The 208,952-nt window shown below is 51.3% G+C and overlaps 6 protein-coding genes across 14 annotated transcripts; 2 read left to right on the top strand and 4 right to left on the bottom strand.

Moving 5' to 3' along the window:
• Positions 1-13,239: 13,239 nt before the first annotated feature.
• CNNM4 (cyclin and CBS domain divalent metal cation transport mediator 4) lies at positions 13,240-48,131 on the top strand. 2 transcript variants are annotated; one of them, XM_070511667.1, is made up of 9 exons: positions 13,240-14,742; positions 37,632-37,775; positions 38,142-38,276; positions 39,285-39,454; positions 39,730-39,826; positions 41,351-41,413; positions 45,000-45,181; positions 45,495-46,420; positions 46,934-48,128. In XM_070511667.1, the coding sequence occupies exons 1-8, from the start codon at positions 13,341-13,343 to the stop codon at positions 45,690-45,692; spliced, it is 2,391 nt and encodes a 796-aa protein (XP_070367768.1). In that variant the 5' UTR covers positions 13,240-13,340; the 3' UTR covers positions 45,693-46,420; positions 46,934-48,128. The 2 variants fall into 2 exon arrangements, with proteins under 2 accessions (XP_070367768.1, XP_070367769.1); XM_070511668.1 differs by lacking the exon at positions 41,351-41,413 and having other exon boundaries at positions 46,934-48,131.
• A 2,122-nt stretch (positions 48,132-50,253) lies between these two features.
• Positions 50,254-67,893, top strand: CNNM3 (cyclin and CBS domain divalent metal cation transport mediator 3). 2 transcript variants are annotated; one of them, XR_011503861.1, is made up of 9 exons: positions 50,254-52,869; positions 59,298-59,441; positions 60,507-60,656; positions 61,064-61,233; positions 61,437-61,533; positions 61,911-62,044; positions 62,482-62,620; positions 64,935-65,034; positions 65,569-67,893. XR_011503861.1 is itself a non-coding variant. In XM_044772913.2 (8 exons), exons 1-8 carry the CDS (start codon positions 51,519-51,521, stop codon positions 65,631-65,633), a joined length of 2,250 nt encoding a protein of 749 aa, XP_044628848.2. In that variant the 5' UTR covers positions 50,254-51,518; the 3' UTR covers positions 65,634-67,893. The 2 variants fall into 2 exon arrangements, 1 of the variants encoding a protein (XP_044628848.2); XM_044772913.2 differs by lacking the exon at positions 64,935-65,034.
• Positions 67,894-69,748: 1,855 nt separating this feature from the next.
• ANKRD23 (ankyrin repeat domain 23) lies at positions 69,749-75,565 on the bottom strand. 2 transcript variants are annotated; one of them, XM_014859144.3, is made up of 9 exons: positions 75,411-75,565; positions 73,931-74,077; positions 73,577-73,705; positions 72,628-72,753; positions 72,262-72,360; positions 72,075-72,173; positions 71,816-71,914; positions 71,577-71,675; positions 69,749-71,478 (listed from the first exon to the last, which is right to left on the bottom strand). In XM_014859144.3, exons 1-9 carry the CDS (start codon positions 75,435-75,437, stop codon positions 71,383-71,385), a joined length of 921 nt encoding a protein of 306 aa, XP_014714630.2. In that variant the 5' UTR covers positions 75,438-75,565; the 3' UTR covers positions 69,749-71,382. The 2 variants fall into 2 exon arrangements, with proteins under 2 accessions (XP_014714630.2, XP_044628854.1); XM_044772919.2 differs by lacking the exon at positions 72,262-72,360.
• Positions 75,566-77,256: 1,691 nt separating this feature from the next.
• ANKRD39 (ankyrin repeat domain 39) lies at positions 77,257-85,770 on the bottom strand. Its single transcript, XM_044772920.2, has 4 exons — positions 85,559-85,770; positions 81,694-81,797; positions 81,124-81,327; positions 77,257-78,536 (listed from the first exon to the last, which is right to left on the bottom strand). Exons 1-4 carry the CDS (start codon positions 85,656-85,658, stop codon positions 78,393-78,395), a joined length of 552 nt encoding a protein of 183 aa, XP_044628855.1. The 5' UTR covers positions 85,659-85,770; the 3' UTR covers positions 77,257-78,392.
• A 1,279-nt stretch (positions 85,771-87,049) lies between these two features.
• On the bottom strand, positions 87,050-96,928 carry SEMA4C (semaphorin 4C). 3 transcript variants are annotated; one of them, XM_014859145.3, is made up of 15 exons: positions 96,699-96,928; positions 94,526-94,674; positions 92,894-93,042; positions 92,455-92,517; positions 92,167-92,265; positions 91,973-92,069; positions 91,733-91,849; positions 91,487-91,638; positions 91,228-91,403; positions 90,776-90,920; positions 90,468-90,690; positions 90,229-90,341; positions 89,095-89,252; positions 88,949-89,019; positions 87,050-88,819 (listed from the first exon to the last, which is right to left on the bottom strand). In XM_014859145.3, exons 2-15 carry the CDS (start codon positions 94,632-94,634, stop codon positions 87,990-87,992), a joined length of 2,502 nt encoding a protein of 833 aa, XP_014714631.1. In that variant the 5' UTR covers positions 94,635-94,674; positions 96,699-96,928; the 3' UTR covers positions 87,050-87,989. The 3 variants fall into 3 exon arrangements, with proteins under 3 accessions (XP_014714631.1, XP_014714632.1, XP_044628842.1); XM_014859146.3 differs by having other exon boundaries at positions 94,526-94,671; positions 96,699-96,830; XM_044772907.2 differs by lacking the exon at positions 96,699-96,928 and adding an exon at positions 95,183-95,203.
• Positions 96,929-101,475: 4,547 nt separating this feature from the next.
• FAM178B (family with sequence similarity 178 member B) lies at positions 101,476-187,780 on the bottom strand. 4 transcript variants are annotated; one of them, XM_070511665.1, is made up of 16 exons: positions 187,702-187,780; positions 187,087-187,508; positions 186,100-186,161; positions 182,963-183,070; positions 177,483-177,635; positions 171,191-171,296; positions 167,353-167,437; positions 146,850-146,964; positions 140,816-140,909; positions 140,318-140,494; positions 139,924-140,021; positions 124,651-124,738; positions 117,703-117,828; positions 103,672-103,749; positions 103,216-103,368; positions 101,483-101,846 (listed from the first exon to the last, which is right to left on the bottom strand). In XM_070511665.1, the coding sequence occupies exons 1-16, from the start codon at positions 187,763-187,765 to the stop codon at positions 101,814-101,816; spliced, it is 1,962 nt and encodes a 653-aa protein (XP_070367766.1). In that variant the 5' UTR covers positions 187,766-187,780; the 3' UTR covers positions 101,483-101,813. The 4 variants fall into 4 exon arrangements, with proteins under 4 accessions (XP_070367767.1, XP_070367766.1, XP_014714635.1 ...); XM_070511666.1 differs by lacking the exons at positions 171,191-171,296; positions 177,483-177,635; positions 182,963-183,070; ... (1 more) ...; positions 187,087-187,508; positions 187,702-187,780 and adding an exon at positions 167,642-167,850 and having other exon boundaries at positions 101,476-101,846; XM_014859149.3 differs by lacking the exons at positions 139,924-140,021; positions 140,318-140,494; positions 140,816-140,909; ... (6 more) ...; positions 187,087-187,508; positions 187,702-187,780 and adding an exon at positions 128,057-128,228.
• Positions 187,781-208,952: the final 21,172 nt, after the last annotated feature.

Below are 208,952 nucleotides of genomic sequence, written 5' to 3'. Positions count from 1 at the left end.
CTCACAATAACTTGGTGTGGTGGGCAAGACAGGTGTTACTCAACTTTAAGATTAGGACGTTTGTACTCAGTTCATAGGGTAAGTTTCAAACAGGGTACAGCACCTGAATTTAGAGATAAGAGTTAGAGATTTACTTTAAAATACTGTTGGGGGGAAATTGTGTGTGTGTTGGGGGGATGGTAGGATAGATGAAAAAAAGGCAGCAGGATGTTGATAAATATTGAAGCTGGGTTATGGGTACATGAGGGTTCCCTCCAGCTTCATGTATGTTTGAGAGTTGCCATAATAAAAAGCTTTTTTGTTTTTTGAGGAAGATTAGCCCTGAGCTAACTACTGCCAGTCCTCCTCTTTTTTGCTGAGAAAGCCTGGCCCTGAGCTAACATCCGTGCCCATCTTCCTCTACTTTATATGTGGGACACCTACCACAGCATGGTGTGCCAAGTGGTGCCACATCCGCACCCAGGATCTAGAACCGGTGAACCCCAGGCCGCTAGAGAAGTGGAACGTGCGAATTTAACCACTCCGCCACCGGGCCGGCCCCTAAAAAGCTTTTTAAAATCTCCCTCGGAGATGATTAGGAAATGTGCTGGGTATGCATTTGTGGTGTTTTCTAAATTTCCTCCAGGGAATGAAAACTGTAATTAACTATAATCTGTAAAGTTCACTGTGACCCATCCAATATAATGTTGTCATAACTAAAAAGAGAGGAGTCTGCAATCTCGAAAAAGAACAATCAAGGGATGAAGATATGTCAGATGTATCAATTCTGTCCAGGGAGAGGTTTCTAAGTATTTAATATTTCTAAGTATCTGTGTTGTTATTCAAATCAAGTCTACTGTCCTAACATATTCATAAGTCTTCCTCTTAAGATTCTAGCCCTCTTAGCAATTTCTCAGTATACTAAAAAATAGGGGGCTGGCCCAGTGGTGCAGCAGTTAAGTGTGCATGTTCCACTTCGGCGGCCCAGGCTTCACCAGTTTGGATCCCAGGTGCAGACATGGCACTGCTTGGCACGCCATGCTGTGGTAGATGTCCCACATATAAAGTAGAGGAAGATGGGCACGGATGTGAGCTCAGGGCCAGTCTTCCTCAGAAAAAAGAGGATTGGTAGATGTTAGCTCAGGGCTAATCTTCCTCGGAAAAAAAAAAAATTAGTGTTGGGGCCGGCTCCATGGCCAAGTGGTTAAGTTCGCGTGCTCCGCTGCGGTGACCCAGGGTTCAGATCCTGGGCGCAGACATGGCACCGCTCGTCAGGCCACGTTGAGGCGGCGTCCCACATCCCACAACAAGAAGAACCTGCAACTAAGATATACAAGTATGTACGGGGGTGGGTTGGGGAGGTAAAGCAGAAAAAAAAAAAAATTGGCAACAGCTGTTAGCCCAGGTGCCAATCTTTAAAAAAAAAATTAGTATTAGCATATTATATTGCTAACATTAGTATATTAATTAAGAAATTAGTATTTGGAGCAGTAGAAACATGCTATTCAGAAAAAATTACAATAAGAAACAGCTGAGTTAAAAGTAGTTGTCTTGGGAGAAAAAAAATCAGGGATAGGTAGAGAAAAAGCGGAAAATTGCTGTTTTCCATTACCCATCTAACAGTACTGTTTTGATTTTTCTTAACTATACATATATAGTTATGTATATATTTCTTTGATTAATAATTAATTTAAATAAATTTAATTTTTAAAATTAAAAAAAGAAATTAGTATTTGGGTTTATCATTTAGTTACTTGCTTAGACAGTGTAACTTACTCTCCCCAGTCTGTTTACTCATGAGTGAATTGATAAATATCAATATTCTGAGGACCAGATCCCAGATCTGTGGTGGCTCAGTGAAGAGGGAGAACTCCCAGGAGTTACAGCCTGCCTCTAGGCATCCAGATCCTGCTTGTCACAGAGTTAGAGCATAAAATTCACCAGGAATTGCAGAATGGGAGTGAGGGAAGGGAGAAGAATCTAGCATATTCGATTTGGAATGAAAACACCTGCCCTTTTGAGCCCCAACTCCACCGTATGACATTGGGCAAATTACATAATCTCTCCGAGCCTTGAATTATTTATCTGTAAATTGGGTGTGCTGAAACTTACCACACTAGATTGGTGAGAGCATTAAATGAAGGAGAGTATAATGGATGCACGTGTACATCGTAGACTCTACAGAGTTCTGGAAGTATACAAATGGCTCTTTGCGAATCTTTGTGATGGCCTACTTGTATCCTGAAATGTGTTCTGGGAAAGTGGTTTGGTCCCTTTAGAAGAAGATACGTGTGTCAGAAGTATGTTTATAAATGCAGAAGAAACCGCTGGCTGATTTGAGGATACTACTCAGGCATCAGAGGTGCAGAGTGGAAATATGTAATGTGCAAATCCTATCACTGGGGTTTATAATTAGAAATATGATAAGCTATAGCTTCGAAGGTCAGACAGCTGGAAAAAGGCTTTGGTGGGTATAATTTTACTCATTTGCCTGCTGCTTGTGGAAGATGAACAGATGGAGGAGCCCTGAGCTCCCCCAGGAGCTGGGTGAGTGGGGAGTACATGGGTACAGCTGAGCTGCAGCTATGACAGAAGGCGAGGGAGGGGTTGGATGAGGTTGGAAATTCCCTGTTCTGTGCAGCAGGCAGAGCCCATCACTGCAAGGAACGGCAGGCTCTTTAGAAGGAATAGAAGCCATGGGTCTAGAGAAGCCGTCCTGGGGCTTTGGATGTTAACCTGGCCTGAAGTCCTGAACTAGCCTGATGATGGCTACTTCCAAAAGTCAGATTGAGGGTTGTTGGCTGTAGGGGGGAAGCCAAGAAGTCAAGGTTAGCCTAAATACTGATGGAAAAAACCTGAAGATTAACGTGTAAGGAGCCCAATTGCAAAAACGTGGTTGTATTTCTTTAAATCGTATTCTGCTTGGTATTTCTTTAAACAACTAGACTCATGTATGACTGTTTCGTAATAAAGATTTCTATTTTCTATCATGAAGACTTTTATAATGTCCCAATATTTCTCATTGAAAATGGTAGCTCGGGGGGCCAGCCCCGTGGCTGAGTGGTTAAGTTCACGCGCTCCGCTTCAGCGGCCCAGGGTTTCACTGGTTCCAATCCTGGGCATGGACATGGCGCTGCTCATCGGGCCATGCTGAGGCGGCATCCCGCATGCCACAACTAGAAGGACCCACAACTAAAAGAAATACACAACTATATACTGGGGGTGCTTTGGGGAGCAAAAGGAAAAATAATATCTTTAAAAAAGAAAATGGCAGCTCGGAAAGCATTAGAGGTAGACAGGTTTGGGTTTCAATACTTGTCTCTGTTGACTTGACTTAGTTGTATGACCTTGGGCAAATTACTTAATCTCTTTGGGACCCAGTTTTACTATCTACAAAAGGAGAGTAATAATAACACCTACCTCACAGAATTGCTCTAAGTATTTAAATGAGGAAAGGAGTGGAAAGCCCCGCACCTGGCAAGTAGCACTCAATAAATGGGAGCTATTCTTTGTTAATTGTTACTTGTCCCTTCACATCTGGATTATATTGGCAGCTTCTTGGCTGGACTGCCTCCCACCCCCATTCGCCCAAAACACTGCCAACAATTAACCTTCCAAACTTTTTAGTTTCCATCATTTCACTTCCCCAATAAGAACTTTCTGTTCCTCCCTAATTAGATTAAGACTAAACTCCAGTTTGTAGGCCAATGTCCCAGGACTTTGGCTGTTACTTTGAAAGAAACTGGGAGCCTCTGGAAGGTTTTGATAGAGGAGGTTTATAATCTAACTTATGTTTTTAAAGGATCACTCTGGCTGCTGGCTTGAGAACAGACTATATGTAGTAGGGCAAGGGTGGAAGTAAAGCAGACCATGTGTATTCGTAATGCGGGTGAGACAGGAAGGGGCCGGGACCTGGGTGGTGACAGCAGAAACAGGGAGAGGGAGCTGGATTTTAGATGTATTTTCAAGGTACAGCCTACAGGATTTGCTGTTGGATCAGAGAGAGATATGAGAGGAATAAAGAATGGCTCCAAGATTTTTTGGCCACAGCAGCTGGGAAGTTGGAACTGCCATGTACTAAGAGAAGGGAAATTATGGGAGATATGTGTTTTGGAGGAAAGATCAATATTTTAATTTTGGTGACACTAGGTTTCTGTGTCTATTGGACATCTAAGCAGAGAACAGACCCTCCGACCCCAACCATCACCCCAGTAAGACCAAATTCCCAATCTTTAAGAGAATATGTTGGAGGTCAGGGTAGGAGGAAGTTTGTTAGTTGATCAGCGTTCAGTAGAGAGGATTTTCCCTCCCCTCCTATGATGGCTCGCCTCCAAATGGTCCCCAGTGATCCCTGCCATCTGCTATTCATGCCCTGTGTAGTCCCCTCCCACAGAGTACCAGTTTGTGTCCATTTGATCAATAGAAAATGGAAGATGTGGTAGTTTGTCACTTCTAAGGCTAGGTCATAAAAGACATTGTGGTTTCTATCTTGGTCTTTCTCTCTTGGATCACTTACTCTGGGGAAAGCCAGCTACCCTGCTGTGAATAGCCGTATGGACAGGTCCTTATGACAAAGAACTGAGGCCTCCTGCCAACAGCCATGTGAGTGAGCCTGGAAGTGGATCTTCCAGCCTCACTCAAGCCTTCAGATGACTGCAGCTCTGGGAAACATCTTGACTTCAACTCACAACAAACTCTGAGCTAGAACCACCCAGATAAACTGCTTCCTAATTCCTGACCTGCAGAAACCATGACATAATAAATGTTTATTATTGTAAGTCACTACGTTCTGGGGGTAATTTGTTGTGTACCAATAGGTAACTAACATACCTTTCAAAGTCAAGTGAAGGGGGTGTTCCAAGAATACTTGGGGGTTCCTGCAAAAAGGGAGACCGGTATCTTATTCCATGATCAGACTTCTGCTCAAGCAGCAGACTTGCTATTTCGTCCTATGACTCCTAGAGCAAAAGGCGGAGAGAACTGGAGAGCCACCTGGGGCAGAGAGAGGGGCCAGTAGTGGAGTGGTCTATACTGCAACCATTGGGTGGAGTCATCCAAGAGGGGCTGCCTGACAGGCAAAGGGAACCCCAACAGCAAGAAGCTGGGGGCAAGGAGTCCCAACAGGGCCTGAATTGAACCTTCCACTACAAGAAACCAACACTGGACACAAGCCACACTCAGTCAAGCAGCAACAACCACAAAGAAGAATGTTTAAACTGTGGGAGATTAAGAGAAATTTCCCCTCTCGCCCCACCCAGGAGAAGTTTGGCCCTGAAAAGGAAGAGGGAAGTATGCCAGAATCAACACATGACCCCTGCGCTCGACACCAGGCACATGCACACACACAACCAACACTTCCCTCCCCCCACAACCGGCTGCAGTGATGGGAGGATTGAAAGGCTGACCAAGGCGTTTCCCTCCACCAAGTCCCTGGAGCAGAACCTGGACCCCGAGCCTGGAAAACGATGACACAACGGGGGCACAGGTAATATAAATTAGAAATGAGGCAGTAGTTTTTAATGGACCTGTCTGGACTTTTAATACTAAAAGTCACTCCAAAGCTGCAGATCCTCTAGAAATACAAGAAGGGAGGGGAAAAAGAAATTGGTTCAAAGCCTTGACTGGAAAAGAAAGAAAACCCTGTCATGTTAAGGTCCCACCTAGTCAAGATTCCTCAATCAACAGATTACAGTTCTGTTCCTGTAACCCCCATCTTCAGAGGGGCAGCACAGTGCAGGGGTTAAGAAGGTTTGGATTCAAGATGGGTTCAAACAGGATCGAAATTCATCTTTGTGTAATCTGAGCAGGTTTCTGAAGATTTCTAGATCTCCCTTTTCTCATCGGTAAAATAAAAGTAAAAAAAAAAAAAGGCGATGAATAATGATACTTCCCTTCCAGGGCGTGGTGAGCTGAACGGAGGCAGCAGCGCAGTCAGCAGGGAGAGGGGACACAGCAGCAGACGGCTTGGTGCTCCTATGATCTCCATTTAGGGAGCCTCTCCTCATATAAAAGCCCAGGCCAGAGTCCTGATTGGCCCTTCCTGGTGTCTTGTCCACCCTAGGTTAGTTGTTGTGGCCTGGGGTACTTTTCTCCAGGCCTGGTCAGTTGCTCATTCCCATTAGAACACATGGGAATGGGGATGGGACAGGTCCCCAGAGGAGGTACCATTCCCAGAAGAACGGGACAGGAAGCTGGACAGACGAGAACGGCAGATGCCCACCACATCTGATCTTGCTGATCTCGCCTTGACCTTCCTCCCTTGGTCGTCCAGGAAGAATTATACATCAAAGAATTTAAATGAGGACAGAAGCTGGTTATCTAATCCAGTCCCCTCAAGTTAAAGATAAAGATCCGGAGGCCCAGCAAGATGAGCTGGTTGCCGAAGGCTCTGCAGGTTTTTCGTGCTTTGGCAATTGTTTGGGACAAACCTGCCTGCCGAAGTCTGGACACTTGGGAAACAATAAGATTTGGGAATCAGGAACTTGCCTTGTTGATCTGCCTGGGGTAACTTATTGCCACATTTGGATTATGTCAGGCACTGTGGACATGGGTGGGTGTCATTTACATAGAAAGCATCTGCCTCCCACTAGACCTGTAGGCTTCCTCCAAAAGGAATTCCAGCGGATGCCCGTGAGCAATGAAAAAGACCAGTATTTTTCAAACTGTAGATCTGTCAAGAAATCTATTTAGTTGGTCAAGATGAGATTTTTTTTTTCTTCTTTTTTTTTGAGGAAGATTAGCCCTGAGCTAACATCCGTGCCCATCTTCCTCTATTCTATATGTGGGACGCCTGACACAGTGTGGCTTCCTAAGCAGCGCGTAGGTCCACACCCGGGATCCAAACCAGTGAACCCCAGGCCACTTAACCGCTGAGCCACTGGGCCTGCCCCCAGGTTTTTTTTGTGTTTTTTTTAAGAAATAGGAGATAGCAAAAATTATATGAAGGGGTAAATATGTCTTGTGAAACAGTCTTCTCAGTTGTAATTTTATACATAAACCTCCTGGCTACATGTTTCCTCCTCACTTCTCACCCCCGGCCACTACACATTATTCCTACTCCCTGTGAAGAGAAATCCAATTCACTCCACAAATGCACGTGGAATGCTGGGCATTTCGGATACAGAGATGACTGACAGTTTTTTCCCTTGAGGGACCCTCAACCCCGTGGGAAATGGCCTCCAGTCCACAACAGGGAGGAGAAGAAAATGAAGAGGCAGAGGGTGGTAGATTACTTGCAGAGAAACCATCCCTGGCCAGTGGAATGGGGGTAGGGGAACGTCCATTTTCTACTTTATACACCTGGTGTCATTTGAATTTGTTGCAATGAACATGTATAACTTAGCAATTTTAAAAAGCCCAGTAAAAATAGGAAAATACACAAATGAATAAATGAATGAAATGTAATGTGAAAGTCCTGGCCTGGGGGAAGGAAACAAAATAATGTATTTCTTTCTTTTTGGTAGGGAAGATTGGCCCTGAGCTAACATCTGTTGCCAATCCTCCTCTTTTTGCTTGAGGAAGATTGTTGCTGAGCTAACACGTGTGCCAGTCTTCCTCTATTTTGTATGTGGGATGCTGCCACAGCATGGCTTGATGAGCGGTGTGTAGGTCTGTGCTCAGGATCCTAGCCCACAAACCATGCCAAAGCAGAGCATGTGAACTTAACCACTACACCACTGGGAGGCCCCGAAAAGAAATAATATTTACAGAGTAGTGCTTTTAAACACGACCTCATGGGGCCGGCCCCGTGGCTGAGTGGTTAAGTTCACATGCTCCACTTCGGTGGCCCAGGGTTTCGCCAGTTTGGATCCTGGGTGTGGACATGGCACCGTTCATCAGGCCATGCTGAGGTGGCATCCCACATGCCACAACTAGAAGGACCCACAACTAAAATATACAACTACATACCGGGGGGTTTTGGAGAGAAAAAGGAAGAAAACATAAAATCTCTAAACAGGACCTCGTTTAGTCCTTTCAATATAGCAAGAAGAGTCTCTTGATCCTCATCTTAAAAATGGAAAAACTGAGGGGCTGGCCCCGTGGCCGAGTGGTTAAGTTCGCGCACTCCGCTGCAGGCGGCCCAGTGTTTCGTTGGTTCGAATCCTGGGCGCGGACATAGCACTGCTCATCAAACCACGCTGAGGTAGCGTCCCACATACCACAACTAGAAGAAGCCACAACGAAGAATATACAACTATGTACCGGGGGGGCTTTGGGGAGAAAAAGGAAAAAATAAAATCTTTAAAGAAAAAAAAAAAAGAGGAAAAACCGGAGCTGGTCTGGTGGCATAGTGGTTAAGTTAATGCACTCTGCTTTGGTGGCCCGAGGTTCACCGGTTTGGATCCTGGGCATGGACCTAGCACTGCTCATGAAGACATGCTGAGGCAGCATCCCACGTAGATGAACTAGAAGGACCTACAACTAGGATACACAACTATGTTCTGGGGCTTTGGGGAGAAAAAAAAAAGAGGAAGATTGGCAAAAGATGTTCGCTCAGCAAAAATCTTCCTCACCAAAAAAAAAAAAAAAAAAAAAGGGAAAACCAAAGGCCCTAAGAGGCAAAGAATCTTGCCCCAGTTCACTACCTGATAAGGGACAGAGCCCACGACATTTCTGCTACAGTCTTTTTCCATCTGCCAACCAAAAAAAAAGGGTCAGAAACTAGGGACAATGACTCCAAGAACTTTGTTTTCAAGCTTTCGTAAATACTACTCAATGTTTGTCATCTTGCTCTTTCTTGTTTTTCTCCAGTGATTAACAGTTAATATCTTCAAATAAAAAAGTGTCTTTGTGTTTTCAGAGGCAGAAGGAAAAACTTGCTGGGGTGGCCAGTCTTGGGGACAGAGGGTGCTCCAGCGCACAATAGGAGGAGGGACACAGAAAGGAAAAGAGCAGGCAGAGTCCTAGGTCCACTCAGACCCTCAGACCTGGCGCTGCCTGGGACTCCTCCTGGAGGCCCAGGGGCCCTAGTACAGCAGAGGCTTTCTGGCAGGCCTTGCCTTGCAGTCGTCAGGTCTCTGCAATCCCAAGTGAGAGGTTTCCTTCTCTCCCAGCTTGCTACCCTTTGCAGCCTGAGCCCCTTTGGTCAGTGAAAGCCCCTCCTGTCTCCCCTCCACCAGCTCTGCCTCTGCCCCAGCCTCCTTTCTTCCCTCACCACAGTGGCTCGGGGGCCACACGCAGTCTTGCTTAGTCCTCGGTGGTCCCCCTCAGCCTTCTTTCTTCCCCCATCATTCCCTACTGATTTTCTCCCTCTGCAGGAAAGGGAAGGGAAAGAAGAAGACTGTGGCTGAAGGTGGATGGAGAGACATAATGGAGCTAAGGAAATTTGAGTGTCCTCTAAAACTCTGGGCCTCATCATTTCCATCACCGTCACGGTTACAGATCATGTTTATTGAGCTATTACCACGGGCCAGGCATCCTCTCACTCAGCACTCAAGAATGTTCCAGAGTCCCAGGTCACACAGGCCATCTGTGGCCATGCCAGCCCCACACTGTGCCTCCAGACGTGTGCCTGAACCCCCATGCTGGGGCATCCTGCCTCCGTGGTCCTGTCCCAAAGGAGAAAAATTTGTCCTATGGCCTTGGGAGCCTGAAGCCTACCCAATTAATACAAACGCTCCCTCCCTTTTCCTGCTCTGGTATGGGCCTTCCCGTCAGAGGCACATCCTTTTACTGGCCCAGATTCACTGACCTGATATTTTCATCCCCTCCTCTGGCTCAGTGAAGCATCTGTCCTAGGTACAAATCATGACGCCAGGTCCAAATGTCCCCACTTGCTGGGATGATGTGAGTTGGGATTTGAGACAAGGCACCATCCCAGCTAATCCCAAGCTTGCTCGTCCCTTTGTGGAGGGATGCCTGCCCCTTCCCTCTTGAGACAATTTAATGGCGTGGATGTATCCGCGAATATTCTGCTCAGGCTTATTGTACACTTACAGACAGCCAGTGAACAGGCCACTGCATGTACTGATGATGGCCCGTGTCTCACCCTGAAAAGGTACCCCACTGCTCCCAACCAGGCTCTCATTCCGCAAGGCCCATGGCATCCCCCGAGGAACTCTGCCTGGCGCCGGATCATAGGAGGCTTCAGCCTCTGACCCTCACCAGTGGACAGGCAGCTTCTCTGCCAGCAGCTCCCTATCTTGGAGACCCAGAGGTTGGAAAGGGCTAAGAATCCAGCCTGGGAGGGTTCCAGACTAGAGAGTGGAACAGGAGACCCTAGGTTACTAATTCAGGATCTGGTTCATCATTGGATCCTCAGTGTCAGCACAAGGCCACAGGGCCTAAACCCGAGAAGAACCTGTCAGGTCCAAGGATCTCATGGACGGAGGGCTTTGAGATGCTGAGGTGTCAGACCCTTCTGAGAAAGACCTTCCCAAACTCCTTACTTGCAAACGGAGGCAACTCAGGTGAGTAAAGGCTTCCACCCAGAGGCAGAGAAACAGGTTGGCCCCCAAAGAAGAGGGCCTTCTCACTTGCAGTCACCGTCTGCCATTCTCACAGCCTGGCTCACAAGAGTCACACAGGCATCCAGGCTTCCTGACTCTTCATATTAACAGACCTCCATCTCCATGTCATCCCCACCACTCTGTGGGAGAGGTTTTTCACCTCCAGAGGTGGAAAGGTTAAACTCTCTAACCAGGGATGCAAGCCTGGCAGTGGATGAATCTGGACTCCAGTCTGGGCCTCCACTGCCTCCTCCAACACTCTCTGTGTCATGTTACATTCATCTTTTACTCACAGACTCTTGTCTCCTCCGCTAGATCAAAGGATCTGCTCTATTCACTTTATCACAGATGTGAATATAATCATGGATGGGTGTAATTAAATGAACTTTGGGAGAGACTGATTTTTCCTACCAGACCCTCAACCACCCCTCCTGCTTTTCACCCAAGTATCTCGAAAGCTTGTTTTTCCCTTCCCTTTGTTGGCTTCTGTCTTCGGACTCAGTGCATACATAGAGAGCTTCTGAGTAGAGACAATCTGAAAAGGGCAAAATAAAAATAGCCAATGGGTCAACAAAGGAACGGGAAAGTCTCTAAGTATGGTGGGGGAGGGCAGTAGTCCTAAAGCCAGCTGGGAAGAGATGAGGCGGGGTGGGCAGAAGCCTCCCCAAGAGCTGGGCTTGCTCTGAGGCGAGGCAGGTAGCTCATGCTGGTGGGTGGAGATGAAAGAGAACAGTCGGTCAAAGGTTCTGCTTTCTGCTTTTGTTCTGTCTCGGCCAGTGCCCATCCCGAAGCTCCTGTTCCCTAAAAAACTGGCCCGCTGGACCTTCACTGTGGAATGTGAAAACCTGCCTGCAAGGGACGGCTTCCGGCTGGCCTAGTATGCAAGCCCTCTGCTAACAGTGCTTAATTTCATCAGGCCTCCACCCCCACACCTCCTTCCATAACACTGTATGATTGTTCCTCTCTGTTTGGACTTTTTCTGGCTGGTATTGATTGTTACTTTTTCTTTTTTTTCTTTTTTGAGGAAGATTAGCTCTGAGCTAAATCCACTGCCAATCCTTCTCTTTTTGCTGAGGCAGAGTGGCCCTGAGCTAACATCCATGCCCATCTTCTTGTACTTTATAGGTGGGATGCTGCCACAGCATGGCGTGATAAGCAGTGGGTAGGTCTGCACCTGGGATCTGAACTGGCAAACCCTGGGCCGCCCAAGCTGAACACACACTTAACCGCTATGCCACTGGGCTGGCCCGATTATTGCTTTTATTGGCAAACAGCACATCAAAATAAAAATAAACACAAGTGTTTGTGCAGAGAGAGATTAAAGTGGATTGTGTCTCCAGGGCTGGGGAAAAGACTTGCTGTGAGACCCTGTGGTCAGCCTGGTCCCTGATTCTTCCCTCAGCGCACCTCTGCAATTATGATCGGGATGTTTGTCTGTCTCCTGCCCCCTAACAGGGTGGGCAGCTGCGGTCTTCCCCACACACCCTAAGTGTTTGGCACTTAATTCAAGGTAATTCATAGCTACCAACTGACACGGCGGTAGGGCTGTCCAGGAAGCAGTCATTTCAGGGCTAGGCTGGGGCGGCACCTCTCAGCTTGTTTCCACATGCAGCTGCCCCAGCTGGCCAGTCACCCCGACAATTTGGGGTTACGGGTTTGGTCCCAGAAGGGCAGGCAAAAACAACAACAACAACAACAACAACAACAACAGCTACACAGCCAAAGAACATTTAGAGTTGTCCTGCCGTGTCTAACACCTAGGCCCCAGCTTAGTGAAGTGATGCTGTAGTACCATTCTTATGCCCACTTTACAGATGCAGAATCTGGGGCTGAGCGACCCTCCAACTTGCCTTCCCGAAGTCACCCAAGCCTGCTCTTAAGACGACAATCTGTAAGGACCCTAATGTGTGTCTAGACTTAATTTCTTTATCTGTAACAGGGAAATAACACTACCTCTTAGAGTTGTTCAGAGGATTGAATAAACATTCTGCGTTTACTTGTTTATTGCCTGTTTTCTGGTCTAGACTGTAAACTCCAGTGGGCAGGGACTTCGGCTTATTCACTGCTATATTGTCAGAGCCCGAACAAGTGCCTGGCACACAGTAGGGGCTCAATATTTGTGTCCTAAATGGAAACGACATGAGATAAAGCCAGGCCACACCCTGGCCCTTCTCTCTGCAGGTACACTCTTCATTCTCAGTTCTCAGACTGGCGCTGGGGGAAGCTGCTTCTGGCCTTGGGACAAGGTCAGCAAACCCCCCAGGAGAGGGGTGGCTAGAAAAGTCTTCAAGGGGCAGGCTGCAATGCCGGTGGCTTCGTAAGCCTCCCGCAGGCCTCCGCCCTCAGGATCCACTTTTCTTGTTTTATATCAGGAAAAGCACTTTTCTGCCGCAGCACAACGTAGGGCTGCTTCTGAGGTTCCTGCAGACAAGGGACACACTCCCTGAGCTGCAGACTTCTGGGGAAGGGAAGGCGCAGGGCACGCGGCCCCGGCTAGGCTGCCGACGAGGAACTCCGCGACCACGAGAGTGGGTCCCGCCGGAGGAGAGCTGGACCCGCGCAGACGCCGAGTGGGCGAGCAAGACGGCGAGGAAGGGCGGCCGAAGTGGAGGGTGGGGTGGGGCGGGGGGGGCGCCTGCCCGCGGCTTCCGCCCGCGGCTCCCGCGCTCGGGCGCCGCTCCACCTTAAGCGCCGGACCCCCTTAAGGGCGGGCGCTGGAGGCGCGCGCCGGGGGCGGGGCCCCCATGCAAATGAGGGGCGTGGGCTGGCGGGGCGGGGCGGGCGGGGCGCAGACCTGACGTCAGGCCTGCGGTCCGGGCAGTTGGCTCGGCGGCGGCGCAGCGGCAGGAGCGGCGGCACGAGCGGGGCCGCGCGGCGAGGCGCGGGGAGCGGCGGCGGCCGAGCCGGAGCAACATGGCGCCGGTGGGCGGGGGCGGGCGCCCGGGCGGCGGGCCGGCCCGAGGGCGCCTCCTCCTGGCGGCGCTGGTGCTGCTGGTGCTGCTGTGGGCGCGGGAGGCCCGGGGCCAGGGCGACCCCCAGCGAGGCGCGATCCTGGGCATGAGGCTGGCGAGCTGCAACAAATCGTGTGGGATGAACCAGGAAGGCATCATCTTCGTGTCCGAGGGCAGCACGGTGAACCTAAGGCTGTACGGCCAGAGGCTGGGCTCTATCTCCAGCAACCTGATCTCCTTCACCGAGGTGGACAACTCCGAGACCATCCGCAACTCTACCAGTTGCCCCGAGCTCACCAAAGACCTGGTCGTCAAGCAGCTGGTCAACGTGACCCGCGAAAACACGTCAGGGATGCTGGTGGTGCTCACTAAGTTCCTCCGGAGGAGCGAGAACATGAAGCTGTATGCACTGTGCACTCGGGCCGGAGTGGACGGGCCCTGGCAGAGGTGGACGGAGAACGACTCGCTGCTCTTTATGGTGGAGGAGAATGGGAGGTTCCTACCCCTCTGGCTGCACATCCTCCTCATTATGGTGCTGCTAGTGCTGTCGGGCATATTTTCTGGCCTCAACCTGGGGCTTATGGCCCTGGACCCCATGGAGCTGCGCATCGTGCAGAACTGTGGCACGCAGAAGGAGAGGCGCTATGCCCGCAAGATCGAGCCCATCCGGCGCAAGGGCAACTACTTGCTCTGCTCGCTGCTCTTGGGAAACGTGCTGGTCAACACCTCCCTCACCATCCTTCTAGACAACCTCATTGGGTCTGGAGTCATGGCGGTGGCCTCCTCCACCATTGGCATTGTCATCTTTGGGGAGATCTTACCTCAGGCCCTGTGCTCCCGACACGGGCTGGCTGTGGGTGCCAACACTATCGTTATCACCAAATTCTTCATGCTACTCACCTTCCCCCTCAGTTTCCCCATCAGCAAGCTCCTGGACTTTTTTCTGGGCCAGGAGATTCGCACCGTTTACAATCGGGAGAAGCTGATGGAGATGTTGAAGGTGACAGAGCCCTATAATGACCTTGTGAAAGAGGAGCTAAATATGATCCAGGGTGCCCTGGAACTACGGACCAAAACTGTGGAGGATATCATGACCCAGCTGCAAGACTGCTTCATGATCCGCAGTGATGCCATCCTGGACTTCAACACGATGTCGGAGATTATGGAAAGCGGCTATACCCGCATCCCCGTGTTTGAAGATGAGCAGTCCAATATTGTAGATATTCTCTATGTCAAAGACTTGGCCTTTGTGGATCCCGATGACTGTACTCCCCTCAAGACCATCACCCGCTTCTACAACCACCCAGTGCACTTTGTCTTCCATGACACCAAGTTGGATGCCATGCTGGAGGAGTTCAAGAAGGGTAAGGCCTGGCGCAGCTCTCCCGGTGAACTTTTGTCACTCCTCTGTACCCTTGCCTGTTTTGCATCTGCTGCTCATAGTGTCCCTTTGCCCAGTCACCTCCTTTGCTTCTGAGGTGAATGGCATTTGGGGCAGCAAAAAGAATTCTTAAGCATCTGCTGTCTGCCAGGCACTGTGCCTTATGCTTCAGGTGAATCAAAGCTGAGTGACACACTTGCCCCCTTGGAGGGAGAGAGCGAGGCCTCAGGGAGCTATTGAAGCAGGACAGAGTAAGGCAGACGTCTTAGATGAGGCCAGCACCAGGGCATGGAGATGAGAGCACAGTGGTGCATCTGATTGGGGTGGGGCAGGGAAGGAGCTAGGGAACTGAGAGAACCTTCACAGGGAAGGGAGCATTTGAGGATAGCCTTAAAAGGTGGGGAGACTTGGTACTTGAGGTGGAGGGAACCCCATGAGCAGAGGATCTGAGTGGGGAAGCAAAGGCTGTATTTGTGGCCCAGCAAGTGGTCCTGTTCAGCTGGGTGTGGGCTCTGCTCATCAGTGCCGGGGCGAGAGGCTGAGTCATTAGCGGCCTCGGGAAGAGCCTTGAAAGGATGCTAAGTATGATTGGAGCTGTGGAAAGTTTTTGAGCAGGGGGATGCCGTTACTGGAGCTCCTAGCCCACAGAAGCCGAATTGGGAGGTCTCTAGTTGGCTTCCCACTCAGAACAATGCCAAGTAATGCTTTGACTATTCAGCAGAAGCAAGCAGGTTAAGTTTTGGTTATTGTTCTGTCTGTCCCAGGCGCCAAACATAAGCTTCCCCTCTGTGGTCTGCTGGAATCTTCAGCCGGCCTTGCGTGGCCTTGTGTTTTTTTCTCACGTGGGTTCTTGGCCAGTTCTCAGGTAGTTAGAGAGGCGCTTGGAGAGTTTACTCACCAGCCTCAAAGCTCAGGGCACACACCCCTTTCCTTACTTCCAACAGAACTTTCCTCCCACCTCTCAGAGTGGCAGTAAACAAGCCAATTATGGAGTAAAACCCTCCTAGGCCAAAGGGAGTGAGGAGGCAGAAAGGGAAGCTCTTTATAAAGGAATGGGAGGGGGAGGGATCTCATCCTAAACCCGGGGACTTTGCTTCATTTCCCATAGGTAGAGCTCCTGCTGACTAAGACCTAGGTTGGCCTGGGAGCGACTTCTGCACCCTAGCTGAGAGCAAGCTCTGGGCCCTTGTTAGTTGTTTCTAGAACAGTGAGTGGAAGGGAGACTGGAACTGGCTGGGTCAGTGGGCAGTAGAGTGGAATAGGGAGGAGCTGGCCTTGCCAGATTTGGTCTGAAAAGATGCTCGGGTAGGGGCCAGGGTCGGGGGTTGGTCCCCTCCTGTTTTCAGTTTGACAGACTGAATCTCAGCATCAGAGCTGAGAGAAGCCTTGAGTAATATAAGTCCAAGTGGGAGACAGCCCCATAAGGCGGCCTCACTTCTCAGGAACTGGAGGGATGTGGACATCTGGTGGTGATGGCATAACCTGGGGGAAACTTTGGGGGTGCAGACCCAGGAAGCTATTTCCCCCAGGCACCGCAGCCTGGGACAGAAGAGCAGTGTGGATTTGTGCCCCACCTCTACTCTGCAGCCTCTTGGCTCTGAGGACTTCTCTCTTGTTGCTTGGTCAGGAACCTGGTCAGGACTCACCAGGGCGTTTCCTCCTCATCACCTCTCTGGTCTTTGGGACATTGTTGGTGACACACCCAGCAAGCACGTTTGCATCTTTCAGCCCAGATCTGGATCCAACCAAGCAATATGGGTTGGCTTGGCCGGGCTCCCAGCCTCTGGTCAGCAGGTCTCAGCTCTCCTAGGGTGGGAGCTTCCTGGGTCTTAACAGGGCCACATTTGGATTCATCTTGTAAAAAAGTGCCACTTCATGAAGCTGGGTAAATAGAGCTAGCATCTCTCAGGCCAGAGCTCTGCTGAGTGGAACTCTCCAGATGCACATTTTAGTCCCCTGGACACTCCGCCTTAACAGAGGCCTGCGGCCTGAGCCCAAACCCGAGCCCAGGGGATGCTGGTAATTCCATGGATGGTCTACCCAGTGCAGCAGGAAGCCCTGCAAGTGTGATATGGTCATCCCTGATGAGCACACCCCGGGGCTTTAAGCCATCATCACTTCCTGGTCCCCAGGCTCCCCCCAGTGTGGGCTCTTCCACGTCTTTCCATCTGGCATTTACCTTTTTAGTTTGAGGCTGTCTGGGACATGGCAAACCCCTAGTGCACATCTGCAGTTTAAAAGATTTCCTTTACAAATTTGGTGTTTGGAAGCCTTCTTTTTTAGCCAAGAAAAACAAGGGAGCAAGGTTACCAACAGCCAGCGTTGTCGGCAGCATCAAAATCAGAGCTGGGGTTGCCTGCTGAGACTAGCCCAGCATCTCTCTGAGGGTCTGTCCTGTGCTTCGGTGGACGATTCAGCACCTCCAAGTCGGGCGAGGGCCCTGACCTCTGCCAGAGCCTTTCTGCTCTGAGTGTAATCCTCTTTTAAGGTTGTTTTATCTCCTTCCTGCCCACAGCGTATGAGCTCCTTGAGGGTAGGGATCATGCCTATTAGTGTTTTGCCACTCAGTGCCTGGTGAAGAGATGAGTCTTCAGTGAGTGCGTGTTAAATGAATGAGTGAATGAATTAATTAATGAACAACAAATGAACGACTGTCCGGCAAGCCCTACTGGCCTTCTTGCTGTGCTTGAACACACCAGGATGCTTGCACCCTGATGCCTTTGCCCTCCTATTCACTTGGGCTGGAATGTTCTTTCCCAGATGCCTGTGGCTCGCTCTCCCCTCCCTCATGTCTGCTTCAACTTCACCTTCTCAGTGAGGCCTTCCTGGCACCCTATTTAAAACTGTAACCCCCCATTCCACCCTGACCTTCCTGGTCTCCCCTACCCTGTGCTAGTTTTCTTTTTCACGTATCACTTTCTAACAACTATGTAATTTATAAATTTACTACGCTGTTTATTGTCTGTCTCCTCCCACTAGAATATAAGTTCCAAAGGGCAGGGCTCCTTATTTGTTCACTCCTGTGTACCTGCCCCCTAGAATGGTTCTTGGCACATCGTAAAACCTCAAGAGAAAGTCACTGAATCAATGAATGACTTGTCAGATTTGAGAGTTATCCCGGTTCCAGAAGTGCTAGAATTTTGAGGAGCTGATAAGGGATAAAGAAAAATGGGTGTTCTGCTGTTCTCCAGGGGCCTAGCTGTGCCAGGAAAGACAGGAGGAGCTCTTGTAATGACATAGCTATTAATGGTTCAGCTCAGCAACTGAGAAAGAGTTTGGGGTCTTGAGTGTGATGCATGGTTCCCCTTCCCTGTGCCTCAGTTTCTCTGTGAATAAGTGGTCTTTGACCATCAGGAGTTTACATAGCTTCCCTCATTAGCGTGACTCATGAATATGCTCCTGCACACTTAGAGACAAGCTTGGGGAGTCAGTGCAGGCATGGGGGTCTGAGCTCCCCCTAAGACTAAGGCAAGGAGGTTAGGGCTTCCCAGCTGCTTCCGCCTCCCAACTCAGGACAGTTATCGTTAGATATTTGTTGACCCTCGTACTGTGTGCAAGACCTGTGCTGGGTGCTGCAGGACCTCAGGAGTAAGACCATCTAGTTGGTGAGAGCAGTGAGGCCACCAAGAGGCTCGTGTGATTTGAACCTTTGTCCTTTGACTAAAACCTCGCCTAGCACTGTTTGCAGTACTGGGTGTTGTGGTTGGGTTTGTCTACAGCTTGAAATCTTAGAATAAAGGCTCCTTGGACTTTTCCTGGCTCAGCTGTATTTTTCCTCTATCGCAGATGCTCTCTCAGACTCTGGAAGCAAAGTACTATAATCGATGAACTCTCCCCCTGGAGATCAGAAGCTCAAGCCCCACACTGAAGCCCAGCTTTCAGATTTCTGCAGTGCCCTTCCCTCTGTGGCATTTCTGCCCCTCCCAGGGACTGAGCTCATCTTTAGTCATCTTATCTTTCCCCACCCACTTTATAACCATTTAGCCCCCTGTAAAGAGCTTGGTTTAAACTCTGCCCAGCTGGGTCACTGATCCATTAGGTGACTTTGGAACTGTTATTGCTCCTCATAGAAAGTTGGTGGGTTATAAATTGGAGGGGGGAAAGCTAGAAATATTTTATTAACTCCTTCCACATTTGCCCTTCTTTTTTTTTCTTTTTAAAGATTTTATTTTTCCTTTTTCTCCCAAAGCCCCCCAGTACATAGTTGTGTACTTTTAGTTGCGGGTCCTTCTAGTTGTGGCATGTGGGACACCACCTCAGCATGGCTTGATGAGTGGTGCCATGTCCGCACCCAGGATCTGAATCAGCAAAACCCTGGGCTGCCGCAGTGGAGCACGTGAACTTAACCATTCGGCCACGGGCCGGCCCCATCCCTTACCTTCTTAATTTTATTCCTGAAACACCTTTACAAAGTCAAGCAAAAACACTGTATAATTTTTGCATTCGTTTTGATTTCTACCATCTGACACACCGTAAGTATCATCTTTCCTTCTGTTTATTCGCTCCTTCATTTATTCAGCAGACATCTAGTTTTTTGAAGCCTGTGTGTCACACTCTGTGCAAGCTGTTAGAAATCAGAGAGGAATGAAACAGCCCTCTTGACAGAGCTCTCAGTCTGCCAGGGAGACAGACGTGTCAGCAGAGCTTGGCTGTGCCCTGCTCAGTGGTGCAGTGCCGAGGGGCCGAGGATGCTTCTCAGGTCAGAATAACAGGACTCACTGATCGTTACAGAGATGTTGAAATCAGGGCCAGGAAGTAGTTATGAACACCTGAGGTTTCTAGCTTGGGATTCAGGTTGATGATGATGTCATTTGATGGAAGTTGGGAGAGGAGGAAGCAGCGACAGTTGGTGAGTGTGGAGGGAAGGGAGTGATGGTAAATAATAATGGCGTGACCCCATTTTGGACTCCTCTGTGCCCAGCACTGTGTACACCAGAGCTTCTCACACTTGAACATGGGCCCAAACTGCCTGGGCATTTTGTTAAAATGCAGATTTGAACTTGGTGGGTTTGGGGTGCGGCTGGAGTCTGTATTTCTGACAAGCTCTTGGATGATGCCCACGCCTCTGATCCTGGACCACAGTGAGCAGCATGAGGGTGAAGTCCATCTGGGCAAGTGTGCAGGTCAACGTGCCCATGTAGGGGCTTGGGAGTGAGGCCAGGACCAAGCTGAAAGCTTTGGAAGTCAGCTGAGAGCAGGCAGAACGTGAGAAACATGTAGAAGCCTGGCCAAAGTGGCTTCTTGGAGAGATAAAAGAGCCAAGCAGGTGTGGTTTTGGGAGCCTCCTGGGGAGGTCAGATGGGGCGAGGGCTGAGCACAGACTGTAGGATGGGACAGTTATGTCACAAGGTGCTGGGAGGGGGCAGCCTCAGGAGTGGGAGTGAAGGCAGCCATCCACCTGGTCTCAGATAGCGCCACCTGGAAATGGTCTCTAACTGAGCTGGTGATTTGATCTCCAGAAGCTGCCCGGGGGCAAGTGTATCTGAGAGTGACAGCAGCTGCCTGCTAGGGTAGAGGTGCCAGCGGGGCAGCTGACAAAACCCTGGCCAGGCTCCTCCTCTCTTTCTCTTTAGTGGGTGCTTGGGGGCACGGAGCATGGCCACTGTGGGGAGGGCCGTACAGTGCGGCCTGCGGGCGGCTGCTCCTCTTCCCCTTGCTGGCATCTGCAGCCTGTGGGCTGGCTTTGCCAGAGGAGCCAGAGCTGGGAGCAGTTTCACCAGTCTTGCATTTACAGTTCTCTTCCTAGAGTTCTTCTTTGTGTACTGGAAGGTGCTGCCTTATGTGTCGGCCCTAATAAGAGCTTCTTAGATCATAGTGAGATCATCCTGGTGTTTACTTTTCAAAAATCTTATATATATTTTTTTTTTTTTTAAAGATTTTATTTTTTCCTTTTTCTCCCCAAAGCCCCCCGGTACATAGTTGTGTATTCTTCGTTGTGGGTTCCTCTAGTTGTGGCATGTGGGACGCTGCCTCAGCGTGGTCTGACGAGCAGTGCCATGTCCGCGCCCAGGATTCGAACCGACGAAACACTGGGCCGCCTGCAGCGGAGCGCGCGAACTTAACCACTCGGCCACGGGGCCAGCCCCTCAAAAATCTTATATTTTTAATGAGAAAGCCCAGCTCCAGAGTTTTTCTGGACACCTCTGGTCAGGATGGGAGGTATCGAAGAGATGTTTAACCTTGAAAATAGATGAGTGCACAGAAATTGTCCGACAGGATAAATGGCTAAGGGGCAGAGGACTTTCCAGAAGCAGAGGCCTGTCTTGTCAGTAGAAGTCTGGGAAGACACTCCAAAGGAGGTGACATTTCAGCTGGGTCTTCCAGGGTGAATAGACATGGCATTTTCTACTTCTGTGCCTCGTGTTCTGCGAGAACGGGGACAAGACCACAGGACAAGAAATGAGCTTATCCGTCCTTGGCGCCAACTTAGGGTAAAACTGCTTCTGCGTGATGTGACTGCTTCTCAGCCGTTTCTGGAGGGGCTTCGAGGTCCGACCGTGTGCCTTCTCTCTCCATCCCTCCCTGCCCCCCACATGAGTGCTGTCAGACAGAGGAGCCAGGGTCGTTGAACAGCAAGGGCATCTCTGAGGGAAGGGAATGGCACCTCACGGGCAGGGGCAGCAAGAGCGTTTAACAGACACCCTCCTGACAGGCTGCACAGCCAGGGAGAGTGTGTATAGAAGGTGAGGATGGCCCAGGCCCTTCTGTCACTGTCTTGGTGACTGATTTTAGCAGAGCCACCAGGTTTCTTCAACCCAGCCCACGCGGAGGGATGAGTTCCCTTGCTTGTCCTCCAGCTGGCTCTCTCTAAGCCTTCCTTTGGTCTTAGGGATTTTTGGAACTTTTCAGCAGAACTTGCCATGAGGATGTGAGGGTTATCGAATTTCCCAGAGGTGCCCAAGATGGCCCTGAGCCAAGAGGATGGGGAGTAGCTTTCTGGTGCTGTTCCTGCCATTTGATCCGGCCCCTCTCCCCTGCTTCTCCGAGTCCCTCTGTCTGCCTGCAGGCACAGCTGCCCTTAGGTGCTCGCCTGTCCTGTGCCTTCCGTTACCCCTTGTCAGCCCTGAGCGTGCCAAGACATCCTGTAGTTTTGTGGCTACATAAAGCACTCCTGGCTCATTGCATAGACTGGAGTCTGGACTCCTCCTTATTGTGTGATGCATCTATCTCATCATCAGAACTTTAGAAAACACACAAAAATCTAAACAAAACAATCCATGAGCCTGTGACCTAGAAAGAACCACTTTTAATATTTTGATTTATTGTAATAACTTTTTTAGAAATTTACTTTAAATTTTATTTTTTGGTTAAAAACATCTTGTAACAAACAGCAAGATCAAAACCATTTTCATTTTTGTGGCCACGCTCTCATATTAGCTGCCCATTTGTATTTTCACGTTTAAATCATTGTCTGCGTACAATTTTGTGTCCTGCTTTTTTGGAGCACGGCTTAGATTGGCTCTTCAGATTTTTCCTCTGATAAGAAATGAAATCCTTTTTTATCCCTGGGCTTCTTGGGAAGAGTGTTTGGGAGGATTTCCACGGACTCAGGGCTGGGCAGTGCTGTGTGGCTGACAAGAAGGTAGCCCAGAGGGCTGGGGTGTGCCGCTGCCAGCCTGTTTTGCTTCGGGTTAAGCCTGGTGTTGCTGGAGCATTCCCCAGAGGGGTACAGTCAGAGCTGCTTCCATGCTGCAAGGCTGGTTTACCAGTACCTGGGCAGGGTTCTCGAAAGACTGGTTTCCCAGGCTCTCTGGAACGCCTGGTCTCTGGCCAGCGGGCAGCCAGGAGCCTTGGTTGGAAGGAGTTTCCCTCCCTTTCCACCCCAGGCAGGCTCACTCCCACACACACTCGCTCCCCACCCCCACAGACACAAAGACAGGCTCACACAGAGGCACACTCTCCCCTCACAGGAAACGCACTTACCCGGCGCACAGGCAGACAGCCAGACACACAGTTACCCCCTCCAGGCAGGCAGCCTGTCTGTCTCTGTCTCTTTCCTCTATCTCTCTCTTTGTCTCTCTCTGTCTGTCTGTCTCTCATACATACACATGCACAGTCACCTGGAGTCCTGTGTTTTAAACTGATGTCCATCTCTCATCAAACTTCCCTCAGATTGAGTTTAAAAATGAGTAAATGCTCATGCAGTGGAGTTTATTTCATGAGAGGCTCAAAATAGAAACTGCCTCTTGGGCTCAGAAGAATTTCTCTGCTTGCTGGTGATTTGGTCACTCACGTTAATGTGTTCGGTTCACAGAGCTGTGGTGAGGATTCAGTGAGGGAAGGCATGTGAAGCACCCGGCTCAGTGCTGTGCCAGAAAAGCAGCAAAGACAAGAGGGAGCTCCAAGGGAACAGAGACTCCGCAGGAGGCCCCGTGTCCCCGGAGGTGCCCCAGACCCAGCGCTCTGGAAGAGGGTAGAGCAGGAAGAAGGAAGTGCCTTCTCTAACAGTTAGCCTTTATCGAATACTTAATTAGTCCTCCAGTGCTGTAGATGGGGCACTGAGGCTCAGAGAGCCTGACTCTTTCCCAGTCACATGACAGCCAAGTGGCAACCCCAGACTGCTCCCCTCCAGAGGCCAAGCTCTGAGCCGCTGTTCTGTCACTTTTCAGTGAGATTAAGAAAGAGACCAGAAGATTGGGATATTCCAGTAACTCCAAGCTGGAAAATTTACTGTCGATTCTAGATTTTTTTTGATTGAGATATATAGTGCATTGTGTTAGTCTCAAGTGTACAACATAGTGACTCCACATTTGTATATATTGCTAAATGATCACGATCAGTCTGGTTCATAGCCATCACCACACAGTTATAAAAATTTTTTTTCTTGTGAGAACTTTTAAGATCTCTCTTAACACCTTTCAAATATATAATACAGTATATTATTAACTATAGTCACCGTGCTGTACCATATATCCCCATGACTTATTTATCTTTTAACTGAAATTTGTACCTTTTGACCACCTTCACCCATTTTGCCCACCCCCCACCTCTCGCCTCTGGCAACCACCTAGATTTGTTTCAAAGTAAATTTTTCATTGAAGCAAAGTGCATAAATCCTAAGTGTACAACTTTATAATTTTTGCAAAGGAACAGCCCTGTGTAACTACCAGTGAGTCAAGAAGCAGAACAGTGCCACCACCCTAGAAGCGCCCCCACGCACCTCCCAGCCACTGCCCCGCCCCAAAGTCATCATGGGTTACTTAGTCTGTTTCTGAAGGTTTAAGGTGAATCACACAGTATGCATTCTTTTGTATCTGGCTCCTTCTGCTCAGTGTTAGGTTGTGAGCTTCATCCACCTTGTGTGCAGCCGTAGCTCCGTCTTTGTTGCTGTCTAGTATTCCGTGTATAAACAGCCCACAATGGTGCTGTTGATGGACATTTGGGTTGTTTCATTTGAGGCTGTTGAGCACTAAGAGTATACTCTTGTGCATGTCTTTTGGTGACTAAATGTAGGCATTTCTGTTGGGAATAGACCTTAGAGTAGAATTGCTAGGACATGGTATGGGCACAGATGAGTCGGTTTTTTACAGTGCGTGTATCAGTTTACACTCCTGTCCGCGTAACTCTGGTATTGTCGGCTGCTTATTTGTTTATTTTATTTTATTTTAACCAGTCAGGTAGGTCTGTGGTATGACGTTGTGATTTTAATACAAATTTCCCTAGTGACTATTGATGTTGAGCACATTGTCGTATGCTTACCATCCATATGGTTAGTACTTTTGATATCCTGTTTAAGATTATTTGCCTGTATACAGGCGGGAAGCTAGGATCCTATGTTATCTTCTGGAAGCCATATTGTTTACCTTTCACATTTAGCTCTATAATCCTTCTGGAATTTTTGTTTTTGATGTGTTACAGGTTAAGATTCATTTCTTTATCCATACGGATATCCACCTATTCCAGTACTTACTGAAAGACTGTCCTTTCCCCACTGAGCCATGGTGTTGGCACGTGCATCTGTCTCTGGAAGCCTTTATATTCCATTGGTCTCTTTATTTTTCCTTGTTCCAGTACTACACTGACATAATTGCAGTAGTTTTATAATCAGTTTTAATATCTGGTAATGTTAAGTACTTTGTTCTTCAAGGTTGACTATTCTTAGCCTTTTGCTTGGGAATTTTGTGGAATTGCATTGAATCTGTGGATCAACTTGAAGACCTGACATCTTAATAATAATGAATCTTCCAATCTACGCACATGATTACCCCTCCATTTGCTTATGTTCTCATCATTTTCTGTGTAGAAGTCTTACATCTTACATTTGTTCCTAGGTATTTGGTGATTTTAAGTGGTGTCTTTAGAATTTTATTTTCCAAATGTTTGTTGCAGATTGTTCCAAGTGAGGTGTACTACGGTTCAGTTCTGACGCTGACCACCCGGAGTTAGCATCAGACCCCACAGGTCTAAGGCTCAGTCCTCCAGACGGCCCTCACTTCAGATGCCGGCCACAGGTGGGGGCCGCCCACTTGTGTACTTCTTACCAACCTGCCGTAAATTCGGGGGTTCTCATGACTCCCCTCAGGTTTGATAATTTACTAGAATGGCTCACATAACTCAGGAAAGTGCTACACTTATGGTTATAGTTTTCTTTTTAAGGATACGCATAGGATGAGGGCTGGAACTGTCTGGGATGCTGAGCTTCCGAGCCCTCTCCCCATCCAGTCAGGGTGGGTCAGCCCCCTGGCCATCAGTGTGTTCACCACCCCAGAAACTGCTGAGCTTTGGGGTGCAGAGTTTTTATCAATATTTCATTACCTAGGCATGGTTGGTTAAGTTGTGGGCCACATGATTGGATCGAATCTCCAGCCCCCTTCCCTTCCCTGAAAGTAGGGCAGGTTCTCCTGGGGACCAGCCCTGTCCTGAAGCTATCTAGGGTCCACCTAGAGTCGTCCATTAACATTATAAAGACACTTCTATTGCTCAGGAAATTCCAAAGGTTTTTGAATCTCTGTTCGAGGAACCAGGGTCAAAGACCAGATATATTCTTTTTTTTTTTAATTGAAAAGTAGTTGACATACATTATAGTTTCAGGCATACAACAGAGTGATTCCACGTTCATATGCATTACAAAGTGATCACCACGCTAAGTCTAGTAACCATCTGTCGCCGTACAGTTGTTACAGTATTGTTGACTGTATTCCCTGTGCTGTCCATTATATCCGTGTGACTCACTTATTTTATATCTAGAAGTTTGTGCCTCTTAGTCCCCTTCACCTATTTCGCCCCTCCCTCCCCCCTTCTCTCTGATGACCACCAGTTTGTTCTTTGTATCTATGAGTTTGTTTTGTTTTTTAGATTTCACGTATAAGTGAGATCATACAGTATTTGCGTTTCTCTGTCTGACTTACTTCACTTAGCATAATGCCCTCCAGGTCCATCCATGTTGTCGCAAATGGCAAGAAGATATATTATTTATTATACCATACAAGTGTAGAGAAATATAGTTAGTTTTTGTGTAGTGACCTTGCTAAATTTACTCGTTAATTCTAATAATTTATTTTAGATTCTTTTGGATTTTCTACACATAATTATGTTGCCTGTGAATAATGGCCATTTTATTTACTGAGTGCTAAGCTTTGTACATTTTATATCTTGTTCTTGCCTTATTTCACTGCCTAGGAAGGACATCTAGGATTGTGTTGAATGGTGACGTGAGCATCCTTGTTTCATTAGGTCTCGGAAATGTTTCAAAATTTATCATTATGTATGATTTTGCTGTAGTTTTTGGTAGATTTTCCTTTATCAGATCAAGAAATTTTCCTTCTCTTCCTACTTTGCTAAGAGTTTTTTGTAATAAATAGATGTTGAATTTTACCAAATGCTTTTTATTTATTTATTTATTTTTAAAGATTGGCCCTGAGCTAACATCTGTTGCCAATCTTTTTTTGTTTCCTTCTTCTTGTTTTTCTTCTCTCCCAAGCCCCCAGTATGTAGTTGTATATTCTAGTTGTAGATCCTTCTGGCTCTGCTATGTGGGATGCCACCTCAGCACAGCTTGATGAGTGGTGCTAGGTCCGCACCCAGGATCTGAACCGGTGACACCCTGGGCCGCCGCAGCGCAGCGCGTGAACTTAACCACTCAGCCACAGGGCTGGCCCCGCAAATGCTTTTTAAACATCTGTTGAGATGACTGAATGACTGATCTCCTTTGTTGTGAATTACACTGATCGATTTTTGAATGTTAACCCATATACATTTATTGCATAACTGGAATAAACCTGACTTAGTCATGATGTAGTCTGCTTTTATGCCTCACTGGATTTGACCTGCCAATACCTTTATTTAGAATTTTGGCATCTACATTTATGAGTGAGATAGGTCTATAATTCTTTTTCCTGCCGTTAAAAAAAAAAAACAACAACTGAGAGAGATATTACAAGATACCCCTGTTAGTTTTTTTGTGTGGCAGGAAAAATGATTGTTTAATAATTGTCTTTTTTCCTCTTAAAACTAATATCCCAGTTTAGGCGAGCAAGTTTGAGCGTAGCAAGTAATATTCTCGCCCCCTCCCCTGCTTCTACTTCTAATAGCCCGTGTAATGTCTCCTCCATTGTGTCGGATGTTGCTGTTTTTCCCCTCTTCGGGTTTTGATATGAAGGTCTAGAATGATGGTTATGTTTTGTTTTATTTTTGGTGAGGAAGATTGTCACTGAGCTAACATCTGTTGCCAGTCTTCCTCTATGTTGTATGTATGACGCCACCACAGCATGGCCTGAGGAGCAGTGTGTATGTCCACGCGCGGGATCCGAGCCTGTGAACCTGGGGCTGCCAAACTGGAGCACATGAACTCAACCACTATGCCACTGGGCTGGCCCCTAGAATGATTTTAATAATTTGTAAGCATTTGGAAATGATATATGGTTATCAATTTACCAAGAAAAAAAAGCTTTTTCTTTTTTTGGTGAAAGAGATAAGATTTACTAGGTTAGTTCAGTAGAAGGCTAGTTCCAGTCTTAATGTGTCTTGATGTCAGCAAAGTATTTCACAGAATTTCCGATTATATCTTCATGACCAACATAGGACATGTGGGCTCATTAGTAATGGTCCAACTTTTAGATTGTCTGTAGGTTATCAGCTGGTTGCACAAACAGGTCTATAGAATGAGTGCCTCACAGGGCAGTAAGTGAGCTGTGAGTCTGTAGGCAATCAGTGAGAGGTACAACCAGGAAGGAGCTCCTTCTAGGTGCGGGGTGGGGGCCGGAGGCCAGACGGCTCAGGATTACAGGGGAAAAGGCCAGAGGGGCTCCTGAGAAGAGAGGACTGAGCCTAAAGGGAGAAGCAGTTTGCTGGAAGAGTCCAAAGTCAGAAGAAGGCTGGTGGTGCTGACGAGATGGCTGGAAACCCCCGAGGTGCCTCCTGATCACCCCCCTCTGCCCTTCCCATGCTTGCGGAGGCCTTGTCAGCTGGGCCTGCATCTTCTCTCCACTTTATTTTCTTCTGCTGCATAACATAGCTCTAGTTCTGTAGTTCCTCCCTGCCTTCTAAACTGCCGCTGGCTGTATCCTCCAGGAGAGTTTTCCACATCACTGACGATGAAGACATCAGCATTAGGTCTGAACTCACCCCTTGGATAACTTAAGAAAGGTTTAAAAACCCTCCCTTCGACCAAGTGATTCTCCTTCTAGAAATCTATCTTAAGGACTTGGAGATATAACCAAATATATTTATTACAAGGATCTTCATAATGGCCAAAAAAAAAAAATGGGGCAAAGGCACAATTTAAGAGCCCAATGGGGATTGGGATTATGTACATACATGTACCATGAAATACTATGAGGCCATTCAATTTTTGAAATATTTTTATGACATGGGAAAATACAGAGAATGTAAAGTATTTAAAAAGCAGGATACAAAACTATATATACGATGATCCAGTTTGTGGCGAAAATACATATTGTAATATTTGATCTGTATATATTAATACTAAAAAACCAAAGAGAATGCTCAGTTAATGGTAGTCATTTTTGGAAAGCAGGGTTATAAGTGATCTTAATTTCCTTCTTTCCACTTTTGTTACCAATATCAGAAAAAAAATCATGTAAAAATTAGATGTAAAATTTTTTTATTGTAAGAAAATTGGGGAAATTAGAATGCTGTTGATGATCTCAAGGAATTATATGTTTAGATGTGGTAATACCATTGTGGTTTTGCTTTTTTTTAAAAAAGAGCCCATACGTTTTAGAAGTACTTACTGAAATACTTGTAAAATTTACAGATGTTTACAGATAAAATCTGGGATTTGCTTCATAATAAGCCAGTGGAGTGGGTGGGAGGAAAGAGGAAACAAGATTGGCCAGAGGAGTTAATTGTTTGTTAGGTGAAGGGCCCTGAGGGTGTAATTATATTATTTCCTGTACTTTTGTATGCTTGATATTTTCCGTAATAAAAGGTTAAAACATTAGAGACTGCGGGCTAAGTGAAAAATCAAAGGCATGAAGACCGTCCCCAGGGTGAGAGAGGAGTTGTAGGGTCTCCTGTCAACAGCTTCACCCTGGGGTGCTTGGGTTAAAAGAAGAAGGCTATTGGAGAAGTCCCATTTCTGAATCCCACTTGCTCACCCCCTCACAGTGCATCCTGGACAGGACTTCTCTGGGCCTCGGTTTCCTCCTGTGAAGAGGCTTCGGTAAGAAGGAGATGCATGTGGGGCAGCCCCCGGGGCCCATTATAAAACAAAAAGTTTTTAAAGAAGTAAAGATGAAGTAACCATTGTTTTAAATGTCTTGTTAACGGTTACCATTTCACATTGTCTCTGGCTTATACGTTATGTGCTTTGTCAAGGCACAAAATACCCTTATGGTGAGATTCCTTATTACTAACAGTGGCTGTAAGTCTGTTTCAAATAGTTTTCTTAACAATTTTGCGTTATTTTGGCCACCCACCCAGCCCTGACTCCACTGTTAGTGACTTTTGCCCCTGCTGATTGACAGAGGGGGGTGGGGCGGTGAGGGATCCCTCTGGCCTGTGTGGGCGCCTTGCTTGCTTTATTCGTGTTCTCTTCACTCTGCGAATTCCTTGCAGGGCCCTTGTTAAGCGACTGTGCATTTCGTGAGCGTATATTTGGTTAAAAGTGCTCAACATCATCTGCAAACCCGTGTAACTGAGCAGACGCCGTCTGCAGCGGGCCAGTGCGGGAGCCCCTTCCTGCAGTGACCGGCCGGCACACAGACCTGGTCCAGCCTGCTGTCAGTCTGGATAAACAAACGCTGAAGTTGCTTATTTATTTTGGATTAAAAATAAACGTAAACGGAGTCTGGGATGAGTACTCCCTCTGGAGACCCTGCTAACAGGTCCCAGATGGGCTGTGGCTCTCTTCCGGGCATGCATGCGCTGTCTGGCTGTGTTGCTGTCTTGCTCAGGATGGCTGGGCAAGTCTCTAGAAATCCCTTCACCTGTGGACTTTGGCAAGTGGGCCACAATGCCTGCATTTCCATTTCTCTCTTCTGTGCAGCTGTCCTTCTGTCACTTTCTCTCTTTTTTTCTGCTTTACTCTGTTTTTCTCCTCTCCTCGCCTTCCATTTTCATTTCTTTCCCTTTAAAAACATGACCAGCTATAATGTAGTATTTTCACTGGTAGCTTACTTACTGAGCACCTGCTGTATATTTAACCTCATGCTAGGCATTGAGGAAGGGATCGGGAACCACTGAATATAATTTCTGCTGGTGAGAGTGTAAACTGGGAGGGAGCCCTACAAGGGAAGGCAGTTTGGAAGTTTCTGTCCCATTTGCCGATGCACAAACCCTTTGACCTAGTGACCCCACAGCTGTAAATGTATCGTAATCTCACGAGGGTCAAATGATGGACACACAGGGATTTTCTACAGGGATTTTCACTGCAGCGTTGTTTGCAGTAGAAAAAACTGGAGACAGTCTTGTGTTCATCAGCAGAAGGGAGAGGGTCAGTCCGTCCTGGCGTTCAGCAGTGGCCCCTCCAGGGGAAGAGAAAGGTGCTCTGCTTCAGTGACATCGCTGGGTGCAAAGCACAAGGTGCAGAGGGCTGTATGTTGTATTTTTAATTAAAAAGTAAAAATAAAAGTAATATATTTATTGCAGAAACTCTTAGAAAAGTGGGAAATGATTAAGAATTATCCCACCACCCAAAATATGAGTATTTTTGGTGTGTTTTCTTCTCTTGCCAGCAAGGAACTATATTGCTTTTCTCTTCCTCTCAAAATGAGATGTCATTCTTATCTTTTCTGATTATAAATGTGAAATTAAAAAAGTGAGACATGTTGATTTTAAAATGCAGTAAGCAAAAGTGAAAGAAACTAGTAGTGCTTTTACTGTCCTGTTTTGTACCTTTTTGCTCTGTACAAACGGTAAACCGCCATCTCTAGATAAATCCATGTCTGCATCAGGCTTTTTAGTGGCTGCAATACTGTGTCATAAACCCCATTGGATGTGCCCTCCTGGGCACACCTTCACGCTGGCCTGGGTATTTCCTTTGTATTAAGGTCTTTACCGGAAGTGGAAGACATGGCTGAGTGCAGTCTTGCACGTTTTACTTTTGACACGTACTGCCGAATCTTGAAGAAAAAATTCCATTGTTCTCTCCAGGACTGCACTGTTTTAGTCCCTTTGGTCTTATAATATATTCTAATTTATATTAGAATTAAGGACCTCCTCAGTGTTCTTTCAAGTTTCTTCTTGCTTGACCAGCTTCCTCCCTGGCCCTCTCTGCTGTGGATGCCTGACAGTCTTCTTTCTGTGTGTAACTCTGCCACCCGCGTGGAGCTGAGCGCCGCCGACAGTGGGAGGTTGTGCCAGGGGTTTGGCTCCTGCTGCCTGCCCCTCTGGTTCCTCTCCTACTCCAGCCCATCTTCTTGCTTGGCTGCTGGGATGGGCCCTGCTCCTCCTGCTGGTCGAGGTCAGCACTATTAATAGCAGCTTAATCCTGCCCACGGCCTGGGTGGAGGGAAGAAAGGAAGGGGGAGTCCCAGGAAATCAGGGTGCCTTGTGGTCTGCACATGCAGACCTGTGGCCTATGGCTGTGTCTTCCAGCAGCTTGGCCAGCGCCTCTCCCCGTAGGAGGGCCTGAGAGCTCAGGGCCAATCCTGGGAACCTGGGATGTCAGGAGGTCAGCGAGGAAGATGCCGAGGACACCCTCGAGGGTGGTGGGACTCCCATGTCTGATCTGGGGCCCCTGGATCTTCCCCATGAGAAAAGGCAGCCGGAGCTGGTGAGTAGGGCTCTCTCAGGGCCCTGTGGACTTTGAAACCCAGCACCTACTAGTGTGTTTTTCTTATGGTCTTTGAGAGATTATAAAGTTTTTTATGGAGGGAGGAGGACACAGCAGTTTGCTAAAATCGGCATTGCGGAAGGCGGAGGAGCGGGCTTGCTGGGGCCCTAGAGACCGGCCAGTGTGTAGCCAGCAAAGAGTTTGGAGCGTGTGCTGCACTCCGGGCGTGGGTGGGAGGGGAGAGGGCGGCGTGGAGAGGAGTGAGGTCATGGTGCAGGCCTGGCGGAGGTGCAGCCCCATCCCTGGGGAGATGGATGCCATTCAGCCAAGGAACAAGTAGGCGTGGCAGCCGAGCAAGTGCGAGGAAGGGAAGAACGGGTGGGGGCGGGGGCAGTAGGTGCCGAGGGGCCCCCAGGGCTGAGCCAGGGGAAGGAGGAAGAGGTGATGGGGGGACTGTCAAGGGACTCAGGCAGGTTCGGGGTCCTTTCACTCCTTGGCCCCTGTTCCAGGTGGAAGAGGGCAGTGAGAGAGGCCCCGGCTTGCTGTCTGCGTCTGTCGAGTCCTCTGGGGTTTCTAGAGGCCTCGCATGCAGTTCTCTGACCTGGGAGGAGACTGGCCCACCTGGCTGGACAAAGGCCGAGGACGGGCGGAGTGGGCAAGCTTGCAGCCAGGTGTGGCCGAGAGGAGACCTCAGGCGGCAGCTTCAAGGCGCCTCCTTTCCCACAGCCAGGCTGCCCCTTTCTAGCAGTGCTTGAGTTGAAAGTCTCAGGAAGCCCGAGTTCCAGGGGCAGCAGGTGCCAGTTTTTTAGAAGTTACTTTAATGTATGCGTTTCTTTCTGATTATAAAATTAATACTATTGATAATGGAAATTTTGGAGTTTCTATTCATAAAACTATAAGAAAGAAAACAAAAGTATAAAAAGAAAACAAACCCTCTTGAATCCCCTATAGCGTTAGGTTAAATCATATGAAATTGTTATTTTTGTTCGTCAAAATATTTGAATTTCATGTGGATCAGCCAAATGTGAACATTTTGCTATATTTCCTCAGTCTTTTTTCTTTGAATAAGGGAGCTGCTTTGAAAAATGTAGGATTCTCAGCTTTTGGGGTAGATGTATTATTTAAATTTTATGTTTCATTTCTCAGCCCAACCACCCCTAAAATCCAATTATCCAGTTAAATGGACACTAATAATAAAATGAGGTAACTCGTTAAAATAAAGTGCTATGTTAGATTTAAATTTCCTATAATGAGAATCATAAATATAAGTCCTAAGTTGATGCTCTTATTTTAAACGGTAAATCTCTTACCAGTAATTTCTGAATTACAGAAACTTCTTAATTACTAAAATTCAAAATAATTCTTTCCCTAGTCTCCATCCCTTTCCCCCACCCCTCTTGGTTACGTTTCTCCCGAGGATCATCCATGTGAACTGAGTCAGTCATTCCACAAATATTCATTGAACACTTACCGTGTGCCCCTCACTGACCTGAGTTTTGGGAACACAGACTGAATAAAGGCTCTGCTGTAACGGAGCTCGCAGTCTAGTGGGAGAAGACGGGCCATAAACGAGAAACATGATGAGTAAGCATATTATATTGTTTATTTTAGGTGATAAACTAAAGACTGAGGTTGGGGTGCTGGAGGAGGGGCTTAGTTTTCACTGAGGCCCTCAGGGTACGCCTCAGGGAGAGGGTGACATCTGAACAAAGACCTAAAGGTGGGGGCCAGCTGTGCAGGTATGTGGGGGAGGATCAGCCCAGGTAGAGGGAGCAGCCTCAGGTGTCTGAGGAGCAGCAAGGCGGCTGTGTGGCTGACTGGAGCATATGAGAGAGAGAGAGGAGTAGGAGCCGGGGCAAGGGGGTCAGCATGAAGGGCTTTGGGACCCCCGCCACTCTGAGGAATGTGGCTTTTACTTGGAGTAAGTCAGGAGCCACTGGAGGGATTTGGGTGAGGTGTGAGGTGACCTGACTTCGTTTGTCACAAGAGGGTCCCCCTTGTGCTGCGTTAAGAGTAGGCTCGGGGTCCAGATGAAGCAGCGAGATGGTGAGAGGCTATTCCAGCCATCTGGGTGAGAAGGTGCACATGGCCCAGAACAGGACAGTCGCCGTGGAGGCTGCCGGAAGAGGTTGGGTCCTGGGTGTCCGTTGCAGGCAGAGCTGACAGGATCTGCTGAAAGGGTTGGATGTAGAAGGGTTTGGAAATAGAGGAGGCAAAGTTTACTCCCCCATGGCCCCATCACCTGGATAGACAGCGCTGGGGAAGGCTGGGGGAAGGGTAGGAGCTCGGTTTTGGCGGTGTTAAGTTCAGGGCGGTAGATGTCCACGAGGAGCTAGCTGTCAGCCAGCAGTTGGATATATGAGTCTGGAGGGCTCAGGAGAGGGCTGGGCTGCAAATATTTGTTTGAGATGCCCTGACATATAGTTTGTATTTAAAGTCACAAGGCAAGGACTGAGCCCTGGGACCCTCCAGTATTAAGAGGCTAGGAAGAAGGAGCAGCCCCTGAGCTCAGAGAAACACCAGGAGAGCGGTGTCCTGGAAGCCAAGGGGAGGAAGGATTTCCAGGAGAGGGGAGAGAGTGACCCCTAGTCAAAGGCTGCAGCCTGAGCATGAGACTCCACCATTGGAGGTCGCCTTGGCAACAGAAGTTCTCTGGCTAGGGGAGGGGAAGATTCTGCTAAGACAAAAAAATGTCCCCTCTGGGCAGACAAATTAGAAAAAGGCAGACACAGCCCAGGATCCCATGGTGGGGCCAGTAGGGGATGACTGACTGGCCCGCGGTCTAGCACCTTTTTGTGAGGCCCTAACTGGCCTCCAGAATCAGCGCCAGTGCACCAAGCACTTGGCATGCAGAGCAGGGGTGACCGTCGCTGGGGCCCAGGTCTGTACACCTACAAGGGGCTGGTGTCTCAAAGGTGCAGCCCCTACAGGGCACCCACACACACCAGTGGATTCTGGGGACTAAGGAGCCTGGAGAGAACGCGGGATGGCTGAGTGTGGCCCCAAGATTGGGCTCAAGGAATCGGCTCATTTCATCTGCAGGAGGGATATTTCTGTCCTTCAGAGAAGCCGCCAGCCTGTCTCTGTGAGGCCCCGCGCACCCGTGACTCTTGTTGGTCAGGGTCAGGATTTGTTCTTTTTTTTTTGAGGAAGATTAGCCCTGAGCTAACATCTGCTGCCAATCCTCCTCTTTTTGCTGAGGGAGACTGGCCCTGAGCCAACATCCGTGCCCATCTTCCTCTACTTTATACATGGGATGCCTGCCACAGCATGGCTTGACAAGCAGTGCGTAGGTCTGCACCCAGGATCTGAACCAGAGAACCCCGGGCCACGGAAGCAGAATATGCAAACTTAACCACTGTGCCACTTGGCCGGCCCCTCAGGGATTGTTCTGAGCCGTGGGTTGATGAGAGGTCTCAGTGGGGAGGACACCTTCTCAGACTGCTGAAGCCTCGTCTCTTCTCTGCAGGACTCTGACTTCTGGGTGTGGGCAAAGTGCTGCTCGCTGAGCCACCTTCAGAGGCACGCACTTCCCTGGGGCTCAGTCTGTGTCAGTTCAGGCACAGAGGGTCCTTGCTCACCCCGGACTCTCACCAGTTTCCCTTTGTTTGTTCCCCTTAATTTTGTTTGTTCCTCTTAATTCTTTCTCAATTATAGCAGTAAAACATGCTGTCAAATAGAACAATATAAAAGGGTAGAGAGTCGGGGATAATAGGGCCCCTTCCCCAAACTCCAGACCCCCCAAAGGTGACCACTGTGACCTCTTCCAGACATTTCCAGGGCAGTTCAAGCCCCCCTCGTTTCTGTGCGGGCAGGTTGCACCGGGCGTTCTGTGCTGTTGCTTGCTCTTCCACCAACAGCCGGTCTTGGGCTTCATTCCACATTTCGTCCGCCAGCCCTGTGCCTTCTCCCTGGGGCAGCAGTGGCGCCAGTTCAGCGCTCCTGCTCCGTCGCTCTTGATTTAGGCTGAGTCTGGTTTGAGGTTGTTAAAAAGACTGCTCTGACGGAACCCCTTTGCTTTTTTGCCTTCCTGCTTTTGAGGATAGATTCCTACAAGTGGGACTTCTGAGTCCAAGGTTAGGGACCCTTATTGTTGAGAATGTGCTGCCACATTGGCCTCTTGAAATGTACGCATTTACCTGCCCACTGATCAGAACCTGTGAGGGCCTGTTTGTCCCCCCAACCCCGGGCAGCAGTACCGGGCTTCTTAGAACGTGCCGGTCTGCAAGGTGCTAAGAGCTAGGTTGCTTCAATTCTGGTTCCTGTCTGATGACATAGTTTAGCTGGCTGCCCAGGCTCCTGGGAGCATCGTTTCTGTCTTAGAAGGGCACTCCTGGGTGGGCAGCCTCCAGCAGGCAAAGAGGCCCTGGGCTGACCGCGGGGTGCTGGCCCTGACTGGCTGCTGCCTGCTGCAGGACCTTGGCAGATTCTCGCTCTTGTTGGTTCATCTCTAGAAGACACTGGGAATTTCTTAATTGAGTCTAGCCATGGTTCCGTCTAGCAAGGTGCTGAAAGTTTTCTGACCAAAACTCGTAGCTGAAAATAAGTGTATCGTAGTGACTGGCACGTGTGTGAAAAAGTTTCACAAAACAGTACTCCCCCCTCATCACATGTGGTGAACTCTAATATTTTTTACTTACTTTATTTTTTAAGGTGCTGGTCATGAGAACTGGCATCTCTCTGTTCTCCATAGGAGGCCCCTCAGGGTTCTGAAGAGCACATCCCGGGGTTGGGGGATTTCCTGTGGCCGTGGAGACCTGCAGAACACCCTCCACGGAGGAGTCCTTAGAGGGAGCACTCACGTTGGCTTGTGGAGGTGGAGCTGTGCGGGAGACCCCAACTGGACCTTCACAGCTCTCCCGGGGCTTTTCTCTGAGGCTGCTCCAAATCTGTGTCCCCGCCTGTGGGGCACACAGTTCCCTCTGACCTAGAGCGTAGGACAAGCCTTTCTTGGCTGTCTCCCTGTTGTCACGCACTGGGGCAAGTGGCATGAGAGCAGGGCAGGAGCCCCGAAGGAGGGCCTGGGCAGCCCTGCCACCCCACAAGGCTTCTGTGGAGGGTCCTTCCTCCTCGCCCTCTGCCTCCTAACTCTCTCTTGCTTTAGGTTGAGGGGTGGCCCCTCTCTAATTATAGTACCTGCCTGCCCTAATTATAGCCTGGGCCAGTTTGTTAATGGCTTTGAGAACGAGAGCCTTTGCCTCGGGCAGTATCACAGCCCCTCGGTGCCTGCAGGGGAGGTTTGCCAAGGAAAGCTGGACAAGGAGTGTGAATGGCCCTTGAGGGGTGGGTCCCCATGGGGGGTGTTTTGTGTGGGTCCTCTGGGGAGCCCCATGTCCTGCTGGCACACTTGTCTCTGACTGATGGCTCCTCTGTCCATGAGGTGTCAGTGTGGGTCTTTCCCCTGCCACGAGTTCCAAGAGCCCCTGATATATGGCACCGGGCAGGACCTTACCATTTTCATTCTCTTTAAACAAATAGTCCATAGTGAAATGGCTTTAAACTAAAAATACTTTTGGTTTTCCTTTTCATAAAAGCAATATCTGTTTGCAGTAGAAACTTCAGGAAATACAGAAAAGGGAAAAACCACCCATGACCCCACCCCAATGACTCATGGCCCGAAATGCATTAATATTTTGGTGGAGGAACTCATGACCGGTCCCTTTGCTTTGGTCTGACTCATTGCATTGTGCCCCCAGGGAAGTCCCACCTGGCCATCGTGCAGAAGGTGAACAATGAGGGCGAAGGTGACCCCTTCTACGAGGTGCTGGGCCTCGTCACCCTGGAGGACGTCATTGAGGAGATCATCAAGTCAGAGATTCTGGACGAGTCAGACATGTACAGTGAGTTCCACTCTCTCCACAGGCCCAGACCCCGTTTCTTGCTCAGACCTGACATCTGGTGGTGTCCCTGAGTAGAAAGTCCACAGTGCAGGGATGTGGGAGGCCTGGCACTCTGAGACCCAGGAACTCCATGCCTCGCGCTGGCCAGGGCAAGCAGGGAGCACAGCGCTTGGAGCAGTGAAGAGGAGGCCCTGTCTCTTCCTCCCGGCCTTGGGGCCTCAGTGTCAGCCTGGGGACCCGGCCCTGACCGGACACTGCTGCTTCTGCCTGGAAGAAGGAACCACAGAGCTGGGAGCTGGCGGGTTCCAGTCTGTTCCTGAGTCCTTGGGGAACAGAGTTCTCAGTTCCAGATTGTTTTTCTTACAGCCGACAACCGAAGCCGAAAACGGGTGTCTGAGAAGAACAAACGCGACTTCTCAGCCTTCAAGGATGCTGACAACGAGCTCAAGGTGAAGATTTCACCTCAGCTCCTTCTGGCTGCTCATCGCTTCCTTGCCACTGGTAAGAGCAAGATGAGGGCCTTCAGGCGTTGCTGAAATACCGAGGGAGAAGTTCTGGACCTCGGGGACAAAGGCTGGGCAGGTGAAAGGTGTGAGGGAAACATGGCTGCCTCTGGAAGCTTCAGAGCAAGGCGGCTTACCTCCATCCCTGGGGGGGCCCCTGCGATTTGCTTTCCCTGTTAATGGGTTGCCATTGCAAACTTCTAGGAAACATCTGTGTTAGTTTTGAAAATAACCACTGAGAATTCCTGAGTGGGCACCGGCCTTTCCGGACCCACAAGGCCTGTGGAGTAGGAGGGAGAAGGCCCTTCCACCTGCTGGGGGCCGCCCAGGTGCAGACAACAACCCTTGCGGGTCCCACCAACTCCAAGGAGCCTGGGTCCACTCTGTCTCTCCCCTCCCCCTGCCTGCATATGCCAGGTCCCACAGACTTCACCTCTAGATCAGTGACATCTCTCTCACTCCTCATTCAAAGCTCCCTTGGGGATCTGGGTGATTGATTAGAAAAACGCCTGCCCACTCCGTCCCCTCCCACCCAATCTGACTTCCTTCCCAGCCCTCACTAGCTAAAGGTGTGCTCATTCCTTCTCCTTTATTTTTCCTGCCAGGATATCGATGTTGATAATGGTAGTAATGGTAATTACATTCATCAGGCACTTTCTGTTTGCCAAGACCGTGTCTAAGAGCTGTGCCTGTGTTCTCCCGTTTAACCTCACAACACCCTGTGAAGTTGTTAACCCCATTTTACAGATGAGGAGACTGGGGCACAGGTTAAGGAATTTGCCCAAGGTCATGTACTCTTAGCGCAGGAGCCACCGTTCAAGCCCAGGTGGGCGGACAGATTAGAGTCTAACCAGCCCAGAGGCAAGGAGGTTTGGAACCGTCCAGGGAGGTTCGGAACCGAAGAGAAGGCCTGGCCAGTGAGGGAGCCGTCTCCGGCAGCGGTGGCCGTCTTCCAGGCGCCGCCTGGCCCGGGCCCCATGTGAAGCCCTCCTCTCTCCTCCTCCAGAGGTTCCACAGTTTAGCCCGTCTCTGATATCAGAGAAAATCCTGCTTCGGCTGCTCAAGTACCCAGACGTCATTCAGGAACTCAAGTTTGACGATCACAACAAGTATTACGTCCGCCATTACCTATACACCCGAAATAAGCCAGCCGACTACTTCATCCTCATCCTGCAGGTGAGCAGCCTGCGCCCCACCCTTCCTCCTGTGCCCACTCTCCCCTCCTCGCCTACTGAGAGCCTGCCCTTGAGCCTCTGCTCCCTGTTGCCCATCCTCTTCCTGGGAGGCCCCCAGGGCAGTGCGCCAGAGCTCTTCAGGCCTCTGGAGTCAGCTGTCCCTCATGTGGCCCACGGTCCCACTCGCTCCTCACTTCTCCCTCTTGCCTTGTCCTTTTTTTCCCCCAGTTGTGTGTTCCCCTCACTCTTTGTAACCCTGACCCTGCGTTCTTTCAGGGGAAGGTGGAGGTGGAGGCTGGGAAGGAGAACATGAAGTTTGAGACGGGTGCCTTCTCCTACTATGGGACCATGGCCTTGTCCTCGTCCGCTTCTGGTGAGTCGCTGGGCCACACTGGGGGAGAGACGTTGACTGGCACCCTAGAACCTAGGGCAGTCTAGACGGCTCATAACCTAGGCGGCTCAGGGGAGAGGGAGGCCAGTGAGGGCCAGAGCTGCAAGTGCCTTGAGGAGGTGGCCTGGAAGAGCAGTGACTTGCCCCCTTGGACACGATGCAGAGGGTGGAGGGGAAGTGATGGGAAGGGGTTTCTGAGCAAAGGCCTGGAGGGAGCCGAGGGTATGTCCTGAGATGGGGAGGAAGACCATGGGGAGTAAGGGCGTGTCAGGGAGCCCCAGAGGGTTGGGTGTTGGGTTGTGAGAGGGAGCAGGAAGCTGTGAATGGGTTTTAAGTAGAGGCAAATACAACAGCGGAATGGGCCAGCAGGCAAGTGGGCCACGGTGCCTCATTGGCCGTGACAGTGGGAAGAGAGCTGAGAGCGGGAGGCAGGTGGAGGGAGGCTGCGGGCCCTGCTCATGAGGCCTGGGACAGGGGAATTGCGGCATGGGAGTGGGGGCTCCACAGTGCCCATGGGTGGGAGCCAGGCCAGGGCTGTTTGCTGGGCAGGTTGCAGATGGGCTTGGCTTTTCAGGGGACTTACCTACTGCCTTTTGGTTAAAGGTTGGTTCTGATGGAATAAAGGGACTTGGGGGCAAAGAGGGGACTGGACACCCTCCCACAGAGGTTATGGGAAGTCCAGGGAAGGGCCACTTTGGTCACCCCAGTGCCCTCTGCTTCTCCAGTCCTGAGTGGCTCCCTGTTAGTTGTGTGATCCCTTCAAGCCTTGAGAGGGGCCCAGGTTGCCATGGGCTAGAGAGTGAAAGTTCTCTTTGGTGCTGGGGGTGGACCACACAGTGGGGGTTGCTGCAGCTCCAGGCAGCTGCTATGCTGTGACGGCTGCTGTCCTTTGACAAAGAGGACCCCGTGGTGGGGGCCAGGGCATCTATGCGTATTGACGCCGCTCAGCTCATCCACTGGCAGGTCCTCTCTGCCCCTCCACCAGCATGAGCCAGGACTTTGCAGGTTCCTCGGGGAGGGCATGGGGAGACAAGGCTCCAGAGCCGGGTTTGGGAGCAGGCTGACCCTGTCTGGATAATTCAGGCCTGGAGAGGACTTCTCTGCCCCTCCCGAGAGCACGCCTTGGGCACAGCTTGGGGAAATCATGTTCAGAAAGGCACACAGTCCTGGGACACTTCCCCCAGGCCGCCTTCCTCTGCAGTGATGCCTCAGAGGCCTGGCTCAGAATCCTGGGCTGTGTCCCTTGACTTGATGGCCCTTAGTTCCCGCTTGTAGTGGCTGAAAGGGAGGGGACATGACTTCTGGGGAGCTCCAGAATCACCGTGTGAGCTCTGGGTCCGTTCCTGCCCTTCTCTGAGCAGGGCTTGTTGGTTGGCCCTGAGCACCCTCTCTTCTCTGCCTGAGGGAGCCTGGCCCCCAGCAGGTCTGCTTCTCCACCCTGTTCCTGTGGCTCCATGTCCTGCCTTCTGACCCCACCATCACTGACCTTTTCCTCTTTTGCTCCAGTGCCTTCCACCCAGGTCGGGTGTCCGCCTGGCAAGCGGAACTCCCTGCTCTCCTGGCTCTCAGGTAACATGGCACGGCTGGAGAAGTTTGCACTGCCACCTGTTGCCTGAGCCCGCACACCACAGCTGCATTAACCTCTCCCAGCAGGCACTGGGGCTCCCCATATGCCTGGGGGCATCTCACCTGTTCCCACTTGTGGGCCAGCCTGATTTGCACCGGCTCTGCTTGGCCTAGGGTCCAGTCTTGGGTGGCCTTGCCTTGGTCCTGGAAGGCTTCCCCAAAGGTCTGTCAGTCCTTGAGACACACACACCTACACACACGTGTGCACACACACACAAGCTAATGATATGCCGGGGACAGAGGGTGGCTTCCGCCAGGCTAAGCAGACCAGCTGTTGAGCACCCCGATCAGGGCCACGCAGAAACCTCAGCAGGAGGACTTGTCATCTCATCAGCTTTCTCTAAAACACTCCCCACTTTTCTTCACAGGCTTTGCTTTTCCTTCTGTTGCTGCTGGTGTCTGCCTGCCAAGGGGAAGCAGCAGCTGGGCAGTTAGAAGTGCCCTTTTGGAATGCTGTCCCCACAGTTACTCGCTAAATGATTCTGGGGAGCTGACAGATGCTCTCCAAGTCTTGGTTTCCTCATGTGAATGGGAACAATGCATGTGCTCACGTCTTAGCATTGTTGGGAGCTGTGAGAGAATTGATATAAAATGTTTAGTTAGAGCTCAATTACTATTTCTGTTTTTTCTCTATTACGACTAAAATGTGCCATTACAATCAGAGAATATTTAGAAAAGGCCAAATGCCATATGCTGTTTCTGGCCTTTGGTATGTCACACGCCTGAGCCCTGTCCCAGGATTGGTGGGAGCTGTGTTGGCCAGATTCATTCAGTTCGAGGGGTTCCCATCCCACAGATACCCAGGCAGCAGAGAGTAGTGGAGAGTGCTGGTCTTGTCATCAGATTTCTAGCCTTAAGAGCCTTCATTACCACTGTCTTTGAGCTCCAGGCTCAGTGCATAACTTAAAAAGGCTCCTGAGGCCCAGACAGTCCTAAAAACCTATCACCTCCCTCGATTGTTTCGTGCAGCTGGGTATGTTTTCCTTCTTAACTGTACCAAAGCACACTTTTCAATTGATCCTCTTAAAAAAAATATAAAAAGATGACTTAGAAGTCACTTGTCCCTTTCAAACACAACAGCTTTTGTCTGTGATAGGAAGTAGGAGCTGTTAATGGCCTTTGAGCAGGGGGCTGGCTGGTGAGAACAGAGTGGTCCATGTTGGCTTTCATTGGCCAAGACCTCCGCCTCCCTCTCCGCTCTTTTGTACTTGCTCTTGTTTCATGTATGGCCAAGTTGATGCATACATGGTTTAAATCCTGATATTTTTCCCTAATGTGGGAACAGAGGCGCTTTCCCATAAGCTGTCTAGTTAGAGCCACGCTGTGTTCCACCAAGCAGGTGTGCCTTCATTTGTTACTCCCTCCCTTACGCATGTTCACGCATCTGTATTCTAAATAACACCATGATGGAAACCTCTTTATGAAAAAACTTTATCTGTGTTTAAGATTTTGTCCATAGAATATTCTTTCAGAAATAGAATTACCAAGTCAAAAACTCCAATTTTTTTGTCATACTTATTGTTTTGTTTTAATCATAAAAGTAACATAGTTTATTTAGCAAATTGGGAAAATAGAAAAAAAGTCTACTCTAAAAAATAGAAGAAAATTAAGAAGCATCATAATTTCATTATTCAGAAACAAACACTGCATAGTTTGGTGTATTTCTTTTTTTTTTTTCCTTCTCCCCAAAGCCCCCCAGTACGTAGTTGTATATTCTAGTTGCAGGTCCTTCTACTTCTGCTATGTGGGACGCCGCCTCAGCATGGCTTGATGAGCGGTGCTAGGTCTGTGCCCAGGATCTGAACTGGTGAAACCCTGGGCCACAGAAGCAGAGCGTGCGAACTTAACTGCTCAGCCGTGGGGCTGGCCCCTGGTGTATTTCTTTCTAGGACCTCTATTTTTAATAGGTCATGTCACTAATTTATATTGGTTTTAAATTCACTTCCTGTTTCTGGAGTGTTAAGAAGCATTAATTAAAAGCATTCCATCATCCAAATAATTGATGTGAAGTATTAAGTAAAGCCCTAGTATTTCTGTTTTCTTTTGGAACTTAGTCAGAAGTGTTAAGTTAGAATAAGTGTTACGTGCACATGATCCTCTAATACCCAGTCATAGAATATCCAGACTGTATACTCCTAGTTTTATCAATGAAGCTCAGAGAGAGAGTATTACTCCCCCCAGTCTCCCGTAGTTAAAGCTGTACTGGTCATTCAGTCACCTGGATTCACTGTTTTTTGTTTTGTTCTTTTTTTCTTATTTTCAAGGATTGGCACCTGAGCTAACAACTGTTGCCAGTCGTCTTTTTTTTTTTCTTCCCAAAGCCCCCCACTGCATAGCTGTATATTCTAGTTGTAGGCCCTTCTGGTTGTGCTGTGTGGGATGCCACCTCAGCATGGCCTGATGAGTGGTGCCCTGTATCTGCCCAGGATTGGAACCGGTGAAACCCTGGGCCGCCGAAGCGGAGCACGTGAACTTAACCACTCGGCCACGGGGCTGGCCCCAAGGATTCACTGTTTGCTCTCTTCACTGGGCTATTTGTTAGAATAGCTAACTTAGTAGTTAGTAACTTATAGTTTAAGCAAATCAGCTTAGTCCACTTCCTGTTTGTTTAAAACCAGCTAGCATGCCTTCACAATTAACTTCTTTGTGCATTTCATTGTTTTCTAAGTGTTCTCAAAAATAAGAGCTAACGATGTACAATAATATGTGCGGTTCCTTTTTCAAAATAAGGAGCTGGTTCCTTCCTCCTCTGAGGTTGAGTCATTCCCCTTTCCTGGTTATGATCAACTGAATGGAGGCCTGTGCTGCCCCTAGTGGCGGGAAGAGGCGCTGCCACCACCACCACCTCAGCTTTGCCTCATGGGAGGGGGACTTGGACCAGGCCTGAGAATATGCTGCAGTGGGCAGCCTGGAGCTCTGGGGGCTCTAGAGTCCTAGGGGAGGAACCTGCTGCCCCCTCTCCCCCTGCCAGATGGGCCGGGGGCTCATGAGACACATGAGGGGGGGACTGTTCCACAAGGAACAGGTCATGGGCAGAACACGCCTTTGACCTCTTAGGAGCGTTTTAAGATGTAAACAAGGTGTCATGTTGAGGTGGTGTGTGTATGCATTGTGAGAGAGTGCAAGGTCTATATTCTTCCTTTAAATATAATTTAAAAGTATGCAGTTTATGTCTCTTGGCATAAGCTGTCACTGAGACAAGGATAGCAGCTTGTCTGCCGTGCTAGGGTGATCCTTGCCCTTGACTGGTCAGCTGTCAGGGAAATGAGGGGTTTTGTAGCCATAAACCTCTGTGTCTTTGGTTTTTTGTTTTCTGTGTTGTTTCAGTAGACTTTTTAATACTTATTGCACAACACTCCTGAATACACTAACTCGTTTGCTTTGATGAGGTCAGACCTTTTGCAGTTAGAGCTTCTGTTTGTCCTTGAGAACTGTTCCCGTTCCTGGTGGGGGCACCACTCCCTGGGCATCCATGGGACAAGGGCACCAGGGCGGCTCCTGGCCTGACAGCCTCTCTCTCTCCCCCCAGACCGCTCCCCAAACCACTCCACCACCCTTAGTCGCTCAGCCTCCCTCAGTTATCCCGACCGCGCGGATGTGTCGGGCACGGCTCCCCTGGCAGGCAGCAGCAACCAGTTTGGCAGCTCCATCCTGGGCCAGTACATCTCTGATTTCAGTGTCCGGGCGCTCATGGACCTCCAGTACATTAAGGTGAGTGCTTCCCACAGCCCTCTGTCTGGGCAGTGCCGTCTTCCTCATCTTGGGCATTTGGATCATTCTGCTGCAGGAGTCAGCAACTTCTTTCTTTGATCCACCACATACAGCACAGAGGGCCCAGACCTAAGATGCGTGTCCTTCTTACTCTTGCTCTTCACTCTTTCTCCAGGCTTCTGGATACCACCTGGTCATGTCCTCTCTTCTGGACGTGCAGCCTCAGTCCCGGCGGGCCCTGTTTCCCCTGGTCTTTGGTGGGGTTTGCCTCCCAGCCCCTACTCTCTGTGAACCACATCCCTTCCCCCTGCAGATCACCCGGCAACAGTACCAGAATGGGCTGCTGGCTTCACGGATGGAGAACTGCCCTCAGTTTCCCATGGATGGGTGCACCATCTGCACGGAGAACTTGGCAGAGAAGCCTGAGCTGCCTGTGGTGGATGAGACCACTACTCTTCTCAACGATCGTAACTCCTTGCTGCACAAAGCCTCGCACGAGAGCGCCATCTGACAGGAGGGCCCGGGGTCCCCCGCCAGCCCTGCGGGGGCCTCCCCAGTGGGCCCACGTGAAGATAGGGAGCCTCTTAGGCCAGAAGGGGTGCAGATAGCCTGTCTAACTGAGCAGCCAGATGGCCTCCCGCCTGTGGGGGACCCGGCCTCAGACAGGACCTCTGAACAGCTCTCAGGTGGCAGCTGCCCGGCCCTGGACTGGTAGGGCAGGGGGCCAGCTACTGTGAGCAAGGCTGTTTTTTACTGAGAGAATTTCTGAACTAAGCTCATTGCTCCTCTTTTTAAATATCATTTGGGGAAGGGAAGACAGGGTTAAGGAACTTTATTTAAATTTTTTTTCCACAAAAACTTTAAAAGGGGTAGGGTTTCTCACCCCAGGAAGCCATAGCCATAATCTGCTCCCAGCCATGACCTTCTGGCTTGTATCCCTGACTCAGGGAGCCCACTCTTCCTCCTGCTCCTCCTCCAGAGATGGGATCCCAGAGACCCACTGGAGAAAGGTTTTCTCTTGGGAGGAAGACAGTTCTTCCCAGGAAGCGAAGAACCAACTCGTGCTGAGAACAACTGCCTGGACACGTGCATTGAGGCTGTCTGACGTCGCTGAGGCCAAGGGATTCTGGGTAGTTGTGATCAGGGACATGATACTCCCAGCTGCAGAGAGGAGCACACCTACTCCTATCAATCGCTGGATCCAGGAATTTCCTAGAACTCTGCCGATGGGCTCTCCTGGTGAGTTGGGGCTAGGCTGAGGACTCTTACTGCCCGCCGCCCCCCCCCCCCCGCCCCATTAGTTTGCGTCGTATCTGCCACTTTGGACAACTCTCCCCTTGTATTGGGGCTGACTCAAAGTGTTAGGCAGGGCCTCACACCTTTAAGATTGCTTACCCCTGCTCCCCAGGCCCTGCCCTCACTTTTACCAAAGGTTTCCCCCTAGGTGGGGAGAGCATCTACGTTAGAGGTGAATTGTCTAGGATACTCCTTTCGGTTCCAGGAGGGATGCTGGTCATGGGCATCCGCGTTGTTGGCAGTTAGTACCATCCCCCTCCTGCCCCACAATGAAAGTCAAGTCTCAGTCACTGACCCAGGAAGCACTTCTTTCCAGACTCCCCACTTCTGATCCCAAACCCTAATGCCTCTTGGGGATTGAGGACAAGAGGACATGTAGGAAGCCAACCTAAGCAGATTCTTCATGCCCTTTCCTCTGTGGCTAAGGCTTACCCGACCTTGTTCACACACTTACAGAACGCAGGAAAGGAGGTTCCCCCCGAGAAGGCAAGAGCTGGCAGCCTCTTTCCCCCGTGTCTGTAATCCTAGTGCAAGATGTCATCCTGGCCTTTGCTGAAGCTAGTGGTACTGGACCCTAAGAGCGCCACCCACGTGAGATCCTGCCTCAGCGCTGAAATCCTTTCCCTGGGGCTGAACCAGCCCCTGCTGCAGAGCTCCAGGCTTCCCACTACTGGGGAGGCTGCGGGACCAAGGTCCATGTTGGCCCTTTTGTTGGGTGGAACAGTTGCTGGGGCCCAAGATCAGGCAAGGGAGACTGCAGGCCTTCCGCCTGAGTGTCATTGATTCACTCCTCAACCAGTGCGTTTTGTCATCCCAAGTGCTCGCTCTTCAGGTGCCCAGAGAGTTCTAACTCTTGGGTCCAGGAAATGCCTTGCACCAAGTATGCCTGCCCCCAGCCAGTTTAAAGTCTTCCTCAGTCACTGAATTTATTCCTAAAAGTCTGGAGAGAATGTGGCAACACCGTGGGTTCTCAGCCATAAGGAAAAAAGACACCAGACCTTTGTTCCCTGTTGGCGGAAACCCCTTAGTTTTCTACAGGAGCAGCTTGCCTTCTTTTCTGAGCCCACAGAGCTTGCAAAGCTGTGTTCCTGAGAGACCTGAGTGCCAGGTGGAGCAGACTGCCTTGGCCTGAACCACGAGAGTGTGTGTGAAGTAAAGGGAGCAGGTACACACACTTCCACAGCTACCTCTTTGCACACATGGTTACTATCGACGGATGGTCCCTCCTCCCCTCCCCCTTTTATAATCACTTCTTGCAGAGGGTCATAATTATTTCCAAATATTACTGGTTCGATGACTTCTTCCTCCCAGTGCAATTTTTCATTTCCTATTCCAACCTCTGGTTCCTGGGCTGAGCCATACCCTGAAGCTGGCCCCCTGCGCGTCTTCCTGTGAAGGGAGACCTTCGCAAATGGCCTCCAAATGGGTAGGCAGGTCACAGCCACCGTAGCAAATAACTCATATTTATTTTGCATAAGATTTTAATTTGTATATTTTTGTGATTTATTTTGGCATTGTTATGAGTTTGACTCTCGGGGAGTTTTGTTGTTATGACTCTTGTGTCTTTTGTCACAAAACAATGATAATATTTGCTAAACAATATATGGAATTTATTTTTGATTGGTAATAAAAAATGAGATATGAAATCTTGGTGAATCTGCTGTTGACTGTTTGAGCTCTGTCAATATTTGCTGCCTGCCATAGAGACAGAAGTAGCTGTGGTTGGCAGTCCCCCAGACAGGGCAAGAGGCAAGTATTCTAGGGCTGTTTAGCAGTAAAAAGGAAGCAGAAATGTTATTTACAAAACATGTATAATCAAGGCTGTTGTCACAGGAGCTAGAGCGTGCCAGCTGCTGTTAGACATACAGGGCAGATAAGCTCCACTGCCACAATTAGGAATCCTGTAAAGTGGACGCCACAGGGTCTTATGTCTGCAGGAGCTGGAGGGGGCAGTTGGCATGGACAAATCGCCCCTCTCTGTCCCCTGGGGACTGGAGGAGAAAGGAGCTGAATCCGAAAGTACGATCACATCGTTTTATCACATGCAGTTGCCTTTTGTCCATACTCATGGGCTGGTTCTGGTCTCAAAGTTGGAGCGCTCATCCCCTGAAGAGCCGCCCGAGAGTGACCTCACTGCGTCCACTCCCGCGGTTTCAGCCCTGCAGACTCCTGTGGTCCCCGCAGGGGCCGTGGCTGTAGTGTGCAATCGAGTGTGCTGTGGCCAGGGGCCCAGGGGCTCAGGCAAACAAGGCTTAATGGAGCAGACAACTGGGGGTAATGCTGAAAAAAAGGGAGGCAGTTGCATAGGCAGAAAGGAGAGGACATTCCAGATAAAAGGAATAACAAACGCAGAAGCTGTGTACAGGTGGGCAAGAGTCAGCTCCCCTGCTACATGCCAGGTGCACCAACCCCTCAGTGAGTCCAGTGAGGAAGACCCCCTGAGGGAGACAGTCACACAGGGACCTTGTGATACGCTGTCTCCTCCACCTGGAACACTCCTCTCGTCTTGGTGAGGCTCACCCCTTCACTTCATCTAAGCCTCTGTTCAAATGTTGCCTCCTTGGAGAAGCCTTCTCCAGTCACCCCATCTGAAACAGGGTGGTCACAGTCCCTCTGTCTGTCCCCTTATCATGCCTTGTTTTTCTCCATAGCATTTATTGCCAGATATTAAAACAGATTTATGTATTTTCTATTGTCTCCACATTAGAACCTAAGCTTCAGGAGAGCAGGGACTTTCTTATTCCCGCGTAGTCCCGCTGCTAGAACAGTACCGGGTACATGGCAGGCACTCAATTGAATGAATGGATGAATGAATAAGAATTAGAATAAGGTAAGTACCAGACACTATTGGGGAGGAGCACATAGCTCCCATAACCTTGACCCAACCTAGTAAAGATGGTTGAGGAAGACCAGCTGGAGGAAGTGACGCTTGCAGACTTGATAAGCAGGAATGAGCCAGTAAAGTCACACATAGTAGTTACGGGTTTAAAGCACAAGAATATTTAGCTAAAATGTGGAAATGTCTTGAACCAAATGACCACTATTGAAAATGGCCCAGGGAGGGTCAATGAGGGACCTGAAGGTCAAGTGCCAAGTGTGTCCATTGATGCTGTGACTAACCAGGGGATGGGGCAAAGAATGGCACAGAGCCAAGGAAGAAAGCTGGTCAAGTACTGTCATGGCCTCCATTGTTAACAGAAAGTCACTGTGCAGCTTTGTCTGCCTTGTACTGGATGCTTTGTCTTTGAGTATTGACAGTTTAACGATCATTTGTGTTTTCCAAGTGTGTTCTCCTCAAAGGTTTTCCCCTAAAAATGAGATATAGCTTGTTTTCCAAGGGAGCCTGAGACCAAGGAAAAAGTAACCTGGCGAAGGTCAGAGCCCTGTCAAAATCCATAGGGAGTTTTTCCTGTCTTTCCTCTGGAATGTTCTTTGCTGGTTACTAACTTTTCAGGCACATGATTCATTTCAAGCCTGCCATCCATTTTATGTCAATGTCAGCATTTTATCTGGACTTGAAGACCCAAGTGTGAACTAAAGGGGCTGAATCTATTATTTTTTTCTTCAAAGGAGGCATGCCGGTCCACTCACTGGAAAGGCTCAGTAGTGTCATTACTGCTTCTGCTGGTGACTTATCTGTAATCTGCAAGTGAGGCACTACTCAAAGGGCATAGCAACGTCCGGGTTATAAAAACTGGAAACACAGAGATGTGGCTGGTCTAGTCATGGTGCTGTTTACAACGTAGAGGAGAGACTATTGCCATCCTTTTAAGAGTTCTTCACAAAATAATTTTTATTTTGGTCATTCACCATGGGGTTACTCATTTTTGCACATTACTTTCCACACGAACATTTTACTTGTGGCCACAGGGGCTATCCTTTTAAATATTTTCATGATACAGCAAATGTGTTTCTACAGAATCCTTATAAAGATAATTTAAAATAGTATATGAACAGTCTTATCAAAGTCTACTTACATTAGGAAATTTGAAAGTACATAAAAATGTAAAGAAAACACAAAAACACTTAATCTGGACACCTATAGAGAAGCCGTTGGCAGTTTGTGTACCTCCTTCCAACCACTTAAAGATCATATACAACGGATGAAAAACATTCCATGCTGTCAATGGACCATATGGTCTTCTAAAATAACCCTCCAGCGAGGATCCTCTTGAATAGTTCTTGTTGGTCCTGAGGAGTTATTTTCCCAAGGATGATGTGCTAGAATTGGAGTGACCAGACAGTAATTCCTGACAGAGCTGCCGTCTCCTAATCTGGCTGGGATGGTGACTAGGATATTAAGTCGCGTTGTAACGCAATATCCGTGCCGAGTCATGCTTGACCTTTTCTCCCGTAAAATATTAATAACGTGAAGTTGCCGTGAGGATCCAATGAGGTAGTGATCTCGTGTGTTTACATATTTACCATCATGCTCCCTGGCAGGAACGCAAGTTCCTTGAAGGCAGGGATTGTGTCTCATGTCCCCAGGTCCCCCGACCGATAGCAGAGTCGGGCGTGATCAGTAAACATCTTCAATAAGCCTTAGCTTCCCGACGCCCAGTCACAGGTACTTCTTCCAGCACTCCTTGCCCTTTAGGTCAGTGGTTCACGGGGCCCCTTCCTAAGAAAACAGCACTTCTCCCAGATACGGGAATCTCCGCCTGCAAGCCGCTCCGCTCCGCGCCCGCCGTCCCGAGACAGGGACTTCCCAGAGCACGAGCCAGGCGTCCAGCGCGCGGGGTCGGCCCGTGGGAACAAGGCGCCCGCGGAGGCGGCCCAGCTCGCGGCTCTCCTTCCCCCGAACGCGCCCACCTCTCACCCTGAGAACCGCGGCCGACCGCCGCGGGGCCGAGAGCCCCACGCCCCCGGCCCGCCCCAGGACCGCGCCGCCGCTTGTTTACTCCCCGGCGCAGCCTAGTCCGACCCTGGGGCCCGCCCCCGCCCGCCGCCTATTGGCGGAGGAGGCGCCCAGGCTGGCGACGATTGGCTGGGGGAGGCGGAGGGGTAGGTTGCACGGGAGGCCGAGAGGGGGCAGCAGGCGATGGCGGCGGCGGGTCTGCTAGGCTGGTTGCTCGCTGCGTTCTGCCTGGGCAACGCCGACGGGGAGGCGGCGCCGGGCCCGCGAGTGCTGGGTGTCTGTCTGGAGGAGGACGGAGCCGCGGGCGCGGGGTGGGCGAGCGGAGAGGAGGTGCAGGCCGCGCCCGAGGCCACCTTCCGCCTGCGCCTCTTCGGCTCGGGCTTTGCCAACAGCTCCTGGTCCTGGGTGGCCCCCGAGGGGGCGGGCTGCCCCGAGGGCGGGCCGGCCGCGGCGCCCGAGGAGGCAGCAGCTGTCCCCACGGGCGAGTGGCGCGCGCTGCTGCGCCTGCGCGCCGAGCCCGTGCGCCAGCACTCGGCGCTGCTGGCTGTGCGTGGGGGGCCGGGCAGCGCGGCAGCCCAGGAGGCGGCGGCCCCCACGGGCGAGTGGCGCGCGCTGCTGCGCCTGCGCGCCGAGGTCGTGCGCCCGCACTCGGCGCTGCTGGCGGTGCGCGTGGAGCCGGGCGGCGCGGCGGGCGAGGAGGCGGCACCACCCTGGGCGCTGGGGCTGGGGGCGGTGGGCCTGCTGGCGCTGGCGGCGCTGGCGCGGGGCTTGCAGCTGAGCGCGCTGGCGCTGGTACCGGCCGAGGTGCAGGTGCTGCGCGAGAGCGGCTCGGAGGCTGAGCGTGCGGCGGCGCGGCGCCTGGAGCCGGTGCGGCGCTGGGCCGGCTGCGCCCTGGGCGCGCTGCTGCTGCTGGCCAGCCTGGCGCAGGCGGCGCTGGCCGTGCTGCTGTACCGCGCAGCCGGCCAGCGCGCCGTGCCCGCTGTGCTGGGCAGCGCGGGGCTCGTGTTCCTGGTGGGCGAGGTGGTGCCGGCCGCCGTGAGCGGGCGCTGGGCGTTGGCGCTGGCGCCGCGCGCGCTGGTTCTCAGCCGCCTGGCGGTGTTGCTCACCCTGCCGGTGGCGCTGCCCGTGGGGCAGCTGCTGGAGCTGGCGGCGCGGCCCGGGCGGCTGCGTGAGCGCGTGCTGGAGCTGGCGCGCGGCGGCGGCGACCCCTACAGCGACCTCAGCAAGGGGGTGCTGCGCTGCCGGACGGTGGAAGACGTTCTCACGCCGCTCGAGGACTGCTTCATGCTGGACGCCAGCGCTGTGCTGGACTTCGGTGTCCTGGCCAGCATCATGCAGAGCGGCCACACGCGCATCCCCGTGTACGAGGAGGAGCGCTCCAACATCGTAGACATGCTCTACCTCAAGGACTTGGCTTTCGTGGACCCCGAAGACTGCACGCCGCTCAGCACCATCACCCGCTTCTACAATCACCCACTCCACTTCGTCTTCAACGACACCAAGCTGGACGCCGTCCTGGAGGAGTTCAAGCGAGGTAACGTCCGGGGAATTGTCGAGGGCACTTGAATGCCAGCGCTCTCCTCTACCAAAGGGGGGTAGGGCTTTATGGAAGCCTGGAGAAAAGGGTCCCGTCCCTGTGTAGGGCAGTGAGACCTCTAAGTGCCCTTTTAAAGAAGAGGATGGCTTTGTCGCTCTGAATAATCGTTTGTGATATTTAAAGGCTGTCGTTCAGAGGGTGACAGTGCTACAGACAGCAAAATCCTTCTCCTGGTAGGCCCCCAATTTGGGAGGTGTGTCCACTTAGCTCTGACTGCCAGCTGTCCATCTCCCAGGTCATTTTTCTGGGCTTTTGGTTAAACCCTTGGATAGAAACTAAAAGAACAGAAGAGAACATAGTCATAGTCTCCAGATGCCTGGACGCGACGACCTGCACACATACGATATCAAATTAGCTGGGCCTGTGATGTTTCCAGGGCATTGCCGTTAAGGTCACTGAAAGGCTGCTGCCTTCCTGATTGCCGAAAAGGGAACGATTCGTTAATACTTTTCTGCAGGTGTGGAAGAAACTTCCACTTTGATTTCACCAAAAGCAACTTCATGGAGGAGGATATAGTCTCCCCTTCCTCTGCCTTCTTTTCTTTTCTTAATTTACCCATTTCTAACCCTGAGTAAGGTCTCTCAAGTTCTCCTTTAATACCACATTTTCACCCTCTCCTTTCATCTTGGTCTATCTGAACAATTTCTAAGCTTACAGGTAAAAGCTGAGACCCACCCTCCAAGTGTGGGGGCATGGGGTCCTCTCCAGTGCTCTCCCTCGTCAGCCTTGGGTGTGCTCCCCAGAGCTTAGCTGCTTCTTGGTGACCAGCCATGCTTCTCACACCTGAACTCCTACAGGGTGGGCATGGGGACGTCCATGACCATGGGTGGGTTTGACCGTAAAGGCTGCATAATGTGAAGCCAGGAAGTGAGTCAAGCCCCCTGATCTTCCGGGCAGCTGTGAAGTCTCCTGGCCCCAGGCAGGCATGGGAAGTGCTTTGTGAGTCCCTGGACAGTCAGGGCAGGGGGATAAGGCTTTGCGGCAATGACCATGTTACTCCTGCATTCGCACTGCTGTATGCCAGCTGCTAGTAGGCACTCTCACACTTCACCTCCTTTGATACTTTCAAGAGACTTGGGTGTTAATAGGCCTTTACTGTTACTATACTACGGTACCTTCAGATTGGGTGGGGGCCTTTGATGGGCAGTTCTGATTATTCTGCTAGAGAATGTCCTGGTTGTTTCCTCAGAAAGTGGCCATGCAGCCCCTCTCTGGGGAGGGGAGCCTGGAGGGGGTGCCAGACAGAGCCTCCTGGTGATAAGTACTCCATCTGGGCCACGGTAGTTTCCCAGGCAGTGGTGGTTCTTGGGGCCCGGTGGCTGGCAGTGCTGGCCCTGGAGTCAGGGAGGGACGGTTCTGTCCTGCCCCTGCTGCCTCCCAGCTTGAGGGCCTGGGAGGCCTGGACTTGATCACCAGGGCAGTGACTGTGAGCAGAGTGCGGCACCGTCTGAGTGGTTTCTACAGATCACTGGCTGGTGTGGAGACCAGGGCAGGGAGACCAGTGGTGAGGGTGTCCAGATGAAAGCTGACGATAGGCTGAATGAGGGTGCGCAGCGGGCCTGGAGAGATCTGAGAGGCGTTTGGAGGTGGAATTGGGAGGATTTTGTGGTTCACTGAGGGACTGTGGAGCGAGAGGGAGGAGCTGAGATTGAGGCCTGGATTTCTGGCTTGGTGGTGGTGTCGCCCTTCCCTGAGGCAGAGCACATGCAGGGAAGAGAGAGTCTGGGGGTGGGAGGCAGGTGGCGTGAGGTGGTTTTGGACGTTGGCATCTGTGTCTGTGCAGTGGCTGCAGAGGGAGACTCCTAGGAGGCAGTTCGTGTGAAATGCAAGTGACAGACCCGAGCAGGAGGGAGAGATCTGATCGGTGGTGTGGAAGTGGTCCCTCAATCCACAGGCGTGGAGCAGAAAGCCTAAAGCCCTGGGGGTCACAGGTGTGTAGGGGTGTGGAGGGCAGCAGAGGACAGCTGCTGAGGAGAGCCAGAGGCTCGGAATGTCCTGGAAGCTAAGAGCAGAGATCACTTACCTAGGGAAGGAGAGTGATCAGGAGAGGAGGTCAGTGTCATGTCGTTTGGATGCAGCAACGAAGATACCCTTGACCTTCGCAGGAGCAGCTTTGGGCCAGGGCATGGGGTGATGGGGAGTGAATGGGACATGAAGAGGCATGACAGCTAAAGCAGACAGGCCTTCCGTGCGGTGTGGCTGCAAAGTGGAAGCCAGAGAGCGGTGGCTGGGAGAGGACAGGCCAGGGAGGAGGCCTTCTGCTTTTCGGTTGTAAGATGGGTGAATCGAGTGGGTTTAGGTTTAAGTGTCAATGGAAGGAGCCGGTAGAGAGGGAAGGCCACAGCACAGGCTGCTCCCGCTCTGGGGCCGTGGCCTTGGAGCAGCTCTGGAGAACCAGGCAGGTTTCATGCAGCCTGATGCCGGACCAGAAGCTGCCTACTAACCACGTGCCGAAAAGCCTCCTACTAGAAGCCAGTGGGATGGGGGGTATCTGCAACCTAGAGGCTGAATGGGGAGCTCTTCAGTGCCCCTTGCCTTCCTCCTTCTGTGGTGAGTGAGGGCCATTCTCCGGGCAAAATGACCATGTCTTTCCTGTGACATCCCAGAGCTTTCTGTGCTTCTCTCGTGCAATGCAACCCTTTGGCAGGTATCTATATTTCCTCATAAAAGTCCTTTTTAGCCTAACCCCCTGCTTCATTCTGTTTATGAACAAAGAGCTTGTTATAGCCTTTATGGCGCCTGAGGTTTTAGAGATGAGTTCCCTGCCCGTTTCTCTGCCAGGTGGGTGAGGTGGTGGTGCCCTCTGAATTTCCTGAAGCTGGAGTCCCTGGCATCTTGGCAGGTACCGTTCCAGGCCCTCTTCCTTTGGTTCTTTCAGAGTTCTATCTGTTCTGGAACATTATAGTCTGAGAGAGGCATCTTCCCCGTGAGGCAGCCCTCAGTCAGTGTGCAGACTTGAGAGGACACCACTTATTTTGTGCGAACATTACCAGGAAGAGTGAGTCCTTTGGAGCCATAGTAAAAAACATGTATCTTCTTTAAAGTCATTAACTCCCAGCGCCTTTGTCAGCCCCCACTGAGACTATTCAAGGACATTCACCTGCAGGAGGGATTAGGATGGGTGAGCTTTTCAGCTCTTCTCTGCTTTCAACTGAGTTCTGGTTCTTTGTCTGTCAGAAGCCAAGGCCTGCCACACCCTGAAGGGGCAGACCTGCGAGGAGTGTTGGCACCGTCCTTTTCTCATAGGATACCTTACAACACAAAAGGGGGGAGGCAGAGGAATTTAAACCCCAGCGGCATGTTTAAGAATATCCTGAACTTAGGCATTGTGGATGAGTCCTCTGACATCTGTAAAGTTTAGGAGTACCCTTGAGCCTGCTAACTAAAATGGAAACTCTGTAGCGCTTTCTCAGAGCTTTCTGGTTTGTGCTGGCCAGATGTGCCTCTGCCCTTGCCTGTGGCTCTGTGGAGCTTGCTCAGGGAGAGCCGCAGGCACCTGTCTTGGGGCTTGTGTGGGGGTTCCAGTCAGCCAGCCAGGAGCCTCCGTATTTTCAGAGCGTTTTATCCTATCAGATGAGAAATCAACTTTAATCCTTCCAGCGGCCCTGTCTCTGTACCTCCACTGCTTTGTCGTGGTCGCCTTCTGGATCCCACAGACATTCTGTCTTGTCATTAAATCCCACAGCCACTGTTTTAGGGGCTCTTCAGGGGTTCTACTTTCTTTTCTTCATCATTGAGTCATGCCATGTGGCACATCAGTGAGAAACATCAGTGAGTGCCTATGTTATAGAAGTTTGAAAGCAAGGGAGAAGTTGTCCTTTCTGTAGCTAACCTGCCAAAGGGCCTGGCTTCCTGGAAGAAGCGAGCTGAAGTGGGTCCTTTCTGCTCTCAGATGGTCACCTAGAACCTGGGCCTTGGTTCCCAGAATCCAGAAAGACTACTGACCAAAATTGGGTAGCGGGCCTTGGCCTTCCTGATCTGGCCTGACAGGTTTGTACCATATGGCAGGGCTGCCGTGGTCCTTGAAGAAACCGTTCCTGCCTCCTGGTATGAGCCATTCCCGACACCACTGCTGGGGGCGGGAAACACGTAGAAATGCCGCGTTCCTCCTTCAGTGCCTTTGTCTCAGCAGGAATGAGCAGATGGTTCTCCAGGGACCCCTGGCCTTTTCCTCCTGGAAAGGGGAGACGACTTAATGTGGTCATTTCCACCTGTAATTTGTGTCCGAGGAGGTTAGAGTGTCCTGAAGGGGGGCTTGCTTTTCCTTGGAAAGGCCCGGTGTGGAAGAGAGTACCAGGCCCTGTGTGAGTCCCCAGGGGAGGGTTCCCTGAGAGTTGGTCCGTCCTCTCCAGTGCAGGTCAGCAGAGCAGGGTGCTGAAGAGAATGACTCAGGAGCCAGCTGCCTGGGTTCAAATCCCAGGTCTGCACTTGCGTGGTTCCTGAACCTCTCTTGGCTTCGGTTTTCTCTGTAAACTGTAAAACAGGGATAATAGTATTGTACATTTCGTAGAGTTGTCAGAGTATTCGTCAGTTAATCAATGAATGAAGCACTTGCTGGCCAGTACACAGCAAGCACTAAATATTGCATTTTTTCAGTTCGGAGATGCACTTTTTTTTTTGCATTTTGACGTGTCTGCAGTTAGGATGCATCTCAGCATTGATAGCATCTTCGATTTGATGGAGTACAGTAAATGTTATCGTTCTGTTCTTTTACAGCCTCGTTCCTTTTTGATCATCTGGTTAGTGGTCTGATGATCCTAGCTTTTCATTGACTTTGACATTTTCATTCTATCCAGCTTTGGGGCAGAGCTCTTCCTGTAGCTGACCACTCTGGAGCATGGATGCTGGAAGAACGAAGTAGAGCATGTGGAATAGACTTCCACAGGGTGTGTTTCTAACCTCAAGTCACTACGTTGTAATGAAACCCCAGGTGTGTGAAGTAGGATTCACACCACAAAGTGACCTTGACTTTTTGCTTTACCGAAAGTTTCTGGAAGCAAGTACCCCCTTTACGTGTGGGCCCAGCCAGCGTTTATCCTAAGCTTTTGTCACTAGTAAGGAAGAAGGGCATGGTTGAGCCAAGTGTGCTGTCAGTCCTGTGTCCTAGACCTGCACACCCAGCCTGGTGGCCACTACCCACTGTGGCTGATAAGCTCTTGAAAGGTAACTAGTCTGAATTGAGATGTGCTGTTTAAGTGACAAGCACACACTTTTTTTTTTTCTGGAGGAAGATTGGCCCTGAGCTAACATCCATTCCTATCTTCCTCTATTTTACGTGGGACGCCTACCACAGCATGGCTTGACAAGTGGTGCATAAGTCCACATCCGGGATCTGAACTGGCAAACCCCGGGCCACCGAAGCAGAAAATGCAAACTTAACTGCTGTGCCACCAGGCCAGCCCTGCAAGCACGCAGTGTTATACTAAGACTTCAAAGACTTGGTACAGAAAAAGTAAACTCTCTCTTAATATTTTATACTAATTGCGTGTTGAAATGATATTTTGGCTATATTGAGTTAATTGCAATATATTATCAATTAACATCACCTTTTTTTTTTTTAACATGGCTACTCAAAAATTTAAAATTATCTCTGTGGCTTGCAGTCTCTTTCTTTTGGATGGGTATAAAGTCTTATAGGTGAAAAGCATGTACCTGAAGCAGAGTAAATTCCTGAAGTTTTCCCCGCGTTCCCCAGCACTCTGAGGCTTGGCCTTTTTTCAAGCTTACGTTTCCTTGTGAACGTACAGAACAAATAGTGAAGCTGACCTGAGAGAGTCACGGAAGAGGAAGGTGAGAAGTTCCAGGCTGCTGCTCTTCCTCCCTCACAGCTTGGCCTCTGACTGGCTGGTTACCATGTGTCTTCATCCCGCTGGGTGACTGTCATAGACCGTGGCTTCTGGAAATGACGGGCAACTTTCAGAATTGGGAAAACTTCCCTTGGAGAGTTGGACTGGATGGCCCTCTTGGCTCCCCCCGTTTAGACTGTCTCAGGAGCCTGTGTTTCTGGGGCCGGTACCCTTGTGTCTGCGATCCTGCTGTGTCTGTTCTAGTCTGGGTGCTTCTTCGTCTAAACCATGTTTCACAGCATGGAGTCACACTGACCTGGGACTGACTCTGCCTCTGCCATTGCCTGGGTGGCCTTGTGCAGGTGAACATAGTGAGGTTTCTCGTTATGAAGTGCGGCTAATGCTCACGAGCATGTTGAGAGTCTTAGGTAAGAACCTAGGAACAGTCTTGCCCGTCGCCTGGCATCTTGTGGGAACACAAACACGTCAGCTTCTGTTCTCTGGTGGGCTTGTGCCAGACGGAGCGAAGACACATGAGAGGCCTCCAGGAGGCTGTAACGTGAGTGTCCCCTCCCCCAGGGAAGTCCCACCTGGCCATCGTGCAGAAGGTGAACAATGAGGGCGAAGGTGACCCCTTCTACGAGGTGCTGGGCCTCGTCACCCTGGAGGACGTCATTGAGGAGATCATCAAGTCGGAGATCCTGGATGAGTCTGAAGACTACCGTGAGTCTTGATTGCTGGCGATTTTCCCTCTCAGCTGGTCTTTCAAGCTTACTGAGATACATGTGCGTGTCAGAGGGTGGCGGGTCTCGTGTTGCTGGAAATGGGGCTGGGTCTGCAGTCAGAGCTGTTGCCTAGCCAGGCCCTGTTCTCCTTACCCCTGTGTCGCCCCCTTGCTGGAGGGCCCACACGTCCGCCTGGATGCAGAGCCAAGGTGGCCCGCCCCAGCCCAGTGGTTGCTTGGGGCTCTGTTAGCAGCCGTACCATTCACTCCCTCCCTCCCTCCCTGAGTGAGACCTCTGCCCTTCATGCATCCTTCCTATTCTTATGTCTTCTTGGTCCTTTTGCTTTCTCGTTGTCTTTTGCACATTACAGAAGTGTCTCCTCAGAGAACCCCATTCTTTACTACTGAGAGGATCTTGTCTAGACAGGTGATCCTGGGGCCTGTGGTAATATCTTAGGAGTGCCTGCCTCTTCGGATGGTGGCTGAGGTCTGCAGGGCAGACGCAGAACCCGTGCTCGACGGCGGGGACCTCACACAGGCACTTAGGACGCTGAGTTGCCCACCCTTGTGCTGCCAAGTGAATCGCTTTGCCTGTGTGCCTGTCCCCAGAATGCAGCATCTTTACTTTGGGTCCTCAGACTACCGTGGGGACAGGGTCACCAAGTTGGCTACTGTTTAGCAGCAGTAATCCTCACGTGCTTGGTTTCCAGCCAGGGGTCTCCTAATGACCAAGGATACCAGTTTTTATAAGCTGCTTTGCTGTCGTATCAGCATTATCTTCTCCCAGCTCCAAGGAGAGGCGCATCCTCTTGCAGTACTTCCCCAGGAGATAGCTGGAGTGTGGACTGCTGCCCACTCTGTCCTGGGCACCAGGATTACTGTGTGGTAGTGACAGCCAGGTGCCGTCCGGGGAGCAGTGCCAAGGGTGTGTCCCTGGGCCTCTGATGCCGCCTCCCCACGAGCCCCCAGGCCTTGGGAGGAGGGAGTGGGCACGTGCCCCTTGGTTTGGTCGTGTTAACTGGAGGGCTGTGAATGCCCACCAGGCCTCCGTCTGCCTTTCCTAGGAGACGCCGCGGTGAGGAAGAAGCATACTTATCTGAGTGCCCCTCTCAGGCGGAAAGAGGAATTCTCCCTGTTCAAGGTGTCTGATGAGGACTATAAAGTGAAGATCTCGCCCCAGCTGCTCTTGGCCACCCAGCGCTTCCTTTCCCGAGGTGAGGCTGCGGGCCGGGCCCTGTCCCTGCACTATTGCTCCCCATCCAGTGCGTCAGGAGAGCTCCGCATGGACACTGATGCTCCCATTCCCAATAAGCAGCGGAGTGTCCAGGAGAACATCTGCACTTCTCTCTGCAGTCCAGTCAGCATCTGAGGTCACCTGAGGGGTGGCTCCTCTCTGCCAGATGGCCGAGAGCTGGGGCCAGGCTAGTGCCGTCTCTGGCGAGCCCTGGCTAGGGAGCGTGAGCCAGGCAGTGTTTCTGCCTGCCCAGTGCTATTGTGCTGGGGAGGCAACTCAGCTCACGGGCTTGCGGAGGAGAGCCCAGGAGGGCAGCAGGAGTCGGGGTGGTTACGCAGGCTGCTCTGGACCTGGTGGACACCATCCCTTTTTTCCACCATGGGGCAGAGGTGGATGTATTCAGCCCACTGCGAATCTCCGAGAAGGTCCTGCTGCACCTGCTGAAGCATCCCAGCGTCAACCAGGAAGTGAGGTTTGACGAGAGCAACCGCCTGGCTGCACACCATTACCTGTACCAGCGCAGCCAGCCGGTGGATTATTTCATTCTCATCCTGCAGGTAACTGGGAGCCCAGCCGGAGCCTCCTGCTGCTCGGAGAGTAGGGAAGGGTCTGAGAAGAGGGAGGAACATCCGGATACACACTCCTAAATAGTTGGGCTTGGTGTTTTCTCCTTGTCCTCTCTTCTGGCATGAGAGATAATCTGTCCCCATCTGTCTCTCTCCCTGCCCCTCCTTCCTCTCCCTCTCCCTCCCCCTCCCAGGGCAGGGTTGAGGTGGAGATCGGGAAAGAGGGCCTGAAGTTCGAGAACGGGGCCTTCACCTACTATGGAGTGTCTGCCCTGACGGCGCCATCCTCGGGTAAGCTGCATCCCCTCCGGGAGCTGAGGGCAGGGGTTGGCTGTGGTTGAGGCGGGGGCTCTGCAGTGCCCAGGATGCTGGCTTCCCTTCCTCCAGGGCCCTCGCCTCCTACAAGGTGGTCCCCTGTGGGACCTGCTGGCTTCTCTCATCTCCAGGCCGCCTAGTGGGAAGGGGCAGCGTTTCTGCAGGGCGCATCTTGGTTGCTCCCTCCCGTCCCTGCAGACCTTTCCCAGGAGGAAGTGTGTTTGCCGTCCTTTTCACAGTTCCTGGCCATGTGCTCTCTCTGGGGTGATTTGTGGGGTGCATCTTAGAGGCTGTGCAATTGTCCCCACTGGGGCGGGGGTGCTTCCTCCATCACTGATTGTTCCTTTTGACAGTTCACCAGTCCCCCGTGTCCTCGCTCCAGTCCATCCGCCATGACCTGCAGCCTGAGCCAGCCGACAGCACACGCCTGTCTGCGTATTGTCCTGACTACACCGTGAGGGCCCTCTCTGACCTGCAGTTCATCAAGGTGACCATCTGGGCTGCTCATTCGTCCTGGCTTTTAGCCAGCCTTGTGTCTCCAAGGGTCTAGACCAGCTGGTCACAAATTAGTATGAGTTAACAGTCTGGTTGAGTCAGACTTTCCAGAGCAGGACCTTGTGCTTGCTCTGAAGGATGCATGGCCTTGGCTCCCTGGAGGCCCCTCTGACTGCTGGTGGTCCGCTCCCATCTCTGGCATGGCCTGTGCACCTGAGATCTTCTTTTGAGATCTTAAAACTTTGCTTGATTGCTCTTCTTCGTCCTCAGCTAGTTTAAAGCTCTTCCTTTTTCTTATCCTGTGGAGCATGACTCTCCCTCCTAGGTCAGCTGTTTGTGGGCAGAAGGGAGTATGTGACCTCTCCTACTTCACCATCTCCATCTGGCTTCTCAAGTCACACCTGCCCGGTAATGCTGTCTGTCCCCCAGGTCACACGGCTGCAGTACCTCAATGCGCTCCTGGCTACTCGAGCCCAGAACCTGCCACCGTCCCCTGAGAACACGGACCTCCAGGTCACCCCAGGCAGCCAGACCAGGCTACTCAGTGACAAGACAGCCCCAGCAGCAGGTGAGCCCCGCGTGGCCACATCCCGCTGTGTGTCGACCCAGGGCGTCCGTGTCGCCTTTCCAGTCCTTGCTGTTGCACACACAGACTTGCTTTCTGTCCTCCCTCTGCCCTCCATGCTTCGTTCTTTTTCCCTTTTTTGCCTCATCCTTTTCTCTCTCCCCTCTCACTGTTTTTAGTGGCTCAAATGACAATGAGCTATGGACCAGCTGGCATTTAAAGTAGAATATGTTAAGTCAGCCTTTTCTCTTGAGGGCCTGTTAGGATGGGTTGACTTAATTAGAGAAGAGTTGCTAAATGGGAATAAAATCAAGGTCACGGCCATTTAGGATTAGTGTGAGGTCACCTGGAAAGCGATTCGTGTCAGCAGTGGGCCCTGCTCAGAAGGTGGAGTCTGGTGGACACCATCCCAGAGATCTAAGAGGGCACCTGTTGAGGCGTTTAAGGCGTGCCCCTCCCATCCGGGGCTCCAGTGTGGGCGCGAAGATCGCATTGGAAGAAACAGACTTTACAGTGAGGGGTGGGATCTGGGCTGTGGGATGGCAAACCCCACCCTTACAGTGTGAGGAAGGAGAATGAAAAGGAGCCTGTGGAGAGTGGGCTTGGGGTAGGAGTGGTAAAGTCAGGGAGCTTTCTTGTCCTGGTTATTTGAGAAGGTACTTTTATTCTGATTGAGCTCTTAGGTTGGGGTCAGAGATGCTCCAGGGCTTAACATTCCTGGAGGAGCTGGCAAGGCTTCTGGAGAGGAATTTCTTCTGTGGCAGGAACTGCATGCTGCCCTTCCAGGCCTGCTTTGCTCCCCTCACCCCCAGTGGGATGCCGAGCTCTTGTCACACGCTTGCTCTGCCTGGCACTGTGCTCAGAGCTTTCAGCGTCCTGACTCATCTAGGAAAACTCCCCCCGAGTTTTGAGAGGCAGTAGTTATGCCCATTTTACAGATGAGGAATCAGAGGCAGAGGGACCCCTGGCACTGGCTTGGAGCCTGCCCTTGGCCTTTGGGCTGTGCTGCCTCACAGGGGACAGCTCTGGTTACTTAGACCCACACTTGAGAACACAAACGTGTTTTTAAAATAGAAAGGCTTTTTCCGAGAGGTGCCAGGGCAAGTGCAAGGGACAGAGAGCCCCACCCTGGGCCACCTGGGTGGCCCAGCCCCTGAGTGTTCCATCTCTGATTGTGGGTCAAAGGGCACCCTAGGTGGGGTGTGCTGCTTGAGTCCTGGGCTGGCCGCACTCGCAGCCCTGTCCACGTGAGCACACGCTTTCAGGCGGTGCCCCACCTGTCAGTGCTGATCACGCACTCGTGTTCACGCACTGGGACGTTCTTGTATTTTGTGAGATGCCCTTGTACAGAGGTTCACGCCTTCTCATCAGACTTGGATTTCAAAAGCCGAGACATTTTTTTGTTTTTTCAAAATGTGAGCCTTTTGTGGCTCCGTCTGCTACTGAGACTGTGCGTGTCATATTCAAGGTACAGACTTAAATCTAAGAATGATGGATGTCCCTTCATTTCATCTTTTATCATATACCCAGCGGTTTTTTTAATCCTCTTTTGGCTTCAGCTGCTCATTGGACAGTCATATAAGGGAACAATTTATGGTGGCTTTGTGGGTCAGTTTCCTCTCTGAAATGGGTTACCATCCCCTGTTTATAGCCACAGTGTTGGTTATGTTCCCCTGTGTGGCCTGACCTTCATGTGCAGCACGGTCGCCTGCTACCTTTCTGCGCCTCGCCTCTGCACTCTGGGGTCTGGCTCAGTTTATCCTTTAGCCCGGCCCTGCGCTGCCCAGGAGAGCTTGGTGTCACCACACACGTGGAGATGTCACTAGGGGCACTGCTTAAATAGTGCAGGTCAGACCATTCCCTGGGTGACTTTGGCACAATAATACAGCGGGGGTTGGCAGACTGACACAAAGGCCAAATCTGGCCAGCTGCCCGATTTTGTAAATAAAGTTTTATTGACACTCACCCCTCTGTTTACGAATTGTACATGGCTGCCCTTGAGCTTCAACAGTGGAGTCGAGTTATTGCCACCTGCAAAACCTAAAAATACTGGCCCTTCACAGAAGCGGTCTTCTGACCGCTGCCTGCCATTTCCAGTTGGCATACCTCCACGTGGATCATTCACAGGACTGGATTTACAAGGGAGAGTCCGCTCTGGACACCGTGCTTCCTGTCCCTCTTGTTTGAGCAGCAGGATGCAGTGTGCGCTCGGCCTCGCCTCTCCCTGCCCCGCGGGCGGCCAGGTCTGCGGTGCTGCGTGGCTCTCCCGGGTCAGCTCCATAGCTTGTCTCCTCTTCTCTCTCTCTGCTCTCTCTAGCCTTCCCAATAGACCTTTCCCTCTTTGGCACATTTGGAAACTGCAGTTGATAATTGACTGTGGACTAGTGAGCATTTTTTGTTTTAAGAAAACACCCAAGGTAAATATCTTCCCTTTCACGTTCTCATTGCTTTCCTTTCCTGGACCTTTGGCTGCTGAGAGGAGCGCTATAGACCGCTCACCCAGCTGGGGGGCACCTCTCCTTGGGGCGGGGTGGGCCCTTCCTGTCCCTATTGCTACTCTTTATTTCAGTTTTTGAGAAGACAGATGGGATCATGAAACACTCAGCCTCAGAAACTAAAGCTTCCTTCCAGCATGGGCTCTTTATTGTCTGGGGTGGGTTCCTCTTGGCCAGCATCATGGCGCTGGCCCACTGTGAGCAGAGCCCCTGCTTTCCCTGCCTCTCGGGGATAGCGTCTGTCCTCCCAGTGGTTTTTTCTTGTGAGGCGCAGTTAGCTGACCATTTTCCTCACCCGTCACTCCCAGCCCTGCCTTGGTACCTCCTAAGGTGGCCTGGGGCTCCTCCACCTTCCCTGTGTTTTCCTGTCCTAAAGAGGATTTTAATGCCTGGCCTTGATAGGACTGCTTCCTGGACCAGCTTTGATTTTAATTCCCCCTTCCTTCTCTCCTTTAGGGTCCACCCACAGCAGACCCGGCCTCCCAGCTGAGGAGAGCCCTGGGCGGAACCCAGGAGTTTAACTGCTTGCCAGGAGCCCCAGGTCTGGGGAATGGACAAGCATGTGGGGACCTGGAGAGAGCCGAGGAGTTGCTTCCTGCCAGCCTGTCCCCATCCCCTCCAGGCCACGTTTTAGATGGCCCTTATCGATGCGGGTCCTGGGCTCTCCTCAGCACAGACGTCAGTGCCAAGAGCCTTCAGCAGGTCCTGCCGTCTTTAGGAAATGGGGGTCAGCTGGGGCACAGCCCTGCAGGCCTGCTTCGGAGGGAATGAAAAAGCAGAGTCATCTCGAGGCCCCGGGCCCAGCCTTCTCCCTGTGACAGTGCAGCATATTCATACCTCTTCAGGCCAAGCCGTGATGTGTGCGCACGGTTACTCCTTTATGTGGCCGTGACCTGTACTCACTTTGCTTTTAATTTGCCAACTTTCTGCTGCTGGCAGCACTTTTTGAGCAAACCGAGAGCACCAGTTTTGGCTGGGGGTTCAAATCCATGGCCTTGGCCATAGTGAACTGTTTGGCTTTCCTTACATTGCCGTGTTTCAAGTGTGTGCCCCAGCGTGTCCCATGTGCCAAACCTAGAAGCACCATTACCCACAAGTCTGTCCCCTGGTCCCGCTCCCTCCTGTGGAGGCTGCTTTTCTGACCCATTCCAGAGCCCTGAGTGCGCGAGCTGGCCCCCAAGGGGACTGAGGAGGCCTGCTCTTTCTGTTTCTCCTCCGCCTGCGGGCTTGGTTGCCACTAACAGTATTGTCATTGTACTGTCATTGTTTTAAGAAGAGGTCACAGGTGGGAGGAAGGGGTCTTTCTGCTGCACCTGATCCTGTCTTCGTTGCTGGATCCCAGGGAGAGTAACTGTTAGACCAACCTCGTCCCTTCCTCCCGGGCCTCCGAGGGGTCTGCGTGGCTGTCACGTGCGTGCAGAGCAGCAGGGGAGGGGAGTGTGGTTATGGACCAGGTGGATCCCCACCAACTTTCTTTTAAAAAACCGTGAAATCAAAGTTTTCTTCTATCTCTGAAACCTTTAGGACTCTGCTTTTTTCCTATTACTAGCTACGGGGCTTTAGAGAAGTGGGAACAAGAAGGCGTTTGTCTTTCCCTCCTGGTTTCCCTGTGTTTACCTTCCACAGTTCTTCGGCTGTGCAGAAACTGGGGCGGCACAGGGACTGAGGACCGTAGATCGGACAGGGCGGGGTGAGATTTCTGGAACCCTTCTCAAAGGAAGTTGGGTCCTTATCTGGGACCAGTGGGAATGAAGGCCAGAGAACATGGTATGCTCACTCAGAAGTTGTTCTCAAGGAATTCTCTCCAAGAGCAAACCCAGGTGGGAAACGGAGACGGTAAAATCTCTCTGCACCATGCTGGTTCATAACCTTAGCTGCACGTTGGAATCGTGGCAAATGAAAATAACTGATACCTGGGGCCCACCCCCCCAGGATTCTGATTCAATCAGTCTGGGCATCAGGACTTTATTTTTTGAAATAGTTTTGGATTCACAGAAGAGTCCATGTGCCCTTCAGCCAGCTTCCCCTAAAGTTGACGTCTTATATGACTTTGGTACCTTTATCAAAACTAAAAAATTAACATTGGTACAAAACTAGTAACTAAATTACAGACTTTGTTTGGATTTTACCAGTTTTCCCAATAATGTCCTTTTTCTGTTGCAGGATCCAATCCAGGATACCAAGTCGCAGTTAGAGCTGATGCTTTTTTCTTTTCATAACTAAGTTTTTATTTTGAAATCATTACGGATTCATAGGAAGTTGCAAGGATAGAGGTCTCATGTACCCTTCACGCAGTTTTCCTCAGAGGTTCCATCTTATGTAGTTATAATACAGTATCGAGCCAGGAATTGGACACTGGTGCAATGTGGGTGTATAGTTATATATCATCTTCGCACGTGTAGATTTGTGTAACCGCCACTGCAATCTAGATACAGAGCTGTCCCGTCACCACAAGGATCTCCCTCCGACTACCCCTTGAGAGCCGCCCCCACCCCTCTGCCACCATCCCCAGTCCCTGGCAACCACTAATCTGGTCATCTCTATAATTGTGTCATTTCAAGAATGTTGTATAAATGGGATCGTATAGTGTGTGACCTTTTGGGATTGGCTTTTTTCACTCGGCAAATAGTCTGGAGATTCAGCCAGGTTGTTGCGTGTGTTAACAGTTCGTTCCTTTTGATTGCTGTGTAGAATTCCATGGTATACTCGTTGTCCTGTTTAAGGACGTCTGGGTGGTTTCCAGTTTTTGGCTATTCCAAATAAAGCTGCTATGAACATTCATTACAGGTTTTTGCATAAACATTGGTTTTCTTTGAGCTAAATGTCCAGGAGTACAATTACCAGGTTGTATGGTCATTGCATATTTAGGTTTTTAAAAGAAACTGCCAAACCTTTTCAGAGTGGCTGTACAATTTTATGTTCCCACCAGCAAAGTATGAATGAGTGTTTCTCCAAATCCTCACCAGCATCTGGTATTGTTTTTTATTTTAGCCATTCTGGTAAGTATATAGTGACATCTCATTGTGGTTTTTGTTTGCATTTCCATAATGGGTAATGTACATCTTTTCATGTGCTTTTTTCACTTTGTGAAATGTCTGTTTATGTCTTTTGCCCTTTTATTTTTTTGTGAGGAAGATTGGCCTTGAGATAACAAACGTGCCTATCTTCCTCTGTCTTATGTGGGACGCCACCACAGCATGGCTTGATGAGTGATGCTAGGTCTGTGCCCAGGATCCGAACCTGCGAGCCCGGGGCCGCCCAAGTGAAGCGTGTGGACTTAAGTAGTGTGCTGCCCGGCCGGCCTCTCTTTTGCCCATTTTCTGATTGGATTGCTTGGGTTTTTTTACTGTTGAGTTTTGAGAGTTCTTTATATATTCTAAATACTAGGCTTTGTCAGGTTTTTGGTTTGCACATATTTTCTTCTAGTCTGTAGCTTATTTTTTCATCATCTTAACAGGATATTTTACAGAGCAAAAGTTTTAAATTTTGATGAATTCCAGTTTACTGATGTTTGTCTTTTATGATTATGCTTTTGGGGTCATGTCTAAGCTTTACCTAGTCCCAGATCACGAAGATTGTCTTTTTTCCCTAGAATTTTTACAGTTCTGTTTTATATTTAAGTCCATTATCCATTTGAGTTAATGTTTGCGTGAGACTTAGGTCAAGGTTGTTTTTTAAGCTTGTAGATGTCCAGTTGTTCAGCACCATTTGTTGAAAAGGCTGTCTGTCCTCTGTTGAATAAGTTGCATCTTTGTCATGAATCAGTTGGGTATTTTTGTGTGTGTGTTTCTGGGTTGTCTGTTCTGTCCCATTGATCTATAGTCTGTCCCTCCGTCACACTATCTTGATTACTGGAGCTAGATACTATGTCTTGAAATCGGGTAGACTGATTCCTGCCACTCTGTTCTTTTCCAAAATTGTTTTAGCTATAAAGTTTAGAATAATCTTGTCTACATCTACAAAAAATCTAGCTGGGATTTTGGTAGGAACTTGTTAAACCTGTGTATCAATTAGGGTAGAATTGACATCTTTATGATGATGTGTCTTCTGATCCATGAACACTCTTAAGTCTCTATTTATTTAAATCTTCTTTGATTTTATTCAGTAGCGTTTTGTAGTTTTCAGCATACAAGTGCTTACATGTTTTGTTAGATTTATACCTAAGTGTTTCGGGTTTTTTAGCAATTGTAAATGGTAACTGTGTTTTAAATTCTGGTGTTTGGAGTCATGGCTAGTATGTGGAAACAGGGTTTTTGTATGTTTATCTGGGGTCCGAGATCTGGTCGAACTCCCCTATTCTAGGGGACAAGCATGTCGTCTGCATGATAATGCTGATACCTGGGTCCCACTCGAGGGATTCTGTTTTAATTGGCCTGGACATCAGGACTTTTAAAATCTTCCCTCGCGATTCTAATAAGCAGCCAAGGCTGAGACCCACTGCTCTTGAACTTGTCCATCAGTGAGCCCAGATGCCTGGAGCACAAGAGCCACGCGCAGCACCGCACGCTTGGAACCTGGGGGCCTGTCTTGCTGTCAGGCTGGCGTTAACTTGCTCGAGCTTTGCTGCTGAGAAAGACAAGGCCCTGGGCCTAATGAACGGGCCCCTCCCCGCCCAGAACAGGCGACTAGGCTGTGGTGGATAGTCAACCAATTTTAATGAACAAAAAAATATTGATGCATATAAAAAGGTATTTTTGTCAGTTGCTTAAGTGTCCCCATTTTCTGTATGGGGAGTCGTCTTCTCCATGAACTTGAGTACCTGTTTCTCCCATGGCCTCAGTGTCCAGCGAACACTGGCTCTGTCACCACAGGGCAGGAGCTGCCCACGTGAAGGAAAGGTGAGTGGCCCCTAGTGTGGGGCTCTCGTCAGCTTTTTACACGGTAAGAACTGCCGTGTTCTGGCCTGAGAAGTTAGACTAAAAATAACTGCTGCAAAATGGATGTCAGCCCAGGAAGCTGATGTGCGAGGGAGGCTAACCTTCGTCTTGTGGCCCATCCCTCGGCCTGTGGCTCCCAGTTTAGGGCAGAGTTCTTTAAAGATTCACCTTCTGGCATTTAAGGACCCAGCCCCACCGGTAGCACAGGTCTGCACCAGTGCAACTTGAAACAGCAAGGACGGAGAGGAAGGAGCCTCTAGGAGAGCTTGAGTAAAGTCGGGTCCTAAGCCTACTCCCGATGAGGTGACGGAAAAGGAGGAGGTGTGCTCCTCGCTCTGCTTCCCCTCGTGGGCTGAGTTCCGAGCTCCTCGGTGTCCTCCCTCAGGTAGGATAAAACGGCCGGTGCAGCCGCAGAGTCCAGGCAAGAGCTCCAGTACCAGGGCAGCGTCAGCGCCTGAGGCACAGGAGAGTTACGGGCCACCGCCCCAAAAGCTGGGTGGGCCACAAGCAATCCCCCGCACCCTGGCACTTCACCCTACACGGAGAGCCACCAGCTGGCAACTGGCATCTGGCAGGCAGGCCTGACCGAAGCCTTTGGACGGTGGGCATGAGGTTTGTCTAATGTAAATACTAGCTCCAGCTCATCAGTCTTGGGGCCTCTGGGGCAACCAGGTTGGTCCTGGACTTCTGCTGCAGTGGGGCCTCAAACCTGCTGAGTAACCCCCTCCAGCCTGTCGGGCCCAACTCCAGAGGCCCCAAGACCAAAGTTGCCTAGAGCCGCTCCAGACACTATCAGGGTTGCTGCTGATAGGAATGGAGTCCCCTGGAACAACCCCTAGCCAAGGGCCTTGGGCAGCTGCAGAAGTGCCTGACATCTTTGTGACCTGGATGGTGGCTGCTGGCCATGTGCTGAATCACCACCTGATGGGAGGCTGGCCCTTGTGGAGGGCAGGGACATAATCAGTCTAGACTGAGGGTCAGTGGACACCGAGGGGCCGAGCGCCCAGCCCTGGGTACTCGAGGCTGAGGACTCTTCATTTTGTGTTCTGTCCTGGGCTCCCACTCTCTTTCATGGTCTCCCGTGTGGACCCACTTTGTTTGTTTCCGTACCCATGGTCCTCTGTGCCAGCCCCTCCCAGCGTGTACCCAGGCAGGGAACGGGCCATCCCTGAGACCTGAAGCCAGGGAGGCCTCCTTGTTCTGCCTGCTGGAGTCGGTGCTGCTCCTCGGTCCTGACAGGGCTGCCCTGGAGGACTGAGGAAGCCGCCCTGAGAGAGGGATTGGGACCAAGCGGTAAGAACCACACACGGGTACAGGTGTTTGGGTGGCGTGAGGATGGGAGGGGAAGGGGATGGAATGGTGGCTGGAGTGACCCGCAGGTCTGTTGCCATCGTCAGCACCGGCTCCGGGGGTGCCCAACATGGGCCTCGAGTGCTTCCCGTATGCTCCGCTGCCAGTCTCGCGCCAGCTGCACTGGGGTCATGGACGCCTGGGAACAAGGATGTGGGGTCAGTCCTTTCTTTCCTCTTGGGAACTCCACTGCCCCTGCCAAGCCCGGGGACTGGGCCCCAGCCCTGCCATCCTCACCTCGTTCTGCACGCCCAGCTTGGCTCCGTAGAGCAGCAGCACCTTCATGGCTTTGTGGTGGCCATGCCGCACGGCCTCGTGTAGACCTGTGTCCCCTTCCTGTCGGGAAAGGGGATGTCATCCTCCCAGCCTCCCCATCCCCAGGAGGGTCAGGTCAGCAGTGCTGTCACTGAGCTTAGGCTCCCCCAGTCACTGTCCCCTGGTGGAACCACCCTAGTCTGGAAGAACCAATTTTCTACCTTGTCCTGTGCGTTGATGTGGGCTCCGCACGCGATGAGGTGCTCCAGGCAGTCAGAGTGCCCTGTGCGCACGGCCACGTGCAGGGGGGTGCTCCGGATCTAAGGGAGGGAGTGAGAATTGGCATTGCTCCCGAGCACGGTGAGGCCGCGTCCAAACCCCGGAGGGCTCTGCTTTCTGTCCTCCAGGAACAGCATCAGCTCCTGTGCGCTGCTCCCCTGCTCCTCCTGACAGGCCGCCCCACAGCAGGGTGCTCCTCACCTTGTCCTGGGCGTTGACCTGTGCTCCCTTGTTAAGCAGCAGTTTGAGGATGTCCAGGTGCCCTCCACGGCAGGCCCAGAACACGGGTGTCCTCTCCAGCTGCAAAACAGAAGCACCAAAGCAGCACTGACGTGCTGGGCTGCGGGGCAGGGGTCTGCCGTGAGGATGGGCCATCCCCGGGTCTCACCAGGTCCCGAGCATCCACAGCGGCGCCCGCCTCCAACAGCTTGTTCACAAGCTGGCTGTGGCCCTTCAGACAGGCCCAGTGCAAGGCCGTGCGGTGGAGCTAGGGATGGAGACGGGAGGTCAGGCAGAGGGAGCACGGCCACTCCCTAGCGGTCCCCCGACCACGGTCCCATGCTGGGTTCCCTGAGCAGAGCCGCCTGCTCCCCGTCATGGGAAGGGCCTCTTGCTCCCGGCTCAAGAGGCCCTGCGGAGTTCGGGTCCCGCAAGACAGGAACGCCCTGCGTTTTCTTGCGCCGGGACTAGGACACGCTGAACACAGCGCCCCTGCCGCTGCTGATGTGCAATCCGATTCGCCCACCCTCGCTACCTTGTCATGGGCATTGGGGTCCCCTCCGTCTGTCAGGTACTTGTCAATCAGGGCCTCCTGGTTCTCAGCAGCCGCCTTCAGGAACTTCTCCAGGTCCACGGGCTCCAGCCGGGCCTGGGGCTGTGCCTGGATAAGTTGAAGGACAAGACCCAATGACACCCCAAAACTGTAGGCCTGGGGGATGTCACAGCTTCACCAGTCCAGCCAAGTGGTCCCCAGAGAGCTGGCTGAGGACCAGCATACTGTCAGCTTGTACAGATCTTTTTAAAAGCCCGCCTCCAGGAATTCTGATGGAACAGGCACTGGGTGGGAGGTGTTATGGGTTGACTTGTGTCTGCTGCAAGGTTCCTATGTTGAAGTCCTAACCCGGGACCTCGGAATGTGACCTCATTTGGAAATAGGGTCATTGCAGCTTTTATTAGCTAAGATGAGGTCATACTGGAGTGGGTGGGCCCTAATCCAATGCACTGGTGTCTTTATTGAAAGGGGACACAGGCATGCACACAGGGAGAACTCCTTGTGAACTCAGAGGCAGAGGTCAGCATGATGCGTCCAAAAGCCAAGGAACACCAAAGATTGCCACCACCCGCCAGGAGCTGGAGACAGGTGTGGACACATCCCCCTCACAGCCCTCAGAAGGAACCAACCCCACCGACACTTTGGTCTCGGACTTCTAGCCTCTGAGATGATAAGTTTCTGTAAGATGACACATGTCTGTTGTTTAGGGCCCCCCGTTTTTGGGACTTGGTTCCCACAGCCCTGGCAGACAAACCCCCCGGGGGCGGGGACGGGTGCCGGTGGCTCCAGAATAGGTTTTGTCCTGCTGCTCAGACACTGGCTGTGTGGCTGGCCGGTGGTGTCTACTCTTCCCTGAGCCCTCCCGGGTGCCCGGAAGCTCTTCCTCATGAACTCTGGCCCTGGGGGTGTACGCCCCCGACTTCCCACTTACCTTAACCTCCGGCTCAGGTGCCTTGGGGGGGACTCGGCGTTTCAGTCGCTTTTCTCTTCGTCTTTGAACCAAGTTTTCCAAGTCAGCCAGATTCTCCAGATTAAGTCTGGAGCTGTTAAATCTTTCAAGCTGGGGCAGAAAGTGGGCAGAAGACAAGCCCATGGCAGCCATCAGCCACTGTCACGGGAGCCTTGCGGGCAAGCTCTTGGTGCTTCTAACCCTTGTCTTGCCTGCCCAGAGGAGACCCCAGCTGCTCAGGTGTCTCTCAGACCTTGAGCCCCTGGCTCTCCAAGGCCCTCGCTTCTAGAGCCTGCCTACGCCAGACCAGCCACAATCACCCCCAGCACCACTCACTTTCTTCTTCTTCTCTTCTTCCAGTTTCCACCTCTCCCGGGCCACAGCTTCTTGGGGTCCCAGCCTCCAGTCACTAGGCCAGCCTCCAGGATCAGGAACTCCACGTCCACATCCAAACACTTTCTTTTCGACTCTCTCTCCACTTACCTACAGGAACAGGATAAGGATAAAGAATCAGGACAATTAGGAGCCCTCAGAAAATATAGCCGTGCAGATCCTGACAAGAGCTGACCTACAGAGATTAGTATTTTGAATCTGCATCTGAGAGCTGGCCGGCCCTTTCTCAGAGCTTCCCAGCAGACTGAGCATTGGCCCGCTCCTGGTACCCGTTGTTGTTGGCTCTCACCAACCGTAGTGTCTCCCGGGGCCCAGGGGGGTAGCTGACTGCCGCCTACCCTGTCCTGTCAGCAGGATCACAGGCCCAGGGACATGACACCACATCTATTTATACCGCCAGGCTTGTGTCCAGGTAAGATCAGGGCAGACAACACCTCAGCTTCCCTCCTGGGTTGTTGTCCTTACATTCCTCCCAGATCATGCCATACTGCCACCTGACCCCAAGCTCAGAGGGACTGAGGAGACACCTCCTGGGTAAAATTCTGAATTCCTGGGTTCAAATCTTGGCTCTTCCAAAGCTGTTCCTTCATCAGTAAAATGGGGTAAAACTCACACTTACCTTGCGGAGCTGTCAAGATAAATGTGTTACGGGACTTGTTCTCTTCTTCCTCCCCAGCCCCACCCCCAGGAGCTCAGGAGCTGGGGAGCATCGAGGGGTAAGCATGTTGTGGGGAGAGGAAAGGTTGGAATGATAGGATGGCAGAGCCTAGGGCTTGCAGCCACGTAGAGCTATAGTCCCGTTAAGGCAGGCTCTGGCACCCTCACTCTTCTTGGGCCCTGTGGCCAGCCTCCCGCCAGGGGCTCACCAGGCTGGGGCCAGCTGTGGGGCTTGCTGGGCAACGTGACCTCCTGGGCCTCCCTCCCCTCCATGTCTGACCTCACCAAAACAGACATCCCAAAGTGTCACTGGTGTCACTGTTTCACTGCCCAGGGAACTCAAGAGCACCCTTCTCCCCCTCCCCACATCAAGGCCGCCAGACCCTCTGGACCATTTCCAGAGCAACGACTGTCATGGCAGTTGAGCTAACCAACACCCCAGCTATGCTCATGTCTTCCAAGGCCACCAGACACTGCTTGTTCCTCTTTTGCCATCACAGTCCAGGGCAAAACTCACTAAACTCAAGGATTTTCGTGTCTACCATCACCCGACCTCTTTCCACTGAGTTTCCCTCTCTTGTTCCCTAACCTCCTCACCACCTCACATGAGAACTGGGCAGATAGACCAGAAAAGAATGGCAAGTTTCTGCTCCTAAGACGTGATTGTCAGGCCACAGAAAGAAGCTGCCTGCCCTCCTCTAGCCGGACCTCTTTATCCTGCTGAGTCGATTGCCTGGCCTCCCGCTCCTCTGCCCCACGTCCTTACCAACTGCTGAATGCTGATGAAGTCCATGGTCCCCCGCTCTTCACACCCCCGGTGAGAGGAGCTGAGCTGCTCAGCCCTTTTATAGGGGAGCGGTCTCCGAGGGGCAGGCAGGGCAGAGCTTGCGCCTGGGCCAGATAACTCTGTGGCTCTGTAACACTACCCAAAATACCAGTGTGGGTATGCAGCCCGCTGTAGGTGGGGGAAAGGACTATTTTGAGCTGAGTCAGTTGCATCCTCAGACACCCGCTGTCCTGTACCTGTGCCATCCCCATCTACTCAGGAGTAATTCAGCCAATAAACACGTGTCCTGGGGGGCCTGGACCACCAGCCCAGATTCAGGGGGAATACTCCCCACTCTCCATCTAGATGCCACTCATGATAAAGAGCCGATCACGAGCCTCCACGTTGCTGTAGGTCTGGCTGCCTGAGACCCGGAAAGCCCCAGCCCAATGGCCCCAGCAAAAGGAGGCCAGAATCCTGAGGACCACCTCGGCAAGGGCAGGCCCAAGAGGCTCACCTCTCTGGGGGGGGTCCCCACGGCACCTACGTGAGGAAATCAGGCTCCAAGTGAACTCCCAGCCAGTCTCAAGGCTGCCCTCCCTCCTCTGGTGCATTCCTTCCCAGTACCCCTGCTCCTCCCTCCCCACTCCGAGAACCAGCACGTTAAGCTACACCACCAGCAGGAGCCAAGCCCAGCCTGTCATCAGCACCTCATGCCTCTTGACAAGTGTTCCATGCCCCAAATGCAGGTCCCCCACCCTCACTCTCCTGGGCATGGAGCATGCCTTTCCACAGGGAAGGTGAGACTGGGATGGGCTCCAGGTCTAAAGACGGAATGTTAACCATTAATCCAGTCGCAGAGTAACCTGTCTCAAACCACTGAAGTCAAACTTGCTAATTCTCCCTAGGACGCCAAGCCGGCCCTTCACCCAGCTGTGCCTTGAACTCTGCCTTGACCTTTGAAAGGAAATCTGATAGCTAGTAAATAAGACTCCAGGAGCGCGCAACCTGAGCAGAGATGAGCAGAACAGAGAGAGGACTACGGGTCAAGGTCAGCCCACGGCCCCAAAGGACTGTGAATGGCCCGACCCATAGCTGGCTTCTTGGTAATTACTTCCAAGGATCGAGACTTAGTGAACCCAGGGCTTTTAAAGACTCACTCCTTATGCTCCAGGGTGTTTTTGTCAAAAGTGATTTCTTGCCTTTGGTTATGAGGGAAAGAGTCACCTAGACCAGACAGAGGGCAAACAGAAAAGAAAAAGGAGGACTTTAGCTCCAGACTCCGCTCACCACTGACACTGAAACGCCTCTCCTTCAATGTTGTGGGACAACGGCATTTGCATCAACAGGCTTCACTGAAACTGTCAGCAGAAAACTAGTTTCTCCCACATGAAACTAGTTAGTATTAACTTCTTATTAGTATTGACTTATTTAAAAAAACATTACTCCTTGTAAAAAATCCAAGCATAGCAAACACAGCTCAAGACCCACTTGACTCAACATTCTGGCCAGCGGTGCAGGGGAGAGCACGGGACCAGTGCAGCTGAGGTCCTCTTGACTGCTTTCCTGTATGTTTGTGTATGGACAGACAGGTTTCAAGGGGCGTCACACTGTGACCGTGATTCTTCCCAACTAGCACACACTGCCCTCGGGCGCACTGCACGCATCGACGTGTGCACCGGAACTTAACCACTCCCCAGACGGGGAGCATGTTGGTCACCTCCATTTGTGGTTACATTACACCCCACGCTCCAGTGCACATCGCTGTGAATGCCCCTATAAACACATATCTTTGTATACATGGGGGAATACTTCTCTAGGTAGCTAGAGAAATCAAATTATTGGCCTTGATCATTTAAATTTTAATATATATTGCCAAACTGCCATCTACAGTGGTTGTACCATTTCCATGAACAGATGCTGACAAAGTTAAGACAAGTGATAGCATGAGAGAAAGAAAATATATATATATATATAACACAAAGGAGCAATATCCAAAATACATAAACAACTCCTATGAATCAACAACAAAAAAAAACCTTTTTCAATGGTATGGACACGAAGTTCACAGAAGACAGGTGTTCAGCCTCACTAGTCATTAGCAATACAAAACAGAACAAAGCAACAGCACTTCAATTATGGTCTAAACACGCGCCTTGAGGTTTTGGGGCAGTGGGGGCTCTGACACACTGCGTGCAGTGCCAGACACTGTCTCCACATACTCATTTCACCCCACGCTGACCTGGAGGAGGCCTGACTATAATCATGCTCATCTTACAGATGAGGAAACAGGGACAGACGGGTAAAGGGATCTTCACTAAGGTCACATGGCTAGAAAGCAGCTTCTAATTTGTTGTATCGGGGCTGGCCCCGTGGCTGAGTGGTTAAGTTCGCGTGCTCCGCTGCAGCGGCCCAGGGTTTCGCAGGTTCGGATCCTGGGCGTGGACACGGCACCACTCGTCAGGCCACGTTGAGGCGGCGTCCTACATGCCACAACTAGAAGGACCTGCAACTAAGATACACAACTATGTACCGGGGGGATTTGGGGAGATAAAGCAGAAAAAAATAAAAAAAAGATTGGCAACAGTTGTTAACTCAGGTGCCAATCTTAAAAAAAATAATTTGTGGTATCTTCCATAGTTTCTTCTAATACTCACAGAGTTTTGTGTTTTTCTGTTTAGGTCTTTAATCTACTCAAAATTTATCTTTGTGCATGGGATGAGGTGAGGATATATAACTTTATTTTTTCCAAATGGATAGATGTTTCCATATGAACTAATTTGGAATACGATCACTTGTCCAGGCTTAGGCCGTGCGGCCCCACCATATCCATTCCCTCGCTTCCACAGTGGCCAGAATGGGGCTCTTCCTGGGTCTTCTGGCCTCAGTTTCCCACCCTGTAGCATGGACGCCGACCAAGATGGGGGCTTGGACAGCTAGTCTGTGTCCCTTGAATGGCAGCTTGAGACAGAAGGGAGGGATTCAGCTGGCCAGCAGGTCCCACAGGTCACTGTTGCAGGGCAGCAGGTCACATGCTAGTCGTGCCTTCCGATCCCGGACGGCCTTCAGGGCTGGGCTGTGCTGCAACAGGAGGGAGCAAATGTCCACGTGACCCTTTTCAGCAGCCTGCGGAGAGAGAGGCCCGAGTCAGAAGCCATGCCCACCCAGGCCCTGCTCTTCCGTGCGCCACTTCTGGCGATCTCCTGCTCCTAAAAAGGGCCTCCTGGAAATGGAGACGCTGGCTCTTGGAGACTGCCCCCGATTCCTACCAGATTCCTGATCTGCATACACTGCCAGAGTGCTCCAGCGCCTTTCTGGCAGTTAGCTTGAGTTCTCCTTTCTTGAGTCCTTTGCTCAGTGGCCACTCTTCTTGGCCCAGGTCTACACATTCAAAAGAAGTACAGAACCCTGGCTCTCTAAGCACCTTTTACGAACGTTCAGATCGTCTACACGGTGCTGGGCGCCGTGGGCACAAGATACCTCACACACAGCCCCTGCCCTCTGGGAACTTTCAGATGAGCAGAGAAAAATGCGCTCAGGTCCCCAGCTTCCTCTTCTTCTCCTTTGAGATAGAGAATCTGAATCTGGATGTCAATTTCTAAGCTACCTCCTCCAAAAAATAACCAAGTTAAGTGATTTACATAGATTGTCTTATTTAAACTTACACAATAACCACCAAAGGTAGGAACTATCATTGTTCCCATTTTCCAGATAAGGGGCCTGAAGCTTATAAACGTTGAGTAGCTCACCCAAGGTCACAGAGGTAGTGTGGCAGCCTGGGGGTTCAAAACCAGGTCTGGGTGACCTCAAAGTCTGACCTCTCAATAATGACATTACACTGCTGCCTTCCCTACCCTCCCAACCGAGGGGCCACCGGCGCTTTTGAGAGGCAGCCAAATTAATACTAGTGGCACCCAGCATCTCAAACTTGAATCCACATCTTTATTTAGCAGCTCCTCCTAATGAGCACAGACCCAGGGGACTCAATTTTGTGGCCTCAATTTCGGCAGTGGTATGTTGTGAGCAGTTGTGAAATGCATTCTGAACAACTTTTTGCAAAAAAGTGCCAACGTTTGCAAATAGCATTTAAAAAAAAAAAAAGAAAAACACAAAGAAAGAAGAACAATTCATATTCCTCACACATTTCAGCTCTCTGAATGAGAGGAAAAGGGATGGAGAAGCATCGAAAATGCTGCAAGCTATGGGTGTCACCAGCCAGCTGTATCACGGTGGTGTCCTGCTGGAAAACGTCCCTCACGTGAGGTGCGGCAGCAAAACATCTGAGCGCCACCAGCTTAGACCATCGGGAAATGAGCAATCCACCCCTCCACCTGCCAAGTGTCTTGGAACACAACACAGCATCCAGCTGTTCACCAGCACACACTCACTGAGCATCTGTGCGCAGTGCTGGGGCTCCCCCTGGTGAACAAGGGCAAGTCCCTGTGACTCCAGAGAGTCAGAGCCCAAGCAGGGCATTTCAGTGGGAGGAGTTAGGAAAAGTCAAGGACAGGTGCTGGGGGCAGACAGTTGGGTGAGCACCCCCGTCTGAGGCACAGGAGGCTCTGAGGGCGTGAGGCAGAAGCTGAGGTCCAGAAGGAAGGAGAGACAAGCCACGTGAAAAACGCGAGAGGAGAGGCTTCCAGACGGCAAGAGCCTGCTACAAACGGCCTGGGAGTGACAGAGCAGGAGGGTCAAGAGAGTGAGGAAGACTAGCAGGGCCTGAGTGGAGGGGACAAGGGGACGAGAGTGCAAGACAAACTGGACAGGTAGGCAGGGCCAGCCCCACAGGGGCTTGCAGACCGGATTAAGGACTTGGTACAAACCTCTGAAGGAGTCTAAGGTATTGCGTGACCAGAACTGCTGTCTACAACCGTCACTGACTGGGAGAAAATCAGGTGGGAGCAAGAGAGGAATAAATTTACACACGTACGCCATAAATACGCACAAACCACTTCTCAAAGATGCATAAGAAATTGGTAAAAGTGATTTTTCTCACTTAAGGGAAGTGACCTAGAAGACCGACGGACTAGGGGTCAGGGTGAAGGGAAACTCAGTTTCATGGCACACTGTTTCATACTTTTTAAAAAATTTTTTTGAGGAAGATTAGCCCTGAGGTAACATCTGCCGCCAATTCTCCTCTTTGTTTTGCTGAGGAAGACTGGCCCTAAGCTAACATCTGTGCCCATCTTCCTCTACGTTATATGTGGGATGCTGCCACAGCATGGCTTGACAAACAGTGTGTAGGATCCGAACCAGTGAACCCCGGGCTGCCGAAGCAGAATGTGTGAACTTAACTGCTGTGCCACCGGGCCGGCTCCCTACTGTTTCATACTCTTCAAACTGTTTAGCATGTGTAGGTATTTCTAGTTGGAAAACGTTTAATTAAACGATTAATTGAATGATTACGTATGGAAGTGGACCATAAGGACAGGACAGGTAGGGTCAAGTTTCAGAAAACTAATTACATGGAAAAGCATTCACAACATATCACTAAGGGCAAGAAAAATAGAAGGATGCTGCACATTTAATTCTAATTTACACGCACAGGAAAATGACATTAATCCTAAAGTAATGATAGGTGAGCACTGAGATATCAAATGATTTTTATTTTCTACTTTATGCTTTTGTGTTTTCCTCATTTTTTTCTACAGTGAACATGTTATAACTTTTATAATGGCAAAAAACAAGTTTCTGAGGGGGAAAGGGGACCTACCTTATGCAGACTGGTCATGCCATCATCATCTACCAACCTGGGGTTGGACCCATGAGAAAGCAGAAGCCGTGCGATGTCAGTGTGGCCACAGTAGCTGGCCCGGTGGAGAGCAGTGGCCCCACCGTGGGTCTGGGCATCACACTTAGCCCCACTTTCCAGCAGGAACTGGCACACGGCGTAGTGCCCATTGCGGCTGGCGTAGTGCTGCAGGGAACAGAGAGCAGTCAGACAGTGGAACCCAGGCAGGTGACGGGGTGGTGGAAGGCTGCGAGCAGCGGCTCTGGGACGAGAGGCCTGGAATCGTCGCAGGTGCCACCCCCACTAGCTGTGTGACCTGGGCAAGCTTCTTCATCTCCAGTGTCAGTTTCCTCAGTTGGAAAACGGGGATGGTGATGAAAATGAAGTTACGATTGACGTTAAGCATTACTACACTAATTTAAAAACCCAGGTTCACATGACGCTTAACACAGAAACCCTGCTGGGAGAGAAGAGCAGGAGGGGGAAGACGGAAGGTAAACGCCAGCCCCCGTCAGAGAGCAGGCCTCGCTCTCCTGACCCCGGGCTCCTCACCAGCGCGGTGTAGCCAGCCGAGTCGGGCTGACTGGGGTCAGCTGCCTTCTGGATTAAATACTTCACTCGGCCCAGGTCTCCATTCAGGGCGGCCGACCAGATTCCTGCAGAAAGACAGCCGAGGTTGTAACGTTGAGTGAGCGGGGACTTTCTGCACCTCCTTTACCTCTTAAACTCCACTTTCTCATCTAGAAAATTGGGAACTCGCTCGTTGAACAAATACTAACCGAGCACCTCCTCTGTGCCGAGGACTGTCCTAGGTGCTGGTGACATAGCCGTGAACAATACAGACGAGGGGCCTGTCTGATCAGGCAGGAGGATTGGGCAGACACAGAAATCCCTTCCTCCCATTTCAAACACACAAATGTTGGATAAAGTAATGTTTAGGATGTTTGGATATATAGTCAAATTCAAAAGCAAGAAAAGGAAATTGCTACGTGCCAGAACAAGGTGAAAAGTATGGGCAAAGTGGTGAGCAGGCACCGAATCTGCAGTCCAGAGCCCTCGGAACTGGACACACATCTCAGGGACCCTGGCTCGATCCTCTGAGCAGGCTTGGGAGGAAGGCCGCAGGCCGTGTGCAGACAGGGACCAGACAGAACAAGGCTCTGCACAAAGCTGGAGGCAGGAGGTGCCTGTCACACAGGAACCGGGCCTGAATGTCTCCGCTCTCCTGCCCTGAAGAGCAGCACGAGGTGGGCTGCCACCCAGGCTCTCCATTCAAGTCAGCAACTAGCTATGGAACGCCTCCCGTGTACCATTCTGGGCACTGGGCTCAGCTAAGAATAAAAGACACACTCCCACCCCGCAAATTTTGGTCTCATGGAGCTTACATTCTAATTAAAGGAGACAGACAAGAAAAAAAAAAAGTCAGATTGTGCTAAGTGCTATGAAGAAACATAAAGCAGAGAAGAGATATAAGCAATGATCAGGGATGGCATCTCTGATAAGGTGACATTTGAACAGAAACCTAAAGGAAATGAGAAAAGACATATTTTGAATAGGTGTGAGAAGACAGCAAAGAAGAAACCTAAAAAGTCAGATACCCTGACTATGCAACTTGAAGATGTGGGACCTCTATCTACATCACCCTTGGGAGCAAAACCCCCAAGCTAAGAATCTGTCATAATCTGGGTCTGTCATAAAAGCTGATCCAGACAAATGAACCCTGTAAGGGCCAGGAGAGGCAACTTTAAAAAATGCCCTATAGCACCTGTGTATGGTGATGGATGGTAATTAGTCTTTGGGTGGTGAACATGATGTAATCTACACAGAAATCGAAATATAATGATGTGCACTTGAAATGTATATGATGTTATAAACCAATGTTACCTCAATTAAAAAAAAAACTATAGGGGCCAGCTCCATGGCCGAGTGGTTAAGTTCACACATTCCACTGCGGCAGCCCAGGGTTCGGATCCTGAGTGCGGACATGGCACCACTCGTCAGGCCACATTGAGGTGGTGCCCCACATCCCACAGCTAGAAGGACCTGCAACTAAGATATACAACTATGTACGGGGCGGGCGGCGGGGGGGTGGGGGGGTGTGGTGTTGGGAAATAAAGACTGGCAACAGATGTTAGCTCAGGGCCAATCTTCCTCACAAAAATGAGGAGGAAAAAGAAAAGAATAAAGAGAACATTTAAAGTTACCAAAAACAACAGACCATCACCCGTTGAAAAATAACAATCAGATTATCAGCAGAATTCTTTCTTTCTTTCTTTTATTTTTCCTTTTTCTCCCAAAGCCCCCTGGTACATAGTTGGGTATTTTTTTTTTTAGTTGTGGGTCCTTCTAGTTGTGGTATGTGGCACACCGCCTCAGCATGGCCTGACGAGTAGTGCCATGTCCACATCCAGGATTCGAACCGGCGAAATCCTGGGCTGCGCTGAAGCAGAGCGCATAAATTTAACCACTTGGCCATGGGGCCAGCCCCTCAGCAGAATTCTTAACAGCAGAAGCAGACACAAGAAGAGAGAGGAATAATACTTCCAAAGGATTGAGGGGGAAAAAAATGTCAACATAGAATTTTATACCTGGCTGTGTGTGTGTGTGTGTGTGCGTGCGTGCACACGCACGCATGCTCTGGGGAAGCATGCTCAGTGAAAAAACCCTTAAAGAATGTACTTTGGGAAAAAGGAAAATGAACCCAGAAAGAAGATACGATTTTTTTTTTTGGAGGAAGATTAGCCTTGAGCTAACATCTGCCGCCAATCCTCCTCTTTTTGCTGAGGGAGACTGGCTCTGAGCTAACATCCATGCCCATCTTCCTCTACTTTATACGTGGGACGCCTACCACAGCATGGCGTGCCAAGTGGTGCCATGTCCACACCCGGGATCCACCCTGGGCCACCGTAGCGGAAGTGTGCACTTAACCACTGCACCACCAGGCCAGCCCGAGAAGATACGATTTGAAGCAAAAAAAAAAATCCACACAACAAAAGAGCCAAGGCTCTTTCCCCTTTGTGGGAAATAGATAATAAATGAGTAAGCAAACAAAATAATTGTCAGATTGTAAAAACTGCTTTGATGAAAGAAGGCTGATGAGTCAGAGTTACCTGGAGGGGAAGGGCCCTGCTTTGGAGAGGGCAAGGTTTCTGGGCATTTGAGGCCAGATGACTCTTTGTTATGGGAGCTGTCTGCTGCTCTGGGGACGTAGGCAGCATCCCTGGTCTCCAACTACTATATGCCTGTAGCACCCTCCCAGTTCTAACAACCGAAAATGTCTCCAGACAGCGCCAGAGACCCTTGAGGGGTAGAAGTGCCCCCAGCTGAGAATGGGGTGTTCAGGGTGGGGTCTCTCTGAGGAGGTGACATTTGAACCCAGACCTGAAGGAAAAGCATTAGCTGGCCTAACGGTTGCAGGCAGTTCATCCCAAGGAGACGGGATAGCAAGTACAACGGCCTTAAGTCAGGAGAGATCCTGCATATTTGAGAAACCAAAACAAAACTGAAATATAGTGATTGGAGGAAGAAAAGGATGAGAAATAAAAGTAAGGCAGAGAACAGGCAGGGATTCCATCAGAGTTATGGAGGCCAAGTAGGGAATTTGGATTTATTCTAAAAGCTATGAAATGATCTGATTTAAAACTTTCAAAAGGCTTCTGTGCGAAAACGTTTTAAGAAGGCAAGAGGGGAAGCAGGCAGGCCGAGGAGGGAACGAATTCGGTAGCCCGGAGTCTGGCAGGAGGAGAGGTGGGGGGAAGCGGGCAGGGCTAACAGGGAAGCACAGAAAGCAGGAGCATCCACCCCACTGATGACAGCCTCGCCACTGCGGGAGCTGCCTCTGCGCTGAGAGATGACACACTGCTTCCCCAGGAGCGGGGACTTGCTTTTCAGCCTGACTCTGTTTCTACTGGTGACACAATCGCGTATAGTTGGGGCAAGAGCTCTGGGTCCCATAGGTGGGGAGAACATCACCTGCCTGGGGGCCGTCTTTGTCATATCCTAAGCGTCCGCCGGCGGCCACACCTGGGCTCAGAAAGCTCTAGTCCTTTCACAGAGTCCCCCTCCTCCCCCGTCTGAAGCTCCATCCCCACGCGGTGGGCGCAGCGCCCCAGCCGCAGATTCTGCTGTCCCGCCCCTCCCAGGCACCAGAGCAGGCCAGAGTCTCCCAGGGTCGCCCAGTCACCTGGGAAAGCCTCAGTTTCCCCCCCTGCACGCGAGGCGACGTTTCTCAGGGCCGAGCTCGGGCCACGCCCCGGCTGGCTCTCCCTAACGCGGAAGCCGTGCGCCTGCCGCCCGCCGGCCCTCCGACCAGGCCCGGAGGCCCGGGTGCGGCCCGGCCGGGCCCCCGCCGCCTACCCCCGGGGCCCCGGTTCCCGGGAGCCTCCCGTCCAGGCCCGAGAGGGCCGCGCCGCCTCACCCCTCTCGAAGTCCATCTCGTCGAGCGTCTGCCGCACGCCAGCCGCCGCGCTGGGCTGGGAGCAGCAGGGCCCATCGGCGCGGGGCCGCGGCGCCGCCATCGGGGCTCGGCGTCGGCCCACCGGCAGTGGCGCGCGGCCTGGCGGGCGGGAGAGGCGGGGGCGCGGGTGCCGGCCAGTCGCGCGCCCAGGCCTCAGCTCGGGAGCCAATCGCAGGGCGGGGCGGGGCGGGGACGGTCGTCGGGTCGCACCCTGGGCGGCCGCGCGAGGGCGTCCGAGGCCCAGCGGAGGGCGCGCGCCGGGGCTCCCGGGCCGGGATCCGGGCAGGGCGGGCCGCCCGGCCGGGGCGGCGTAGGCAGGAGGCGGGCGCGCGGCCCGGATCGTTTATGGAACGCTCGCCAGAGCCCGGGCCCCACTTCTCCGCGTCCCACCGGGCGTCCCAGGGCAGGGAGTCGCCGGGCGCACCCCGAGGACCGCGCTCCCTTTCCCGCACCACCCCCAGCCCAGAAAGATGTCTCACCGCGGGCGGGCGGGCGGCGCAGGGACCGCTTGGAAGGCCCCGCGACGCCCTCCCTCCTCACGCCCCTCCCGCTGGTTTCTTGAATACCCGTGGGAGGCAGGGGGCCACAACTTATCTTGCCCCTACGAGCATCTGCAGGTAAGTCCCAAGGGCGGGGACAGGGCCTTGGGTTGTGCGAGAGCCCCTAACCCCACAGTGGACGCCTAGTTTACTGAATCCATCTTCTATGTCCGGACATCCTCAGGCTGACGTTTAGGCACCCTGCAGGCAGCTAGCACACGCAGATCCCACCTCTTCCCTACAGCTGAGGACCCCCAGCCACAGCGGGCCCCCCGGACCAGTCAAACGTTCAGACGCTTTACTTCCACTGCCCCTGTCTGTGGGCACGAATTACAGAAGCCAGGCTGGGGCCTGTACCACTCCTTCCATAGGACAGTGGCTTGGTGCACACTGGGTGGCAGTGGGGAAGGTTCCATGTCCCACATAGCTGAAGCGTTTACGACTCCGATATTCCTGGAGAGTAGAAAGCTGGAAGTAATCTTTCCTCCGCTAAGCTAGTTGGGAGCCCATCCTCAGATGCGCCTCCACACAAGCTGATGGAGTAAGTTCCCCTCCTTCAGCCAGGCGTCCCCACTTCCCCTCCCAGAGTTCTAGGAGGCCAGGCCGCTCCTCTCCAGCTTTGACTCCCAGTGCTCTGACTTCTCCCTTTGGCCAGAAGCCAAGACTGGCTCCCAAGAGGCTGCAGCCCTGGTCTGGTTCCCAGCCCCAGAGCCACCACTGTGGGAAAACACTGGAACCTGGGCCGTGCCCCCTCTGGAGAGGGATGCAGGCAGGCGGGGACCACAGAAGGGGCAGCTGCCCCAGGACTACGGGGAGGTGGGGCCAGCTGGGCCTCCCTCAACCCACAGGGAGCGTTCCCTCTTGGCGTGCAGAAGGCTTTAGCCCGAATGTCTCATCCCCATCACAGTAACAGTTTAATTTTTTCCATTTTATTTGTCAATATAAAAATACTCAAATATTTACAACAAATAAATACGCGGGGACACAATAAGTTACACTGTTAGGAGCCCTCCTCCTAGGGCTGGGAGAGGATGTGCGACATCTGCAGCGTGCCCACCCTCTCTCCTCCCTCCCCCTCCCCCACACAACCTTTCCCAGCCCAGTAATGGAGGACAAGTATAAAATACCACTGAACCCCAGAGCCAAGTGGGAGGCCCCCCCACCCTTCCCCCCAAACACACAGGAGGCTTCATCTCCCTCCCCCCACCCTGAAACATTCACAGCCCTAGGAGCAGGACTAGGCCCACCCCAGAGCCCTTCACTCCCCCAAAAAGGGGCACACAGCACCCTGCCCAGCCCACCCCCATATGTACATTGCTGCCCCACACTGGGACAGGGGGGTAGGAGAGGCAAAGTGAGACGACCCCTTCCCCTTCATAGCTCCAAAGACTCACCAGGAGGACCCCAGGCCAAGGGAAGACTTGACAGAAAGGAAGACCACATCATACACACAGACACACAGCCACTTCTCCAAGGGGAGACTGGACCGAAAGGAAGACTATGTCACATGCACGCAGATGCACGTGCACACACACACACAAAGACACACAAACACACCCACATCTCCAACTTCTGCCTTGAAAAGTTTTGGCTGCTGGGGTCCCATGTGTCTGTGATTCACAGCCCCTCACAGAGGAGGAAGATGCCTTCTGTGAGGCTGGTGCCCTGGTGAGCCACACCAAGTGGCAGTGCCCGTGCTGAGCAGAGCAGGTCCTCATGGCCGGGCGGGTGCTGGGCAGGGTCTGTCCCAGGCAGAGCAGGTGCCCGCGCCATGTCCCTGAGGTAGCTGGTGCCTGTGCAAACGGAGGAGCTGCACCTCCCGCGCCGCGCCCACCTTCGCAGTGGGGATCCCCTCATACCGAGGACTCCTCGGGGTTGGAGTCTGGCAGAGGCTGGCGCTGCTGCAGCTTGCGCCTCAGTTCGTCGGCGAGCTCAGGCAGGGGGTGCCCGAGCCCTCCCCGGTCCTCGCCCCCCAGTTGTAAGCGCACATAACCGTTGGCATTTGAGTTCCGCCCACCCCCCAGGTGAAGCCGAGTTGGAGAAGGCAGGGGCTGGCCGGGGATGCCCGGAGGCGGAGAAGGGGGCCCACCCCCAGGCTGGCACCGGGCGTGTCCAGGCACGATCTTGAGGGAGCCGTCGGAGTAGTAGTAGCCAACAGGATCCCAGAGTTTCTCGTCGGTTTCGGGGCCGGGCCGGAAGGGGGGACTGGTGGGCTCCTTGGGCAGCTCCAGAGGGTACACCAGGGTCCTCTCTGCTGCCTTGGCACCTTTCTCCAGTTCCTCCCGCAGCCGCCGGCGCAGTGACAAAACCAGCAGCAGCAGCACCAGGCACACGGCCCCCAGGGCCACCACAGCCAGCCACACCAACCCCAGGTTTTCCAGGGGTGCCCGGGCCTCCAGGGTCACCGATGGGCCTGCCACCACAGCCACCAGGTAGCCTTCTGCAGCCAGCCGTGCCCCCTGCTCCTCCGAAAAACAGTGGTAGGCCCCAGCATGACGGGGCTGGGCTGCCATCACGACCAGGGCCTGTAGTCGGGCATCATAGAGGAAGGAGCCAGGCTGTTCCGCAGGCAAGTCCCGGCCCCCGAAGGTCCAGCGGGCGTGGGCGAGGTTGGAAGAGAGGCGGCACGGCAGCACCAGGTCTGTGCCTGCCACCACTGTGATGTTTTTGGGTGTGAGCCTGACTGCAGCAGCAGAGAGGAGAGAGAGCAGAGTCAGGACAGGAGACCCGGGGCCAAGGGGTGCTGATGCAGGTATTCTAGGTCTGGCCCAGGGCCCAGGCCACTGGGAGGGGGACAAAAATGATGGCTTACCTTTCTTAGTGCCACGGAAGTTACAGATGCCCGAGGTGTCTGAGACTGTCACATGCTGGATCAGCAGGGCTCTGGAGGAGCAGGCAGAGTTGGTCAGCATCCCGGCTCTCCCCTCTTGGTCCCAGCCCGGGCAGAGCCCCACTCACCCAGAGTGGCCACCCACGGCCACACAATGGCTGGTGTTGACGCTCCAGGCACAGTAGGGGTCCCGAGCAAGGACGCAGTCTGCACAGGAGCGGTACTTCATGCAGTCAGCCAGGGGCAGCTGGACCAGCTGAGAGCGCGAGCCCGTAAAGAGCAGCTTCTGCCAGAGAAGTGGGGCAGAAGGGAGGGTCAGCCAGGCCAGGACCAGGCCGGGACAGCTGGAGTGCTGCGGGGAGCACTGGGACAGTCGGGGCCAAAGGGAGGAGGAGGGCAGTGCCACCATTCTGAGGAGCAAACTCTAAGGACCCAGGCACGCAGGGAGGGCTTACTGCAATCCAGACCCGATCTTAAGCACCTTAGAGACGTGACCTTATTAGAAAGAACAGCAGAACTGTGAGGCCGAGAAGTATAATCATGCTCATTCACACTCACACACACTCACACACACACACAACTCCAGCACAGTATAAATAGTGCAGGAAGTCCGTTTTCCGCAAGGCCCGCCAGCCCTCACAATAGCATCAGCACAGCATAAGGTGTTTTCCTGTTTGAATGGCGGTTGCCAATCTGTGTGTTTCTTCAACCACAGACTTTCTTTCTGCCATTATTCCATGTTCTGGGGAATAATCTGAGCCACAGCAGTTGGTAAAAGGGGAGCCCACGAAAGTTCAGGGTGCCACAAACAGGCCAGAAGAGGACTGCATGAGGGTAAGATGCAAGCAGCACTCGCATCTCAACAGATCCCCCACCAGATCCCTGCTGATCCAGGAGGACAAGAAAGCGGTGGGGGGCAGTGGGGGCCTGGTACGAAAGCTGACATCGTGAACAAGTGCAGCCTGAGGCTCGGCCGACGGCGGCACCCTCTGGGAAGAGGATGTAGGTAGCAGAGGCATCGTACAACCTCGAGGGGTCTGAAGGAGGTGTGCAGAGCAGCTGCCAGGGCCCAAATCTGGGAAGGCAGCCCTGCAGGGACCTGGCTATATATAACCCCTACGAGCGCAGATTCCGTTAGCACTGTGTTTCCTGGAACCGGCCCCAAGCTCCACGAGGTGTGCTCGTGCCTCCCACCCCTGCAGTGGCCAAGCACCAGACTAGAGAAGGCTCAGGGACAGCGGTGTGTGGGGCCCGATTACTACCTTGCTCCGGGACAGGACCAGGCTTTCCACCGGCTCCTGGTCAAACACCTGCAGCTCCTCGATCAGGTGGACCCAGGGCCCCAGGCTTACAGCCTTGAGCAGCCAGCCATCGCCTGTGGGGGTTGGGGCAAGACAGATGTAAATGGGAGGGCGCCAGGACCCTGGGGCATTTCCAGATCTCCCTGCCCTGGGCACACAGGCTTTCACCCAGCCTCCAGCAGCCGTGCCCACGTGCCCACCTGTGCCAATGAACAGCACGGTATAGGTGGCTCCGTCAAGTCCCGTAACCCGGTCAGCTACGAGGTGGGTGAAGTTGGTGTCCTTCTTCACGAGCAGGGGCCGGCCCCACCGAGGCCCCACCTGCTCCTCCATCAGCGGGTGCTTCTTGATGAAGTTGAGGGTGTTGTCAGGCAGCTCCAGAGAACTGGTGTAGCCGTGGCGCCGGTGCCAGTTGTTGATGCACTGGGTTGAGTGGGGAGAGCTGTCAGCCCAGTGGGAATGGCACTGGAGCTGAGGGCAGGAGCGCACCCCTGCCCCGAGCACTCACCGAGCCGGGCCGCGGGCTGGGGACTGGGTCGGTATAGCGGCCCCACTTCTGGGCCTGCTCGCGGTACTCCTTGTAGGGACCTTCGAACACCCTCTGGATCTCTTCTAACTGGTACTCGCAGACTGCTGACAGGTCCACATCGCCCCTGTCACAGCAAGGGAGGGACCCCAAGGGTCAGGCCTAGTGCCCCCTTTAGCCCAGCTCAGGACACAAAGCAGGAAGGCAGGGCCCAGCCCAAAGCAGCCATGTGCACAACAATGTGATGGCAGCTCTGAAGTGTATGGGACACTGCCCACTTCCCGCAGGGAGCTCTGAAGAGGGGCAGGTGCCAACATCCTCCTTGGCTTCCGGACAACTGACCACTGGGACTTCTCCGAGGCCTGCACCCATAAACCATCCCTAAACCCGCACAGCTGCTCCTCCCCACCCCCAAGGATTCCTGGCCAACTCACCATCGTGCCTGAAAAACCCCAAAGAAGGTGGTGTTGTGCCAAGAGGTATCCTGCAGGGTGTGCAGCGCTTGCAGCTGGTTGAAGTAGAGCTGCCGGTCGGGGGCCGAGCACACCAGCCGCGCCTTCAGGAACGTGGTCCACTTCCGCTGCAGGGTCCGTGCGCCCCCCATGTCTCCCTGGCAGATGGCAAGGGGATACTGCCGGTCAGCTCTGCCAGGCCAGCAGGGCTCCCAGGGCTCCCCACCGCGGGATTCTGTACCTTGCAGACGCGGGCTACGCGAGCCACCACCTGCTCCGCGTAGCAGTCGTACTCCACTGCTCGCTCACTGAAGAAGAAGTAGACCTTGTCATCGTCCCCCGTGAAGCTGCCCACACTCTCTGGAATGTAGGCCGAGCCTACAAAGTGAGGTTCTAAGGGAAGCGGGGGAGGGTTAGCAGAGCGAGGCCCTGCGGTGCCTCCCACCCTCGGCTCCCCCAGGCCCCCGGCCAGCTCCTCGGGGCTCACCGTTGAGCCAGAAGGCCAGGTACTCCGTCTTCATGGAGTGGTGGGGCCCCATGTTACGCAGGATAACAGGCTCCGTGCCCAGGAAGTTGTTGAGCGTGGCCGAGTACAGCTCGCCGTCTGTGGGAGACAGAGGGTCAGCCAGGCCAGACGTGAGGTGAAGATGCACTCCAGCCACATGGCCCCACAGCACCAACAAGTCCTGGGCGCCTCCCCCAGCCTGCAGTGGGGACAGCCACTCACCCACAAGGAGGCCAGTGTGGCCCTTAGCTGGGTCATAGGGGCACTTCCCCTTCCCATCCTCAAACTCTCCGCGCTCCAAAGTGAAGGTGAGCATGTCCTGGGGCAGGGAAGAGACAACAAGCCTGAGATGCGGAAGGGCCCAGGGGTACAGAGAGGGGCGAGGAGGGGGCTGAGGGGTGAGGAGGAGCACTCACGATGTAGGCGCACTTGGGCTGGAAGGCGTAGGTGCCGCAGACGTACAGGTGGGACGTGTTGTATGGCTGCAGGAAGCGGATGAAGTTGAAACATTCCGTCTGGGAAGAGAAAGGCATCCAGTTAAAGGATGAGAGCCTGGGACATAGGGACACAAGGACCAAGAGCAGGACCCAGACTAGCATTGGGACAGATGGAGTGAGCGCTGGGGAGACAGCGTGTGCCATGAGGCCTGGTCAGCGGGAGGCACCGGGGGCTCTGGCGATCCGGACAGTGTCCTGAGCACCCACCTGGTTACTCTTCCCTTTCTGGATACACTCGGCCTTCTTCTCAGCTGGTGCCTCCCACGAGATCTGGGGACAGGGAGGGGGCACATGAGCAACGTCACAGCTACAGACTGTTGGGCATGTGCCACAAACATGGCCTATGGCAGCAACATGGGGACACCAAGTGAGAACACATGGTCCCGATTCTCTAGGCACTTATTTCAGCTGAGGACAGAAGCCCCAAACCGCCCCAATGCAGCAGAATTCAGTGAGTCCCCCAGGCATGGGGAAAGCAACATGTTCACTCTGCCAAGGGTGGGTCCTGGAGATGAGGAAGATTCCCACAGGGGGAGGAGAATGGGACGGGGGCAGCTGGGCTAGGAGGACAGCTTGACCAAGCGGAGCCCCTCTGGGTCCTGCCTCTCTACCCTGCCTGTATACCTCCCACTCCCCCACCTCTCACCACTCCTTGCAGCTCCAGAGCCTCCTCGCTGAAGGCAAACAGGGCCTCCCGGGCCCCCACGTACAGGAGCCCGGTCGGTTCGGTCAGGGTCAGCGTCAGGAAATCCTGGATGCCCGTTTGGGAGAAGCGCCGCACCACTGTGGCCAGCTCTGCAGGGACAAAGTGGGAGTGAGCAGTGCTGTGGATGGGTGGGCCTTCCTGGGGCTCCAGGCCCCTCACCCCAGAGTCAGCCTTGCTCTGTACAATGGTCTCCTGAGCCTAATCACCCGTTCCCCACATTAGAGCCAGTACCCCACAAGCAGATGTCAGCCAAGCCCCCTGACTGGCAATAAAGGGCATTTTCTGAATAGCCTTTTGCTGACAACTCCCTCCAGGCCTCTTTGGCCTTTCCCAGCCCAGGAGGAGGCAAATCTGGGCTGGTGAGGAGGAAGGAAGGATATCTCGGCCACAGCTTCCGGCCAGAGGAAGCCATCAGACTGATGGCTCTCACTCTCAGGGTCAGCAGCACCTCTGGCTGCAGAGCCGGGCACTTCCCCTTCCAGCTTCCTCAGCTGCTGCTTCCGTCTTTGCTTTGCTGCCCATCACCCACATCGGGGTCCAGCCAGGCCCCAGCCCCTGATACAGCTTGGAAGGACATTCAGAATGTGTGAGTGTTTTGTCTTAGGAAACCCTTCCCTCTAGCAGGACCCAAATCCAGGCTGCCACAGGCACAAGCACAGCTGGCCGCTGCAACGAGCAGGGATGGCAGGAGATGGAGTCATGACTGGGAGGCCAGGCCTGGAAAGTCAGTGGAAACTAGAGGCTGGGGACCAGAGATGGCTGGGAAGCCTTGCTGCCATTCACCATGCAGGGCACTACAACATTCATATAGTCTCAGGATTCCTATGTCAGCCCCTAAAATAGCTGCTGACTTGTCCTCAGGGTCCCCCTAAATCATCGTTAGTCTTTGGAGCCAAGCAGGGGCCCAGACACAGGCCAGCAAGGGAGGGCTTCATTAGCACCTGAGTGGAGCCTGTGGGAGGTGAGCTCATCCTAGGTCCCCAGAGCACATGGATGATACAAACACCTGACATCACCTCTGCACACAGGTGCGTACACACAAGAAGGGCTGTCAGGTGCACTGTCCCCCAACATGAGCACGTGCACACACACCCACCCATCCAGGGCCCCAAAGGCCCCAAGTGCCAGGGCAGCAGAGGGGGTCTGTTACAGTTGATAAGGGGGCTCCTGGGGACAGAGAACTAGAAAGTATTGCTGGGGGGAAGGTGACACCCTTCACTTTATGCCTATTCTGGCTCAGGTTTCTCTCTGGGCTCTCAGTGCTAGTGATAATTCCGGAAGAGGCATGGGGAGAGCGATGCAGAATGATCTCTCCCTTGCATAACAGGGGCAGCTGGGCCCTAAGCGTCAGAAGGAGGGATATCCAGGTCCTGACCTGGACTACCAGTTCTGGGTCCCTGGGGCCACTCACATTTCTTAGAAAGCCAGGTCACATTGGTGGGCCTTGAGCCTGACAGAATAAAGCTGGCACAGTCTAGGGGGCAATTTCTTAGCATCCCGCCTCCCCCAGCAGTCCCTCCTGGCCTCCCATGTCCCACACTGGCCTTTCCCCTCATGACATCAGGCACTCACCCCCAGAAGATACTGTCTTCCGGGGCACCAGGTTCCACCACACCTCAGCCCCAATGCCCAGGCCCCACAGCCCCACTGTCAGCAGCCAGACAGCCCAGTGTGGGGCCATGGCACACCCCCCGGCTCTGAGCTCCAGGCCAGCTGCCCTGCTGGGGGAAAAGAAAAGGTCAGAATCACAGCCAGAGCAAACGGACCGGAAGGGGGCCCACAAAGCCCATGCCAGGAGGCACTGACAGGACAGAAGACCTGATCAGGCCTCCCCAGGAGGCCCCATGGATTCCCCGCTGCCGCTCCTTGGAGCAGAGACCTAGTCCCCTCCCACACCTCCACAGCCTCCAAAGGACCATGGGGTCTCCCTGAGGGGAGGGAGACGAACTGAATCAGCTGGAGGAGCGGACACTCCAAGAAACGCTCTCTGGCCTCCAGGCCCTCCCCACTCCCTCTCTCCAACAGGAAGTTGTTCAAGAAAATAAAAAGAGGACCCCCTCCCCCAAGCTCAGGCCTGACTGATTCGAGGATTTCTTAAAATAACCTCTGGAGGCAGGACCTGGCCCCACTGGGGCTCCAGCCTGCCCCAAGACCTAATTCTGCGACGCAAACCCCTTAACAGGGTGAGGGGACATGTGGGCGGTTGGAAAAGCCTCCCCCAGGGGGTACCTGGTGCAGCAGGCGTGCGGGGGGTCCCGGCTCCAGCCCCTCCCCTCCCCCGGCGCAGACAATAGCAGGGCAGAGCCCAAAACCCCGTTTCACATCAGCAGAGCCGAAGTGGGGCCGGGAGCTGAAGGGGCCCAGCTTCCCGAGGCCCCTTTGTTGCCCAAGAAGGGAGGCAGGAAGTGGGTGGGATGGGCGTGGAAATGACCGGGGCCTCATCCTGTTCCTCGCAAAGCCTCCTAGGAGACACTAGCCCTCGGGCTGAGGGCGGTGGGACAACAGAGGCGGCTCCGCTCTAACCAGGGTTCTCCCCGCGGCGCTCCCAGGTGGGGGAGGGGGACAGTGAGGACCGGGCGGAGAGTCCGAGAGGGCTTCCTCTTGGGCCGTGGGGGCTGCCCCGCGCAGGGCGGGCGCCTGCTGTGCTCCCTCGGGGTCTGACGAACCTTCCCAACTCAGGGATTGCGGCCCCGGGACCTTGGCGAGGCCAGGCCAGGCCCTCTAGGTTAATTTCCACTGCTCTAGCCCTCCGATGTTGGGCACAGAGACACCGAAGCTGGGGACCTGCTCACCCCAAAACAAAGGGTCCCCGCCAGGACCCCGATCCTGGTCCCCCGGGTTCTCCCCTCCCCCAGCTCCGGGGATTTGAATGCAAACAAAGCGGCGGCGCTGGGAGCGTGGTGGAGCCCGGCCTGCGGACGCCCCCTGTCGGCCTCGTACCCCAGCGCGGGAAGGGCGGGGGGCTGGGGACACGTTCCCCTCCCCACCCGTCCCCAACACACCCCCAGCCCTGCCTCTGCCCCTTACCCCAGGCCCCGGCGGACCCCGCGGCGCGCTCCGAGGATCTGCCCGCACAGCGGTGCCCCCACCCCCAACCCCTCCCAGGATGGGGGAAACAGGGGCAGCCCCGGGGTGGGGATGGAGGAGTGCGAGACCCAGGTGGTGCGACCCCCACCCTGGCCCACGCCAAGCGGCGGGCCGCGGACGGCGCTCCCGCGGCCGCAGGGCGAGCGCTCCAGCCGGCTCGGGCGGCCCGGCTCAGGTCGGGAGCAGGCTTTCCAGGACCAGCTGCCTCCTCAGCGGGCCAAGCGGGCCGAGCGGGCCAGCGAGGGGCCGCGGCAGGGAAATCCGATCCCACAACATCAGCCTCAGTCCCAGCCCGCCCCAAACTTTCCGTCGGAGGTGGGGGAGCGGGGGCAGTTCAGGGACCCAGAGAGGATTCCAGCCGCCGACCGGACAGCCGTGGGACCCCCCCCCCACTCCCCTCAGCCCCGCTCCCCTGACTAGTCCGCGCCTCCGGACCCTAAGGCTGCCGGCACTGCTCGCCTCGTTCCTGAGCCCCCGCGAGGCAGCCCGCGAGGGGCGCACGAAGGATCTCGGGCCGGACAGCTTCCCCCCGCTGCCGCTCCCTGCACCCCTAGACCCTGGCCCTCGCGCCTGCGACGGCCCCTGCCCGAGTCGGGGGACAAAGCGGCCGCCCCGGAGCCCCAGGGCTCCGGCCCCGCGCAGCCCTGCCCTCACTCACCTCTTCTTCGCGGCTTGAATCCCTGGGCGCCGCCCTCGCGTTCGCCTCCGACCACGGTCCGCCCCTACCCGCGCGCCGCCGCCCGCCCGCGCGCGCCCGCCCTCCTCCGCCGCTGCCCCTCTGCCACCGCCCCTCGGGCCCGGCTCGGCTCGGCTCGGCACCCCTGGGCTCGGGCTCCCCGCGCCACCGGGGCGGGCGCCGGCTCTTTCTCCACCGCGGCTGCCGCTCTCCGCCCCCTCCCCCTGACGTCAGGCTGGGGGGGTCTAGCGGAGGCCGGGGGCGGGACGCTAAGGCCCGCCCAGGAGGGGGCTGCGACCCGCCGGCCCCCCCTCTCCGCGGCCCGGGGCTCGGACCCCCGCCCCTGCCCGTGCCCTGCCTCCCCGCGCCTCGCAGTCGCGGTCTGCGCCACAGCGCCAGGAGGTGGGGCGGGGGAGGGACTCCGGGCATCGCCATGGGGGAATCGGACTCATCCGGTCTCTGAAATGTCCCCAAGGCCAACCGCAGGCTGAGCGGCCGGGCTCGGGAATGGGGCTGAGGGGCCCCCCACGCTGCGGCGACAGGAACGAACGCGGGCAAGCCACCTTGGGGCGCAGGGGAAAGCGAGGCTTCTCTTCGGGCAGACCAGAGTGGTCTTTTGGCTCCAAATTCTGCTTCGTTTCTTGGCCCCAACGCCCAGTGGCCCCTACAGTCAGACTGGAACGGGCCTCACCAGCCAAGAAGACCCCCTAGGCTCCGGGGCAGTTTGCCGCTTGCTTCTCACGCTCCAGGCAGAGGGACCCTGCTCAGTGTCCTTTGCCCAGCTGCCGTGAAGACAGCCCTCCACTCCGGTTGCACAGAGCCTACCCCCAGGAAATGGCTCCTGGTGCCACTAGAAGGCTGAATAACAAGTGACATGAGCCCTGGTGTTCAGATGAAAGGGGCTGAGGGGAGCCAGGAGAACCACCACCTTCAGATCCCCCAGCCTCCGCCCACGGGCTGCTCCTAGAAGTAACTTGTAGCTCTTGCCCCCTGGGGGTGCTGGAGTGGCCTCCTTGCCAGCCAGTTCTCGGAGCTGGGCGGGTGGACAGAGGAACCCCAGGCAGGTTGTCCCATCAGCACCTGGGGACAGATGCCACCTCCTGGCTGGGTGCAAAGGGCAGAGGTGCAGAGACTTGGGCCCTGAGGCTTCGGTGGTAACTTTCAGCCCAGTGCAGTCATGGAGGGGAGGAACACTTTAGGGCCTGTCAGCAGATCTGGATTATAAATCAGTCCCGACAGGAGCTTTTGTTCTGGGTTAAAACTTGGCATCTGACAAGTGGAGCCCAGAAGAGTAGTGGAGATAGTTGGGAAAAGCAGCCCAGTTTGGATTCAGTAACAATTGGGTCTTTGCTGATATACATAAAGGCCCCTTCTCCCTCGCTGGCCAAAGCCACAATTCCCAGCTCCTTTTCACCAGAAAAAAGCTGTGGCCTTGGAGATGCCACCGATAGGGGACAAGTCAATTACCAACAGCACAGAGCTGGCACCAAAGGGAGGGAGGGAGGTGGTGTTGGGACCCCTGTCCAGGTTAGAGCCCGTGTCTAAGCACAGGTGAACTGATGCGCAAACACCCTTCCCCTTTGCTCTGTGCTTTAGACTTTGCAACCTGCCTTCACGTACACTTTCTCACTCCACCCTCATGACCACCCTTTAAAAAGTAGGTATTGTTTCTCCCATTTTATAGAGAAAAGATTAAGCAATCTGCCCAAAGTCAAGGAGATAATTAGCAAGGTCAGAATGTTAAATCAGGTCTTGGGACTCCCAATTCTGTCTTTCCACTAAGTGACAGTGTCTCCTGTCAAGTTTTAGGCCTAAAACACTGCATTTTCTGCTGTTTTTCCTCACCTTCAAGTCTTACCTCCCCCCCGCCCCTCCCAGCCCACTAGGTGTGAGGGTTACCATGCAGAGACTTGAGCTCCTGGCTCCACCTGCAAGATGGCCCCAGTGGAAAGTTTCAAAAGCTGGTTTGGTTTCACTGGCGGGGACAGTCTTCTGAACCTCAGGGCAGGCTTCTCCATTCCTGCTGACTGACGCCGGGAGCCCTTCCCTCCTAAACGCTCCTCAAAGACAAGACTGCAGCCCCTCTTCCCTCCTTTTTCTGCCTTTGCCCATTTCTGGCGGTGCACTGCCCTTTTCCACGGGTAGGTGGGCAGGGGATAAGTTTCCTGCATGACTACTTGCTCATGATTCATAGCTTTTAATAGAAACACAACTGGTAGAAAATGAGGATTCCTGGGTCTTAAATTAAGAAAAAAAAGTTACTAATACCAAAAAAAAAAAAAAAGAGGCTCACGTACCTATCAATCTCCCTGGGGCCTGTCTGGCATATTTCATGGAAGGTACCCACCATTCAGGTCTCAGGCCTTGGCAGGCCCACCTACTTGCCCCATTCGTTCAACCACTTGTACCCAACTCAAGGAGGGACAGAGAAGTACTCATTGCCTTCTGGGGTTCTCTAAGAATGCACTGGCAGCTCAGGCCAGCCCTCAGAGATGGGCCCAGGAGTCTGACTTGAAAAGCAAGGCCCCCCCTGGTCCTCCACACTGGTCATGTGTCATGGTGCCTCTCAGCTGAGCTCCTTGCCCCCCAGCTCTGAGGCAGCTTTCTGACAGGACAGAGCCCAGGGTTCATCCTGGAGCTCTCTAGTCAACATTGCCTGGCCAACTCCCAAGGGAGCCAGGAGCTGCTGACAACCCACAGAGGGGAAATGAGAAAGCCTGGGTCAGCCACCCTTCAGAGATCTTTCTGAGGGCTTGGGGACTGAGGTGAGTGGGGCCATAGGAAAAGGACTTCCTCTCTCTACTTCCTCCTAAAAGAGAGTTATCAAAGCCACCCACCTGGGAAGCCTTTCCCTTCCCAGCCCCTCCCTGCCACCATCACCAAAGGAAGCAGGAAAGCATCCGTCACCACAGCCCCGGATGCTGCTTTTCCAGAGGCTTCAACCAGGATGTCCCTCCGCCTTTCCCCAGGGGCTCAGGGATCTGGAAAGGGCAAGTGGTGAAGTCGCCAGCACCAGTGTGGAACTCTTGGCCCGGAGGAGGCTGAGTCTCTCACTGGTCCCAGACTAGTTTTAGAAGATCTGGTCAGCTCCCAGCCAGTTCCAGAGAGGGCCCATTACATGTCCCAGGGGATACTGTGTGCCCTTGGGTGACCTCGAAGTGCACACCTCTGCTCAGGTTACAGCCAGGTCTCTGGAGGGACTAAGTTGTCACCAACACCTCCTCTCTCCTTAGTATCGATTTCTCCTTGGGGATGAGCGTGTTTGGGGAGCAGGGGAGGAGGGGCAGTGAACAAGATCCAGACCTGAGTAGAAATGCTCCAGATGTCTACGCTGATGGACCGCTGGATCCCCTTCTCAGAGAAGTAGGGGCAGCTTCGAGAACTGGAAACTCCCTGTTCAGCCTCTCATGCCTCCCTACTCCCTCTCTGCCCTTGGCAGTGAGAACAAAGAAGGGAAATTTCAAAGGTGATTTCCAGGTTTCCAGAGCAAACTGAATAGCTGAGGAGTAACTGTCAGGATGTGCAGTGTCAGAAGCTGGGGCAGCCCTGAGGGAACGTGAAGGAGGCTGGCTCTCCAGAACCTCCCATTCTTATCAGAGGATCTCAGGCCCACCTGAGGCCGCTGGGGCCTCAGTGGTGCCCTGGCGAAGGAGGCCTGTGATGTAGCCAGCAACGGAAACCAGAACTCTCAGGCAAGTCACCTGGGCATCCAAGTCACCCTGGCAGAGGGTTCCACCTCTCACTTGGCAGAGGCTGGGAGGCAGGGAGACGTCCCATACGGCACCCAGCACTCTGCCATGGGCTCGTGCCTTCTGAATTATAGATGCCCCTGGCTCTGAGCATTCTGGGGACCCAGCAAGGGAGGCAGCCCCAGGAAGTGACAGGCTACATTTCAGGTCTGCAAACTGAGCCCCTAGGCCTGAAGGTCCTTTATTTGGTGGGAATCGCTCTCCTAGTTATCCCGCCTGACCCTGAGCCCTGTGGCATGAAAGTACAAAGGAGAGGGACACACACACAGAGGAAGTCACAAGCACTAGCCATGGCAAAGCTCCATTGGTGGACACTCGGGTTGAGCTGAGGAGTGGGCACAGGCTATCCTCTGCTACTTCTTGTTATCTCTTATGGCCCTGCAAAACCCCACCCCAACCCAGAAAGAGTCAGGAGGGGCCAGAGACTGGAAATGGATTCTCAGGGTTGGAGGAGTGGGCAGAGAAAGTGGATGCCAGGGATCTCCTCAGGGTACACAGGGCCCACTCACTTCCCAAGGTGGGCAGGTCAGAGACATCCAGCACCCCATCAGGGATCAGGGCCCACAACACTCATCTTGGGTAAGGCTGAGGGAAAGCAAAAGCAGTAACTGGAATTGTCTTTTGGCACCACCCCCTCTCTCCTAAATCTGGGGAGTTGATTTCAGAGCTCAACAATAAACTGAATTAAGTGTAATTACAGCCCTGATCCACCATCTCATTCTGTAGATCCTCCCTGGTGGAGGCAGCCAGTGGGGAGTGGTCCCAGACCGGGTCCAAACAAATGTTCCCCATCCCTGCTCCCTGGGTTTCTGACAGCTCTGGGGCCACAGGAGTAACCAACTGCTCTTCCTCAGGATTTACAAACAGCCCTCTGCTGCAGGGGGCGGGGCCGAAGACCCAGACACAAGGCTGGGCTGTCGGAGGTGAGAACGGCAAAGCTCAAGCAGAGATGTCAGGAAACTGGATGCTGGGCATGAGCCCTCAGGATAGGGATTGAAGGAAATCTTTTAAACCACTGACACTGAAATAAGACTTTAGTATGCACAAAGAAACTTCACATTAGTGACAGAGAGAGAGGAGGGAGGGTGGGGAGGCCCAGGGAAACCAGAGCTGCGGAGACAAAGGCCTCGGGGGAAGAGGAGACGGCTGGGAGCGGAAGCAGAGCTGAGGGTGGGCCAGGCAGAGACACAGGGACCCCTCGCCCGGCAGGGTCAGGGCAATGGGGCAGGCAGCTCTTGCTTCGTCAGACTGGTCCTCCTCTGGTGTCCATTCTTCGCTTCCTCCAGTTCCCTGGGCCCTGTTCACTTCCTGCCAGAGCCAATAGCCCTGGGCCCCCTGCCCTGCTCCATTAGATGTCTTTCCAGGGGCTGAAGTACTGGGCCTGTGGCAAGAAGGGAAACAGAAGCCGATAGCCAGGCCCGGCTGGTGCCCAGCACCCTGAGGCTCCCCAACTCTCCAGCATCCATTCATCATCCACTACCGGCCTCCTCTACGCCAGGTGCTGAGCAACGAGAGTCCTGAGGCTCACAGTGCAGGCAAGGACACGGCAAGTCCACAGGCCACTTGACCACAGCCTTGCCTGGGTTCCCTCTACTCACTGCTCGCAGGCCCAGGGCGGCGGTGTGAAAGGAAGGTGGGGCCTGCCCCCTGGCTGGACCAGGCCACGAATCACTTCTCTTTCTTTTCATGACAAACACCTTGTTTCCCACCAGAGACCAGTGTGATCTAGTTCCTTGGGGATTGAGGGTGAGGTTTGCTCCCCAGCTTTCTCAGAGACTTGTGAAATCTGAGACCCAAGCCACAGCCTGTGGCTGATGTGTCAGCCCCAAGTCAGAGGTTATAGAGGGAAGGACAGGCAGGGAGAAGTCGGTGGAAAGGCAAGTTGGAGCCACGGAGCACTGGGAGGGTGGGTGGAGAAACAGTTCTCACCAGACCCAGCTGTCTCCATCAAGGGTTGGGGGCTGGGGGAGGGGAGGGCCCCTAAGCCAGCTGGTACTGCCTGCTGGAGGGACCGAGGCCAGAAGGGAGGCTGCCAGAGTAGGGACTGGACGATGCTTAAGTCTGCAGGCCTGGAGTCAGGCTGGCTCTGTGCCTTGGTTCTGACATTTACATGCTGCGGGTGTGATGGGGCAAGCTATTTAACCTCTCAGTGACTTTGGTTAGCTTGTTCATCTGTAAAATGGGATCATAACTATACCTGCCCCATGGGGGTTATGTGGATTCATGGAGAAAAGGGTCTTCATTCAATAAATATTAGCTATGAATATTATTACCTAGAGAATCTGAGAAAATTAGGTGTGTGGAGGTTATTGCTCTAGAAATTGGAGGGACTAGGGCAGCCTGGGAGTGTTTCTCCTAGCAGAGCAGGAGGCCAGCCTCAGGGCTGCAGGACAAGCAGGCAGAGGGCGGACAGCTGGTGCCTCTGGTGTCCCTTCCTGGCACTGCTCACAACAAACTGGTACTCTGGCCCAGGCTCTTCCCTCTCCAGGATGAAGTTTTTCTTTGCATTTGCTCAGAAGTTGGCCTCTCTGTACCCCACTCACCACATCCCCACACTAGGCACTGGACTCTTGATAAGGATGATGAAGGTCCTCTGAGGCGTCTCCACCCTCCCCCACACTGCCCTCTCCACCCATCTCCCAGCCAGGAGCTCAGCAGCTGTAGTTGGGGTGGACTCGCTGTTGTTGCTGGTCAGCCGCCTGACCACTTCCCTCCCCTCCCAAGTCTGGGGGGCTTGAGGGGGGCACCACCTGGGGCTGGCAGTGGGTCAGCAGCTCCTGCCAGCGGATGTAGGTCTGGGCAGCCAGATCCTTGAGTTTGGTCCGGTGCATGGCCTGGGGGCTCTCCCGGATATGGGTGCTGATGTGGCGGTCCAACTGCATGCACAGCAGCTGCAGCTCCCCCTGCAGAGGTGAGCGAGGGGGAGGGTATGACACAGGCCAGGCACATCCATAGTCAGGGAGGAGGGAGAACAAGTCAGAGAAAAAGAGGGACACAGTTGAGTGGCTGCTCAGAAGTCAACCAGGAAAGGGAGGAGAGGTACAGGGCACCTGCCGGGGGCTCGGGTCAGTATCCCCAGGGAGCACTCTTGGGATGGTGGGGGAAGGAAGAGGCCTGGCTCCCTAGGCCTGCCTCTTTCTCAGTCTCCCATTCTTTGCAGTTCCTGACAGCAGCTGGGCTCCAGGCCAGCCGCATGGGAGACTCACCCATTGCTCTGGAGTAATGTCCTGGCAGCTGACCACCACCTCGGCCAGTGTCAGGAGGCTGTGGCACAGGTAGCAGACCTGGAGAGAGAGCACAGAGAGACAGGCTTCCCTAACTCCTTAATTTCCAGATTCCTTGTGCTCAGGCCCAGTGGGCCGAGGGCGACAGTTTCCAAAATGTTACAGGAGGGCTCTGGGCCCACTCACTCAGAGCTCTCCCTCTGATGAATGACTATCCTCCCTTCCTTCAGGAAAAGAAGAAATGTCTGCCATCCAGAAACCCACTCTGTCACCCAGCCTTGTCCTGGGGTGCCAGCAGAGAAAGCTGGTTGTGGGGAGGGGCCTGTTCACTCTGACCTCTGCTCAGTGTCAGTGGTCTCTGCTCCCTGAGGCACCCGTGCCTGTGGCCCTGTGACCGGGTGCCACTATCCTCTATGGTGGGATGTGGCCCATGGGTGCCCAGTTCACCCCTCATGGGACACCACCTGCACAGATAGATGTGCAGCCCTCTCTGCACAAGGAAACCTTGTTGACATGAGGAGGGAGGCGACGAGAGGGAGGCTGATGGAAACAGTTTGGGTTGAGCATCTGTGCACCTTACCCATCGGCTCATACCCTCACTCTTGCCGGATGGATACCCTGAGGGGTGAAAACAGGACAAGGGCCAATTCCATGTGATCAGAGAATGGTTTGATCCCAAGGTGCCCTTGGACTCTGTTGGTGCCCATTCATTTATGGGACATTCACCTGCTGTGCAGAGAAAACAAGGTACAGGGAGCACCCCAAAGACATGCGAGGCTCTAATGTGAACACAGCCTGCTCCTGGCACTCTCAACTCCTGCCTGTGGGCATGCCCCTCCCCCACTCAGAGGTGCCTGCTGCCCATCCCCTTCAGACTCCTTATGTCTAAGATGGGGCGGGTGGCAGGAAACAACCCCATCATCGTGCCCGGGGCAGATAACCAGCCCTGAGGCTGAGCTGGGATGGGAGAGGCAGGCCCGCAGGGCGCAAGCATGGTGATAACGCAGTTGGAGCTTAGAACCAGCCCAAGGCTCCCCCATCCCCCCACTTCCCCTGCCCTTACTTATCATCCTCCCCTCTTAGAGCACCAGGCAGTGCCCCAGAAACAGCGGCCGCCTCTTTGCACAGACCCAGCAGCCTCCTTAGGACAGAAGCAAGAACCATTTTTGAGGGTCCTAGACTTGGCACTATGGAATACTGTCTTCTTGAACTCAAATACCATGGTGCAAAATCCTGAGGATGGGGGCCACCTGCCCCTCCCCCAGCAGCACCTGCCCTGCCCAGAACTCAGCCTGTTCTTTAGCACAACAGCTGAGGCCCAAGATGCCCTGACCCCACTGGCTGGCCAGGTGAGCAGCACTGCACACCGCAGGCACAGAGAAGACGCAGTGGGGACAGCTGGGGGGCCCACAGGGTGTGCCTCCAGGCATGCTGCCTGGGCTGGGGAAGATGCAGCTTCTCTGAGCCAGCTCCCCCTGCCAGGTCCTGCAGCCGCCTGTGCCTGTGCCCGAGTCCCCCAGTGGGCTGGCTGGCTAGCAAGCTGCTGCTTCCCACAGGTTCCCCTTCCCCAGCCTGGCCCTGCTCTAGAGAGGGCCACAGCATTCAGAACTCCTTCCAAAGTCTGCAGTCCTGGCAATGGCTCACACCTCCCCTCATAAAGCAGGTTCAGGCCTGTGTGCCAGACACTGTACCTTGACTAAGACACAGCCACAAACACTCAGACATTACAGGGAGAAAGACACTTCAGAAAGGCAATCACTGGGTCAACAAATACTGAATCTCAGCTTCCCCATGGACCAAAAGAAGAAAGGGTCCTTCTAGGTTTTTGGGGGGTGGTGGTGGTGGAGTACAACTCAGATGGCTTCAGGGAGGAAGTGACTACGCTAAACCAGGCCTCAAAAGAACAGTGGGATTTCAGGTGAAGGTGGCCCTGTGGGGGCGGGGCTGGGGTGGAGATTACAAAACCAGACAGATCCCAGGGCTGATGCAAGAAACAGAGGCAGGGCATGCTGGGGGACTGACCGCCAGGTGGCTGGCTGGGCTGGAGCAGGGGGAAGGGAAGGGGTGCCCTGAGGACAGGGCTGGCAGCAGAGGGTCTGGACTGTGGGCCGAGGAGGCCACTCAAGGCTCTCGAGCAGGGAGGCTGGGATGTCAGGGACAGACTGGGGGCGCCTGGGAGAAGCAGGTGATAGAATCGGTTGGGATGGAATACACCAGAGGGAAAATGCAGCTCTGGCTGAGAAAGGATTATAGGACATCCTTCTTCATCTTTTTTTTTTTTTCTTTTTAAGATCGTTTCTCTACAATGTGTGTGCTTTACTCCTATAATCAGAATACAATGAAAGTTTTTAAAAATTAATTTTTAACAAGACCATGCCACTTATAACTGACTGAGTCTAGCTGTGTTTGGGGTGGGTGCAGGGCAAGGGAGCGGGACATGACCTTGACAAGCAGCAGAGCTCCCAGGACCAACACCCCTTTTTGAGAGGGTGTTGAACAAGCTGATGGTGAGGTGGCAGGAGATGCCAAAGAAAATCTCCAAGGGTGGTGGAGCTATCAGTAGGTCAGAGGATGGCTGGGAAAGGGGCCCGTCTATGGGGGTGGGTGTGAAAGCCTGGGGGGTGGGGCAGAGAGGGAAAGAAAGGGGGCGCCCTCAGACCTTTCACTTGTAGATATTCCCCAGGCTCTTCCTCTGCCTGGGGCCCAGTTGGACGCCTTTGCGTTTCAGAGGCCCCTGTGCTGTGTACAAGGCCCAGGGCTAAAACGGACCTCGGAGCCACCCTGGGATGGGTGCAGAGGCCAGTCCCGGTCCCAGGGGTGTTGGGCTCCCCGCCCCCTCACACCCCACCTTCCCCTGCAGAGTTTATCCTCCTAGGAGGGAGGCGTGGTGGGGGTGAGCCTAGGATCTGAGGAATTCCCTGGAGGAAAACTGCAGTGGAGATTTATGGGAGAAAAAGCACTAGGACTACGCGCAAGTACCGTTTCACAACTTCGTCCTCATGCTGATTCCCATAACTGAATCTGGAGGGAAAATCCCAGGAAAATGATTCTGAATGTGTTTGTTTTGGTGGGTGGGGGGCAGGAATAGGAAGAAGGAAATAGTTCTGAAGAAAAGCCCTGTTAACAACATATTATAAGCTGATTTTCCAAAGGTGGGGGGATCCCTGCCCTCTACCAGGTAGGAGAGAGGATGCATTTTTCTTTGCATGTGAGGGTGATCCCTGGAGCCAACTCCTAGGTGAAGGGAGGCCCTTTAAGGAAGGCTCTGAGCCAACTTAAGGGAATAAAGGTCCACCTGTGGTCAGAAATCATGACAAAGACAGCAGTAGTCTTACTTGGTAGTAGTTGTACTTCTGGAAAAAAGGCTTGGCCATTGGCATATGAAGTGCCCAGCCCCGCCTCCTCCCCTCACTTCCTGACACCTGCAGTCTCAGAGTGGAGGAGAGGTGACAGAGGGTCTGATCTGGTCCAGACAAAGGGACAGCGGGTTGCACAGGGCGCATGTACGGCTTCTTCTGAACCTCACCCTCGCCCCCAGCCCCTAGGCTCCTCTCCCCTGCCCTGTTTTTATGAAGGTCAGAAGCAAACATTCACAGAAACGGGGGCTCTGCAGCTAGGAGGGGGCTGAACCTGAGTCTCCTTCCTCTGAAAATCCTGGTGGATTCTGGGAGACCAGAGGCGGGCCCAGGAGTGCCAGCAGGGGTGGGCGAGAGCCGACCTGTTCCCATAGGACACAAAGTAAACAGCAAGGTGTGAGAGCTGTGTTTCCTGCTCCAGTTGCGCCGTGACCAACTCCTGAACTTAGCAAGCCTGTTCCTGTCCTGGCTGGCACCACGGAGACATGGGGCTCTGTCTTTCCTTTCAAGAACTGGCTGGGGGTTGTCAATGCCCAAGCCCCCTGCCTGCTCCCATTTCCTCCCCAGCTGGAAGTGCAAGATGGTCCTTCCACAGGCCTGAGGCCCCTTCCAAGTCCCTAGGGGCGTGTGTAGGGGGGGGAGGGGGGGAGTCAGGGCTGCTTCAGGGTTAAGGAGCAGTGCAGAGGCACTCCTTAAGCCGGGGGGGATGCTTGTCCAGCCTTCAGGATCTTGTCTGAAAAATGGGGCTTTGCCAGCTCAGGCCACCCAGTACCTCCCTCACTCGGTGTGAGCCGAGGCTGAGAAGCCTCCATGGGAAATGGGGGCAGGGAAACCTCAGTCAACTACGTGGGGAGAGGCAGAGTCTGAGGGCAAGGAACAGACGTGCCCGAACCCAATGCCGACAAGACGGGGTTGTCCCCTGCCACTGCGGCCAGCAAGGCCTGCAGCTTCCATTTTCTGGGTCTCTCCCCTGAGTTTGGCAGGCCGACTTTTCAGAGAAGTTCTGTTAGGATGCCTCCTTCTTAGCTCTAGAGCCTTAAAGCGGGCCCCGCCCTCTCCCTGGGGAAGGACGACAAGGGTGAGAGACAGGAGACAGCCAACAGGGCTTGTCACCCACTGTGTGGGGGAAGGGGGACGGGAAGGTCAATGTCTCCTTGGTCTGGTCCAGCTAGTTCTGACCCCAGGAACCACCAGCCAAGTCTTCATTTGCAGCACTTTCGTCATAAGACGAAAGGGAAAAAGGGTAGGCATTTCCCAAGAACTTCATCCTTTAGAAAATTCCCCTCTAGCTAATGCCAAGGAAGCAGGCTGTGGCCTGGGTTATTTATGCTAAAAAAGGGCAGAAAGGAGGAGGGAGAGGATCTCCCAGGAAGCCCCACGCTCTGGCCAGAACACTTTGGTTTCTCCCATCTCCGGTCACGATCAAGAATCCAGTCTTCCCCCAGGCGAGTCTTCAAACCAAGCCCTTTCCCTGCAGGCTGCCAGGCTGGGTGGGGATGGTAGATCTTGCCACTGGCAGGAGGATCCGGTGGGAGCAGGTCCAGCCAGGCTCTGGGGCAGCTGCTGTGGGGGCTGGGGAGCGGAGGAAGAACCACGGCTGACCCAGGAACAGCTGCTGAGGAGGACAGAGACTGACCCAGAGGACACGGCCCTCCCAGCCAGGCTGCTGGGGCCCAGGGGCGCACTCTGCAGGTGTCCCCAGCTCCCACTCAGGAAGCTGGCCTTGGATCCTACTGGTCCTGGGTTCCCTGACTGGAATGTCAGGACCCCAGAGCAGCTCCTTTGGTTTCACCTCTCCTTGCCCACAGGCTCTGGGTGGTGGCTGCCCCAGGGACCTGAGTTCAGTCACCATCTGGCTGGGTTGCTCTCAGCCCCATCTAGAGTCTGGAGGTACAGCCTAGCCTGACAATTGACCCCAGGAGGAGAATTCTGCCATGGGTCCCATCACTGCCATGTGTGGGTCCTCTCAGGGGGCCTGTTCCTCTGAGACACTTAGCTACATGCACATGTGCTGGAGGTCAACTCTAGAACCAATGGAGTCCAGGAAAGACTGAAGCTGAGCTGGTCCACCTTGACATACTTCAGACTGGATGCTAGAGCTGGCCCCGATGAATCCTTTTTCTTTCTTTCTTTCCTTCTTCTTTTAATTAAACATAAACCCATAGCACCACTTCACAGTGCCCTGACCCAGTGGGACTGGCAGAGAGGGCCTGGTGAGCCCCGCTATCAGCAGATAGAGCTGAGCTTGGTGAGGTCCCCTGACAGCATGCCCATCTCCAAGAAGGCTTAGGTCTGAAGCAGACATGTGTACTCTCTCTCTTTAGCTGGACAAGCTCCCCATGCATGCGTGTGGGTGCATGCGTGTGTGTGTTTCCTAAAGGGGATGTCACACTGTGACATCCCCCTGCATTGCACAACAAGAGCCCAAGGGGAGGCAGGACAGGGAAGGAGAGGGTAGGCTGCTCCTGGGTCCCAAGCCTGAGCCCCAAGGGCATGGTCTAGGTACTCCACCACAGGCAGGGCAAGTAGCAACCAAAATCAGCAGGGATGAGTAATCCTGAGGTAGGGCTACTTGCGGGCCAAGACCAAGAGCCTCAGCCTGGTGAGAGAGCTGAAGCTTGCCTGGCTAGGTGTCCACCAGAACACACGATGAGAGGGGACGCATTTTCCTAGGTGAACCCTGCCTGGACCCGTCCTGAGTGTGGCACCTGCCATCATCTCTGGGCACTATTTCTTCCTTGCCCCCATGAGCAAACTGCATGACCTACTTCCCTTGCCCATGCGGGCCCTGCTCCAAGGTTCCACTCCCTGAGCTTGGCTGGGGTAGGCACTAAAGCAGGAAGCAGAGGGCTGTGCCCAAAGGAAAGCTGGGTCTGGAAGTGACTCCAACCAGGACAGGTCATCAGCCATAAGTCCTAGTAAGGAGGAAATGACGAGGACCTACGACTGCTCACTAGGAAATGAGGCGTGACCCAGCACCTCTTCCTGCCCAGGGTTCCTGAAGGCACAGGGCAGAGAGATCATGGGGCAGAGCGGTCAGGGAGCAGATGCCACAGGGGGGGCCTGTCAGACTCAGCCCTGGGTTTGTGAGGCCGGACCCTCCATTCTGTAAATGAAAGTGCCTGCCTGGATGCAGGGGTGGGTGGAGCCCTAAACATGGAGCCGAGATGAGGCCAGCTAAGGGTGATGGGAGACAGGCTGGCAGCATCTGGACAGAAACAGGACTTCTGGCTCAGGCGCTGGGAACAGCCACTGCCTGGAAAGTGGCTCTCAGGGCCCCTGCTGGGTGAAGAGGCGGGACGTCTCTGCCAAGGCTGCTGGAGGACCTCGGGGCTCCAGCTTGTGTCCACCTCTTCAGATTCCTCAGAAGATGAGCCCCTCACCTACACTTCTAGCTGCCCAGAGAAAGTGAGTTCAGAGACCTGAGATCTGGAACTCACTCACAAGAGACAGAAGGATTCTCTTTTAAGCTCTAACCCGAATTTGGGATTATACCCCGAGCAGCCCTGGCCCCTGCTATTGCTACTGGGCATACGACGGGACAAGTAGGCCACAGCACAGTGGGGCCGAGGTGGGAAAGAGATGGAGTTGGGACAAAAGCAGGAAGGCTGTGGGCTTTCTGTTCCTGTGGATCTGCTGCAGGGAGGTTATCTCAGAGCATCTGACCCATTCCCATGTCTGCTGCTGGGAGGAACCAAGGGGCTGTAGGCAAACCCTTGGACAGTGCTCCCACCCAGCCCACCCTTCCTTTCTGGCTTCCTGCTGGCCCTGGGGGGTGGGGAAGATGACAGGAGGGGACTGGCTGGCTCTTCCTGCTCCTCCAGCTGGGACTAGAGACCCTGACCCTGGGGGGATGTAGACCGGAAACTCAGCTCTGCTGGTTGTCCAGAGAGGGACGAGATTCTCGGTGTATATGTTTGAGAATCTACAACTGGGTGTGCATGTGCACATCAGGACATGGGTGTCAGTGCTGGAGGAGCCACTGAAACCAGCCAGGAGCTTGGCACGGGCATCTCCAGGGGCTCAGCACAGAGCAGAGGCTTCCTCAAAAGCCATTTCCTCAAAAGCAATGGCTTCCTCCCTTCTCTTTCTTATCTTACTTGCTGAATTGTCTCCTGGCATGGTGGCATGGCTGGAGCCTGGGAGACACTGCCCTTCTTACACTTCCCACGGATATCAGAGTGTAGGGCCACTGCCATGGCTGAGGACCAGGGGTATGCCCTGGACGTCTAAGGTTTCCAGGTGCCCAGGATCCTGCCCCCTCCTTTGTCAGGGTGTCCCAGCCTTCTGTCACCTAAACTCAGGCCATGTTGTTCCACAGTGGTGACTTCAGCTCTGACTCCAGGGGAAGACATATGACCTAGGCTAGCCAATCACTGTGTGCCTGGCTATGCGACTGGCTTAGGGATGAGCACATGACCCAAGCCAAGCCAATGAGACTCAACTCTAGGACTCTGGTTAGGACTCTAAAACAGCAGCTCTCCCTGGCTCCCTGGTTAGGGTTGCTAAGGAAAGGATGTAAGCCCAGAGTTTCTCAGAACCGGCAGGGAAAGACTGTGTGGGAATGCACCAAGGGGCAGAGCCGAGAGATGCAGAGAGCAACACTGAGGCTTCATGATATAGCTTGGCCCCTGGTCCAGCAGAGCCTAACAAACTGTCCCAGGGCCTTTCAGATGCGGATTTGTGTTTCCATCACTGCAGAGTCCTGGCACAGAAAGGGAAGAAGGGTCAGAAAAGGTGGTGGTCTGCCTGGCAACTGCTCTTCCAGACTAAGGACAGCAAGTGAGGGACCTCACACTCTCTTCCTAGTCCCCAGCAGGGGCCTGGCAGAGCTGAGCCCAAGCCACTCAGACGCAGCTCTTTGAAGGCACTGCTCTTCCACCCACACTCAGGGCTGGGAGAAGAGGCAGAGTCGGGGGGGCTGGGTACAGGGGAGGTGGGGAAGGGTAAGGCATTTCGATGGGAGTCTGGGGGATGTGGTTGAGATGGACTCTGGACCCGGTCTTTGAAGACAACTCTGTTTAGGTGTGTGAAGCAACATGTGGACAAGCCACAAGTTGGGGTGAACAGACGGGAATCCAAAGATAGGAGAGACAGGCCAGGCATTGCCAGGAAGGAGGAACAGCAGGAGTACAGTCACGGGCCTGAGAATGGAGGGTTTCTGGGAAAGACTTCCACTGCTCAGAATCAAATGGTGTGGCTGGATTTGCAGGAGAAAAGCCACATGGACGAAGTAGGGCCAGCTGATGAGGCCGTGGACGGCAGGGTTCTAATACGATGGGACAGGCACTAGAGATCACTTTTTCCTAAGTAAGGATGGGAAGAAGACAGTCACAGAGCTGTCCAGGAGGACTTGAAGGACAAAGAGGCCCAGGTAGGGTGTTAGGTGAAAAGTAACTGAGTCCCCCGTATGGGGTAAGGACTGTACCTAGGGGAGGGACCCCTGCAGGGCCCTGAAGAGGACTCGACCTGGGGGTGGGGGTGGGCAGAGAGCAAGCACAGAAACTGCTGAGGACTCAAGCTAGTGAGCTAGCTTGGCTTGAACCAAAGCTGACTGAAGAATCCATGCTGTCCCCCCAGCTTCACTCGGTCACTTCAAGCCCTGATCAGACACCTGCAAAGAAGCCAGAATTCCTGAGACCCAAACAAAGCTGGCCTGGGCCTGGGCCTGCCTGTCCTTCAGAAGCTCACAGATACCATTCTGAAGAGGCTCAGCGGCCACTTAGGTGGATGTGACATGCGGCTGGTCACAGGTCTCCCCTTAGGGTCAGCTTCCTGTCATCTCTTTGAGGTTTATTTCAAAAGATGTCTCGTGTTCCTCATTTTGGAGGAAGTCAGGAGGAACCTACCACAGACTAGTCAAGGGAGGGACTCAGGAGCCCTGAATATCCATTTTCTGTTCCCCAAACCAGTCAGTTTCCTTGTAACATTCCTAATCTCAGCCTGACCAAGGTCATCAGCCCTGCGGGGCTTGGCTCTCCCTAAGGTGCAGGGTGAGGGGCAGGAAGGAAAGCACTTGTAGGGGAGAAGGCAGAAAGTGGAGGGGGGAGGGAGAGGTTCTTGCTCTACCTGTCCTTCTGGGTGACATAGGGCAAGGGGCCTGGGCTCAAGCCAAGCCTGAGGAAGTCCACCTCCCCTTGCTAGTGTTTAGTGCCAGCAGGAGGTGCAGAGGCAAGCACAGAGCCACCAAGGGCAGCAGCACCCTCCCTGCCTTCTCCCCACAACCTCCCAAACCACACCCCAGTCACTTAAGGCAGCTCTTGGCAGGGTCACCCAACACAGGGATAGGCCAGCTGTAGTTGCAGTAGCTGGAGCAAAAGTGGTAAAACTTGTTTGTTAACTCTAGTAACACATGGGCACACTACAAAGAGATACAGGAGATGCACACAACACACACTCACATACACATACACACGGACACACAGATACACAAACAAGTGGCCGGCCCACGCCCTCTGCAGACAATGTGCAGAGACCCCAGGAGTGAGCTCAAAGGAGTCTGTGCAGCATGGTGGCCTTGACCTCACAGCATCACCCAAGCTCGAGCACATGCCCAGCCCCACAAAATCAACTCTTTACACACGCACTTCTATAAACAAGCCACCCCAAGCCTCGTGAGCACAGAGATGGACTGTAGGCATTGTGCATGGTGAGGAAGCTGACAGGAGCCACCTGTAGTCAGCCAGGCTCCGGCTGGGTGGTGTGGCCTCTCAGAGCTGGTCCCGGGGAGACGGGGACCATTGCAGATGCAGAGCCCTCACTGGCCCCAGGCCGTCCATCCCATGAGGACACTCACCGGGCTGTGAGGTGGACGTGCCCAGGGAGCCAGCTCCTAGGGCCTCAACGCAGCCCCAATTCTGGGACTCCCCACTATGTGGACCTTCATTTTCTTTCCACACAATGAGAGACAGTAAACTTCCTCAAAGTTCCCAAATTCAACCAAACTCGGGAAAAACTTCCACCTCACCATAAAGATTCTGATTCTGTATACCTTCCAAATCCTTAGGGGAAAAAACAAAACCAAAAAATCCCTTCACTATAGCATCCATGCAGCAAAGGGCCAGAGGGAAAGCAAGAAACAGCAGGAAAGTGTGGTGAGTAGAAGACAACACATGACAAGCTTTGACAAGACCGAAAGGGCAGTCACTTCCATGAAGCGAATGGGCCAGACCCTGAGACTGGGCAGAACGCAACCAGACAAGATCTGGCCAGATACGGTTTACACAAGTTACTAAAAGGAAATGGGAAGCCCAGGAAGCCCCTGGTTCTGGGTCAGAAGGCTGAGTTGGCAGCTTCGGGGAGACAGAAGCCCATTCAGTGCAGTTACGCGTCTGTCTGTCTGCACCAGGGCCCAAAGGACAGTGTCACACACGGAGGCCTGGAGTGGCGCAGGGCTCCTGCAGAACTGGGATCCGTGGGCAGAGGGAAGCACATGGAGGCCAACTCTCAGAGGATCCTCCTGCATGGAGTCATCCTCTCCTGCCTTCCACAGATACACAGGGCACCCCCGCCTCTCACGGGTCTGTCTCAGACCTCCGAAAATCTGTCTGACCTACATGTTTATTCTCCTCTTGGAGAACCCCTCTCAAACCAGGCAAGCACAGGGCCACCAAGAACCACTAGGAGGCTGAGCAACCGTTTCTTTACCCACAAGCACTTTAAGCTGCTGGAGGTGTTCTAATCATCCTGGTGAGAAGCAGGACTCTTCTCCTGCACACAAGCTCTGCAGAGACTTGCTGGGACACTCTGTGACTCTGACTCTGCCAGGACAAACAGCCGGCACAGGAACCCTGCCCCGGCCTCCTCTCCAGCCTCCCACCTGTACCCACTAGCCGGCCGGTGACCGTAGTGCTGCAGCAGGAGCGTGTGGCTTCCTTTGCTGTACCTGGTGGTTCGCTTTCCTAGGCAGGAATCTCATGAGCTCATAGTTACAAACAACGTGCTCTGATTGGGTCTCACGTAGGCAGGTGACACTTCTGAAGTCAAGGGCCTCCAGTGGGAGAACCCAGGCTATAAACTCTTGGAGCAGTAATGAAACACGGACAGTAAGAAACAAGGGGGCTGACACGCAGAGGCTGGTCAGGGGTGTGCAGACAGACAGAGGTTTCCAGAAGGGGGCAGGATGGCCAGAGTGGGGTGGAAGAAGAGAGGGAGAGAGGAATTAAAAGTGCATTCATTCATTCATTCACTCATCTAGTGCCAAAAATACCATGCCATGCTGAGAGACACCAGCTGTGCCCACAGTCTAGCTGGGGAGGCAGACAAGGAAAGGGACAACTGCAAAGGTAAGAGATCAGTGAGGAGAGGGAGTCATGTCTTGGGCACCAGAAAGCAGCTCTCCCAGCCTCCTGGGAAGGCAGGACAGGGAGGGAAAGAAGGCTGGGAGCTTCCCAGGGGAGGGAGGAGACTGGACCAGGCAGAGAGGAGGTGGGGAGACCATGGGGAGCAGAGCCTGGCAGAAGTGTTGATCTGCAGGGCTGGAGGAGGGCTGTGACCCAGCAGTCGGGCAGGAAATCTCCCAGACAGGAGTGAGCAGGGCCTGGGGGATGGGGCTCGACACTGCGCCCCAAGGGCTGGGAAAGGGCCCATCCCCATTTCCTCCAGGCTTGGTCACCTCGGGCCAACTTCACTCTGGCCTTAGTTTCCCCACTGCATCTCAAGGAGAAAGAAGGCAGACTTTAAGCTCTGGGGATAAAAGGCCCAGCCACAGCCCAGACCACCACTCCCTGTAAAACAGGGTGGATGACGCCGCTGCTCTTTTTGGCTGGTGAATAGCCTGATCATCTTTGAAGATGAAACATGCTCGGGCCTAATGAGGAGTCAGTCGGCTGAGGTGGGAGTGAGGCTGGGCTGTGGGAGCCCAGCCACCTGCCCCACCTGGCCCCTTCCGGTCAGAACAGTACCTGGCCCAGGGAAACAGAACAATTCACATTTCTGTGCAGACCACCCGTGCCCACCACCAGGACCAATCCCAGGTGGGCCTGAGCTGCAGCAAAAGCATGTGAGAGCTGCCTTGGCCTCATAGGCCCCTTCCACTGCCCTGGACCAGCAAACCCAGCACTTTCGGGGCACCCTGCTGAGACACGCTGGCCTCTTCATGTTTCCAGGCCAAATGGGCCATTTCCAATATGGCAGCTGACGGGGGGGCAGGCCGAATGCTTCACAGCCTCCTTCAGATGTGCGAGAACAGTCCTCACAATAAAGTACACCCTCAGCCCACTCATTCCCCTCTCTTCCCAGGCTGTTGGGTGGACATCTGCCACCAGATGGGCTCTGAAATGCAGTGAGCCAAACGGCAGCCTCTGGCCTGGCAGCAAGGACACCTCTGCTAGATGAGGTCACAGGAGCGGCCCCCAAGGCACCTGGAAGTCACACTCATCACTTACCCAGTCCAGATACAAGCCTTTTCTTTTCCCTCTCACCACTGCCCTTCTTCCTCTCTCTTTTTCCCTTCTCCTAGCCCAGGCCTGGGGCCTGCCCACTTATGCCCTGCTCAGACAGAACCCCAGGGGCTGACCCCATTGCCTTTTTAGAGGGCCTGGAACACCTGGACTCCACACAGCTTCCATACAGCTTCAGCTTCTTGGGAAATAGTTGGCAAAGGAGGATGGGGCATGTAGACAGTTCACACTCTCCTGGGAGGCAGCAGCCTCGTAAATGCACTAACATTAGACACAACTGAAAGATAACCTACCCTACATGTTCCAGACAAGGAGCATACACCCGGGGATCATCATGTCTCCTTAATGGTTCATTTGTGCTCGTTAAGTAATTCATTTATCTGATTTGCAGAATGATGCCCAAAGGTTGGACTTCTGGATCGTCAACACACAACCTCTGAGTGAGATTTTGGAATTACCACCTTCCTAAATTAGAAAGATGCCTATCTGCATTCTTCATCCCCGAGTCCCCAGGGATACTGGAGCTCACCAAGATTCACGCTAGCTCCCCAGGGAGCCAGGCTTGGCAATCCCAATCTGAAGGCCCTATACTGCCAGCCCTGCTTGACATTTGCCCCAGGGGCCTCACTGTCCCAAGCCCCACAACCAGCAGACCCTGGGCTAACTTATTGCAGCTGATTCCTGACAAAGCATGACTTTCAGGAAAGTTGGGTAATGTCTGTAAAGTCAATTAGAAAGGATTGAGGAAAGGCTGAGGACTCAGCCTCAGTGACAACCACAGTGAACAGGAACAGGGAGGGTAGACCCTGCACATCTGGACATTCCCTGGGCTTTTCCTTTTGTGTGTACCCTTCCCACCCCCACTCCCCCCACCAGCATTTCAGCTCCTGCATCCTCTCTAAACTGGTATGAGACTAATAGAGCATCCCACGGCTAATAAAGCCATGCCAGGCTATAAGGATGCAGTGAAGCCCACAAGAAGGGCCAGGCAGACATCGGCCTACACGCCTGTGCACACGGCGCCCCGCTGTGTCTCCAAGAGGCATGGGCAAGGGCACTAATTACAGGCTGTGCAGTGGTGTCAGCACCTCCTCTCGCTGGAGGGAGGCAGTTCACTGGGCTATGTCCCCGCAGGGCCCCCTTCAGGAGGACTGACGGCAGTATAGCCCCACAGGCTGTGCAGTGGGGACAGCTTGCCTTCCTTGCTTCCTGTGGGGCCGCGCCCTGGCAGAGGCGGGCAGGCGCTGGGTGCTCACCTTGTGGTCTAGCTCTGCACTGGCCTTTGGCTGTTGCTTCTGGCAGGGTGGCGAGGTCGCAGAGCCCAGGTACTGCCTGAGGGATGATGGCCTCATGCGGCTCAGGAGCTGGCTGAGTGAGGACAGCTGGGGAGGAGAAGGGAGGCCATCACTCACGGAGGGTGGCAGCTCAGTGCTTGGGCCACTTGGGGGATTCTTGGCCTGGACACCTTGGTTGGCAGCAGTGGGTCAGAGCGTGGGCTCTGGAGCCAGACCACCGGCCTCCTGGACCTGATTCACCTCTCACTTGGAGCTGGGTGACCCCTGGAGCCTGAGTGTCCTGTCTGTAAAATGGAGACAGCCACACGCCCTCTTCCCAGAAGAGGAGGGTCACACGCATATAGCACCTGACACAGGCTAAGCCCCCTCAGAGAGTGAACTAGGAAGATCTCCAGGGGCTGGAAGTCTAATCCACTTCCCTGGAGGAAGCAGACACTTGAGGTTTGGAAGAACCAAGACCAGCAGAGAGGTCTCCTCTGCCACCGCGCAAGACCCTTTCCGCCCTGGGCTGCTGCTCATGTCTGCCAGGCCACTCTCCCTGCATCCTTCTCTTTTTGTTTAACTTGTTACCGTGGGGGTCTCAATGCTCATGACAGAGAGAGGCTGTGCACTCCTCCATCACTGTGAGCGATGACTGCAGTCACCATCCCTCTGCCTGCCCCGATTCATCACCCCCAACCACCCGCCTTTTCCTTCCAGAGAATTTTAAAGCAAATCCAAACATCGTATCATTTTACCCATAAAGGGCTTCTGACAGAAAAGGATAAGGATTTTTTCAAAACCTCAATGTACTCACAGTATCACTCTCTTGCCCAACAAAATTACCGAGAATTCCTTATAAAACCTAACACCTGTGTTCAGTTTTCTCCGATTGTCTCCAAAATGTCCTTACACAGGTGCTTTGTTGAAATGGGGATTCCCCACAAGGTCCACACATTGCATTAGATTGATATGTCACTTAATCTGCTAGCCGCCCCACCCCCCATTTAAACTGCCCACCCTCTCTGAACAAATGGGCTGAGAATGCCCTCCCCCCAACCAGGGAACGAGGCCTCCATAAGTCCAGGTGTCTGCTGGGAGCCACTCCTTCCCGCCCAGCCCCTGCACCTGGTTTGGACAGCCTCTTCGAGGCCACATGCAACCCTGGGGAAAGGGAGGATGCAGAACGAAGAAGCAGAGCTAGGGGAGTTCACAGAGACACTGTCTCTTTAGATATAGCAGGTGCAGGGTGGCCAAAAGGCTAGGGCCTGAGCTCCCTGGCCCAGCTCCCTGCTCCAGCCCAGCCCTACCCGGCACACCTGGCTTCCTCCCCCTGACTCACCCACAGACACCTGCTCAGCACCTCAGCCGGCCGCAGGCTTAGACAGCCCACAAGAGCAGCTGGGCTGAGGGCTAGGAATCAGGCCCAGGCTCTGGCTCTCGGAAGGAGGCCAGGGCTGCTTGGCTGAGTGTCTGATCCCTTTAGAAGGGGAGAGGAGGAGTCAGGGAGAGAGAGAGAGGGAAGGTTCTGGGCGAAGAGAAGCACCATCTGGAGCTGCACCAAAGCCATAGCTGGGCCGCTTTGCTCAGGCCTTGCAAGTCAGGGGATGGTTTCCAAAACAGCTCTGCCTGCCCCGGGCTCACAGCTGTGCACGCACAGGGGCCAGGCTTTGCAGCCCACGCCCCCAGAAGCAGCCCTCAGGCAGGCAGCCTCGCCCAGGTTGGGAACCTCCCTGCTACAGCAGCCTGGGGTGGGGCTGGGCAGGGGAGCAAACAACAGCTCGCTAGCTCCCATGTTTTTCCTCTCACTCCAGGAAAACAGCTTCGATCAGCTCAGCAAGCTGCCGCCTTCTGATCGCTTACTCTCTTTTGTTTCCAGCTCTGGCGCCCCGGCCAGGCCCTCTCGGGCAGACAGCCCTCTCTGGGATAAGGGCTTGTTTGGGCCTCGTGGGGCCCAGCAGGGCCAGGCCTGACCAGTGCATCTCCCTGCCTTGCCCCACTGCCGGGAGCTGTCTCTGTAAACACTCAGCCCACGAGGACAGACATCTTCAGGCAAGAAGCAAATGATCACCCAGGAAGGCAGGCCTCCACTGGCCTCCTCAGTTTGCCTGGCAAGAGGAGGCAGACGAATTCCAGCGAGGCGGCTATCCACACAGCTTGTCGCTCCTGTGCTCTAATCCCAACAGTGGCTCCTACTTGCCCAGTGGAGGAGGCCAGGCTCTTAAGTATCCAGGAGGCCTCAGGTGGCCCCTGCTGCTCCCTGGAGCCTGTGTCCTGACTGGACCTTCTGACCAGACACTGCACAGCTGCCTGCTCCCCTCCTTCCAGCCCCAGCTCCCTGTCTGTCCTGCAGCGCACACCCCTGCACTTGCCCATCCTCCTACCCCACACCACCTTGGTCTCCACAGCACCCATCACCTTCTAACAGGCTATGTAATTCACTTGTTTATTATGATTATCTGTTCCCACCTATACACACTAGACTGTAAGCTCCAAGAGGGCAGTTTTGTGTACTGCAGTGTCCCCAGAGCCTCGCACAGCGCCTGGTAAGTGGCATTCGAGTAGTAAGTATTTGTTAACTGAACGACAGACTGAACAGCAGGTGAGGATGGCAGCCAGCCTTTCCTGGTAGATGCAAACCCGCATCCCCCTTAATTGTGGCAATTTGAAACCCATGTTTTCCAAACTCCACACTGGAAGATACAGCCTGACAAAAGAGGTTTCTGTGTTGCAAGAGGTGGCCTGGGATAAGAAACAAGCTGCAGACTTCCTCTCCAAACCTGTTCCACCTGTGTCTTGCCTGTCTCAGTAAAGGGCTTCTCCATCCTGTCACCTGCATAGATCTTGGGGCCTCCTTGCCTCCTCTCTCTCCCATCTGACAAGCTGCTGGCTGTACTTAGGAAATACACGTCGAATCTGACCACTTGGCACCACCCACACTGCCATCATCTCCCTCCAGGATGACTGCAGTTGCCTCCTTCCTCCCCCGCAACAGGCTCTTCTCAACACAGCAGCCAGAGTCACTTCTTAAATTTTATAAATCAGGTATTTCTCCTCTTAACAAAACCTTCCAGTGCTCTCCACTTTGTCATGAAAGTCAAAGTCCCCACCATAGCCTTGAGGTTCTGGCGATCTGAGTTCCCATTTACCTGCTGGACCTCAACTTCTGCTACTCTATCATCAGCTCTTGGTTCTAGCCACAGTGGCTTCTGTTTTTTCTCCAACCTAAGAGGACTTTGCCTGCCCCAGGGCCTTTGCACTTGTCTTTCCCTCTGCCTGGAATGCTCTTTCCCAAGAAGCCAGCCTGACTCCTTCAGGTCTGTGCTCACATGTCCCCTTCTCTGCACACCCTTATAAAACAGCATCCTCCCAACACTCCCTCTCATCTATTTTTCTCCATAGCACTTATCACTATCTGGTATGCCAAACATTTACTTCTTTCTTGGTGCCTGGGTCCGCCTCCCCTGGACCCTGAGTTTCACGAGGGAGGGACTGAGTTCTGTTCAGGGCTGTATCTTCAGTGCCCTGAGCAATGTCTGGAGCACACTGGTGCCTGAGGCCAAAACCATGCTGTTTCTGGGATATTCCCAGATTCACAGGATCAACAAACAGTAGTTTGACCCTGAGCCTCTCCCAGAACATGCAAGCCTTGGGGCTGTTGCGTCCTGACCACCTACAGAAGTCCTGTCCCCCAAATTCAGTTCTCCAGCCTTGCTCCTGCTCCCGGGGCCTCGGACTGCAGCCTGAGATGGAGAACTAAACCATCCAGGCGTCAGGGACTCCTGCCCAGCGGCGCTGAGCATCCTCTGCCCAGGCACTTACCCCAGATACTCTCCTCCTACACGAGTTGATTCTCAACCCTCGTACTTCCCTTCATAGTGAGTCAATTGATAAGGTTTATCAAGGACTCATGCATCGATGAAGGAAGAGGAAGCGATGGCCCTTGTCCCCGTACCTGCCATCCAGGACTAAAGCTCAAGGGACCAGCAGGGCACCTTCAGCATGAAGCAGCAGGTGTGGTCCAAGCTGTCACCTCAATGAGAACCAAGGAAGGGGCTGGAGAAGCAGAGATGGCACATTGCTGTGGTCAAGGGCATGGACGCTGGCATCAGGGTCCCTGGGTTTGAATCCCAGCTCCACGCTTTCCCGTTGTGTGACCCAAAAAGTTTCCTAAACACACCTGCCTCGGTTTCCCCAGCTGTAAAGGATGGATGATGGTAACGGTCATTACTGCCTGCGGCTGCTGTGAGACATAAGCTCTGAGAACAGCACTTGGGACACAGCCTGTGCTGTATGGCACAGCTGCTGTCACCAATTCAGTTGGGATGTGACGGGAGGAAAGGGAGAAGTCCCAGGATGTGCAGAGGGCAGCCGGGCTCGCCTGCAAGGAGGGCCAAGAACAGACAGCACATCGGGCCACGTCAAGGAGTTGGGAAAGGGGGCATGCGGGTATGCGGGCTGGCCGTGGGCGGCTGTGGGCCCAAGGTGGCCCTTTGAAGGCATGTTTCTGGAGGATCCGTCTGACAAGCCAGACTGGAAAGGGGAGTGCCTGCAGCCTGGGGACCTGGGAGGAGGCCGTGCAGCAGCCCCAGGCTTGCAGCGGAGAAGGGGGAAACACATCGGAGGGCCATGGGCAGGCCTGAGCTGGCCCTTCCTCCCCTCAAGCCTCCTTGAGTCTGGTGCAGCTCTGCATGGGCCGTCCTGCCCACCTCTCTGCAGCACAAGCACTGACTCATCCTTCAAGACCTGGCTTAGGACATCTTCTCTGGAAGACACTTCACAGCCCTTGGGTAGAGTCAGTCACTGTGCCCTCAGCCTGCCTCGCTCACACCCTCTCCTCTGAGGTCGTTTCCTGGTGCAGGGCCTGGGCACAGCAGGTGCTCAGCGAAGGTCTCATGAACAGATGGGCCACAGTGGACACCGGGCAGGTGGGCGACTAGCATGGTGGGAAAGCCCTGGAGCTGGGAACTACAAGGGCAGGGCTGGACCGGACAGGCTGTGAGACCCTCAGCCCTGGGAACAGCCAGGAGCTCCCAGGTCAGCTCTTCTGCTGGGGGAGGGGGAACATTCCCACCCTATGAGCCCTGTTCACTGGCGCCTCCTGGCCCAGACAACCCAGCTCTTCCTCCATTACACTTCCTCACCACTCTTAGGCCTCCCATCATGCTCCCCTCACTCTCTCATGCATAGGCTCTGGCCAATAAAAAAAACCAAATCAACAGAAAATCCTCTTTCCAGCCACTGCCAAAGGCTCCTGGTGGGCGGCTACCCTCACCCACCACCTGCTGCTGGTCCTGCCTTTCCTGATCTTCCTCTCGCTTCCACTCTGCTGACACTGCTCTGTTCTTGAGGGGCTCAGTGACCTCCCCCTGGCCAATGCCAATGCCTCTCGATTAGGCTGCCCCCCAGAGCCCTCTGGGACCACTCGGTCTTGTCCCTCTGGCTCCAACTCTGCCTGCCCCTGTCCCTAACCGCTGGGCACCTCCCATGACACTGTTTGGTTCCTCCGTTCTCCTTCACAGAGATGCTCTGTCATCAGGCTTCGCCTCTATGAAGTGACCCCTGTGCAGGCCAGTCCCTCACCCGCCCCTCCCAAGGTCTCTGCCTGGGGAACGTTCCCCTTGCACACCCTAGTAACTCAACCTCAAATCACTTGTTCACTCTACAAGTGTGCACTGAGTTCCTGTGTGAGCCAGGCAATATGCTAGGTGCTGAGGGGCAGCAGCGAGCAGAAACCATTTGGTCCCTGCACTCAGTGAACTGCTGGTGTGTATGCGAACGCAGACTCTGAACAAACACGAAATATCAGGAGGTGAACCCCATGAATAATTTAAAACAGGGTGATGGTGCCAGGGCACTTTGGGTTGGGTGGTCAGGAAAGGCCTCCTGGAGGAGGTGACATTTCAGCTGGAATTGGAATGACAAGAAGCTCCAGCCATGCTAAGTGCTGGGGGAAAGCATGTAAGGTGAAGGGGGCAGGCAGGGTAAAAGCCAGGCTGGGACCACTCTGACAAGCCAACCCAAGCGCCACCTTTCTTAGCTCCCGCCCTGCAAACACAGCATCTTGGACCCAGCCATATTGTCCACCCTGCCCTGGGATGTGCCAGAACATTCTCTGAGCACTCTGGGCAAGGGGCCCGCAGACCTGCCTTGTACACCTGCAGTGACTAGAGACGCATGGCCTTTTGCCGACTGCCTCTCCTCTCGCGTGTTGCTGAGCTAGAAGTTCAGCGGAACCCAGCAACTCTTCTGGGGCTCCAGGGAATTCTGGGGGTTGGGAGCCTTCCTCAGCTCCCTGCCCTTGGTCCTCGGGTTGCCTGCACCCTGCTGCCCCAGGGCCGCTGTGGTGAGATTCTCTGAGCTGCGGGGAGGTTCGAGTCAGAACTTTTTGGGGAGAAGAGGAGTGAGGAAAGAAGACAAAACTCTACCTCCCTCGCTGCCCAAGAATGGGCACTGGGACAGAAGAGACACTGGGAGTGAGCAGTTTTAATTTAGCAGTATTTGTTTTCAGTTTTATTGTTTTCCCACCTATAAAAAGCAACATAACCAGGGGCTGGGGGAGGAGGGAATGGGGAGTTAAGTGTTTAACGCGTATAGAGTCTCTGGGATGACAGGGAAAAAAAAGTTGATAGGAAAAAAAAAGTTAATTCTACGTTATGTATATTTTACCGTAATTTTTTTAAAAAAGTAATATACGCTCCCAGCTTACTGCTCTATCCTCAGTGCCCAGCACACACAGTAGGCCTACAAAAAGAAACTGTTGAATGCAAGGAAATGAGTGGAAAATTCAAGCTCCACGTGGCTCTCCCGGCTGGCGGCTCCTCGCCTCTGGGAAAAGCACAGGGAGCGAGCAGGCGCGGGAGAGCCACCCGCTCACCCACAGCCTTCCCAGGCCCAAAGGACAGACACCCAGCTGAGGTGAGCACTCACCTGGGCCTTCTCTTGCCAGAGAGGGAGCGTCTCTTGCTGGCCCAGCATCCGGGCAATGACCACAAGGCTGAGCTGGCTTCGCAGCTGCCTGTGAGAGAAGGAGAGAGAGGCTGAGGGGGTGCAACAGTCTGACGGGGTGGGCTGGAAGTCCACGCAGGGGGCAGGACACGCCGAGAGGTGAACATGGGAAGGCCACTCTCTCTTTGAAGTACTTTGGCTTTCTCCTTTGGTCTATAGAATTTATGGTTGATTTTACGAGCAATAAAACAGGTATGATGAGAAAGTTTTAAAAAAAAGCAGAAAAACTCCTTAAGGTCACTGCTGATTTCAGTGCGTCTTTTCTCTGCCTTTACTCTTGTCTGTTATGTGGAGATGGGGAACGTTCACCCGCTTCTGCACAGACCTTTGCCTTCTCTTTCCCTTGCAGTGTTAAAATCTTCCAGCCCTCGTAGGGTGGTAGAAGGTGGAGGACCTGGCCCGGTGAGACCAAATTTTGTAGTTTTTTTTTCACCCAGCATCCAGTGACTTTCCTTTGGAGAACCCCTCCCCGACCCAGCCCAAACCCGGGCTCCCAGGCCTGGCCCATCAGAGTTCCTGTGACGGAGCCACTGAGAGGTGGCCTTGGGGTCTTGGCTGGAACTACCAGCAGAGGGTCTATCAGCCTTTCCAGCAGGGCCACTAATCTGGCAGGAGGTGATCCTACAGCTGCGGGTGGCCATCCTGTGTCCTGTGAGAGAGCCTGGAGGGTGAAGCAGAGACGGAGGATGGAGACAGAGCCCCGACAACACCCAGAGCCCTCCGTGCCTGAAGCCTCCAGCACCTGGACCATTCGGTCAGTGGGTTGATCAGTCAGTCATTGAGTTGGGCTTCTGAGTCCAGCACCACACAGTCCTGATTCACTCAGGATGGAGGTGGTACCTCCTCTCTTTAAGAGGAAAGAACTTTGATGGAGATTTCAGACGCAAACGTTTAGGGCTCTGGTTTTCAAGGGTCCTTGAGGGCTGGAATGAGTAAAAAGAGAAGAGAGGTGGAGACCAGAAGATGGGGCAGGGGCGCAGTAGCCAGGAGAGGCTGGGGAGGGGCAGTGGGAAGAGGAGTTGAAGGCCCCTCCTGTACCTGCGCTCCCCTGCCACAGCCCATCTCCACCAAGAGGGACACATCTTCCGTGTGCCTCCACACACCGGGTGTCCCCCACGGGCAGCAGATGTCAGCCCTGGGCATGGACTTTAACGTGGCCACAGTCCCTCATTCCTGCAGAAAGCTACCACCAGGGAAGCCAAGGAGAGGTCCTGAGGCTGGAGGACATTGAAGAACATGAAGGAAGACATTTGGGCTCAAACAGGCTGCCTAGAGGAGAGAGGCCCTCAGATGTACACTGCTGAAGGGGCCTCACAGGCACTGTCACCTACATCCCTGGATGACACCACAAGGAACTGCAGGATGGGATGTCTGGAACAGCAAGTGTGGCAGCACGCAGGAAGTACTCTGAGGAAGTACTCTGAGGAGGCCAGACTCAGCCTGGCTGCTCCCCGCTGGTGCGAGGGCTCCACTGCAACTTCCCCAGGGCCTGCTGTGGCCCAGGCCTCGCCTAGGGGAGGCTCCCGGGTGATGGGGAACTCAGGGGGGAATGGCTTCCCCAAAGTGCCCATGGGGCTGGGCAGGCTGGTATCTGAACCAGGGGCCTTGTTTATCTTCTTTGATAGCACGTACTCTAGAAAGTCAAAGGAATCAAGAAAGCACGAAGCTCTTGATTAAAAAAAGAAAAAAAGAAGCAGCAGGCAGTGCCACCGCACACCAGAAGGGCGAACATGAAAGAGGGGAAATGCCCAGTGCTGGTGAGGGTGAAGGGCAATGGGGACGCGCACACCCAGCTGGTGGGAATACACATTGCGACATCAACTTCGGGAAACTGTTTGGCAAGATCTACTAAAGATGTACAGCTGCTTACCCCACGACCCAGCAGTCCTGCTTCTGGGTGCATATGGGCAGAAGTACAGTACTGAGACACCGTTAGAATGGACAAACACACCAGGCTTTCTCCATGGCACTCGCTCCTATGCGTAATGACTGTGAATGGGCCACCACTACACCCAACAGCATGGATGATCTTCACAGCGTTGTGTGAAAGAAGCCAGATACAAAAGAATCTGTGTTGATTTCACTTATATAAAGTACAAAAATGGGCAAATACAAGCTAGTGGAAGTCAGGAGACTGGTGAAGCTGGCGGGGGCGGGGGGGTTGGCGCAGGTTCTGCTCATGTTTCGTGTCTTAATCTGGGTGCTGGTTTCACATGTGTTCCACTTGTGGAAATCCACTAATCACACTTACAGTCTGTATTCTGTTGCATCTGTATGTTGCAGTTCAATAAAAGTATTACTTAAAGAAGAAATTCAGCTGGAGGAGGAGATAGGATTACCAGATCTAGCCAATAAAAATACAGGATGCCCAGTTAAATTTGAATTTCTTATAGATAAACAAAGAATAACTTCTTTAGCATAAGATGCTCCCAACCAATGTTTGTGTTTTATCTGGCAACCTTGGAAGGGACCAGCTATCCCATCCATTCCTGACGGGAATGACCTCACATTAACCAGTGTGGGGGCCTCCCTGACCCTGTCTCCCTCTAGCCTTGACCCCTTCCTGCAGAGCACCTCTGTACCTGACCTTCCAAGTCCCGAGGAGAGGCACCCCATCTGGACCGCGCCATGGGACCTAAAACAGAGCCCCTCATCCTGGTGTCCCCTACACTAGACCCCTGTGGGTGCAGCCAGACCCCCGCCTCTCACCCAGAGCCCCACCCTCCAGTTTCTCCCTGGTCCCTGGCCACACCACACACCCGCATGGCCTCCACCTCACTGTCAGCCAGGACTTGCTCTCCAGCTGTTCCCCGAGAGCCCCAGCAGCAGCTGGGCCGGGAACACAGTGGGAGGTAAATGGCCCCTCTGTGCTGCTGCTCCGAAGTGAACTTGCAGCCAGAGTCAGAAGTCCTGCATCTGGGCTTCATTAATCCAAAACCCAGGCCTGCGCGGGAGCTCCTTTACCGCAGTGGGTGGGGAGGGGCCGAGTTGGGGGTAGGGGTGCTCGCAGGCCAGCGAAGAGAGCTGGGGGTGGTTCCAGAAAGGAAGAGGCGGGCCAGGGTGGGTCAGGACAGGGCTGTTGTCCAGAAACGAAGAAAAGCACCAGGAAAAGCAGTGAGGGAGTGAATGGATGAAAAGAAACCCACATCTGAGGGTGGCGCACTCCACTCGTTGTCCCCGCCTGCCCACCACCTTTCATCCTCCCTGCCTTTTAAACACAGTCCTCTGTGCGCTCAGTTTCCAGTGCGACTCCAGGAGAGGGGACAGGACCACTTTTTTATTTTAGACTGAGAACTTACTCTACAGAAAAGAAAAAGCAAAGACTCACCCCAAACACCAACGAAACTGTGCAGGGGGCAGGCAAAAGGGCCTGGGGGCCCAGCTGAGGTTGGCCATTAGCTCTTCCCCTGTCAGAAACTGCTGACCCCACCCAAGGAAGCCTCCCTGGAACTCAAGCCAGGCGGACAAAGGAGGATGCAGAAGCCACTGGAGCCATCCCAGCCACTGTCATATAAGGCAACAGGCTCCAGCCCCCTGTGCTCACACCAGCCCAGGCCTCTGCTTTGGCCCTGCCCCCTCCACCCCCACAGGGCCCTGCAAGACCAGGACACTGGATTAGCACTCAGAGGTGCCTAAGGAGCCGGGAAATTTGGAAATGACTTTTCCAAACCCACAGTGGAGCCGGGAAGCAGAATGTAGACGCTCTGCTTCCTAGCCTCCAGTCCTCCCTCCAGCTCCTGCAAGGGGTGGCTGGGTACCCTGCAGGAGCTCCAAGGAAGGCAGAGGCACTGGCCAGTGCAGGCCACTAGGATGTCAGACAACCACACGGTCAACACAGCCCCCTCTGGTGCTCCTGGTGTTCACTCCTTTGGAGGGGAATCAGGTCCTGCTAAGGCTGAACTACCCTAAAAGGCCATCGGGCATCTGGCCAAAGGCGTGAGCTGCCTTTTCCATGTCTCTAGGGCAGCTCAGGAAGCAACAACAGTGGCCTGTTCCGCCAGTGGAAATGCTGCCCAACACCCTGCCTCGGGGTGTCTGCCCAGCTTGCCTCTCATGGGCTGCCTCTCACACCACCTGTGCCTCAGTCCGTCACTGGGAGTCTTCTACCTTGGACATGATCATGTGCCTCCCAGATAGGAAGAACCAGGGCCTGAGCTGAGGGGCTAGGGTAACCTCCTTGGGGTCTGCCTGGTCATCCACACTTTGGGGCACTCATGAATATGGGCATACACAGGGCGGAGAAGAAGAGACAGCAGGAGGTGGACCGCCACAGATCCATACAGTGGACCACCACACGGCAATGCAAAGGATCCATCTACAACCACTCACTTTAACATGGATGGATCCCAGGAACGAAATGCTGATGCTACGCCAAGGAAGCCAGACACAAGAGAGAATGTTCTGCGTGGTCCCATTTGTACAGTCACTTGCCGCATAACCATGTTTTGGTCAACAACAGATCGCATATACAACAGTAGTCCTTTAAGATTATAACAGAGCTGAAGAATTCCTATTGCCTAGTGATGTCATAGCTGTTGTAAAGTTGTAGTGCAAAGCATTGCTCACGTGTGTGGTGATGCTGGTGTAAGCAAACCTTCAGATCCTTCAGGAGGTGTTCCAGAAGAGGCACTGTTATCAGAGGAGATGACGGCTCCATGCGTGTTACTGCCCCTGGAGACCTTCCAGTGGGAGAAGATGTGGAGGCAGAAGACAGCGATGTTGATGATCCTGCTCCTGTGTAGGCCTAGGCTAATGTGTGTATTTCTGTCTAAGTTTTTAACAAAAAAGCTTAAAAAGTAAACAAAAATTAAAAATTTTAAAAATAGGAAAAGCTGAGAATAAGGATATAAAGAACATATTTTTGTACAGCTGTACAATGTGTTTGTGTTTTGAGCTAAGTGTTATTACAAAAGAGTCAAAAAGTTTAAAAACATGAAAAAGTTTATAAAGTAAAAAAGTTACAGTAAGCTAAGGTTAATTCATTATGAAGAAAGAAAAGCTTTTTAAAACAAATTTAGCGTGGCCTAAGTGTACGGTGTTGTCGAGTCTCCAGGAGTGCGCAGTAGGGTCCCCAGCCTCACACTCACTCACCACTAGCCCACTGACTCACCGCGAGCAACTTCCAGTCCTGCAGGCTCCATTCGTGGTAAGCGCCCTAGACACGTGTACCATTTCTTATCTTTTACACTGTATTTTTACTGTACCTTTTCTATGTTTAGACACACAAACACTTAGCGTTGTGTTACAAGTGCCTACAGTATTCAGTACAGAGACGTGCTGTGCAGGTTTGTCGTCGAGGAGCAATAGGCTGAACCAAGTAACCAGGTGTGTAGTAAGCTAGACCATCTAAGTTTGTGTAAGGACACTCTATGATGTTCATACAACAATGAAATCGCCTAACAATGCACTTCTCAGGACGTATCCCCGTCATTAAGGGATGCATGACTGTATACATGGTCAAAAACAGGCAAAACTAATCTATGGGATGGAAGTTGACGAAGTGGTTTTCCTTGCAGAGGGAATGCCTAGGAGGGGCCTGAGGGAGCTTCTGGGGAGCAGGTGACATTTTTCCCATGATGTAGTGGTGGTTACACAGAACGGTCCCCTTTGCAAAGTGAACTGAGTGTCTACCTCTGATGTGTCCCTTCCTGCATGCATATGACAACTAAATAAAAAGATTACTACTATAAACAAATGGGACTACATCAGACTAAAAACCTTCTGCAAGGCAAAGGAAACCATGAGCAAAATGAAAAGACAACCCACCAACTGGGAGACAATATTGGCAAATCACATATCCAACAAGGGGTTAATTTGCAAAATATATAAAGAACTCATAAAACTCAACAACAAAAAAACAAACAACCCGATTGAAAAACAGGCAGAGCAGGGTAGGCCCAGTGGTGCAGTGTTAAGTTTGTGTGCTCTGCTTCAGCAGCCGGGGCTTCACAAGCTCGGATCCTAGGCGCGGACCTATGCACCGCCCATCAAGTCATGCTGTGGTGGCTTGTACGTGTCCCACAAACAAAATACAGGAAGATTGCCACAGGTGTTACCTCAGTGACAATCTTCCTCAAGCAAAAAGATGATGATTGGCAACAGATGTTAGTTCAGGGCTAATCTTCCTCACCAAAAAAACTCGCCCCCAAACAAAAAAAAAGCAAAAAAATGGGCAGAGGATGTAAACAGACAATTTTCCAACAGGCACATGAAAGCATGTTCAATGTCACTAACTATTAGGGAAACGCAAATCAAAACTACAATGAGATATTACCTCACACTCATCAGAATGGGTATAATTAACAAGATGAGAAATAATAAGTGTTGGAGAGGATGTGGAAAAAAGGAAACCCTCATACACTGCTGGTAGGAACGCAAACTGGTGCAGTCACTAAGGAAAACAGTATGGAAATTTCTCAAAAAATTAAAAATAGAAATACCATACGATCCAGCTATCTCAGTACTGGGTATTTATCCAAAGAACCTGAAATCAACAGTCCAGAGAGATCTATGCACCCCCATGTTCACTGCAGCATTATTCACAATAGCCAAGACATGGAAGCAACCCAAGTGCTCATCAACTGATAAATGAATAAAGAAGATGTGATATATATATATATATATTTATACACACACAATGGAATACTACTCAGCCATAAAAAAAAGACAAAATACCCTTAAGGGTATGATGTTAAGTGAAATAAGCTAGACATGGAAAGACACACACTTCATGATTTCATTCATATGGAGAAGATAAACAAATACATGGCCAATGAGAACATATGAGTGGTTACCAGAGAGGAAAGGGGTAGGGAGAGGGCAAAAGGGGTAAAGGGGCACATATGTATGGTGACGGATAAAAACTAGACTGTTGGTGGTGAGTGTGATGCAGTCTATACAGAACCTGATATATAATAATGTACACCTTAAATTGCACAAAGTTATAAACCAATATGACCTCAGTAAAAAAAAAAAAGTTTACTACAATTTAGTAAATAAATAAAGTTCATATGGGCAATCACAACCCAACGTCCACCCTCCTTATCTCCTTCCCTCCCTCTCTTTTTGGTATTATGATAAAATCCATAGAACCTTAGGCTTAGAAAACACCTCAAAGGTCACCTAGTCTAAGGTCTGCGTATTCATCCATTTAATTACACCCTCCACATACTTGAAGGAAGTTGCTCTATTTCCCACAGCTACCCCTCCTCCAGGCGCAAGAATCTTACCTTTCTATCTTTCACAATCTTTTTGCCATTCTGGGTTGGGGGGGTGTCAATATTCCCGACAAGTGAAGTGCTCAGAGCTGAGGCTGATGCTCCTTTTCGTGGCAGCCCCGCGATACTGCACAGTTAACAGATTGAGCCAAGTCTTTTTCACACATCTTGCTGTCAAATCCCATCTCCCAGATCCTGTTCTGAATTGTGCAGCTGGCTCTCTCTTTTCCACTCAGCCCATCATTATGGTCTGTTGAAATCTTCTGGGATCTTCAATTTGCTGTCAGTTGTATTCATGTCGTGTGTGAATCTCGTCATTGTTCCATTAATGGCCTTGTCCAAGACACTAGGCCTGCCCTGGCCAACTGTTAGTGAAGACAGAACTCTGGGTGGCCACAGGGACCTGCCCTCCAGGTGGGCTCTGATGGCCAGCAGTACCTTCTGATGAAGAGCTCATCTAATTCTACGTCACTCAGCCCACTACCAAAGGCCCTCCAGAAACCCAGACAGTCCTCTCCAGAGTACCATTCAGGTTGGCCTCTCAAAAGTAAACGAGGTTGGTCTGGGACGATTTGTTCTTAGGAATCCTGGAAAGCAGTGGTTGCTTTCCTATGTATGTGCGCACAAACCATCCCCTGGGGAATTTTGTTCAGGGCAAATCAAGCCTGCAGTGCTGAGTGAAGACGCCCCCTTCTCAATCCTCCCTCTCATCTTGCAGAAGCTTTCCCACCTCCAGATGTCTCCCTGAATTCAGGACACCCCGTTTGCACATCTCCCAGGACTGATGGGGGGCATCCTTCCACTGGAGGGGACTTAAACTCGTTCTGCACAGCTAGATGCTGTCATACAGTCTCCTCCACTACCTTAGACTTCACTTCCCTTTGATCGATATTTGAGTCCCGATGAAAGATTATGCTCCTTAACAAAGAAGACAGAAGCAAAATAGGAATTATGTAGCGTTGTTCTCTCTTCATCAGTGTTAACATTTCACTGTCAGCCCAAAACAGCACTCCTGGTCTCAAAAATAACTACACAGAAGCTCCTTCCATGGGTCCTACTTTTTCCAACAACACTGTCACTGGTCCATGCTATCCGTTGGTCGTCTTGTTTTTGTACCCTTCTTTCCGTCTTCCATATCTTTCAAAGTCTGAGAGCCTGCATGGACCCTGGGTGCAGCCTCTGCAGCCTTTAGCTCCTCCCCGTGTTTTTCCTCACTGGGTTCCTTTGCAATCTGTATTCAAAGTTTTACTGCTGGATCTCCTAGCCCACCTGAGCCATCTTTACTTTTGGAATCTGCTACTAAAGACTCGTCTTTATGCTTTCTGAAATCCGCCCTCCAGAAGCAACCACTCCACAAGCATGCTCCCTGAGCCCCTCCTCTGTGCCAGGCTCCAAGGACCCAGAGAGCAGAGTCACAGCTCCTGTCCTCTAGATGCTCATAGCCCCAGGGGTCAGCAAAGGGCACCAACCATCAGGGCCCTGTATCAGGTTTCTCACCTTGCTCTGAGCCTGGTCTTGAGGGTGAGGAAAGGTTAACCAGGCAGAGAGAGGAGGAGGACAGGGGAAGAGGCTTCTTGGGAAGAGGGAAGAGATCTGAAAAGCTCAGAGACAAATGCTCATCATGAGTTTGGGTGGCTGCAAAGTTTTAGGATATGGCTGGAACAAGGGATCCTGCAGGGAATTTGGGGCTGTGGAGGGGAGAAGGTAGGATCAGGAAAGGAGGCACAAAGTTCCTTGTACACCAGGCTGGGCTGTTTGAACTTCATTCTGAGGATGGAAGCCTGAGGATTTTAAGCAAAGGAGTGATGTGGCCAGATGTGTGTCTGGAGGCAGGTCACACTTCTGGACAGTGTAGGGATGGGTCAGACGGGAGAGCACCTAGAAGGAGACAGCTTGGATTCCTAGGCAGAAATCTAGGGGCACTAGAGTTAAAGCCAGAACTGTGGCAGTGACAGTGAGGGTGACAAAGAGATGACTATTGTGGGAGATGGGGAAGCTTTAAGAGACAGAAGGTGCCCCAGACTCCCAGGCTTCAAACAGTGGGCAGGTCCTGATGCCATCGTGGGGCTACGAAAGACAGGAGGCGGGGGTCCTCCTCAAAAGGTGGTGACTTGTCTTGCACATGCTGAATTTGAGATACTTGCCCACACACATCTCATGCTTAGCAGCAAAGTCTGGCCAAGGGTATTGAGTTGGGAGCCCCTAGCATGTTGTTGGAGTTGAAGCCACGGATGTGGATGAGATGGGGCCTCGGGGCAAGTTCCCCAAGAGGTGGACTCTGAAACAGAGATGAAGTCAGGGAATTTATGGGGGGGGGGGGAGGGAGAAGGGTACTCTTGGGATCACCTCCTGTAGGGGAATGAAGGAAGGAGGTTTGGGCCAAGGGGAAAGCCAGGCGGTGATGTTAGTCGCAGTGATGTAGTCACAGCAAAGCCCTCAGCTGACCCCGCAGAGAGTCCGGAGCTGGCACAGTCCTTCAGGGACATGCCAGACTGAGGCAATGGGGCAGGGCTGCTCCCAAGCAGGGGGCCAACGTCGGGTAAGGTCATTGTCTTCAGCAGAGGCAAGTTCTAGGGTGGCCGGCAGGGCAACACCCTCAGTAGCTGGGGAGGTGGCACCTGAGTCCTGAAGTGGGGCCACAGCACCCTGCCCAGAGAGCTTCCTGAGACTGAGCCCAGTGACCAGAGAAGAGGGACTGGGACAGAATCCTGAGAAAAACCAAGGCTTAAAGAAGAGTGGAGGAAGGGCAATCAATGATGGCGACTGAGAAGGAAGGGCAGGAGCAGGGAAGGGGGAGGAAATCAGAACGGTATTGTGCAGCCAAGGAAGAAAATGATAAGCTTGTTTATGAGGAAAGGTCATTAGGTCACTGGTGACAGAGCAGCTTGGATGGAGTGGTTGGCGCCAGATGAAGTGCGTCTCCTCTACTCCTGGCTCTTTAAGTCATTCCTACCACCCCCCTACACACACCCACTCGTAAAAGACGCTCTTCAGCCCCTCAAACTCCTGGCTTCACTGTGATCCTCTTTTCCTTTGCTGTCCTCCCAGCTCCAGCCATGGCCCCTTGATCCCTAGATGTGACCTCCATCTTGCCTCTTGTTCCTCCAGATTTTAAGCCCTTCTGAAATCTTGAGGCTTTTTGGACCTTGGCTACCTCCTTCTAGAATGTTCTGGCTTTGCCCACCCCCAGAAGCTTAAATGTCTCTGTTCTCAGATGAGAACTCCCTCCGACACTCTGAGCTCTGAAGAATCCAACATGTAGGGGTGGGCAGGGTTCAGACAAGGAGTGAGTGAGAACTGGGGGAGGAAGAGCTTGGAGATGCAGCAGGAGCTGGAGGGAGAGGTGGGTGGAGACAGAATTGTTGTTTTAAGGTAGGAGACATACATAGGAGCGCATGTATTTGCTGAGGAGAAAGAGCCAGTAGAGAATAAAAAGCTAAAGGTACAGGAAGAAGAAGGGATGACTGCAGAAGGAAGGTCCTGGAAGAGACAGCACTGTTGGGCTCCTGAGAATGGGAGGAGGGATCAGGAAGAAAGGAAGGAGGTGAGAACTAAGGGTCCACTGGGTGGGGGGTGGCAGTCTGGCAGAGGAGAAGGAAGGGAGCCTGATGTTTGCTGCGGCTGCAGAGGTTTCAGCAGCAGGAAGTGTGGTTGAAGTTTGGAATCTGCTGAGGGCCCCAAGGAGGCTGGTCAGCAACTCAGAGTGGCTCCTGGGCAGCCTGAAAGGGGTCAGGGGCTGAGCTAGGGACAAGGCATGTGTGGTGATACTACTCCACGTAGCAGTGCAGTTTTCAGGGTGGGCAGATCTAAAGAACGTGCAGGTAGGGAGTTGATGGTGGAGCAAGGAGCCCCGGTGAAGCCCAGAGAGGCTGATGGACTGGGAGAAAAGGAACTGGTCCAGGGTCTGGAGGTAGGGGTAAGCTGGGGGAACTCAAGGTGTGACCCTCTGTTTTGTCCTGAGGAGAGTGAACGCCCCCACCCCAGCAGTGTGGAACACAGGAGGAAACAAGGATGACTTTGGGGAAAGCTGTGGTGCGCCTGCATGTCACTGCTCTCGTCCCCAGTGCCCAAAGACCTAATGATGTTGAGGGCTGCTTTCTCCCAGGGCTGCCTGCATTTCTACTTCATCAGCCACCTCCTCCTTGGTGGTCAGAATCCGGCTGACCAGGCAGTCTACTTAAGCTGGTTTCATCTTACCCTCAGCACCAGGGTGTTCAATAAATACTCGCGGGTGGTGAAGGAAGAGGGTCCCTGGAGCCTGGAAACTTCAGCTTTCAGTGGAGCAAAAACAGCCCTCAGCCTCCATCTTCCTCCTAACACGGCTCTGGGAGTGGCTGCAGAGGATGCTCAGATCACATGCTGGAGACCCTGGATAGAAGCTGGGATGGCAGTCCACTCTTCCCAAGGGCTCCTTGGAGTTAGCCCAGAGGGCCATAGTCCCCAGACAGACTTTCCCGCAAGAACCTCCTCTTCCCATTGGCCCCATTTCAGGAGGTTTGCTCTAGTCTTTACTTTTATATTTCATAGTTAAGCTCAACTTTGCCTTAAATTTACAGCATGCATCCCTTGAAGTCTTGGTCAATGGTGTGGGGGGTCGGGGGAGCTTGCATCACACAAATGTTGGTGGGGCTCTTGCTTTGTGTTTAACAAGTCAGTAGACTAACAGGGTGACAACCCACGTGCAACAATATGCCGTCCTTCCTGGGGTCAGTCTGGGCGCTGAGCCCAGTGGGGCAGCCACCAGCAAGGCAGAACAAGGCCGCCAGCAAGCTCCTCCAACACCACCACCACAGGGAGCCCTAAAGCCCACAGTGAATACAGCACAGCTGTAAAAAAGAATTAGAAGCTCTTTCTGATCCAATTTGGAGCAACTGCCAAAACATACCTTGATGTGAAAAGGAGGCGGGGAGAACATACGTATAAGCACAGACAAGAAATGGTGACAGGCTAGGTGGCTCAGGGCAGGGGTAGGGCACATTTACAATATGTACTCCTTGGTGCCTTCTGAATTGTTCTATTTGAATGCCTTATCTATTTAGGAAACCCCTCCAAATTTCTAAATAAATGAATAAATAACACCCACCCGGATGATGAACCCTCCTTCCAGCACAGCTCTCATCAGGAGGGACTACCCTAGTTGGTGTGTCTGTTCGATAGCGAGGTGATACTGCTCCATTACATTCACTCCTGGCATTGAAGAAGCACTTACCCAGGGCCCTGGAGCAACAGAGAGACCCTGTGAGAGACAGTGATTCCTGAAATCACAGTTTCATATGGCTAACAGATGAACGACATCATAAATGTAGGATGTGACCAAGGTAGTTTCAAACCAGTTGGGAAAAGATGGATTAAAACAAAAAAATTGGCGTTGGGTCCACTAGCTCTTTGGGGTGGAAAAAATCAAGTTAGATCCCTGTCTCATACCTATAAAAAATAGATCCCAGGTGGGATTAAGAGCCAATTGAAACAAAGTTGTATCAGTGCTGAAAGAAACAGAACACAATATTTTCATGGTCTTACAGTGGGGAAGGCCTTCCTTTTCAGGACAGAAAGATTCAACTACAATCAACTCTCTACATTATCTCTGTATTTATTCTCTGTAAATCTAAATCTATTCTAAAACAAAAAGTTTATTGGAAAAGTAAAAAAAAATTCAGTTTATGGGAAGATATCATACACAAAGGTTGAAATAAGAACAATTTACAGCCTTAGGAGAAAATACACTCTGAAACATACCTAATAAGCAATTTGTAAATCAATATAATTAATAAGAAAATAAATTATCCCATGGAAAAATGGGCAAGGAATATCGAGAGATAATTTACCATAAGAGAAATGCAAAAGGTCAATAAACATGAAAAGATTCTCAATTTCACTGGCAATCAGGGAAAGGAAAATCAGAACCACAGGATGACATTTTTCACTTACCAGACTGACCAAAACTTAAAAACAAAACTGAGAATACACAGTGTTAATGAGAATGTGGAGAAACAGGCATTTTCATGTCCACTTGGTCATATTATTAATCAGTACAACTATTTTTTGGAGGCCAAATTTTAATGTATATACTTTACCAATGCAATTTTACTTCAAACAATTTATCCTACAGAAATAGTTGCAAAGATGCACAAAGCTTGTATAGTGGATGAAGATCCAGAATAGGGGACTGTTGTGCACATCCTAGGGAATACTATGCAGCTATGAAAAAGAACAAGGTTCATCAAATATATATACACACACATATATAAAAATATATACATACCTATATATATGTATTTATGTGTGTGTGTATATCTCTCTCTCTCTCACACATACACACATATATATATATATATACAAGAGTGAGAAGAACAAATACAAATAATGTGGCCTTGTTGGAGTAAACGGGACATTGGGCTGGATGACACAGGGCCTTGGAGGCTAGCTAAGGTGTTTGGACTTGGCTGTGCAAGTGATGGGGAACAAGGCAAGACAGAGACACGATAACCACAAGCATCTACAGAGCAGACAGACTTTGAGGGAGGAAGCAGAGGGAGAAGGCACTGCCACCATCCAGGTGAGAGATGGTGAAATGAAAACAGGAGGGGTGGGAAGGAGGTAGCTGATTTAAAGTGACCCAGGCAAGGAACCTGCTTTCACGGAGCTGACATGGAGAGGCAACCATAAACAAGGATTGAGGATTTAGAAGGCAGAATGGACAGGACTTAGTAATGAAGTGGGATAATGAGGTGGGGATGGGAGAAGCCTCTAGGATTGCAGTTTCTGTCTTGTGCAATGGAGCGGATTAGCTGTATGGGGTTGAGCAGGGAACCTGGGCAGAGATCAACCTCTTCAAAAAGAAGTCCCAGGTGTCTGGCTTAATGGAGATGACACCCCTGAGGACTGCTCCAGTGCTCACACCCAAAGGCCTCAGACACAGCTTCCAGCAGCCCAGTTCTTTCAAACATAGAGCAACAACTTCCCTTTCAGGACTGTGGAAAGGCCTGCTCTCTTTCAATCAGATTCATAGGAAAGAGACTGAGCTTCCCATCTCAAGACTGAAGCTGAGCTCAGGATGACTGCCCTGGCTGGATGCTGGGGATGTGAGTCTGGATGAAATCCCCAGCCTGCTCCTGGAAGCCCGCCTTGGGGAGGGAGCTGCCGGGGCATGGCCACGGTGAAGGGCTACCAGGGTGTGCCTGCCAAGGCTGGGGTCTTCCTGAAGGGGCCCAGGACAGCCCTGCTGGGAAGGTGGGAAGGGGTGTCACCCCAGGTGGGAGGAGCTGCAAATGGATGGGCTGGAGAGGAGGGGAGACGGGGGTGGTCTGCTCAGGGAAGGGCAAGAATTCCCTGCAGCTGTGGCCAATGTGGGGGAAGGACGGAGAGAGGAGAGACAGGCCATCCAGCGGACGAGTCTCATCTCCCTGACTGAGTTTGTTCACCTTGGTCACTCATTTGAAAAGAATTTATAAAGCACCAATAGCGTGCCAGGCGCTGTTCTAGATGCTGGGTGATAGGGCAGTGACCCCAGTAAGGAGCTGCTCTCCTGGAGGTAACATGGAGAAGAGGCAGCCATAAACAAGGAACAAAGAGTCAGATAATTTCTGGCTGACATCAACGCTGTGCAGAAGAGTTTGGGAGGGGATTCAAGGAGAGGACATACTGCAGCTGAAGTCTGAATGAAAGAAGGAGCCCCTAACCAAGGACTGGGCCGGGGGGAGCAGCAAAGGAGGAGGGCAGAGGCTGCCATCTGAAACTAATTGTTCAAGGCAGTTTTTTTGCTATTAAGACCATGTTAAGAAAATTAGGTTTTTTTCTGTTTATAATGAACTCATTAGTGAGTTGTATTTTTACTTCTTTCTCCTGGGTTTTAGACGTTGAGCGGGTGGGGGAGGTTTGTAGAGACTGATGGGGAGGATTCTGGATCCCCACACCCCACCCTGTCACAGGGCGGGGATGAGTGTCAGAGGGAGGAGGCAGAGGGGGTAGGAGCACTCACCTGCCCCGGGGGGTCACGTCCAGGAAGAACTGCACGAGGGCCAGCAGGTTGTGGTGGTGATCCGACACCCAGCTCAGGGCACAGCACAGCTGCCGGAGCTGTAGGGACAGGGAGCAGAGAGGTGGGCTGTGGGAGGGGCTGCCCTCCATCCTGACCCCTCTACCAGCCCATTCAGGGGTACAGCCCAGAGAGGAAGAGGGTGGATCATGGAGGCCAGGGACCAAAGGGAGCAGTCCCCAGTATTCCGATGACCTGCAGGCAGTGCTGTCCCCATCCAGGGTGCTCTAGGGGCAGCTTCACCCTGGGGACAAGGCCATGTGAGGAGTGCTAGGACCTCATTCCTCCTCCGCGCATGAGTCCAGGGGCTTTGGCTTTGGCTCAGGGGTTGCGGTACCTTCCCCGGCCACTCCTGGATGTTCTCGAGGAGCAGGAGCAAGAGCTGCTGGAGATCGGTCTTGGGCAGCAGGCGGAGCCCCATGTCCAGGCCGGCTCGGCACAGCAGCTCAATCAGGACCAGGAGGTTCGCATCGGTGTAGGCCCCTGGCTGGGCTAGGGCACACAGCGTCAGGAACTGGAGAGCAGAGAGAGCACTAGGACAGGGTGGCCTTGCTGGGAGATGGGTCAGGGCAGGAGGAAATGGCACTGGGAGCCCCCTCGGCCATGCTTGGGAGGAGCTGAGAAGAACAAGCAGTGAGGCCTGGAGTTGAGGCCCCATGGGGTCCTTGGGTGGCAGGCGCAGGCAGGGAGAGTGCGAGTGTTCCTAGCATCAGTCCTGGCAGCCAGCATGGTGCCTGCGGTGGTGCTGAGCCCACTGTAGGTGCTCAGCAGTACTCATGGAGTTAAAGTGCTGAAAGGTCTGGATTGTGAGAAGAAAGACGGGTGTCTGACTCACCTTATAGATGTAGCTCAGGCTAATGTCCAGGGCAGTCTCCTGCGGGGTGTCCTGCTGCTCACTCCCGCTCAGGCTCACCTCTCTTTTAAGCTCTCTAAGGTAAGATAAAACCAAAGGAAAAGAAACAGAAGGAGGTGGGCACAAGAGGAGAACTTAGGCACAGAGGGAGGCCCACACTTGCTCAAGAACAGAAAGCCCATGGATGACCCATTCAGCCTGGGACATGGATACCCTGTGTGTGTTGGTCATCTGCTGCTGCGTAACAAACGACCCCAAAGTGTAAAGGCTTAAGAACAACAAATATTTATTATCTCCTGCAGTTTTGGAGGGTCAATAATCCAGAAGCAGCTAAGCCAGGTGGTTCTGGCTTGGGGTCTCTAGGGAGGTTGCCTCCAGGATGTTGTAGGGAAGGCTGCTGTCATCTCAGGTTTGACTGGGCTGAAGGAGCTGCTTCCAAGCTCCCTCAGGTGGTCGTCAGCAGGCCTCAGTTCCTTGCCATGTGGGCCTCTCCACAGGGTTCCTCCACATGGCAGCTGGCTTCCCCTAAAGTGAGCAATTCGAGAGAGAATGCACAACGCAGAAGCCACAGCCTTTTATACGCTAATCTTGGAAGTGACATCCCATCACCTCTGCTGATTTCTACTGGCTACACAGGCCAGTGTGACAGGGTGTGGGAGAGCATTACACAGGGGATGAACACCAGAGACGGGATCACTGGGGGCCTCTTGGGGCTGGCTCCCTCATGCTGCCATTCTGGTCAGGCATCCAGCTTTAGTTTTCTGGGATGTGTAAACCAGGAAACCATACTCCATTGCTCCAAAAGAGTCTTCCTCAAAAGAGTTCTTTGTCCAAACAGACATGGTGACTCTTTGCAAGCACTGAAAATTGCACTATGTTGTAACTCACACTGGAGTTAGTTTCCAACATCGGCAAGGTGAAAAATCAGAGTAAAAAGACCCTTGAGAACTCCTCCAAAGGTGTGACACCAACATGCTGTCCAGCGAGAAGCCCAGCACGGCAACTTTTCCTAGTGAGGAAGCCAATCTGGTGGAGCCCAGATCAAGTTAGAGGCCAGGGTCATTAAAAAACCTTCTTTAAAGATGAGGGCCACACTCACGGAAACAAGACCCTTACAGGGAGAGAGGCATTAGTGGACAGCAGCCACACCACCCTTTGCACAAGTTCCCAGGCACACGCTCATGGATAAAAAACTGAGCAGGACCAACCTCACTAAACGATTCTCTCTCCCTGGCCAAACGTACACTGTTGATTTCATGTGAGTGAGGAGAGCTTATGACAAGGCTCTCTTTGCTGTCTCATCCACTTATCCACTCTTATCAACTAGCCTGGAGCTCCTGATAACAGTGGGCTCTCTACAAACGAAGACACTGATGACAAGAACACTGTCGACAGCAACAGCCTCAGGTGGAGCCACAGGGGCTGCCACCAAGGGAAGAGCGCTGCGCGTGAAAGTGAAGTCTCTGCTCGTCTTTACTTGCTGCCACTGGCGCTGCCTCTCAGAGGGGAAGGAGCAGAAATCCATCTCTAGGCACTGCGAAGTTGGTGCCAACAAACCAAAGTTGTAGGGGCTAGGACCGGGTTCGGCCATTCTTCCAGACTTTAGCATTTATTAGGCCAGGGAATGAGTGAGGCAGGTGTTCGCACACCTGGGCGCACGCCGGGCCTGTGTCAGTATGCGGGGGGAGTTCAGGTTAGTACCAGCCTGTGAGCCTGCACTGGGCATGCAAGCAGGGGTGGGAATGCTCGCAGATTTCCCAAAGGGTGGGGGCAGTCAGAGTCGACTTCGTGACTCTGCTGAAGAGGAACGGGCTTTCACACAGTTTGGAGCTGCCAAAGGGAGGCGGAGTGTAGAAACTGCGAGCTGATGATGTGTCTTCTCAGAGCTGGGGAGGGAAGTGTGGCTGTAACCAGCATCCTCTCCTCAGAAAGGAATGCCAACCTTCCCAAGCGGAGACGGGGGACAGTCTCCTGGTGGGTGCCGCCTCTGCCTGGGAACAGCAGACAACATAACGAGGTCCTGTATCCCCTGCCTTTCTGAGGAACCACTTGATTGAAACATCGGGTCTGTTACTGCTGTTCTGGGATGCAGCATCAGCTGATCCCCAGGTCTCTTCCACTGCTCCAGCAGGAGGCCACGGAGCCCAGGAATTCACAGTCTAATAACCCCCCTCCCCTCCTGGACTCTGCAGGTTAAGGGCGAGTTGCCGGTCCCACCACTGGCCTCTGAGCAAAGCAGCTGCATTGTCCCACCATGCCCCTCAGCCCCGCCCCCTGGGTTAAGACTTGCAGCCTGTGGCCAGGATCCAGGAGCCAGAGTTTGGGTCACAATGACACTGTTCTACACTACTAAGTAATCTTAAGAGGGGCACTCCTTGACCTCTACCTCAGTTTTGATGTTTGTTTTACCCAAGGGTTGAAGAAAACAATGAAGTTCCTATCTGTGCAGTGCTCTGACACCCTTAGCAGGAAGATGGAGAGGGAAGGGTCTGAACATGGCTGCCACCGTAACCAAGAGCCCTTCCGAAGATGCCCAGCAGTCAAGGGCCCCGCCACGCAGGCTGTGAGCAAGGTGCTCTGCCCCAGGCCTGTGCTGCTAAACCAAACGGACTGTAATCTCGGCTCCACAGCCGAGGTCAATGCAGTGGAGAAGAATCAGTGCTGAGCTAACGAAAGGGAGAGAGAAGCAAATTTTACCTGGACTGAATTACTGTCCCAAGTCCCCCAGTTACCAACTGCCCCCACACCTGACAGGATGCCCTTTCAATGGATTAACTGCCATCTATTTACCCAGTTTGCCTCTGCCCCAGGCAACTCTTTCAGAGAACCCAGTCGATGAAGGCTTCTGGCACCAGGAAAGAGCAGCAGGCTGCTGGTCTTTAGCAGCCAGTCCTGAGTATCTGACCAGGGTTCTTCAGCTGGGCTTCCTAATCAGGGAGCAGCCTTCGAACACCAGCCACTGTGACTTAAGGCCCTGCCCTGTCTTCCCAAGTGAGACTGGGGCACCTGATGAAGTGTCTGTAAAGCCATGTGGCACAAGCCCCCTCTGAGGATGCTGAAACTCTTGCTCCCATTTCCCATTCAATGTTCATGCTCTGATCCCTCCTCTTCTGCCCAGCCCTCTGGATTTCTCCTTCCCCAGCCTCATCACTCAGTAGAGTGCTACTCTACTTGCAACAAAGCAGACATCAGACGATCTGCAAGGTCCAGCAGCAGAAGGGCTGTCTCTTTATGAAAGGAAATCTTGAAGCATTCAATGAGATGGCGATGGGTTTTTAAGGAAATCTGAGATTAGGAACAAATGGTGAAAGACCTGTCTTTCTCATAGTTATTAGAAAGACAGCCAAGGGGCTGGCCCCGTGGCCCAGTGGTTAAGTTCGCGCGCTCCGCTGCAGGCGGCCCAGTGTTTCGTTGGTTCGAATCCTGGGCGCGGACATGGCACTGCTCATCAAACCACGCTGAGGCAGCGTCCCACATGCCACAACTAGAAGGACCCACAACGAAGAAGATACAACTATGTACCGGGGGGCTTTGGGGAGAAAAAGGAAAAAATAAAATCTAAAAAAAAAAAAAAAAAGACAGACAGCCAAGTCATGGGGCCATGTGCAGAGATACCTCAGGTCCTCATTTCAGCTTTGGCATTTACCAGGCTCTGTGGGTGTCCCAGAGGAGCCCAGAGTACCTGTTCTTCCAAGGAAGCCCTAGATGGGGACATCCCTGGAAGTCAACAGAGAAGTGCCTGAAATGGAACCAACTGGCATGGAAAGAGCCTCTGAGCTTGGTCAGGAACAGGATGAAGACGACAGTGGGGAGAAGGCAGCTTGCCCTGAAGTTTCCCTTGTGGCCCATGTATCCGTGAAAGACACCACAACCCTAAGTGGAGGAGATGCCGGAACCTTTTTGGTGTTTCCTGAATACTCTGGAAGAGTCGTCTTCCAACTCCATGATTCCCAGAGCTTCCCCAATCACAGCAGCCAGCCAGCAACCCAGGAAACCCACCAGAGCATCTTTGCCACCCCCTTCCCCAGGGAGGTCATGGGAGAGGTCTCCAGAATGTGTGTGCTTCTCAAAAGCAGGTTGTGTTCAGGCAGAAAAATGTCCCCAGGCTGAGTGGCTTGGCAGATGGTCCCAGGCTGCTCTCTCAGAGTCACAACAGGGAAATCACCCCTTCGGCCTGGCCAGTTCTGAGTCATCTGTTGGGAAACACTGCCAACAGCCAGCTCAAGGTGTGGGGCCCAAGGAAAGAGGCAGGGGTGTCAAGCAGCACATGTGGGACACCAGTGAGTGGCTCCGGCAGCACTCTGGGCCTTCCTCCCACACAGAGCTGACCGCACCTGTAAAGCTGGACGTCTGCATGGGGGTGGGGGGGGTCTGTGTTCCCAAGTGTCTGAGATGTCATGTGTTAATGGCCACAGTTCTAACACCACCTGCAGAGAGGGTGGATTTGTCCTGAAGCATAAGAGCCAGGAAGCAGCAAATCCTGGGTGAAGGGAGAGGGAGGGAGGGCAGGGGCAAAGTGGCTCTTTGCAGAGCGCAGAGTAAACCGGGTGGTTATAAGCCTCTGGTACCCCCTCCCAATTTCCAAGTGGACACCGGTGCTCCTCAGAACAGTCAGAAGTGGCTCTTCTGAACCCTGCAGGCCTCCAGAGCTGCCTCCTGACGTGCATTTGTTTTTCTGAGTGGAATTCTTTCTTCGACTCATCCTGGAAGGTAGTATGACTGAAGCTCTGTGTTGCTGAGGAAGCAAGTGGCTTATTACACCAGTTATGGAGCTCTGAGGGGAGGGAGAGGGGCAGGGGCGCGGCAGGCTGGCACATGTGTTGGGTATTTATAGCAGAAGGATGGTTTGGTTTGGCAGACAATTACTAAACACAGTCGTGGAACAGGTTCTTAAGAAAGCTCCGGCCTTCTCTGGCTTTCCTTGCAGAGTAACATCTGCCCACCACTCCAAGGGAAAGAGTCCCGGCACCCCCTCGGGCCCAGGGATTGTTGGCAGGATGGGGGTGGCTCCCATCTAACAGCCGGTCCAGGGTTCTAAAACCCGTTATCTCTCAAACCAGCTTCTCAAAGAATTCTCAAGAAAGAGTCTGGATGTGCTATAATGTGTAGAACAAGCTTATGATATGTAACGCTTCTGCAACCCAGATCTAGTCACCTCCACCCAACAACAGTGACTTATGATTATGTGGCTCTGTTCCTAGAGGGCAGGGACAACACGTATGCAAGTTAGCATCACTGCCCTCCCCACTCCCCAACCCAACCCAGGGTACAAAGGGGGCACCCACAAACCAAAATTGAGCATTGTGGAAATTATATGTAGAACTGTGCCTTGCTGGCCATGAGTTGATATTAGGTATTGGGCCAAAAGAGAGGCCTGGAGATAGACCAGAGAGATTGGGGACATGTCTTGGAGGAAGGACAGCGAGGGCTCTGAGGCAGGAAGGGGCGGGGCAGACATCAGCCAGAGCAGCAGGACTCTTCCGGGCCTGGGTCTTCCTGGCCCACCCAGGGTGGGGGCCTGGTAACCCACACGCCATTCCGGCTGGGATATTTATATTCACAGGTACTTGTGTGGCTGTTCTGTAAGTCCCTCAGACTCGGTGGTTCCCCAGGTGGGCTAGAGGCCCGGTTTGGGAACTTTTTACTTCAAAAAAATGCAGATAATTTTATATAATATTCAGAGGAAATCTTTCCTTTTTCTAACTTATAAATGTTCATTGAGCTGAGGATGCATACCATAAACAATACTAAAATCGATAGCTTTGTGCAATGAATGGCCAGTTGAATTACATTTATAGAATGGGAAATACTTTAATATTTCCTAGCATGAATATGTGTTTAGAAGAATCTCTCTCTTTTGGGTAACATTTTGTTTTGTTTTTCAACATTTTTACGGAGGTCTAATTGGTATGGAAAAACCTGCACATATCTAATGTATACAATTTGATGGGTTTGAAGTGAGCTCATTAACTGTTGAACAAATGAGAAGGGGCAGTGAGGAGGGCGAACTACTCACCTCCCTCTGTGCTGGAAGGGCCCCTGGGGGTACAGAGCAGGGCTGTGGGCTCCCAGGCTGTGAAACACCTCCTTGACCTCTTGCAGCGAGGGGCACCACAAGTGCACGTCTTCATCTGTCAGGCCAAGGGAGGGCAGAGGGTCAGAGTAGCAGAGGAGGGCAGGCGCACTCCCCACAGGAGGGGCTGGGCATGCTGACCCCTGGCTCGAGGAGCCCCATTTCTGCCTTCTCTGGCACTGGGGGTGCGATCTGGAGACATGAAGCAACCAGTGTTTTTCAGACACTCGCTGGATGTTCATTCTCTGGTCTTCAAGCTATGGCCACCATGAAGTGCAAGGGCCGAGGGATGGCAGCACCCAGACCTTCTTCCTCAGGCAGCCTCTGGGAACTGAGCTGCCCATAGCTGAGCCACATGAAGAGTCCTGAACCAGAGGCCTCAAAACTGCACGACTCAGAAGACACTAGTCTCAGCACCCCAGGCTCTCTGCCACTACGGGCTGAGGCCAGCTCTGAGCCTACTGCTGACTTGACATCACCCTTGCTGCAACATCTGGGTGTTCCCAGGGCCATGGTCCCTGCCGGGGGCACTCCTTGCAGCCTGGGAGGTGTCTTCTCAGTAAGCTCCAGCTACGAGTACTATTATCACATGACTAGTTCAACGAAACATGAACGATAACCTGGCCACATCAACAAAGAGGAAGAACCTTACATACTCAGGGCTTTTTCTTCTCTAAGACTCTTTAAGGACATTTTCAGAACCAGGAAAATAGGAAAAAACCCCACAATGTGGCATAGCGTTTTTCCCAAAGACAGCTGCAACAAGATCTCCCATCCCATCTGCTCATGCGCACCGGGACGCACCCACGCCCCACTGCGGGGCAGAGTCCATGTCTCCACCCCAGCACTCCTCCACATGGCCTTATTTATTGATTTACTTGCTTCCTGTCTGTCTCTCCCCATTCGAATGTAAACTCCATGAGGGCAGGGACCACTCTCTGTTGTTCATCCCTACACACCCAGTGCCTAGAGGAGTGGCTGGTGTAAGAAGTTGAATGAATGAATGAATGAATGAATGAATGAATGGAGAGAATCCTAAACAAACCTGATCAAGTAGTACATGACTAAGAGGGAAATTGAAAACAAGTCACAAGATAAGCTGGCGGTGTCAAGAACACAAATGTTGAACTGACAATGGGTGAGGCATCACAATGAAGAACTTGGAAGCTGGGTTAGGGGGAGCATGAATAGTGCAGGCTTGAACCTTTGCCATCCGGGATGCTAAGTGTTCCCTCTTAAGGGCCCACCTCAATGCATCCTACTGTGTGCATGAACCATGCCAGGTGCCAAAGATAAAAAGGTGACCCGGTGGAGACCTTGACCTCAGGGAGCTCACAGTCTGGAGGGAAAGGAGCCAGACAGATAAATAAACACAAGAGGGTGTGTTTGTGCAAAACCCAGAGCAGGTCAAAGGGGCAGAGCCTGCTCAGAGGACGGATGGGAAATTAATTGGGGGTGGGGAGACAAGGAACACAGCACAGGTGACAGGAAAGGAAGCTCACACCCAGTGAAGGGACAGAAATGACAAATGCAGAGAGGCATGAAAGAGTACGGCAAGTCCAGTGACCCAAGGCAAGAAAAAGAGCATCCCAAACTTATCAAGAAGTTTTGGCAACAGTCTGGTACGGCTGCAAAGCCAGCACACTGTGGAATGAAGGGCAGAGGGTCTCTGAATCCCGCTAAAGGACATTTCTTCCAACGGCATCGAGTGTCGTCTTCTTCGGAAATGTATACGGGTCAAGGCTCACCCAACAAGTAATTAGACTCTTGGAGGAGGAAAAACTTTCTTGTTTGTTTTTTTCCTCTCAGGCAACTTAACAAGCAAGAGAAAGGTAATGATACCCCTTGCCCGCTTCTCAAACAGGCTGGGAAAATGAAATCTGCAAAACACAATGAAACTCCACTCAGAGAGGGAACTGTTTGCCAGGGCCCTCAGGGGACTGTGCACGTACTTGCACACATGTGTGGGCGGGCCGATGAACTTTCCAGGGAGGGGAAGATGTGTGTGGAAAGAGCATCAACCTAGGGCGAGGCCCTGGGAGGCCCAGCTGGGCGGGAACATCCTGCCAGCAGTCTCAGACCCCAGAGGGTGCTGTGCGGCGGCCCCTCGCACGCCCACCTCAGCCCCCGCAGGAGCATCTGCTGCTTTAAGCCCCTTGACAGCAGCAGCGCAGATCCCACGGGCGTCAAGCCTGGAGCCTTCCACTGTCCCTTTTCCCTGCTCCTACCCAGTAATTACTCCATGCCACAGCTTGACCCAGGCTGTGTCAGGCGTAGTTTCACAGAAAGGGGCCTGGGCTGCTTCGGGGTAAATCAGGCCCATCAGTCAACAGCCCCGGAAGTTGGTGAAGTGACGACAGCCACCCCAGAGCCCATAATTAACGCTGCCTATAAGTAGGCCATGTGCTCAGCTTTTCCTGAGCGCTGTTTGTCCCGAATGGGGGTTTTCTGGAGAGCTGACACAGAAGAAAACTCAGACACGAAGCTCCATCTCCCCAACTCGGTTTCTCCACGCCCACAGCACAGTCATTTGAGGCGATTCCCCTGGGGAGCTCCAGTGCTAAGAGCCAGAGCATCTGGGCTCTGTTTAGAGGCTGCGAGTCTGAAAGCGTCCCTTTTGGTGGCTCTCCTGGGATGGAACTGATGCTTTGGGGGAAGGCAGAGGAAGAAAAGTATCAGACCTAAAATAAAAGTGACTTTTCCATCTGTGCCTCAGGAGAAGCTGTTACTTCATGTAACGTCACCGTTCTCCTGGCACCATCTGTGTGGAATGGGAAAACCACACACATCCCAAGAACCTCCTGGGCGCCTGCCATGCCTCCCTAGGCCTCCCTCACCCCTTCGTCTCACCCACCAGGTCCCACCTTGGGCCTTAGGGGTAAGATGACAGGGAGCAGGGTCCACAGGCCTCTGTTGTTGTTCACCCCCCCAACCCGCCCCCCAAACTGAGTTGCTAAGGAGCATTCTGGGGTGACTGCACTGGGAGGGGCAGCATGGCACCATCTGCCTGAGTCCTGATTCTCTGACACCATCTCAGAGACCCCACAGTGCACAGCAGGGGTAGTTCCCATCAGCTTTAAAGGAGGATGCTGGTTCCTAAAGGAAAGCAAGCAACCTGAGCCCCAACCCTAACAGGAATGTGGGGGGTCACAACATTTAGGGGAGGCTTAAAATCTTCTTGTTTTTTATCTTCCCAACTCTAATTACTTAACTTCCGTCACCACTTTTGTACTTAAACTTAAGCTTGTTTCAATATCAGCTTTAGCCTTAGTCATTTAAAATTTTTATTTGCTCAACAAATGGTAACTGAATACCAGGCGCTGTTCTAAATGTGGGGGGTGGAGGAGGGTGGCAGTGTACAAGAGAGAGGAGTCCTTGTCTCATGACGCTGATGGTTTGGTGGGGAGACAGACAAGGCACAGGAAAACAAATGCAAAATGACACCAGGTGGTATAAACGCCACAGAAGAAAGGTGGTCAGGGCATGTGGGAGGCGATGTTACAGAAGAATGAAGAGCCTGGCAGAGCCCTGAGGCCAGGGCCTTTGTTTCAGGTTCAGCAAGGAGCCCAGGGTTGGGGTGAGGACAGAGAGGTGGGAGGCAGGGAGAGGGCGGGGGTCTGCCCACCTTGCAGACTGGGGCCAGGACGAAGGGCAAAGGAAAGCCACCGTCTCATAAGAAGGGAGTGACATTATCAAAGAGATCCACGTCTGTGGGGAAAACACAGAGAATCCTATCAAGTTCCTGTTTTAAAATCATGCAGTCCATTGCCCCGACTACAGCGTGAGCACAGACGGAGCCCAGGCGCTCCTGACACAATGCTGCCTCACCGCAGAGACTGCGCTCAGCAGGACCCCCATAAACTCTGACTCACTCCCGTCCTTGGCCTCTCCCCACTCTGGCTCCTTCTCCAGACCTGCTCTCCCCACATTCTTTCAGAATCTTCTCTTTGTTTCTTCTCTGCTATGCAACCCACCCTGATGGCCTCTTCGCTTTCCTTTTTCTTCCCACTCACCCTGAGCTGAGGCCTTCCCTTTGGTGCCCCCACAACCTCCCTGTCTGCCTTGCTGTAACCCAGCCCGCGCACACCTCCCTCCAAACCCATACACACCCATATATCCACCCACCAGACACTCATGCACACCCCCAAACCCATACACATACCCCTAAATATCTACCCACCACATACCCCGTGCACACCTCCCCACTCATACACACCCCCCCAATATCCACCCACCACACACACATGCACACACCCCCACACCCATATATCCACCTACCACACACACATGTACACCCATACACCCACCACCCATCCACACATACTCCCACAATACACACCCCACACACATACACACCACATAAACATCACATGCCACACCATTTACACATATCCCCACACACATACACACCCATGTACTCACCCCCCCATGCACCCCACAACACACACACACTTCACCCATCCACACACATACATCCCACAACACACACACATACACACACGGAGTCTCTATCAGCCCCTGACAGCCCCTCTTATTCATGAGACTGAGGGTGTGTACAGGGTAGGCGATGCCGTCCCCAGGCCACCTCTCATCTCTCTTGCCCTCTGTAACTCACACCACTGCCTGGTGTCACCTAACACTGCTGAGCATTCCAGGCCCCCAGTGTGTAGGACAGACTTGCATTGTGCCAATACTGAACCACTCGTATCCGATAGAATCAGGTTCAGCTCCAAATAACAAAAAGACCAAAAAACTCACCTGGGCTTAAACAAGCTAGAATTTTATTTCTTGCTGATGAAAAAGAAATCTGGAGGTGGGCAAGCCACACTGGTGCAGGGACCTGACTGATGTGTATGACCCTGGGTGCCCACCTTCTGCTCTGCCAAGAATTCTTTGCACATGCCTCTCATTCTCAAGGTCGCCTCACGGTCCAGGATGGCTGCTAGAGGCCCTGCTGTTATGTCTCAACTCCAACCAACAACTTCCTCACTTTGCCACCTAAGCATACATTCTTGAGTTGTTTTCAAGGATGCAAGGCTCCCTCAGTGTGACTCAGGAAGACAGGAGCAAACCACTCCCTCAGGTTTAAAAGGCAAGAATTTGAAACTGATTTAGACTCAACCAAAGAGCTCCCAGTAATGTCCCTGAATGTAGGGCCCACCAGGTTCTCTCTCACTTTGGATTTCTTTTTTTTTTAAAGATTGGCACCTGAGCTAACAACTGTTACTCATCTTCTTTTTTTTTTTTCCTGCTATTTTCTCCCCAAATCCCCCCAGTACATAGTTGTATGTTTTAGTTGTGGGTCCTTCTAGTTGTGGCATGTGGGATGCCGCCTCAACGTGGCCTAATGAGCGGTGCCATGTCCGCGCCCAGGATCCGAACCCTGGGCTGCTGAAGCAGAGCGCGTGGACTTAACCACTTGGCCACGGGGCTGGCCCCGCACTTTGGATTTCTGAACCTGAGATTTTTAGAATATTCCTGATCTCCGAAATAAAATGAAACAGTAGACACCAAATGATGGCAAGGATGTGGAGCAACAGGAATGCTCATTCATTGTTGGTGGGAATGCAAGATGTTACAGCCATTTTGGAAGACAGTCTGGTAGTTTCTTACAAACCTAACCATACTCTCACCATACAATCCAGCAACTGCGTTCCTTGGTATTTACCCAAAAGAACTGAAGACATATGCCCACACAAAAAGCTGCACATGAATGTTTATAGCAGCTTTGTTCCTAATTGTCAAAAATTGGAAGCCACCCAAATGTCCTGCAATAGATGAATGGATAAACAAACTGTGGTATATCCAGACAATGGAATACTATTAAGCAATAAAAAGAAATACATTATTAAGCTATGAAAAGACATGGGGAAACATCTAATGCACATTGCTAAGGGAAAGAAGCCAGTCTGAAAAGGCTACACAATGTACGATTCCAACTACAGGATATTCTGGAAAAGGCAAAGCTATAAAGACAGTAAAAATATCAGGGTTGCCAGGAGTTTGAAGGGAGAGAGGGAGGAACGAACAGGGAGAGCACAGAGGCTTTTTAGAGCAGTGAAACTATTCTGTACAGTAATCATGGACACGTCATACATTTATCAAAACCCACAGAACTGGACAACACAAAGAGTGAACCCTAATTTAAACAACGGCTTTCAGTTAATAATAATGTATCAATAATGGCTCATCAAACCTAACAAATATCCCATACTAATGCAAGATGTCACTAATAGGAAAAACTGTAGTGGGGGGAGAATATTGGAACTCTCTGTACTTCCTGATCAATTTTTCTGTAAGCCTAAAACTGCTCTAAAAAATAAGAAGAAAAACAAAGAACTCTTAAAAAAAAGACACCGAGGAGAAGGTCTGCACACACAGCACCTTGGGCAGCGGATTCCCGTGGTCTAAGGGATGGTGGTGTTTGCTGTATTCTGGATCAAAGACCCAGCTGAGAACCTAACGCAGTGGTTCTCAGACTTGTCTGCACATTTTGGAACCACTTATGGAGCAACTTCAAACATTACTGCCACCTGTGTCCCACCCCCAGTGACTGGTTTAACTAGTCTGGGCGTGGCTTGGGCTTTGGAAAGTTTAAAAATTCCCAAGTGATTCTAGTACGCACGCGACTTCGGGAACCACTGAGCTAATGAAAGCTGCGGCCCTCGCTCCAGAACAGCATGCAGCGGCTCATCCTCACAGGCTCCGGCAGGGTGGGTGGGGAGGGATCAACAGCAGGCAGCCCCAGCTCCCCGTCAAACCCACAGCTCTCAGCCTTGCACCTGAGGCCACCTGCCTGTGGCCCCGTAGCCCAGGGGCTCCTCAGCCCTGGCTGTTTACTGGAATCATCTGGAGGGGTTTTAAAATGCCCATGCCCTGACTGCAGCCCAGATCAATCTCAGAGGGCAGGACCCCAGCCTCAGCATTTTTTAATGCTCAGCCACAGGTGAAAACTGTGGCGGCTGGAGGCTGAGTCCTGCGGGAGCCACTGACGCCCTCTGATCTGGGTCTAAAAGACAAGCATTAAGAAGTGCTGCCCATGTTCAAGTCATTTAAATTTATTTCCCCTCATTTTAAAAGAGGGGTTGTGAGTCTTCAGCTTAAGAGGTGGGATAAGCCCCTGTTATTGCCTGGCCTCTCTGTGCTCCACCAAGAGGTTTGTACACTTGGTCAAAGTCCTAACCTGGTGCCTTCTCAGCCTGGCTGCACATTAGAATCACCTGGGAGGCTTTAAAAAGTCCTGTGCCAGGACCTCTTCTAGGTGTGTTACAGGAGCAAACCAGCCTGCGCCTCAGCAGCACCCATGGAGTGGCACCACATGACCCCAGATGTACAGGTGGTGGGACCAAGTGGCAGGTCAAGAGGTGAATGCTCCAGAAGGCAGGGAGACGAGGGAGATGCTGGCTGAGCTGGGGTAAAGCACGTGTGCCTGTCCCCATGGGGTCAGTGGACCCCGTGTCCTGACCTTGGAGGACCAGACAGCACATTCAGAGTTTGGCTGGAATATGCAGCTCCACAGCTGACTGACCACATGGGATCAGAGAAGCCGGTGGGAAAAGATGCTGATATCTGCTGTGGGCAATGTACACATTCCCTGAGAGTCCTCTGCTATTCAACGAATATTACCTAAGTCCTACTGTGTGCCTGGCTCATGTTGCTGCCAGGAACTCAAGAGAAGGCTAAAACTAAAACAAGCGAAGACATGGTCCCCGCACTCCGGAGCTCACAGCCTAATGAGAGAGACAATATTAATCAAAGAATCCACATGTCAACTACAGCCAGAGCCATGAGAGCAGAAGGAAGGGAGTGCGAGGCAGACCTCCATGAGGAGGCAATGCCAGAGAGGCCGAGAGATCCGGAGGGAGAGATGGAGGTAAGAAGGCAAAAGCCAGGGAGCTGCTGGGAGGAGGGAAAGGACCATTCCAGATGGAGAAACTGGGACATGCAAAGGCCCTGTAGCAGGAGAGGAGATGAAAAGAAAAGAAAAGGCCAGGAGGCTGGAGCACAGGGAGTGAGAGAGAGAACAGGATACAATGAGCTGGACCGGATCTTGGGCGACCATGCACGAGACTGTGTGCATCACACAAACAATGGGAAGCTCGGGCTTTCCAGCCCCCTGATTATCTGTAAAGTGGGAAAATAATAGTGTCTACCTGTTGGATTGCTGTGGTGATTGAATGCGATGGTCACAGCCCTGGGCTCAGGGCCTGGCACAAGCTCTCTAGAAATGTTAGCTATTATTTTCAATGAAACTACTTTTTTATCACAACAGACAACTATACGTTTTAAAAATGAGGATCAGTTATGAAGTTGAATTACTCTTATTATCGTGTATCATAACTGGGGACTTTGAAGGGGCCATGCCGAGGAAATGACAGCTCCAAGGGAACTAGGCAAGGGGATCTCCTGGGTGGTCCTCCAAGTGCTTTCCTGCCCATTTGGGTCTACACAACGTTCTCACAGGCCCAGTGTGGGGATTAAGAGCACAGCTGGACAGCAGACCTGGATCCCAGCCTGTCTCTCCAGCCCTGGGGAGAGAGGCACCTGCCCTGTGAAGGAGTGACAGGCGGCCCCACGTGAATAGACAGTTGTGCCCTGGGCCAGGCATACAAGTACTCCTCACACGTGGGTGGCCACCGCTGCCACCACAAGACGGCTGGAGTGTGGAGCCCCAAGGGGTAGCTGTCAACAGTGGGGCTTCTACTCTGGGAGGCTGTGAACGGATTGTTTCCTCCCCCCTGAGCTGGAGACAGTCCTGACCACCATGAGAGGCAGATCACGCGAAGTGAGGACAACTCCTAATAAGACAGTGAAGAGCAGAAAGTGTCAACTGGATACATAGACTAAAGGATTTCTGATTGCTTAAAAACCATCTGAGAAAACAAAAAGACCACCACCAACCAACCATCTGAGAACACACTGAGATACAAATGGCCAAAACAAAATGATACACATTAAGAAGAGGTACAGATAGTAGAGTCATGCTCCGCATAACGACATTTCAGTCAAGGATGGACCACATATACGACAGTGGTCCCATAACATTAGTACCATACAGCATAGGTGTGTAGTACACTGTGCCATCTAGGTTTGTGTAAGTGCACTCTGTGATGTTCACACAACGATGAAATGGCCTAACGAGGCATTTCTCAGAACATATCCCCATCATTAAGCAATAATGACTGTACTTAGAACATTTGTGCTACTTAGTTCCTTCGGTTTATCTGATGATCTCTGATTGATAAAGAAATATGTTTTTGTTTTGATAATAACTATCATATTTTGAGCGTCTGCTATACACCAGGTATTTCACGTACATTATCACTCTCAACTCAGAAAACAACCTTGAGTGCTCTGTGCTGGCCACTCAGGTGAGACCTCTGCCAGCCTGATGGCTGAGCTCCATCTGGTCCTGGTGCTGCTCCATGCTGCTGCACGTTTTTCCAAGGGAGTGACTGTCGGGTATCCTGTCTCCACTCCACTACCCCAACCTATGTTCTGTCATCAATCATGTATCCCTGTGTTCCCATGATATGCTGCTGCTCAAAATTTCCAATAAGGAGTCAGCTCCAATCAAAGCTTTTGCTGTCTCCATACTTTTTTGATGGTGCATACCTATCATCAAAAAAAATTAATTTATGCCTCCAACAAATATACACTGATAAGCTATATAAATGTACTATGATACTGATATGCTAAGTACATGATATAACTTACATTAAAAAGAACTTAAAAAAGATGAGCTAGTATGACCTAAGTTTCCACATAAGAAACTGGGGGAAAAAAGAGCAAATCAAACCTAAAACAAGCAGAATAAAGGAAATAAAAGTAAGAGCAGCAATCAGTGAAACAGAAAACAGAAAGATAATAAGGAAAATCAATGAAACCAAAAGCTGGTTCTTTGAGAAGATCAATAAAGTTGATAAACCTCTAACGTGACTGGTCAGGAGGAAGACAGAAACACAAATTACCAATATCAGAGTGAGAGGTCATCATAACAATGCAACAGACATTAAAAATAATAAAGGAATATAGTGAACAAATCTGTGCCAATAAATCAGACAACTTAGATGAAATCGACACAACAAAGCTCACTCAAGAAGAAACAGAATGTATAAATAGCCATTTATCTAGTTTAAAAAATCAGATTTGTAGTTAAAAATCTCCCCACAAAGAAAACTCAAGACCCAGATGGCTTTAATGGCTAATTTCACCAAACAATTAAGGAAGAAATAATACCAATCTACACAAACTCTTCCAGAAAATTGAGGATGAGGGAATACTTCTTAACACATTCTATGAAGCCAGCATTACCCTGATACCAAAACTAGAAAGAGAAAACTACAGACTAGTATCATTCATGAACATAAATGTAAGGGTTGGCAACAAAAATTTGGGTCAAGTGGTTAAGTTCATGTGCTCCACTTTGGCGGTTCAGGATTTCGCCAGTTCAAGTCCTGGGCGTGGACATGGCACCACTTGAGCCATGCTGAGGCGGCATCCCACATGCCACAACTAGAAATATACAACTATGTACCAGGGGGCTTTGGGGAGAAAAAGGAAAAATAAAATCTTAAAAAAAAATTAGCAAATTGAATCCAACAATATTTAACAAATTAATACATCATGACCAAGTAGGATTTATTCCAGAATGCAAGGATGAATGAATAAACATTAAAAAATCAATCAGTGTAATTCATCATATTAAGAGACTAAAGAAGAAAAATTATCTAATAATTTCAGAATCCAACATCCATTCCTCATAAAAATTCTCAGCAAAGTAGGAGTTTATCAAGGTTATAGGATACAAGGTCAATACACAAATATCAATTGTCTATCAGTACACTAGCAATTAACAATTTAAAAATGAAATTAAGAAAAAAATTCCATTTACAATAGCATCAAAAAGAATAAAATACTTAGGAATAAACTTAGCAAAAGAATTCTAAGACTTGTACATTGAAATGTTGAAAGAAACTAAAGAAGATCTAAATAAATGGAAAGACACCCATGTTCATGGATTGGAGGATTTAATATAGTTAAGAGTATCAATTTGCCCCAAATTGATCTAAGATTCAGTGCAATCCCAATAAAGACTCCAGCAGGATTTTTTTTGGTGGAAAACGACAAGCTCATTCTAGAATTTATATGAAAATGCTAAGGACCTAGAAGAGCCAAAACAATTTTGAAAAAGAACAAAGTTGAAGGATTTAAACTATCTGAATTCAACACTTATAAAGCTACAGTAACCAAGACAGTGGGGGTAAACTTAGACATATAAATCAATGAAACACAACAGAGTCCAGAAATAGACCCACACATATATGATCAATTGATTTCTGATAAAGGTGTCAAGATAATTCAATTCAGAAAGGATAATCTTTTCAAAAAATGGTGTTGGAACAAGTAGATAGCCATGTGTAAAGAAATTAACCTTATCTTACACCGTAAACAAAAATTAACTTGAAATGAATCACTGACCTAAAAGTAAAGCTAACTATAAATTATAAAACTTATTTTAATTATAAAAATGATAAATTATAAAACTAAAGTATAAAACTTCTAGAAGAAAACAGGAAAAGATCTCAGTGACCTGGGTTTCACAAATATTTCTTAAATATGACACTAAAAGCACAAACTATAAAATATCAATAAATTGTACCTCACTAAAATACAAAAACTTTTGTTCTTCAAAAGATACTGTCATGCAAATGAAAAGGAAAGCCACAGATTGGGGAAGATTTGCAAAACATGTATCTGACAAAGAACTGTAACTAGAATATATAAAGAACTCCTACAATTCAATAAGAAGACAACTCAATAAAAAAAATGGACAAAAAGACCTAAACAGACACTTCACTAAAGAAGATATACAGATGGCAAATAAGCTGATCATCAGTCTTTAGGGAAATGCAAATTAAAACCACAATGAGCTACCACTACATACCTATTAAAAACACTGACTATTGCAAATGGTGGGGAGGCTGTGGAGCAACTAGAACTCTCCTACTCTGCTGGCGGGAAATGGTACAACCACTTTAGAAAACAGTTTGGCAATATCTTAAAAACTTAAGCATACATTTACGACATGACCCAGTCCATCCACTTGTAGATATTTACCTCACGGGGAAAGAAAGCAGATGTCCACACAAAGCCTTGCATAAGAATGTTTACAGCAGCTTTATTTTGATAGCCCCCAAAGTGAAAACAACCAAAATGCCCATCGATAGGGTGCCTAGATAAACAAACTGTAGTACATCCATACAACAGAATACTTCTCTGGGCCAGGCCGGGCCCGTGGCCAAGTGGTTAAGTTAGTGCGCTCTGCTTCGGCAGCCCAGGGTTTCACCGGTTTGGATCCTGGACACAGACACGGCACCACTCATCAAGCCATGTTGAGGTGGTGTCCCCTCATAGCACAACTAGGAGGACCTACAACTAGAATATACAACTAAGTATGGGGGGCTTTGGGGAGAAGAAGAAGAAAAAAACAAATACTGGCAACAGATGTTAGCTCAGGGCCAATCTTTAAAAAAAAAAAAAGAATACTACTCGGCTATGAAATGGAATAAACTACTGAGATACACAACAATATGGATGAATTTCAAAATAATTATGCTGAGTGAAAGAAGTCAGACACAAAAAACGGTACCTACTGCATGATTCCATTTATATAAAATTCTAGAAAATGCAAACTAATCTGTAGTGATAGAAAGTAGGTCAGTGGTTTCCTAGAGACAAAAGGGGTGAAGGAGATGAATTAATTACAGAGTGACAAGAAAACTTTGAGGGCAATGGACACTATTATCTTGACTGTGGAGACAGTTTTATGGGTATATACACATGTCCAGTGTATCAACTGTACACTTTAAATGTGTACAGGTTAATGTATGCCAATTATACCTCAATAAAAGTGCTTTCTAAAAAAAGATGAGCTAAAACATAAATATAAGTGTTAATGTTTTCTTTCTGCACTGTGGTGGCTCATCCCACCTCTAGGAGCCTCTACTCTGGAGACCCCTCATCCAGAAAACTCTGCCTGACTTGTGCTGTGTAGGCTGTCGCCTCTCCCGACATCCAGGGGAGAGAACTGGGAAACTCCGCGAAGAGTAACGGGAGGTAATTTCAGATGAATACCGAAGTGACAGAAGAAATACGGTGTGAATAAATCCATAAATACAAAAACATGTATTCTGTGGACTGTGCATTAATTTTCTGCCTGGAACGAATCACCAGAAACTGTTAATAATGAGCCCTTTGGGGAGAGGAACTCACCGGGGAGTGAGGGTGGGAGGAAGGCTTTCAGTTTTCATTTGGTACCTTTCTCTGGTATTTGAATTTTCTGCACTTGGTATATAGAATACTTAAAAAAAAAAAGGGTTATCTGGCTAGTGACATTATTAGTCTTTTTTTGGTTTTATTCTTTTTACAAGAAGCGATCTTATAAATATTATCTGGGAGGGAGGAAGGAAGGAAGGTACAGAAGGAGAAAGGAGAGAGAACGCAAGCAAGCAGTGACAGAAAAGAAAGTGACCCACAAAACAGGGGCCTGTCCAAGAGAGCCCCAAACCCCAACGACCACGACACTGGAGCTCTGGGGACAGAGTGAAAAGCACAGTGACCAAGTGAGGAAGAACAAAGCATCCAAAGACATGTTCATGAAAATGAAACTGATTTGTTCTGAGAGCTGAATTTCTCGCCCACTTAAAAAGCATCCAAAGAATGTACTGGACAGGGCCATTTTATTTTATTATATTCTCCCTCTCCTACACAAATATTGTGGAAGTTGGCAGGGAATGGAAGGGATAGGTAAGAATGAACTACACTGTCCTGGAAGCTAACGGGAAAGGACCCAGGCGTGTTTTCCTCCTTTTCTGCAGTGTTTCCGTCTCCCTGATGGAGCGCCTTCTCTCCAGGCCCTGCTGCCCCCTCAGCATGATTGGCACTGGGTTACTGGCCAGGCCTACATTGGCACAGCCAAAGCATGGCTGTTAAAGAAACATGAGGTCATTTCTTTCAAGCAATTCGTTGCACAAGAATATGTTTGCTTTCAAAACCAAATTCTGCCATAAAAAAAATGATTAGAGCTAATAAACGACTTCAGCAAGGTTGCAGGATACAAGGTCAATATATAAAAATCTGCTGTATTTCTACACACTAGCAAGGAACAATCTGAAATGAAAATGAAGAAAACAATTCCATTCATAATAGCATCAAAAAGAATAAAATATTTAGGAATAAACTTAACAAAAGACTTGTACACTAAAAATTACAAAACATGAGTGAAAGAAATTAAAGAAAATCTAAATAAATGGAAAGATATCTCATGTTCATAGATTGGAAGACTCAACATTATTAAGAAGGCAGTAATAGTCAAAGGTATTTACAGATTCAACACAATTACTATCAAAACCCCAGCCGTAATTTTTGCAGAGACTGACAAGCCAATCCTAAAATTAATATGGTAATACAAGGGACCCAGAATAGCCAAAACAATTTTGAAAACAGCAAAGTTGGAGAACTCATACTTCCAAATTTCAAGACTTACTACAAGCTACAGTAATCACAAATTTGGTGTACTGGCATAAGGATAGATATATAATATAAATCAAGGAATACAATTGAGAGTCCAGAAACAAACTCATACATCTATGTCAATTGATTTTCGACAAGGGTGCCAAGACAACTCCATGGGGGAAGAACAGTCTTTTTGACAAATTCAGTGCTGGGAAACTGAACATCCACATGAAAAAGAATGAAGCTGGGTCCCTACCTCACACCATATACAAAAATCAACTCAAAAAGAATCAAAGACCTGAATGCAAGAACCAAAACTATAGAACTCTCAGAAGAAAACATAAGGGAAAATCTTCATGACCTTGGACTAGGCAATGGTGTTTTGACACCAAAAGCACAAGCAACAATAGAAAAAAATTAATTAGAATTTATAAAAATTAAAAACCTTTGTGCATCAAAGGCCACTATTAAGAGAATGAAAAGATAACTCACAGAGTGTGAGGAAATATCTGCAAATCACATATCTGGTAAAAGTCTAGTATCCAGAGTATATAAAGAACTCTTGCAACTCAACAAAAAAAACCAAATAACCCAATCAAGAAATGGGCAAAGTATTTGAATAGATGTTTCTCCAAAGAAGATATACAAACGGCCAATAAGTACATGAACAGATGCTCAACATCCTTAGTCATTAAAGAAATGCAAATCCAAACCACAATGAGATACCACTTCACACCCACCAGTCTGGCAACTGTCAAGAGATGGACAATAACAAATGTTGGCAAGGATGTGAAGAAATTGGAACCCTCATACATTGCTGGTGGGAATGTAAAATGATGCAGCCACCTCAGAAAACAGTTTGGCAGTCTCTCAAAAAGTTAAACATAGAGTCAACATATGACCCAGCGATTCCACTCTTAAGTATATATTTAAGAGAACTGAAAACATATGTCCCCATAAACACTTGAATTCAAATGTTCATAGCAGTATCATTCACAATAGCCAAAAAGTGGAAACAACCCAAGTGTCTACCAACTGGTGAATGGATAAAATGTGGTATATCCTTACAATGGAATATTATTCAGCCACAAAAAGGAATGAAGTACTAATACATGCTACAACATGCATGAACCTTGAAAACATTATGCTAAGAAGCCAGTCACAAAAGGTCACATATTCTATAATTCCATTTATATGAAATGTCCAGAATAAGCAACTCCATGGAGACAGAACATAAGATTAGGGATTGCCAGGGGCTAGGAAGAGTGGGGAGTGGGAAGTGACTGCTGATGGGTATAAGGTTTCTCTTTTTGGGGTGATGACAATGTTCTAGGACTAGATAGTGGAGATGGTTGAACAGCTCTATGAATCATATTGAATTATATACTTTAAATGAGTGAATTATATGGTATGTGAACGACAACAATTCTGTCCCAGTCTTGCCAAATACTAATAAAGCTTCACTGTGCCTGCAAGGGCCCCCACTGTCCTCCAAGATCTGGCCCCAAAAGTTCCAGCTTATCTCCTACTTTGCCCCCTTTAAGGATGCCCCAGTCTCCCTACTCTCGTCTTTGTTCCCACTGCTCCCTGCTTACCTCGTATCTCTCCACATCCAAATCTTATCCCCAGGTTGCAAACCAGTGGAGCTATATTCCATCTACAGTGAAATATAGTCTGCAGATGGGTTCACAGTGGGAGGTTTTTGGGTTTTATTTTTTAGCTGAATTAGTTACCAAGAGACTTCACATAAATGTCCATATACTGCATATGGCAGATTCTGCTGGCTGCCTGTCCAAGCGCCATGTTTCCCTTCTTCCCTGGTAAGGGAGCCCAGGTTTTGTCCCAGTGACTGTGCAGGGAAAGTGGGTCCACCCCAGCGGATGAACCACGTCATCCCAATTATCTTTGCAGGGCCTGGTCAAGGGTGACTACTGGAGCGGTCAGAACTCTGAGCCACAGGAAACAGAAACAGGCTCTGGCAGTTTGAGCAGAAAACAGTTTTCTTACATGTCAGAAGCCAACTGACCATAAAGCTAATGAAGCTTCAGTGCCAGGGCCCCTCGCCTGCACGGCCCCCTGTGAGTGTTCTAGGTTAGGCAGGGAGGCCAGGTGGCAATCAGCAGGTACTTCTACACGAACATTTCTGGAAAATATCCTAAAGAGATAGAGGAGAAAGGGACCTGAACCACCCAAGGCTCAATATTTGGTATGATTTCTTTGTTCATTCTAAATAAATGTTTACTTTCATACTTAATTTTCCATGTAATGAATTAGATGACTCAGATGTTAGAATTACATAAAAAGATTTTAAAGCAACTATTATAACTATGCCCAAGGCAGTAAATGAAAATATGCTCATATTGAATGAACAAATAAGAAATCCCAGTAGAGAAATAGAATCTATTAAAAAAAAAATAAAGAACTAAGCGGACATTCCCAAACTAAAAATTCAAGTATTTGAAAGGAGGCTGGAAAAGTGAATCTCCTGGATTCTACCCTGAGGGGTAGGATTCATGAGGCTGAAAACTCTTCAGACACAGCCATGCTGTTCAAAGGGCACCAGACAGTCAGAAAACACGGCAAGTGTCCTCTAAAGACTGTGACCCTGTTCTGTCTAATGAAACAAAATGGAAAGAATGTCCTGATAAAAAGAGAAAAGTATGAGAAGAGCAGATCTCTTATCCTCCACCTTGAATACTGTTGTTTTAAGAAAACATGATGGTGCTTGGAGCTATGGCAGCTACTTTGCAACCTTGGGGGGAAGTAGTGAGAAGGGAGACACAGAAGCTAAGCCAGAGCCCTGATCCTGCTGATCTGCTGCACAGGCCATGGACCCGCTTCTGGATTTCTTGTTGTCTGAGATAAACCTCTCTTACTTGGGTATCTGTTACTTATAGTCAAAGTAGATCCTCACTAAAACACAGCTTCTCTTGCAAATGGAGAGATCTGGCAATACAGGACCTGCCAGCCTCTTTAGCCCGGGTACGATCCCAGCTGGTCCCTGTAGGAAACTGAGTTTGCAATCCCTGCACTACATATCTTTTGAGAGCTGGATCAACTGCCTCCTCTTCTACAAAGCTACTCCCTATTCCTGCCTCCCCCCCCACCCCCCCACCAACCCCATCTAGCTAGAAGTAATTTCCCTCTCTTGGAAACTCCCAGTTTTGCCACTGCCTCCTTTCTAAATCCCACTGTAATTGCGTCTTTCATTCCCTCCCACATGGCTATCAGTCTTCTGAGGGCAGGAACCACATCTCATTCATCCCTGTATCTCCCTCTGCCATCTAGTGAGGTGCCTGAATACAGGAGGCATTCAATGTACGTTTGCTGAATCAATGAATAAACACTGCCTGTAACAAAGAATGCCAGTATTCCAGGATATCCCATTCTCCAGGCTCACCAAGGAGCTTTTAACGGGTGACGTGTGCTGCTTCTCAATCCAGGAGAATAATTCCCACCACATCCCAATACTCCTAGGCTCCTCAGCCGTGAGCCCCAGGCACCTGGAGCACACTCTGAAGCCTGCATCCCAGGCCCTGCCTTGGCTCTCCCCTTACTCAGGAGTAAGTGGGATAAAGGCAATTGTATAAGACCCTTCCCAGGTCAGTCTGGGAATTACCACCAGTCACCACACACTCCAGGAAAGGATGGAAACTGACACACAGACAAATCTTCCCCATTTTACAAGAGAAAGGCCAGGCAACTTGAAAACACACACACCAGTCACAGATGCAAATGGGAGGGAATGCAGGCCCATGGTTCTGCGTCAGAGGCTGTGCTCCCTGCCAAGGACAAGGACACTCAGAGCACCTCAACCTGTTGACAGATCCTAAGGAGCATGACTTCCTTTCATATCAATCCTGGGTCTAATTTAACCTTACAAATGCTTCCTGAACTGGATGCTGATTTTCTGGTCCAGCTTCTGGTAGATTCTCTCCTGGGACCTGGCTCTTGGCTCTGGACTTGGCTTTTAAAAAAATTATGGTGAAAAACATGTAACATAAAATTGGCCACCTTAACCATTTTAAGATGTGTACAGTTCAGTAGTGTTAAGCATATTCACATTGTTGTGCAACAGTCACCACTATCCATTTTCAGAACCTCTTCATCATCCCAGACTGAAACTCTGTACCCGTTAAACCACAGCTCTCCATTCCCCCTCCCCCTGGTCCCTGGCAACCACCATTCTCCTTTGTGTCTCTATGAATCTGACTGGTCTACGTACTTCATATAGACAGAATCACATAGCTTTTGTTCTTCTGTGTCTGGCTTATTTAATTTAGCATAATGTCCTCAAGGTTCATCCAAGTTGCAGCAGGTATCAGAATTTCCTTCCTTTTTAACGCCAAATAACATTTAATTCCATGTGTATACCATATTTTGTTTATCCATTCATCCATCAGTGGACATCTGGGTTACTTCCACCTTATGGCTATTGTGACTAATGCTGCTGTGAACACGGGTGTACAAATATCTGTTTGAGTCCCTGCTTTCACTTCTTTTGTGGACCTTTGACTTGTCCTGAATTAGTCAAGATCCTGACCTTGGGTGTGCAATTCTCTAGGCCAGCCTCTATTCTAATGGGAGGGAAAGAGAACCCCAGGCTGGGCTCTTAGGTGATGCCATGAGAAACGCTCTGGAGTCCCTGACTGGGAACTCAGAAGCAGGTTCCTGGCCCCTCCTGATGGAGAGGGAATCAGGGACAATGTGCCAAGAAGCAAAGACGAGTGGGACGTCCCCTTTGTCTCTGCAGGAGGAGACACATACCATTGCACAGAGGAGAAGAGCGGGACAAGGGAGGCCTCTGTTCCCCGAAAGGGCAGGCATGCCGCAGAGGCGGCCTCAGAGGCTGGAGAAAGGGCAGCCCAGTCTGCAGGGGCAGAGGTTATGAAAAGGGAGAGGACGTCAAGACTGGTGCTATTCAGAAGACCTCAGTTAGATGGGTCCCAGGCGTGGGTGTGGGGTATGGGGGAGGGGGAAGCAGGAGGAGTCTGGAATGCTCTAATTTGACAGATGGCCCCCAGCTCAGCCAACTCCTGAAGTAGGGAAGACACAAAGCAGAAATTCAAGGGCAGGGGGGCAGTTAATGGTGCATCATTGTCTATAACCTTGACCTTCAGAGCCATGTGCTTTGGTGTTTTAGTGGGAGGGTGGGCAGATCACAGCCAGCAGGCAAAGGCCGGGTCTGGACACCTGTGAATCCCTCTCACCCTCTGCTGTAAGCAACTTTCAACTGGTTACATGATATCTTTTGGTGCCAAGGTGTCTAGGTTCAGGTACCAAATGATGACAGCCTGCGAAGGGTACAGGCACTAAGGGGCAAATTAATTGCTTCTGTGGAACTCTGAACATCTTAACATATAAGGATGACTTAAATGCACCCCTTAAATGTCAGGACCAAGGCACAGACTCAAGGCTCTCATTTCAGCCCAGCCCAAACTTAGAGGCTCTGCTGACACCCGAGGAACCAAGGAGGGCTGCTGGTGGGGGCACAGCTTCAGGGCCCTCCCCCTTGGTGACTCCAACCCAAGGAGCTCCCCTGATCTGATGCAGATGCTCCTGGAACCCTCCCAAACAAACTGGGGCTTTCAGGAAGAGCTCAGAGGCAAGCTGGCCCCTTAAATACAGAGAACCCACCTTCCAGACTGTTGTAGGATCCCAAGAGTCTGTGAGGTCACCCTGGACCTGGCCACGGTGACACAGATCTGAGGCCAGATCAAGATGCCAAGGAGCCTGTTGGCTCAGCTTTTTGCTAACACCGGCACAAGAGCCAAAGATGGCCTGATGTCTCACATCCCGGTGAGGTAATTTCCCCACTAGCACCTCTTCTGCATGCCAGGCTCCAGAGGGACCCAGAGCTGGGAACTATATCAGCTCTCCAGCTTGGGTACTCAGGGCACAAGTCTCCACCCTGCATCCCAGTACTGACCGGACTGACAGAAGAGCCCATCCACGCTGAGATCCCACAGGAGACCAAAGGCTCCCAAAGAAGTTTCTGGAGGCCATGTCAACAGCTAGGAAGAGAAAAAACAGGTTACTGGGTCATTCCTATGGAATAATAGTAGTAAACCTTTACCACTCCACATTAAGTAAATACCATTTAATCCTCACAAGTCCACATGGTAGAAGAATATTGTCATTATTGCCATTTTACAGATGAGGAAACCAAGCTCAGAGGGGTCAAGCAACTTCCCCAGGTCTCTGTGACTTAAACTCACCTACTTTGTCCACCTCCACGTGTGAGAGACCTGCTCCTTTCACCCCTCACTCCCAGTGGTCACAGCATGCCCCTGTGGGGCAGGGCCAGTGTAGGAAAGAGAAAGGACCTGAAGGCACTCGAAGGTACAGTCAGCTGAACAACAAGAACTCGGACCCTGTCCGTGATCCTCACGTCATTTCCAGGTCAGCACCTTAACTTCCAGCCATCTGAGAGCACCAGCTCTGGGCAGTCCTTGGCACCGCGCACAGAGCCTCAAACAACCTGCCAGGGGGCAGGTCCCCACCTGACTCAACTCACCTGACTTGAATGCTCCTTGAGTCTGAGGGCCATAAGCTGGGAATTTGGAATGTGAAGAGAGCATGATATGAACAGGGGCAGTGAGACAGTACCCTCTCCACCAGTGCCATCCAGTCTGGGGACACACAGCCAAGGCCAGACCTCAGAGGTAGGGCAGTGCCTTGGCACCCTGCTCCTGCCCGTGGTCAGCCAGGCTGTGCATTACGCCATCCTCCCCAGACTGCCGAGGAAAGCCCGCTGTGGTGGGCACTCTGGGCACGATGCCTTCACGACCGAGGCTCTCATCCCCAGGGCCTGGGCACTGCTGCTGGCTGGGGGCCCTGAGCTGAGTCCCTCTCTGGGCATTAACCTTGGAAGGAGGGAGTGGTCACCAGAGGTCACACTCCCTCTCCAAGTGCAGCCTTCATCTGATAACTAGCCGATGCTGGGGTCCAAAGGGCTGGACCCCTTGCTTCAACTAGCACAACTCTAAAGGGTCACCCCAGTTCCAGAGGCCCCGGCAGGTGGCTGTGGCTTCGTGCATTTGCTTTTCCCCTCAGCTTCTCTCTCTGTGAAGCTGCTGCTCTCCCGCCCTCCCTCCAGGGTGTGGTTCCTGAGAGCACTCCCCAGGAAACCTGCAGAGAAACCGCCTCTCAGACTCCGCTTCCCGGGACCTGACCAGAGACACCAGGACTCTGCCTTCCTCTCCAACGTCTTCACAGTTGAACACTGGCTCGTCTCCCAGCATGAATATAAATTCACCGAGAGCGTGTGCTACCTGCTTTTGTCTAGCCTCCCCAGCAAGGCTCACCTGGCAGGTACAAACTAGGTGACGAGCTTAGGTAATTCGTGAGCACTAACGTTGAAGACTATTCACCCAGCACCCACTGTACACTTTACTGAAGACCCTGGGAAAGGGAGGGGGCAGGCAGCAGGACCTAGTCCCCATGGGAACTCGGAATGCCTTTTCCAAAGAAACGGCTGAATGAGCAGGATTGGGAGGTCCGCCCAACTCACCCATCCCTTACCTTCCAGAATCAACCCAGGTATGCAACCCCAGTGACCTTGTTCACCTAGTTGCCTTTGATTGGACTTTTTGATTGAGGGGGTCACTTAACCCCTCTTAGGCCAACCAGACTCTCCTTCCTGGGAATTTTCTTAGCCATGGAACCTGAGGAATAGAGAGAAGCTAAGGCCTGTCCTAGGATCTCGACCCTTCTCCATCCTGGTTCCAGCTCTTCCTGAGGCCCAGCTGTACCCCTGCCCTTGGATCCCACCAACTACCCTTGCACCTTTATAAGAATCCCCTCAGCAGCTTCAGGGAGACCCCACGGACTCTGTCTCTGCAAGCAGAGTCCTCACTGAGAGCGGAGGTGCTGAAGTTTGCTGCGCACCACGGCCACATTCTGTGCACTTACTTGGGACAACATTTCCAACATCTTTCTACCCCTAGAGCTTAGGATGTAGCAGGTCCTCAGGTCTGCCTATGAATGAAGAAACGCTACTATTTCTATGGGAAAATACGTCCCAAGTGGCAAGAAAACCAAAACCTCAAAAGTGAAATATCAGAGTCCATTCTGCTAAGGCCTGTTGTGAGACCATGTGAGTGGCCACATGGTCACTGTGTTGGGCAACCGTCAGCAACCCTGCCCCAAAGCCAAACACGTTGGACAGAGTCTGGCCAAGGAGGGTCCCGAGGCCCAGGCATCCCTTCCACCCGTGTGGCTTCAGCCATGGGGCAGGAGGAGCTTTTGTTTCTCCTTCCTCAAGATGGAGAACCAGAACCAACTGCTGCACTAAGATCATTCCTTCCAGATGATGCCAGGCCCTAGGCAGAGCTTTGGGGGGACCATACAGACAAGATAGGTCCCAGGATTCCCTCCTTTAACCTTCACATGGGACTATTGGCCCAGGTTAGAGAGTAAGGCACAGAGCTGACGTTAAATAACTCGCCCAAGGTCACAGAGTACTAAGTGGCAGAGCTGGAACTCGCACCTAGTCTGTCTGGCCTCAGAGATGGGTCCTCTGCTCCATGGCCCCTCCCAGGGTGACAGAGGTGGGAGAAGAGACCGGTGGGGGGGGGGGGGGAGGTTGGCCAACCCTCTGAGGGCTAATCGACAGGGAAGGCTGTCCACACCGTGTCAGGGTCACACAAGGACCCTCTGTGGGCGATGTCTCAGACGAGCTCTTTGTACCTCCCAATGCTCGATTATGTGTTTTGTCATACACTGTGCAAGGAGCAATGAGGAGCTGCACTGACTAGGGGCAGAGAATAATGGCCGCACTGTTCCCTGTTATTGGCCTGCCATTCCCACTGGGCCTGGGGGAAGGGCAAGAGCAACAGCCACACACAAGGGCCCCAAAAACCGAGGGTATCTTTTTCCACTGGGGCAGGGAGGGGCAATAGGAAGGATCCCAGAGGGCAGAAGAGAGATCTGGAGGGCTCTTTCTGGAAGGCAGCCAGTCTGCTGATGCTGAGAAGTTCCTAGAACAATCCACCCAGCACGGGGTCTCTAATTTACAGCTGGGGTCCAGGCTCCAACTGGCAGGAATGAGACCAGCTGGAACTTGTGACCTGCCCGTCCCCAGGCAGGGATGGTCCTGGATGGGGGCCAAGGCTGCATCCTCATGCCTTGCATTCAGATCACAGCAGCTGGTTCCTGGGCTGTCCCTGCTGGCTTCTCACTGTCTTTCTCAGTACAGAGGTTTCAAGTGTGGGGCAGAATGCATGTTCCCCCAAGGCAAAGTGCTCCAGCAGCAACCAGAAGGGAAGACAGAGCAGCTGTCCTAGGCTTTTCCAGTTGACCTACAACCCGACAGAGGAAGGCAAACAAACACCTGAGCACCAACAGCTCTAAACTCATGAGATGTCTTCACACCTCCAAGCGCGCTGTAGGGCCTACGGTGGCCCCTGAGCAGGCCTCCTGCTGCTTATGGGACCAGGGCCAGGACTTGTAACCTAGAGTAGAGATCAGCTTGGACACAATGGAAGCCCCTGTTGAGTAGCATGGACTGAACCTCAGAGAGGGCTTCTGGTGGCAGAGGAAACACCCTGGGAGGCACTGCTCTGAGGGGGAGCAGAGTGAGACCACAGGCTGGTCCCTGCATCTCCCTGCCTCAGTCATCACAAGCCTTCCTCCCTCCTCTTGCCTCAGCTGGGACAAATGCAACAGCCCCCAAGACCAGAAGAGGGTGCGTGCCCAGCCCCTCCCTGTATGAGCTATTCGGCCAGAACGCTCCCGCCACCTAGTGGCAGGTCTGTGGTCCTCACCTGGAACAGCCACTGGAGCACGGGCACGGGGCAGTCATGCGTGTGGAGGTACAGGTTGCTCAGGAGGCCGCTGCGAAGGAAGGAGAGCTGCTGGGCCGGCGGGGAGCTGCGGGGGCAGAGGAGCGAGGTTAAGAGAGGCCGCCTGCAGCCGTCCTCAACACACCTGTCTCAGTAAAACTGAGGGAGATTTTCATATTTCAGCTTCATTGGGACACCAGAATCACATCAGGAACTGCTACGGACAAAATGCTTACAGAGCCCATGATGTGAGCAGCTGTTGGAAGGAAAACAACTCACGTCACCATCAGAATCATTTGCTCTCCGTGAACACATCTCACAGTGTTTTAAACACACGATGGCGGCATACTTTCCATTTGATGGAAGGGAAAACTGAGGTATTTACCAGGTTGCAAAAAGGATCTGTGTCGAGATGAGGAACAAACCCAGGAGTCACACCTCTCAGCCGAGGGCTCCGGCTGCACCAGGCAGACAGAATTACCCATGAGGCCCACGTGGGGCCAGCGTCTGGGGTTTGGTTACACAGAGCATTTCTGCCCGGTCTTGTGTTTTCCAAAACAAAGGCGACATCTGAGAAGATGGGAAAATAACAGAAAGGGGCCCAAGACAGGGAAGTTCTGGGAAGGAAATAACAAATGAGGGTGCCATGGAGGATTTTTAAGAAACCAATGGGTAGCAACTGTCACAGAGCTGAGGGAATGGCGCTCAGACTCGCCACGTGCTGCGATTCCATTCACAACGGGGTGCTGTCGAGCCACTCCCTCCTACCAGGAGCTCTCAAAATCAGACTGCTGGTGTGGGAAGGAGGCCTGCTTTAATCCATTGTTGCCCTGGTAGGTCATCTGGACCTACAGGATCCCAGATCCCTGAAAAATCAGCAGTTGAAATATTCCGTGTGGTTTTAGGGCCTCCGCTGGAAGGTCATTTCAGAGGGGGTGGCTGGAGGTCATCACCCTTGCTGTGCTCTTGGTCCTCCCCAGGGAGGCTGGGTTTGGGGCAGGATTCTCCAACTCTCTCTGCATTTTGTGAATACTCTTGCCTTCTCTTTCTAGATAATGTCCTAAATGCAATTAATATGGATTCCAGGAAATGAAAAAGTAATTTCATGTTTTTTCTTCTTTTTAATCACCAAATCCATGCAAAGAACATCTCAGACAGCATTTAAAGTCATGACTCCAGATAGAAATTTCCTTGGTCAGCCCAAGCTCCCTCTTCTCCTTTTTAAAAAAGGACATATTTTAATCTGCCAGGAACAGAATGCTCCAAAACAAAGATTCTCCTCCGAGCCAAGCTGCTGTCACCTTGAGTATGTCCAGGCAATTCACAAATTGTATATTTTTTTTCCCTAATCATTTAAGTTCAGAGGAGAAAGCGGCTTTGTTCCTGTGTTTGTGAAGTTGACTGCTCTAAAATAGACCTTTATTTGTACATACAAACACGTGTGCACCCCAGGGCTGCTGGCACACTCCACTCTGCTCCACGCGCTCAGTCACACAGACACTTTCACGAACTGACCGTGCAATGGATGCATGGTCTAGCACCCCGAATGCAGACAATACCCAAGCAAACGATGTCTGGAAGACCTCACAAATTGGCAGGACCTGGCCAGGGGCCATGTGGCAAGGAGGCTGGCGCTCCAGGCACTCTGAGGAGGCTCTGGCATTCTGCTCAGGGGGGCACCCCGCCAGTTTCTCAGTAGGGGAATTGATTGTACAAGCCCCTGTTGGCTCAGACCAGCACATTTCCAACTGCTGCTCCAAGAGAGAGATACCTCCCAGGTCACAAAATCTCCCTTCTGCTACACAGCCTTGCAGCGCAGTTTCTGCCACAGAAACGGTCAGACTCGAAGTTCACTGCCGCTGAGTCAGGTTTAGTCTGTAAGACCAGGAGCAAGAGACAGGCAGAAAGGGCATAGTCCAGCTGTGTCTTGAAGCGAATGGCTTTCAAGGAATTCTGTGCCTGGAGCTGGATGAGATGCAAGGAATCTCCTCTGCAGGCAGGATCCCACGCCGAGTGTGCGTGCCAGGCGCGAGGGGAGTGCTGCTTCACCTCATGAAGCACGAGCCCTCTCTCCCTTCAGTGGAAGGGGCGAGGTTAATGGCCTGAGTAACCTCCAGCCTGGTGGAAGGGCAGGGATGGGTCTTGCACGCAGATACTTCCTGATCTTAGGCAGGAGGGAGAGGTGGGGAACACAGCACCTGTCCAGGAAAGCTGGAGAAAAAGGGAAGGAGGTGGGAGGTGTGTTCCCTGAAAGCTCAAAAGCCTTGGGTTACAGAATGAACTCTTGGTAGATTTACAAAACCCCACGTCTCATCCACAAATCAAGAATGCTGACACTGGGTCCAAGTGGGCGGACGCTAAGGTCAGAAGTTATCCTGAGAATGTCAGAGGACCCTGGAGCAAGAACAGGGAGGACAGAGCCTCCCTTGCCAGCAGATGCCGTGCAGGCCTGGCTGCGTGCGAAGCCCCAGCTGTTGGACATCCCAGTGAGGGAGGTTCTCACCTGGGACAAGGAGCAACCACAGTCAGAATACTGCTAATTCCCAGCCATCATGGCAAGGACACAGGGCCACAGGAACAGAAGGAAGGAAGGGGGAAATTAGCCAAAAAGACAAAACAAGGGGACAACAAAAGAGGGGGCCAGCTTGGGTCAGCATGTTGGGCTCCTGGGCAGAGCTCTGACCTTGTACTTGCACTTTCTGTTCCTGATAATGCCCAAGTAAATCTTCCCCCAGCCTCTACTCCTCGTCTATTTTATGGGCAGCAGTCCCAGAGGGCAAAGTCTCTAAATGCCTTGGGAATCCCAAGTGATGGCACAGAGGGATAAACACCAAGTGTAGTTATTTATACAGCATCAGTCTCCACATCTTTGCCAAGTCACTCAAATGAAACTTTAATGCCCAGGGAGGACAGAAATGAGTAATGGTCAGAGCATTCATCCCTGCTCCTCTTCTTTCTCTTTCTTTCCTTTGTTTAAAGATAAGTGAGTATGACCCCGTCAGGAGCCCAGGGACCCTAGCAACGCCCCAGCTGGCTGCTTCCGCTGCCTCTTGATTTCTGGGGGCAGTTGCAGCCAGCTGGGTGGCTCAGCCCTGTCCACACTCCGTAACTGCTGAATTTATTTCACCCAGGGTTCAACCCAGCATGCCAGGAAGAGAAGGAGGTGGTGGCCAAGCATGAGCTGGGGCGGCTTGGCCTCAGGGAGATCTGGTGCACAAGCCTCATTTACATCAAGGAAGCTCAGAGCCCCCCACTTTCTCCTGCCTGCTGAAGTATTCCTGGACGGAGGCCCCCCGCCAGCATGTTGGGCTCCCTGAAAACACTCTGCGAACATCTCGCAGGAACAGCGGCAGATGCATCTGGAGGACAAATGTGGGTCCTGACACTCCTGTGCACACTGTGGGGGCCCGAAAAGGACTGTGAATAATTCCGTAGGCAAACTCTACCCTTCCCTGGAGCTTGCTCCTGCCTCTGAGCTGCACGTGGGCGTGGGGCCCTGAAGCTTTTCCCCTTGGGGGATTGGATTTCCTTTTGGACTGTTGTCAAAGGAGGAGGAAAAAGTTCAGCCCCTGGTACCAACTTCTGTCATAAAGGCATGTGACTTTGCTCCCAGGGAACTGACCTGAGGTCACACATCCAGCAGGGTGATGAACAAGAGAGGATCATCCAGGCCATTTCCAGTCCCACAGCTGTGGGCTCTTGGGAGATGCGATCTTGCACAGAAACCTGCGTAGGTCCAATCCCGGAGGACGAGGATGAGGATGAGGACGTGGCCTGGAGCTCAGACACCAAGGCCCCCTGCACTTGCCCTGTGATCTGAGACAAAGTGCTGGCTTACTCGGTGCCGAGATTTCCCACTTTGTGTGGTAGGAAGAGAAATAATATCCCCCTTCACAGACGGGTAAGGAGAAGTGTATCTATTTCCAGGGAGATTTTATAAAATCATATTCACATTTTTTTTTCCAAAGCCTCTAATGACAAAAATGATACATGTTCATTATAAAAGTTTGGAAAACATAGGAGAACATAATGAGGAAAATAAAAGTCCACCTGTAATCTCACAAAGTGTTAACTTTTTGTATGGCAAAAAATTGAACCATAACGCTTTTTGAGAGATCAAGTAATCTTTTATTCTTCCTCCATTTTCATGTTTCCTGCTGAAGACAATGGGATAACTATTGAATGACTGGTTTCTCCCACTCTTCTGCCTGGACTTGAAGTCCTTGGCACAAACAGGAAATAAAAGATGACCCCAAGGGTAAATGGTGACCTTCAGGAAGTGGCCCTTACCCACTGCATGGCAGGAGGCCCCAACCCAACCATGTGCGAGGCGCCGGGCATTCCTCCAGGCCCTCAGATCTGAGGTGCTGGCCGCACCGTGTCCTCTGTGCTCCATTAGCACACTCAAGGGAGGAGGGTCTGAATTCTTCGCTCCAGGGAAGCCAGCCAGCCACCTGGCCCCATTTGGCAGGGCTGCTCTGATCTCAGGTCCCCGCTCCACGGGCAGTCTCCTCTGTCAAGCACTTCCTGCCTGCCATCCAGCCCAGACAGAGAACCTGCTGTCAGCACAAACCCAGAGGAGGGCGCGACTGGAGCAGCTCTGAAAAATGCTTCCTTTCTCTGCCCCTTTCTGCCCATTCCTGCCCAGCACAGGCTTCATCCCTCTCCTTTCTCTAGCTCTACTTTCTTTCTTCGTTTCCCTTCATTCCTTTTTTCCCTTTTCATCATCTCTTTATTAGATACTTTTTCAATTTGGCAAAGTGAACCTTTACCAATATTCATTCACTCAGACTCAATCATTCACATCACATCCAGGGATACAGTCCAGACCTTCAGACAAATATTTACGTATGAAGATATTCTCTAACACATTGTTTATAACAGGGAAAAGGTGGAAATAACATGTATGTCAAAAAAATGAGGAAAATGGTTAAATATGTTGGGGTATCAATGCCATGCAGCATTATTTCACCATTAACATTACATTGCTTATTTGCAATGTTTGGGTCTTATTTAGTTCCTGATTTGACCAATATATTAAAAACATTTACACGACAATCAAGGAAATCTGAATACTGACTGATATTAATGATATTAAGCAATGACTGTATTTTTTAGGTGTAATAATGGTATTTAATGGTATTATGCTTAGAGTTCTATCTTTTAGAGACACAAACTGAAGTATTTACAGGTTAAATTATATCTGTCTGAGATTTGCTTAAAAGATAATCCTGCCAGGACAATGTTAGTGGGCAGAAGTAGAGATGGAACAAGATTGGCTTTGAGCTGATAATTGCTCAAGTTGAGTGATGACTACATGGAGGTACACTGTACGGTTCTTCCTACTTTTACATATGCTTGAAACTTTCCATGATAAAAAGTTTTAAAGGAAACACATCAAACCGTTATCTTTCTATTACATAAAAGATGGATTTAGAAATAATGAAATGACATAGCAAAGCCCTCAATAGCTGGAAAAGAGAACAAGATTCCTGCATTCAAGTCCTAACGTGGCTAAAAGAGGCCACGGAAGCAGTCCAACCTCTGTGCTCCTTATGGGCTGGGGTGGGCCAGGTGGCTGCCTCTCCATCCCATGGGCAGCCAAGGCCCAGCAGGTTGCACTGAATCCTGCTGGCTTTCTCTCTTATTCTTAGATATATGAACACACAATTGCAAGTGTTGGATGTTACTGTGGTAAAGTTTTTTTTTTCCAAATCCCCTTAAAAAGCAGCATGGTGGTTATGTGACAATGATTGTGAATTTACTTCCAAAGAGAAGAGGAACAGGCAGCTGTCCTAATGCTAAACAGAGGGTACTTGTGGCTGGGGACAACTCTTCAGTGTTAGCATCACACAGAGACTGAAGAAGTACAGTGTCTCCAATGAGTACATGCAAGGGATGATGACACGCTCTGGAAAACTACTGGATGGCCCAGAAAGTGGCTCCAGTGTTGATGGAGACATAACCCCAAAAGCATGTATGACGGGTCTGCCTAGTTATTCCATGAAACCAGGGTGTAGGGGAGGAAAAAGCCAAATAAATACGTCAATACAGTCTAATATTTGCTGTAATGTGGGATTTTTTTAAAGTATGTGCATCTAAATTAGTAAATTAAATATTATAAGTAGACACATGTGACTACTTCTATCTATCTCTCTAAAAATTGACATGTCCAATTGGCTAAACACAGCTCTAGATTTCCTCATTTGGGGTGGTCCATGATTCTCACTGGACTCCATGAGGCAGGCAGTCTGGCCACATGGCCGACATTTACCTTAGGAACAGCCCTTCCAGGTGGCTGCGTGGCTTCAGGTGTGCAGAGTCTAGGATGCAAGGCAGGGGGTGACACCTGGGTAGAAACACGGTCTCGCCTGGATGTACTGGTGGGATGACCTGCAGTGACACGGAGAACCTCTCCACCAGCATCCTGGCAAAACAAGGGGTAGGGGAGCCGGGAATCAGCAGGTGCACCTGGTCTGCAGCATGGGAGAGGCCAGGGAAGGCCAGATGGCTGCACCTGCCCTGCAGCGGTGGCCTAGTAGGGAGAGGACCAGCGAGGACAGCGCCACCTGCTGATAGAGGGAGAGCCCATGAGAGGTAGACTGAGGAGCCCTTCCCCCTCCCACTCTCTGTATACACCCCAATCCCTCCCTCAGAGCCTTCGTCCAGGAGCCAGAAGTCCTGGTCCCAAACCCAGCCCCACCTGTGGGCTGTGTCTGGTTCAAACTTTAACTGAGTGCCCACGACATGCGGGTGCCAGGTGGTGAAGGATGGGTCAGGATGAAGGGGGTGGGCTGCCCTTGCAGGCAGAAGAAAAGTGTAAACAAATCATCACAACGCCCTCCAGTAAGTGGACCAGCCACAGAGCTGCCTACATGGGGCTGCGAGGGGCTGAGGAGAGAAGCGCCGGGCGCAGCCAGGGTCAAAGATGGCGTCATGCAGTAAAGGAGCCTGGACTCTCCCCCTGGGCAGCATTCCTCAAGCTCTGTGATCAGAAGAACTCCGCAGGAAGCCTGTAAACACAGATGCCCAGGCCCTGCCCTGCCCTGCCCTGCAAGTCTGACTTACAGATCAGAGCTGGGCCCACAGAGAGAAGGAAAAGGGAGAAGAAGAGGGAATGCATTCCAACTATATCGGGAGGGGTAAAAACTGGCAGGACTTCAAGATCCATTTATGAGGGAATGGGGGAAAGGGAGGCAGTTAAGATGATTCCTAAGAATGAGGTAAATCTTTGCACACGAAGGAGTGGAATGGACACCTGACCAGAGCACCTTGGGGATGAAAACACTAAGCAGCACAACAGGAAGTGTGTGTGTGTGCATGTCTGTGTGTGTAGGTGTACACAGAGACATGTGCACACACATTCTTAGACACATGCAACACCCCACACATATCTGACATACCCAGTTGTGGTTGCGGGTCATCCCTAGGGAACAGGATCACGGGAGGGGGAAGGAAGGGGAGATATTTCCTGTTTACTTCATACAGCTGTGTTCTGCTTGACTTTGTAGCAATACAACACACATTTAACAACAATAACAAAATAAAAGAAGTTACAGGCACTGTGCCCCTCCTCTCACAGGGGTGGCCCACACACAGGTTCCCAGCCCAACTCTGAGACAGTGACACGGAGAAGGAACAGCACTTGGGGCTCCTGTCAGGAATTGGGACACAAGCAGCTGGCACTGGAGGTGGAGGAGTGTGGCTGGTGGCCAGCCCCTGGCCAGCTACAATCTGTCTCACTTTCTGAACAAGTGACCCAAGGTAAGGTGCTGACCCACATGACAGGGTTGTCCCGAGGATGAAATGGCACAATGAATGGGAATGACATTTGGAAAACCAGAGAGATTCTGATCCCACAGCCTTTTGGAAGCAGACTCGGCAAACCACCACACAAGTGGTAAAACAATTTTCTGTTTTGTTAATTTCTTTGCCGTTTGCGTTTTTGAGTATCTATGGCTTCCTATGTTCCTTTTATAATTTTTAAAAATGTACAAATTATTAAACATCTATAAGAACTAGGCCCATCTGTAAAAGGGTCTTAGCCCTGTCCCTCAAACCATCGTACAAAGGGACTTTTGTGATATTAAATATAATGTATGTGCATTATTAAGAGTTCTGAGATGACTCTCACACATCTAATTGAGGATTTCCTGTGCAGTCCAAAAGTGAGGATAAAGGATGATGTTGTGCTTTAAATATCCTCTCTGTCCCCCTCCTTACCCCCCGGCATCAGCACACACATAAGGTCTTTTAACTTAAGAAACAGAGAATACAGGACATCATCCATTCAAGATGCAAGCCAATCCTTAGACCAGGAGCAGATGACCTGCTCGGGATGCTCCGGTCCTTTTCCAATGGGCAACTGTGGTAGTCATGTGACTCCTGGTCACAGGTGACTTGTCTGGCAGATGACGGCTAGCCCCCAGCCTTGGCCTTACCCCTCCAGACCCACACCCTCCTTTTTCCTCCCTGGCCCCAGTCAGGGATGGAAGAGCCTGCTGCTTTGTACACTGGTGAGTAATTTTCTTTGAAGCAGAGTTGAACAGTCCCATCAAAATGATCCCACATTAAAACAACCACTTCAAAGTGGCTGTTGTCAAAAAGTCTTTCTCAAAGTACTACTAGAAAATGTCACAGGCCCAGAAAATTATCAGCAATTTCAAAGCCTGGAACACCTTCTGTCTTACACCAGCTGCCCAGATAACTCCCTTTCTGTGGGGAATTTCAAAATATTCAAGCCCTGACTTTCAGAATCCTGGATGTACTCAGTAGAAAGGCAAAGAGCTAGAATAATTATTCTTGCTACAGAGATTTTAAAGAGGTTTTGAAAGGTTTAATTCCAAGGCTGTCTATCCAGTGAATGGGAACCTGGAAACCAAATCCACAAGCCCCAACACAGAGAGAAAACTGCTCTCATCACTTAGGATGCCACCAAGGCACTCTTGTCCAGGGAGGCCTTTAGCTCAATCCCGCTGACTCCACCAGGTCTCTGTGCTCCACCACATCTGCCCTTCTGGGATTCAGCTTGCACAGCACCCTTTCCCTGGGTCTCTGGGCAGTGTGTGAGTAGCTCTCAGCCTATCTGGATGGCTCTTCAAATCTCAACACTCACAGATTTTCACAGTGAAAACTGATGCCAATTAGGAGGTAGGGGTCCTCCTACTCTAGGCCAGGGGTCAGTAAACAGCAGTCTGCAGCCAATGCCTGCCCGTTGCTGTAAACAGGGTTTTACTGCAACAAAGAGAGGCTCCCTCATTTAAGTATCCCCTACGGGAGCTCTCCGCTACAACAACAGAGCAGAGCTGAGTAGCTGCAACAGAGACTGTATGGCTCTCAAAGCCTAAAATATTCACTGTTTACAAACTTTACTGTTTGTTGATCCCTGATCTAGTCCAGATGTAATTATCAGAAAAACATGAGAAAAAAGCAAACAGCCAGCCAAGGCGTGGCTCATAATCATCTCTGGGTAATAACAGCAATGTAAACAATTTGGGGATCCTAAGTGGAGGCCCTGAGGAAGTCCTATGTTGCAACTTAATGATCCCTTAGTGAGTGGATGCAGAATGCTAACTTCGAGTGTGCATCACAACTTGCCCTATTGCTGCCTGGACCAACGCTAAATAACATAACTCAGACTTACAGAAAAAGCAAAGCCTGGACAGGCAGGTGATCCAGGGCATGTTGACCACCCTGCCCCAGTCACACGGCCGAGTGGCCTCCTTCTGGAGCCCACCCCAGTTCCTCCTGACACCTGGTTCCCGAGGGAGGAAGAGGAGGAGGGAAGGAGGGAAAAAAAAGGAAAGACAGATCTATCCTGATGCCACTTCCCTCTTCAATTACTGCCCATTTTTCTCTTTCGACTTCTCCTCCAGTTCACCTATAAACCTATTCCAGTCAGGTTCATCCCAACTCATCCACGAGAGCTGCTCTTGTCAAGGTGACTGTGACCTCTACATTGCACCCTGGGACCCCTGCTCTTCTCTATATAAACTCACTCCCCAGGTGATTTCATCCAGTTCTGTGGCTTTCAATATCACTCCTACGTGGTGACTCCCCAGCTTGCCTCCCCAGACAAGGGCATCCAAGCGCCTACTTGATCTCACCCCTGGGATCCCCCCGAACGAACTCTTGATCCCACGCTCCCACCTCCACCCCAGGTGGTGTCACTTAGTCTTCCCCAATTTAATTAAAGACAACTCCAACCTTCCAGTTGCTCAGGACCCTCAGGTGCCTGATTCCCATCTTTCTCCCACAGCCTCCATCCAGTTCATCAGCGAATCCAGTCAGTTCTACCCGGAAAACATATCCAGAACTTGCCTACTCCTCACCACCCCACATTCACTCCCAGTCACTCCCACCTCTCCCAGATTACTGCCGTGGTCTCCTTTGCCCCTCTGTCTCCCTTCTTCCACCCTCGCCCCCCTGGCCCCTCCAGTCTATCCTCAACACAGCGACAGAGGATCCTGTTCAGATGAGTGATGGCCAGCTCAGGCAGAAAGCTCTGGCACCAAGCCCACCCTGATCTGCTCTCCCCCACCTGCCGCTCCTCGCTGCTCCCCCAACACACGAGCTGCACTCCCACTGCAGGGCCCTGCCAGAGCTGCCTCTCACCTCCTTCAGGGTTCTGGTTAGAAGTCATCTGCTCATGGAGGCCTTCCCTGATCACTGGTCCAAAATCTCCCAACCCTCCCAACCCTCCTTATGCCCCTCCCTACTTTATCCTTTCTCATTAGCACTTGTCACATATCTTCATTCATCTTGCTCACTGTTTGTTTCCGTGCCTAAAAGCAAGCAACATGAGGGAAGAGATTTCTGCTTCAATTTGTTCCTGCTATATCCCCAGAGTCTGTAACAGAGCCTGGCACAAAGTTGGCACTCAATAGATGTTTGTAGGATGGATGGAAGGAAGGAAGGAAGGAAGGATGAAAAGATAGACAGACAGACAAATAGATGGTCGGATAACAGGGTACTCTGAAGGTGGATTCAACTGTGGTCCTCAGGCATCTCCAAGCCTCTGTGGTACAGATGAATCCAGCCCTCCCTCTAGCCAATGGGCCTGCAGACTCCTGCCTAGACGACAGCCCTGATAGAAGCCACCTCCTTCCCCCAGACAGGGGAAGATGAAAACTGTCACGTGGCTGTACTCCCCCCTTTAAAGGCAGTTTTCGTTTAGACTGTAGTTTTGTGTAGTTATTTTCCCAAGAGATCTGGTTCTATAAATTTGGGCAGACAAGGGGCAAAGCAGGCTGTGTTTTATATCTGTGTCCTCAAAGGCCCATGCTAGACCCTGACACACAGTAGGTGAATAAACATTTTCTTCTTTTTTTTTGAGGAAGATTAGCCCTGAGCTAACTGCTGCCAATCCTCCTTTTTGCAGAGGAAGACTGGCCCTGAGCTCACATCCGTGCCCATCTTCCTCTACTTGGCAGCATGACTTGCCAAGCAGTGCCATGTCCACACCCGGGATCCGAACCAGCGAACCCCGGGCCGCCAAAGAGGAACATGCTCACTTAACTGCTGCGCCACCGGGCCGGCCCTAATAAATATTTCTTGAATCAATGAATGAATATAGGTTTAAGAGAAGGAGGCAGCTTGGGAACTCATAAATGTATACAAATTGCTGGTTGAAACTCTGTCCAAAACCTAGAGCAGGTCAGCACTTAAATCCTTTGCCTTGAGAGGCAGGTGTGGGGACTCTGCCCTGAGTGGGCAGACCATCACCCCCCACTGCCCCGTGCCCACTCCCCCAACCTGTGCTCAGGTGTGAGTGGGACTTCATCTTCATTGAGATCCAGGGAGTTGAGATCTGGACAGTCCTGCAGAAGCAGCTTCTCTCGCTCCTGCTCCTGGGCCTGTTCCCTGCAGGGAGACGAGAGCCAACGTCAGGGGTCAGCACTGCTCCTGGTCATCCAGCCCTATCACTGGACTGCAGGGACCACCACCAGCAAAGCTTAGGAATGGAGGACCAGAGGGCCACGTTGCCCCAGTCTCCCTGCACAATGGCTTTCACACTTAGATTCTGGGGGGCAGAGGGGAGGGATTGCATTGCATGGATTGTGCTGTCTGAGAACGAGCAGACAGGCCTGAAAGAAAATTCTCACCATACAACTTCAAATGCGCCTTTATCTGTGTACCTTGTTTCAGCATTTGCTCACTGTTTATCACACCAAGGCCTGTGCCTAGCCCTTCTGCTCCTCCTGGGGTCCAGCTGCAATGACCAGGCAAGGGCCCCGTGCCCCAGTTCCCTGGAGCCCTGACACATGGCCTGCCTCGCCAGCCCCAACAACAGCCCTCCAGACCCTGCTCATTCCCTTACTCTCCCTACCCTGAGACCTTTAGCTGCAGAGGCCCGGAGCCCCATGTTCTCCCCCAGCCCTGAGCACCTCACTTCTCTTTCAACCAGCCCCTGCACAGGCCCTGCATGCCCATATTATCTTGCCAGCACCCCAACTCTCTCACCCTCCTCCTGCCATAACCACAAGGCAAACCCAAACCCAAGGGGGCTCCAGCCCATCCCTCGCCTTCTCTGTCCTTGTTTCCTCAGGCTGTTGAGGGAGCCCGGGGAGCCTCCCCAGCCCCTGTCCTGCCCCTCTAGATGCTCGCCCTGGCTTTGCCCACAGGTCCTCAGTTCTCAAAGATTTTATCTCCGTCTCAAGTTCAGATCCTCCTAGGCTGCCACTAAACTGGATGATTTCCAGCCGAACATGCCCTGGCCCCTCTGACACCACATGTCCAGTTCTGAATTCCTTTCTATACAGTCCCCAACGACCCAGCCACCCAGGTCAGCAGATTCACCAGAAGCCCCACTGCCCCCCTCCCAGGAGCCTCTTGGCTGTGAGCCGCTCCCTGGTACCCCATCTCATCACCATTCACCCTACTTGCTCTCTTGCCCTGCCCATCCATTCTCCATAATGCAGCCTGAGTGATCTCACTTAAACACACGGGAAAACACATCACTACCTGCTTAAAATTCTCCCATGACTCGACCTTATGTCCACGAGACCCCTCAGGATCCAGCCCCGGTTCACATCTCGGCCATATCTCCCGCTACGACCACTCCCCCATCCCCCAGTTCCCAGCGCCGACAATTTCAGTCTTAGCCAGGCACCAGAATTTCTGTCCTACCCACCTTTACACCCCTGCTCACCCCTGCTGCTCCCCACCCCCCAAACCTCCTTATCCTCCAAGGTTCAAGGACAGGGACACCTCTGTGGAGCCTTTTCTGACCTGCAGGTTAAGTTGGGTGGGCCCCTCCATAGTAACTCTACGGCATGGGAAATACTAGAATCATCATGTTAAATCACCAGGCGAGCAGGGGCTGCACCATCAGCTCTGTGTATCCACTGCCTGGCCCAGGGCAGAGGGACAATTCTCCAATGCCAGGTGCTCTGATGAGCAGGCATGGCAGTTTCCCACAACTGTTCACCTTCCTTGCTTGGGGACCAGAGCATCCATGACCAATCTCAAACTTTGGACCCAGCGATACTCCCCCCAGTTGCAATCTGGGACCCACCTGTCCCCCATGGTCAGCCCCAAAGCTGAGGTCTGGGACCAAGGCACTCTCAAATCTTGAACCCTGGACCAAGGCCCAGCTTTGAATCCAGTTCAAGGCATTGCCAAATCTTGAACCCAAGACCCAAGTGTTCCCAGCCCCCACTGGGCAAAGGATTCAGGTGTCCTGACCTTGTTGAATCCCTGGTCCTGGGTGACCCCAACACTCACTAGTCCCACTTGCCTCCCTCCTTCTCTGCTTAGGGATTCTGCCCCCTGCCAAAATTCCACAGTGGCAAGGATCAAGGGGTGGGGTGGGGTGGGGGTAAGCCCAACCGGGAATGGCACATACATATCAGACTTGCTGCAATGATAAAGGTTGTTGCATCTCTCAAACCAAAAAAGAAAAAAGAAAAGAAAAGGAAAGGTATCTACGGTATTTGCAGCACAGTCCTGGGCACTGTGGAAAGAAACACACACGGCCCTGCCCCTAACTTACACTCTAGGCAGGAGAAAATATACCCAGGTAAAGGAGTCAAACAACAAAAGTTGTGGGTTATTAAGAGCCCAGAGGAGTAGTACGGAGGAGGGAGGTGATGCTGGGGTGGGCCAGAAGGCCAGGAATGGACAGAGGGGAGAAAACAATAATTTGTCCCACACATATGTTCCATCAAAGAGCATGCCCAGGAGTGAAGTCCACCTGAAGGCAGGAGCATGCTGTCTCGCTGGCCCCAGCCCTTGTGGGCAGTGTGAAGAGCCTATTGTGTAGAGTAGGATTCTAGTATTTTCACTCAAAATGGGCCCTCAGTGCAAGCCAACCACTTAGCACGCTGCTGACTAAAGAAAGAGCACCGGTGGTGTTGGTCTGTTGGTCTCCAATGCCACCTCCACCTCCCTAAGGGATTTCCTTTTCTGACTGGATGTGACTTTCACCTTTAGAAACTAACTTCTACATACGATGAGGCTCACCCTAACACCAGGGAGAAGGCAGACGTGAAACAGATGCAGTGTTGTGGGAAAAGGAGCAAAGCTGCTTCAGTGCTGGCGTAGGACAGAGCAGCACCCTACGCCTGCCCTGCATCACCCTGAGGCAACAGCCAGGCTGCACCCCTCTGTCAAAGCTACTGCTTCTTCCACTTCTCTCTAATAGAACACGTGAACGGGAGTGGAGAGACCCCCAGACTGGCATGAATTGTGCCGAATAGAGCCCAGGTGGGGAGAGGACCAGGAACAGGGGCTCTGAACGTGGTGGGGGTCCGGGAGGCACGCTGTGTAGGGGTGGGGTAGGCTGCTTTATCTGAGAGGAATTTACTATGAGTATTAGAGGACGAACCCCTGAAATTACTGCCAACCCCACAAAAACAAACACCCCAGGAGGGACCCTTTCCCACACTCACCTCTTCTCCTGCAGTAAGTAGTCTAAGCTATTGATGTAGCTCTCAGAGCCTCCAGAGGTAAACTGGAGAGACCGCACATGAGAATGGGGAAGGAGGAGAGAAACAAAGATGGGGGGGGGAGAATAACATTTCATCTAAATTAAGTCTTTTATTTATTTTGTTTACTTTTCTGAATAGGCAATACAGTCACATGATTAAAAAACCAAAAAGTATATGGCACACAGTAGCACATCTCCTCCGTACCCTATGCCCCACTAGCCAGGTCCCTCCCCACAGGTGACCACGGGCGTTCTTTCCTTGTTTGCTGCCAGAGACATTTTATGCACAGACAAGTGGAGAGCAATGCAGCGCAGATCCCCTCTTTAGCACAAATGATAGCATACTATACAGCCTATCCTGCATTTTGCTCTTTTCAACTAGCAGTCTGCTTGAGGATCATTCCATATCAATACTACAGAGACAATTTTTTAAAAATACCCTTCAGGGTACTCTGATGTATAAACAGAACATAACTTAGTAGTTCCCTTGTGGTAGGCATTTAGGTTATTGACAACCTTGGGCTATTACAAATAATTAAGCCCTATTCTTAAAATAAATTTCCTGGATCTACGGACCCTTACATGCCCTCACAGTCTACCCAGCAACAGCAGTTTATTCCCAACTTAAAGTTCATCACTGAAGTGTCCATTTAGGAATATTGATCCATTGGACCAGAGTCAGCCTGAGTCTTCGTGCCTGACCCAGCCCAGACCCCAGTACCACAGTCCCTCCTTTCTCCACGGCCATAAACCCACTGTTGGCTGTGAAGGCCTAGACGGGCACCACACAGGAGTGACATCAAATCTGGCACTACCCCCACACCATCTGTTAGCAGGAGTTAGGAGCAGAAATAAAGGGAGAGGTGACCAAAGAGGGATGGCCGAAGAGGGGTGGTAAGGAGAGGAGGCCAAGGGGTGGCCACTGGCTTACCGAGGTGTGGGTGTCCACCATTGGAGCTGCAGCCTTCTTGCTAGGGCCTGCCATGTTCCAGAACATCTCCTCCAGGGAGGCCAGGGCTCCCTTGGGGTCTGAGTCCCGGCGCTCCTGCTCTAAGTCCTCAGGCAGCTGGCAGGCCAGTCTCCTCGGGCCCTGAGGCCCCACCGTGCCCAGGCAGCTCTGGGCTGGGGCCTCCCTGCCAGCCTGCAGTACCCTCGGGTTCAGGAACTCTACAGGTGGTGGGCTCCAGTCAGTGGGGAACATGTCCCCAGTTGCCTGCATCTTGGGCTTCTTCGACAGTTTGGGAGTTGGAGCTGAGGTGGGACTGCAGAGGCGCCGGGTGGCGCGGAAGAGCCCCTGGTGCCGGGGATGGTTGAAGCAGCTGCACTTCAGGTTGGGCAGGAGGATGGGCACGGTGGCGGCTGCCTGGACCTCTGTGGATGGGACATGGCACTGTGGTATCCCCACCTGCCCACCACCATCCCAGCCACTGCAGCACTCTGGGTGAGAAGGGGAAGCTGGGAGTGCTGTGGGCAGGAAACGGGAATCCCTCAACCATGGGTTTTCCACTCCCTTGTGGTCCCAAACCTCAGAAGGGCTCTACCTGTGCAGGTGAAAGACACCTACCTTCTCTCTGAGGAAGGGCTTGTACAGTCTTCTGGGACCTGGCCATCTGCAAACCGCTGGACATTCTGTCCTGGAAGGAGCTGCCTGTCAAGTGAGGGGAGCCTCCAGAAGAAAGCTAAATGCTCTGAATCCCTAGGTTCCCCCAGAAAGGAGGGCCTGGCCCACTGGTGCCCAGGAGGGAATTCCCCCTCCAGCTCCAGCCCAGGGACTGAGCACATGCACCACGAAGATCAAGCTGCTGAGGTGTAGGGAGCCTGATCTGACTTCTCATTCCAAGGATATGATGGGCAAGTATAAGGACATCACATTTTTTTAAACCTGTATAAAATTAAAACCAGCACAGCCCAGTAGGAAAGCTATATTCTGAGATGACATCCTGCATGTCTTGCTTACTCGGTGTCACCCCTGTATGACTGTTTGCTGACAAGGGGTGGGGCAGGCTGTCTGGTCCCTGCCATTTCCCCAACACCAGCACAGACCTGGTACACAGTAGGGCTCAGTGCATTTCTGTTGAATGAACAAATGATTTAAAGAGACCCCAGGACTAGCCCAAGAAACCTCCTCCAGTGTTTGCAGCTGCCCATCTCCAGCTCAGATGGACCATGCCAAATGTATAAACATCTCTCGTCACATCAAGCTCAGGCTTGGATAAACTGAAATGCAGATGAAAGGCTAATATCTGAATGAGCTAAAGAGTCTAATGATCAAAGGAAACAACAGTTTACAAAAAAACAAACACTAACTCAACAAGCATTCAAACTCAACAACAGTGAAGGAAATGCAAATCAATACGACTATGAAGTATTATTCAATAATAACCAAAAAATTGAAAATTTATAACAATGAATGTGGATATGGCTGTGAGGAGATGCACTGTTGATAGCAAAGTAAAACAGTTTATTCTTTTCAGAAGGCAATCTATCAATATAGAAATAAAAATACCCATACCTTGGAGTAGGGAACCCCCAAAATCTGTCCCTTCACAAAAGCAACAATGAAGCTGGCAAACTGTCACAACCAACACTTACAGAACTCCGGAATCTAACAAAAAACTAAGAAGTATGGTAATGCTTAATGAAGAATGAAGCTGCTAAATTCCAGCAAGGTTGCACTCTGGCTTTTAGACTTAGCCACCTATCGGCCCTCACTGCCCAGCCCAGGGGCAGCCATGGGGACTGCATTCGTGGTATGGCTTGCTGATGCCAGAGGGGGCAATACCAACTTGTTCTCAAAGAACTGTGGTTGTGTGTTTTGACCTTTCTGGTGGTTCCCTGGGGGATCGACTCAGGGCTGTGCCTTTGTTTTACTTCCCTCAGCACTTTCTCAGGGCTAGCATGGTCTCCTGGGCAGCAGCTGTCCTAAGTGTTTAAAGGCACATCTACTTGCCACAGCCACTTGAGGCAAGGGATAACAGATGGGGCAGCAGCAGAGAGACTGAACAGCCTGAAAAGGAAGAGGCTGAGGAAGGAGATACATAGAGGAATAAAGGTTTTGAAAAGCTCCCATATAAACCAGAGAGTCTAGAAGGCCACGTGCAAGCCCAGGGCCAAGGCATGCTGAGGAAAGACCTGAGATGACTGGGAGCTTCCACCCCAGCTGCCTGTTAGGCTCCACATAATCAGGAAATGAAGACTAAGGCACAGCTGCAAACAGCCTGCTAAGCATTGGAGGATTACTCCAACAGAGCCAGTCTGCAAAGACGAGGAGAGCTTTGTTGTTGTTGTAGGGTTTTTTTGGCTCTAGGCATTTAAGGAAATCTCTATCAAATCACCAGTTGACCACCAAGCTAAAGGAATAGCAACTTCAATGACCATATACAACAAAATAATATAGTCTTTACAAAAAGAGTAAATAGTTTAGAAAAGTCACTAAAGAAACAAAACTACAACTCACAACAAGCAGCAACAACAAACCTGGGGAGAGGGGAGAATCTTCTTTCCAGGGTTACTGTCTTAGAATATTCAAAATGTCCAATTTTCAACAAAAATTACAAAGCATGCAAAGAAACAGGAAAGTATGGCCCATTCAAAGGAAAAAATTAATGAAAAGAAACTGTCCCTGAGGAAGGCCAGATATTGGACTTACTAGACAAAAACTAAATTAACTGTCTAAAATATGTTCTAAGAGCTAAAGGAAATGATGGACAAGGAACTAAAAGATACCAGGAGAATGATGTCTCACCAAGTAGAGAATAACAATAAAGATACAGAAATTATTAAATGGAACCAAACAGAAATTCTGTTGTTGAAAAGTACACTCACTAGGACAGCTATCATCAGAAAAAAAACAAAAAATAACTAGTGTTGGTGAGGATTAGAGAAATTAGAACCCTCATACATTGCTGGTATGAATGTAAAATGGTGCAGCCACTGTGGAAAACAGTTCCTCAGTAAAACACAGAATTACCATATGACCCAGAAACTCCACTCCTATGGATATACTCAGAAGAAATCAAAATAGGTACTCAGACAAATCCTTGTACATGAATGTTCACAGTAGCACTATTCACATAGCCAAAATGCAAATGTCCATCAACCACTGAATGGGGTATATCCATACAACAGAAAATTACTGAGCCACAAAAAGGAATGAAGTACTGATACCTGCTATAACAATGGATAAACCTTAAAAACATTATGCTAAGTCAAAGAAGCCAGATACAAAAGGCCACATATTGTATGATTCTCTATCTATGAAATGTCCAGAATAGGCAAATCCATAGAGAGAGAAAGATGATTAGTAATTGCCAGGCGCTCGGCAGGGGTGGGGGTGGGGAGGAGGAACGGGGAGTAACTGCTTAATGGGTACAAGGTTTCCTCTTTGGATGATGAAAATATTCTGGAACTAGAAAGCGGCAATGGTGGTACAACACCGTGAATGTACTAAACACCACAGAATTACACATTGTAAGCGCTAAGTTTTATATGTATTTCACCATAACAACAGATAAATATACATATAAATATACGTGGAGGAAAAGTGCATGAAAAATAATGTCAAGTAAGTAGAGGTCAATACAACTTGATAGTAATCATGGACCAAAAAGAGGAAACTACAGAAATATGAAATAACCATATTAAGTGAAGGATTTATACAATGTAACTTTTGTACAATTGTTTAAATAATAAAGTGTCCTGAATCCGTGCCTATCCAAGCACTGGAGGGCAGCATCGGAAGCTCCTAGGGGTCCAGTGAGACAAGGATGGCACTGAAAAAACATCCTCGGTCCTGGTTCCGACACCCTGCCCACCTCTGGGCCTTTGAGAGGTGTTGCCCAGGATCACCCATCCTTCCACTCACCAGTGGAATTTTTTCCTAGTTTTCCTGCCTCAAAAAATAACCACTCTCTTTTCCTTCTACACTCTCCTTTCCTTTGTCTTCATAAAAATTGCTTCTGATTCAACCTTCCTAGAGCTTCAACTCAATCGTGTAACTTCCTCAGCTCAGAAGCCAGTGCCAGGCAAAGGTTCACGATGAGGGATCTTCAGAGGCTGGTGACAATGTCCTCCATCTGGATTGTGGCAGTGGTTACTCAAACTACACACACTTGTCAAAGCTCACTGCACTGCAGGTCTAGAAAGGGTGAATTTAATTGTATGTAAATTATACTTCGACAAACCTAACTTAAAAATATCACCGGCTTCCACTGAGTCAAAGTTGAAGCCAACTTCTCAACATACAACATTACTTCCACATTAGAAATCATCTGGCGGAAAACACAGATGCAAAGTCTGTTAAATGAAATGCAAATGCTCCTGGGATAATCAAGCCACCTCTGTGTATTTTATTTATTTATTTATTTTTGTTTTTGAGGAAGATTAACCCTCAGCTAACTTCTGCCAACCCTCCTCTTTTTGCTGAGGAAGATCGGCCCTGAGCTAACATCTGTACCCATCTTCCTCTACTTTATATGTGGGACGCCTACCACAGCATGGCGTGCCAAGCCATGCCATGTCCACACCCGGGATCCGAACCAGCGAACCCCGGGCCGCCAAAGCAGAACGTGCACACTTAACCACTGTGCCAACAGGCCATAGCCACCTCTGTGTATAAAGCATCCACTGTTGGCCTTCCCAGTCCAGCCCTCCTAGGGGACCCTGGTCAGGAATCACTGAACTTCCCCTTGTAAAGGAGAGGTGGGAGCTGGGGGGAGGGCGGTTCAAGGCTTGATAGGAGTTCCCCGTGGTATTTCCTCTCCCCACGTGGGGTGATACTTGGGCCAGGGTATGCCTTCTACCTGGGAGGCACCTTTGGTCCTGAGGAAACAAGGAGGACAGGGTGAGGCCAAGGGGAAAGGGAGCCAGAACAGAGGATTCGGGACAACCCAAGTGGAGGATATGGTCTGGGATTAGGGGAGGAGTTGTCCATGAGGCCCACAGGGCAGAGCAGGCGGGGTGTGAGGACAACGGAACGTCAGGGTGCACCCCTCAGTCAGCTTGAGCTGCCTTAACAAATACCACAGACTGGGGCGCGCCTAAGCAGCACACATTTATTTTCTCACAATCCTGGAGGCTACAAGTCCAAGATCAAGGTGCTGGGAGTTTGGTTTCCTCTGAGCCTCTCTCCTTGGCTTGCACACGGCTGTCTTCTCCCTGTGTCGTCACACGGTACCTCCGTGTGTGTGTCTATGTCCCAATCTCCCCTTCTTATAAAGACACCAGTCATACTGGATTAGGGCCCACCCTCAACGACCTCATCTTCCCTTAATCACCTCTTTGAAGACCCTATGTCCAAATATAGTCACATTCTGAGGTACAAGGGGTTAGGACTTCAAGATATGAATTTTAGGGGGTCACGACTCAGCCCACAACTGTACATTTGGCGGCAACAGCCCTGATCTCCGTGGAAGGTGGAGGCTGGTGGTGGAGGTCTTGGAAAATGTTAAAAATCCTTTGTGTGTATCAGAAAGAGTGATACTCAAAGTCCAAGGTCTTTCCCATGTTCCTGATTCGGACATCAATTTGCTGTTGATATGGCCACGACATCAGCATGATCATGAAGGACAACCCAGACATCAGCTCAAGCAACCAAGAGTTGTGAGCAACCTTCCACCGAAACTCGCGATGGTTCAAGACGTAAATGAGACCACAGGTCAAGATGAGCAAAAGAAATTGCTCTTATAAACAGAATTATCAGAAAAACTGTTTGGTCTATAAATAACAATGCATCTAGGGGAAATGTCACTGAGGACTTGAAGAGGATGAGGAATACCTGGCGATGAGGAGGTGTAAGCATGCTGATTACACTTTCAATTTTTTTTTTCCTAAAGACTGGCACCTGAGCTAACATCTGTTGCCAATCTCTTTTCTTCTTCTTCTTCTCCCCAAAGCCTCCCGGTACATAGTTGTACATTCTAGTTCTAAGCGCCTCTGCTTGTGCTATGTGGGACGCTGCCTTATCATGGCCCAACGAGCGGTGCCACGTCCGCACCCAGGATCCAAACCAGCGAAACCCTGCGCCGCCAAAGCAGAGCAGCGAACTTAACCACTCACCCACGGGGCCGGCCCCACACTTTCAACTTTTTTTTTTTAAAGACTTTATTTTTTTTTTCCTTCTTCTCCCCAAACCCCCCCAGTACACAGCTGTATGTATTTTAGTTGTGGGTCCTTCTAGTTGTGGAATGTGGGACGCTGCCTCAGCGTGGCCTGATGAGCAGTGTCATGTCCATGCCCAGGATTCGAACTGGTGAAACCCTAAGCCACCGAAGCAGAGCGCACGAAGTTAACCACTCGGCCAGCCCCCAACACCTCAATTTTTTAATGAAAGTTTTTAACACAAAAATGCAAAGTTGGTCAGTAGTAAAATCTGCAAAACCCTACAAAAGTTAAAAGAGCGGTCAACTATTTTCTCTGCTTACTGATAATGCAAGGAAAAGGGCTTTGGAAAACAGCCTGGCAGTTTCTCAGAGGGCTAAACATAGAGGTACCATATGACCCAGCAATTCCATTCCTAGGTGAATGCAAGAGGGAAGTGAAAGTCTACGTCCACACAAACTCTTGTACATGAATGTCCAGAGCACCACTGTTCATAAGAACCAAAAAGAGGAAACAACTCCAATGTCCATCAATTGTTAAATGGACAAAGAAAACTGCTATGTCCACACAATGGAATATTATTCATCCATGAAAGGAAGGAAGCACTGACACACGCTACAACATGGATGAGCCCTCAAAACATTATACTAAGTGAAAGAAGCCAGACTCATAAGGCCACATATTGTGTGGTTCCATTTATGCGAAATGTCCAGAATGGGCAAATCTATAGAGACAGAAAGCAGATTAGTGGTTGCCCAGAACTGGAAGGGGAAATTGAGGGGTGACAGTTTAAGAGGTGCAGCATTTCTCTGTGGCGGTGATGAACGTAGTCTAAAATTCACTGCAGTGATGACTGCAGAACTCTATGAATTATACACTGTAAGTGGGTGAACTGTGTGGTACGTGAATCATATCTCAAAAGACTGTTTTTAAAAAAAGAGTACCGGGCCAGCCCGGTGGAGCAGCGGTTAAGTGCGCATGTTCCGCTTCGGTGGCCGGGGGTTCACTGGTTCGGATCCCAGGTGCAGACATGGCACCGCTTGGCAAGCCATGCTGTGGCAGGTGTCCCACGTATAAAGTAGAGGAAGATGGGCACAGATGTTAGCTCAGGGCCAGTCTTCCTCAGCAAAAAGAGGAGCATTGGCAGCAGTTAGCTCAGGGCTAATCTTCCTCAAAAAAAAAACAAGAGTACAGGGGCCAGCCTGGTTGCATAGTGGTTAAGTTTGCATGCTCTGCTTTGGTGGCCCAGGGTTTGTAGGTTTGGATCCCATGCACAGACCTATGCACTGCTTGTCAAGCCACACTGTGGTGGCATCCCACATACAAAATAGGAGAAGACTGGCACAGATGTTAGCTCAGGGACAATCTTCCTCAAGCAAAAAGAGGGAGACTGGTAAGAGATGTTAGCTCAGGGCCTATCTTCCTCACCAAAAAAAAAGAGAGAGAGAAAGTACAAGGAAACCTAAATTAAATGTCAAGGCTGATGGTGCAGCCGAACCTTCCACGAGGACAAAGGTGTACAGCAACAGGAAGCTGGAGAATGTGTTTAAAGCTGTTCACACTGCAGATGCTAATCAAGAAGGAAAAGAGAAACAGAGGATAAAAAGTATCACTAAAATCTTCCAGAAATATTCTACCTGACTGACCATGCCTTTTAAGAATTTATTGGGGGGAGGGGAATTAAAGCTGCTCTTTAAAAAATCTTTCATTTGGAGAACTTAAAGTACCAAGTTGAGTTTGCAACACTTGTCAAAGACAAGAAAACTGCCATAAACCAAGCAAATGTTTCAGTGTTCAGACGTCCATAGAGATGATAAAATAAAATATAAAAAGAATCAGAAACTGCTGATACAACCAGACCAATTCCATGCGGCGAAAGCTGCGGGCGACGAGGTGGGAGGGAGGGAAGGATATTTTCTCCTTTTTAAATTGGTTTCTTTTCTGGGCACAAGTGCTTTCTGTGTCTTTCTAACAATGCAGAGCCCACTAAGTTTAGGAAGCACAACAGCAGCCTTTCTTCCACTCCAGAGTTGCTGGATTTTGCTGTTCCAGCTTTGGCTGTTCCTCAAGATCACGAAAAGCAGCACACTCGGGTTTCTGAGAGTTCAGTGGCTCACTGCTCCAGGTGGAGCATAGAGCAGGGAGTGCTTTAGAGCGCATCAGAGGAGTAAGTACGCAGTCGCTGCCTGAGGGCACTGTACGATTCCTCAGGCCCTCCTCTCCACCCTCGCAGCACTGCCATGCTCTTCACCACGCTGATGAGTTAGTTCTCTCCTCGAGTCACTTGAGTGCACACATGAAGTCTTGTCTTGGTACCCCGGTGCCCAGCCCAGGCTTCACTCAGAATGGAGTCTCAGGAAATTAGGTGGCTGATGCTATCGCGCATTTACATGAATCTTAGTCTGCTCGGGCTGCCATAAGAAAATACCATAGGCTGGGGGGCTTCAACAACAGGTTTATTTCTCACAGTTCTGGAGGCTGGAAGTCTAAGATCAAGGTGCTGGCATGGTAGGTTTTATTCTGAAGGCTTTTCTCATGGCTTGTGGAAGGCTGCCATCTCTCAGTGTGCTCACACGACCTCTCTGTGTGCTCATGGTAGGGGGTGGGAGAGAGAGAGAGCATGTGGGCGTGCTCTGCTCTCTTCCTCTTCTTATAAAGACACTAATCCCAACACGGGGCCCCATTCTCATGACCTCATGTAACTTTAATCACCTCCCAAAGGCCCCATCTTCAAATACCGTAACACTGGCAGTTAGGGCTTCAACACAGGAATTTGGGGGAGACACAATTCAGTCCATAGCGACATGCAATATACCAAACATCACTATGCTAGGTACAAATCCAATCAACTTCAAATTAAAGTACAATACACACACAGAGAAGTGTACCAGGGTAAGAATACAGCTTGATGAATTCTCACAAAATGAACACACCTAGGTAACCATTACCTAAGTCAAATAAATGGCATATGCCAGCACCCCAGGGGCCTCCTCATGCTCCCTCCCAGTCAGTACTTCCACACTCTGCCCCAAAGGTAAGACCTTACACCCCAGATTCGTTTTGCCTGTTTTTTTAGATAATGTATAAAGAGAATCATACACTATTGATTCTTTCGTGTCTGACTTCTTTTGTTCACTGTTACATTTGTGCATGTTTTCACCGCTGAATAGTATTCCATTGCACGAATATAGGCTTAACTCTTCCACTATTGATGGACACCTTTGTCGTTTCCAATTTTTGACTCATACATAATGGTTCTATGAACATTGTTATACTTGCCTTCTGTACACACACCCAATCACAAACATTTCTGTTGGGAATGCAGCTAGGTGTCAAATTGATGGGTCACAAATAGGTGTGTCCATTTGCAGTAGATAAAGAGCAAACAGCTTCAAAGTGGTAGAATGAATTTACCCTCCCACTAGCTATTTTTCAGTTCCCATATCTATAACTCTTATTGGAAAAAAATTGTGAAAACCAGTCTTTTCTATTTTTTATTTTGAAATAATTTCAGACTTACCACAAATTGCAAAAAATAATACAAAAAATCCCCATATGCCCTTCATCCAAATTCCTCAAGTGTTAACATTTCATTATATTTACTTTATCATTAATTATCTCTCTAATGTGTGTGTGTGCACACGTGTGTGCGTGTAAATATATGATCATGACACTGTTGCAGGGTATCAGCCAGTTACTTTGTAGATTCTATAAATCTGGATTTGCATGATGTTTCCTCATGATTAGATTCAGGTTATATGTTTTGGGCAGGAATACACAGCTGTGATGCTGTGTTCTTCTTAGTGTGTCATATCAGAAAGCACATGATGCAGATTTGTCCCTTTACTGGTGTTGCTAACTTTAATCTCTTGGCTAAGGTGGTATCTGCCAGGTTTCTCCACTGTAATATTCTTATTTCCCTTTGTAATTAATCCATATCTTATGGGAAGATGCTTTGAGATTATGTAAACATCCTGTCTCTCATCATGCTTTCATTTCCTAGTTTTAGCATCATCTTGCCTGAAACAATTTTTTTTTTTTTTTTGAGGAAGATTAGTCCTGAGCTAACATCTGCGGCCAATTCTCCTCTTTTTGCTGAGGAAGACTGGCCCTGAGCTAACATCCGTGCCCATCTTCCTCTACTTTATATGTGGGATGCCGACCACAGCATGGCTTGCCAAGTGGTGCCATGTCCACACCTGGGATCTGAACTGGTGAACCCCAGGCCACAGACATGGAACCAGCACACCTAACCACTGCACCACCAGGCCAGCCCCACCTGAAACAATTTTTAAGGAAGTGGTTTAAACCTAGTTTTTGTTTGTTTTTAATAGCTTCAAATTTTTCAAAAATCTTACTGTCATAATCAGTAATTCTCACAAATCAGACTTAATTCTGGAAAACCATCAGACATTTACCCTAAAAACATCCCCAAAGTCACCTTCAAAGTTTAAAAAAAATAAAACTGGCAAACTGGTGGTGGTGGTCACTGTAGCAGCCTTTCCAAGCAAAATGGAACCCTCATCTGGAAGCCTGAGAGTTAGCCAAAGAGGACAAGGAACTCTCCTCAAAGTCTCCACTTCGAAACACTCTATATGGGGATGGGGAGCAGGGGTCAAGTTCAGCAGATCCTCAGGGCCCCTGGAGTCCAGCCCATGTCTCCTCTGGTGACAAAGCAAAAGGTAAACCTTGGCCTTGTGTTTCCAGGAGATTCTCACTCACCTTTCTAGCTCTCCCCAGGCTGGGACCTGCTCACCTGTGTAACCACCAAACCCAGCACAGAGAGCCGACTCACCAACCAGGATCCTAACATCCTGTGGCTTAACGAGCAAGGCTCTCTGGGAGCAAAGTCAGCTCATCCTGCAAGCTAACAGTTACAACTAAGAATGGGGGTTGGAGGTCTCCAGGTTAGCTCACAAAACCCACAACTCACAAAGCAGCTGCACAGAGGACTGAGGGTGTGAACAGAACCTTCACCCAGAGCACGACTCCCACAAGATGAAGACTTCGACTTAGGCACCTGGAAGACAACTTGCCCCAATCTGTCAGTACAGTCCTGCTCAGCAAACCCCAATTTAGCATCCCTGATGTGTCAGGCACTGTGCTGAGCATGGGAAACGAGGATGGGGAAGATAAAGTCTTTGCCTTTGAGAAGCTTACAGCAGTCGGTCACCAAGACTCCAGAAGATGGTGGAGCCTGGGCCTCACTGTTCCAACAGGTGTATTCAGACTGGCTGGTCATGAGCAGGCTCACGGGCCAGGGCTGCCAGCCCAGTGGACAGCTAAGCCTGGCGGCCACAGAGCAAGGCTCACTCAAAGGTACTGATCTACCAGTGGTTATATGGCAGTCCAATGCTACCTGGAAAGGAGACACAGCCACCAGCTATTTCTTCCCTCTTTAACCCATGACATAATACATTCTTCACACTTGAACCTGTTGCTCTGCACTTTTACCATCCTCCTCCCTCACATTCCTTGAAAACATTACCATTTAAAGAAAAATAAATGAATGACAGTAGATAGGTACAGTCTGATAACAGGTCATCTTTTCTGCCTGAGTCTCCAACTCCGAAACCTGCCATTACTGAACCAAGGCCACAGGTAACTACAGTACTTCATCAGAGCTAAGATGCCTCTGATGTTAAGAGCACCATGACTTTCTGTGTCACTAAGAAAAACAAAAAGCTGCCAAGTGAATGATGACACAAAGGAAGACACCACTCATTGTGAGAGCCAGCTCAACTTCAGAGCTGTTAAAATGTGAACAAAGATGCACTGTAGAATCATTAAAAATGACAATTCTGGTTAGTTTGCCATGCTCCAAGCACTGTGTGCTAGGTGTCAAGACAGGAACATGAGAGGGGACAAAAGTGACAAGGTGAAGGACCCCCCCACCCCCTCCACAGTCAAATGAGGAGACACACTCAACATATAAACTTTACTTCTCCTTCCACCCTCTCCCTCCCAAGCCCCCAACACCCAACCAGCCAGGACTCCATTCCTCCTCAACCTCACTCATTCCTTCCAGGCTAAGGACTGAAACCATCTCGTCTTCAGCCACGCTCCCTCCTCTCTAGTCCAGCCCAGAGACTGCAGCTCCATCTGCCTAACGCATCCCACCGCAGGGTCAGTCCCTCCCCAAATCCTGCAAACCCAAGCCCACAGCCTTTACCCTTCCGCCTCCCTCCCCAACCTCTCCCACTCCCCATCACTGTTTCACAGTGTGATTTCAACATGTCACCTCACTTTCTCCTTCTCTTACTTTCCTGGCTACAAGAAAAATAAAATAATCTGTCTTTCATTTTTCCAAAGAAGATACACAGATGGCTAACAGGCACAAGAAAAGATGTTCAACATCACTAATTATTAGGGAAATGCAAATCAAAACTACAATGAGATATCACCTTACACCCGTCAGAATGGCTATAATTAACAAGACAAAAAATACCAAATATTGGAGAGGATGTGGAGAAAAGGGAACCCGCATACACTGCTGGTAGGAATGCAAACTGGTGCAGCCACTATGGAAAACTATGGGAATTTCTCAAAAAATTAAAAATAGAAATACCATACGATCCAGTCATCCCACTACCGGGTATCTATCCTAAGAACTTGAAATCAACATTACAAAGAGATTTATGCACCCCTATGTTCACTGCAGCATTAGTCACAATAGCCAAGATGTGGAAGCAATCCAAGTGCCCACCAGTGGATAAATGGATAAAGATGTGGTATATATATACACTGGAATACTACTCAGCCATCAGAAAAGACAAAATCATCCCATTTGCAACAGCATGGATGGACCTTGAGGGTATTAAGTGAAAGAGGTCAGACAAACACCGTCTGATTTCACTCATATGTGGAAGATAAACACATGGATAAAGAGAACAGATTAGTGGTTCCCAGAGGGAACAAGGGTCGAGGGAGAGCAAAAGGGCACAAATATATTCTGACAGATAAAAACTAGAATATTGGGTGTGAGCATGATGCAGCCTATACAGAAAATGACATAAAATAAGGTACACCTGAAATTACACGTTATAAACCAATCAGACCTCAGTAAAATAATTAAAAAATAATCCTGTCTTAAAGTGTAGCCATGAGGCCAAATAATTATGGAATCCAAAATGCACTGAGCCTTGATGTAAAAAGATCCAAGATTGGGGCTGGCCCCGTGGCCGAGTGGTTAAGTTTGCGCGCTCCGCTGCAGGTGGCCCAGTGTTTCGTTGGTTCGAATCCTGGGTGCGGACATGGCGCTGCTCATCGAACCACGCTGAGGCAGCGTCCCACATGCCACAGCTAGAAGGACCTACAGCGAAGAGTGTACAACTATGTACTGGGGGGCTTTGGGGAGAAAGAGGAAAAAAATAAAATCTTTAAAAAAAAAAAAAGATCGAAGATTAACTCAGAATATTACAAGTGGCCTGTTCCTATGAATACTGCTTTTTCAAGATGCCTTATTCCTAACACCAAGCCTTATGTCTGTCCTTTTAAACAAATATTTAATAGCTTAGGAATGTTCGTGAGGGCAGTGGCCCTGGTCAGCGAGGACTCTGCCTGCAATTTGAAAGATGAAACGAGATGAGTTTCACCCATAAAGAAAAGTTAAACAGTCTCTAATATCATAAACTGCACATCCATCACACTGGGAACACAAAGCCTTTCTGGAAAGAAAACAGCAGCTACTGGCTTTTTAGGTCAACCACAGAATAGATGTATATGATAAGGAAAATTTATTAAAATGCAAATTTTCTAATAAAATATCTTGGTCTGGCACATCCTTTTGCAAGTTTCTGCAGCACTCATTTAGAGATACTTGCCCCATTATTTAACAGCCGGGACAGTACTATTCGGCATTGCAAACCTTATATTGCTTCATAATAATGGTAATAGATCATTACTAGCTATTATCAGTTCATTTGCGCAGTCTGTCTCCCCCACCCATGAGGTCTTAGGGCTTTATTTTATTCACTGCTCTATTCTCAGCAACTTTGTGCCCTGGGGAACATTAAAAAAAAAAAAGCCAAATCAAGCAAAACAAGCCAATTCTCAACTTAGTTTGAAGAAATTGTCACCTCAAGAAAGCAAACTGTGCCCCCCAGGAGAGGAGGGCCTGGCCGGTCCTGGTCTGGGCTAGCCCTGCGCCCAACACGTGGCCGGTTCAGAGTAAAAGGCACACACACGTGTTGAACAAAGGAATCCGTGACAGCGCAGAAGAGGCGGCGCCCAGCTGTGCCAGAGCTGACCCTGTCCAGGCCTGGGCCGGGCAGGAGTCCCGGTGGCCGTTGACTAACTGTGTGCCCACCACGGGCCCCGAGGTTCCTCAGCCTCAGTTTCCTCACCTGTAAAGTAGAGCTAGCCACCACGTGAGTTGCGGGGTGAGGCCCACACACAGCAGGAAGCCTTCACCCTGAAGGGCGGGCAGGGCAGGAGGCCAGGGAGGGTGGCCAGAGGCGCGGGCACAGGCCTTGGAGGGCAAAGGAAGCGGGCGCAGGCTTCCCGGAGGGTGGGGGGCGGACGGGGGTGCTGGTGGGCCCAGCAGAGGCGCGGGTCCCTACCTCCCAGGCCGCCGAGCTCCCCGCGCCCCAACGTTGCACCCGGGCAGGCAACAGCCAGCCAGTTGCGGGCTCCCCGTGACGACAATCCTGCGGTCCCGCGCCGCGCAGCCCGCCCGGGCCGCCCCGTGTGCGCAGCCGGCTGCATGCGCACCCACGTACGCACCCACGCGCGCGGGAGGCCGGGCGGATCACTTCCTGCAGGCTCGCTGCGTGCGCGCCCACGTACCCGCCCACGTACGCGCCCACGTGCGCGGGAGCCGGAGTGGAGTTCTACCTGCAGGCCGCACGGTCGGCCGCCCGCCCGCGCACTGCGCTGACCACGGCTCGCTGTCCTCGGGCCCCTCCTCTGTGCCGCGTTAGTAAATCAGTGAATCCTCACTTGGGGACCATGACTTCATTTTACAGATGGGGACACTGAGGCCCAGAGGGAAAGGGCCACTTGTCTAGGGCACACAGAGAGAAGCAGGTAGCGCCAAGGTTTGAACCCAGAACGGAGCCTGGCCACTTGGCCACCGTCCGACCGCTTCGGGTCTTTCCAAAGTTGAGACACTTGCAGGCCTTGTGTGTGGAGAGCACTCCGCTCACCGTCCACCGTTGTTATTCGCAGCGTTCTTTCTGCTTTGAGAACAGATCTGTCCCGGGCGTGTATCTGAGTGTGTGTGATGTCGGCCCTCACACTCACAAATACTGGTTGAGTCTCTCCCCTGTGCCTGGCACACACTGTTTCTCTTTATCCTCAGTCAGGCCTGTCATCAGCTAAAACCCACCTCCTACTCTTCTGGGAAACCGTTTTTTAATTAGGCATTATGAAGAACTAATTAATAATTCTCCTTCCTGGTTCTCCAGGGAGGAGGGTGGTAGAGCAGAACTGGGCTAGCCAATGTTACGGCTGGGTCTCTGGCAAAGCCCGTCCCCTGAGCTGGCCCTTCTGGGCCCAGGATGTGACGGGTGGAAGGCAGTGGGCCTGGGGCACTGGGAGGCCTTCCCAGCAACACTGCTACTTGACCTTTACTTCTTTTGATCAACTCCTCTCAGAGATTGGGCCCATTCATTCATCTGACTTCCAGTTGCCAAAAGGGATAATGAAAAAGTTGAAAGGATCCCATCTGAACTCCGTACTGTTCTTTGGAGAACTGCCATTTTCAATGTTTTAAACATACGTAGGTAGATCCCTTGTGATGAGCATTTGAAAGTTTAAAATAAAGAAACCGAGCCGGCCCCAGGCAAAATTGAAAATAACCTATGCAAGAATAATCCTTTTTCAGTGTACAAATTGCTTCCGTCAACATTACCTCATTCGATCTTCACAGCAGGCAGGAGGCACTATTACTACTTTCATTTTTCAGATGGAGAAATTGAGGCTTGGAGGCCACCTGCCTGGCCCAGGGCCGTACACTGGGTCCCAGGGCTCTTGTTACTGGCCTACGTTTTTAACCCCATCTCCCAGGGTTTTGCCTTCATTTTAGGGACCCGTTGTCCTCACTTCATTGTCTGTTCAGGCTCTGTGTCCTTGAGGCCCTCCACGTTCCTCCCAGAGGACCCTGGAAGGAGCAGAAAAGGAGGTTTGGCCAAGAAAGTTTGCTTAGGGACCCCAGTAGAGGGCCCTTGCATGGCCTGACCACACACAGCTGAGGACCTGCCCAGTCTCTCCCTCCTCCAGGTCAACCACCTGCTCCTCCTCCTCCTCTGCATCCTTTTTAGGACCCCTGTTCCCTCAGGCCCTGCTCTGTGGGACCATGTGCTGTGTGTGCCCACTCCTAGTGACTTGATCTCTTAACCCAGTTCAAAAGCTGTGTTTCCAAGAGTCCTTTGAATAGTGACCCTAGTGATGGGGCTGACTCAGGAGACAAGGGCTTTAGGCAAGTTGGCCTTGCTCCTTCTCAAGTCATCCCATGTGAGTAGCTGCTTATTCTTCCAAGGGCCAGCCTGGAGTGACACTTTCAATTATTTTATTCATTTATTAAATGAATGAATAAACCACATAGCTTCCACTTTATGTGGTATAAAGTGGTATCTCATTGTGGTTTTGACTTGCATTTCTCTGGTGACTAATGATGTTAACATATTTCCATGTGCTTATTGGCCATTTGTGTATCTTCTTTGGAGAAATGTCTATTCAAAACCCTTGCCCACTTGTTAATTAGGTTTTTTGTCTTTCTGTTGACTTGTAAGAGTCTTTTATAAATCCTGGATACTAGACTGTTATCAAATATATGATTTGCTATATTTTCTCTTTTTCACTTTATTGATACTGTCCTTGAAGCACAAAAGTTTTCAATTTTGATGAAATCTAGTTTGTTTACTTGCTCTTTTGTTGCTTGTATGTAAGGTGTCATATCTAAGAAACCATTGCTTAACTCAAGCTCACTAAGATTTACACCTATGCTTTCTTCTAAGAATCTTATGGTTTTAGCTTTGATTTAAGTCTTTGATCCATTGGGAGTTAATTTTTGTGCGTGCCGTGAAGGGGTCCACATTCTTTTGCACGTGGCTGTGTAGTTGTACCAACACTATTTGTTGAAAAAACTATTCTTTCCCCTACTGAATTGTCTTGACACCCTTGTTGAAAATCAATTGACCATAAATATGTAGGGTTATTTCTGGACTGAGGTGGGCATTTCTATCACCACTTGACAGAGGTTCAGAGAAGTAAAGCTACTTGGCTAAGGTCACAGAGCTAATAAAGAAGAGGACACTGGAGGCCAGCCCAGTGGTGCAGTGGTTAAGTTCGCATGTTCTGCTTCAGCGGCCCGGGCTTTGAAGGTTTGGATCTTGGGTGCGGACATGGCACCACTTGGCAAGCCATGCTGTGGCAGGCATCCCACGTATAAAGTAGAGGAAGATGGGCACAGATGTTAGCTCAGGGCCAGTCTTCCTCAGCAAAAAGAGGAGGATTGGCAGCAGATGTTAGCTCAGGGCTAATCTTCCTGAAAAAAAAAGAAGAGGACACTGGATCCAAACCCAGCTCCTTAGGTTTGTGCAAAGTGCTATGAGTAAACAAGATGGGGGAATGATTAACTCCCCATCCTAGGAGGCAAGTATCAGAACTGGTCCTGAAATCCCTAAAGGGAAAAAGCAGAGAGGCCTTTGGGGAAACAGCAAAGAATGTGTTGTGGTTGGAAAGCGATGGGCAAGAGCAGAGGGGGCAGGATTTAAAGACTTGCCAGGATATTTGGCCTTCCTTGTCTGGGAGAGTGGGAGTCACTGAAGGCTTGTAAGCTGGGAAGAGAGGGATGGGAGAGGAAGGGGTGGAGGAGACTTGGAGGGGAAAGAAGGTGAGTTTGGAAAACTTGACTTGGCAGTCCCAAAGAACCATGAGGTGGAGATGGGGATAGGCAGCTCAGCTGGGAGAGAGGGCTGGGAGTGGAAAGAGGGCTCTGCTGGGGCGTGAATGAGAGAAACAGCAGCTGCGGACCAAGCTCCAGTAGAGGAAGGAGAGGCAAGAAGAGAGGCCGAAAGGCAGGGTCTAGGAAGCTTAGTTTGGGGGAAGGCAAGGTGGAAGTGGTTAACAATGGGAAGGTGTCTAAGAGAATGAGGTTGTAAACACAGCCTGGAGGTGACAAATAGGAGGCCAGGGGTGACCTTAGTAACAGAATTTCAGGGCACAGTGGGGTAGGAAGGCAGGTTGGGTAGACAGAAGACGTAGACAGAGAGAGGGAGCGGTTCTTCTAAGAAGCCTGGAAGTAAATGGAAGGAGGAGACAGCTCATGACGGAGAGGCGCTGTGCTGAGGAAAGATTGTGTCTCAGCATCCTCAAAGGCCAAGGGAAGGGGCCTGATGCAGGGAGAGGGCGAAGAGCCCAGCAGCTGAAAGGGTAGCCCTGGGGAAGAGAGACCCAGTTCCTCCAAGACCAGAGGGAAAGGATGAAGGAAGGGGAAGAGGAGGGAAGGGAGGCTGAGTGAAATACAAGATGGGCAGGGCTGGGGCTTAAGGACAGCGAAAGAATGAATGAATAAGAAAGAATTCTTCTTGACTGAGAGTGAAAGAATGGCTAAACTCCCAACATCAATGGCTCAGCCAAGGGTGACAGTCACAGGCCTGTCATGGTGTATGATTTTTTCCAGCAGTTCTAGCCACCTTGGAAGCAGGAACCCAGAAAACAAATGATTGGGCAAATTTAGTGTTGGGTATCAGTGGGCAAGGGAGAAAGGAACCGAGAATGTCCGTGACAGTGTGGTTGAACATCTGAGCAGGAGATTGTCCCAGGTAGAGACCCATGCTGGTCACCCCCTGTTGCCCCTCCAGACCTGCCCTGCAGCCTTCTCCCCACTCTCTGTGCCTGGGGGGTTGTCTTCTGTGACTCCCATCAGGGACTTGCTCACCTTCTGGTTGCCAGTTAGGTTCACTGGCAGGAATGAAGAGAGTAGGAGGAGAGAGATGTCATATTTGTCCGGCACCTCCACCCAACACCCCCCCCCCGCCCCACACACACACCAAGGCTCTGGCACTGGCACAGCTCCTCTTGCTGCTACAGCTCTCACCAGGTGCCAATATCACCGGGGCTAGTAGGGTGGTCAGAGCATCCCACCGTGCCTGTCCCTGGTCCTCACCATCCCTTGGGGCTCCCTCAACCCTGCACACCCCTCTGCAAGCAGTCTTTTACTAACCTCTTCCACGTCGTTCGGCAGGGGCCCTGAAGGAGGGGGGTGGGGCCGGCCCAGCAGGAGGGGGTGGAGGGAGAAGGAATAGGGGAAAGAAGAGGTGGGTGTGGGGGAAGAGAGGAATACTAGAATTTCCCAGGTGGAGCTCAAGTTCCTCTCGGGAATAATAAGTGGGGCTCCAGGGCATTGGGAAGCGGGGGTCAGTGGGTGAGCGAAGGGTCCTGGGAGGGAAGGGTGGCAATTCATGTTTTCTCCTGTGTGAGGTGCCCTGTGCTGCCTGTCAGCTCACCAGACTCCTTTTATTTCTTAAAAAACCACATACACAGAAAACCTTTAATTAAGAAACCTCCTCTGATCCCTCAGCCCCAACTGTGGCCAGGCCCCATGCTGACAGCTGTTCCGTGCGACCCATTTTGGATTTGAGGCATCTGTATAAAAACGTTCTGTTTGTTCTGACCTGGCTTTTCAGCAGGAAGGGTCCCAGCTCCCAGCAGCCTGCCGGAGGTTAAGCCACTTTGTCACATCTTCATCAGGTCTCCATAGGGGGCCCTCGGAGTCTGGACTGTCCCTAGCTGATGCGGGATCTGGGCAGGCCTGCGTTCAGCAACCATCTCCCCGACTCCCCGTTATAATTAAAAACTGGCCTGACTTGTACCTTCTAAGTGGTCAGGGCCTCTGTGGTCGGAGCTGCTCCTTCGGGTGACAAAAATGCAGATTAAGTCCCTTTTTGACCACATTACTTCAAGCTTGTGTGAACTCTGCCCAAATCAAGAACAACCTCCTGCCCTTCCACTTTGAGATTCCATGCAGAAACCACGTTTTACTCACTCTTGAATAGTGACCAGCCTTGGCCCGTGGAAAGGACTGGATATAATCTTCCTAACATTCAAAGCGTCTCTGAAGGTCAAGAAGATAAACAACCTCCCCAAATAAGAATATGAATAGACAATTTAAAAAACTGTTTATTTTATTTCTGAATAGGTAATCCATTCACATAGTTAAAACACCCCAAATAGCATGAGAGGTCTGCAGTGAAGTCTCACTCCCACCCCTGCCCTCAGGGGCTCAGTGTCATGTCCCCCCAATCCGTGCATACACAGAGGTAGCTACTTGTGTTAGTTTCCTGTGCATCCTCCCAGAGTTCCTCTAGGTAAACACAAGCAACTATGAATATATTAAATAGTTTGTAAGCCAGCATTAACTGGGCGCTTATAATGTGGTAGGCACAGTTCTGAGTGCTTTACAAGTGTTAATACCTTTAGTCCTCACAACAGCCCCAGAGGTGGTGCTATGCCCATTTTAAAGAAAAGGAACTGAGGCAAAAAAGAGGTTAAGGAGCTTGCCCACCCGAGTGGTTGAGCTCTGCAGTTCACAGCAAAGGAAATGCAAATGACCAATAAACATACTAAAAGAGGCTCAGCTGCCTTAGAAGTCAGGGAACCGAAAATGCAAACAGCAACAGCATCTCCTTTTTTACTCATTCCTGGGGGAACTTTGTAAAAGGTGGTAACGGTCAGGGCATGGAGGCAGGGAGTGGCACTCACACGCCTGCTGGTAGAGCATGAATTGCTCCAAACTTTTGGGTATACAACCTGGCAGAATTTGTTATAATGTTCAATGTACACATTCTTTGGCCCTATTCCTCAGAAATGAAGGCTCCAGAATATAAGGCTATACGTACACAGACGTGCATTGCACCATTGTTTGAGGCAGAAAACCAGAAACTCTGAATATTCATCAAAGAGGAAATGTCAAGTAGATCGTAGTGCATTCAGAGGAGGGAACATTATGCAGCAATTACATAAGATGAATTAGATCTATGTATTGATTTGTGATATCCACAAAATATTTTTAAGTGAAAAAAGCAACTTACTAATAGTTTGTATAGTAGTTACATATTTTTGTATTTTATCTTCATTTATAGATCTGTACATTTTTAAGAAACATCCCAAATATGTGCATTTGTTTGAATATGTTTATATGAGCATGGAGCACTGATTCTCAATCAGGGCAATTTTGCCCTCTAGGGGACACATGGCAAGGGCGAAAGACAATTTTGGTTGTCGCCACTGGGGAGTGCTACTGGCATAGTTGCTGAACATCCTTCAAGGCACACAGGACAGCGACCCCCATTTACTGCAAAGACTCATCCAGTCCAAAACATCAACAGAGCTAAAGTTGCGAAACCTTGGCACAGAGAAAGGAAACAAGGGATAAGCACAAAATTGTTAAGTTAAATTTTCTTACACATATATGTTGTTTGACTTATTACAATGTGCATTTATTTTGACTACTACAAATTATCCTATAAAAGTAAAAAATAATGCTCAATAAAAGTTTATTGTTTTGGCAAAGACAATGATGGAGCAGGAGTGGGAGACTGTTCCCCAAGCCAAACTATTTCCCAAGGAGGCATTGGGGGCAGGGGTGTGAGCGGAGGGTGGTGGGAGGCAGAGACAGCAGGCGATGGGGCTGATACCCTGGAGCCTGGTCCTCACATTGGAGCTCTCCCATATAGTCTAAATAATCCCAGGGTTTTTTTGTTTTTTTTTTTT

Source organism: Equus asinus, chromosome 6 (assembly GCF_041296235.1).
Source record: "Equus asinus isolate D_3611 breed Donkey chromosome 6, EquAss-T2T_v2, whole genome shotgun sequence".
In the NCBI taxonomy this organism is placed as follows: domain Eukaryota; kingdom Metazoa; phylum Chordata; class Mammalia; order Perissodactyla; family Equidae; genus Equus; species Equus asinus.
Note: the sequence above shows the minus strand (reverse complement) of the source record. Positions and strands in the feature narration are given on the sequence as shown.

Bases quoted from the DNA above. Each gene is read 5' to 3' on its own strand.
- CNNM4 (XM_070511667.1), top strand. From the start codon at position 13,341: ATGGCGCCGGTGGGCGGGGGCGGGCGCCCGGGCGGCGGGCCGGCCCGA. The intron at 39,455-39,729 runs GTGAGCAGCCTG...GCGTTCTTTCAG, and splicing joins ACTTCATCCTCATCCTGCAG to GGGAAGGTGGAGGTGGAGGC. The intron at 39,827-41,350 runs GTGAGTCGCTGG...CTTTTGCTCCAG, and splicing joins CTTGTCCTCGTCCGCTTCTG to TGCCTTCCACCCAGGTCGGG.
- CNNM3 (XM_044772913.2), top strand. From the start codon at position 51,519: ATGGCGGCGGCGGGTCTGCTAGGCTGGTTGCTCGCTGCGTTCTGCCTG. The intron at 60,657-61,063 runs GTGAGGCTGCGG...ACCATGGGGCAG, and splicing joins CCAGCGCTTCCTTTCCCGAG to AGGTGGATGTATTCAGCCCA. The intron at 62,621-65,568 runs GTGAGCCCCGCG...TCTCTCCTTTAG, and splicing joins CAAGACAGCCCCAGCAGCAG to GGTCCACCCACAGCAGACCC.
- ANKRD23 (XM_014859144.3), bottom strand. From the start codon at position 75,437: ATGGACTTCATCAGCATTCAGCAGTTG. The intron at 72,754-73,576 runs GTAAGTGGGAAG...CAACTTATCCAG, and splicing joins CACCTGAGCCGGAGGTTAAG to GCACAGCCCCAGGCCCGGCT. The intron at 71,915-72,074 runs GTGAGGAGCACC...TCCCTCCCTTAG, and splicing joins AGGTCAACGCCCAGGACAAG to ATCCGGAGCACCCCCCTGCA.
- ANKRD39 (XM_044772920.2), bottom strand. From the start codon at position 85,658: ATGGCGGCGCCGCGGCCCCGCGCCGATGGGCCCTGCTGCTCCCAGCCC. The intron at 81,328-81,693 runs GTGAGGAGCCCG...TGTTCCCTGCAG, and splicing joins CGGCTGGCTACACCGCGCTG to CACTACGCCAGCCGCAATGG. The intron at 78,537-81,123 runs GTAGGTCCCCTT...CTCTCTCCGCAG, and splicing joins GCATGACCAGTCTGCATAAG to GCTGCTGAAAAGGGTCACGT.
- SEMA4C (XM_014859145.3), bottom strand. From the start codon at position 94,634: ATGGCCCCACACTGGGCTGTCTGGCTGCTGACAGTGGGGCTGTGGGGC. The intron at 92,518-92,893 runs GTGAGAGGTGGG...CCCTGTCCCCAG, and splicing joins CTCTGGAGCTGCAAGGAGTG to ATCTCGTGGGAGGCACCAGC. The intron at 89,020-89,094 runs GTGAGTGGGGCT...CTGCTCCTCCAG, and splicing joins GCCGTGGGTGGCCACTCTGG to AGCCCTGCTGATCCAGCATG.
- FAM178B (XM_070511665.1), bottom strand. From the start codon at position 187,765: ATGTCCAGCGGTTTGCAGATGGCCAGGTCCCAGAAGACTGTACAAGCC. The intron at 171,297-177,482 runs GTAAATGTCGGC...CTGCCCCCGCAG, and splicing joins CTGGAAGGGCTGTTCCTAAG to CTCCCCGCCGGCCCAGCAGC. The intron at 103,750-117,702 runs GTGAGCACCCAG...CTCTCTCTCCAG, and splicing joins GTGCAGAGCTAGACCACAAG to GTCTGCTACCTGTGCCACAG.